The sequence below is a fragment of the Elgaria multicarinata genome, chromosome 3 (assembly GCF_023053635.1).
Source record: "Elgaria multicarinata webbii isolate HBS135686 ecotype San Diego chromosome 3, rElgMul1.1.pri, whole genome shotgun sequence".
Classification (NCBI taxonomy): Eukaryota; Metazoa; Chordata; class Lepidosauria; order Squamata; family Anguidae; genus Elgaria; species Elgaria multicarinata.
The window spans coordinates 20141186-20427476 of record NC_086173.1 but is presented as its reverse complement, the minus strand read 5'-3'; the positions used below and the strand labels follow the sequence as shown (position 1 = coordinate 20427476).

The following is a 286291-nucleotide window of genomic DNA, read 5'->3' as shown; positions in this document are numbered from 1 at the left end:
CATAATTACAATCTTTCAGTGCTGTTATCTGATAGAAGAAGGTGCCAGAGCAAACGGCATAAATTAAAACAGCTACAGTGCCATTAAAGTTTTTAAAAAGAACCATAACATTAGGTATGTGATCAGATAACAGATGAAAGAGTTTCTCAGATGATACACAAAAGGGATTTGATTTGGAAGACACAGAAACATTTGACAGCATGGAGTGGGAGAAAAATTCCTTTGTTGCAAACATGTCATAGGATTCAGAAATTATTAGAAGTATGTTTTTATAGTTGTAGATCTTATTAAGGCATCTGGATTTTAGTACTGTTGTTTAGACATGATTCGGGAAAAGAAATGTATCTCTAGGGATATATCTTAATGGGTTATAAATAAAGAAAAGGAAAATAATCTAAGCGTGCTTCAGAAGATATAAAAAAAGGCAATCCAGAGGACATGAGAGCGAAGTTCTCTTACAAAGAGCTCCCCTTTTTTAATTGCCAGAAGGAAAGAGACCAGAAAGCTGCCTGATCTGTTTCGTTCTGCAGAAGCATTAACTTAGTGTGATTCTGAATGTATCATGCGTTTGAATCGATGCATAAATAAGCCTTGCTGTACTGAGTATTTTTATGCTGAAGTTTTAATGGTAAAAGAAAGACAGACAATCCTGGCCTAACAGGGTGATTCCTGGAAAATATAGAAGTCTGCATGTGCACATCTAGGGATTTTTCTACCCTGAGTCTTTTCTACCCTGAAATGGCTTTTTTTTTTACCTTAGAGGACTCTGAACAGGCTCAGTTAACTAGGTAGTCAAGGGCCACCTACATATAGAAAGCTGATTTTGAGAGAACCTTTGAACAAAGACCCATATGTCAAACTAGGTAACACATTCTACCCTCACTACAAAACATATCCAAATAGATACGAAGAGGATGACTCATGAGAGGATATAGATCCATGGATTGAGGCAGGGAATTAAAGAGTGAAGAGGCCCCTCAACCTGGCCACTGGAAACCCCCTCTTCAAAGTCCTTTTGTCTTACAGCCATAGGGCAATTCAACACAAGACCTTTTTTTCAGCATCACGGTAAATAAGACAAAAGCTTCCCGTACAAGATTACTACATGAAGTATCTTCATCTATTCTGAAATTAAAGATAGGAGGCTGATTACTTCAATGGACGTCAGACACTAGAAGGCAAGCTAAATTAAATGTAAAGGCAACTAATCATTGCCTTTACATACACACAGCTGAGGAAAAAGAGAATCCCGGAGCCCTTAACTATCATCTCAGGAACAGCTTGAATCCTCAGTGGATTAAAGAACAGAAACTTGTTGACAAAAGAAAATCCATGTTTACATATGACTTAGGGAAATTTCTAAACAAAGGGTGGAACACCATACTATACTACTACAACCATCACATGCAGATATCGTATCAAGCCAGTGGAATTCCAACATGTCCTCATTTATTTATTTTTTGCATTTATATCCCACCTTTTTCCCTCCAAGGAACCCAAGGCACTGTACCTAATCCTCCTCCCCTCCATTTTATCCTTACAACAACCCTGTGAGGTAGGTTGGGCTGAGAGTCAGTGACTGGCCCAAAGTCACCCAGTGAGCTTCATGCCGAGTGGGGACTAGAATCCAGATCTCCCAAGTCCCAGTCTAGCAGTCTAGCCACTATGCCACACTGCCTTTTTCTCTTCATAGATCCTCTCCTTCAATATACTCTATTCCACGATCCAGGCGCTTAAGCCAAATGAAAGGCCTGCAGGGTGGGGTCATGTTTTATTAGCCTTCAAATTCTACTTCATTCCTGTTGGTTACTGAGCCTCGTGTGGCGCAGAGCGGTAAAGCAGCAGTTTCTGCAGCTGAAACTCTCCCTACGGCCTCAGTTCGATCCCAGCGGAAGCTGGTTTCAGGCAGCTGGCTCGGGTCGACTCAGCCTTCCATCCTCCCGAGGTCAGTAAAATGAGTACCCAGTTAGCTGTGGGAAAGGAAGGCAACGGCAAACCACCCCGCTATAAGGCCTGCCAAGAAAACGTCAGCGAAAGCTGGCGTCCCTCCAAGAGTCAGTAATGACTCAGTGCTTGCACAAGAGGTTCCTTACCTTTCCTGTTGATTAGATACTTCTCTTTTCCCATGTGTGGGAGACTAAGATTAAAAAACAAATTCTGGCTAGGAGATGAGAAGTGATTATCTAGCATGGCTGGTGAGAGAAGATTTGGAAGTGGATGTAACACATTTTGAGGGAGTCACACATACGTCACTCTATAGAGGAGAATAAGGAAGAGCTGGGTTTGGCACTCAAGAGAGAAAGGCATGCAGAAAGAAGAAGGAATGGAATCAACATACATTGATGACATTGCAAAAACAGTTTTCACTTCTGCCTTTCCCTTTGTTTCATTCACACCCTGCTTGATCAGGATTTCAAGGCCTTCAGAAACAAAAGCCAACCTGTTGGTGCAAAATGGATGTTACCAGCTTTGCTGCCCCAACTAATTAAGCATCAGTTTTATAGCTGGTAAACATTTTTTTAAAAAACAAAAAACACAGATGGCAGGCCCATCTTAGAAGAGACATGCCCTTCTTCTCGTGTAAGATGATGCCTGCTGCAACGTGCACACAGATCAAAAAGATAAAGTAAGACATTTTTAATCTATAAGGAAATGTTTGCGGATCTCATCTGTTAACATTAATATGAGCAATCAGCCAAGATGCCTTTCATCATGTGGCATCCCTGTCAATGAAGCTCTATACAACTCACAGAAGTTTAAAACAAATGATGCTTTCCCAGCTCATTCCTATGGCCCCCAACACATGCCCTTCGTCCATTCAGATGTTGACACTCTACTGAGGTCTCAGGAGGCCATTTGAGGGTGCTTCCTGTTGGTATAATTCCAGCCTGTCCACATGGGAGATGGCTAGAACTGCAGAGTCAGTGCAGTTTTTGTGCAATGATATTTTGTATTTTTACAAGCCCACTGATGTTAGCCACCTTGACCGTAAAGGAAAGGCAGGGTATAACTATTTTAAACAAACAAACAGAATGCCATCCATATTAAAAGACATGCAAAGCCACACACAACACACTATCAGTCAAAGGCGAAAAGTACTGCTTCCTATGATGCTCTGTAATGAATACAGCGCTAGAGAACTCGTTACTTAAAGAAGCTCCAAGAACTCAACACCAACCTGAAGATGTTGTATTCAGTTTAGGAAGGATTTGCAGTTCAATATGTCATTTGTGGCTGCCTTCAGATCCTTTTTATTCTGGCTTCGGTAGTTTGCATGTTTATACTTTATAATGTTGCATTATATTTAAATTGATTACATGTTTATTTATTTCACATTATTGTTAGGCTGCCTTTAATGGTATTTTTAGGTATACACATTTTAAGTGAAGCATTTTCTATTTAAGCAACATAGAAGTCAATCCAAATGTCCAGGGATCCCCTAAAAGTGCAAACCTGGGAACATAATTAAAGCCATGCCTTTAATTTTCTACCTTGGTTCTCAAAGCCTTGGGGCCCTCCCTGGGTGCAAGAGATGGTGTCCCCTGCTCCTTCTTTGCACACCCGCCCTGCTTCGATTCCTTCCCCTATGGATGTACGAAACCTAGTCACGCCAAGCACACACACCTTGCGTTTAAGGCAGCGGCGCTTGAGGCATTTCCACTGGCGCTTCATGCCTGGTTTCTGCCTCCGCAAACAGATAACACAGCTACCACAGTCTTCGGTTATCTTGCAGGCCTGACACATACCACATTCAAGGCCCTGCGAAGGGGAGTGGGAGGGCAGACAAGAGAGGAGAGGAGAGAGAGAAAGAGAGAGAGAGAGAGAGAGAAGATCGTTAAGGCTTGTAAGTGCCCCAAGTGCAATTGGGATTGGGGAGTTGAGAAGGAGGAAGAGCAGAATTAAGGGAAAGGGCCCGAGGGAGGGATAAGCAAGGAGCAGCTGGTGGTACCTTTTTGACAATCTTCAAGCATCGTCGCAGCAGGCATTTGATGCCAATGCGGAGCTCGGGGCTCTTGGCTCGTAGGACACACACACTGCAGATGCCGCAGTCCTGAGACATCTGGCACGCTTGGCACACACCACAGCCAATCTGCTGCAAGGGCAGAGGGGTAGGGGTGAGGAGGAGGGATCCAGGGAAGGCAATGCCATGAACCCATCACCTCAACGCGGCACACTCAAGACCGCTGGCCAGGCTGGCTGACCTCCCTGAGAGAGCAACAAAAGGACATTGCCTCTGCAGGCCACGCAGGAAGCAGCCTTATTTGGAGTCAGGCTATCGGTCCATCAAGCCCAGTCCCACCAACTTTGCTGGCATCAGCTCACAAAGGTCTCAGGCCAAGGTTTTTTCCATAAACCACTCCTCAAGGTCCTCCAACTAAAGACGCCATGAAAAGCATTACCACTCAGCCATACTTTGATTACACTTCTATCTGCTCTTTTGTCATGATCCCAGTAGCCTCCACTCCAAGGGCTCACGGAGATCTACGTCTCTGCTTTGCTTCAGTCTGAACTCTCAGCCCCACAGCTACCAAAGAATCCAGCACACATCTCTGTACCACTGGCTGCCAATCCAAATGCTCGACGCCATCCTGGCACGTGGCCCATGCTGTGCTGAAACGGCACAAGTTTCAAGTCCCGTTGTATTTTGAAATGGTTACTTGGGTTTTCAGCCATTTCACTGTCAAAAGCCTCTGGTCCCTTGCCTGACTGGGAGAGTGGTGTTTCAAATTATCCTTCCCCCTGTCAACTGGAGTGCAGACAGTGGTGTTTGCATGCTTACATCCTCAATCCCTTCTGCACATGCACAGGAAGGTTTTTAAGCACTAGAAGGATGTGTGTATGTTTATGTCATGGCAGGTCAGCCAGTCAGCCAGGGATACCTAAATCCACACACACACAGCAATTACACAGCAAACATAAGGGCGAGGGTCACAAAAATGCAAATCATGATCGTGTAAATGAGGCTTTTGTTACAAACATACGCAGTATCAGAGCCCCAAATTTCAATAATAATTACCAAGGGACAGAAGTTGTGAATAAGCCTCCTAGATCTTACCTTGTAGTATCTCTGTTCCCGGTTGAAATCTCTTCTCTGAGCTGAAAAGGGTAAGAAGGGAGAAAAAAATTAAGTCTATGCAAGAAAAAGAAACATGAGCTCAAGCATCTACTGAGGAACTCAGTGGTGCAGATAAGAACGCAAGCTAATCAGTAAGCTACTAGACATAATAGCAAGCCTATGGGGTCAGCTCCAATCCAACAATCCACATCCGATATCCTGCTTTGCTTAAGGCAGTGCAGCTGAAGAATTGCCACATAGCAAACATGTGGAGTGTAAGTAACCCAAGCAAAGCAAACATCTCCAAGCCATGTTTCTGATGCACAGAACAGGGAAGAGCTTGAGGTTCAGATGGACTAAAGACAGAATTGTGGCAGAAAGGAGAAATCTGAAAGAGATATAGAGAGGAAGAAATACTTCCAACGATGCAGAACTTCTGAGCATTAAGGATTTCCCCCAAGCCCTGCAATCCGGGGGGAGGGGGGAGCCCACTCTGTGTGCTTCCTTAAACCGAGCAATTTATTTATTTATTTATTTATTGCATTTTTATACCGCCCAATAGCCAAAGCTCTCTGGGCGGTTCACAAAAATTAAAACTATAATAAAACAACCAACAGGTTAAAAGCACAAATACAAAATACGGTATAAAAAGCACAACCAGGATAAAACCACGTAGCAAAATTGATATAAAATTAAAATACAGAATTAGAACAGTAAAATTTAAATTTAAGTTAAAATTAAGTATTAAAATACTGAGAGAATAAAAAGGTCTTCAGCTGGCGATGAAAGGAGTACAGTGTAGGCGCCAGGCGGACCTCTCTGGGGAGCTCATTCCACAACCGGGGTGCCACAGCGCAGAAAGCCCTCCTCCTAGATCTGCAAAGGCCCGGGGCAGGGTCTTTGGGCAATGGTTCGCCAATCCTTTAGAAAGCCCTATCCAGGAAAATGCCTTACTACTTCATTGTTGGCTTCAGATGTCAAGTTAAAACCCATTTTTTTTTACTGGGGGAGGGAGAGGGAGACGTATCTCTTCTACCGATGTTTATGTAATTGATAGCAAAATACTTATCATTGTGGTATAACATACTGCAAAGGAAGGCCATATGCACTCCCCCAACAGAACCCTTGTCTGCAAGCGCTAAATCACCCAGTGTTAAAAGTGGAGCCTCCCATATCCACAACTTTGTCCCAAAGCACACAGATATTAAATGGCTTAGCCAGTCAATTATAGGGGAGAACGTAAAAGGATGCTCTACTAGGCTAAAGATGAAAGCTAGGCTTTGCACCACCAGCCATTAAGAACCAAGCTTACTCTTCTCCACAAAGACTTGGTTTACATGAAACACTAACCCATAGTTGGGTTGTTGAATTGCTGGTTGTTGTTACGTACGAACCCAGGACTATGGGGTAAGTGTGGGTTGTTAACCACAAACAACCCCCGTAGTTTGCTGTTGGGTTGTTTAAACCATAGATTGTTACATGTGAACCTGGAATCATGGGTCATTCATGGGTTGTTTCACAAGGTTAGAGTTGTTAGAGTTGGTTGGCAAGAACAGGAAGAAGAAAAAACAGCTCTACATGCTATCGCGCAATCTCGATAGCCTTTTGCCTTACATGCAGTGACACTGACGTCTGCCTGGAAACAACAGCGAGGGTGTTCATCCCACCTCCTCCCTCCTGCAGTTCGGTGCTTCCATGAAAACGGTGTGTGTGTCTGTATTTGACTTTGTGTTGTGACGGCCACCTGGCACTTATCCCAACTGAGTGACCTTGGAGAAATATCCCTCTCTGGCTATCCCAAGTTAGTTGCATCTGCACTCCGAAGTGTTCCAAAACAACCCCAAATAGCCACTTTTCTACAAAGTGTCAACCCTCACCCCAATGTCTCTCAGCAGAGTGCTCGCAGGACTGCTTTCTGTTGCTCAACAGTTGCGGGTTGTGAAATGCACAGTGCCGTCGAAGGCCTTGAGCAGCAATTCCTCTTTAGGAATTAAAACACTAGGAATAGTCTAAAGATGCTCTAAACTCTCTTGTTCCATTCTGGGTGGAGTCCAACAGGAGTCCCCTGACTGAACACTGTCTGGTCCTCTCTGTAACTACGTTTTACAGTACTGCTACCTCACCTAGAACAGAAAAATGATGGCTGGGAGATCTCCATGCTCACCAGAGTCCAGAATGGTGGTGGAGGAGGAGGACTTGGCCTTACTGTTTTCCACTGCTGATGAGGCCATCTCACAAGAATCACAAGCCTCTCAGTTATCGCAGACATATTCTCATGCACATGGGACCCAGGAAACCCAGAGAATACATGCTATGTTCTGGGATGAAATGGCTGGATTCCTCAATCTCTGGATCTGTCCAGAGGCACAACAGGCCCTACAAAACACCTAAAGGCATGACATTGTGGTTCACATGGCTTACTGAACAAATGTCAGCCCAAGGCTTTGCACATCGCCCTGCGCAGCGCAGGGAAAAGATGTTTAAAGAGACAAGTACCCACAACAAGCGCTCAGGTGTTGAATTGCACACTATGCCATTCTATGACAAGCTGGCGACAATTCTGCTGGACAAGAGAGACACGATACCTGGGTCTCCTCCTGGCAGCAGCATCCCAGTGTCACATCAGCCAGGGGTTAGGCACTGCCCCAAGAAGGTGAGCCTTTCACCCATCAGGGATTCCTCATTGACTACTCTAGGCCAGTCAAGGAGAGTATATGCTGCACAGAGAGTGGATACACGTCAATCTCCACCCCTACCGCCTATACACGCTATTGGCACAGCAATGCATGTGGACCCTTTGACTTGACCACTAAGAAGACCGGAGTGAGGAGAAGGGGTGGAGAGTTTTCCAGGCTCTGTAGACTCCTTGCGACAGGAGGAGGGAGCAGGGTTGAAAGGGGCATGGCTGGCAGAAGAGCTTGAAAACATTTGGGCAATCGCTGATGAAACCTTACGGTGAAGGCCAGGGGTGCAAACTTGTGCCTTTGATTGTGCCTCTGAGCTGTTGCTATGTGATTGCAAAATCTGCCTTCTATGTATGCTCTATTGTGTTTTAAATCTGCTGTGCCAGACTCGGGTCGGGAGGAAGAGAGCTGGTAGCTGCCAGCCAAGGTCATTCTTGCCTTGAGCCAGTATGACTCCCCCTCTAGCCCCTGGAGGCTATCAGGGTGGTGAAGAAGCTAACTGGATTCAGCTGTGGGAAAAGAAGGTGGGCAGAAGCCCTGGAAGGGCACAGGTTGGTTCACACGGGTCACGGGGCTGGGGGTCTAGAGAAGAGATAAAAAGCCCCATGAAAAAGACCCTCCATCTTCCTTGGTGGTGCGTGCGTATGTCAAGTGGGAAGATCAGGTCCGAGGCAACCGGGGGGAGGGGGGTTGCCCAGAGTTAGAGAGGTTTCTTATGTTTTAAAGTGTGTGTGTATCTTGGAGAAGGCCAGCCGTTGGTTCGGCTGGGTGTGGGGACGTACGACTGTTTATTGGGGTAATGGCTAAGTGTTAGCGCTTTTCCTCACCTTCCTTCCCCTTTCCCTTTTTAGGAGGTTTTTCACCGACCAAGGCCTGACGTGTTAGTTTTAGTGATTGCAATAAATTTGCTTTGGTCCCTAAATGTGTGTCTCTGTGTTATTCCCTGAACATCTGGCTTATCCCGGTTGTGGACAAGGCTAGGGTGGTGGGTTACCTGGGAGTTAGGACATTTGGTCCAGGAGCCTACCTTGCAGAGCTGTGAGGCGGATCCTGACATCCGTTACACTTACCACTCAGAGAAGTGTCTAGGCAAAGCTTCCAGTGGTCAGAGGCTTTGCTTAATCAAGAAGAGGGAAGCAGAGGCCAAAGGTGTACAGAACCCAGCGAAGACAGGGAAAGGTGCACATGGAACTGTTGCCGGAACACATTGCACCTCAGCAGCATCCTTAGCTAGCCCCAGTGCTCCCAAGTGTGAAGATGGAGCATAAATCAACCTTCCCCATTCTAATGTCCTCCAGATGTTCTGGGCTACAACACCCACCATTCTATGCTGGCTGGGGCTCACAGGAGTCGAAGTCCAAAACGTCTAGAAGGCACCAAGTTGGGGAAGGCTGGCAGAGATCTCCAGAAATGTTCAGGTTTTACTACCATAGACTTGGGGTGGGGTGGGGGGTGTTGTGCCTCTTGCTTTTCTCTTGTTGTGTGAAGAAATTCCCCCAAAGAGCACTCTCTCAAACAAATGCATGAGGAGAGGCTGAAAGCTGGGGCAAGAAAAGCAGCAGGCTGTAGATCGTGGCGGAAGTAAAAAAACTGGAACGAGCAAGCGAACCAAACCCTAAGGTTGTCACCCCAAGTACCAACCTCTGCAGTCCGGGCAGAGCCACCGGCAGCGTCTCTGGGATGGAAGCATCACTCCTGGGAACTGACCCTGACAACAAGCACAGCACCTGGAAGGACAACAAACAACAGCACCTGTTGTTTTTATACTGTTGTTTTTATGTTTTTAAATTTTGTATACTTTTTAAATGTTTACTGTTTTTAACTTTTGTAAACCGCCCAGAGAGCTTCGGCTATGGGGCGGTATATAAATGTAACAAATAAATAAGGAGAAGAGATGGAAAGAGTTTGGCACTTACAACCCCAAGATTCAACAACAAAGCGTCTGTAGCCAGGCGGCTTGTATTGCTTGCTTGTTTAGAATATGTGTGTCCTCTGTCGTGGCCCCAAAAGGGGCTCAAAGCATCTCACAAAAGGCTCCTGCAATACAGCCACCTTCAGGTACAGTATCAGGAACAGTAATAACATGGTGTCCAGATGCTTCCTCAGGGAGAATTTGCTGCCCCCATCCCTGGCCTTCCTTGACATCACCCATCAGCTGATGCCTACAAGGCAGTGTGGCCTACAAATGACCCTGAGGCTAGGGAGTCAGGCCAAGCAGCTGGAACTAGCTCAGCCCAGGATGGAGACAAACCTTCCCTTGCTTCTGAGATAGCTGGGTAAGAAGGCATGCCATAAGTACTGACCAGTCAGGTGTCCCATATTAAACTCTGAACATCCTAGTTAAAACTCTCAGGAGATTACAGGGACTGAAACTAGGGTTTGGATTCACACACAAGACCTTCCCCTAGAGGGTGTGACAGAGTAACTGCTGGCAGCCTGAGACCTGGGGACTGGTATGATAACTAAGCAAGCCCTTGCTGAGGGAACTGAGCATCCTAGCACCATTTTGGGACAGGACACACTTCTTCACCCACAACTTGGTGGGCAGTCCTCAGCCAGTGCCTTCACTGAGGGAGTGAATAGCGCTGGGGCGCCTTTTACTCTTGTGCCCAAAGCACCCCTGGGATTTATGCTTTTTCTTGATTTTATAAGATCTCTTGCATGGAGATCTAGGACTAGCAAAGCACCCTGACAAGGGCCCTTTTATTTCTGTCGCCACTAACCCTCTCACCCATTGGAAGAATTCGAGGCATGAGCTTGGGACCCACTGAGATTAAGAAAGGCTACGACAGAGGAAAAGGAGCCTCAGCGCCCAGCGGTCTATTGAAAAAATGTTGACAGACACAGCTGTCCATTTTATTTTAGAATAAAAGAAATGGAAACATCAACAGGATAATGCTTTTATTAGGACCAAGACGAATGTTCCTCAATAGCAGGATTTGTAGAACTCTCCTTCAGGCTAGACGTTATGTTAAACAAAAACAGCAAACAGGGGGTGGATATTTAGAGGCATGGTTTGTTGGTTGGTTTAAAAAGTGCCCCCCTCCCCCAGTGTGGGCAGTGGTTTAATTTGAGAAATGGAGAAAACTAAATTTCAGAATGAAAATATAAACTTTCTTTCATTAGTAACATTTCAATAGGATGGGATTGTGAGACATGTACGGAATAGAACCCATTTTGCAAAAAAAAACCCACCACCTCAAAACTACACTTGTACAGAGCAAGACTCTGAAGCCTCAGGGGTCGCAGGGACAGAACAGGGAGGACAAAAGGGGATTTGTGAATTTCTTTTTTAAACAAAACTGTCAGAATCCACCAACCAGATGTTTGGCATCCTCTTACGCCTTCAGATTGCTTTTGGTTCTGGTTTTTGGTTCCTTTGAAAGTAACAGGGCTTTGAGAGCTCCCTGCCTTGATATCTAAGGGTGCTGAGAGAGGACAACTACCCACTCCCACCAGGGGGGAGGAGGCGAGGGAGATGCTCACGCTATATCTTCTTCCGGGTTGGTCTCTGGCACTGCTGTGTCTCCCATTTTTGCTGGAGCAAGGATGGGTGGGAGATGATTCCGATAACGTCGCTTGCGAGGTTTTGGCGCTGGCTGATCTACAGGAGCCGGAAGCTCTTGCTGCTGGGTCAGAATGCTGGCAGGGGCTTCTATGGGCAGCTCCATCTCCAGCTTCAGAGGTTTCTGGTCTGGAAACTCCTGGTCTGGAGGCTCCACAAACAGCTGCAGGTTGGGAGGCTTCTTGGGTGGAGGGGTGGCGGCCGCCAGGGACGAACAGTGCCTTTTGCTACCCTTCTTGAGCTGCGGGAGAAACAGGAACTTCCGTCAACAACACCATGTGGGTTAGGTGATACTAAGCGGCAGATTTCCTAACGGTGCTAACTCAAGAACATATTCCGTATCTTACGGAAGGGTCAATTCCTCCTTCATCGCTAGGCAATACACGGGCAGGAGACCTACCTTTCCCCAATATAGAAGGCTCCACCGGACTTACTATGCGCTAGTGAGCAACGGGGAGAGGCGCTGGGCAAACACAGAGCAATCCTCCCTTTCCCAAATGCTTTCTGGAGTTGCAATCCCAAGGAACGTAAGCTGCTCACTTGGCCAGTTTGTCATTTTCTCCTGTTATTTTGCTTTAGCCACACTTCACCCAGGGTAAGGGAACAAGTGAGCGCTAACAGACAGGCCAGCTGCCTTTGCTGTCTCTTATTCTTAACTAAAGGATGTCACCTTGTTGTGTGAAGCCTGGAAAGGCTACTAATAGCCTGTACTGGGATTAGAATACTCACTTTGCCAATAACTCTGCCTGGAAAGGATGGGATACTGCCGCCCCTTTAGCATTTCTGAGCCACACTGACTTGCAAGTTTAACAGGAGGGGAACTCATGCATGTCAAGCTACCTTGGGAAGAGTGCCTGCCTCGCCCTTTCAGCAGGATCTGTTTGGCCTTACCTTTGGAGGCTGCTCCACAGGGACATCTGCCAAAACCCTGCCTTAGAAGTGTCAAAAGCATGCCACTACAGATTCCCCCTTCCAAAAGATGCTCACACCAGGAAGCTTCTCTACCCAGCTACACATACAAAAACCCAAGCAAACAGACAGACAGACAGACACACACACACACACGCTGATGGCCCCCTTCCCACACCCCAAGGAAGTTCTTCTAGATGCCATTCTACAGCCAACTGACATGCAACAGAGCTCTGGCCCGAGCAGGCCGCACACACTCACCCTCCGGTGGCCTCCTCCAGTAGGTGGGAGGGGTGGCGGGGCTGGGGGCTGCAGCAGGAAAAAGCAGTCAGAGGATGAGACAGTTAGGTTCCAACTTCCACCAGGATTGTGGTTTAGCTATGCATCAGTTAACTTTGCACGTAGGGAGTCAGTGATCCCACAGATAATGTGACTCAAGAGGAAGGCTTACAAATGCATGCTTAGGTAACCCAAAGGGACCACCTGCAGCCCTACGCCACCCAGCAAAACGGGCCAAGGATAGGCTGGGCTACACCATCCTGCGCACCAAGCTGGAATGTGCAGGTAGGAAAGGGCCATCTTGTCCAAGCATAGACAGCTCATTGGGTGACCATGGGCCCAGTCATCATCTCTCAGTTTAACCTACCTCACAGAGTTGTGAGTACAAAATGGGGAAAGGGGAGAAAGAGGGCCACATACACCACCTTGAGCTCCTTGGAAGAAAGGTGGGATATCAAGGCATGAAGAAGCAAACCTTCCTGGTTCTCCCTACAACAAAGCTCTTAAAAATACATGATGTCTGGGATTAGCTGAAAGGAGGCAGCAGTCGGTCAGCTGCTCTGTAATGCAAATGTGAACAGAGGTCACATCAACCGCTGCCATCAAGGCCAATGCTATCTGGATCAATACCTCGGCATTTGGCTCGACGAAAATCCCCTTCTTGAAATCAAAGTCAGTCAGATCACGCGAACATCCCAGCAACCTCGTCAGCTCCACTCTGCTGCGGATCTTCTCTCCTCTGGGGCTATGAGAAGAACAGAAGCAGCTATTAGATGCTTTATATAAAAAGCCCCAGTGAGTGGAGGAGCTCCCTCTCAGGCTCAACTGAGTTGGGGGGGGGTGTCTGTATGATGTGATGCACAACAGGCTCCCTGGTCTCAGCAACGGGACAGGCGGCGGTGAGAATTCAAAAGCTGCCTGTCGCAAGGGAGCTTTGCAGTTTCTGCTGTGGCTTCCTGGGTGTCAATTCAAGACATGGATGCCAAGAATGAGGAAACTGAAGATTCCTTGCCGGTAGATGGGAGTTGCAAGTCTGTATGTACTGCCAATGGAAGCAAGAGGTGCAACATCTTGGAAAGCAATAACCAAGCATTCTGTTGTGTCCACCCTCGAAAATACAGCTATCACTAAGAGCAACCTGCAAACCTTTTCCTGTTGCAGGATGCAAGGGTCACCTGCTAAGCACACCCAGTTACTTTCAAACCCATCATCCACCCCCACAGCCTTTGAGAAAGTAACCCCTTGAAGTTCACAATGCCCAGAATACATTTTTGGGAAAGATTGGTACCTTTGTTTTGCTTTCCCTTTCCACTCCATCTGAGCTTTCCTGCCAGAAACATCTAAAAGCAAACTGCAATTCTAATATGTAAAGATTCTAATGCATTTCACTTGCTCGGGAAGAAAGACCTGGGTTTATCTGACTATTATGCCCACAAAGTGTAATAATGGACAGAGGGTGGGGTGCTTCTTTACTATCAGCAAGCTATATTTACACTTCCTTCTTCCACAGGGAAGAGACTGTATCACTGACTGCAAGGGGCCAGAAGAGACTACTCACTATGCACACCAACATATCCTTAACTGTGACATACTTGTGCGATTTTCAAGCTGCAATCGTGGCTAAAAGGTGAAATATAAATAGAAACCGCAACTAGTACTTAGCATTTATATTGCACTTTTCCTGAATGTTTACATGCATTCTCACAGTAAGCCTTACAGTACTACAAAGTAGGTGAGCACGAACCCCATGTTGCAGATTATCATGGGGGTGGAGAGATCTGAGGCTAACAGAAGTGGCTATTCTAAGGCCAAAGTACTGCGTTCTAGGCCAAGGAGAGATTAGAATCAAGGATTTCAGAACTCAAGCCCTTGGCCACTACACCAATTAACAAATTAATTATCTTAAATGCTGAACAGAGCTATCCAAAGAGAAAAGCCCCATCCGAAAAGCTGACAAATGAATCACTTGACACACTGAGATGAGGAAAGGAAAACAATCAAGGAAAATAAAAGACAATGGTAATTAACATCAGCCACTTCCTAAGAGTGGGGAAAACATATGTTTGGGAGCTAAAAACATTTTGTTATCTTGAGTAAGTAGGGAAGAGAATGTTAAGGTAAAAAAGGAAGTGAAAAAATGGATCTTCAGAGGTTTTGTGAACAAGCTAAAGCGAAAATAATTGCCTTTAAACAGTCATACAATCTAGTTGCCTTTTCCTTTCAGTGGCTATTAGACAAGTGGTCAATGGGACTCCTACAACCCCTGCACCCTTTCCAGAGAAGTCATCAAACAGAATTACCTTATGTAATAGGTGTCTGATTGTCCAGGTCTGGTTCCATTTTTGCGCAAGACTTCACGGCGCTGCCAGCCAGGCCCCAGTGAAGGGCAATCCACCCAGCCCTCCGTCATGTTGCTGAGCCAGGGAAGGAGGTACCATGGGATGAATACTGGAAGAAGAAGAGGAAAACTAAAGGGTCATAATTATGGTGCCAAAGGCATGATACTCAAAATAAGCAGAAACACATACAGGTCACAGTGTGGGGGAAATACAGAAGAGAAGCAGAAGGAAGGCTTCAGAGCTCTGTGTTCATACCAGGCTCCATCATATGTGGATCCCTCTAACTACACCCACAGGAGTACCAGACCAATAAGCCATTGTGGCTGTATAACTGGCATCCTGACCATGCCTACATAATTATTCTTTTAAGGCAGCAAGTTTCTAGCCCACAAAGATATATGGGCAGGTGCTTGATGATGTCTCAGGGCTTCCAGTGGAGAGAAGGAAGGGTTTCAGTGCCTTCTGCAATTCCTTGTCCCTCTACCATGGCTATTTCTCCTTCATCCTTGTCCATCTGCCCCCTAATCTCTAGACCAGAAACAGTGGCCCTCCTGGTGTTGTTGGGCTACAATGCCCAGTATCTCTAACAACTGGTTATGCTGGCTGGGGCTGATGGGAGTTTTGAGTCCAAGAATATTTGGAGGGTCAAAAGTTCCCCAGCCCAGCTCCAGACCTTTCCCTCCTCCCATTCCATGCAGCATTTAAACCAATTTGAAATCCCTCTTGGGCCTTGATCTTGAAAGTAGAGTGTTTACATCAGCTCAATTACACATACTACAGATTCCTTGGGGCAGAACACACTGCCCAGCAGGCCTAAGACAGATGGCGTGGAAACCATTCTAACTCTCAAGGCCTTTACTTACTTAATCCAAGTTGGAAACGGAGTCCAACTTTTATAGACTGCATCTGCAGTTTATAACCTGATGCCCTCAAGTGTTAACACGGAAAGCAGCAGAGGAAGCATACTGAATAGCAATGTCTAACCAATCTTCATCTGCTGCCGTGGAAGGCAGCTGTGAAGCAGGCACACAGACCACAAAGGAGATGAGCACATTTGCCCCCTGCTTGGGGGAAATCGGACCCCACACGCAACAGACAGACAGCAAGAAGGCAAAGCTTGCCACAATTTGCCGGCAGAAACTGGCTAGGGCAAAGGCAAGGAGGACCATTCGTCAAGAGCCAGCCCAGCTCACACGCAAGGCAATGCCCTTTGCTGGCAACAGCAGAGAGCATGGGAAAGCTTTACCGCTTGTGCGTTCTTCCCAGCTCGGCCGGGAAACCCTCATGCTGATAAAAGATCTTGCTCATCCAAGAACAGGCAAAGAAACCACAAATAAACCCTCTGGCTTTCGAGGGAGACCATCCCTAACAGAATGCAGGGAGGAGATCAGCACGGTTGCACACCATATTTCAAAGCAGCAAGGTCAGCCAGAAAAAATGGCTCATTTTGTTGATCTAGGCCCCTGCGTCTTCCGTGCAAGTACAATTAGGCAGATTCGTATGGACACTTACAGGCACAGTCTACATGAAGGCACTTGGCTATTTATATTCAATTTCTACCCATGTGATTTGCCACAACCTAAGGGGTTACCTTACACAAAGTCTGGCTAGTACAACCATGTCTACTAACCCAGTTTGCAGCTTGTTTTACCAGGAAGCAAAGGATTGGGGGGGCGGGAGGTTCATAGGCCATGAGATGTCTTCTCTGCATCCCTGGTAAGATAGTTACACACTATCTGGGAATGCGCGCTAATCACATTTAGTTCTGATTGTTTGGTTTTATGATTGTAAACTGCACCAAAGGCATTTGCCAGTTGGGCAGCATAAACATCTAACAAATAAATAAATACATTTGTAACCTATCCTTCTGCCATATCTCTGTGGAACACCTCAGACCAACTACTGTAGTGTACTCTGAGTGGGCTGCCCTTGAAGACAGCCCAGAAACTACAGCAGGTGCAAATACTGCTCAGCTCCTGACCGAGATAGGAAGGAAAGAATACTGGATACTATATTCGGACTTAGTCATATTTAGAGTAAACCCATTGAAACCAATGGGACTTCAGTTAGTTATGACTACCTTTATACCCACTGATTTCAATGGATCTACTCTATGGCAACTTGTGGCCCTCCAGATGTTGTAGGGCTTCCAACTTTCATCAGGCCCACCAGTATAACAATGGTCAGGCGTGATGGGAGCTGGAGTCCAACATCATCCGGAAGATGACAGGTTTCCCACCACCAGCATTCAGCTTCTCTGTCCTTCAACATCTGCAACACTAACAGTGTACCTATTTCAAAATGCCTGGCATTTTTTATTGTATCAATTTTGATCCCTCTGTAAGAGTCATTTTGTGTGGGCCCAAAAAGCATCCAGGAAGTGAATACGATACAGTCCCGTTGCTGAGGAAGGGCTGAAGAGATCTGCATCAGCTCTTCCTTGAAGAATTTGTTTAGAAAGAAAGAAAGATGTTAAAGTTTTTTATTTATTCAGGCATTTGAGTGCACGTTTAACGCATCTCTCTAACAATCCTTATTCGGAGTATAACTTCAGCTGCTGAAAACCAACTTTGACACTAGAGCAGCCTTCCCCAACATGGTGCCCTCCGGATGTTTTGGCCCTCCTGGCATTCCCAACCATTAGTCATATTGTCTGGGGCTGATGGGAACTCAAACCCAAAATGCCTGAAAATGAACAGATTGGGAAAGGATGCACTAGGGCATGTTATTCTGCTTTAAGGTATCAACATTGGGCGAATCAGTTTGATTAAGGACCTTTCAGCCAGTTCAAATAATGCTCCCAATTGATTTTTAATACCAGCACTTACAAAATCTATGAGTGCCATCTTAGAAGAGTCATTCCATCCTCTATCACAGGGGAGGGGAGGGGACTTCGAAAATGGTGCTAAATGCAAGACAGATGTATGTCACTTAAAACTAAAATATGCTATTTCCTTCCTAATTTTTTCTGATCTGCATAAATTTGCACAAGTAAGCAATTAAAACTCATCGATCAACTTCTTTTGGAAATGATCCCTAGTTTAAATGCTGCAGTTTTTTATTTGTGTTTCAAAATGTGGGTTATTTTTGTAAACACTGTTTCCATTCATGCCCTGGCAGATGATGGCTGGTATATTTATCTTTGTTTCATAATCCATACAAGTTGCCAGGTTCACGGATGTAACATGTCTTTGCCATGACTCTGCTCTGTAGAAATGGAAAGCCTGGTAGGCAAATCGCTGTTCCGAAGCCAGACGTTGCATGTTTTGCTGAAATAATCATGCGCACAAGCAGTGCTTTGGCTCAAGGACAAAACGCCCACATGGACCTTGATCAGCAGCAAAGGCAAGTTATCCAAAATAACTATTAACCTGGACTGTGAACGCACTGCTCTGGAAACGGACTGAAAACATCTACATTTCACAATAAAAATTAGTAATGTGCTGCTTTTAATGTGCTGCTTTTAATAATGAATTAGTTTTAAATGTTTTAATTATATGTATTTTATGGTGTTTGCATTTGTGTTGTACCCCGCCTCGATCCGGAGGGAGAGGCGGGTAACAAATAAATATATTATTATATTATTATTAAAAATTAGAGGGTGAAAAAACACTGGCATATATCTGCTTACAATTTAGGCTGCTTCCATCATCCAGTCTCAAAAGTTGTAGGATTTACTTGGCAGAAACTGGCCAAAAGGGGCAAAGGACAGGAAAGGGAAAAAAATAAAGTGAGTTGTATTGAGCCTAGAGCACGGGTGGGCAACTGGTGGTCCACAGGGCGCATGCAGCCCGCCACAGACACCCTACCTCCCCATCCCACCTGCCACTACTGCCACCAGCCAATTCTGCTGGGTAACAGAGAATATGGACATGGCTCTCATTACCAGAAGAATCCGGTTTCCACCAGCCTGCCAAACAGGTATTTGTCAAGAGCCTGATTCTGCTGTGAAACAGGAATCCTGATCAAGATCAATGAAAGGAGTGGGACAGAGAGGTTTTAGTCTCCCTACCACCAGCAATCTTGATCAGCATCGTGGGGGCTGGGGGCGAGGGTGGAGCAGGTTAAAGTTTCTCTTCGCCCCTCAACAATCATAGTGTGTGTTTTTAAGCCACCAGCCTAACCAAAAGGCACACAACTCATTAATTAAAAGTACTAAGCAACTACATAGGATCTAACAGCACACAAGCCCAAGATGTGCTGTTTTCTTGATCAAGAAACTAGAGGCCTGTTTAAAAAAAGCGGGGGGACATAATGTCTAAATGCCTGGGAAAACAAGCATGTGTTTGCCTGGTGCCAAAAACACGGCACTGGCCCTGTTCAGAAGACACCTTAAACCACAGTTAACAAAAAAGCCTTAACCACTGCGGTTTAAGGTGTCTTCTGAACAGGGCCACCGTCAGCATAGGTGAGCTTCTTTGGGAAGAGTGTTCCATAAATACAGGGCTATCCCAGAAATAGCATGTTCCGAATTTCTCTCAGAGGGGGGCACAGAAAGAAGGACCTCTGAAGCTAACTTTGTGATCAAGAAGTTTCATACAAGGAGAAGCAGTCTTTGAGATATTGGGGTCCTATGTGGGACTATATAGCATCTCCAAAACAGAACAGCGAGGACACAAGCCACCTTTATCCCACGGAACAATTTTATTCTGGTTGTGCTTTCATATTGTATTTTATATCATGCTTTTAAAGTATGTTTTATACTCTGAATGGTTTTAATTTTTGTGAACAGCCCAGAGAGCTTCGGCTATTGGGTGGTATAAAAATGCAATAAATAAATAAATAAAATAAAAAACCGTGAAAGATACTTTCATAGTGAAGCTGCTTTTAGGCATCTGAAACATCTATTGGCAAAAAAAGGGCCAAAGCTCTCGCCACACTCCAAGCGAAGCTTCCAAGACAGGGGCTCAGCAATCGAAAATGTATATATTCCCACTAAGTCCCAAAATAAACACGCTCTAGGTTCAGTAACTCCAAATGCTCCTATACATCATAGGAGCATTATGTTGAAAAGCCACTCTCATGAACCTATTCCTCTCTCTCTCTCTCTCATACACACACACACACACAAACCAAACTTTGCTTTCCTACAATGGGGACTTTCAAAGTCTTCTCCACATATTCCTCACAATTCAAAAGAGATTAAATACAATGTAACAAAACTAAACAAAAAATGTGAAAACATTAAAGCAAGTTATCAGCTACTGGGGAGACAGCCATAGATACAGCTAAGCAAAAATAAATAAATAGTTGAGCGTTAACTTTAGGCTCTTGGGAGGGTTGTATGGATGCTTTTTTGAAGCGTCACTCACTTGGGAAGAAAAGGTTACCAGTCTCTAGCGGAAGGCAAAAGCCGTGGATTTACCATTCAATAGAAATCTGTGCCCAAAGCTCTGTAGCAGCCTTCCCCCAACCTGGTACCGTCCAGATGTGTTGGACTACAACTCCCAACATCCCCAGCCATCATCTGCTTCCTTTATTCACAGATATTCCAAAGGGATCATTTTCACTCCATATCTTTCAACTGACTTAAGGTGGATGGGCAAACAAACAAGAAACAATCAGGATACAAACAATCTACATCAGAGGTAGGCAACACGATACCCTCCAGATATTTTGGACTATAACTCCCATCAGTGTGGCCAATGGTTAGGGATCAAGAGAGTTGTAGTCCAAAAACTCTGGAGGTTGCCTACCCCAATCAACAAACTTTCAAAGGAATAAAAATCTCCTCCTGATTTCACTGTAGCTTTTTTCTCTTAACTACTGCAGCAGACTTGCCAATCTCGCTACCTTAAAGTTATAGCTCTGCTTAATATTACCTGAACAGACTGCAAGCAGCTGTCATAGGAAGTCACTTGGCTCAGCCAGCACCCAGGGGGGTAAATTCTTTTGTTTGCAAACTGTATCTCAAGAGTTATTTTTGAAGCCGTGGCTCGCTCATATTAGTGGTATGAACGACAGTTTCTCATAGGACAGAACGAAGAAATCCAGGCCTTTATTGCTATGATTTGGACACATCATCTCCTTCCCATTCAACTCTTAACACAGAGGAGTGAAGACAGACTTTGTAGTCTTTCAAAAACCCACATGGTCTTGTGCAGGGGAGAAATGTAAAATTTGAGCATTTAAAAGTTTTAGGATATTGAACCAGAGGGGAGAAACCAAATGTCAGTTATTCTCTCCATCTATAATATTGGGATGAGGTAGGCTGAGAAAAATTGGCTTATGATAGTTCTCCGTGCAGTCCAGTGTCTTAATTCCCCTACTGTTGCTGAGAGCAGGTGAAGGTGCGACAATTCTGTAATATGATCTCTACATTTTAAGAGGGCGGTTGATGGAGCTTAATCCACACCCAAAATCCAAATGCTTATTTGCATGAAGACACCCTTGATGATCTCATTATCTCTAGGATCCAGAAGTTAAGAGAAGCACAAGAACATGCTAAGAGACAGCCATAGCTGTCAGACATTTTCCAGGTTCATTCTTCTTTTAACACAGGACGAAATGTTAGGATATACCTGCATATGACTTGTGGAGGGCAGGAGGCTCAAATTCAGCCATTTAGTCCTTGCTGTGCACGGATAACGGCGGCTACATATTTTGCTGGTTCCTTACCCATTCAACATGCTAATGGGGATGTTCTGAATTGGAATGTGATCCAAGGAGTCACAGCTCTCCTACTGTAATCTATGTGTACCCAGATTATCCAACATGGAGAAAAGGGGGCTGTGGATCTAGGTGTTCAAAAACCTACCAACCTGTTTTCCTTGATATGCCAACTCTAGATATCCAGGACAACCTAAAGTCACCCTCAAAGAATAACCAAGTAACACAACATTACTAATAGGTTATGCAAACATTTGATAATATGAGCCAAAACCTCGACTTTCTGTGCAAGGGTATCAAGATTAAAAACATGTATTTACTGAGAAACAATTACACTTAACTATACGTACACATGTTTGTTATGTTTTTGGGATGCTGCAAATAACAAAAAAAGAAGTAGTATTTCATAAACATTTCTTCTTATCAAAGGCTTTTAGTCTTAATAAAAGGAGAGCTTTCATCTTCATGCTTCCCATTTACCTCCAAGGAGGCTGTTCAGCAGACAGGAGCGTAGACCTGGTGGTAAAGAACGCTACCTCATTCCAAAATCAGAACATATTTATACTCTTTTTGTGTAGTGATCACTTCATAGATAATATCATACAGCTGTCCTACAAGTTCAGCTCACACTCTTAACTCCTAAAAAATTCTCATACACATTCAAAAACATGGTATTAAACGTATCTCTTTCAGGCTGGATACGATCAATTTTGAATTATATCTTTGAGAAAACAATTACTCAAACTTTACTCATTAAACATAAATATATAAATTCTTCTACACCTCTGTATGTCAATCTTTTTGATGTTTATACTTCATACAATATTTTGCTCATTAATTGATAAGCAAAAACAAATAAACTTTTGACCTTGAATTATATAATCATATAATAATAATATATAATCATTGGCTGCCAGTCCAGGTACGGGCCCGATTCAAAGTGCTGGTATTAATATTTAAAGCCCTAAACGGCTTGGGGCCAGGCTATCTGAAGGAACGCCTCCTTCCATATGTACCTGTCCGGACCCAAAGGTCATCCTCAGGGGTCCTTCTCCGCGAGACCCTGGCAAAGGAAGTGAGGCAGGTGGCTACCAGGAGGAGGGCCTTCTGTGCTGTGGCACCCTGGCTGTGGAATGAGCTCCCTAAGGAGGTTCGCTTGGCACCTACATTATATGCCTTTAGACGCCAGGTAAAGACCTTTTTATTCTCCCAGCATTTTAACAGTCTATAAATAATTTTTAACTAGTGTTTTAAATTTGTAATTTTACATTGCTGCTGTTTTTATCTGGTTGAGCTTTTATATTGTATTTTATATGATGGTTTTATACTGTTGTTTTATACATTGAATGTTTTTAATTTTTGTGAACTGCCCAGAGAGCTCCGGCTATTGGGTGGTATAGAAATGCAAACAATAAATAAATAAATAAATAAATAATGTAATTAGAAATTACAATATTTATGCAGTCCTACTCTTCATTACACAAGTAACTTTCTGACCCAAGTGTTAGCGTTTTTACAATCCGACACTCTTTACCTGGATATTATCAATACCACCTTGAAATTAATTTTCCTAACTTATCCAGAATTTACTGTGAACCTGCTTATGTCTTTATGTGTACTTCTTTTAATGCAATCAATATTTTGATTTACTGATATCTCCAAACTGTTAATTATGTATAATTAAGCATCATCGGTTGCTTTTCATGGCATTTTATGAAAAGGTGTCTTATATAGCTTTGAAGGAGGTGAGTTAACAATTTCTCAGTAGCCTTCTTAGCAATTCCATTTCAACTGCTCTTTTAAAATCCATGACACCCTCACCCCTCAATCAAAATAAAACAGAAAGTTACATCCACTAATTAAATATGAAATAGTCTGTGAAGACCGGACAAATGCTTAGAGGCAACAGAACTTTCGGCTTTCTTACAGCTGGAGGTTCTCACAAATCCAAGTGGAGCATAACAGGATTGTGACCTCATGAGAGCCAGGAAATTTCTGACCAATCCAAGGTTGTTCCAACACATGCATAAGCAGCCTAGTTTAACTAGAACCTCAATTATTTGGTAAACTAGCCTTCCCCAAACTGCTGACCTCTGGATGTTTTGATTACAACTTCCAGCATTCCTCACCATTAGCCATGCTGTCTAGGGCTGCTGGGAGTCTAAGTCCAAAACAACTGGATGACACCAGGTTAGGGAAAGCTGTGGTAGACCAAAGGAGAAAGCACAGAATACACATTGATTCTTGAGAAAATGATACAGGAGTTCACTAGGGATGTAAATTTCCGGAAATTTTGAATCCATGGAGGAAAACTTTTTTTTTCCCCGGGGAGTTTTGAGAAAAAAACATTTTTTTGGGAAAATTGAAATAATACAATATTAGCACTTTTTACAGATTGAAAGTCGTTTTATTACTTTAGGTAGGGTGACCAACTGTCAGGATTTCCCCAGATTTGTCCTGGTTTTTGTTCTTTCCATGGTGTCAGGGGGGATTTTCTATAATTTTCAATAATGTCCTGGAATGACACACCTTCCCCTTTAAGACTGCCATTAGCATGGCAGGAGGGAATGACATGCTTTCTTCAGGCACATCATTCCCCCACCCCGAGCTCCAATTGAGGTCTTAAAGGGGAAAGTGGGTCATTCGTGGACATGATAGAAAAGGCCCCAATTGGAGTGGATGGTGGTGGTGCAGAATGAAATCCTTTCCCCTCCTCCACTCCAATCAGGTTCTTTAAGGCGGCGAGGGAAGAACGTACTTTCTGCAGGACTCAGAAAGCTGCTTCCCCCACACACACACTAGGTGTCCTCTTTTTTGGTTTCCCAAATATGGTCACCCTACTTTAGGAACATAAAATGTAATTATGTCCAAGTTGGTTTGGCAAAAAATTATTACATTTGGTATATTAAAACTACAGTGCATTCAACAAATTATTACAAATTTACTTTATTATTATTATTATTTTGGTAACAAATGCAGCTGCAAGCTCCTGAACTGTAACAAACCTCTTTGGTTTTGCCAGTTTATGAGTAGGCAAAAAACATTTAAAAAACCACTGAAGAACCCATCAACATTAGTAACCAAGAAAATTATTTATGTCTCCAACTAGTCCTCCACAGTGTCAAACAGACACAAAGCACCCATTCCCATAAAAAGAACTGAGAAAAAGGGGGGACCAAGATTCAATGAATATGCATGAAATTTAATCAGACTCATTTCCTGAGCTATAGCTATCACTATCAGTTTCAGTCTCTGCTTCAATGGCAGTGCCCCCTAGAGGCAGAAACGCATCTTGCTCTTGCATTTGCTTGTCCTTAGTGCAGAGAAATTGTAATAATCTGAGAACCATCAGTGGTTCTCAACCTTCCTAATGCCGGTGGTGACCCCCAACCATAAAATTATTTTCGTTCTTCTCTACACGATCCATTGTCATGGGATGGTTTGCTAATGAAAATAATATATAACAATAGCTTTAATAATACAAAAGATGATACATGACATAGTTCAGTCAATATAGTTTCCTAAGACCATCGGAAATATGTGTTTTCCAGTGGTCTTGGGCGACCCCTGTGAAAGGGTTGTTCGACCCCCAAAGGGGTCCCGACCCACAGGTTGAGAACCGCTGCTGTACATAGTTTTTAGAAATCATTTGGAGAAGTAACAAGTAACACCTTGTCTTAAACATTTTATTCATCATGCTAAAAGAAATCCCATAATCCATTTTTTCTTCAATTTTTCGGGGGGTGGGGACAAAAAAGGTTTTGGAAAAACCGGTGGGGGGGAATGTTTTTTCCGAATTTTTCCGGGTTTTTTCCAGGCCTTCACATCTCTAAGTTCAACACATGAAAAGGATACTTATGCTTTAATTACTTCTGTTGTTAGAATAAAGACCTGGAGCAGGAAGCTCTTGATGGGGTTTGGTGAAATGGCTGGACCATTATTTTTTCATGTCTACAGCTTTCAAGAGGGGTGAAAAACAGCTATCACCCAAAGATAGCCTGTGAAATGTATGGAGCAGATAAGGGGCACATTCTATACTAGCTTGTGGGTTTGGCCAATTACCACCCTTTCAAGTAAACAGTGCTTAAGAAGAGGGGACAGATCACCATGCTCATTTTACACACTTCCATCTGCGCACAAACACCCCAAACAAAGCATACAGGCAGCAGAAAAGGACTCCTATGCACACAGCCCTAGTGTTCAGAGTAACCAAAGCTCTGCTATACAACAGTTCTATACAAAATTATACTTCAGACATCCAGTACACGTCTGATTTTTCTGATCCAACTCCAATGTTAACTGTTTCATGTTGCTTCCAGGTACCCAGTTCTAATTCCCCTTCCAAACACCAACCAAAGGGACTTGCTATCTTAACAGCTTGCAGTTCTAACAGTAAACACCAGGCAGGAACTGCCATGTTTCAGAAATTAAGAAACACAGGACTGTCAAAGATATCTGGTTAGGCCAACTTTCCCCCCCCCTTTTTTTTTTTTTGTCGAAGTATACTCTTCTACAGAGGACTCTCATTAAAGCAAAAATGTGTTTAGAGTGATATGACATTCTCCACAATTAACGCAAGTGACTTGCAGCCTTTTTTCTGTTCACGCCTCCAACATCCTGGAATTCAACAAACAGCAACAAAAGACCATTTGCTTTGCTGTCGCTTTTACTGTGACTGATCAAAAGCTGGGGAGTGAATCACACCACTCCTCCCACGAAATCTCAGTAATAAACATGAAAAGGCCAGCATGTCTGGATAAACCCAAAACTACTACCACTGAGCAGCCGCCAGCTATTATTATTATTATTATTATTTATTTATATAGCACCATCGATGTACATGGTGCTGTACAGATAACACAGTAAATAGCAAGACCCTGCCACATAGGCTTACAATCTAATAAAGTTGTAGTAAACAATAAGGAGGGAAAGAGAATGCAAACAGGCACAGGGAAGTGTAAACAGGCACCGGGAAGGGTGAAGCTAACAGTATAGAGTCAGAACAAACTCAAAGTTTAAAAGCTATAGGGAAAAGAAAAGTTTTTAGCTGTGTTTTAAAAGCTGTGATTGAGTTGGTAGTTCTCAGGTGTTCTGGAAGAGCATTCCAGGCATGAGGGGCAGCAGAGGAAAATGGGCGAAGCCGAGCAAGGGAAGTAGAGACCCTTGGGCAGGCAAGAAGCATGGCATCAGAGGAGCGAAGAGCACGAGCGGGGCAATAGTGTGAGATGAGAGAGGAGAGATAGGCAGGAGCTAGACCGTGAAAAGCTTTGAAGGTCAACAGGAGAAGTTTATATTGGATTCTGGAATGAATTGGGAGCCAATGAAGAGATTTCAGATAGCCAAATGGTAGAGACAGCAGTAAAGAATGTTCTCCACGCACAGACATGAATTCATTTAAAGTTTAAACGGAAGGATGTCTTGCATGAGAGCAAACCCACTAATGAAATATTACTTCATTTTAAATATAAACTGACAAAAATGTTTTGTTGTCATTAAGAGGGATAATAGTCTTTAACAGCGGATAATAATCTTTAAGAGGGAACTAAACAACAAAAACTCGCCAAGCGGCAAAGAGACCCAGAACCAGAATCTCCTCTGCTTGCCAAGTATACACAATCATGGTCAACAAAACTGGAGTCAGCTGCCTGTTTAGATTTAGCATAGATTTATGTTTACTGCAACTAGGTTCACCTCCCCACTGTGCTTCTCGCTCATCATAAAACCTCAGTTTCCTTTAATTACTGCAGGACACATTAGGCCAGCATTTTAAATAGGGGTCCACACATTTTTGGCTGGGCCGACCAAAATAAGTACATCTCTTTTCTACAGACGGCCTAGCAAGGGGTCTTTTTTATTGTATTACAGTGGGGAGAAATGGCAGTTGCGGTATAAAGATGTGAAGGCCCAGGAAAAAAACAGAAAAATTCGGGGGGGAGGGGGAACGGGTATTTTCCATTTTTTTCCGAAGCCTTTTTGGGGAGTTTTTTAAAAAATGGAAAAATTGGGGGAGAAATGAAGAAAAAATGGATTATGGAATGTTTTATTTTAGTATAATGAATAAAATGTTTATGACAAGGTATTCAGATATTTACTTCTACAAATGATTTCTAAAAATTATGTACTGTATCAGATTATTACAATTTCTGTGCACTGAGGACAAGCAAATCCTAAGCAGAAAAATTTCCAATGCTTTATTTTGCTATGGGAAAAAAACCTATTTCATAAGTTCACTAGCAAAACAATGAATGGATGCCAATTACAAATACAATATAAGGCAAGCTTGGCAGTTTCAAAATTGTAGATGAGTGGTTGTCAGCACATCATGCACAGTTCTTTGGATTCCTACAATTTATTATTGCCTCGGCAGTTTTCAATGCCTTTGGTTTATTTTCCTTAAATTTAAGCAATGTAATCTAGTGCTCTCCAGATGTGTCGGACTCCAACTCCCACAAAACCCTCCCACAATGTTCAGTAACCAGGGATGCTGGGAATTGTAACATCTGGAAGACACCAGGTTGAGGAAGGCTGGTCTAGGGCATAAGAAAATATTCTGATGCAAACCAGAAAGTTCCAAAAGCAAATTACCTGAACAACTTAACCTGATTTACATCGGAAAATTCCGCAGTTCAAAATTTTCCAGGAAACACACATCACTACATTTCACCTAGGCATTTTCAAACTAATTTTGGTATATATCATAGATCTGATCAAAGAAGGCTGGCAGCCTCACCCTTGTCACATCCACACAAACTTCTACCTGCTCACACTTTCCCCCCTGCAAACTCTCCGCCCCACTTGTGTCTGTTCCCTAATCAATACCATTGTTTTTCGCTTGGCATTTTACAACTGCACTTACTCTGCAATGCTATTCTATTCATGTTTATTCAAAAGTAAATCTGACTACATTCAATAGGGTTTATTCCCTAGTGAACATGGTCAGAACAGCAGCCTGAAACTCCTAAATATTATAAGAGAAATCCCAGCCCTCAAAATCTGAAAGAAAATGGTTCATTTTATACGTCTTCAGAAACTACTGGATTTTGTGAGCAGCCAAGCCACAGAATATTGAGGGTGTCCACTGGGGGTAAAGGGAAAGCAAAATGGAGAATGGAATTGGGCCCCTAAAGGCCCTATCAACTTTTAGCAACTATCGTGGCCATTGGCTTAAAAATCTATCCTTCCATCATCACCTAGGAAGGCTTCAGGAGGATAGAGGGATGATAAAGAAAAACATATCTATCCCCACCTCATCATCCAGACTATGTATTGCCCACCTGTGCCTACAGCATATCAGTCTCCTTTGTCCTCATGCATCAATAGTCCAACGTGTTGCCCCCTGGAACTGCAGTTCTGTCTTCTGCAATCCAACCCCTCTCTTTCTCACTGAAAGCACATGTTAGGAGAAAGGTGTTGAACAGATGAAGCTGCCTTATACTGCATAAGGTCTCTTCCAGTGCAATACTGTCTATGAGAACCCCGGCGGGCAGCAGCTTTCCTACTCTTGATCTCCAAGAACAAGCTTTCCTACTCTTTATCTCCTTTGAACTGAAGGTGCCAAGACTTGAACTTGGTACTTTATGCAAGTACAGTATGTACTCTAGCACCAAGCTATGGACCCTTCCCAAAACCTAGCATGCTCCAACACAAACCAGGACAACAGCCAAGAAATTCCTCCAAAACACGCTACTACTGGGAAACCAGAAAAGTTTGTAAAGATTATACAAAAAAACCCTACCGAATTTCCCTGCATGACACAGCTGCCTGTATTCTCCACTCCCTCCTGCACAGATCCCCATACACATCATTCCTGCTAGCAGTGAGGAAAGAGAAATCTGTATCAGGATTGCTGGGGGGGGTGCGCTATGTTTATGCATACTCATGTGCAGCCCCAGGCTTACTGCACATGTGGCCCTCGGGGCCAAAAAGATGGAGCAGCACTGACCTAGAGTTACAAAATGCAGTCCATCCAAGTTTTATCTTATGCTCATCTCTCTCAACACTCCAATATCAACTATGACTATCTTGACTATCACTCTCTGTAGATTAAAAGCATAAGGTTAAAAAGAAATTTGCCCATTATACAGAAAACTAAATTGAAATTGCATTAAGCATTTGCAGTCATCGTAGTTTGCCAACATGGCCAAGAGGCAGGTAGCATGATCTGCATTGAAAAGAAGATAACGAAATCTTTTAATTCATGAACTGTATTTGGAGGTTTGGTTGCTGACGCTGTAACGTAACGTGCCTGAGAAACAGAAACAGGCAGCGATCACACTACTATTGACTTGGTTCCCACATCACGCTAAGCTAATCATGGGTCGTTGCAGAGTGGCTTAGTATGACATCCGAACCCAGAGTGGTTTTCCATTTTGAGCTTTTTCCCCCCCAAACAAGCCACCCTCAGAATCCATGGCTTGTAGTAGGGTTGTTTAGGGTGGCTTGATGTTGGGAACGGCTAGAATCATAGAATAGTAGAGTTGGAAGGGGCCTATAAGGCCATTGAGTCCAACCCCCCGCTCAGTCCAGGAATCCACCCTAAAGCATACCTGACAGATGGTTGTCCAGATTTCTGCTGCAAAAGCTCTTGGGATATGTGCTGGCAACAGCCAGCAGCACTGAGTGAAAAATTACTCACAGCAAGCCTCTGAACAGGTGATCATCTGTTGGGAGTGCCTCACTCTAAAGGTGGTGTAACACAACATGCAAACTCATCCATCTTTGCAAAATCTGGCTGAGAATGCCTCCGTTTAGCAAAAAGAACTACATCACTGTCCCTGCAATCACCACTCCCTGCTACATGCACCTGCTAAATGCACAGGGAGCTATTGTGAAGTTTTTTCTTCCAGGAAAAGAAAAGCTGATTCCTACGCAAACATTAACTGCTTGATAAACACATTTTTGTGCCATGACTTGCATATGTGAGTGGTGCAGATATATTGCCACAGATAGAACTTTCATATCACCCCCACAAGACCTCAAATACAGCATGGAATCACTTCACACATCCGGTTGCCAAGCACCAAGACCTCATTCTCACATATATAAATCACTTAATTTCTCTAAACTTGTTGTTGGGCACCTGTGAATACATGAACTGGCTCCCTTAAATAACACAGCACTTGAGGGGAAGCAAGTATTCCTTCTGTGATGTTATACCTACAATGACCACACATGGCACATAATTTCATGTCCTAACCGTCACGTGACAATCATGCAAGTATAAACCAGCTCCACATATATAGCAACTGAGTGTAGAAGAAGCCAAGTGGTTTCCCTGTAAAGGTGAATCAGGCCCTAGCAATAACAGTAAAGCAAACAGGACAACCTTAACATTAGTCACACTCCACATTATAGGACTACTGCCTGCATCATCTTGCTTTGGATTCAGCCTTGATACTATACCATGAACACTTATGGGTAATTCATGTAAGTATGGAAAATTACACCCTTCCCCAACCTTCAGATAACCAAGGCATGTTTCCAAAATAAAACTGAGACATGCTCCATCCTTACATTCGAACTCTTGCAACCCAATTGGAAGGCAGTAAACAAGAGCAGCCTTCCCCAACCTGGTGCCCTCCAGATGTTTTAGACCACAACTCCCAGCATTCCTGACAATTGGCCATGCTAGCTGGAGCTGATGGGAATCAAAATCCAAAACATCTGGAGGGCACTAGGTTGGGGAATCCTGAACTACCCTATTTCTTCAATTCTAAGACACACTTTTTCCCCATATAAACATCTATAAAAATGGGGTGCGTCTTAGGGGTTTTTTCCTGTTGGTGGTACTGAAATTAGTGTGCGTCTTACAATCGATGGCATCTTACAATCGAAGAAATACGGTAGTGACAACCAAATTTCCCCCTGCCATCTCTAAACAGAATGGGCCAAGGCTAGAGCACTGAACGATGAATATTAAAGAGGTACAAGAGGGCTGGAGATGTGAAAGGAGCACTTTGATCTCACAGGAGCCTTTAGTTATTGAATGCAGTTCAGTGTGACTCACTAGCATGTCCAAGTACCCAGTTTGGAAATTACTAGCTGAAGAGGAAGAGTCTCCAAAATAGGTGCTGCCACCACTGCCTCGCACACCCCTTAGCCATGCTTGTCTCCACCCATGGACCAGCCACACACCCTTCATCCAGCAGTGCCATCCGCCGGGGCTAGACCTTGGGGCAAAAGGCCAGGGTGCCGCTCTGCAAACTGCCCAGAAAACACAGCAGGGCTGCCTCGTCACATTTCAAAAGTAAGCAAAATAAGCCACATCACCATCTGAAAGGGGGCGTGCGGGGAGGACATCAGGACCAGAGTCTAAAACAAATGTTTGGGACTACAACACCCTTCAGCCCCAGTCTGTCGATCAGGGGCGAGTAACCTCCAGATGTTTTGCACTATAACTCCCATGATCCCTAAGCACTGGACGTGCTTACTGGGGCTGACGGGACTTGTAGTCACAGACACACGGAGCACACCAGGTTGGGGGAGTCTGACCCCTGAGCACTGGCCACGCTGGCTGGGGCTGATGGGGCTTGTAGTCGCCCACACATACGGAGAACACCAGCTTGGGGGAGTCCGGTGCAAAAGTACCCAACTGCAGCACCGGGTTTGGCCTCTTAACCCCGTACTCCCGCCCGCTTCTTAAAAGGCCCAGCGGCGGCGCCTCACTCACCCACGTCTCCCTCGCTCCGCCTGCCCGCGTCTCTCCTCAGGCGCCGAGGAAGCTGGGCCAGGCCTCGATGCGGGGCCTTTGCATGTGGCAACCAGGAAGCTCCCGAGTCCCCTTCCCTGACGAGGGGGGGGGGCAGGAGAAGGGGGTACACCCCCCAACGCAAGCGACTCCCTGCAGACGACCCGGAAGCGGAAGTAGTTTCTATAGTGACGGAGGCAGAAAACCCCGAGAAGTTCACCCGCCTCTGATGAAAACGATAGGTTGAGAGAGAGAGAGAGAGAGAGAGAGAGAGAGAGAGAGAAACCGAGACCATGGAGATAGAAAGGGTAGAGCGGCACGCAGGGACTTTGGCTTTCTATCCGCGTTAAGGATTCAACGGTGCGCGCCTGTCCATTTCTGCTCAGGTCAACTTTTGCAGCCCTGGTGCCCTCCAGATGTTTGGGACGGCAGCTCTCACAAGTCCTGACCCTTGACCAAGCTGCGCCTAGGACGGAAGTCCAAAAATATTTGGTGGGCGCCAGCTTGGCGAAGGCTCCTGGAAAGGAGGTGACATACCTTTCTCCCATGTAGAAATGGTGACGGCCTTTTTGTTTTTGTTTTTTTGTTTTTTCAATTAATTTTTAAATTTAAATTTTTTAAAATTTTTCAGAGGCACAAATTTTCAGGATTGTGCCTCTGAAAAAGGGGGGTTGCGGGAAAGGAGGGTGTGGAGGAGGATGGCTCCGATTTCGGTGGGGCTGTGATTGATTACATTCTGGGTTTCAGGCAGAACCAGCCAGAGCTCTAAACGAGGTATCCAAGGTGCTGAACCCCACTCCCCACCCCAAAATAGGTTCAGCACCTTGGATAGCTCATTTAGAGCGCTGCTTGAAACCCCAAAAAAGGATTCACATCCCCACCGAAATCGGAGCCACCAGCTTCCACTGAAAAACAACAGAAATAATACAATAATATTTATTTATTTATTTATTTATTACATTTTTATACCGCCCAATAGCCCAAGCTATTATTAAATTTATTTAATAATTAATTGATTTGTTACCCGCCTCTCCCTCTGGATTGACAACACATGCAAACACTATAAAATACATATAATTGATTAAAACTTTAAAAACTAGTACATTAATAAAAGCAGGACATTATTAAAAGGCATCTTAAAATTCAACTGGGTAGGCCTGCCGGAAGAGATCAGTCTTTATGGCTTTCGTAAATTCCGGAAGACTGTTAAGCTGACAAATCTCTCCTGGCAGGCCATTCCACAATCTGGGAGCGGCAGAAGAAAAAGTTCTCTGGGTAATAGTTGTCAGCCTTGTTTTCGTTGACTGGAGTAAATTCTTCCCAGAGGAGCTGAGTGTGCGGCGTGAATTGTATGGGAGAAGGCGATCCTGCAGGTAGCCTGGACGCAAACCATGTTGGGTTTTAAAGGTGATAACCAACACTTTATACTTCACCCTATTGCCAGCCAAATTCGGGGCTCTGACAGTGCTATCCTAATCTTGTCTACATTGAATTCATTGGGACTTACTCTCAGGTGAGTGGGTTTAGGATTGCAGCCTTCATTTTTTAAATGCTTTGCCACTACAGGGGCGATGGGGTGGGGTGGGGTGAAAAGCATCAGAGAATAGGAGCCCTGTTTTCTGCATGCAGCTCAGCAAGATGGAGCCTAGCTGCGTATTTTATTTATTTATTTATTTATTTATTACATTTATATCCTGCCTTTTTCTTCCAAGGAACCCAAGGCAGCATACATAATCCTCCTCTCACAACAACTCTGTGAGGTAGGTTGGGCTGAGTGTCTGTGACTAGCCCAAAGTCACCCAGTGGGTTTCCATGGCCGAGTGGAGACTAGAACCCGGATCTCCCAACTCCCAGACCAACCTCTTAGCCACTACACCACACTGGCTCTTGAACAGCAAGAGCAGTTTTTTTCCTTCCTTAAGCAGCGGCTGAGGCTCCAGCTTTCCATGACTCTGGGAGATCTGTTGTTGAACTCCTCCTGGCTGTTCGGGTTGTTTTATCCAGGACACATGTATCGGCAACTTGTGGCCCTCCAGCTGTTGTTAGGCTGCAGCTCCCAACAGCTGGAGGGCCAGAGGCTGCCCACTGTTGATTTAGGGGACTTGGGGGGACTGTGACACTAATCAGAAGAAATGGGGATTGATCATATCTTAGTGGGAAGTTTTGGACATGAGAATTGCTACCTTGCCCCAATTTCAGCCGGCCCTCCTCTTCTATTCATTTATTTATTAAATGCCTGAAAAAATAAATTTCTCTAAGCAGTTTATTTATTTATTTATTTATTACATTTTTATACTGCCCAATAGCCGAAGCTCTCTGGGCGGTTCACAAAAATTAAAACCATCATAAAACAACCAACAAGTTAAAAACACAAATACAATATAAAAAGCACAACCAGGATAAAACCACGCAGCAAAATTGATATAAGGTTAAAATACAGAGTTAAAACAGTATAATTTAAATTTAAGTTAAAATTAAGTGTTAAAATACTGAGTGAATAAAAAGGTCTTCAGCTGGCGACGAAAGGAGTACAGTGTAGGCGCCAGGCGGACCTCTCTGGGGAGCTCATTCTACAACCAGGGTGCCACAGCAGAGAAAGCCCTCCTCCTAGTAGCCACCTGCCTCACTTCCTTTGGCAGGGGCTCATGGAGAAGGGCCGTGAAAAGTTTAGAAAAATTATGAAAAATACAAATAAAATCACAATGAAGCCAATGATATAAAACTATTTTCGTGATTAATAAACCCTTGTGCCATATTTTAATCTCACTCGAGACTTGTTCTTGTGCAAAGGGATAGCTAGCAATGTACTAGAAGTTGCTATGTACATAAAAACACTGGACTACATAGCAGGGTTGTTATAGACACCCTTCTATCTTGGTCCCACCTTGATGCTGCATAGCACAGCCGCACTAAAAAAAATCTGCCTTGATTCCTATGGCAGCTGTCAGATTTGCAGCATCGGAGACAAAAACAAATGTCCAGTGGAAGCAGAAAGTCCCAGCTCCAGACAAAATGGAATAGGCAGTTTAATCTTTTTCGGTCTATAATATACTCTGCTTTGAAGGCTAGAGTGGAAAGCTAAAGAATTAAAACAGCTCCAGCCCTGACATATTTCACCAATGTTGTAGATTTGCCTTACTAACCAGGAGAAATAATAGTGTAATTTTAAAGGAAGTGAGGATATTATTTGAATGGCTTCTGAGGTTAAATTCCTGCCATGTAGAACGACTCTGATAAGAGTCCAAGAAGTGGGTGCCACAGAATATTAACGTAACAAGTATTGTTAAGAATTCATTGAATTTCATAGGAATGCATATTCCCCATAATTGGTGTATGTCAACCGTAACTGATTAGTTCCAGATGTGATTAGTTCTCTGTGTGCTGTGATGTAACTGTGAGTAATGGAAAGCATTCTTGGAAATGGAGCAAAGTTGTCACACATCGGTTAGTTAAGTACTGGAACCAGAAATGGTAAACCTGGCTCCATTGAGAGAAGTAGGAGAGATGGTATGACTAGGTCCAAAACATGAGATATCCGGGAAGGGGTGGTCCCTGCTGTCTTTAAGGAGGCAGTAGTGCGACCACTCCTGAAGAAGCCCACCCTGGACCCGACGGTTTTAGGCAACTACCGCCCAGTTGCTAACACTCCTTTTTTAGGGAAGGTACTTGAGAGGGTTGTGGTGGAGCAACTGCAGGCACTCTTGGAGGATACTGATTATCTAGATCCATTCCAGTCTGGGTTCCGATCTGGTTACGGGACTGAATCAGCCTTAGTCGCCCTGATGGATGACCTTTATCGAGAGAGTGACAGGGGGAATGCAACCCTGTTAATCCTGCTCGATCTCGCAGCGGTTTTTGATACCATCGACCATGGTATCCTCCTGGATCGACTCCGTGGGATGGGCATCGGAGGCACTGTTTTACAGTGGTTCCGATCCTACCTACGGGGTCGTTTTCAGAGAGTAGCATTGGGTGACCAGTCCTCGGCCTCCTGGCAATTGAGCTATGGAGTGCCGCAGGGCACCATCTTGTCCCCAATGTTATTTAACATCTATATGAAGCCGTTGGGAGCGGTCATTAGGGGATTTGGAGCTAAATGCATCAATACGCTGATGACACGCAGCTCTATCTCCCTGTGGCAACTGAATCAGGTGAGGCTGTGCAGGTCCTGGACCAGTGCCTAGACTCAGTAATGGGCTGGATGAGGGCCAATAAACTGAGACTGAATTCTGGCAAGACGGAAGCCCTGTGGGTGAGTGGTTCCCGAGTCCGGGAGACAGGCTCATTGCCTGTTCTGGATGGGGTTGCTCTGCCTCTGAAAGAACAGGTTCGTAGTTTGGGGGTACTCTTAGACCCATTTCTGTTGTTGGAGGCTCAAGTAGCCGCCACGGCTCGGAGTGCCTTTTACCATCTTCGGTTGGTTCGCCAACTACGGCCTTTCCTGGACAGGGACAGCTTGACCACGGTGGTAAAGGCATTGGTAATCTCAAGATTGGATTACTGCAACGCGCTCTATGTGGGGCTGCCCTTGAAGCTGCTCTGGAAGCTGGAGCTAGTGCAGAATGCTGCAGCTCGGCTGTTGTCTGGAGCTGCCCCTTTCCAGCATGTAACTCCTCTGCTGAGGGAACTGCACTGGCTGCCTATTCGCTACCGGGCCAGGTTTAAGGTTCTTGCACTTGTGTACAAAGCCCTAAACAACTGGGGACCAGGATACCTGAGAGAGCGCCTTCTCCCTTACCAACCTGCCCGGTCACTGAGGTCATCCGAGGGCCTGCTCCTGGTGGTTCCATCTAGATCCATCCTCCGATTGGAATCCACCAGGGGAAGAGCCTTCAGCGTGGTGGCACCCCTCCTGTGGAATTCCCTGCCTCTGGAGGTCAGGCAGGTGCCAACCTTGTACTCCTTTCGGCGCCTCCTGAAAACATCTTTATTCCAAGAAGCCTTCCTTTAACATGCAGCCTTGGATTTCTGATTTTTGCTTCTTTTTAAATTTTGTTTTAACTGTTTTATTGTTTTTATTTTCATTTTACCTTGTACACCGCTCCGAAATTTTTCAATGGGGAGCGGTATATAAATATTCTAAATAAATAAATAATACATATTCTAAATATAAAAGGCAAGGTTTTGATCTGATTGTCTAGAGGTCCTGGGAGAATGGGAAACTTGCCAAACACAATTACTTAAGCTCCGCAAACCATGCTTGCCAGATAGATAACTTAATGACTTCGTTGTTGGTTGAGAATAGAACTTTAATTTTGCTTGCTACTATTCCTATTATGCTTCTAATCATCTTAATTGCATTGTATATAGTCATGTGTTTTGCTTGTTCTATTTCAACGTTCTGCTATTCTCTAATTGTTTGAACAATAATATCTATTATGTAGTACCGTATTTACCTAGAAGGGTGATTCAGGGACCAAGTCCACGACACTCAGCTGGGATTCATACATCTGTTGCTCTGTGGGGTCTATCCATATAGCAGCAGTTTTCTCCCTTGGTCAAGTGAATCACAGACATACTTGTTCAAAGAGAAATAAGCTGGTTAGATGGTATGGGAACGAGTCTCCCGTCTCAAGGGGTGGGAGGACAGCCAACTTGCACAAACCTATGCACTTGCGTGGTTTGTCGAATTCAATGGAATTTATTTCTGAGTAAAACATGCCTAGGAGCCACCTGTTACCGATTCATGATTGCGACGTGGTGCCAAAAACATCATAAAGGAGTCTTGAAGGATGGGATCAGAGCTGGCCAAAGCCCATTTGGCTGCCTTAGGTGAAAGACAAAATGCTCCACCCCAATGCCCCATTCCATGTAAAGCAGGTGACTAGACTGGCAGTTCGATCCTACTTCAGCATCAGGAATGAGACAGCATGTTCTTCTGCACCTGTGATGCCTTATGGTTTCCTCCTTTACCAAGTTACAGTTATTCTTCAAACTTTTGCATATGGAGCAGCAAGATGGAACACATCTAGTATTAGGCTGTTGATCTTAATTCTTTCAACCCTGCCACAGGGAGCCAGAAAGTATTTTCTACTGGCTGTCACTTAGTGACTCTCTTCTCCCCGTACCTGTACGTCAAGTCATGCAAACACAATTCTGGAGATTCATTGATAAGTTGTGAAAGAGTAGGGGGTGGAAAGAAATTATTAAATGAGTAGGATTGAAGAAACTGGGAGAATCAAATTCCTCAGGCAGATCCTCCTCCTCCCCCACGTCTGCACTTTTTAATGGGTCCAGGACAGGTATACAACACAGTTGTGTATCTCCTTTGAACAGTGAGATATCAGAATGAAGCTTGACTAACTAAGGCATCACAGGCCTATTGTTATTTATTTCATTTATATCCCGCCTTTTTTCCTCCAAGGAACCCAAGGCGGCATACATAATCTTCCTCCTCCGCTCCATTTTATCCTCACAACAACCCTGTGTGAGGTAGGTTGGGCTGGAAGTCTGTGACTGGCCCAAAGTCACCCAGTGAGCTTCCATGGCCGAGTGGGGACTAGAACCCAGATCTCCCGACTTTAGCCACTACACCACACTGCCAAGTTTCACACACAAATGCCCTCTCGAGGTTTAAACATCAAAAGAAATAACAAAATATGGAATGTTTGCTTCTACAAGATATGGAGTAAAGTTGACACCAATCTGTGTACCTCATTAGGAACTGACAGTTATGGACAATGGGTGTCAAGAGATTTCACATGCACCAATGACATCCAGGTATGGGGATCTCTACTACCACTTCCAACATTCAGCAGGGAACTGTGCCTATATACAGTTAGGGAGACTTTTTCTCCTTGCCATTTCAAGGCTAATTTACTAAGGCTAGCTGAATCACATTTAGGTTGAGTAATGAACAAAACACATTGATCTAACTTTGAGAGGGCAAAAGGAAGCATGGCAGTGGTTTGAATCTTAGATGTAATGCAGAGAAAGACCACGTGTATGGAAAGCTTCCTCCATTCTCAGGTTAACTCAGGTTATATTTCGATCACTGCCTTTAAGCTCTTTAGGGAGGAAATCTGTGCTAATTTTCATCAGATGTCTTACTGGATTTGGGGAGTGGGGGGAGAAGGACAGCAGAGAAATGAGGACACACACATGGACAACTACCCTATTTCTTCGATTCTAAGACGCACTTTTTTTCCATATAAACATCTCTAAAAATGGGGTGCGTCTTAGAATCGCAGGTGTTTCTTAGGGTTTTTTTTTCTGTTGGTGGTACTGAAATTAGTGTGCGTCTTACAATCGATGGCATCTTACAATCGAAGAAATACGGTATCTTGCTCACAAAACAGGAACCGTAGATGGTTGTTTAATCTGACTCTCTAATGGTGACCAGTTAAGGTTGTATGGTAAAAAGTACACTACTCCCAGATCTTGCAAATACAACAAAACGGGAAGCGAAAAGAACTGTGTTATGGGTAAGGACAAAAGAAGGAAGGAAGGAAGCAGCAGATAAAATAGTGATTCACACATAAAAGGCATTGGCTCAAACAATACATAGACACACACCACATTTCAGGGTATTTTTATTAATCGCTTTTCTGCCTACAGGCAATAGCACACAATGGGATGATATATTTGTGTGTGGCTGTCTCCTTTGCCCTGATTTGACAGCCTGCAACCCGTACTGTCCAGGTCTCTTAGCCAACAGCAGTTAAATGGAAGAGTGATGGGTACTTGATACCTAGAAAGGTCTTCACTGCAATACAGCATCACAAATCTAATAAAAATCCTGCTTAAAAAGTACAGACTGCCCTAAGCCAGTAGAAACCAAAACATTCTTGGTGGCGGGGGTGGCTAACAGCCACTGGCACAGGGGTTAGGGTCAAAGGCAGCCAGATACTACAGGAGCAAGATAGAGGGTCTCAGAGCCAAAAACTGCACCAGATCATTTTAATGAGAAAAAAAAAGAGCTTATGAAAAATCCATTTTTTAAAAAAAAAAGATTCTGGTTCAATTGGCACTGAATCATGAAGGTCTCGTCAGCAACCAGGGAAGGACCTGCGGAGAAAAGGAACGGGCATTAAGGAAGGGAAGATAACCCAAGACTTTATTGCCTTTCCTTTGTTCATTCCAGAGATTCCAGCTGATGCTCTACTCCAGCCCTCCCCAACCTGGTGCCCTGCAGATGTCCGGGACTACATCTCCCAGCGTTCCTGACTGCTGGCCGTGATTGGCTGGGGCTGATGCAAGTTGAAGCCCAAAACATCTGGCGGGCATCAGGCTGGGGAAAGCTGCTTTCCTCTAGGAAAGGGAAGGCCCCTTTGAAGGTACAACATTCAATTTCTTGATCAGACCCAGGGAAAAAAGCCTTTTTGCCTCTTTTTGCCTCCCGGTGTTGCCATGAAAAGAATCCCTTCTAGCAGTGGATGAACAGCCTAACTTCCTAAAAGGAAAGGCACCTAAGTGTGTTCCAGGAGTCCATGCGAGATGGGGGTGCTCAGCCAACTGATCTAGTGCCATCATCTTGGCTGCTATTTGGGGCAAAGTCTGATCATGTATGGGACAGCACACACAGTCCCCAGCCTAACAGGGACTATATAAATGGACTATGTACCCCAGACTATTCACCTCCATCCCAGGGATGCACTGTCTCCCTGGGCCAAATTGCCAAGAATCCCCCAACAAGCTGGAGCTGTTTGCGGTCTTCCTGGGCCAAATTGGCAAGAATTCCCAACAAGCTGGAACTGGCCCATCGTGAATCCTCTTCCATGCTCCGAAGCCACCAGGCCCCAGATCAATGCCACTGCCGCCAACTCACCAGCTCAGCGGTCAGTGGTTGTACGCAAATCTGTGGTCAGGGGGTCGTGCTGGATTGTTTGGTGCAGCATGAGGGCAAGCAGCCCAGCCCGGTTAGTCATGGCCATCCGTACGTTCCGCTCCTGCTCAAAAAGCTCATCCAGCTTGTACCACTGCCAAAGAGCAACGGGAAAGCAATTACACTCGCGCATAACTTGCTAGTTCATTCACAGCACTTTTGACCTCGCCCGTCAGATGAAACAGGCTCTCAGAGCAGCTTACGAACATTCAGATTAAGACAGTCCCTACCTTCAGGCTTACAATGTAAAAGACACGACACAAAAGGAAAAGGGGCTGGGAGGGAGGGGGGGGGAAGCAAAACTCAGGTTCTAGGTCTTAGTTTCAAAGTTCTTATAGATCTGGCAGGGAAGGGTGAAACAAGCTGCCTGCAAATATTCCTTCTCTGGCAAGGTCTCCCCCTTGCCACAATGTTCTTTGTCATGACTAGGCCTGTTCCCCTAAGGCTGGGGAAAGGAGTTTCAGGCGATCAATCAGAATCAGATTCTGAAGCAGAAGAGACGGCACCAGAAACATACCAGCCTGTAAGGGGAGTGGGGGAGGTGACTTTCACAGGCTCTTCAACGGCTGGGAATGAACCTTTGCCAGCCCTTATCTCTGAAAACATTAACACACAGTCCGTGGGAAATCAGTATTCTTCCAAGGGGGAGGGCACTGAAAGGCTAACTGATCCTGGAGTACGTCACAGACTAAAACAGGCAGAGCTAAAAAAAAAGATGAGAGAAGGTTGGCCCAGCTAGCTTCTTGCCAAAGGCTTCTTCAGAACCAGCCTCCCTGAAGTTAAAATTTTCTGGGAAAAGGCTTTCCATTCTTCTTGAAAGGATAATTGTCTTGCTTAGTTTGCATAGTTTTGCCTAGAGGAAAGTTCCTAGAGATTAGACTCTCTTCAGGTGGGAAATTTGCAGATGACACAAAATTGGGTGGGATAGCTAATACCCTGGAAGACAGAAACAAACTTCAAAGTGATCTTGATAGGCTGGAGTGCTGGGCTGAAAACAACAGAATGAAATTTAATAGGGATAAATGCCAAGTTCTACATCTAGGAAATAGAAACCAAAGGCACAGTTACGAGATGGGGGAGGTACTTGGCTCAGCAATACTACAAACGAGAAGGATCTTGGAATTGTTGTAGATCGCAAGCTGAATATGAGCCAACAGTGCGATATGGCTGCAAGAAAGGCAAATGCTATTTTGGGCTGCATTAATAGAAGTATAGCTTCCAAATCACGTGAGGTACTGGTTCCCCTCTATTTGACCCTGGTTAGGCCTCATCTTGAGTATTGTGTCCAGCTCTGGGCTCCACAATTCAAGAAGGACGCAGACAAGATGGAGCGTGTTCAGAGGAGGGCGACCAGGATGATCAGGGGTCTGGAAACAAAGCCCTATGAAGAGAGACTGAAAGAACTGGGCATGTTTAGCCTGGAGAAGAGAAGATTGAGGGGAGATATGATAGCACTCTTCAAATACTTGAAAGGTTGTCACACAGAGGAGGGCCAGGATCTCTTCTTGATCCTCCCAGAGTGCAGGACACAGAATAATGGGCTCAAGTTACAGGAAGCCAGATTCCGGCTGAACATCAGGAAAAACTTCCTGACTGTTAGAGCAATACGACAATGGAACCAGTTACCTAGGGAGGTTGTGGGCTCTCCCACACTAGAGGCATTCAAGAGGCAGCTGGACAACCATCTGTCAGGTATGCTTTAGGGAGGATTCCTGCATTGAGCGGCGGGTTGGACTCGATGACCTTGTAGGCCCCTTCCAACTCTGCTATTCTATGATTCTATGAGATGTTTATTGCCTGAATAAAGCCTTGTGGATTACGTGGCAAACTTCTTTATTGTCTCCCAATAAGGCAGGAGGTTTTGGGAAACACAACATTCTTCCTGAAAGCCTATGTACACCAGTTGCTGGGGAACATGGGCAAGAGGCTGCTGTTGCACTTGTGTCCTGCTTGCAGGTCCCTGGTCAACAGCTAGTTGACCACTATGTGAACAGAGTGTGGGACTAGCATGGTCTGATCCAGCAGGGCTCTTCTTATGTCCTGGGAGTCAGGGAGTGCAGCCTCCCAGTGGCCCTTGGTTCTCCAGCCAATGATAGTGAAAGGATTCTCACCACTGCACCTGCTACTGAATCAACCCACCTATCTCGTACAACAGAGGAGGCTCACCATCATCCTTTGCCACCACCACCCCCTGCCCCAATCTCCCAAGAGTTTCCGATCCATACCACGCGCACACGCTCCAGGTCAACTTCAGCCCGGCGCAGTTTCTCCCAGCAATAGTGCCGGTTGCATTTCCGCTTGGGCACCCGGCAGAATTCTCCGGTGAGCTCAAACACGTCTTTTACCATGGGGCAGCCGCACACCTCGTCTGCCGACACCTAGGGAAAAGTCACAGCCAAGATGGAGCAAGGACAAAGCCATGACTGGGTGCACGCGGGCTCAAATCAATTAACGTTTTGCAACAAGATCTTCTAAATATGGCAGCCAGATTGATCACTGGAACATCTAGGAGCGACCATATCACACCAGTCCTAAAATTTCTTCACTGGCTGCCAATTAGTTTCCGAGCAAAGTATAAAGTGTTGGTTATCACCTTTAAAAGCCCTACATGGTTTAGGTCCAGGCTACCTGCATGATTGCCTTCTCCCATACAATCCGCCCTGCACACTCAGGTCCTCTGGGAAGAATCTACTTCAGTCAGCAAAAACTAGGCTGACAACCATAACCCAGAGGACCTTCTATTCTGCTGCTCCCAGACTGTGGAATGGCCTGCCGGAGGAGATTCGTCAACTTGACAGTCTTTTAGCATTCAAGAAAGCAATTAAGACTGATCTCTTCCAGCAGGCCTATCCAGTAGAATTTTAGGATAGTTTAGTATGTTTTTAGGATGCTTTTAGGATGTTTTTAAACAGTGTATACCATGTTTTTAATCAGTATTTTATATATTTTATGCTTATTGTAGTTCCCCGCCTCGATCCAATCAGAGGCGGGTAAGAAATAAATTATTTTTTTTTAATTATTATTATTATTATTATTATTATTATTATTATTATTATTATTATACGCAGCACACGCAAAGCCCAAATCTACAACCTGTCAGAATTAGGTGTGCTCGTCTTGATTACTTTTTCTGACTTTGCTAGTCATGGGGAAGGTGTTATGCAGGGTACTGAAATCCTTTCCCCGGTCTCGGAAAATCTTATTCAGCTGTGCCCCTGCTTTGAGATTTCAGCAGGAATTCCCCACACACTTTCAAGTGTATCTTTGTGGTAGTCATAAGGGTTAGACGCTTGCTTTTATTCTTAAATAAAAGCCAATTCAATACTAAATACCCACATTCCATGCTTTTTCTGCACTCCTATAGAATAGCAGCAAACACGCACATACAGCCCTGGATAAAGCTTACAAAGCTATGCGTTGTATTCCAATCCATGACCATTTCCATCATGCATCTAAAAGATGGCTTAGCCTGTTCCAGCCCCAAACTGGAGTGGTGATTCTGTCCTTACCTTGGGGTCACGGGAATGCTCTGGGCACAGGACCTGCAAGCGTTTACAGTAGGTCTTGCTTTGGGGGTTATAGACATCACAGAAAAGACGGGTAGCCCTGGGGGGAAAACACACACTCAGTTAAGAAGGGAAAAGGTAATGCCCTGGTTCTGAACGGGCTTGATAAATCAGAAGAAGTGGATTTTTAATTCATTTTAAAAATGTAAATTAATTCAAAATTACAGGAAAGCTAATTCAGGTTAAATGCTAGGAAAGAAAGATTGTACTTCGCTGTAACCACTGATGAGCATTTCAATATATCATTCTGCCTTCTTCAGCAGTTTTACCCAGCTTAATGCCCTCCGGATGTGCTGGACTACAACTCCCATAATCCCCCAGGCAGTCAGACACAGGCCCACCTAGTTCAGTATTGCCAATGACAGGGGGTAGCAACCGGGTGCCTTCTGGCTGTTTTGGTCTACAGTATCCCATAATCCCTGATCACTGGCCATGTTGGCTGGGGCTGATGGAAGTCACAGTCCCAAAAATCTGAGGAGGGCACCAGCTTGCCTACCTCCAGTGTACAATAACAGTAAGCAGCTCTCTGGGGGCCTTTCCCAGCGCTACCCCCCAAGATCCATCGAACTGGAGACAACGGGGAAGTCTGGAACTTCCTACGTCCCAAGCACAGGTTCTACCCCTGAGCTAAGGCGACTCCCAGTCTTGAAAAATGATCTCCTCTGATAACTGAGATCAGAGTTTCCAGACCAGGGATGCCGGGAGAGGCAGGGATATACAGGCCAAATGGATATTCTGAGGAGAGAGGGCAGTCTCTTCTAAAAGCCTCACTTGGACTCTACATTCCAGAAGATTCCACCCAGTGCTGTGCCAAGTGGTCCAGGACCCCTATGCATAAATACATGTGGCTGATTTGGAAGACTGCAGCACCTTCCTTTCCCCAGATCCAGTTCTCACTGTATTGGGATAACCAGCAGCACTTCAACCCATGTTAACAGAGGAGCAGACCTGAAAGCCAGCCAGACAGCACTAGCGCAACGAGCGCTGGTGGGCAGGGTTTGGTGAGCAGCCCTGGCGAACTTACCCTTCAATACGTGTTGGATACATCGACCCAAAGGATGTCTGGCTCTCGTACTGGAGAAGGGAAGAGAAGGGAAAAGGACGGTTACAATCGCTCCGCAGAACAAAAGCATTGTCAATGTCCATCATGCCTGGGTCCTGCTCCAGCTGAGAGCCCCCTCCCTCCTGCTGCCAACTGTCTCTGCAGAGGCCACCAGTGAGGGAGGAAGCAGAAGCCAGGCACCTCTCCATCATGCCTGGGTCCAGCTACAGCTGAGAGCCCCGTCCCTCCTGCTGCCAACTGCCAACTGTAACTGCTGAACTTTGCAACTAAGATTGTAGTGCCTGAATTTGCTTTCCTTTTTCCCCTCCCTCCCAATCCCCTTTCCTTTTGTGTCATGTCTTTTAGATTGTAAGCCTGTGGGCAGGGACTGTCAAGAAATACTTTTGTAAGCCGCCGTGAGAGCCTTTTTTGGCTGAATGCCGGCATAAAAAATGCTTAAATAAATAAATAAATAGTATTATTAGGGGAAGGAACAGTAATTTCCCCTTCAAAGCAATTAGATGTTGACAAAAGAAGTCGTGCGACCGCTTGACCAACTTTAAAACCACTTCACTGGCTGCCACTTAGTTTCCGGGTGAAGTATAAAGTGTTGGTTATTTCCTTTAAAGCTCTACATGGTTTGGGTCCAGGTTACATGTGGGATCGCCTTCTCCTGTACAATCCGCCCCGCACGCTTGGGTCCTCTGGGAAGGGTTTACTCCAGTCAGCCACAACTAGGCTGGCAACTGTGACCCAGAGGACCTTTTCTTCTGCTGCCCCCGGACTGTGGAATGGCCTGCTGGAGGAGATTCGTCACCTTAATACTCCCTCTGAATTTAAGACAGCCATAAAGACTAGTCTCTTCCAGCAGGCCTACCCATATGAATTTTAAACCTAAGAATTTTAAGATGTTGTGATTGTTATTTTAATATTGTATTGGTTTAATATGCTCTTTTAACTAGTTTTAAGTATTGTATTGTATTTAATGTTGTTCCCTGCCTCGATCCAGAGCGAGAGGTCGGTAAGAAATAAACATATTTTATTATTATTATTATTATTATTATTATTATTATTATTATTATTCCATCACCATGTTCCTGTCACATCCTAGACCAACCTTCCCCAACCTGGGGGATGCTGGGATTGCAGTCCAACATATCTGGAGGGCACCAGGTTGGGGAAGACCCTCCCTCCTTCAGTAGCAGAGACCATAGAGTTTCAACCCATAGAAATCCAGGTCATGAGAAATACGGCAGGCTGGAGTAACGACAATTCACACCATTTAATGGCGCACCATTAACCATTTGCATGACATCATAATGAATATCAGAAATGTCCCATTGGGTTAGGAAAATGGTCCGCTTAGTTCCTAATCCTGATAATGTCAACTGGAGTTCAAAAGGGACCGTGCTTCTAAGGAAACATACACAGGATCATACTGCCAATGGAGTGTGGGCGAAATCCAGCGTGAGGTTTCTGGCATGCATAAAAAGGGCCATGCAAATAGTGAAGCAGGTAGCACAGAATCACAGCCCTGGGGCTGTATCCAGCACTGGCGCTCTGCCACCACCAGTCAGGTTGCACTAGCAGGCAGGACCACTGGTGCAATGGGAAGGTGGTGCTTGATAGCACCATGTGGAAACTGGCTCCAACAAGCGTTTCCAGAACAGGGCAAGTAATCAGACTTCCCTTCCATGAGCTCCGCTGACTTGTCCCATCCTGAAAGCACTAGTTTTAGCTAGTTTCTGGTGCTGTGCTATCAAGGGCTGGCTTCCCACTGCACTAGCGCTCATTCTGGTAGTACAAGGGTAGCGTTGGATACTGCCCTTGGCTTCATTTAATAGGCAACAGCCAGCTAGATACCACAAGGAAGTTTAGAAGCAAAGCAAGAGCCAGGCTCCTTCTAGCAACCAGCGCTCAAGACTCTTACGGTCTCTGGATATGGAAGTGAAGCTTCTGGTTATCATGGCTCATAGGGCTGCTGTCAAAGGTAGCTGTGCCTGGGCCCCTGCCAAGGGCCCATAGCTCAGCATGGGCCCGCTGATAACAGCCTCCTGGACTGGCTCATCCTCATCCTCATTGCAACTGCTTTTTCGCCTGACTCACGCCCTCGGCCAGACAACAGAGGTGGTGAGAAGGAGGAACAGCAGATGCTGCTGCCTACTTGATCTCTGGCCCTCTCCCTGTCAAGCAAGCAAAAAACAAAGGAAACCCCAAATAGCAAGGAGGGGAAAGCCAAGGGCAAGGGGTGGAAACAAAAATATATCTTCAAAAATATTTATTGTTTTTGCCAACGCGTTTTGGACTTTTGAAGTCTTTCTTCAGGGCAATCTAAAAGAAATAATATAGTATAATATAATATTTACAGGAGTAAGGAATTGTGAAATCATATATGCTCATACAATATACTTCAGAAACTCTAGAATACCATCAAGACATCAAGCTATAAAACAATTCATTTAAAAAGTTAAAACATATTAAAAAATTACATATGAATAAAAACATTTTATATCTTGATGTCCTGTTGCAATGTATTCTAAAATTTCTGAAATATATTGTATGAGCATATATGATTTCACAATTCCTTACTCCTGTAAATATTATATTATTTCTTTTAGATTGCCCTGAAGAAGCACTTCAAAGGTCCAAAACGCGTTGGCAAAAACAATAAATATTTTCTAAGATATATCTTTGTTTCCACCCCTTGCCCTTGGCCTTCCCCCACCCCCCTTCCTCTCCCTGTCAAGCAAGCAAGAGGTAAAAATGACCAGGAAGAGGAGGAGCAAGAGCAGCTGGTGGCAGTGGGGGGTCAGAAGGTAGATTCACTGAGGGAGGAGGGGGGCCCTTGAGAGCGCCTTGCCCTCAAAACCTGGAGTCGGCACTGTTCGTGGCCACCGAGAGACACATCCCTGTATTTATTACTGTGGGATATTTACAGCAGCCAACATAACAAACAGTTCCCAAAACATCGACTATATGAATGATAGGTTAAACGCAATGGATGCCAAACTGCAGGGAACAATGTGTTTCACTTCTAGGCCAATTATTCAGAAAGACTTGCATGCAAATGTGAAGGGAAAAAAACAGGTCAACTCTCGGAAGCGTGCATCACTGATTCAGATGAAGAACTCAACCATTCTGGGTTGCCGGAGCTCAGAATTTAATTTTGGGATTTCTTATCCTCTCCACAACATCTTGGCACCTCTCTCCTTATCCACATGTGCAACGGTTTCTGAGGTACGCCACGCACGACCCCATTTTACGAAGGGGAGAGAGGTTGAAAAGAAGCAGCTCACTCAAGACCACCCTGGGAGCGCAAATTCAAATACAGCCCCTCCAGAAGTCCAACGCCACCGTCAGCCAGGACAGAGAAGGGAGACAACGTACCTTGGCGTAGCACCGCTCCATGTGGCGCAGGGCCACCTTGGGGTTGATGGGGTGGCCGCAGGAGACACAGAATATCTGCAAGTCTGTGTCATCACTGTCTCCTTCACTGGTCTGAGAAAACAGGCAAGCAGGAGTCAAAATTAGCAGCCCGGTTTTTAAGGCAAGCACCTTCTCATGTCCATCAAGAAGGTAAGGCAGCTCCCCGAACCTGGTGTCCTGCAGATGGTTTGGACCAACACCAAGGATTCCTGGCCATGCTGGCTGGGACTGATGGGCACTGAAGTCCAAAAGATCCAGAGATCACCAGGTTGGAGAAAACTGGGTAGGGCATGCCTGCACAACGTATTACCCTCCAAGCTGAACACAACCCAACAAGGCCTGACAGGTGCTTGGCAAACAACACCCCACCCCCATTTTTGCAGTCCCAGGCAAGCAGCTAAACCAGGATGTTTAGTAAGCCCTTGGAGAACGATTATATCGGGCTTGCGGATTACACTCCGCTGTACAAGCAGTACAGGCCTGGGGGAGAGTTTCACTCCAATCACACTTCCCAGACTGCATCAAGCCATCCTGTCTGCAAATCAGCCTGGGGCTTTAGAGTTGTGCAAGTTTCCTTTTGCTCTAGCATCAGTTGCCAAGTCAGCCCCACTGTCCACCTGGTCTCACTATTGTTTATCTATTTGTTTGTTACTTTTATATCCCACCTTTTCTTCAGCAGGGGGTTGGACTTGATGGCCTTGTAGGTCCCTTCCAACTCTGCTATTCTATGATTCTATGATTCCTCTTTAAGGAACCCAAGGCGGCATACACAATCCTCCTCCTCTCCATTTCATCCTCACAACAACAACCCTGCAAGGTGGGTTGGGCTGAGAGTCTGTGACTGGCCCAAAGTCACCCAGTGAGCTTCCACGGCTGAGTGAAGACTAGAACCTGGATCTCCTGACTCCCAGTCCAACATTCTAACCACCACACCAGACTGTTCTCACCCCTCTCAGGGAAGCAGCCAGGCTTAAGAAACCCAGTCCACAAAAATTATATTGCACAGGATGGCCTCAAGGAAATCTCTATCCACGTGCGGGGAAGCAGGAGGAGGCAAGGCCAGGAAAACACAGCACACTTGCTACGATGAAATTTCCCTGCAGCCGCAGTAGAGTTTCTGTGGGTTAGCTTTTCTTCCACTCCATACAACCTACTTTTTGTAACATCTTGTCTAAGGAAGAGATCTGGAAAGCGTGCACAGTTTTGGGTGATCTTTCAATTGGCCTCATAAAAGCCACTGCAGAGACACATATGTCTGGAGCAGACCAACGTGCTTGCATGCTCGATAAAGGGCTGCAGGTGCCCTGCTTCTTGGGCGAGAACATCCACCCAGGCGACATTTATGATCTTTGGAGGAGGCCCTGCTCGTCATTCCGAGATGAATGTCAGCATGAAGAACCTCAACAGCAGGCACCCACCCTCTGGAAAAACTCTCCCTCGTGTGGTTCGGGAGGCGGAAAATGTAATATCTTTTAAACTCCTCCTAAAAACATACCTTTTTAGACAAGCCTCCTTGGACTGTAACTTATCCTGGTTTTATGTGATTTTAAAAGTTTTAAGTTTCAATCTGGACTGTTATATTATGGTTTTAGCTGTAGACTGCCCAGAGAGCCTAGGCTGCTGGGCAGTATAAATACGTAATAAATAAAATAATAAATTATAGGGGAAAGAGCCATAGCGGGGGAAGGGCCATAGCTCAGTGTGATAGAGCACCTCCTTTGCAGAAGGTCCCAGGTTCGATCCCTGGCTTCCCCAAGAAGGGTGAGGAAAAGATTCCAGCCTGAAACCCTGGAGATTCATTGCTGCCAGTCAGTGTCAACAATACTGATAATGTCTATTGGGCATTGGTCCAATAGATGGACCAATGGTCTGACTCCGTATAAGGCGGCTTCCTATGTACTCCACCCTTCAATAAAAATCACAGTTCTCCTCTGGACTTATTCTGTCCCTCAGAAATCAATTGCTCTCAGGATCAAATTCCTATAAAGCAGAGGTGCAGGACTGAGGGCCAAACCCCAGGACCGAGGGACAAATCCCACCCACCTGGGGTTCCTCAGATGGCCACGCCCCCTTCCCCGGTGCCTCCCCCTTTCCCCCATCTACCAATCGTTTGGTGGTTTCCCAACTTGTGTGTATATTTTTCTCCATTCTGGAAGGTTGAAATGCTTTTCCGTAAGGTTTTGTTACCGGCAGTAAGAGCTTTAAGTTACGACACGCTGGTATTTGGGGGGGTGGGTGGAGATATGGGTCCCAGCCCCTTTTTCCTCTGGCCCACCCCATTTGCCTTTGGTCTCCACCACCACCAGAACACAGCCCCCCAGTGCTCATCTGAAATAGGATTCGGACCTTGGAAAGAAAGACGTTCGGCCCACCACCCCGGCCGTAAAGCCCTTCTGACCATCAACGACCACAGACAGAGCACGCCCATCATCCAGAGATGACAAAGACCAAGTCCTACGCTTAACCTGGGAATGCATCCATGCTCCTGGTACTCACAAAGAGCTGTGAGTTTACAACCAGGTGCGCAAAGGAAAATTGTGTGCATACAAGCAGGCTGCAAAAGGGCTTTATGCTAATCCACTCAAGAACCCATCTCCTCCCTAGGAAGTCATTCTCCCCAACCACCTAAGAGAGGAACCTGGAGTCCGGGTGGCCAGCTCCCCATCTCCCCACTTCTTCTAAGCACCTCTTCATCCTCCTTGATGGCTTGCTGCTTGGCCCGGACAATGATAGCTTCCAATTCGTGGAATTTGCGCTCCATTTCCTGCAGCTTGAGCCGGGCCTGCTGCTGCTCCCGCCGTATTCGCTCCAGCAGCTTCTTGCCGTGCTCTTCCGCCACGCACGGGCTTTGCTGCCACTGCTGGATGCGCTGCGGGAGGATCTCATAGATGCGGCTGGGGAAGAGAGAGAGAGCAGGAAATGTGTCACCAGCCCACACACTGGCACAAAAAGGGAGCATCACACACGCAGCACAATGCTAACCTATGAATTCCTTTGCCACAAAATATTGCAATGGCTGATGCCCTTCCCTGGCCTAAAGCTTCTTAAAGCAACTTGTGGCTCTCCAGAGGTTTTGGCCTACAGCATCCCTGACGGAGCGCCCCTGCCAGTATGAACCTGCCGTATAGTATGTTCATCATCTGAGGTCCACCTCCAACTGTATCTTCCGAGAAAGGCTCGGAGCATGGCAACAAGGGAGAGGGCCTTCTTGGTGGTGCCCCATGATTATGGAACATTCCCCCCAGAGAGACCTCCTGGTGCCAACATTGTCATCTTTTCGGCACCAGGTCAAGACCTTCCTCTACTCCCAGGCATTTGAGAGTACACAATAACCTTATTTAATGGCTCCCAGGGTTTACTGTTGATTGTTTAAAATTGTTAAACTTTTGTACGTTTATTTATTTATTTATTTATTTTATTACATTTTTATACCACCTAATAGCCGAAGTTCTCTAGGCGGTTCACAAAAATTAAAAACATGAGGAACATAATAAAACAACCAACAATCTAAAAACCCACATACAAAATAAAAAGCACAACCAGGAAAAAAACCACACAGCAGAAATTGATATAGGATTAAAATACAGAATTAAAACAGCAAAATTTAAATTTAAGTTAAATTAGGTGTTAAAATACTGAGAAAATAAAAAGGTCTTCAGCTGGCAGCGAAAAGAATACAGTGTACGTTAATTTTATATGATGATGTTATATTGTATTTTTAGGGGTTTGATCTTTGTAAACCACCCAAGGAGCTTTGGCTACTGGGCAATATAGAAATGTAATAAATTAAATTAAATGATCCCAGCGTTGGCTATGCTGCGTAGGGCTGATGGGAGTTGCAGGTCAAAACCACTGGAGGGCCATAAGTTGCTCACCCCAGATTTAGGGCATTATCTAAAGAACCCTTTTTCTCATCTAGAAGAAAAAGATGGAGGGAGGGCTCTGAACGCAGTATGCAAAACAGCCTCCTCTTGCACTGTGCTATAGCAATGGTGATAAATGAGAGAGGGGAGAGGAGAATTTTCAGATCCGGAGGATGGCACTGAGGACTCCCAATAAGTCAGACCAATTCTCTTTCAACCTACTTTGGGCAGTTACAAAATTTACATCCATCTTCTAAAGCGCCCTTTCAGTTACATAAACATTATTCCTTTTGGACAGCTGAAGGTAGGTGCCCAAGGCCATTTTGTGAGTCCATATTCCACAGACCCAAAGCCAGCCCCCTCTCCACCACGTCACAGCGGCTCTGTGGGACCCCCACCACCACCACCACCCACACACACACACACTTGTCACCCCGCTAGAAAATGAACAGAGACAAAGCTGACAGGAACAGGAACAGGAAGTAGTAGGGCTGAGGTAGAAAGAAGGAGGCCCGGCTCTTACTTCGCTGCCAGCTTCATGCCGCATTCGTCAGAGCAGTACTTGGAGTTGGCCCGGGCAGCCTGGATGCAGCCGGGGCCAAGACACTGGTGCAACGAGGAAGGGTCTTTGGCATCCACCCGCTCAGCGTGCTTGGACCTGTCACGGTGCTTCTGCTTCTGCTTGTGCCGCTTGTATTTCTCCTCCTTCTGCAGGGCAAGAACCAACATAGACAGAGTTAGGTTCAGCATGGACCTCCCAGGACCTCCTTGCCAGAGCAAGGAGGAGTTCCGTTGTTACGGAGGCTCCTCAAATGCAGGCCATCCTTGTGGCAGCCCTGTCCTCCCACCCTTGGACAAAGTACATTTCCCAGGGTTGGCTTTCAGGCAACAGTGAGCCACCCTTACCATGCTGGCACCTATTCCAGGAGAGGAGACACCTTAGGGTGGGGAATCCATGGTTCCCCCTCACCCATTTTATCCTCACAAGAACCCTGGGTTTGCGTTGGGTAATGGTGAGTGATGCCGATTCGCCCCGGTTCACACAGTGATGCTGATTGGCCCAGGTTCTCACAGTGAGCTCCATGGTTGGGCGGGGATTTGAGCCTGGGCATCCCTGGTCCGAATCTGACACTCTAATCTAAAAGTGAGCAACTTGTAGCTGTAAGGAGGGGGTTAAATCATACAAAGAATGGCTGTTTGAAAATGTTAAAATGTTTTATTGTTATGATTTTTAGGAGCGGAACAGATAAGCGCCAGCTGCATGTGGGCGTTCTGGCACATCCTGGAACCGCTTAGGGCAAGGCCGATCGGACTTGAGCGAAAATTAACATCTCAGGGAAGGTGTGAAAGATCTTCGCAAGGGAGGGGGGAAGGAGCAGGGGAAAGTATCTATAAAGAGTATGCTTTTGAAAGGGGTTTTTGTTCTGAGCTGGATGACCACATGGCTGGGTGAAGTATAGTTTGCAACTTAGTTATTTTAGTTTGCTTAGACTGGGTTCTTATTCTGTATCTGCATGTTTTATCCGTTGAATGCTAATCTTGCATTTCCTACCCTTATCTTCAATAAATTTGGGCCTAACCCTCCAGTTTGGAGCTGTGTGCGTGTGTTCTTGGGATCTGTGCAAAATCCAGTGGAAAAGCCAGCTTTGCTGGGGCGTGCTTCCTTTACAGTAGCCAACCAAATGTTTTGTCCTACAACTCCCATCAACCCATGCCAGCATTGCCAATGGTGAGGGCGGAGGGGATGTATAACAAAAATATCTGGAGGGCACAACTTGCTCTCCCCTGCTCTAACCACTTCACCACACTAGTTTTGGGCCTCTTCAGATGCTAAGTCAGGCCGCTAACCCTTTTTTAGTGAGTATGGTTAAACCGTGGTTAGAAAAAACACTGTTCATATGACACACTAAGCCATTATGGTTAGCTCAGTGCACCTAACCATCATGGTTTAGCCTATTGTCTGAACAGGGCCATAGTCCTATTGTATTATTAGAATTATAATAAATATAATTATGTATTATTTATTATGATATAATTATATAATTCATAACAGATTATATTTCGTCTCTTTTCCATAGGTACTTTTCCAGTACCTTTGACAAATACTGTGATGTATGTCCTTGATTCTATTTCTATGTCAACTCTTATTTTTTTCCTATATTCCAGACAACAAAAACCACTTAAGATACATGTGCTTAGCTAGTGTAAGTTGCAGCTATTTGTAACTCTCTCCAGTACTGAGCATATTTGCAATTTTGCTTGTACAGAAACAGGCATTTAGCCTTTTGAGGCTTCAACCCGATGTCTGCTTACTGTGAAGTAAGCTCCACTAAACAGTGTAGGTCTTACTTCTGAGTGAAGAAGCATAGAATCATTTTATGCAAGAAGCCTCGGGAAGGGTTTTACCATGAAAGGCAGTCTAAAAGCATTGAAATAAATACAACAATTAAAATAGTTCTGTATATTTCACAGATCTGCCCAATAATACAAGCTTATATGCTAGATAAGAGATAGATGATGCATTTTATGGAGTTAAAGCAGTAAAATAAGTTTACTGTTGATAAGGAAGTAAATTTTGCATATATTTATATTATCCATAAAAATGTCCATAGTTTCCCCCCCCCCAGAAACTGTCCCCCACCCCTCCACAATGGCTTCAATATTTCCGGAAATTTTACATCTCTACTGGTGTTAAAAGTATCTGATAGCAGGTAACAAGACAGAACTCTGTCTGAAACTCTGATGTGCTGCTGCAAGTCAGTCATCAATACTAACTTTATATGAAACAATGGTGTGACCGGATTTAAGGCAAATTCCTCTGCTTGCCTCATAGAAATTTCTCACTTGATTATGTTTCTCTACCTGGGTGTTTCCCTCAAGATCCAGACTGGCATTTGTGGGAAGTCATCTATGCCTTTGATTGTTTGTTCGCTGTTTTGTTCTGCAAGTCCAGAAGCATCTGGCTTGTTGCAGCTGGAGAATAACTGCTAAGCTAAGATGCACCTTGACCACAGCTTACGTCCTACTTGCCAATGGCATCAGACTTGGGAATTCGCAACAGTGAGGAAGGACAGACGGATCCAATTTGGCTCGCAAGGGTGATTGTGTCACATGGTGTAATAATAATAATAATAATAATAATAATACATTATTTCTTACCCGCCTCTCCCTTTGGATCGAGGCAGGGAACAACATTAGTGCAGGAATCAACACATTTTTAAAATTCTTGATTTTACATTAATCTGGGTAGGCCTGCTGGAAAAGGCTAGTCTTCAGAGCTGCCTTAAAATCACAGAGGGAGTTAATATTACGAATCTCCTCCGGCAGGCCGTTCCATAATCCAGGGGCGACGGAAGAAAAGGTCCTCTAGGAAACTGATGTCAGTCTAGTCTTGGTTGTTCTCAGAGGACCTGAGTGTGCGGGGTGGACTGTATGGGAGAAGACGATCCCTCAAGTAATGAGTTTGTTAGTGAGCAGAAATATGGACTTCACAGAGCTCCAAAATGCTGCTAAGAGTCCTATGTAGCCTAACACAGTGAGTAGATTTTAGCAAGCTCTAGCTGACAAGAGTAGACCTCCTTCCCTGGATGGGCCTCTCATAGTTGTGTCATCCTTTTCTCATAGAGTCTTATCTCTAGATGAGCTGGGAGGTTTTCACTCCTAATAAGGCACTAGAAAAGGCAATTAATTTCCCAAGTTTCGATGCTTTGGGAACTCTCCTGCTTCTTCTGAGAGGGGTCGGGGGGATGCAGCCTGAGCCTGTCAGCTCCTGAGAGAGAGGCAGGTACCTAGCAGAGAAGCCTATAAGATCTAATGCACAGACTTTGTGATTTGGCTTCGTTTCATGAGGAACCATGCAACCAGCTTGGAGAATCAGCTGTGGCTCAAAGTGACGGCTTCCATCTATTATGGGGCCCCCAATAGATACCAGCTCTGAGAGCTCAATTAGCTGGAAGTACATGCTAACTTCCTTTGCGTGTATATATTATGCATCCATTTGCTATCAATAAACCGTCATCTTTTTGCAGAAGTGGCTTGTTCCATCTTGATAACCAAAAGGACCTGACGGGTGACTTGGACCCGGCAGAACCAGAACCCAACTCAATACACATGGCGTAACTTAGAAAGGATTCCACCTTCAGGACAAGGCCTGGCCACTAAAAGCCAACCAGCCTCAGGGTGTGATCTAGGCAAGGTGCCATTCCGGGACGGTACCTTTTTCTCGGACTTCTTCTCCCTCCGCTTGACGTGCTTCACCTTCACAGCTCGCTTCCGCAACACGGGATCGAGTGAGGGCAAGTCGTCCGTGTCGCTAAGCCACGGCTAAGAGGAGGGAAAAAGAGAAATCAGAGGGGGGAGCCTGAATACAGAAGCCTAGAGCTGAGCTACAGCCACCTCTGGGACAAGGCTCTTAAGAACAGCCAAACGGCACAGAAAAGAGAAAAAAACCAGGGTTGCGTCCAGTTCACCCCAAGGAAGAATTATGCACATTCTAAACGTTCACAGCCCTTGCCAGTATCGAGTTTTGTGGGGGCACCACTTTGACAAGGGAGTTAAGAGGTGCCAGAGGCCAACCCTCTACAACCCAGCCTCCACCACAGGGCCTACTGCAAACTGCACTGTCACAGACACCACTCAGCCTTACACCTAATGATAAGGGTTTCCTAGAAAATTTTCTTAAGTAAATTAGGTTAATTTGCACAAGCATCTGTATCAGGATTTTTTTCAGCTTGCATCGGAAAAACAATCTCATGCCCTAGTGCAATCTAATTGAGCATGTTTATTTCACTTGTATTTACTCAACAAAGCTTGAAAAAAGGACCCTTTATCATTTTTTGGTCCCAATACACCAAAAGTATTTGACCTGAAATATTTGAGGGGAGGGGGAATTAAAGTATTCTTAACATGATTTAAGGAAGTGAGGCAGGTGGCTGCCACAGCTTTCTCCGCTGTGGCACCCCGGCTGTGGAACAAGCTCCCCAGAGAGGTCCACCTGGCACCTACACTGTACTCCTTTCATCGCCAGCTGAAGACCTTTTTATTCTCTCAGTATTTTAACGCTTAATTTTAACTTAAATTTAAATTTTACTGTTCTAACTCTGTATTTTAGTCTTATATCAATTTCTGCTGCGTGGTTTTATCCTGGTTGTGCTTTTTATAATGTATTTTGTATTTGTGTTTTTAGACTGTTGGTTGCTTTATTATGGTTTTAATTTTTGTGAACCGCCCAGAGAGCTTCAGCTATTGGGCGGTATAAAAATGTAATAAATAAATAAATACTATATGTAAAAATGTTTGTTGGAATTATTGTAAAAATGTAAATGCAAGGGGGTTGCACCCAATGCTGACATTCCACCAGCAGACTGGATTTCCCATTTCCTGCCTTCTATGTGCACCCCAAATCTACTCCAAGGGTAGACTGGAGGCCCCTCCAGAACAGGTTTTGAGCTTACAACTCATCCTGTTGTAAGAGTGGATGTCCGCTCGTGCGAGGGATGGATCAAACCCAATAGCATGAACGTCCCTTCCATTGTTTATATTGAAAATAAAAACAAAGGTACTGAAAGCTGCTGAAACACTGACAGAGTTTAACAACCCAAAGAACCGTGCATAATATGCTGACAATGACTCATCTACAGCTTCGAAAGTGAAAAGAGGGCCTTCTCGGTGGCTGCCCCAGTGCTTTGGAACTCTCTTCCCAGGGCTCCTTCCTTGATGTGCTTTCAGAGGCAGGCAAAACCTTTTTTGTTCTGGCAGGCCTTCGGGGAATAGCCTGGACCTCCATCTATGCTAAGGACTTTTAAAATTGTCGTGTATTTTAAATGTTTAAATATTGGAACATATTTAATATATTTTTAACTTTTATATATTTCTATTCATAGGTTTTAAATGTATATGTTTTGAATTTTGTAATGCCGCCTTGAGGCCCAGCATTGGGCAAAAGGCGGGATACAAATAAATAAATAAATATCATCATCATCATGATCATCATCCAGCCTAAGACTGTATTTGCACTTTTCTTTTTTCTAAAGCTTTTAGAACAGCCTTCCTCAACCTGGGGCGCTCCAGAAGTGTTGGACTGCATCTCCCAGAATGCCCCTGGCTGGGGCATTCTGGGAGTTGTAGTCCAACACATCTGGAGCACCCCAGGTTGAGGAAGGCTGTTTTAGAACTTGATTTTGATCTTACTTTTTTTACAGTTAGTTTTACTCTACCCTGTGCCTGTTTGGTGCATCCTCTTCCCCTTCTTATTGTTCTATTATGACTCTATTAGAATGTAAGCCTATGCGGCAGGGTTTTGCTATTTTATTGTTTTACTCCGTACAGCACCATGTACACTGATGGTGCTATATAAATAAATAAATAAATAAATAATAGGCATCTGTTCATCGTTATGAATGAACTGATGAAATGGATTCCGTCATGCAGCAAAATAAATGGTCACAGCCCTCTTTTCATCCTGGGATTGGCAACAGGGGAAGTGAGCAGATCTGGCACAGGAACCATCAGCTGCTGACTGTTACGCTGCAGATTAACCGCATCACACCATCTCAGATCGAGTGCAGAATTGAGTGAACCTCCTGCTTTGGAGGCCACCAAAAACAGCTTTGCACAGCATTGCTCCACATGGCAAGGACAGGCTAAAAAGCAGCTGTCACATGCCTATCTGCAAGTCTCTGCCTAGCAACTAGCTGAGCAGCAGAACATTGCTGAATCTTCACAAACATTCTAACTGCTGGGGGTAGGGGTCAGCAAAAGAACATAAATGACTCTTCTATTGTCAAAGTGCCAAATTTGGCTAATACTGTATGTCATTGTTTACTAGTGGAATTATGAAGTATTTTTTCCGCAGCAAAATAAAGCAGTGGAAAATTATCCACCACCACCACCACCCGCATCTTTGCAGGAAGACCCATGTGCTGTTAGCAATGGGTGCTGGGCAAGCAAAGAGGCTAACGGCTAAGAACCTGACTTGGAAGAGGGATAGAGATAGTCAGTTGAAAAGCAAAGATTTGAGAGAAGAGAGTACTGGAGAACTTAGAAGTCAGAGGGAAAGAGAAGGAAGTGAAGAAACAAGGTGAGCCAAGACAGAAAAGATGGCTTGCGGGAAAAGCTCAAGATACAGGGCTGTAGGGATAACTGAAAGTGGACAAGCAGGGTAAAAGCTGAGGGACTTCATCAAATCTTATATTGGCCTGATTTTCACTTAACATCTACCCATGGGTTGACCTAACCATGGGTAGTTGAGACTACCCGGGTGCGAGCAAGCAGACCCACTAGCCACTTCCGTTTTGTCTCCACTTTGCCAAACCCAGGGACCGTGTGGTGTTCCATGGTATTCGAACTCAAGTTGTTGAGGGAGAATCAACCCAGAGCTTTAACCCATGGTTTGTTGTTGGGTTAAAACTCTGGGCTGTTTCTCCCTCAACAACCCAGAGTGCCAGGTTTGGACATCATGAAGCAGGGGTGTTCGTGGGTTGTTTAGCAACGAGGAAATGGCCAGTGGTCGAGAGCCAGGCTCCCGTGCAATCTTTGACTACCCAGGGGTAATCGTTATGTGCAAATCGGGTCAATTATATGAAGTATTTAGCCAAATGTTTGGGCACAGAAGAAGAGATTATGCAGGAGGGCGGAGAGGAACCCAGAATACACACTGTCCTACAACAGAGTTTGCCTACCCAAGTGTTCCCCTGCCAACATGACAGAGGAATCCCAAGGGAATGGGGTGTCCACCACAGGGTCTCACCAGGTTCTGTTCATCGAAGGCCCCTGAGCAAAGCTCCTGATACAAATCGGGATCTATGTGCAGATCATCATCCGACAGAGGCTCAGGTGTGGCAGCCGATTCTAGCTGTTCCTTTAGCAGCTGCAGATCATCCTCCCGCCCCCGTAACATCTATTGAGCATTTAGGGAAGAGTGGGGAGTGGAGGGGCAGGGAGAAAGCAGTGAGAGAGAAAGAAAGGAGAAAGAAGAGAGAAAGGAGAAAGAGAGAGAGGAAAGCATTAAAGAAGCCATCTCTCTGGCTTCGTAAGCACAAGGCACTGAAAACAGCACAACCACACCCCTCTCTTCCTGAGCACAGCGGTGGCGAGTTGAGAAAATGGGGCTCACTGAACACCAAGCAGCAAAGCGTGAGAAGCAGAGAGAACCCCAACACCCACTTATTTCCCAAAAATCATGAGCAGAGGAGGAAAAAGTTCAGAGACGGTTCAAAGAAGCGGGACTAAGTGGCCCAGAAAAACCTGCAGCTAAAAACTGGGCTCTCAGGTGCCCAGGCCTCTCAACGCCAACCCACTAAAGATCAGGCTGGGCCTACACGTGCAGCAGAACGCGATGGGGAAAGTGGTGGTAAAATGGACTGGAACCCTTCAGACAAAAGCTGAGGCTGGGATCTCCAACATGGAGGCAAGAATCTCTTGGTGTCTGTCAGGCACCCTGCCTCTCCTGATTTTTTATTTTATTTAAGGTTTTTTTTAAATTATAATTTTATTTTTAAAAATGGGAAGATGGTTTGATGCAAAAGGCAGTGCCATCCTCAAGCACCATCTCAATGGGGTGGTTTTGTATTTTGGAGCTCAGCCCTCAGAGCAATGCCTTCCACTTCGGTTACTGAGCAAGTTCCTTTTCTTCTAGCCTCATCAGTTTGCCTCCTGGGAAATGAGTGTTTTGTGACCGGCCATGCCCAACATGGTAGCCATTTTATGAATGGGCAAGTCCCCCACATGGCAGTTATTTTGTGAGAGTGCCCATGACACTCCCTCAAAATTCCAAATTTGCCCACCGACCCCAAAAGATTGGAGACTGGCATGAAGGATATCATTTTTGGATGCTCCCTTACATTGGAGGGGGAGGGGGAGAAAAACAAACTCCCTGCACGTAAAAAACTAGCACAACAGACGAGAAACTTTCCCCCTGATATGCTAGTTTTCTTCTGGTGGGTTTTTTTTTAAATGTGTACACATGGCACACTCCATCTGCTGCCTGAAAGAATACTATCTATTCAACCACTTGTGGGCTTTCACTACCTCATTTTGCTGCAGGTATAAACCAGGCCTCTTTCTGCTCCCCTAGCTAGGGAAAAAAAATCCCAGGAGTCCCAACTTAACACTCATCTATTATTTATTTATTTTCAATCCTGAGTTTTAAATTAAAAAAAAAGAAAAAAAAACTGGAGGGAAAAAGGAAACTTACCGAAGCTGGAAAATATTTATAGGACTCCTAGGAAGAAAAGAACGGGAAAAAAAAAATCACGTGTGAGCTACACACAAATCAACAGCTTCAATTTGAGGTGGCTGCCACTGTGGCGTGGAGCAGCCAAGGAAGTGCCCCGCAGAGAAAACATGCAAGGATCTCCGGGCAGCAGGCGCCCACCGGAACACTCACCCGAGCCCGAACCTGGCACTGCCTCAGGCGGCACTTCTGCCGGATTTTGTTGGGCCCTCCAAATTTCTTCATGTCACGGCAGAAGTCGCACTGCCCGCAATCCTCCGTGCGCCGACAGGCCTCGCATTCGCCACACATGCGCGCCGAGCGCTTGATCTGCTACAGACGAAGGAAGCGGAGACAAGGGGCGAGAAATTGAGTCGCCGGTCTCCACGGGGTTGTACCTAATGCTGCCCCCTGACCTCAAACTCTCCAGTTCCTTAAAACAGCAAGAATACATAAAGCACCGATCCAGACGAATGGTGAGGGATTATACATCTCGCCACTAGCACTGGGTTATCCATCATGGTGCCCGTTGGTATCAATGTGCCCATGGACACCTCTCTTGCCATCCATCAAGCTCCTTCTCCTTCCTCATTTTTATTTTATGTTTTCAAACTGGGAGGATGGTATGAGGCAAAGTGAATCACCCCTTTCCCCTCTTTCTTTATTTGGGTCCAAAAGAATGGTGCTGTGTCTTGGAGCTCTTCTCCCAGGCATTTTAACAGAAGTTTAACAGCATGTAACAACGTTAAGTTTGTTTGGATACTGTTCTTTTACACTGTTGTTTTAATGTTTCTGATGGCTTTTTAGATTTTGTATACTTTTTAATGTTTACCAATTTTAACTGTTGTAAACCGCCCAGAGAGCTTCAGCTATGGGGCGGTATATAAATGTAATAAATTAATTAATTAAAATAAATAAACCCACCTCTGCCTTGTACTTAGCATCTTGGGTAAGTTACTTTTCATTTAATCTCACCAGTTTGCCTTCTGGGAAATGAATGGATGGCCAAGCCTACTAGGGCAGCCATTCTGTGAGCGCATCTGTAACTTTCAAAATTCCAAATATGCCCATGAGCCCAAAATGGTCAGGAAGGGGACGGGGGGAGGCTGTTTAGCCACTTTGTAGGTTAAAACTGGCATCCTGAGTTAACCACGATAGACAGCAGAGAGAACCAATGAAAATGGTGCAACAGTGCACCCCTGGGATGAAGATGGGCTCCTTCATTCTGAGCAGCGTTAATATGTATCTCTCTCTTTTAATGCTTACAGGAAGTAGCAACATCTGGATATATCTATCTGCCATTAAATGAAGCTTCTTGGGAAGAATTCCCTACTCACCTCTTGCCATCCTCAAAACATCTGCCTAAATTTATTTCTTTTTAAAGCATCTCACCTCATGATTTCCAAAAGATTTTCAAGCCTGAATATCATCAAACCTCTGGGAGTGGTTGCAGAGCAGCTACCAAGAGCATCTTGCTATGCATTCTCACCATTTGAATGCAGCACAGAGGTCACCGCCAAGAGACTGAGCTGCTACGGCCTTGGAGAGAAGCAATTTTGCTTTTGGGCCAGGCATGGATGGGGGAATCCCTTTCAGCCCGAAGGCCAATTTCAATTTTGGAGAAGCTCTTGGGGGCTGGATTCCAGGGGTGGATGGGGCCAAAGTCAAAAGGGGCAACTAAACCTTAGGAGAGCCATTTCATTTTTTTGAAATGGGGGTTGGTGGACACCAAATGACTGGCAAACAGGGGGCATGGTGAACTGGGGAACCCCAGAGCGCCAGATTCCTACCTAGGAGGACCAGATTTGGCCCACGAACTGGAGGTTCCCCACCCCTGGAGTAGGGAGTGGCACACCAAGGCCCGCACAGCTCAGTGGGCCACAGCAAAGAGGCAGGGGGGGGGGGGGGAAAACACTTCGTATGTCGAATGTCAACGTTCCTGCCCCTGATATCTCTCATTACTTACTGTCTGTGATTTTATTGCTTTTAATGTTTATACTGTTTTAAGTATGGTTGTAAGCCGCCGTGGGAGGGCTCCTGCCTTGTTTTAAATAAAAAAAATAGAAGTTAAGAAGGCGCTCGAGTAGATACGATATACAGGGTTTTAAGCAGGAATAGATTAGGGAGCTGTATTGTCTCATTTTGCCTAATCAATCGATCACAGCTTTGGCATTTATAGATTTTATGCTGCACCTTATTCAGCAAAGAAACATTTGTTTCATATCTATTGGGCTCTGCAACATCTCTTTAATAAGGGTTTGTCTAAATCTGCTACTTGCTGGCAGTGCAATGCAGCTAACGCTTATTTTAAACATATGTTTTGGCAAGTTCTAGTTGTTGCTTATTTTTGGGAGGAGGTTATTATACAAATACATTTTCTACTGGATCAGTTTTAAATATGTACATGCTTTTTTAAAATTATGTACCTGCTACATAAAAATTTACAAATTGTCAGGATAAATGGATCCTCTACATCCTTTTGAAATATCTGCTCAGAAGTAAATCCCACTAAGTTCAGTGGGGCTTTCTCCCAGGGAAGTAAAAATAGGATTGCAGCCTTAATTGCAGGCCTACCCACATGAATTTTAAGATGCTGTGATTGTTAATTTAATATTGTATTGGTTTTATATGCTCTTTTAACTAATTTCATGTATTATATTGTGTTTGGTGTTGTTCCCCGCCTCGATCCAGAGGGAGAGGCAGGTAATAAATAAATAAATAAATAAATTATTATTATTATTAATCTGCCTATTGCTTTTCTTTTCTTTTTAACATACATGTGTAAACAGAATCTATGGATTTCATTGCCAAGGATGCTGTGAAAATTAAGGGTACAAGAAAGTTTTAGTCCAGGCAGTTGTGGAAATACATTCAAGTTGCAATTATCTATGACCAAAATGTTAAGGCTATCAGATGGTGGGAATATATAATAGACAGCACCATATTATTTTGTATGTTTTCATTTACAATATCTGACAGTACATCCAGGGCCACCATCGTCCATTGGGAGAGAGCTATCGCTGCAGATAAGCATTGCTTGCTTAATTCTGGAACCCGATTTTCCCATCACGCTGTTACCACATCTCAGTTCTATCCAAAAAATGTTAGTCCAGAGAAATATCGACAGAGGAGCAGGAAGGGGAGAGAGAAGAAAACATTCAGCAGAGCAGCTGTTTAAATCTGCTTCTTTAAAATACATTATATCTGCTGCTTCAATTCCTGTGCTGCTGTTTGTCATATTTTTAGATTTGTTGCATTGTAATTTTATTGATTGGTTTTATTACTTGTTGTTTTTATGCTTTCAATTTTGTAAACTACTTTGTGGTATTTTCACCAGTATATGAAGAACAACAGTCAACTGGAATGCATTATCCAAGCAGTCCAACTACAGGAGTCAAAGCGAACTCTAAAACTGTACAACCATGACAGTCAAAACCCCACAAATGCTGATGTAGCTTGTATTGTACAAATGTTGTATGAATAGATAACCTCAGCTTTGAATAAATGATACAGAGGATACCAGAGAGGTGATGTTTGCCCTGTCCTGGATGGGGTTGCACTCTCCCTAAAGGATCAGGTCCATAGTCTGGGGGTGCTCTTGGATCCAGAACTGTCACTTGAGGCACAGGTGAACTCAGTGGCAAAGAGCACCTTTTATCAGCTTAGGCTGATATACCAACTGCACCCTTATCTGGACAGAGATAGCCTAGCTACAGTTATCCCTGCTCTGATCACCTCTCGTTTTGATTACTGCAATGCGTTATATGTGAGGCTGCCTTTAAAAACGGTCCAGAAACTTCAACTGGTACAAAACAGGGCAGCAAGGTTACTAACAGGGACTTGGTGTTTTAAATTTGTAATTTTGCATTGCTGCTGTTTTTATCTGGTTGAGCTTTTATATTGTATTTTATATTATGGTTTTATACTGTTGTTTTATACTCTGAATGGTTTTAATTTTTGTGAACCGCCCAGAGAGCTCCGGCTATTGGGTGGTATAGAAATGTAATAAATAAATAAATAAAATAAAATAAAATAGGAAGGCCAAAACAAAACATGAAGATGTTTAGGAAATGAGACATAAAGACTGAAGATCATAGCTGATCTCTTATGAGGAGGCACTGATCTGAATATGCAGCTAAGTAGGTTTGTTATTGGGATGTGTTCCTATTGGGTGGCAAAAACCCATTGGAGTCTGAAGTGCCTCTTACAGCAAAAACACCAAATGAACATCTCTAACTAATGGCTACACTCTGCATGTAAGTTGTTGTTGAGGACCTGTTCGCAGTCCTGTGGCCTTCTAAAATAATTCCACCTTCATACTGCCCTTCAAGAACAGGCATTCTTGATGGACTTTGAAGAAGCAGAAACTGGGCAAGGTATTTACCTGTACTACATGGAACAGTCAGAGCATGACTGTTGGGACTAGGCAGTTGCCCCAGAGTTCAAGAGGATGCTTAGAACCCAACAGCTCAACTCATATACCAGCATTCTGGAATTAGAAAACCATGCCCTGCACTGGTGAATGAACTCTCTCACTTATCAATGCCAAAATCTTACTTTTGAGCTACGACTCTGCTCTAAGGCCAGTTCCTGGGCCTTCGCACGCAACTCATCCTTCTCGGCACGCTCCCGCTCACCCTCACGGTCTTTCTCCTTGGACTTTTTATGCCTGTACCGGATCTCAAGTGTTGGGTCTCTCTCTATAGGACAGAAAGAGGAATAAGTTAAAATACCCACAGGTTTCAAGTGTTGGTGTAGAAAGTGGTCTGAATGTACTAGCTGATCTACTTCTGCCTCTGAAGCGAAGCCAGTAGTTTTACAGGATCTTTGGAGGAAGAGCTGGATAAAATCCTATCAAATAAACAAACAACTCCAGTGGTACCCCAACAGATGAGAATCAAAGTGTGCCCTCTCCAACTAGAAGTATATCAGCAGGGAACAAATATAATTTACATAAGCGATCCATTTTGTCTGCCAATTTAGACAAAAATATGGAAAGCACCAAGCTTAATATCAAACGATTATTCTTAAAACATTTTTACAAAAAAGTTCTGTTGCAATAAACCTTGTGATACAAAATCAGAGATGACAAGAGTTTGGGTTTCTTTTTACTTGCATTTCCATTACTGACCCTGGAGCATTTCTGACAACCTATTTTCAAACACCAGTGACAGTCCAAAATGTAGAGTTTTGCTTTGTAAATAAAACCCAGGGATTTCCAGGCATGCTATCTAAATGATGCAAACACAGGTGCTTCTTAGGGCCTTTGCTCAGATTTATGGGGCCTACCTGCAATCCCATCACCATCTGGTTCTTAAACTCACCTCGGCATTGCATGCAGTACCACTCCCGAATGGCCTTTGCCATCTTCTCAGTAATATTAATGCAATGACCATGGAACCATTCATTGCAGTGATCACAGCCTCTGGGGTGGAAAGAAAGAGAGAGAAGGATGACGATCCTCTAGACAGGGATTTACTGCACTTGGTTATCAGGAGAAGATTTCTAGACAGGCAGCCCTTAGAAAGCACAGAGTCCTCCATCCCAGGATGAGGAGCAGAAGAAAGATTAGAATCTACTAGTAAATCATAGATCTTCCATCTCTATCACCAGGAAACCACTCCATCTTGGAGCAGGCCTTGAAGGTTTGCACCTGGTGTTGGGCCAGAGAGACAGATTGGGGATGCTGCTGGTATACCGCCCACCCTGCTGCCCGGCATCCTCCCTGACTGAGCTGGCAGAGGCAGTCTCGAGTGTAGTGTTGGAGGAACCCAGGACGGTGGTTCTGGGCGACTTCAACTTTCATGCTGAGGCTGTCTCTGGGGCTCCGGCTCGGGACTTTATGGCCTCCATGACAACCATTGGGCTGTCTCAGTTTGTCATTGGCCCAACACATAAAGCAGGGCATACCCTTGATTTGGTTTTTGCTCCAAGCTGTGAGATGGGTAGTCTGAAGATTGGGGGGGGGGGGTCCAAGTAACCCCATTGTCATGGTCAGACCATTTCTTGGTGAGATTTGAACTCACGGCGTTACTATCCTCCAGCAAGGGTGAGGGACCCATTCGGATGGTCCGTCCCAGGAGACTGATGGAATCCAATGGATTTCTGAATACTCTTGGGGATTTTCCAGTGGAGAGAGCTGGTGATCCAGCCGAGGCCCTAGCCTCACTGTGGAATGGTGAGATGCGGAGGGCCATCGACTTGATCGCACCTGAGTGCCCTCTCCAGTCCTGTAGAGCCCGCTCTGCTCCTTGGTATACTAAGGAGTTGCAGTCAATGAAACAGGCTGGACGTCGGCTGGAGCTCAAATGGCGCAAGACTCGAAGCAAAGATGACCGAGCACGCTGTAGAGCGCATAATCATGCCTATTGCGTGGCAGTGCGGGCAGCAAAGAAGGCTTATTTTGCTGCCTCCATTGCGTCCTCGAGTAGCCGTCCAGCGGAGCTCTTCCGGGTGGTCAGGGGGCTGCTAACATCCTCCCCAGCAAATGGGGCCCTGGCTCCGTCAAGGACCCGCTGTGACCTTTTTGCATCACACTTTGAGGACAAGATCGCTTCTCTCCGCAGCGAGCTTGACGTTGTTTTTAGTGCAGCTCCAGTTGAGGTGTCCGATGCCACCATCTGCCCAATTTTGTGGGATCAGTTCCAGTTATTGTGGCCTGATGATGTGGACAAGGTGCTTGCAGCAGTGCGGCCGACCACTTGCCCTCTCGATCCCTGTCCCTCCTGTCTTATAAAAGCAAGCCGAGGGGGTCTGACTGGGTGGGTCCAGGGGGTGATAAATGCTTCTCTCCGGGAAGGGGTGGTCCCTGCTGTCCTTAAGGAGGCAGTAGTGCGACCACTCCTGAAGCAGCCCACCCTGGACCCGATGGTATTAGGCAACTACCGCCCAGTTGCTAACACTCCTTTTTTAGGGAAGGTACTTGAGAGGGTTGTGGCGGAGCAACTGCAGGCACTCTTGGAGGATACTGATTATCTAGATCCATTCCAGTCTGGGTTCCGATCTGGTTACGGGACTGAATCAGCCTTAGTCGCCCTGATGGATGACCTTTATCGAGAGAGCGACAGGGGGAATGCAACCCTGTTAATCCTGCTCGATCTCTCAGCGGCTTTTGATACCATCGACCATGGTATCCTCCTGGATCGACTCCGTGGGATGGGCATCGGAGGCACTGTTTTACAGTGGTTCCGGTCCTACCTACGGGGTCGTTTTCAGAGAGTAGCATTGGGTGACCAGTCCTCGGCCTCCTGGCAATTGAGCTATGGAGTGCCGCAGGGCACCATCTTGTCCCCAATGTTATTTAACATCTATATGAAGCCGTTGGGAGCGGTCATTAGGGGATTTGGAGCTAAATGCATCAATACGCTGATGACACGCAGCTCTATCTCCCTGTGACAACTGAATCAGGTGAGGCTGTTCAAGTCCTGGACCAGTGCCTAGACTCAGTAATGGGCTGGATGAGGGCCAATAAACTGAGACTGAATTCTGGTAAGACGGAAGCCCTGTGGGTGAGTGGTTCCCAAGTCTGGGAGACAGGCTCATTGCCTGTTCTGGATGGGGTTGCTCTGCCTCTGAAAGAACAGGTTCGTAGTTTGGGGGTACTCTTAGACCCATTTCTGTTGTTGGAGGCTCAAGTAGCCGCCACGGCTCAGAGTGCCTTTTACCATCTTCGGTTGGTTCGCCAACTACGGCCTCTCCTGGACAGGGACAGCTTGACCACGGTGGTACAGGCATTGGTAATCTCAAGATTGGATTACTGCAACGCGCTCTATGTGGGGCTGCCCTTGAAGCTGCTCCGGAAGCTGGAGCTAGTGCAGAATGCTGCAGCTCGGCTGTTGTCTGGAGCTGCCCCTTTCCAGCATGTAACTCCTCTGCTGAGGGAACTGCACTGGCTGCCTATTCGCTACCGGGCCAGGTTTAAGGTTCTTGTACTTGTGTACAAAGCCCTAAACAACTGGGGACCAGGATACCTGAGAGAGCGCCTTCTCCCTTACCAACCTGCCCGGTCACTGAGGTCATCCGAGGGCCTGCTCCTGGTGGTTCCATCTAGATCCATCCTCCGATTGGAATCCACCAGGGGAAGAGCCTTCAGCGTGGTGGCACCCCTCCTGTGGAATTCCCTGCCTCTGGAGGTCAGGCAGGCGCCAACCTTGTACTCCTTTCGGCGCCTCCTGAAAACATCTTTATTCCAAGAAGCCTTTCTTTTATATGCAGCCTTGGATTTCTGTGCAGTTTTTTTTTGCTTCTTTTTAAATTTTGTTTTAACTGTTTTATTCTGTTTTTATTTTCATCTTACCTTGTACACCGCTCTGAAATTTTTCAATGGGGAGCGGTATATAAATATTCTAAATAAATAATAATAAATAAATAAATAATATCTGGGAGAAAGCAGTACTTCAGCAAGGGCACCGTAACTCCCAATTGTTTAATAATGGCAACAGCAAAGAAGTTCCCCCATCTGACCCTTCTAAATTAGGTTGCTGAGATGAAAGAAAACTTGGAAAGAAAACCAGGAGTGGATTTCATGTGACGAGACTGGAAGCCCAGTTCTGGCACTGAAAAGAAACTCCTGGGCTGAACAACATGCAGCCTTGGATTTCTGTTTTTGCTTCTTTTTAAATTTTGTTTTAACTGTTTTATTCTGTTTTTATTTTCATTTTACCTTGTACACCGCTCTGAAATTTTTCAATGGGGAGCAGTATATAAATATTCTAAATTAATAATAAATAAATAAGAAAAGATCTTCACCACTCTTCTCTTCCTTCTTACAATACTCACATCATGAAACAATTGATATCAGGTTTGCGACAGATGCAGTAGACAGGGGCATTCTCTCCATTCTCCGATTTGGATTCCTCACCCAAAACAGCCAGATCAGGATCAGAGAATTCATCCTGGATTGCAGAAAGAAAAGAAAAAATTAAATGGTGGCTCAGGAAGCAGGTAAAGAATAGGTATGGCATTCTCACCACCACATTTCAGTAAGTGTCATTTGTATATATGGAGAACCTGGTGAAATTCCCTCTTCATCACAACAGTTAAAGCTGCAGGAGCTATACTAGAGTGACCAGATTTAAAAGAGGGCAGGGCGCCTGCAACTTTAACTGTTGTGATGAAGAGGGAATTTCACCAGGTTCTCCATATATACAAACGACACCTGCAGAAATTCCCTTTTCAATACAACTGTTAAAGATACAGGAGCTTTGTCCTCCTTTTCATACAGTCACCCTATTAAATAGGACAACCCTATATAAAGCAACTTCATATATTCAAATAAACTCCATTTTCTCCCCTTCTCTCTCTTTTCCCCACCACCTGCCGGAGCCACTGAAACCCCACCCCCCGCACTAAAACGGAAGTTGGGAATGGAGCCCCTTTCAAAAGCTGCCATTTCTCTTCCAGATCCCACCTCCCACCCACCAGCCTTCCCGCCCACTAGACGCCCCTCTTTTTCCATTCTCAGAGAATGGACTAGAGGTCCAGCGATCGTGGCTTCCCATCCCTCACCATGATCCCTCTTCCTCGGCGCTAGCCAGTTCCCTTGTTCTGAAACAAGACAACAAGAGGCAAGGCAATGGGAAGTCAGAGCGTCCCACTATATTAATATCCGTTTCCGGCGTCAAAGGGTGAGAGGGAGAAATAACATCCGCGTCTGATGTCACTTCCGCCCTTTGTAAAGATGGCCGCCTCGCCTAGTCCAGCTGAAGCGGCCAGCTTGCCGATAGTCGTGCACTAAGGGCGGAATCCAAGTCCCGCTCCGATGAGTGGTGCATGAAGATGACAACATCGTCAACGATGAGCGCCCTTGGTTCTCCCTCTCTCCCCATACTTTACAATTGGAGAGGCTTGGTCTTGTGCTCTCTCCAGAAAGGAGCATAAACTTCACAATCGCTATTGTGGTGAGCGAAAATCATGTTTTGTTACCTCTCCGTTCAGCCTGCTTTGATGTTTTAAGCACAACCCTATGCATATTTAGAGAGGAGGGGAGTCCTACGGCTTCCAGGAGTTGCTGGGAGTTGTAGGACTTTTCTTCCCCTGTCTAAACATACTTAGGTTTGCACACTTAATCTTTCTGATAATATTTTTTCCCCCACACTCTTGACAAACATCAATTCATAGTCTATGGCATATCCTGAAGCCATTTTCCAGTATCTATCAATCTCCTTTCCAATGGCTTCTAATAACAATTGAATGAGGTCCTTATGAGAAATTGTGTTGTGTCAGCAAAATAAATAAAAGTGCTATTAACGGCAAACTAATGCATGATTAGACCGAAAAAAAGTCCTACAATTCCCAGATTTCCTCTGGTCAGGGATTCTGTCTGCGTCATGCAGGGTGTTGTAGATTTTTCTTTCTTTCTATTTATTTTATTTATTTATTACATTTTTATACCGCCCAATAGCCGAAGCTCTCTGGGCGGTTCACAAAAATTAAAACCACAATAAAAAACCAACAGGTTAAAAGCACAATTACAAAATACAGTATAAAAAGCACAACCAGGATAAAACCACGCAGCAAAATTGATATAAGATTAAAATACAGAGTTAAAACAGTAAAATTTAAATTTAAGTTAAAATTAAGTGTTAAAATACTGGGAGAATAAAAAGGTCTTCAGCTGGCGACGAAAGTAGTACAGTGTAGGCGCCAGGCGGACCTCTCTGGGGATCTCAGTCCACAACCTAAACATGCATAGGATTGCACTCTAAAGGTCTTGGATTTATGGGTTGCTCTACTACCATGGAGATAATTTCAAATACAGGTTTCCAGAAGATTTGAACATACAATTCCACCACACATGGATCACCAATCCTCTAACTTTGCATCACATTGGAGAAATGTTTTTGTAACGTAGGGTGACTATGTGAAAAGGAGGACAGGGCTCTTTTATCTTTAAAAGTTACATTGAAAAGGGAATTTCAGCAGGTGTCATTTGTATGCATGCAACACCTGGTGAAGTTCCCTCTTCATCACATTTAAAGCTGCAGGAGCCCTGCCTAGCATGATCAGATACAAAAGAGGGCAGTGCTTCTGCAGCTTTAATTGCTGTGAGGAAGAGGTAATTTCACCAGGTGCTATATGCATACAAATGACACCTGCTGAAATTCCCTTTTCAATGCTACTGTTAGATACAGGAGCTCTGTCCTCCTTTTCATATGGTCACCCTATGTAACACAGCTTAACTGCAGTTAAATGCCATCTCCATTTGAACTTTAACTGGGTTTCTTCAGATGCTGGTGATTTTATTTTATTTATTTATTTATTATTTAGAATATTTATATACCGCTCCTCATTGAAAAAATTTCGGAGCGGTGTACAAGGTAAAATGAAAATAAAAACAGAATAAAACAGTTAAAACAAAATTTAAAAAGAAGCAAAACAACAACAACAACAACACAGAAATCCAAGGCTTTTGTATTTAATAGTTGCTTAATCCATAGAGCATCTCACTACATGCTTGGTATAGTAGACCCAATATGTTTCCCACACCCATTTATCGTTCCACATTAATGCACCATAAATGCATGAACCCATACCCTTTTGATTTCATTTTCAATGCGCTAGCTCCCTCATTTTTGTCTATCAATTTAGAAGCAAAGCTTGGTATTTGAAGAATTTGCATCTATGGTTCCCGTGGGTCCTACAATATATTTTTTTATCCAGCTGAAATATTTCAGATCTCTTATTCTAAATATTATTTTCCCTACCCATGTCTAAATTGTATGTATTTGTCTATATTAGTAAACCAGGAGTGATCTAGAAAAGGAATGAATAAGGGAGGTGGGGGGGCCAAAGCTTTACAAACTGACTGCAAAGTGTGTCTGTTAATACACACCTTCCCCCCCCCCCCCGCCCGATTTCTGAAAGCCTCCAACGTTTACCATTTTTAATCAGAATTGGAGATATCGGTATTGAAAGACTTTGGAATAAAGCTAAGAACTTTTGAAGAGACATCATTTTAACTGCAGCAATTTTCCCTAACCATGATGAATGTAAACTCAACTCCTGGGTCTTTTCAGTTTCCTAATGAGAGGGTCAGAATTTCTTTTTCTTACATTCTTTAAGGGGAAAATCCAACATCATGTGAGACAGAACTTTCTCTTCTCCCCACTGTACCCCACCTCAAACCTCTGGAGCAGATGTTGGGGGAGGCAGAATGGCTTCTTCCCAGTTCCACCGAGAGAGCCAGTTCTATCAGTAGGTGAAGTTAATTAGATGTTACCCCAAGTCTTTTCAGATTATTATCCCAAGATGCTTGAAACAATGATAGCTTGGATTCTACTTGTAGGCATTAATTCAGGTTTGGTAACTAATTTTTAACCCTGGCACCCTTTCACATTGCGTTACTCAGTTTCACTGATAACCCCAAAATGGCATTTGAATTTTGTTGGATTAGCAGTTCGTTTTGATAGGGGATATGGCTGAAGCTTCTTTGCAGCAATGGACATTGAGTACACAAAGAAATCATCAAACTACTTTATTAACACAGAGATAGTGGCAATTTATTAACAACAAATGGCTTGCCAAAGTTGCGGATGAAACATAGCAACCAGGATTCCATTGGAATTACTATTTTTCTTGATGCTATCAGTGAGGGTCTTTCTGCTCACATTAATCTGCCATGGAGTGGTAAAGTTAGTTCTGAAATCCATATGTCACCTCGTCCCTTGCACTGAGAGAGAAAAGAAGAGTTGCAGTGTTCAGTAAACGAATCTTAGCCTAAGAACTACAACATTCCCTATAATCTACTTTCACTAAGAAACCCCCTTTTTATTTTGCCTGGCACCTTCCTTCTCTCTAACTTATAATATTCCCTGCGCAAACTTCCTTCATCCCAGCAATTTCAGCACATCCACATGATCCATTTTGGCACCTCAGAGCCCACTCTTACTTTGCTCAACCTTTTCTCTTTTTTTTATTTCATCATCTCTTCTCTCACTTGCTCATTCTCCAGAATGTCAAATGTGTTTACTGCTCCCACCATCATCTGCCTCTGCCTTACATATAGCTTGTTAATCACTAATTAGCTTCCTAATCACTAACATCATGCTAGAAATCCAGACTTCCCCCCCCCTCCTTCCTCTCCCTGCAGCCCTCCATGCCACCTGTAGATCTGCTTTGGAGAGTTTCCTATTCCCCCAGAGCAGATTTTGAGCTGTACAGGGGGTTGCAGGGTAGAGTGAGAATTTCCCCCCTCCCAGTACCACTGGAACTGCTTCTATCAATGGAATGACAGCATTGGACCCAACCCTTAACTTGTGCTCCATCTTCTGCTGCAGCACTCAGCAACCCTCTTAGTCTGAAAGAGAGAGCAAACAATTTCAGTAAAGAACAAGCGGGGAAAAGAGGCAAACCAAAAAGGGATGCAAAGCTTCAAAAGTTGCTGTGGTAAGGGGCAAATCATGTAACTGTTTAGAGTGTTTCAATCATGGCTTAAAGGCGGTTAACTAAAGGTGATAAGCTAGAGTAGACTTCCCCTGGTGCCTTTTAGATATTTTGAGCTGCATATCCCTGATGATTGGCTATGCTGATGGAAGCTGTGGTCATAAAGCAATTGAAGGATATAACTTGTTCAAAAAGAACAGAAGAAATAGAAAGGGAGGTGGAGTTGCACTATATGTTAAAAATACCTATCCCTGCACAGAAATACAGGCGGATGAGATTGGGAGCCCCGTCGAGAGCGTCTGGATTAAAATAAATGGGGCTAGGAATAAAAAGAATATGATAATCGGAGTCTACTACCGACCACCCAATCAAGGAGAAGACGAGGACGAAACTTTTGAGAAACAAATTACCAGTGTTTCAAGGAAGTGTGATGTAGTAGTGATGGGGGACTTCAATTACCCTGATATCTGTTGGGAGACCATTACTGCCAAAAGCGGCCCTTCCAAGAAATTCCTGACATGTATGGGTGATAACTTTCTCCTACAGAAAGTGGTGGAAGGAACTAGAGGATCGGCAATCCTTGACTTGTTATTGACCAATAGGGATGACTTAGTGGATAAAGTGGCAGTTACGGGAACTCTGGGGGAAAGTGACCACGTCATACTTGAATTCTTGATTATGAAGGAGACAAAAGTCGAGCGTAGCCATACACGTACTCTGGATTTTAGGAAAGCTGATTTTAATAAACTCAGAACTATAATAAGTAAGGTCCCGTGGCAAGGGAGCCTAAAGAGAAAAGGAGTGCAGGATGGGTGGGAGTATCTAAAAAATGAAATTTTAAAGGCACAGTTACAAACAATTCCAACAAGGAGAAAAGATAGAAGACAACAGAGGAAACCAATGTGGCTCCACAAAAAGCTTATTGATGAACTGAAAACAAAAAGGGATACATATAGGAAGTGGAAGGAAGGCCAGGCTACAAAAGAAGAGTACAGACAAGTGGCGCAGAAGTGCCGAAATGGCGTCAGGAAGGCTAAAGCTGTGAATGAGCTGAGATTAGCGAGGGATGCTAAAAGCAATAAAAAGGCTTTCTTCAGATACGTGAGTAGTAAAAGACAGAGGAAAGAAATGGTGGTTCAACTGCTTAATGAGGATGGCAAATTGATAACAGATGACAAAGAAAAGGCTGAAGTGCTCAATTCCTACTTTGCCTCGGTCTTCTCCCAAAAGCGGGTCTATGACCCCCCTGGAAAAAGTGAAGCAGAAGTTGAGGGGGCAGGATTGCAGTTTGAGATTGATAAACAAATGGTCAAAGAACACCTAATTTCCTTGAATGAGTTCAAATCTCCAGGGCCTGATGAACTGCATCCAAGAGTAATGAAGGAGCTAGCGGAAGAACTCTCAGAACCTTTGTCTATTATCTTTGCAAAATCATGGAAGACGGGTGAGGTGCCGGATGACTGGAGGAGGGCTAACGTTGTCCCTATCTTCAAAAAGGGCAAAAAGGAGGAACCTGGGAACTACAGACCAGTCAGTCTGACATCCATCCCTGGGAAAATTCTGGAGCAGATTATAAAGAAGTCAATCTGTAAATTTGTCAGGAACAAATCCTGTCAGACTAATTTGATCTCATTTTTTGATAGGATAACCTCCCTTGTGGACTGTGGGAATGCTGTGGACGTCATATATCTTGACTTCAGCAAAGCTTTTGACAAAGTACCACATGACATTCTGATTAACAAACTAGCTAAAAGTGGGCTAGATGGAACAACTATTAGATGGATCCACAGTTGGCTACAGAATCGGACTCAAAGAGTATTTATCAATGGAACCTTCTCAAACTGGGGAGAGGCAACGAGTGGGGTGCCGCAGGGCTCAGTCCTGGGCCCAGTGCTCTTCAACATTTTTATTAATGATTTGGACGAGGAGGTGCAGGGAACGCTGATCAAATTTGCAGATGACACAAAATTGGGTGGGATAGCTAATACCCTGGAAGACAGAAACAAACTTCAAAGTGATCTTGATAGGCTGGAGTGCTGGGCTGAAAACAACAGAATGAAATTTAATAGGGATAAATGCCAAGTTCTACATTTAGGGAATAGAAACCAAATGCACAGTTACAAGATGGGGGACACTTGGCTCAGCAATACTACAAACGAGAAAGATCTTGGAATTGTTGTAGATCACAAGCTGAATATGAGCCAACAGTGCGATATGGCTGCAAGAAAGGCAAATGCTATTTTGGGCTGCATTAATAGAAGTATAGCTTCCAAATCACGTGAGGTACTGGTTCCTCTCTATTCGGCCCTGGTTAGGCCTCATCTAGAGTATTGCGTCCAGTTCTGGGCTCCACAATTCAAGAAGGACGCAGACAAGCTGGAGCGTGTTCAGAAGAGGGCAACCAGGATGATCAGAGGTCTAGAAACAAAGCCCTATGAAGAGAGACTGAAAGAACTGGGCATGTTTAGCCTGGAGAAGAGAAGATTAAGGGGAGACATGATAGCAGTCTTCAAATACTTAAAAGGTTGTCACACAGAGGAGGGCCAGGATCTCTTCTCGATCCTCCCAGAGTGCAGGACACGGAATAACGGGCTCAAGTTAAAGGAAGCCAGATTCCGGCTGGACATCAGGAAAAACTTCCTGACTGTTAGAGCAGTGCGACAATGGAATCAGCTACCTAGGGAGGTTGTGGGCTCTCCCACACTAGAGGCATTCAAGAGGCAGCTGGACAACCATCTGTCAGGTATGCTTTAGGGTGGATTCCTGCATTGAGCAGGGGGTTGGACTCGATGGCCTTGTAGGCCCCTTCCAACTCTGCTATTCTATGATTCTATGATAAACATCTGGAGGGCATCAGGTAGCAGGAGGCTGAGCTACAGGCAATGGCCAAAAGGTTTTGTCCTCATTCTGAGAAGTATGTGGAAGGGATTAGGTACATTGAGTTATAGGCATAATGATTCAAAGTGGTATAGTTACAACTATCACTTTCCACAGGTGGAAGCAACAAAATATTGTGTCAGAAGCAACCCACAACATATGTGCAGACATAAAAAAGAACAAGGAATATGAAGAATCATATTAGATAAAATTTATAGTATCAACCAACATTAAGTTTTGCCCAAATCCTATTGGATACCAAATATTTAAAACTAATGAAATAACAAGTCTAGAAGTTGTTGTCTCATTTTACAGAGGAATCCATTATCAAGAATAACATCAAAGCGCCATATTCCAAGGATATAAAATTCAGCTAGCTTTCCCTAGATCCCAGGCCCCTAGCCTAGAACCTCTCATCCTCGAGAGGTCTGCAGTATGTCCCAGAGAACTGAATCCCCAACTCGCTCATACTGAGCATAGTCACACCTTTCAGCTCACCTGCTGCACCTCTGCTGCAAATCAGAATTGCATTTGGAGGCTGCTTCCAGATATTCTTTTGCTTTCTTGTTTTCCTCTTGAAATAGCTCCCTGAAGATAAAAGGGGTAATGACAAGTTTTTAAAGCCAAATTTGATAGAGTACTACTTGCTTTCTTGGCAGTATGTGTGTGTGGTACATACATATATATCCTAGCAGTCTCCTATGGGATGGGTCACAGTGTGTGACACCCTAGATATTCTACTGCAATCTTCCCCAACCAGGTGCCCTCCATGCTGGCTAGGACTAATGGGGGTTGAAGCCCATAGCATCTAGAGGGCACCCTAGGGAAGGCTTTTCTAGTGGCTTCTCATGTTACTTTGCTCAAGGTTTTCATGATTAGTTACCCTACTGTTAGAAAGATTATACTTGTTTTAAAAAGAGCCTAATGTACAAGGTTGCCTAATGTACACGTCTTTGTTGGTTAAAAAAAAGGTAATTTGCAAATTGATCATTTTGCAAGATACTTTATAGAAGTAGCACAGATATTTAGATAGGGTCTAACTCTGAACAGAGTTAAGGTGGCTCTACACTCACAGGGCAACTGCAGCTTGCTGGCTCTTCAGGAATTTCCTCTCCTCACTTAAGGCAGACTTGCTCAGCAAATCTAATTCATCTTGAACATGGGTCAGTTTCTCCTGGATCAGTTTTTCTGAAGGAATGTTACCAAAAAAAAAGAGTATTTTAAGACACATCAAGGTAAAGGAGACTTTTCTGCCTCAGGCAGAAAGTGCAGAGAAACTATAGAGGATGGAATTTGATCCAGGATGTGGGGGACTCCATGGAACTTTACGTATGTGGTGCTTGAGAGGCTGGGCAAACCACAGGGAACCAGTGGGTCAGGGAATTTGATGTCAGTCATCCACTGAACAGTCAGCAGCGGGACACCTTCTCCCTGGTAGCTCTGGTTACACTGCTCCCAAACCATCACAAAGAGCAGAAGAGTCACTGAAACAGCTTCTCCTGGTATATTATTCTACATCCCTCCTGAAAGCACTGTGGTTGAAAGTAAAAGGAGAGCCTTGGTAAAGTTATTCCCTGACTGGAAACCAGATCTGTCAGTCACAAAACTATTCCCCATTCCCGTTTCACTCCATACTCCATGCCTAACATTTTCAATTTATGGAGAGCTTGAGGGAGGTTCAAAATATATTGAATTGTCCAGAAAAAATATATATGCATACCCTCCTCTGTGGCGATTCTGAAGCTTTGGAGCCAGCAGTCACCTCAGACTGCTTTGGGTCTGTGGGTCGCCCTAGAATCTGAGGCGATTAATATCTCTGAGGTGGAGAGATCCACCTTGAACTTGTGCCTTATCCAAGGTAAATATTCAACCCCAATACCTATACTTACACTTTCTGCTTTTTTAAAAACGGGGAAATGTGCTTCAGCACCAGGGACAGGGAGCTATTGCATTCAAAGTTGTAATTTTTCAAAACAACAAAAGGGCACTGATGTAGAGGGAGGTGGCAATCTTGCCAGTGCTTGCTGCTTTCTTTCCTTTCTTTTTTTATTTGGAAGCAATAAGCACATTCCACACTGCATGAATAAAAGCAATGGTCTTGGGTTGGGAATGAGATTTTTCCAGCAGCAAGAAAATAATGTTTAAGTACTAAGAAAATGTAATATTCCACAACAGCCTAGAAGAAAGGTGCTTGGATCCCACATGACAAGTAAGTTACAACTGCACGATGATAGTGTTAAAAATTATCATTTGGAATAATCTTTATACGTATTGATGACCTAAGATATCCAAAATACTGCAGTCTCACCTTCAACTAGCAAACGCTCCTTACTCTCTTTCATTTCAGCCACTGGCTTCTCCTTGGCCTAAAAAGACAACAAATGGAGAGGAGCAAGAACTATGAATCACGTTGCCACTGAAGACCAAAGTAGACATGATGTGAATAAGATTTCCAGTACTTTTCTTAAAGTCCTAATAAAAGCTGCCCGGGGGAGGGACCAGATCACCAGGAGAGGGGCTTTAACCTTTTCTCTTAGCAATTAAATTTCCCTGCTTAAAATTACTTTTACACACACACACAAAGCTTCACAAGGCAAAAACTTATAGGTATATGATATGAGTACTTGCAGGTTTGTTCCATATGGCAAATACCAGCTTTGTGGGAGGGATATTTTAAGCAGGAAAATATGACAGGGAAACAGAAACCTGTGAAGGTTGGAATCCGCAAAAACACACACATGCAACCACCATTCCATGCTTCTACATTCCTTATATATTAAAATGTTAGCCATCTCTGATTAAAAAAAAATACTGTGTTCAGTTTTACATGTTAAGTCACTTAAAACATGGTATCATTATGACAACAAGAATAGATGGAGTTTGCTTCTGCTATACTGATGCCCTCATCACTTGCCACTCTCTGGGTGGTCATATGGCCGTCCCCTGGGCTGCAGGGCCCTGGACTTTGGCCCCAAGGTCCATCCCTTGCTACATCACAGGGAGAGCTCCTGACAAGACAGGTGGTCACACGAATGGTGTCTGGTGCAAGGCAAGGCTGAGGCACAGATCAGGCCCAGTAGAGTGCCCAAAGTTTCACAGACAGAAACCAGTCTGTGAACAAATAACAACATTCCTTCCCATGTCCATCACATCCCATACAGCACATTTTACTTCTCCTGACACAGCATCTTCTCATTCCTACATTATGTCCATCAGAAGAAAATCAAGGAGCTCTCCTCTAGCTTCCATCCTTGCTACTCAGTACTTCTAGATTCTATCACACTTCTGGATCAAGGCATAAAAACCAGCAGCTTCTGTTTCCAGTTACTCTCAAATGTTTTTGGTTTATTTAGTTTGTTTCTAAAGCTGGGGACAGAACTCAAGAACTCGCAGCATTCTTTCTGCTGTATTCACATGTCCATCACATGCAAACGAACATTTTCAAAGGTTAGCCATACTGCAAGAATACTAGCATTCACATTAAAGGAAAGGACCTGGTCCTTACATAAAGCTCCCAGAGACTCTTGTGCTTCTCCATCAGTTCATCAAGTAGCTGCTCAAATTCCAGTCTGAAAGCAAAAAAAAAAAAAAAATGAACTCAGGGCAGGGATAGGGCAGAGTAAAATTGTTGCAAGGCAGATACCAGCATATTCCCAGTGCAAGGAACTGCCTCCACTGCACTCAGTATTCAGCAGGAGCTATCCAAATGTCCCAGGGAAGCTCATAAGCAGGGCAAAATGGAAATTAGTAATTGCTAGACCATCCTGAATCAATTTATCTAGATGGTCTTAATACCTATTTAAACTAGGGGTCATTGGTACCTCTTGTGGTAATGAATTTCCTACAGTAAGCATGAGTTGTATGAAGTAGTATTTTTCTTTTGTAAGTCCTAAATCTACCAGCAATCAGTTTGAAAGATCTGAGTATTGTAAATTCGACCAGACCACAAATTTATATAATTGCATTATGAAAAATGCCCTATATTCTGCAGGTGGAGATTTGCTGGAGGAGTGAGGGTGGATAGGCTGCATTATAATTTGATGAAACTAAATGTTATGGCATTCTTGATAAAACAAGACATGCAGTGATTAATTGAAATTAGAAAGTGGTGCAACACAGGGTCTTGTGACATGGTTCTAGGAAATACCTCTGCACACTTTGCTTTTGTTTCTCCTCGTGGATCTTGGCTGGGAGTTCCTGAATTCGCTGCTTACATTCCAAGTTCAGTTTCTGCTGCCTGATAAACAAGACACTAGCAATGAGAGCCATTTTGCTTCTATTTTATTGCCCTTTGACATTGCTGAAGCACTATTTTTCCATAATTTGCTAGAAGCAGAGTTAATACAGTGGTTCTACACTATGTTGTTTTCAGGTACAGTAGATAACTGTACTCAGATCTCTTACGAGTTGTTACTTTGCTAGTTAGGCTGGAAACAGAAGTTGTACAAAAGAAAACTGCCAGGATGGCATGACTCCCTGAAAGCTCCTAGACAGAAGGAAAAGTGTAAGACACATACTCAGTTTGGAAAAGAGCTCCTTTGAACACCCCATTAATCAGCCCGCCCACCCCCAAAATCAACCAGTAGCCATATACTCTAACCAGTAGACATGACTCCCCTCCAAAAGCCAAGGGAAAGAACAATCAGCTTCCCTTGTTCTAAAAACTTTAGAACCTGTTTTCTTCCAGAGCCTGGAATAGAATCAATCTTATTTGCTTACACCTTCCTCTCCTTGCCTTTCCTAGGTCATTCCAAATGTTTGGCTCAGTTATAAGTGCCTGTTCACAGTGCACGGTATGGGACCAGGCTGCTTCTGACTCATCCTGTTGCCTTTCAAATATAGCTAATGGATGGATGGCATAATGTAACAAATGTATGTTTTTACCTAACAAATAAAGTGTTTAGAAAGGTAGTATTGGCATAACAAATCCTGAGTTAATGGATCCTTTTGGTTACAACTGTGATTTTAATTTTACAATTATACCTCTTTCCTCTGCACGCAAACTCTTCAGTGCTTAATATTATTTCCTCCCAAAGTATTTGTCAATAGTTTCTGATTGCATTTTCTAGGGATTCCTGAAAATTTAGCAACATATTAAGGAATGCGAGACACAAAATAAACAAATACAACGAAAGGAGCAATGTTTCATTTTTAACATGAGGTGCTTCCAGGCAAGGCTTTGATTGTGCAATTACCCTGTCTTGTTCACATTACAAAAACAAATCTGTTAAAGAGTAAAAGATGGAATAGTTGCCCAATGGCTTTGGATTGGTAGTGCTATGAGCCCTCCTCCATCTGGAAGCACTCCAGTGAAGCCACAGCTCACCTCTGCATTTCCGCTTCTGTCTTTTCACAATGCAGCTGCATGAGTTTCCGGGCCTCTATAAGGAAGATGTGGGTGAGAACTTCTTAACAATTCAATTGTTTCTCATATGCATTAACGTTTCTGCCATGGACATTTGATTTCTAGCTTAGAATTGACATCAGTACTCTGTTTCTAAAGAACAGAAACGGAAAACAAAGCAGTGTTGCTGCTTTGAAAAAGGAAAATCCAACGTTAGAAATAACTCAACTAAGAGGATCATCAGATGGGGGAAATCACATTTCCCTACCGTTGCTTTGCCTCTTGCTTCTATCCAACAATAGGAAGCAAACAATGACCACGTGGCCCATTCAGTGGTCATTTTTATTGCACTGCTTCTCCTGCACATGGTAGGAAATGGCAGCAAATTTTGTTACAGTCCCAAAAATAGGATTTTCCAGGTCCTTTTTGTGACGAAAAAACAAGCAGAAGGAGCAGGAGGTGGACAGCAGCGTCAAAAGGACCCGTGAAAATCCGTGAGTGGCCAGTAACAAGTGTGCTATAAAACACTCATCTGATGATGGTCTAAAACAGGCATTCTTGAGGCTACAAGTTCTGCATCAGTTCTTCCTCATACGAAGCTATGTTGAGCTAAAGACGTCTCTGTACAATTTTTAAGAAGTGTTCTCCAACACTCTTTATATTATTCTCAAGTCCTGTGCCAATGCCAGTGAGATATCCTATCATGTCATGGATGGTAAGGGGGAGAAGATCTTGCTGTACCTTGCTACAAAGGATAGCCTGATCTTTGTCACTGCTGATCTTTGTCACTTTTTTCGTGTGTGTGTGTGTGTGTGTGTGTGTGTGTGTGTGTGTGTGAGAGAGAGAGAGAGAGAGAGAGAGAGAGAGAGAGAGAGAACAAGCTATGGTATTACCATTGGCTAAAGACTGTTGGTTTTATTTTATTCATGTATTTTATGGGAACTATGCAAGCCACCCTGGAAATACATTGTACTGAAGAGCAGGATATAAATGTGTGATATAACAATAACAACAGGGAAGCACAGAGATATTGAAGACAATAAAAACAATTTTAAAGGGAACAAAAGTTTACAAAACAGATAGCAATGAGGAAGAATGGGTAGTGTTTGCTCTTTGAAACTTAAAGAAAAAAGAGGATGTCTGGTTGAGTGCTCCATCAAAAGGTGTGCACAGTGGAGAAATGTACAGCCAGATAATGCTTTAAAACTTAAATAAAGCCTATATAAAATGGTATGAGCACTGAGGAGAGGGAGAATTTATTGTTCTTCATTAATGTTGCCAGAGACAATCTATATAAATAAAAATGTAAATGTTCGTTCGAAACAGACGTTATATCTCCGAAAGTTCTTCACCGATTGCTTTGAAATTTTGACACAACGTTGCATTCGAATACGCGAGCGTTGTTATGTAACTATGTTCTATATGGGGACAAAAGTTTGTCTTAAAATCGAAGAAATAGGCCTCCTCAAAACCAGTCCTGCTGATCATTGTGACATTGCCAACCAGTAGGCCAATCCACTGCCTCTGCCTCCTCTCCTATTTGCATGTTCTCTCACAATTGGCTGAGTGAATATAGATGTCACACCTGTGACAGTTACACGTTCTGAAGAAAGGTAACTGCCAGGAGTTTCCACTAACCTCCTCACCGTAAAAACATCCTTTTTTTAAAACCAAACAGTAGGCCAATCCACTGCCTCTGCCTCCTCTCCTATTTGCATGTTCTCTCACAAAACTTTGCAATGGCACGCGGCTTGCAGTAAAAAAATTACTGAGCAACGTCATAGAAGGAACAATCTTGACAGGACCTTTCAAAGGTGAAGATGTCCTCATTCCTATGATTCCAACAGATATGCCATTTCAATTTAAGAGATTGCAATTCCCAATTCGATTGGCGTTTGCAATCACCATCAACAAAGCTCAGGGCCAATCTTTAGAATTGTGCAGTTTAGATCTAGACACAGATTGCTTCTCACATGGACAATTATATGTTGCGTGTTCTAGAGTCGGCAAACCAGACAATCTCTATATCTACACAGACAATGGAACAACTAAAAATATTGTATATCCACAAGCATTGTGAAATTAAACATATTAGAAACATCCGCTTTGTCTTTTCTTTCTTTTCAATTTAACCAGACTGAGCCACAGCAACACGTGGCAGGGTACAGCTAGTATACAATAGATACCTATGTAATTCTCTCCAACCATATTGCATACTGCAGTCATAGTAATAATGAATGCACAATCTGAGGAGAGGTTTTCACATTTTCTCAGATAAAAAATACATCTACTCCTGAGAAAATAGACAATACATGTGACAAATTTGACACCTCAAGGGGAGATGTTTTGGATGTGTGCTAAAACCAATTGTGTTGAAAATATCAAATAAGCACCCCAAAACTTGCTGTCACCTTTCTTCTCACTCCGTATTTCTTCAAGTGTTGACTTCTCAGCGTTCACTACAAGAGAAGGAGACGTACTCTCTCAACTATTACATTTATCGTATTCCAAGGGAGGTAAGTGAAGGACAGCCCAGTTGGTGTTTTTATGACATCTGGGCAATGCACAGCCTTGGAAGAATGACTACCAGTAACGTTATTATGTAGTTTTTTTCAAAGTGAACTTTCAAAATTATAGATCGCACAACCTGCCAGAATATATTTCCAACACCAGTGGGGACCCGTTCAGAGAAAAGTGATACAGAAGTACTTTAGACAAAGCTTCCACAAGATCACCAGTTGCAGAGGGTTAACCATCAAGTGTGGAGATAAGTACAAAATGGGCAAAGGAACATGTAGTGTGTTGGCAATTAAATCATTAACTAAATCATTAACATTTCTATTCAGTCAGTTTTCATCAGAGGTTGTTAACAGAAAATGGAAGTGAGGAGTGCACTGGAAGCAGCATACTGGAAGCAGCACACTTGCTCACTCCTGCTCATGCATGACAATCCATGGCTTAAACAACCGGGGTTGTCATTACATGTGAATCTGTTCATTGAATATTGCTGGTAGAGGAGAAAATTGGAGACATGTGATAACACAATATTGATCAGCAGAGCAGGCAACAGCAGCTTTTTTTCACAATGGCCTCAAAGTAGAACAGTGTCTCCAAGGAGTGGGAAATCGAACTTTCAGCAGCAGTACCCTGAAAGGACCATAAACGTTCTTAATTTGCCCTGGTGCTGATTCCTGCCCACCCCACCCATCACCTACCCCCACACACACATAGGGGAGGGGAAAGGGAAACCTGGCCGGGTGTAGAAATGATAAATTATTACAGTGTTGTGTCTTACTTTAAGTGGAGTTATTTCCAGATCTGAAATCAATGCTCTTTTAAGAAGGAACTTTTATGCCTAGGACAGAACATTCGTTCCATCTGTGTGCATCGTGTTTCAACTGAATCCCAACAGAATCTTTAAAAAACACAACACAAGCAGGTGCCAATTTGTTACCAAGCAACAATCAAGCAGTTTCAGTAAGCACCCCCTATATCTACACTGGAGACGTTTTTGTCACATAGGGCTGAAATTATTACCTACATTTTTCTAGTTCCCTCTGCAGTGTATTGCTATGCTTATTTGCCTCAGAGAGCTCTTCACTTAATATCTTCTTGGCTGGAAAAAAATGCAATAGAGGATTTAGGATAGGAGTAAGAACAATTGGAATAAATGATTAACAGACAGATAAAGCCAAGGACTGGATACATTTCAGTAATGCTATGGGAGAAAGGTTTGGATGCTACTTTTAGTAACAAAAATCTCTATCTGGTACTGTTGGTCTTAGTCTAATAAGCTCTCCTTTCTTATTGCCATTGTTGGCTCTGCCTAACATAACTGACAGTTTTAATTCTAACGTAATAATCAATCAATCCTTACTACTCCAAACTAGAGGGAATTCGGTACCATGTCTTGCCCAAACCACAGAGAAAATGGTGCCTAATTGCTCCTCTGAGGGCAGGGTGGGTAGCACAAAACCAGAAGCACACAGAATGCAAATCCAAAAGAGAACAATTCTCTGCCCACAGGAGATTTTAAAATGGTATCACCATGACCCTCATCAAATAGCCAGGGAAGCAGTGGAGGCCAGTGGCTCTGATTTCAGTGGGGCTGTAAATCCACTCGGGGTTTCAGTCAGACCAGTGAGAAGTCTAAAGGAGCTGTCCAAAGTGCTGACCCTTAGCCCCAAAATGGGTACAGAACCTTGGATAGCTCTTTCAGAGTTCTGACTGAAACCCAGAGTTGATTCACCACCCCCACTGAAATATGAGCCACCAGCCTCCACTGGAGTTAATTACAGAAAGTAAGATTATGACAGTACTCTTGAATAATCACTAAACTTTCTGCCATTACCTCAAATCTGACTATACATGCTTTCTTTCACAAATATTGTAAGACCTACTAATTTGGGCTGACTTTTGGGCTCAGGGTCATGATTGTTGGGAAAGGGTGGGGAAATTTCAATGAGTGTGTGGAAGTTGTATTGTTTTGCGACAGGATTGAAAGTACGACTGAGGGCCCAGGACAATGCGAATACATCCTATTTCATGCAACTTAAGTAAAGTAACAGTTACTAGTAAAATATGAATTATTAATGTGAATAGAAGATAATGTGAGCCATGCAGTCAAATAGCAATGAAAAAGAGGAGGAAATAGAAGCGTTCAGAAACGTTGATTGTGTTCTTTGTGAATTCTTCTTCATTCAAAGGAGAGATGGGTATGATGCCTTTTTCCTTTCTCTTTGGGAGCCACATTTGGGAAAGTTCTGCTTTTTAAGGTGTAAGAGCCATCTCAGGGTCTAGACTTGGCTACCTTTGCAAAAGCTTCTCCTTAGAAGTGAACACTACTAATCTCTTTCTTTTCCTCTTACCTAGCTGCAATTTATTGATCCTTTTTACTAGGTCTTCAATTTTCGGCTCCAGATTTCCCACTACAAAAAGAAGTCAAACTTCAGCTGAATTCTTCATGCTACACAAATAGAACAGTTAATATCTTAAAACTTCTAAATTGTACCATCCTTCCTGTATATCATCCATCCCATGACAGTATCACAACCCAGAGCTCCTGAGCATGAGCAAACCACCTACATGTCTATACATGCAATAATCATGATACCATGCTTGATGTTTTTCCCATGCTGTTTGTTACTTCTGCTGGCTTCTTCCTCCCCAAAACTTTTAGAACATAAGAAGAGCCATGCTGGAACAGACCAAGGGTCCATCTAGTCCAACACTCTGTTCAAACAGTGGCCAACCAGCTGTCAACCAGGAACCCACAAGCAGGACACGGTGCAACATCACCCTCACTGTCATGTTCCCCAGCAACTGGTGCACACAGGCTTACTGGCTCTGATCCTGGGGGCAGCACATAGCCATCAGGGCTGGTAGCCATTGATAGCCTTCTCCTCCAGGAATTTATCCACCACCACCGTTTAATGCCATCCAAATTGGTAGCCATCACCACATCTTGTAGTGAATTCCATAGTTGAGCTATTCGCTGTGTGAAGAAGTAATTCCTTTATCTGTTCTGAATTTCCCATCCCTCCCACTATATTTTCCCCACAGTCCCCAACAACCCTTCCACTTTTCCCTCCTTCTGCAGCTTTTGATTAGACAAATTCTGCCTGCCTCTCTGTTCATCCCCTACAGCACATACACACAATGGGTCCAGAAGCCACACATGAATTCTCCAAAAGCTTACACGGAATATCTTAAAGAATATTAAAGGCATTATATTTGTTTGGATCATACATAAAGATGCGCATGTCCCACCCAGAACAACTGGATAAATGAAGTAGTGTGATGATTTGCTATGTCCCCTGGGGGCATAGAAATATGTTAGCACTGTACAGACACACAGTTCTTTAACATAAAGGTAGCTCTTCATTCGGAACCTCGCTCAGGGTTATTTAAAAAAACTAGACTTCGTTTGCTACAAAGAAAACATAGTAATTAACATCTAAGGTGCTTCCCAGGTTTTCCTACTAGTCAGAAATTCCCTTCTGGTACCAAACTGGGGAACAAAACCCCACTCAGATGTCCCAGTTCCTATCTACCTTCTATACACTATACATTGTTCCCCTACTTGATATTGCTAACCATTAAGATTAGCTTCAAAATACCATTCTGCAGTTGTTTCACAAGTGACAGTGTCTCCTCCATTTTTGATGCAAAGTCCCAGGGATCTGGAGAGAGAACAAGAGCAAATACAAAACTGTGAATGTTATGACAAACTAGCATCCATCTTGGAAAGTCAGACAGACAGGATCCTAGCACTAACCAGGAGAAGGTGTTGTGCAGCTATTCCATCTTTACTTAAACTTACTTGACAAATTTTCCACTGTAAGAAAAACAATGTAAGAAGCAATGAGAAGTCATGGGGAAGATAACATTTGGATCCCCTGTAAAATTCGATGAATGAGGCAGGGCAATAGTGTGATAAAAGCCTCATCCAAATATATTTTTAAGATAGGCACATGGGCACCATATAAGCTTTGTGTAGCTTGCTTGGTATGGAAGAATTATTCTCACAGCCTTATGTCTCCATCTGTAAATGGTAATAGTGGGGTGACCATATGAAAAGGAGGACAAGGCTCCTGTATCTGATCAAACTGTTGAGTTTTGCAAAGAAAAGCAGACACATAACTATTATGTATTTAAATTATTGAGATCATGCTGAGCTTTCTGTTCCTCTTTTGACTCCTTCTCCCAACATTTCTTGGAACCCCCCTTCCATCACCTTACACCTAACTTTGAGGTCTCCCTAACACAACTTTCTCCAACCTGGCACCCCTGATCATCTGATGACACACAGCTTTATTTCTCCTTTTCATCTTCAACAGGTGAGGCTGTGGATGTGCTGAACCAGTGCCTGGCTGTGACAATGGACTGGATGAGGGTTAACAAACTGAAACTCAATCCAGACAAGACTGAGATGCTGTTATTGGGTGGTTCTTCTGACCAGATAGTGGGTGTTCAACCTGTTCTGGAAGGGGTTGTACTCCTCCTGAAGGAGCAGGTTCGTAGCTTGGGGGTTCTCCTAGAACCATCTCTGTCACTTGAAGCTCAGGTGGCCTCAGTGACTTCTACCAGCTTCAGTTGGTGGTCCAGCTATGCCCCCTATCTGAACAGGGATAAGCTAGCATTAGTTGTCTATGCTCTGGTAACCTCCAAATTAGAGTACTTCAATGCGCTCTACATGGGGCTGCCTTTGAAGACAGTTCAGAAGCTGCAGCTTGTGCAAAATGCAACGGCCAGATTGATAACCAGAACCAGAAGTTTTAAGCATATAAAACAGACTCTGGCCCACTTGCATTGGCTGCCTGTATGTTTCCAACCCCAATTCAAGGTGCTGGTTTAACCTATGGCTTGGAACCACAATACCTGACAGAACGCCTCTCCCAACATGAACCTACCTGTACACTATGCTCAACATCTAAGGTCCTCCTCCGGGTGCCTACTCCGAAGGAAGCTCGGAGAACGGCAACAAGGGAAAGGGCCTTTTATTTTTATTTATTTATATTTATTTATTAAATTTATATACTGCCCCATAGCCAAAGCTCTCTGGGCAGTTTACAAAAGTTAAAAGCAGTGAACATTAAAAAGTATATAAAATTTAAAACCATCAAAAATATAAAAACAACGGTGGTGGCCCCTCAGTTATGGAATGATCTCCCCAACAAGGCTCTCCTGGCACCAACATTATCTTTTTGGCGCCAGGTCAAGACTTTTCTCTTCTCCTAGGCATTTAACAACATATGCTGAGTTTTTTAACTGACCCCAGAAAAGTTGTTTTAAATGGATATTGTGTGTTTTTCTTTGTATTTTATGCTTTTTATGGTTTTAAATTTTGTATATTTGTTTAATGTTCCCAGTTTTAACTTTTGCAAACCGCTCAGAGAGCTTCGGCTATGGGGCGGTATATAAATGTAATATTTATTTTATTTATTGCATTTACATACCACCCCATAGCCGAAGCTCTCTGGGCGGTTTACAAAAGTTAAAAACAGTAAACATTAAAAACAAATATACAAAGTTTAAAAACATAAAAAGCATAAAAACAACAGTATCCTTATAAAAACAGCTCTTCTGGTGTCCATTAAAAACAAACAAACTCAGCGATGTTGTTAAATGCTGTTAAATGCCTGGGATAATCATCATCATCATCATCCTCAGACAATACAATTGGTGGCTTGCTGGCTGTGGATGCTAGGTGTTGTAGTCCAACACATCTGGAGGGTGCTGGGTTGGGCAATGGCTATCCTATCAGAAAACTCTTAGCGCTCTCTCTTTCTCATCTTCAAGTAACCAAGTTATCCAGGCTGCTGTACTTTTTGGTTTCTGGTTTTTCCCCCCTCTCCCCCCACCAAGCCCACCAGTTCTCACCTGAATAATTTTCCTCCATGGTGTTGTAGAACTAATATCTCCCCAGACTCTATTCCACGATCTATTGCTCCATCTCCACCCTCTCTTATATTTTCCCGCCTTTTTCCAACTGTCACTGTGTAACTCCTCAATGTTCTTCAGCAACATCCAGCTGCAATGGCCTCACCCTGAAGGGAAGCTGAGTTTTGTATTCACACAGCAGTAATTACTGTAGCCTTTACAGAGCTTCACCACAGGTTTTCCACCTCAGTAAAAACTAGGCCTAAATATATACTACTCAAGTATGGTAGTAGTTCAGCATGTGCATATACAAGGATGCATCAGATTGTGTTATGATTCATCTCTGACAATCATCCATGTAGGATTGTCAGGGGGGAAAAGTGTAGCATATTAACAGTAGTAACAGCATATTAACTATCTTGCTGCTGGGATACATGTGAGGAAGCCAGTGCCACAATTGTAACCAACTGAAATGGTTCACTCACTGTTTACACATTTTGTTAGATAAAAGCATATGCAAAAATATTAAGTAACCAAACACAATTGCAGGTCTCCAATACTTTATTGGGTTTCTTAAATTTCACTTCTCAGCATAGCTTCATTAACTACAAGAGCTCAACTCTTCCTTCAAGGCACAAGAGGCTGCCAACGTGAAAAATGCCACAATTTGGCTGTTGGGATTTTAATTTACAACATTCTATTGAGGTTTCTGACAAGTACAAAAGCAGTGAAAGGGTCATAATATTAATAAGCCAGTTAACTGTAACAGTACTAAGACATTGTGCAACTAACGCCAGAGGCAATAGGTTACACAACTGCAATGTAGGAACACTATCTTAACAGGATACAAGTTATGGAAAGTGGGGGGGGGAGGAGCAGGATGGAGAAGGGGCAAAGAAAAGACTGAAAACATAGTCAATAAGTTAGGTTTTCTCAGGTCCAAGGAGGAAGGCTCAAACACGTATTTCTGGAAAATGATCTGCCTTCTCAGGAATTGTTTGGAAATTTCTGTTCTAGTGTCACCAGCAGCAGAGTGGGGATTGTTTTTCATCAAGCACTAAAAAGGGCAAGTATACACCAATCAATCAGGACAATTGATTCATTCCCCTGCCCCCAAGGCTTAGAAGAAATAAATGTATGTTTTTTGGACTTGTAGCATTCCCTATCCAAAGGACTCTGAGCAGGTCACAATTTGTTAGTCTACTTTACCCCTTTCTTTGAATAGACTTCAGAGCTAGGTTGAATTAAAATATGTCTTATGCCGAGTCCAGAAGACACAAGTTCTGACAAGTCTCCAGGTAGATAGAATTCTACAACTCATATTGTAAAGCTTGAGTGGGAATGCTTCTTATAGGTAATGGTGTGTAACAGAGGAGTGGAGGTAGAAGGTCATAAGCCCAGGATGTTTATGCTTTATCAGTTGTTGGCAGCTCCTTGAACAGAGCTTGGCAAATAACAGGGAGTCAGAAAAGGCACCCTTCTTCTGGTGGTGGGTAGCATTATGCATTCGAACTGTCAAAAGCAATCTACATAAAAGCAGATTAAAGTAATCTAGCCTGTAAGGTGTGATGGCATGAAGATCTGCATCTATGAGAAAAGGTGAAAATCAAGTGGGCTTGGTAGAAAGCATCATTGCCAGTACCTGGAAATCCAGGCTCAGTGATAAATCCATGAGCAGCCCAAGACTGAGAGTCTGAGTGACTAGAATGGCCCAAATTCCGTTGGTTATGAGAGTCTAAATCCCCTTCACATCTCAAAGCCTACCAATCATCACTGCTTTAGTCTTAGCTAGATTGTTACTGTGGTAAGAGCGAGAATGCCGCTCCTCTCTATGGAGGGAGTTCATTGCCCAGCCGAGAGTCAATGTGAGATGGACAAGCGGGTAAGATCCCAACAACGCATTTATTTGATGCAATTGCCTCAGACTCACACAAGCAAGATAGTGTGAGCTTCTGTAGTTACAGCTGTTATTTTATACACTTTAGATCTTTCAAGGCTCACATCTTGTTGTTACATTTCATAGTAGTGTGCCAAGCTTTCTCAGTGGAAAATGATACTTCTAGCTTTTGCAACAGGAAAATTCCACTCAACTCTGAGTTGTTGTAGTTCTTGCTACTGTATTTCTTCAATTCTAAGATGCACTTTTTTCCCCATATAAACATCTCCAAAAATGAGGTGCATCCTAGAATCTTAGGTGTGATTATTATTTAGAATCAAAGCTTTTTTTCTGTTGGTGGTACTGAAATTAGTGTGTGTCTTACAATCGATGGTGTCTTACAATCGAAGAAATATGGTAGTTAAGCACTTTGCACTTCTTTTATATAAGTTAAAGCAAGAGTTGTTTCTCAGCAGTTATAGCTAGTTGACATCTTTGCTTTCAAGGGCTTAGAAATTTTCCCACATTACAGTTGGCTTGCCTGCTGTCAGTCTTCAAAATAAAGATATATATAATATATATGATAATTATCCATATATAACACAACATATTCTTCTATTGTAAATACTGAAACACCATTTATTCTGTTACAGGTTAAGCTTTCGAACTTGTGTGACAGGTTCTTTGGAAAAGGGAAATGAGAGGTGAGAGAACAGCCCTATAACCTTTGTGTTGTTCATATTGGATGATGATGATGATGATGGGTACAACCAAAATATGTCATCCCTTTGTACTGTATGCAGCTTCTTACTCACTGCTTTGTCAGCTTTTGACAAAGTACCACATGACATTCTGATTAACAAACTAGCTAAAAGTGGGCTAGATGGAACAACTATTGGGTGGATTCACAGTTGGCTACAGAATCGGACTCAAAGAGTACTTATCAATGGAACCTTCTCAAACTGGGGAGAGGCAATGAGTGGGGTCAGTCCTGGGCCCAGTGCACTTCAACATTTTAATTAGTGATTTGGATGAGGAGGTGCAGGGAACGCTTATAGAATTTGCAGATGACACAAAATTGGGTGGGATAGCTAATACCCTGGAAGACAGAAACAAACTTCAAAGTGATCTTGATAGGCTGGAGTGCTGGGCTGAAAACAACAGAATGAAATTTAATAGGGATAAATGCCAAGTTCTACATTTAGAAAATAGAAACCAAATGCACAGTTACGAGATGGGGGATACTTGGCTCAGCAATACTACAAATGAGAAGGATCTTGGAATTGTTGTAGATTGCAAGCTGAATATGAGCCAACAGTGCGATATGGCTGCAAGAAAGGCAAATACTATTTTGGGCTGCATTAATAGAAGTATAGCTTCCAAATCACGTGAGGTACTGGTTCCTCTCTATTCGGCCCTGGTTAGGCCTCATCTAGAGTATTGCATCCAGTTCTGGGCTCCACAATTCAAGAAGGACGCAGACAAGCTGGAGCGTGTTCAGAGGAGGGCAACCAGGATGATCAGGGGTCTGGAAACAAAGCCCTATGAAGAGAGACTGAAAGAACTGGGCATGTTTAGCCTGGAGAAGAGAAGATTGAGGGGAGACATGAGAGCACTCTTCAAATACTTAAAAGGTTGTCACACAGAGGAGGGCCAGGATCTCTTCTCGATCCTCCCAGAGTGCAGGACACGGAATAATGGGCTCAAGTTAAAGGAAGCCAGATTCCAGCTGGACATCAGGAAAAACTTCCTGACTGTTAGAGCAGTACGACAATGGAAACAGTTACCTAGGGAGGTTGTGGGCTCTCCCACACTAGAGGCCTTCAAGAGGCAGCTGGACAAGCATCTGTCTGGGATGCTTTAGGGTGGATTCCTGCATTGAGCAGGGGGTTGGACTCGATGGCCATGTAGGCGCCTTCCAACTCTGCTTTCTATGATTCTATGATTCTATGCAGCAAAGCAGATATGCAGAAAGAGATTATACTGGTTTGAGCAGTGTAGACCACCATAGGCTGAAGTGCACTGCATGTCTAGACTACCAAGGTACCAAATCCATGTTTGGTGTATTCTTCAAGTGGAACAACAGTCAGCAACATAAAGTTGTGGACCCTCAAAACGTTTTTAGAAGACCTTTGGATAGGCCTACTGTCAATGGCCCAACAAAGGTCTCTTGGAAAATGTAAAGAACAAAGTAGAGTAAGAAGCTAGAATGTTAGAAAAACATACAGGTAAAGTTATATTTTAAAAAATCTCATCTGCAAACTCTGAAGTCTACACTGAAGCTCAGACTTACCCGGTGTTAATTCACATGCCAGTATTAGTTTTGTACCTGATCTATCCTTAAATTACTGTCCAACTTTAAATGAATTGAGTATTTATACAGCAGCTGGCTAACTCTCATTCTCTACGTGGCAATTTTCTTGTACTAAGGGTGGGGTGGGGTGTAGATTTTCTTTAACATCTAACAGAAAATAATGATTTAAAAGTAAATAAAATAAATTAAAATCTCAAAGAAACACACAGCACCCACTTCAACACCAGGAAATTTGCCTGGTTCATAAGTTTTTGGTGCCAGGCAAAATAGACAAAGGCAAACATAGGAAAAACACAGTAGGATATCGAAAAAAGAGCAGCTAAACCAACACTTAGCAACCATAGTGGCCAAGTTCATGGTTGTCTCTAATGCTGAATGCTACACATTTGGGAGTTTTTAAGTTTTCCTTAAAAAAAAGAGAGAGGAAATAATTAGAAATTGTAAATTTTACTTCCCTTTAAAGCAGGGGTTGGCTAATTGTGGCCCTCCAGATGTTTTGACCTACAACTCTCATTTCCCCTCAATAGTGGCTATGCTGACTAGGATTTATTGGAGTTGAAGCCCTGCAGAAGTTTTGGCCTACAAGTTGCCCACCTTTGCTTCAAAACAAAGCATCTTGAATTGAGTAAATATAACTTCACAGTAGACCAATGGCATTTCTCAAGTATGTTTGATACAGATGCCCTACGCTAACTGCAGACTGCATCAATTTTAGTCCAGCACTGTCCCAAGGCGAAGTCAATGTAGGCAAGACTTGTAATCAGGAATGGTTACGTGTGGCAAGTAAAAACTTCTTCCAGGTAACCAGGTAGTAAAGCTTTAGAAAGCTTAATTCTCTAGGGAGCAAATCACTAGCTAGGTTTGTGTGGACAGGCAAAATATATAAATAAAATAAATAAAAATATTGTAAGCATGTAACATTCGTAAGATTCTAATGTTTATTCTAATTATTTTTTAAAAGTTGCATGGATTAAATAGTGTTCTGTATTAAATAGGAAAGCAGATACATTTTTTAGTAGAGATACTTACAGGCAACACTCCTACTTATTTGTGAGGCTTCCACAGAAGATTCCTGGGAATTAATGACTACAATTGAACAGAAGAAAAGCAGTGGCAGATGGAGAAAGAAACACACACATGCCAAGACGGAATTGATTTTTTAAAATGGGTTGTGTTTGTATTTAATAAGATGCCTGCAGTTCTCAGTACATCACTTCAGCCAGAAATATAAACTCTCTTTGTCAGTCAATTAGCCACATGGTGTATGGAATCTCTGCTGTTTTTAAACCAGGGCAGAACAAAATGCCAGCCAGAAGCAAGCTGAGCAAGCAGGCATCAGAAGAGTTCCAAAAGCAACAGATATACCCTGCAAAATAGCATAATTCCTTCAATTACTGCAGCACTGGCAATTAAGGTAGAATCCAGTTCAGTGCTCAGCCTACATCAAAACTGGGGAACAGTAAACAATATACTTATACAAGCATCCCAGGTTAAATCAGAACTCCTCCCTCCCTACACACACACACACACCCCTACTCCCCACCTCAACATAAGAAATGATGGGTGGCAAGATTGCCCACTGGAGGAGAACAGAGGTTCCCTCATGCTCCCCCTCTGGACAAAAATAAGACTTATTTTTAGAAAATGGAAAGGTTTGGGACACAGAACAGACCCAGTGGAGCAGCAGCAAATTTAAACAGGGCACGTTTGCACAGCAGAGCAGCATCTGCTCAGGAAGGGAAAGGATGCAAATGTTAATTGCTTGTAAATGAGGTTTTCAAGTCTCTTTCTGAGAACAGCTGTCCGAACTTATGATACATCCAGACAATATCTGGAGCTGACAGGAATGGGAAGAGAGTTATTTGTCAGTACCAAGCCCAAAGAGGAAGTTTACCACGGGTCTGTTTGTTCTTCCCTAGCTTCAAATCTACAAGATACAAACATAGTTATAAGGGGGGGGGGAGAGAAGAGAAAATGGGAGCACCTCAACACAGGAAAAGTAACAGAGCTCTAACAAGAGCTAAGTGTCATTTAAGCAGCTAAAGACAATTTTAAAGCAGAAAAAAAGAGGGCAAGATGTGCAGAGGGGAAGGTGGGAGGAAAGTTATGGGGGACAGTGAGACTGTTTCAAAGCCAGTTAGGTTCCAACATAAGACATTAAACAGAAAGTCAAAATTTCATCATAATTAAATTACGAAGTACAAACTGAGCCTTTATATTGACATTAGTCAAATACCACCAGAAGAGTTACAAAATACCCTTCTCACACATATATACGTTCTCATGGTGCCAGAGTAATAGGGTGAAGCAGCTTCCCTAATTCAAAAGGGAATTATAGTCCAAAGATGAGACAGGACAAGAGTTAATAAAAATACTGATAGTCCCAGGATGAAAGATTCTTTGGAACTGGGCCTCTTCATTTAAAGTTGTCCCAAGATGGCACTAAAGTGATCCAAATCAGCTACTTTTGTAGTAAACATTTATCTTTCTAGGTTATGTGCTGCCTGAAAGCACCAGTCCCTTGATAAACCTGCAGTACCTACTAGATTGGCCCTAGGCAGCCATTCTGAAAGAATATCTATGGACAATCAAGTAGTTTTATCAAAGGGCAAATATTTGGGGAAAGTACCAAGATCATCTGTATTTCTCATTTCCAAGGTATCCCACTGGGCTCTCGCTCTCTCTTTTATTTATTTTTTACCATTTTGAACATACTGTTAGGGAAACAGAGCAAGCCAGATTCCACAATTTTTGTCCAAGGAACAGAAGTGGCATTCAGCATGCTACCAAACCTGCTGATGAAGAAGCGGAAACAGAATGTGGAAAACAATGCAATTGATAGTATCAGTGCTGTGAGCACTCACTAACAGAGAATTCTAATCCACTCCAGAATAGGTGTCAATGTAAACCATATATTTGACCTGAATACATCTGAAATCCCACATCTTCCAGTTACATGCCACTTCCATAGATATCAGAGCCAGAGGTTCTTCACCTGTCTCCAGTTTACCTATACAGGCCCAATGCCTCCTTACAGGCATAGCACCAAAGACCACAAGTGAAATAAAATTTAAAAATAGCAAGACAAAATGTTATGAATTTATCGCCAACAAAGGAACAGCTTGGCTTGATAAATTATAGCTCGTCCCACACCCACACAGACCCTGCTCAGCTTGTGGAGAAAAAAACTAGACATTCCTCCTGCTCACAGAGAAGGTCTTCCACCAAGATTTGTCTGTAAGGAGGTGCACACAGCATGCAGTCCAGAATGCAGTTCAAGATGGCCACCACTCTAGGCCTAGAGACCGCCAAAGAAACCATTTTCAGCACCATCAGTTCGGGGGGCCTTGCTGCCTTTCCCAGGATTGGGTGTGGTGGAGTACTTGGGTGGATAGCGGATGAAAAGCCGGTCCTCTTCTTTCTTTATCCAGCGCAGCAGCTTAGTCAGGACATTGATGGCACCAGCTTTGGTTACCAAGGGACTAAAACAAGTATATAATTCAAATTTACTAGTGACCTAGAGGAGAGAGAAAGAAAGAAAAACATTCAGCCCCATCCAGTAGCTAGGCTAGGGGCTCTCTACAGGCCACATGGCTATCATCAGACAACAGATAAAATAAAATATTAGTTGGGGAGTGACTGAAAAACCAAAGGTTACAACTATGTAAGAGTGGATCTCACTACTCCATCACCTTGTGTCACGTTTTTCTAAACTACCGGATTTCACCCTTTGAGAGCTAAGACAAGTACCAAGGTGTCCCAGCTCCATGCCCCTTTTCTTTAGCCACCCAACCCAAGATGTGGAATCTTAATCCATTAGATGGCAGAAAACAGATCTGTGGTTCCCAAGCTTTGCAATGAAGTGTTGCCCCAAACAGACAGTCACTAGCTCAACAAGCTACTCACAGTTTGGGGCAGGGATATCCAGGGAGGAATCAGTGATTAAATGAAAAGCTAGGCACTCCTTCCCACTGGCTAATTCTCCCCTGCAAGGTGTTTGTACTCTACAGTTGCCTCGTGGGGAAAACATGCATTTGGGAATCCCATGCTTTCCTTGTAACGTAGTTTTGCCCTTGAACCACACAGAGCAATCTATTTGAAGCAGCTGCAGTTCCATTCCTCACCCAAGCCAATAGAGTCTCCTTTTCAGCTACATGGTAGATGAGACGCAGAGGGCGCGAGGTGCTGTGGATACGACCGTGAAGGTAGTGATAGAGGTCAAAGAGTCGATGGCGTTCATTTTCACTGCAGTAAGGCCCCTCCAGTTCTGGGCTGAAACAGGTAAAGAAAGACATATCAGGGAATCAAAGAGCTTAGAGTTCACCCTTACAACCTCTTACTATGGACCAAGCTGCAGTACCCATACGTAATAACAGAAAGTTGGCAAAACCCTGTTCAAATCAACCACTGTTCTGTATTAATATGACAGAGAGGGTGGAAAAAAGAAAGAATAAATACCAGAGCAAGCCTATAAGAACATCTTCCAACCTGAAAATGTTCAGGCTCCGGGCTTCCTCATATGACCACTAGACAAGTGGTAGCTGTAGGAAAAGTATTAGAACACTAACATATTGCAGCTCCCAGACTAGGGGTGTCCATCAGACACCTGCACCCCAGCACTATCCACATGAGTCAACTTTTGGCACAGAACAAGGTAACTTTCCAAATCTGATCCTTTGCATAGCAGGATATGTGACAGGCTGCCCACAGACAACACAAGGTGCTTTCAGACATGGATTTTATCAGTTGACTCATTCAATGAATTTGGGGGGGGGGGGCAGACAACCATTGTCTTCCACTCATAATGTTTCCATGTTTTCTAATTGCTTTCTCCATCTTATTTTTTATTATTACTGCAGAAAATCCATTAAGAAGAAGACAGAATTGCTGCACAATGCCTCCTAATTGAAAGTGCTAGGAGCCCTCTATCTGGAAGCATCCATAGACTGGGGGCCAACACACTCATAGACCCCACCCACCAGCCTACAATATACTACAACTGTCAGATGAGTATGTCCCTCAGACTTTGACATGTCTTTGGCAGGAGAGCTGCAGGTACACGACAAAACAAGATCACATGGCCATTTCATGTATCAAGCCCTTTCAAATGAAGATATGTTGCTTCAACAATGTTGAAGCAACTCTAATGTTGCTTCAACAATCCCCAGGAAACGCCGGTGCTGTCCCTTCAGAACACCAAGATATATGAATGCCAATTGGTGTCACTTCCTGGCAATTAGTCAGATTTCTGTGTGCTGCTTTTACAAAATGTCACCAGCGAGCTAGGATCTCATGACGTCCACCTTGCTTTCTCCCTTGCAGCCCAGTAGTCCCATGAACGTCACCTGCTTACACAAACACACACTGAGATCCTTGTTGGTAAGGGGGGGAGGGGAAGCCACCACACACATGACTTGCTCTATTTAAAGCTGTAATTGAGTACGTCCAGCTTAACTCTTCCCACAACCTCTGGCTTGGAGTCACGTGGAGGGGGAAGGGAGAAAGGATGCCATCTGGGCAGGCGCTTGTCTGTCCCAGGGGCCAAGTCTAGCTGCCTCAACTCTGAAAATTTAAAAGGAAAAAGAATTCAAACACCCAATCCTAGTATGGTAATACGATTAGGTAGCAAGTTAACACTTGCATAAGACATGGCCTCTGCTGTTCTGATTTATCACGCAGTCATGCCATACATTACATGGCAGCAAACCCAGGTTACCACTAAGAATACCCTCAAGGTGGCATTTTTGTCTCTGAAAAATCTCTGAAAGTTTGAATGAGAAGTTAAGGGATACACCTGAAAACATGATGGATTGTATCCATAGTCCTAGTTATGAGTGGATTCACTGAAATGAATAGGACTTAAGTTAGACTAGCATTAGATACAACCCTATGTGTGGAAATGGGGGGAAGGAAAGGATGAAATATGCTGCTGCACGCAGATGCAGTGTCAGACTGGTTCAATCCACAAACAAAACTCTGAAACACTGAAACCAGGATAATTCATGTTTTTCTCTTTAAAAAAAACCTAGATTCAGTACCAAAGAATCTGAAATCTTACATCCAAAATGCAATTATAGAAACCATTAATCATTTGATTATTTTGCATGACTGTTCAATCTGCATGGCATATTATGACTTTTGAATTATGTGAATTTAAAAAAAATCCTTGGAAGACAGGTCTAAACAAAACAAGAAACAATAGAGGCATCTGACAGAAAAAGAGAAAGGTCAGGTAGTATTGCAGGACAGCTTTAACGGTTTTATCACCCAATAATGTAACTCAACTCCAAAAAAATCGACAAGACGACTAGTAATAGTAACATTCTCTTACTCCAAATCAAATATTAAGAATCTCGGGACTCCTTTCCAAGGCAGTTTCCACCCAACGTTCTATCCAAGCAGAATTGCAGGACACAAAAATACACCCAGACATATCTTCTAGAGACATATGGGTTAGCCCAAACATCAAGAGGGCAACATGCTACACTAAGGCACGGGTAGGCAATGTGGCACCCTTGGACATCTTTCTTGGTGCTCATCAAGGTGCCCTATTCCTCCTATTTTTAAAAAAATCTTACTGGGAGTTGGGATTGCTTCAAAGCAAAGTGAGGGCCTCTAGTTGCTCCCATCTTCTTTTTCCATAAATACTTCTGGGCCACAGGTGTAGCTCAGAGACATTATTAGGAAATGACGATGGCAGGTGGCTGCAAGCCAATGCTTTCATCTGGAGTGCACTCATTTTGTATCGGTGCCCAGGACAGTTTCTCAAATTGCCAAATGTAGCCCAAAAGGTTGCGTATCACTGATCCATGGGAATCCAGTGGGGTTAACACCACGCCGTATGAAGCCATCCCCTACTGAGTCTCCGCCCTTCATCATGGAGCCCTCCTTGCTTCAAGGAAGTCTCCCACCTTGCTCAGAGCAAATGCCAACCCAACAAAGCCTCCAATTACCTGGTAAACTGGGGAAGCTGTCGATAATTGTCAGGTATATCCAGGGGCTTGTATATGAAATGCCGGAGATCTGGCACCCCCACCAGTCCCACACTATAGGAGGGACTCTTCAGGCCGCTTGAGAGTGCCTGTAGGTAGTTCTGAGTCCTCATGCCCTCCTCAATGCGTTTCTTGCAGTCTGAGACAGAATAGAAAGATTCCTTGTCTGTGGAGAGAAGGATGAGGCAGACAGTACATTCTGTATCCAGGTAGGAAATATAAGCATAAAAGTAACAATCAGAGTTGAAGCGTGGCAAGCAAATTGGTGTCCAAATCTCCCCAGTTTGGAAGGCGGACGTTGCCCCAATGAGGTTGAGCAACAGGTGCAAGTCAGTGGGTTCTAGCCGGCAGTCTTCAATAACCGTTTTCTCCTGTACCATGGTGACCAGCTGACTCTGGGCAACCAAGATGGAGAAGACCAGGTTGGATGTGATGGCCTTCTGGAGCAAAGTGCCCAAGGAATCACGCAGGGAGGCTGGGAGGGGCAGGCAGCGCACAGCGCCAAGCAGGAAGCAAGGATCCGACTCCACCAGGTTCAGCAGCCGGTCGAGGATCTTCTCCGAGCCAGTCAGCAGGCGCCGGAGGTCATAGTTCTTCTTTCGCTCAAAGATGCGGGTGATGCTGGCCTGAGTAAGCATGCTGATGATCTGGTAGTAGACATACAAAAGCTCCTGGCGTAGCTGCTGCTCCAACTGAAGGGTGTGTGACACCGACACCAGCACCAGTGGCCCCTGCTGCACAAAAACCAGTTTGTGATCATCTGTGGTAGAAAGCAGCAAGAAGATGGCCAGTTAGGAGGTGGAGCAGGTTGCACTTAGCACTAATATGACAGAACCAGATGGAAAGCAAGGCCTCATTTTTTATTTTTATTTTATTTATTTATTACATTTTTATACCGCCCAATAGCCGAAGCTCTCTGGGCGGTTCACAAAAATTAAAACCACAGTAAAACACCCAACAGGTTAAAACACAATTATGAAATACAATATAAAAAGCGCAACCAGGATAAAACCACACAGCAAAGTTGATATAAGATTAAAATACAGAGTTAAAACAGTAAAATTTAAATTTAAGTTAAAATTAAGTGTTAAAATACTGAGTGAATAAAAAGGTCTTCAGCTGGCGACGAAAGCAGTACAGTGTAGGCGCCAGGCGGACCTCTCTGGGGAGCTCGTTCCACAACCGGGGTGCCACAGCGGAGAAAGCCCTCCTCCTAGTAGCCACCTGCCTCACTTCCTTTGGCACGGGCTCACGGAGAAGGGCCCCTGTAGATGATCTTAAGGTCCGGGTAGGTACATATGGGAGGAGGCGTTCCTTCAGATAACCTGGCCCCAAACCGTTTAGGGCTTTAAATGTCAATACCAGCACTTTGAATTGGGCCCGGACCTGGACTGGCAGCCAATGAAGTTGTAAAAGGACTGGCGTAATGTGATCTCGCCGGCCAGTCCCTGTTAATACCCTGTTTACCCACACAAGCCCACCTGACCCTTGGAAAAGGCAGGGCTAGATGCATGGTGCAATTCCACGGAACTCATGGAATAAATGCCATATTAGGCACAGAATTAGCTTCCTGAGAATCACTAGGTTTTTTTTTATTAAGCAATGTTCTTGCTCTTAGGGTTGCAAAGATGCACTTGAAAGCATCTAGACAGCAGCCACATTTGCTCCTGCTTTGCTCCTCCCTGTTAGTGCAACCACTAAACAAACTAGATTCATTCAGCATAGCAGTCGGGACCCTTCCCCACCCCTGCCTCCCCAAGGGCCACATTCCCTTGGTGGTAAAGAGTCAGGAGTCACATGTCAGTGATGGATGTGGCCATGGCCACCTCACATTTCCTCCCACCTACCCCTCTCTCACACACAAAACACACACCATCCTTAGAGTCTGCAAATTGACCCACAAGTGTGGATTGAGACCCTGACATGAGGGGATAGAGGGGATTTAATCTTTCAGATTAGGATTACACTCCTAATCTTTCTAGATTAGGATTACACGCCTGCAATTTGCACTGGGGGGGGAACACCTCCCATTGAAACAAATGGGTTTCCCTGCCCTCCCCATGCAAACTGCAGGCACAGGAAGATATGGAGCAGGACCACAGTGGAGGCAAAGAGCTAAGGCCCCCCACCCAGTACCTACCATTTGCTGTTTTCTTGTGCTGGCTGGGGAGAAAGAGAAGCCCCACTCACTGCAGCCAACACAGAAGGAGATGGGGTTAAAGGTTAAGATAGGATTTGACCAGACAGCAGTTTTCCAGGCTCCTAGCTGGGCAATATTATACGCAATTGGGAGGCACAGAGAGTGACTCAGAGAAGGGAAAATAATGTTTTTCATCATAACGCAAAGGATGGGGAACTAATGGTCTTCCAGATGTTTATGGACTACAACACCCATCAGCCCTAGCCAGCACAGCCAAAGGTGAGGGTTGATGCAATTCACAATCCAATAACATCTGCAGGGCCACATGTTCCCCATCCCTACCATAACACCCAACCTCAGCAGAAAAGCTGTACATTTGTTTTCCAGAAGGGACAAGCACCAGCATCAACTGGGCACTTTGTTGCATGTATTGATGGGACTGGGCGCATGGCAACAACACACTGAAAGCCCCAAATTAGTGCCTACTCCAGATAACCCCTTTTTCTTGAGTTTTGCACCTTCCCTTTTGGAGAAAGAGGCACCTGTCCTTATGGTTGCTTTTCCCCTTGCCTGGCATAATTAATACACACTAAAGTTTGTGGTCTCTGCTAAAAGAAAAACCAGAGCCCCATTTATTAAGCTTAGAAAAGGAATCAAACAATAAGCATTTCTTTTTGTATGCTGTCAAAGCAGCTATTGTTCTTCAAATGGTAATCCTTTTAGGCTTTTTTCCCCAAGTAAAAGTTAAGAGTACCATACAGCATCATACACATAGCATGTAGTTGTCACTTTGTGGCTCTAGACAGAAATGACACGTTATCACTTTGTATATAGAAAAATGAAAAAAATATTAAGTCAAATGTAGCATACCAGAGCAATACATGTTCTGGGCTTTTAAAGAGTATTACTAGTTACTATCAATCATAATAACATTCTTCTCCAAAAAGAAGGAAACTCTGCTTCCTGTATTAGATATGCTAATTAAAAAAAATTGCATTGCCTTCCTTCCTTTGCAGAATGTGTTCCACAATTTTTACTAGTTACAATTATTTGCTTCTACTAGCCATGGGGAAAGGCAAGGAGCTAGGTAGAGCAATGACACCCGCTGGAACTGGGCTTGCAAAATATCAGGCACTAGCCACATGTTTCCAAGCCTATCTCCATAACCATAAGGGCTAGAAACTTGTTCTTTCTCACACAACCCACACAGCTGTTATTCTCAGGAAGCTGGATTTTCCAGCCACATTTGGGCTTTTCTGTGTTAGCATGAAATCACAACATATCATAGCTTCCTTCATCACCCCCAAAAGTATTGTCTTAATAAAAACAACATGATATTCCTCTAAGGCCCAAGAACCAGAACACAGTTACATAGCCTCCATTGCTAAACATCAATGGAAATGCAACAGTGAGGCATCAGACATGGTCCTGAGGACCAGTCCAGTTGTAAGGAGACCCACAAAATTAAATCAATCAACAAAAACTATGGGAATTCTGTTTGAAACAGGGTACCTTCATGCCTTCTGACCCCTATTCCAGTGCTTGAATTATGGGGGTAAAAGTAGGGGACTCTTGACAAAATCTACAAGATTCATCCCTCATTTTTACATAAACAAATATAACTTACTAAAAACAAATATGTACGGGATCTATAATTCAAGCACATCCCCTCATTTTGTCATACCAGAATAAATGGAGCGGATGGAGTTATCTCCACTCTGGATGAATGACACCAATGCCATCATGACACCCATGGTGGAACTGAGGGCTTCCTCATTGCCATAGCGCGAGTAAATGGGTTTGCCAGCCTCGCTTAAGACAAAGACATGTTTCCTGTGCGCCCGCCAACTGTCAGCTGTCACATCCTCATCCCGGTGTGTTGTTGGCCGCAGCTGCGCCGGCGCCGCCACCACCTCCTCGCTTGGTGGCCCATCATCCATCACCAGAGGCCGGCTAAACTCGCTTGAGTCCTCCAAGGTGTTATCAGTGGAGGCTGAATCAGACGGGTCCTTGTCACTCGATTCCTCCCGAGCTTCGCTTAACTCCTCCTGCCCATCCACTTTGCCCTCTGCCACACTCAAGGGTCCATTGTTTGGGGCAGCCGGTAGCTCTTCCTGCTCATCCAAGACAGAAGCAGGCTCATCCCCACCTAGAAAAATACATTGAGAAGTCAATGTGAGAGGAAAACAATCCAGGGATCCTAGGTAATCTTCTCTTCTGTATTTCTCTGACCTTTACCCACTGAAAAGACTACTAAAACTTGCAACACTTCCTTATCAACTCCCAGTATATCCTCTGCAGCAAACTTCATCATGGTCTGCTGAGAACACTCAACCACCTCCAAAACTCCTGCTCTCTTAAATCAGTCTCCCTTGGCACCCCTATATGCTGGAACTGGCTCCCAGGGCAAGAATATGTCTCTTTGTTCTTACTCCAAATCCCTCTTCAAAAATCCACCTTAACCCTATGGGTCCCACCCCACTGAAACTAAGCCAAGGACTTGCAACTGCACTGGTTCGTATATACCCTTTGCCTCTCCCTTTGCTATGCTCAGGGTTAGATTGTAAGCGCCTAGGCGCAGGGATCTATCTTTTCCTCCTAACATCACCCTGTGTGGCACAGGGTCCATTGGTGGCACTGCATTAAAAACAAGCTGTGATCTGAATGCAGGCCTTGCCAGCTTGATCCAGATAGTAATCACAGAATGAAAATGGCCCAGTGTCAGCAGCTAATCCGGGTGCCACAGGTAAAGTACCACTACAATCACAGGCACTTCAAGCCACTCACCTGTCTCTATGGAGTTCAGCCCAGCCCTTTCCTCAGGGAGATCCATCCCACCCTTAGGGGGTAAGACAGGGTCTTCAGTCTCCATCTCTACATCGCGAACAGCACCTGCAAAGGCAAGAGTCAACCCATGAAAAAACTCCCCCAGTCAAAAAACAGGATGCAGGTGCTATGCCGCCTACTCACCAAGACCAAGCCCTGTTCATTATTAGCAGCAGAAGTTTAAAAGACTGGATCTGAAGCACCAGAACACCCCAACCGCACCCTCTGCCCCAAGTAGTAAAGCAGTGAGCACAACCTAATCCTTTAATTTAGAAGGTATGGCTACAAATCACAGAGGAAGGACACAGCCACCTCCTAGCTCTCCAGAATGCAAGAGCCGGTCTGTCAGACTTGCCTGCCTGCCCGCCCACCCTCCCAGCCATAATCTCAGTCACATGCCCAGGCAGGGATGCCTCAGAGTAGACAGCAGGAAATGCCCTGGATTACTAATCACCACACACAGAGAGAATTACTAGGACTTAACTCCAAGTGCAGCCTTCCCCAGGGAAGTTTTTTTTTTTAAGAGCTATCACTTAGCTCATTCTTTCCCCAACGTAGTGCCCTCCAAATGTGTCAGACTAGAACTCCCATCAGCTGCCCTGGCTGGGAGTGATGGGGATTCTAGTCCTATGCATTTGGACAGCACCAGATTTGGGCTGACCTCCATCATTGGTCTTTAACTGGTACAACAGAACACCAAATTGCTTGTACCCTTACTTAAGAGGGATGGGGTGGGGGAACCACACCAGTAGTACCCACACCATTTCCTGTTCTTTTCTTCATTTGTTGATCAAGTTTTGTTTAAAGAAGAAAGAGAGAAAGAAATTGGGGGTGGAGTGAGTAGGTAACTAGACGCAAACAAAGGTAGGGCTTTAACAGCAGTGGAGAACAGGGAGTTTTGGCAGACAAATTTTGTCATACACTGGGGTGGAAAAAGCCACACCTGCCAACTGTTAAATGGTAAAGGACCCCTGCCCTTTTTCCTCCCCCCGCCCAATTTTTGTTTTTTGGTGCTTCTACTCACATTACAGTGTGAAGGAGAAAGAAAGATTGATATAATAATAAAAAAGAAGAGACATAGTTAAGTGGTCTTACGTTCCAGGAAGAGGATAGCTTGTATTTGAAAAAAGTGACACCCACTTCAATGGGTGAAGCGTAGGGTGACCATATGAAAAGGAGGACAGGGCTCCTGTATCTTTAACAGTTGTATTGAAAAGGGAATTTCAGCAGGTGTCATTTGTATGTATGGAGAACCTGGTGAAATTTCCTCTTCATCACAACAGTTAAAGCTGCAGGTGCCTTGCCCTCTTTTAAAACTGGTCACAGTATAGTTGCAGTATAGCTCCTGCATCTTTAACTGTTGTGATGAAGAGGGAATTTCACCAGGTGCAACATGCATACAAATGACACCAGCTGAAATTCCCTTTTCAATACAACTGTTAAAGATACAGGAGCCCTGTCCTCCTTTTCATATGGTCACCCTAGTGAAGGCAGACATAAGACTATAAATGAATGCAGTCCATTTGGCCTTTTCTTCTTTACTCCAGGGCCAGCCCTGCTATGAGACAGAGATGGCCACTTCAGCAACTGCTTTTCAGTGTCATGAAATGGCTGTAAATTGGTAGTCACTTGCGGTGCAATCCTAAGCATGTTTAGACAGAAAAACAAACAAACCTACAACTCCTAGCATCTACAAATTAAAAAACTTAAAATTAAAAAATAGGATTTATTAGCATATCTCACCAAGTAGTCACATACACACTCACTTCCATTGATGCATTAAAAAAACACTTCCTTAAACATTCTTAATAAAAAGCAATGAATGAACAGAAAATATATACAAAGCTGGAGAGAGCAAGTCTATAGTCCCCAGAGAGAGTACCAGGGACCATAGGATTTTTTGGAGTTCCCTCCTCAAAACCATAGACACCATTGCGGGGGGACGACGACTCCAAAATCCAATCCCTACCACCCACTCCTTCCAGCTGCTATGGAAAAAAGCCACAGTGCCTGCTTTCAAGGTCACAATTGGCTAGAGTCCACAGCTGTAATTTCAGTTGCAAAGTGAAGAGAAACCCAAACTCAATCCAAAGCTGAGGGCCTTCCATGAATTCTGTCTTCACCCTTATATCATTCATGACAGGCTTGTAAATAGCCATTAGCCTAATACAATAAATACCTCCAGGTCACCAGGTAAGAAAGAGCATGAGAATGGGGGAAAGAGTTGTGTAGTTGGCTTTTTCCCCTGTTTGGGAGCCATCTATGATAGGGTGACCATATGAAAAGGAGGACAGGGCTCCTGTATCTTTAACAGTTGCATGTTGCACCTGGTGAAATGTCCTCTTCATCACAACAGTTAAAGCTGCAGGAGCTACACTGCAGCTATACTGTGACCAGATTTAAAAGAGGGCAGGGCACCTGCAGCTTTAACTGTTGTGATGAAGAGGAAATTTCACCAGGTTCTCCATATATACAAATGACACCTCTGAAATTCCCTTTTCAATGCAATGCAAAAGGAGCCCTGTCCTCCTTTTCATAGGGTCACCCTATGAGCCACGAAAGTTACACATTGGCAACTGGCAAACTATGTTTGTATGCCAGTAACTTTTGTGAACTTCTTCACCAAACCAAGTTACAAATTTCCAGTTTTGCAAAGGCCCCTTTTGCCATCTCAAACTATGATGTCAGCAAAGCAGCTGGCCTAGATGCTTTAGAAGCAGGCTGCATAAGCCATTACAAAGGAATGACATTCTGTGCAGCACTCCTGAAATTCCTCAGCTTGGAAGCAATTCCAGTGGCTATCACTATATTCACAAATGATCTTGTAATAGTAGTTTTCTCCAGTCAAAGGAGTTCTGGCACAGATGGTTGTAGCAACCCAGTCATGCCTGTTGGTCTTGCAGTACGTATGCTGAATGCTCAGGAGAACAGACCATCCACCTAGAACAGTGGCATAGTGGTCTAGGACATCTTCTTCTCCTGCTTGACAACTCCGAGACTCCTGAAAGAAGACTCCCAAGGCAGAAACAGCACTGTCTACCACTGTCACACATTCTGCTAACTTCATCCTCAAGGGATGGGCAAAGCAACTTCTTTAGTCATTTGCAAGGCTAGATGAGAATTTTTAAAAGTAAATTATTTTACTGGAATACCAAATAAATGATCAGCAATATTTAGAACTACTGCAGTACAGAGGAGAGCATTACTACCGCCCCTAGCTGGTAAGAGAACAGCACCATACACATACCAAATTATATTAGGCCATCTTGAAAGGATGGCTGCATATGAGCAACTCTTTTCATAGCATTGAGCAGAACCAGGCTGCCTCAAGAGTAACTATCACCACCATTTATTTATTTATTTATTTATTACATTTTTATACCGCCCAATAGCCGAAGCTCTCTGGGCGGTTCACAAAAATTAAAACCACAGTAAAACACCCAACAGGTTAAAACACAATTACGAAATACAGTATAAAAAGCGCAACCAGGATAAAACCACACAGCAAAGTTGATATAAGATTAAAATACAGAGTTAAAACAGTAAAATTTAAATTTAAGTTAAAATTAAGTGTTAAAATACTGAGTGAATTTCAACAAGTTGGCCCAAGTTAAGATGACAAAAGCAGAGTTCATTGTGCGTAACCTCCTTACAGAACCCAGTGCCATTTGAGCCTCACTGCAAGAATCCTAAGTCACTAAGAGGACACAGACTAAATCCAGCTCCATGTCCAAACAACTCATGAAGTGTGCATGCTATTTTTCTGTAGGGCCCTGTGACAGATGCCTCCAAAGACCAGCTTACAGCATGCGGGAAATAGGTTTCTTTTCCCCCCTTTTTTTAAATGTACAAAGAGCTCTATCTTGACATAAGAGACCACACATATTCCATATCGGGAAATGGTCGTGCCATGATACTTTTCAGTAATGTGTCAAAAGCAAAAAAAAACTTTGCATCCTCTTCCTAAACAGAAGAACCAACACAAAACAGCCTAAAGCAACTCTTACTAAGTTAGCAAGTCTTACAAAGTTATCTTTTTAACTTTGTACATGTACTAGACCCACATGTATGCACACCAGCACTGTATATTAGGCAGACACCAACCCATCCCAGAAGCTCACAAAGCATAGCAGCATCTCGACACACATGGTCTATGCTATCCAACCCAAACACCTCAGAGCAGCTCACTCAGCTCCAGGCCCAGAAAGCAGCTCAGCTATTGGACAGGATGGGAATCCCTGCAGTTAATTCAATTCTCCCTTCCCCTTCCAGAAAGAGACTTATCGCCCCACTCTCATCCTTCTCTTATAATACCAGGGCTTAGAGTAAGTCAATCAACAGAAAGTTTCAGGACTGACCGAAGGAAGTATTTCTTCACACAGTGTATTGATAGTGTATAATTCCATCATGGTTGCTTCCTCTGAAAGTTCTTTAATTGACAGTAGCCAAATGCAGCTCTTCATGTTTCCCCATCAAGAAGAATCACCTCCCATTGAACAACAGTTCCATTTACTATGATTTTATGTTGAAGTGCTGCAGCTCTCTGATGCAATGATAGATTTTGTCAGAAGCCTCGACTGTGCCAACAGAAATCCAATGAATGTGGCAACAGGCCCACTGGCCTCATCAGCTTAGCCTCCATATACAGAGGCAGCATACCTCTAAAAAGATTTGGAGACAACCAAATGGAAGGCAATACCTTCATATTCAGCTCACTGTGAGCTCCCCAGGAGCATCTGGCCAGCTGCTGTTGGAAACAGAGGAAGATGAGATAGGAAGCAGAGCTATGCCACCACCCCTGCTGAAATAACACCGCCACTGGGCTCCTCCCTCAACTGTCACCAACAGCAGTCATTCCAGCACACTGCAGCAGAAGCAGGCGAAGTAGGAAAGAGGGTTATTCCACCCGCCCTGCTAAAAAATCACTTGCTGTTATTGCTTTTTCCCTCTTCCCTCCCCATCCCTCCTTCCTTTTGTGTCATGCCTTTTTAGCTTGCAAGCTTGCCGGCAGGGACCATCTTGTTTTTATTGACTGTATGTAAAGAGCTCCAGGAACCTTTTTGGCTGAGGAGAGGAATAAAAATACTTCAAATAAAATAAAAGAGACTAGGTGGACCTTTGATCAGCCCAGCCCTGCCCAAGAAAAACACCTGAGGCCATCCCATCTGGAAGGGAGGCTGAAAAGGAAAATAAAAACCCGCACGCAAGTTGCAGGCTTCCCCACCCCTCCATGGGTGGGAGCAGCCGTGAGGGCCCCCGATCTTCCCCTCCCTTCAAGCACCGCGGGCTTCTTTCTCACCATCGGCTCGGGAGCTACCCGCTTCCCCGTCATAGCACAGAATGCTGCCGACTCCGCCAGTCACACTTCCTGACCTGAAGTGGCAGAGGTGGGGCGAGAAATGAAATTGACAAGCGCCTTTACAAATCATGGAACGAGGAGAGTGGAGGGGGCGCGGCTTGAGGAACACGAAGGCGAATGACAGTCGCCTCCCCAGCGGATCGCGGCGTCAATTAAAAGCCGGCGAGAACGTCAGAGCACTCAGCTAATCCAAAGGCGAGGAAGGAAGGCGAGGGGCGGAACAACTCTATTTGACTGTCAATCAATCACTCGATCAGAGACTACCCGGGGAGAGAGAGAGAGAGAGAGGAAAGGGTGGGATTATGCAGAATTTCAGCCAATCGCAATAGGTCCCCCCTAGTTGTTGTTTTTTACCAATCAGAGAGAAGTAGTTACTTTGGAATCCGATAGGCGTGAAGCGAGGAAGGGGATGTTGTCACTGGTCTAAGTGTTTAGAATTACATCATCCGTTCTGTTTTGGTGTAGGTTGCGCATGGAATTATATGGCTCACAGAATTACATACTTTTATAGGGGATGTTAGTGCGATATAATAAATACCATGAAGTCAGAATCAGGAATGATTTCCTTTATTTATTTAATTTATGGTGACCATATGAAAAGGAGGACAGAGCTGCTGTATTTTTTTTAACAATTGTATTGAAAAGGGAATTTTAGCAAGTGTCAATTGTATGAATGCAGCACCTGGTGAAATTCCTCTTCATCACAACAGTTAAAGCAGCAGGAACCCTGCCCTATTTTGTAACTGCTTGCACTAGAAAGGGCACTTTAACTGTTGTGATGCTGGATAAAAATGACACCTGCTGAAATTCCTTTTTCAATACAACTGTTAAAGATACAGGGTGTATCTTTAAGGGTGTAGGGTGACCTTTTGATATGGTCACCCTACACATGTGCCAGCAGCCATTTTGAATATTCAACCCCAGACAGGATTGCTATGGTTTGTCATGTTGTCTGAACCTAGGTGGCAGGGGTTATTTGAGGGTTAAACATTTGAGGGTTAAATAACCTTTAAATAACTCTACAACAGACCATGGGTTATTTGAGGGTTGTTTATCCCTCAGACAATTCCTGTTGCCCAGGTTTGAAGGACACGACAAACCATGGCAACCCTACATCAGGGAATGTATATTCAAATGGCCACCAGCACGCACCACGATGCACTGTAGCTTAAAGAACCCACAGTGGGCTACAGCCAGTGATCATGCAAACCTGTATATCAGGGACATAATATTAAGGTTTATCCTGATAATATTTGCTTTACCTATTTCCAGAGGGTAGCAGTGTTAGCCTATTGCAGCAAAAAACAAGAAAGAGTCTTGTGGCACCTTAAAAACTAACAATTTTATTGTGGCATAAGCTTCCATGGACAGTGTCCACTTAATCAGATGTGGTGAGTTTAAGATTTAGGTACAGTACATATGGTGTGTGGGCAGGGGGAACAAACATAAATGCAAAAAGTGAAGTGAATGATAATCCAGGAAAGTTCTTGGCAGAGTAAATGTGTTAGTGTTAAGATGCCACAGGATTCTCTGATGTTTTACTTTTACCTATATGTGTTATTTGGGCTGAAGAGTAGCAAGAACATCTAGATGGTGTGATGCTGCAGCAAAGCAGAAGTCAGTCTGTTGCTGTTTCCACAACTCCTGCCTACTTCCTGAAGTCTCCTTTTTTAAATTAAAAGGCTGTTTACAAAATTTCCTTGGTTTAAAACCGCTGGCATGTTGTGGGGTTACTGATGCAAAGTTGCTCAGTGAGCCTCACAGCAGAACAGGGGTTTCAACCTAGATCATGATAGTTCAACACTCTAGCCCACCTTTCCCCAACCGGATATTTTGGACTACAACTCTCATAATCCCTAATGATACTGATGAGGGCTGATGGGAATTGTGGTCCAAGACATAAGGAGGGCATTAGGTCGGGGGAAGCTGCTTTAACCACGCCAGACCCATATTGGTACGAATCCTAAAACAAAATGGTTAGTCAAATTAGACACATTACACATGAGTCAGATTACTTAAATACAGGTACATGAACCTCCCTGCTTCTATTCTGACACACTAACCCAGCGCCCCGCAATTTACTTCCCTACAGATAGTTTAATATATTTTTTGTATTTTGCATAAGAGCCACTAGGTGGCACAATTGGAATGCATCAAAATGCATCTGGAAAATGTTTTGTATTTTTATATGTATGGCTATACATATAAGGATACAGTAGTGTAAGGCTTATTACTTGAAATCTACCAGACCAATTTTGCTCATTTTTGTTTTAAACTGAAGCATGAGTAGTGTATAGATGCAGAAAATTTCAAAAGTTAGAAAAAGTTCAAAGCTCAAACTTTGATAGCAATTAATTTCCTCCAGGCCAAACAGGCAGTGCAGCCCCTATGCCAGTGGGATGACGGACAGCCCTGTTTGGTCAACCATTATGGTATGAAGGCGGGCCTTGGACATAACCGCATGGTTAGTCTGTTGACACCAGCAGGAAAGGGGACAGAGGTAGCCAATTGGGGTGCATGAGGGAGGGGGCGAGGGAGGGGGCGAGGGAGGGGGCATGCAACAACACGCAGACTTTGGAAGGGGGATTCACCATGCATGAGTCACATCTGCATTATTCATGAGCCCATCAGTGGTGAGGGGACTTGGGGGAAAAGAGTGGGAAAGGAGCAGGACTACAAGAACCCGTGTTGTTACACTGCATTACACTGCATATAAAATAATTTATTAGTATTTGCCACCATAGAAATGTGGCATTGGAAGGGACCACAAAGAGGCTCATCTCATCCCACCCTCTGCAATGTCCAGGAAAATCAATTAAACCATCCATGAGAGGTGGCTGTGGGTGGGGTGGGGTGGTAGTATCCAATGTTAGTCTTCTGTAGAGTAAATCCATTGAAATAAATGGGAATTAAGTTATTCATTTCAATGGGTTTAATCTACTTAGGACTAACTACTACCCAATAAAAGCATTTTGGGGAGCATTGTGGCATTTATATACTGCTGGGTATAGTAAAATCTCTCAGCAGTTCACTATATTAAAATACAATATTAAAAACACAGCATTAAAACCACTTCCAACTACTGTAAAAATAATAATAATTAAGGAGTGTAAAAAAAAACCCCGGAGTGGCAGAATTAATTTACTTACTTATAGAAGGCCACTCCACACTGTCAAAGACTTTACTTCCATCCAGGGACAGTATGAAAAGCGGCATTTTCTTAACATGGATTGCATTCTTCTGGTGGGGTTAAATACTTGTTTGATCAATCCAGCCTGATCAGGTTTCATAATACTTGACGCAATTAATCGAGCTGTTAAAAACTGTGGTAAATGTGCTAGCTTCTTGATTTCTTATGGTAATAGGTTGATAATACCTTTTCCCCAGAAGGGCTGTCCAGGCCCCAATAGGTCATGGTGAGTGTGTATATTTTATCATCAGTGCTTTTAAACTTTTCTACAGAATTCTGCTATTTTTGCCATTGCTATTTCTGTACCGTTTCATTTTCACTTACTCACTTTGCTGTGGAGTCCTAGTAAAGTGTATTATGCTCTCTGCACTGAGCCAGAGCTGTGGGTGCTTCTGGACAAGGCTTTTACGGCACAATCCTATGCATTTTTAGACAGAAAGAAGTCCTACAACTCCCAGCATTTCCCAGCCAGCTGGGGAATGCTGGGAGTTGTAGGACTTCTTTTTCTGTTGAAAGATGAATAGGATTGTGCTCTTATATTGTGTGATCGCCCTGGCTCATTCACTGAATTTTACAGGAGGTCCCGGCAATGATGTCTCCCGATTATAGCCCTCCTGTATTTTCCCATTTCTTCCACTTTTTTTGTTATGAGCAGAAAATATGTTTAGGGTGTGTGGAGGCAGGATAGATGCACAGTTTTTTTTTACCTCCATTTGGAATCAATCAGGGCCTGTGGGTGTTTCCAGATGGAGGACTCCTAGAGCTAACAATCAGAAGTTATTTCATCTTTTCTTCCTCAATGGATTAACCCTGGTAAGAAACAAAAAGAAGGAAGTGGTGGGAAAAGACAAGAGGGTTATGAGGGGAAGATGACTTCATCTGGACTCCCTGTAAAATTCTGCGAATGAGGCAAGCACAAGAAAAGCCCCCTGTCTGGAAGCACAATGTGTCCCTGCCCAGGTTCCATGCTACTGTTGGATCCTGGAATGGATCCTGGTTATGTTTTCCATTGCTTTGTTAATTGCTGAGGATCTGGAAGAACAGAAGACTCAGCAGAAACTTAAAGGTCAACTCTACACCTGGACATTGAGTGTCATAATTGAATAATTGCCTAAGTGATTGTCTTCAATTAAGGGTTGCAAGGAGTTGCATCATTGTACAGGTTGTCTATAAAAGTAAATGTATTTTCATGTTCACCTATTACTTCCATGTCCCTTACCCAACTTGATGTGAGCTGTATTGACTGACCGTTTGTAAGTATTTGTATCTGTACTGCCATAACTAAATTATATATTTATTTGCCAGTAAAAGGTTTGTTTTAACCTACAAAAATCTCTGTCTTAATTCACGTCTTTGCTGACTTGGCTGAGAACCGCTGCAATCTCTGCTAGCCTCTGGAAGGCCCAGACAGAGACTTAACACAAAAGGTTATGTGCCAGAAACCCAGTCTGTGCCATAACTAATCAGCTTCTAAAGCCATAACTCAACAGGTTATGGGCCCAGTACTCCAAGCTGAGCCATAACGCATGAGTTTTTCTCAGCAAGTGTAGTAGGACTAAAGAATTAAGCCGTGGTTGATTAAATCCCTGAGCGTCTTTGTAAAAGTCGTTGGGAACAGACAACCAGAAGCTATTTCGGATAGCGGTGTCTGGAAAATCACACGGAAAAGGACTGGCAAGAGTGGTTTGAATTTAAGAGGGCACTGAGGAATCTGAATCTGGATAGCCGGTCAGGCCCTGAGAGAAATTAAACCACTGAAGAGGTTGTAAACCAGAAACAACCTGTTAAATTGAAATTATGGCAGTAAATGTTGGGAACACTGTCCCTATTGAGTTACTTACAGATGAAAATTATATGTCATGGTCATTTAAGATAGAAATGAGCCTAAGAAATCTTGGACTGTGGGAAGTTGTAATAAATGCCCCAGCAGAAGATTTGAATGCAGCCGAGTTACGCGAGTGGGGACGTCGCGCTGAGAGGGCAAAAGCTCAAATTGTTTTGTCTATGAGGAATGATCAACTGTCTTATATAAGCAGAGAAGACACGGTTGACGTTATCTGGACTAAACTCAGACTTGTATATGTCAGAGATACTGCTGGAGCTAGAATAAGCTTAACAAGAAAGCTTTACCGTACACTTATGAAAGAGGGAGAAGACATAAAAGCTCATTTGCAGAAATTAAGAGACTGCTTTGAAAGTTTAAGTGCAGCAGGCTTACCCTTAACAGATGAGATGAAAGTGTATGTGGTTTTGTCCAGTTTACCACCGTCTTGGGACATGCTGGTGACAACGTTAGAGGCACTGCGAGTCCAGGACATGTCATTAAATACAATATCTGGGAGATTGATAGAAGAGCAACAAAAGAAAAATTTACGAAAGCAAGCCCAAAGCAGTTCAGGCGACAAACCAGACGTATTTCCAAAATGGTCTGGGTATGAAGGGGTTAAGGCTTCGGTGAAGAAGGAGGAAGATGAGTCAGCATTTTCAACTTCGAAAAAGTCCAAGCCTAAAAAGTTTCTTCGGTGCTTCAGGTGCCAGAAGTTGGGGCATATTCAAAAGGATTGTAGAGTCAGATTACAATCAGAGCCCAACAAAGAAGAAAACCCCCGAGGGAAGAGTAAATCAGCGCAGCTAGTCACGGCAGAAGGGAGAAGTCAGCTCTGCAGGAAAACGGAAGGAAAGAGCAACAATTGGCTCATTGATTCTGCGTGTACCACCGTGATTTCTAAGAGATGTGATTTTTTCCGGAACTTCAGGGATTCCTCTGAAAAGTCTATAGTACTGGCGGAAGGAAAGAAGGTCCAAGCGTCTGGGGAAGGAACGTGCTTGTCATGCCCTGTACAGAAATGGAGTCAGGAGATGAGGAGGAGTTGGCAGAGGCTGGACCCAGTACCAGGAAACCCAGCCCATGTAGCGGGGAGGCTGGACTGGCAGAGACTGTGGCGGAGCCTCAAAGAGAAGAGCCAATGCCAGCTGGGACTTCTGCCAGCTCAGGGGGCTCAATGCCAGCGGAGACCACTGATGAGCTACAGGGTGCTGAGGACGAGGTGGAGAAACCCAGCTTCAGCCAGCTGCGGGCTGAGAAAGAAACCAGACGCTGGTCACGCCGCCTTCACCAAAAACGCCAGGCAATTAGGGAACAGCTGAGAGACCATGACTCAGCACTCTGACTGAGGATAAATACGCAGCCGTGAGCCAAGACGGATTTGTCAGAGATTATCTGAGCTTTCTGGCGAAAGCCTCGGTTCCTGCATCTCGTGACCTCGTGCCTTGCTCCCTGAATCCTGGTTCCTGATCCCTGCCTCGACTCCTGAATCCCGTGACCCCGTCTTGCTGCTCTGGACCCCTATTGACTTCGGACTGGTTTGTGACTACGTTTGCCTGTGCCTGCTCTTTGGATATCTGGATTGTTGTGTGGACTTTGCTGACTGCTGGCTGTGTTGACCTTGGACTGGACTATTGACTCTCTGTTTTGCCAACTCCCTCAACTTCTCTGTAAGCCTCTTCCTGAACTGTAATGTTACTTTGCTTTTGAGTTTAACTTCGTCTGAACATTCTTCCGTTTACAAACTGCATTCTGTTAATAAACCAAACTGTTGCCTGGTTACCAGTCTGCCTCATATATCTTTGTCAGCCATTTGGCGGTTTTCCTGGACAGTGCTTCTTACCTTTTTTGAAAGAGTGCTTTGAGAATGCATTGTTTATTCCCACTTTGAATTTTTCCCTTCTAGGAGTATCCAATGTGACAGAAAAAGATTTCTGTGTGTCTTTTGAAAAAGACAAATGCTTTATTCATAAGCATGGACTCCTAAGAGGAATGGGAAAGCTGAAAAATGGATTGTATTTCATAGATAGCAATCCCAATGAGGAAGGAGTTTCAGAGATACAAGCAGGTTGTATAAAAGCTAATGAAAATTTATCTACTCATAACAATTGCATCCATTTATTCCATAGAAGACTTGGACATGCGAATTTTAAGGCTCTGAACAAAACTGAGTTTTTCAGAGGGAGTAAAAGTTCAGGGTGCAAGAAGTATCTTGATTGTTCTACATGCAAAATTGCTAAGTCTAAAGTCATGAATATTCCACGTGTCAGAGACTGGCGGCATAAAAATGTTTTGGGATTAATTCATATGGACTTGGCTGGCCCTTTTCCTGAGAGCTATGGAAAAACCAGATATGCATTAATCATTTTAGATGATAAGACCCATTTCTCGTGGGTATATTTGTTAAAGCACAAATCAGAATGTTTAAACACAGTGAAAGAATGGGTTAAGTTTATAGAGAGAAATCTGCAGAAGCAAGTCCGGGAATTTTTGACGAATCGTGGAGGAGAATTTCAATCGTTGGATTTCAAGCAGTTTTGTAAAAAGACTGGCATAAATCATAAATATTGTGATCCGAAGAGTCCGTGGCGGAATGGAAATATAGAGAGGAGGATCGGAATTTTAAAGGAGAAGATGGAATGCCTGATGAAAGACGCAAAGGCTGAGCAACAATTGTGGGGAGAAGCGTTTGTGGCAGCTAATTACCTTTGCAACAGGACTTGGTCTAAATCCATTAATAACATTCCTTTTTCTTTGCTTTACAGCAAAAGACCAAACCTCAAGCACTTAAGAACTTGGGAGAGTTTTGCAATTGTAAATGTTCCACTTTCACAGAGACGGCAAGGTTCACCAAAGGGGATCAGGTTACGCTTTGTAGGGTATGAGTACAATAGCTGGTGGTTCCTGTGTGAAGGGGGTAGGATAGTGGTCTCCAGATCAGCTAGATTCATTGAACAAAGCTGGAGCGAGGTGCACGACAACCCAGAAGTCCTGGTGGAACTAGATAGCAGGCAAGAGCCTGAGTTGCTAGTGACCAGTCCGAGTATAGAGGCTCAAGAGTTAGCTGAGCAGGAGAAGCAGGAAGAAGTTCCTAGATGTTCTCAAAGAGTAAATAAAGGCTTACCTCCTAAAAGGTACGGCTTTGATGCTTGTTATGTTAATTATGAGCCTAATTCCTACTCTGATGTGAAGAAATTGAATTCTTTAGAGAGAACAGTGGGAACGTGCCATGAAAAGGGAGCTAGATATCCTTAGAGAAAAAGGAGTCTTTAAGGAAGAAGCGAGTTTGCCAGCAGGGCAAAAGTCTCTAACCTGCAGGAAGGTGTTTAAACACAAGCAGCTAGAGACGGGGTGAAGAAATTCAAGCCTCGGCTGGTCACCAGAAAAGTTAAGGAGATAGTTTGAAATTGAATTTTCTTCCAAAATGTTAAATCCCTTGTTGTTGAAAAGAGTTTTTCCTAGGTATGAAAAATGATCAAGCAGATGACAGAAGTTTTTGCTAAGCAATGTGAATGCAGGATTGCAAAGGGGGGGGGGGAAGTAGGGGTGTGCACGGACCCCCCGCTCCGCTTCACTTGCAGATCCGTGATTTTTGGAGCGTGCCGCTTCGCCCCGCCCCCGCTCCGCCCACTTCTGCTCCGCTCGGAGCTCCGGATCCGGATCGGAGCTCCGTTTCCCCCCCCCCATAGGCTTGCATTGAAAGCTAAAAAATTATACAACTTTTTTTCTGTTTAAGTTAGAAACCTCACGTTTGGCACCATGACACCTCATGGGGGTATACACACGCACGCCAAGTTTCAAAGCAATCCCATCATCCCCTGATTTTTGGCGAATTTTTGAAAATCGGGCACCCCATTCACACCCCTTTCCATAGCTCCGTCAGTTTGCACGTTAGAAACCTCAAACTCAGCACCATGATAGCTTATCCATGTGTCCCCATGGACGCCAAGTTTCAAGGCAATCCCATCATCCCCTGATTTTTGGGGAATTTTTGAAAATCGGGCACCCCATTCACACCCCTTTCCATAGCTCCGTCAATTTGCACGTTAGAAACCTCAAACTCACCACCATGAAAGCTTATCCAGGGATACATATGTACGCCGAGACTCAAGCAAATCCCATCATCCCCTGATTTTTGGGGAATTTATGAAAATCCAACACCCCTTTCCATAGCTCCGTCAATTTTGCACGTTAAAAAAAACCCTCAAACTCACCACCATGACAGCTTATCCAGGGATACATACGCACGCCGAGACTCAAGGCAGTCCCATCATCCCCTGTTTTTTGGCGGGGCTTAAACCTGCAAAATTTGGAACTTCCAAAACTCCAAGTGAGCGCAGGAAGGACTTCTCCCCTGAGTCAAAGCCACACACACACAACATCCCTGCGAGGTGGGCAGGGGAGGAGGGAGGGAAGGCAGGCAGGCATGCAGCTGGCATTTCTGGGGGCATAAGGAAGTGAGCCAAGGATAAGCCAGTAATGCATATAAAATGGAATAAATAAACAAAAAAACAAAGGAGGGGTGGAATTAAAAGCAGCAGTGTTGCTCAATAAACAGCAAGAAGAACTTTTTTAAAAAGGCTATATCTGTCTTTTACCAGCAAAGGGGGACGTGCCCGGGGGAGGGGGAAGCAGCTGCCAGTTCAGCTCAAGAAAGCCATTGCTTCACCAACAGCTCTGAGCTTGAGAAGTAAACGCTCACTTCAACTCATAACAGGCATCGCTCCACCACTAAGAAGTAAACGCTCACTTCGACTCATGATAGGCATTGCTCCACCGTTTTACTCTCTTTGGAAGGCTCTAATGGCCTTCCAGTGCAGGAGAGAGTGGGGGCACGTCCACGATGAGATGCCCTAGGGGAGCTCATCCCCTTGCACCACATCTTTTCAGTTGTTCCCCAAAGTTAGGGTGGGTAGCAGTGCTGTGTTTCTATCTCTTATTCTTGGCTTAGTATATGATTTCAGGTTGTGTTTGTGCATTTGGTGGGGCTACTGTGTTAAAAAACACTGGGAAAAGTCCGTTCAGATGAAGAAAGAGAAGTTTCCCAGAATCCCAAGTTACCCGTTTTGCCTATGCCCTCCTCCAACTTTGGGATCATGTGATCATGACCGGGAGCTGACTCTGCCCCTCAGCCCTTTGAAAAAGGTATTTTTCCCGCCGATTTTTCCAAAATTTCTAGCGCGCGACCCGCACCACGCAGAGGTGAGAGTAGTCTCAAAATGACCCCCATCCACGACTCTCTGTGCACAAGAATTTTCAGAACGATAGCTTAAAAATCAACCCAGTTATCCCTGATTGTTTTCCGCAATGCAATCCTATGGGCGAAAACCTCCGTTTGACCCGCGCTGTCCCTGTTTGTAATGTTTGTTGACCCGATTTTTAAAAAAATATAGCACGCGAACCACATGACACAGAGAGGTGAGAGTAGTCTCAAAATGACCCCCATCCACAACTCTCTGTGCACAAGAATTTCCAGAACGATAGCTTAAAAATCAACCCAGTTATCCCCGATTGTTTTCCGCAATGCAATCCTATGGGCGAAATGTTTCAAGATGGCGACCGGAGCGCTCCGCCTGAACTAGGAGCTCCGAAAAATGGCCACTTCTCTTCGCCTTGCTTCTAGGGGTCCGCGGTCCGCTTCTACTCCGCCTCTGGGTAAGGCGGAGCAGGCCAATCCGCTACTGCTTCTCCGCTCCTAATCGGAGCGGAGCACATGCCTAGAAAAAAGCCCCATGGAAATGGATATGTGAAGCAACCTGCAAGGAAACAGATTTAGCAACTTCAGGCTTGTATCATTTGGTGGTGAGGAAATGTTGTTATGCTCAGTGAACAGTTTTGTTTGTCTGTTTTTGTTGCCATTCTCAGCAGGTTTGTGATGACATTTGAAAAGATAGGAAGCAAGAGTTTGTGGCGTTTTCCTGTGAGGCTAAGTATTGTGCTGGTGTGTGGTGAAGTTATTTGGCTGATCCAGTTAATAAAGGACTTTAGGGTCTCGGTGGAGAAGCCAGTGACAGTTAAAGTTGAAGCACATAGTCATAAAGTATCAAAACGTGAAAGATCACATAGAGAGTGGAGTTTTGAGGTTAGCTTATTGTGAAACACAAGAAAACCTTGCAGACATGTTCATGAAACCACTAGATCCCACCAAACATACCAAAGTTTGTGAAACGTTAGGTTTCAGGGAGGAAAAAAATGTAAATAACTGTACAATGTGTTATTGTAAATCAATGGATAAAACATAAGAAGGGGTGTTGGATCCTGGAATGGATCCTGGTTATGTTTTCCATTGCTTTGTTAATTGCTGAGGATCTGGAAGAACAGAAGACTCAGCAGAAACTTAAAGGTCAACTCTACACCTGGACATTGAGTGTCATAACTGAATAATTGCCTAAGTGATTGTCTTCAATTAAGGGTTGCAAGGAGTTGCATCATTGTACAGGTTGTCTATAAAAGTAAATGTATTTTCATGTTCACCTATTACTTCCATGTCCCTTACCCAACTTGATGTGAGCTGTATTGACTGACCGTTTGTAAGTATTTGTATCTGTACTGCCATAACTAAATTATATATTTATTTGCCAGTAAAAGGTTTGTTTTAACCTACAAAAATCTCTGTCTTAATTCACGTCTTTGCTGACTTGGCTGAGAACCGCTGCAATCTCTGCTAGCCTCTGGAAGGCCCAGACAGAGACTTAACACAAAAGGTTATGTGCCAGAAACCCAGTCTGTGCCATAACTAATCAGCTTCTAAAGCCATAACTCAACAGCTACAACCTCTTGCTGAATCTTAGTAATTCTAATGCTAATGGTAGGGTGACCATATGGAAAGGAGGACCGGGCTCCTGTATCTTTAATAACTGTACTGAAAAGGAAATTTCAGCCAGAGTCATTTGTAGGCATGTAGCACCTGGTGAAATTCTCTCTTCATCACAAAGGTTAAAGCTGCAGGAGCTATACTAGAGTGGCCAGATACAAAAGATGGCAGGGCTCTTGCAGCTTTAACTGCTGTGATGAAGAGGGGATTTCACCAAGGTTTCAGCTATTGGGTGGTATAAAAATGTAATTAATAAATAAAAATAAATACATCAATATATAAGGGCTGCATGCATTTAAAGACACCTGCTGAAATTCCCCTTTCAATACAACTGTTAAAGATACAGGAGCCCCTTTCCTCCTTTCCATATGGCCACCCTACTAATGGTGTTGTTTCGCTTTAACAACCATGCTACTGAATCCGATTAAGGGCCCAGTCCTATGCAGCCATACTAGCGGGGGCATTTTGGGAGTTGTAGGACTTTTTTCCTGTAGAAACATTATTATTATTATTATTATTATTATTATTATTATTATTATTATTATTATTTATTTATTTATTTATTTATTTATTTATATAGCACCATCAATGTACATGGTATTCTTATATTTACTTACCTGGGAGTAAGTTCCATTGAATTCCAGGGGGCTTACTTCTGAGTAGACATGTATAGGATTGCACAGTTTCATGTCTTTGCATTTTTTAGGCAGTGCTCTTTGAAGCTTATTTGTGAATCTGCCCATTTCCACTTCTTGCTTGTTTTTGCTGCACTCTACAAACTTGGCTGCTGAACTCTGTTAAAACTGTTGCTGAACCCTATTAATCCTTTTAAGTTTCTGTACTTTATGTGTGTTTTTATCATGTCACTGAACTCTTATTGACTTGATGCTAAATGTTTGTACTTCTGCTGATTGTGATATTTACAGCCTAACCAATTTCATTTATTTAGAAAATTGTTTGTCTCACTTGTATTTTTGTATTCTATGTTGTTTCCTGCCTCAATCCAGAGGGAGAGGTGGGTAAGAAATAAATTATTATTATTATTATTATTATTATTATTATTATTATTATTATTATTATTATTATTATTCCTCCTGTCTTTCAGCACTCAAATGGGCCCCTTACGTAGCTTATTAACAAATGAACCAAAACAACAAAAATCTCTATTTAGCAGCCAAGACCTGCTCCTTCAAGGGGAGTGCAACCCCAGCCAAAACAGGTTGAGCACCCTCCATCTGGTCAGAAGAACCACCCACTAACAGCATCTCAATCTTGTCTGACTTGATTTTTAGTTTATTAACTCTCATCCAGTCCATTGTCGCAGCCAGGCACTGGTTCAGCACATCCACAGCCTCACCTGATGAAATGAGAAGTAGAAGTAGAGCTGCGTGTCATCAGCATACTGACAACAACGCACTCCAAAACTCTGGATCATCGCACTCAACGATTTCATATAGATGTCGAACAGCATGAGGGACAAAACTAACCCCTGTGGAACCCCATACTGGGGACTCCACAGGACCGAGCAATCAATGTTCCCCAAGAACCACCTTCTGGAGTTGACTCGCCAAGAACCACTATAATCCCAAGTCAGATAGTCATCCAAGAAGGATACCATGGTTGATGGTATCGAAAGCAGCTGAGAGATCAAGGAGAATCAACAGAGTCAAGCTCCCCCTGTCTTTCTCCTGACATAGGTCATCATACAGGCCGACCAAGGCTGTTAACGTGCCAAAACCAGGCCTGAAATCTGACTAACATGGCATGGGGATAACATGGTGGTGCAACCCTGCTGTATTTGGGGGGCTTGCGGAGCCAATGTGCCATTGTCAAAACAGCCTCCAAAGGGACTCCCCTCGCTCCCCGTAAAATTCTGAGAATGAGGCAGGACAATTGCACAATGAAAGCATTGTCTAGAAACACTCTGAATGGAGGTTGCACTCCGATTTAATAGAATGCAGTATAATGTAGGAGTGACCTTGTGCCAAGATCCTCCTGTAATGCTTCTTCAGTCCCATTCAGCTTCCCATTTTTAGTATGCTTAAGTGTCCTGTCTACAGGCCCTGCCCATTTTACTGCTTTCTGTAGATCATGGGTGGGGATTGCCCCCTAATTGATCCTTGAATCATCTATTATTTTCTCTGCCTGCATGGGAGGGAGACGTTTTAATTGTGGTGTAGTGGCTAAAGTGTCAGACTGGGAGTCAGGAAATGCAGGTTCTAGTCCCCACTTGGCCATGGAAACCCACTGGGTGACTTTGGGCCAGTCACAGACTCTCAGCCCAACCCACCTCACAGGGTTGTTGTTGTGAGGATAAAATGGAGAGGAGGAGGAGGAGGATTGTGTAAGCCGCCTTGGGTTCCTTGGACAAAAAAAGGCAGGATATAAATGCAATAATAAATAAAATAAATAAATAAAATATTAATTTATATTAATGAAGTAAAAGACTACTGTTTCTCTCTATATAAATGAAAAGAAAAAATATACCTCTGAAAGCAGTTGCTGGGTGTAAACAGTCTAGCAGGGTTCTCCTTTATAGTATGACTAGCTGATATGTCCGACAATGCTCAGGTCTGTGAATAATGTTTATAACATTTATTTGATAAATAACAATATTTTTCTGCAACTTATTCATCTTTAGGTTGGTTGTTGTTTTTAGTTTGCTCCTTCATGGTATGGTTGAGGGACCAGTCTGAATGGTGCGGTTAACATCTCCGGTGTCCCACTTCTAACATGTGAATAGTCTCAGGCCAAAGGTGTGCGGGTTCCCACAAACACTTTTGGTGCATTATTGCACTTACAAGATGTCTATTCTGGTACTTGCTGTGATGCAGGATATCTATTCTGGTATGTGAGTTGAGACTCATGAAGGTAAAGGATGTTTTTCCACTCCATATATAATCTCAAGGACCTGTTACTTCCTCTGAAGTATTAGTGGCAATTACAACCAGAGACAGGATGTGCGGTAGGTTGTTAAACTGGGCTAGACACTAACTCTAGAGTACCATTTTATTCGGAAGACTCAGCTGGTGGTATAGTGGCTAAAATGTCAGACTGGGAGTCAGGAGATCCGGCTTCAAGTTCCCAGCCATGGAAGCTCACTGGGTGACTTTGGGCCAGTCACAGGCTCTCAGTCCAACCCACCTTGCAGGGTAGTTGTTGTGAGGATAAAATGGAGAGGAAGATTATGTACGCCGCCTTGGGTTCCTTGGAGGAAAAAAGGCAGGACATAAATGCAGTAATAAATAAAACAAACAAATCAATAAATTATTAATTTATATTAATAGTTACAGTAAAAGACTACTGTTTCTCTATAAATGGAAAGAAAAAATCAATAAAATAAATTATTAATTTATATTAATAATTAGAGTAAAAGGCTACTGTTTCTCTATATATAAATGGAAAGGAAAAAAATATATCTCTGAAAGCAGGTGCTGGGTGCAAACAGTCTAGCAGGGTTCTCCTTCATGGTATGACTAGCTGATATAGCTCTGATGCTGTTACATCTCAGATTAGGAAATAATTTCCCCCAGCAAGTGATCCTTTGGGATTTTATTTATTTATTTGTTTATTTATTTATTTATTTTTGCTTTCTCTTGGCTGACTTGCTTCAGTCATCAGGAGGCATACTTTTACAGGCATCTTCCTGTAGTATTTCTTTACAGAGGTTTACCCATAGAGCAAAAATCATCAAGAAGAAATGTGATTGTATTAATTACTTCTATTGCCCCCCCCCCACAAAAATGTATTAAACAAAAAAGGAGTCAGTGAGCCATCAAGAGGTGATAGGAAAATAGTTTATTATGAACAGCCCAATGCATTATGGGTATGAAACCCTGCTTCATTCTCCTCTCCAATTGAAATTCCCACATAATTCTCTCGTGCAATCTTTCAGACTGACAAAAATAGCATTAGTGTAACAAGGGTGTATATAAAGAAATGATATTCAAGGATTCTTTAATACATATACAAATTCTAACCTAAAATGAAAATAAATACAGAAATCCTGACTCCGAAGTTCATATAAATATTGGGTTGGACCCAGATTTAGGCACATGCAACTGGGCTGGCAGAAGTATGACTTCCTCGCCCCCTCCTCTTCATGACAGCACCTTCAGCTGACTGAAAATGCTAGACACAAGGGCAGGGAACCTGCTGAATGTGGTAAGCTGTAGTACATGCAAGAGTGGGACCCTTGAAAATCCTGTGGAGGAACCTGTGACTGGAGCCTTTCTGTTCACGGAAGGCAAATCCTGGATCTAAATACAAACAGACTATGACAAATACATGATCCAACACATTGCTTGGGTTCCAGAGAACATAGATTCTCAATCCAGTTCTGGAAGGAGACTGGTCCAGTGAACACCACTGAAAGGATCTTTTGAGGAAGAGAAACTGAACTCAGAGGCGGCACAACCCTTCTTTCAACAGCAATGCAAATGCATCAATAAAGGGGCGTCCCACAGCCTCCTCCAAGCTGAAAGGATCCTTTGTGTATGTGTGGGGTGAGGAAGTGAGCTTGGAGAACCACCTCAAAAGGAACACACCCTATCCAAGCCCAATTTATCTCCCTCACCTTAGGCTCTAGGTTGAAAGGAAGCAAGCAGCAGTCCACTTGCTTCTCTCCAGCCTCTGGATCTGGCTGAGGACTCACACTTGCATACTTAGCAGGGCTGAGCAATTCAGAGTTGGGCTAAGGAGTCAGACATACTAGGGTGACCATATAAAAAGGAGGACAGGGCCCCTGTATCTTTAACAATTGTATTGAAAAGGGAACGTCAGCAGGTGTGTTGTGTAAACAGAGACACTCTGGGGTGTCTTCCTGGAGGGTATCCCAATTTTCCTTCAGGAAGGGAACCAGACAGAGGAGGCTGCAAACCAGATTTTATTTTGAGAAATAGGTACAGCTCAGTGGCTCATGCCAGAAACAAAAGCTGAACGAAAAGCAAGCCTCCTCTGTCTCCTGGTTCCCTTCCTGAAGAAAAATTGGGGTACCCTCCAGGAAGACACCCCAGAGTGTCTCTGTTTACGCAACAGGTGTCATTTGTATGCATGCAGCACCTAGTGAAATTCCCTGTTCATCACAACAGTTAAAGCTGCAGGAGCTATACTAGAGTAACCAGATACAAAAGAGGGCAGGGCTCCTGCAGCTTTAATCATTGTGATGAAGAGGGAATTTCACCAGGTGTTGCAAGCATACAAATGACACTACTGAAATTCCCTTTTCTATACAACTGTTATATAGGAACCTTGTGCTCCTTTTCATGTGGTCACCCTAGATTAGGCACACACCAAAACTGAGATGCTCTTATTGCTCAGGCCCAGTGAGGAAACCTTTTATAGCCCTTCCTGACCAAGAAGGACCAATGGTCATCTAGGCTGGGTGGGGCTAGTTCAGAGCTTAAGCATACTTCATTGCCAAGAAAATGTTCCAAGGTTTAGGGTTGGAAGCTTACCGCATTTGTGGGCAGAGGCCTCAAACATATACAACTCTAGGCCTCAGATGACCTGGAAAAGGCAAGGGTTGTTTGGTCACCCTGTACTTTTCTTGCAAGGTAAGATGGCCTCTACCACAGGGAGAAACTCTCTCTTATGCCCGCTTACCATTTAAGTTCCTAAAGAGTGTGTGTATGGGGAACACCAACCTTACAAAGCTAAAGGTACAACAGAGTGTATGCAGAGTTCTACCACTAATGAACCACATCTGCTGGTTCTTATATATCTGAGATTAGGGGGAATAAAGGTTTTCCAGGGCAAAGGATGTGAGTTTAGCTCCAGTGCCTCTCATTTAGAAATAAAGCACTGGAAATTAAGACTACCAAAAGACGGCCTTTTCTAGCTTTGTTCTTTATGTTCTTCCATATACAGCAGTCCTTCTGTATGGGACTTTCCATATACAGTCACTGGCCCATGATTTAATAATAGGAAGAGTGGATCACATTTCCCAACATGAAGCTAGCTGAGTCTAGTAGATAAATATCTTCCCCATACAGGTGGCTGAATCAGAGGTCAAGGAAAAATATTTCCCTTTATTTTTATAGTTACTGTTTGGCAGATCAGAATTAAGGGAGACTATGGATCGTTTCAAAAGACCGCTATAAACATACAGTGTTCTGAAATTGGAAGGAGAGCTCAAAGAGCATTCCTCAGCCAGGTTTCCTTCCAACTTCTCATTCTGAGAGATGTGCATGCCACCAAGTCTAACACAGGCTTGGTCAATGATCTTGCCCTTTTCCATGCTTCAGATGGCCTGTTCACCATTTCATTTGTTTAAAAGGGCCACATCAGAGGTCCCCATGGGCACATTTGGAATTTTGAGAGTTACGGGTGCTGTCACAACATGGTTGTCATGAAAGGCATGTCCATTTACAAAATGGCTGCCGTGATGGGTGTGGCCAGACACAAAACGCCCATTTTACAGAAGGCAAACTGGGGAGGCTGAGAGGCAAGTAACTTGCCCAACGAACTGAGTACAAGGCAGAGGTGGTATGATAGTCCACTCAATTTATGAAGGGGAGGGAGATTTCTTGGGGTTAACACTGCGGGGTAGGAAGCAGCCATCCAAGGCTGTGTACTTGAAGAGCCTTGTTTTTAAGAGCTCAAGTAAGTGAGGAAACTTTATATTTAGACTGAAGGAAAGGAGGATGCGTCCAAGGCGATCTCACTGGTCTAAAGACGTTACGTTTGTGAATGTTCCACGTTTGAGGTTTTCTTCAGGACGTTAATGTGGTTAGATGCGAAAGAGTTCATTTAACTGTAGCAGTTTCTCATGCAATCTGTTATGGAAAATTGAGGAGGGTGTGTGTCCCATGCAAGGTCCCACTGTTTCAATTCAGCACTTACGGTTCTCTCATGCAAAAGCTTGTATACCTCCTCCTAAAAGAAACACACATCTTCCTGTCATGGCTCTGGAAAGAAGCCTTATGTTGCCCTTTTTCCTGGCCTTCCTTCCTTTTCTGATCATACTATGTTTGTGTCATTACACCTGCCTAATCCATGTACAATTGACATCATACTGGTTTCATCAGCTAAGGATGCAATCTTATGCGTGTTCAGACAGTGGGGGGAAAGCCCTACAATTCTCAGCATGCCCCAAACAGCATGGCTGGCTGGAGGAATGCTGGTAGTGTGGGACTTTTTTTCACATAGGATTGTGCCCTAATTCCAATTCCTGTAGATATCAGAGGAAGAAACCGATATCTACGGGAATCATATAACGATTAGGACCAGGACAGTAAGATTTAAATAGAAAAGAAAGTCGGCCCGGGATTCCTATACTTACCTGATGCTGAGTCTGGAGATACGTTGCTGCTGCATCAGCAGAGCAGCCACCATGCCCACCTAAGAAGAAAATAACAAAATGGCAGAATTTGTGGGAAGAGAGACTCTATATTTATGAGAAACAAATAAAGGGTGCTTCCAGATGAAGCTTTTACTGTGCAATCGCACTGCCCCATTCACCAATTTTTACAGGAGGTCTAGACAATGATGATGTCTTCAATTTATGGCTTTCCAATGTTTTCCTATTCCTCCTCCTGTTGTTTTTCTTACCAGAAAAAAAAATCATTCGGGAAAAATAAAAAGATAGCTGCACGACGCCTTTTGAGTGTTAGCACTAGGAGCCCTCCATCTGAAAGCACTCAAAGGTTAGAACCAGGAGAGCAGGATTAAAATGGAAAAGAAAAAAAAAGGGGTAAGACTTACGGTCTTGATGGACTCTATGGCTGTGACACAGGTCAGGCCTGACTGCGCACAACCATTACGTTGGACGACAGTGTTTCCGACCCTGCACCAACAAAGGAGTGCGCAATTTGAGCGCTATGTCCCAGAATCTCCTTGCAATATTTCAGTGAATGGTGGAGGCAACTCTGATCATTCACAACAGTGTATGATCTGGAAGGGATCTCAGTTTATGCCCCTCAGACCGATTGCACAGCACCTGGGGAAGTTTTTGGAGCTGTCCTTGCTGAAACCCGTGAGCATAAAAGTGCTTCCAGATGGAGGGCTCCTAGCGCTGGCAATCAGGAGGCCTTGTGCAGCGATTCCCTCTTTGTCTCAACAGATTTTCCGCAGTAAGAAAAAGAATGGGAGAAGCAGGGTGAAAATATGGGAGGGTTATGAGTGGAAGACTGTTGCCTGGACTCCCATAAAATTCTGGGATACATGGGCTGTCTATATGCCCTGTAACCCCTGTGGTGGCTGCACAGTGGCACTGTGTTGTTTATACAACACAGTTGCCAACTCACAGCCACCACTGGCTTTTCGGGTGAAACTGCATGGTAAAAAAATGTAGCCGGCTTACCACAGTTTTTCTTTTTGCTGTGAGGTCACCACCTTCCTTCCACTGTCTGTCGATGGTGACCTCGCTTCACGCTGAGGCTGGGGGACGTTCCTGGGGCAGATTGAGGGCCACGGTAGGTCAGGGGGATGGACAGAAAGTCCAGGCAGGAAGTCCAGGCAGGGGGTGGTCCCAGTGAATTTAATGCTTGCCGGTGCTGCCTAGAAAACCCACATCCCTCTTTCAGTAGAGATTTGCTGCTCCCAACAAATGAGCGGCAAAGCCACGCTGTCAAGACGACCCCGGAGTCAGGGTGATCATGTGATACAAGGCTCTGGAAGCATCTGAATCCCTTTCAACCAGTAGGACTTACTTCTAGAAAAACAGGTGTGGAATCAGTTTTCCAAACAGTGTTTATCAGTGCTCACATTTTGAGCTATAGCTGCCCCATGGGCATTGTTGCAGGAATCACAGATGCAGAATAATGGTTCCCAATCAGGGGAAAGAGAGAGAGAGAGAGTTTGGAAGAAAAGCCATGCTGGTTTTTGCTGTTGCCGCCTGGGCCGTGCCTCTCAGGTGCCTGGAGTTCACGCCCTGCTCATTGTGTGCAGGAAAGCTACCTTGCCTTTCCCAAGAGAGGGCAAAGTGCCAGACAGGGGGGCGTGGTGCAAGGACCTGAACTTCCTCTTAGCATTTTGTAGCCTTCAGTTCCAACTCTGCATCAATCCCTCCCTTGAGCAGAGGGATGAGTCGCTGTGCAGAGAACCTGAAGGGCTTCCTAGCCCGAGTGGAGGCTAAGGCAGGGCAGGAGAAGGGGCAGCTGGCTGAAGAATTCCAGGTGAGTCCTTTTCCTCTAGGGAAAAGAGAGAGGCCCAGCCTATAGCAGGAAACCTTGCTCTTTCCTGGGCTATGCCTCTCAGTGGCCCATATTCCCCTGTTGGCCACAACCAGGGATTCTCCTCATTGATGTGAGCTGGCCACAAACTTGGCTGCTTTCCTTTATTTCCAGGCCTCATATGCCTTTACCAGCAGGCAGAAGTTCAACCGGTAAGGCTATGTCTGCCACTGCTTCTCCCTTCCAAAAATTGTGACATGCTGGATTTCTGTCTGATATGCATTAATACAGGCGCGGGAGCCATGCCAAGAGGAATGAAAAGGGGTGGAGGGGTGATGACTTATCTGGTAATTACTTTTACAGAACTGGCATGTTGAAAACGTCATTGTGATTCTGCTTCAGTTCATATTTTGCCCTGTGCCAGAACACAGCCAGGGTCTCAGTTTTCCCTAGAATGAAACCTAGTGCCTGGTCCTTCTTGCTTCTCCCTCAACTGAAATCTAGCCATTGGGGCACTTTAGGAGAGGGTTATCCCTCTGTTGCTGCTGCTCAGCCAGTGTTCCTGAATCTGTGGGAAGGGGGGCAGGGAGGAACTGAGGACTAGCATGTTGTAGTTGCTAGAAAGCCACAAAACCTGCTCTCAATTGCAAGCCAGGCGTTCCACCTCTTAGCAGCTGATATAAGGATGAGCTCCGTTTTAATTGTTTTTACTGCTTTTAAATTATATATTGGTTTTAACTTGATTAATGGTTTAATTTATATTTAGCTGTGTATATTTATTGTTTTATATTGTATGATTTTAACTGTACACTGCCCTGAGATCCTAGTGATATAGGGCGGGATACAAATGTTTTAAATAAATAAATAATAAATAAATATCTCCCTTCTAAACACTGTAAATTGGCTAGACTGAGTCTGAAACCATGTGCCAGGAATGGGAGGGAGGAATGGTAATGATAGCTTTTCATGGTTAGTGTCCCATTGGCCCATGGGATGGGACGAGGCCAGGCCTCTCTGCATTGGTTCCATCACAAGGATACAGCCAGAATTGTATTTCCTTCTGAATTACAAATTATACTACTCTGAGGAATGATATGTCCTACAGAAATGCTATAAATTCAAATGCGTGTATCAGCAATTGAGCTGTGAACCAGGAAGTCCCTGCTTCAAATGTCACCACCATGAACACATTAGGTGATATTAAGCAAGCCGCTCTCTCTCAGCCATCTACAATACGGGATGAAAAATACTGACTTATCTTACAGGGTTGTTGTAAGGATTTACTGATACGGTATAGATAAAGTGCTTTGAATACTCTAGAAGCACTATATAGATGCAAATTGTTTTTGTTGTTGTACCATATCACAGCTTTCCCCCGACATGATGCCCTCCAGGTGTCATGGACTATAATCCCCCCCAGATCCAGCCAGCATCTGGAGGGCACCAGGTTGCTGTATGGATGCTGGTTGAACTCACGTGCCTTCCTGCAAAGAATCTTAGGAGCTGTTTGATGAGTTCACTATGAAAGGAGTTGCCAGTCTTTTTGTGGGACAACAGTTCCCAGAGCTTCTTGGCTGGGAACCTCGACAATTAAATAAGTTTGGAACTGGGTTGGATCAGTACTGTGAACATGGTTGTTAGAGGCTCCAGGAAGTGACAATTGGATTTCACGGAGGAGTTGTGAATACATATTTGTGACCTGGCCCCCTCCACATTCCGTCACACTGTAGTGTGATCAAGAAATGTAACCCAGATTGGGGCATACCGATGAAGAGGGAAGCTTGATTCAACCAGGAATAGGAAACAGGATTTCCCCCCATCTCAGTACCTAAGTGCATAATATGCCTGTAGGTCCACGGAGACGAACTGCCCCTTACAACAGGATTTCCCATCATAACAATGATGAACATTTTGCTAGAAATTTGTTGTAAAACTAGGACTTTGTGGGCTTCCAGATGAGGCTTTTATTGTGCAATCGCGCCGCCTCGTTCACTGGATTTTACAGGGGTGCTGACACCAACTTCCACTTGTCTCCCTCTGGGGTTTCCCCACTGATTTCCCCATTTTCTTGCATACTACAAAAAAATCTGTGGATGAGGGAAAGACAGGAGAGCTGCAGGACGTCTTCTGACTGGTATATATGTGTCTTGCTGCTTTGCCGCTCCCGCCTTCAAAACCCCGTGGCATCGCAGCTGCGGGGTGAAAATGACAAATCCCCATGGCAAGAGGGAGCGCGGGCCTTCCGGGCAGCTCCGGCAGCCATTCATCTCATTGAGCCTGCCCCCTGCTCTCTGCCCGGCCTTCCCGCGCATCCTCCTGACCTACCTAAGGTCTTGATGTAAAGCAAGGTCATCACTGACAGACGAACAATGAAGGTGATGTCCTTGGAGTAAATAAAGTCATGGTAAGTCAGCGACTTTTAAAGTGTACAGTTCTGAGGAAAAAGTACATGGTGGGTGCGAGTTGGTGGCTACATCATAACAATGCAGCGCCACTGCGCAGCCACCACAGAGTATACAGGGCATATAGACAGCCCCTGGTAGCGCTAGGAGCTGTCCATGAGGAAGTACTCTCGACTGTACCGTGTAAAACTAGGCTTTGGTTGTCACCTGTTCCTGAGATTGTTAGTTGCCAGCTGACTAAGACAACATGGCTTTTCCATCCCCGGCCAGACAGCTGAGATGATGAGTCCTTCTAACCCTTCCCCCATCCTACGAATCAGTTGCTGCAAAGCATGTGCCAGAACTGGTCACCTCGTGGATGAGCTGACTCTGGAAGGGCTTGGTGGGTTGCAAGGCTCATTGGGAGGGTGGGAAAACCATCCCATCCCAGTTTGAATTGGGAGGCCGAGGCAGCAGCTGCATTTCACCTTTTTAAAAAACCCACTCATTTGGCTCTTGAGTTATTGAATGTATTTCAGGGAGTGGAAGAGTACAGCTTTGCCCACTGTACAGTTGATCAAACTTGCAAATTCCAGAGGATTTTCCGGTTAAACAAAAGAGTGAGCCCACAGATTTTGATGGTATTGCCAACCATACAATAATTGGATAAGACTGTATTTCCTTATCCCTTGCGGCCTTAAACATGTTTTATGAAGAGGCTAGTCCTGCTTTGAATAGCCCGCCGGAAGCTGAATAATGAAATAATGAATAATGAAATAATGAATAATGAAATGCACGGCGCAGAAGGAAGGCATGAGAAAGTATTAGATTACGCCAGAACCTGCTTCCACACCAGACGCCCTGAAGTTACGGGCATTTGAGAAGTGGCTCCCTATTCTTCTGAGAAATACGACATTAGCAGTGTCCAAAGGCCCTCTTCACATCTCAACACATACCACCTGTCATAAAAAGCCATTTTATTAGTCAAATAATGAAAGCGGAACTAAAAAAGAAAAAGGGTTCCATTGTAACAACTTTGGAGCAGGGGACTTACACATTCAGTCCCTCCATCCCCACTGGCCATTTGCCAGAAAAGCAAATGAATTGTTGCGCTGGCTGGCTCCCTCACAGTCTATTTCTCGGACCAATTTAAAGTTCTGGTTTTGACCTTTGAAGCCTTTTACAGCTTAGGACCAAGAGACACTCGAAGGACCAACCTGTTAGGATTTTGGAGAAATCCACAATGGATTCAAAGGAGTTTGGATTTTCTATGAATCCGACCTACGGATTCCGCAGTGGACTGGCTTTTCCCAAGTCAAATCCCCACCCCCCAACATTTTTTCATTTTTGGTGGGGATTTGCAAGTGTGCATTAGCATTAAAGCGAATTATTGCCAGTAGGACACAATTCTGGTTAAAAAAAATCTGATTTAATCAGTGAGCGGACGATGGAACAAAAGACACCTGACAATCTGAAACACAAACAGAACAGATTTAACAAAACCTGGACATCCGTACCAGCCTGGCAATTTGAGGGTCTTCAGCAGAGGGCCTTTTGCAAGCATCTTCACTGTCTGAGGTGAGGCATGTGGCTACCAGGGCAAGGGCTTTCCCAGCATTGGTGCCACAATTATGGGATGTTCTCTCCAGAGAGGTTCACTTGGCACCTTTTGGCACCAGGCAAAGATCCTTCTGTTTCCCCAGGCTTTTAAGACACAATGTAGATCATTTTTATCCAGTTTAAGGATCATAGAACCCTTTCGTTCTTGTGGGAAGGATCCAGCTGCCAGTGCTATTAACGTTGTGCTAGCAGAAACTAATGTTTCCACAACATCCACAATGCTTGCTAGCGGAACAAATTTCCTGGGAAAACCGCCACGCTAGCAACAGCTGTTGACATTGCCCAAGCATTGCTTCCTGTTCACACAACTTGAAAAACCCTAGTGGCATGCACTGTTGGATATTTCCCTCGATCAGTTCTGATTTGCAATATTTGCATCTTAATTGTTTTTGAATTTTGCTTTATGTAAACCACCCATGACATTTTTCTTGAAGGATGGGATAACAACATTTATAATAAATAATACATAATAATAAAAAGGGGGCAAGGACATTCACTCACTATTGTTTCAAGCTGTGCACTGTAAATGAATTGTGAAATTTGCACCAGGATCTGCCCTTGGACCTGCTAACAACTGCTGAATTCTGACCCCAACCCACCAGCTCTTCACCACTGAATTTGTTGTGGGCCTTACCTCCAGTTCCCTTCCATGTACCAGAAATGTTGATTTCAAGAGTTAGAAACCCTAAATGAAACAACCTACTAATTTGTATTAAAAAAGCAAAAGGGAAACTGACCTTGATATAGATATATAAACATCTTGGTTTATAGCAGGTATGTAGAACCTCTTTCAGGCCAAGGGCCAAATTCCATTCTAGAGACGTTCTTGGGGGCTGCATTCCAGGGGCCAAAGGAGCAGAGCCAAAATACCAGCATAATTTAGCCGAAAGCTCTTCCTGCCAGTAACTAAGGGCTCATCTACACCAAGCAGGATTTTGCAGTATGAAAGTGGTATATAAAAGGCAGGAGCCACACTACTGCTTTGTAGTGGTATTGAAGTGCACTGTCAGCTGTTGGGGCCCATGACACATACCGTATACCGCTTTTATACCACTTTCATAGTGTTATATCCTGCTTGGTGTAGATGTGTCATGGGCCCCAACAGTTGTCAGTGCACTTCAGTACCACTATGAAGCAGTAGTGTAGATCCTGCAGTGCGCTTCAATAACACTACAAAGCAGTAGTGTGGCTCCTGCCTTTTATATACCACTTTCATAGTGGAATATCCTGCTTGGTGTAGATGAACCCTAAGAGAGGCATTTCGACCTTTTAGAATGGGCGAAAACATGCTCAAGAGCCAGGCAACAGTTAAACAATCGGCGGTTGGCGGAAAGGAGGTGGGGTCCACAGAAGGGAGCATGGCCTTCTGGGTTCACCCCCAAGGGCCAGATTTGTACCCCTAGTTTAATGAGCACAAGAAGCGGCTACTGTCATGGACTTTGGCAATAGGGCAGGGAACCTCCTAGCCCACCCACTCCCTCTTTCCCATCCAAAGTTGACCTCCAGGTGTCTTCTGGCTCCAGGCACAGTGCCCTCATTCCAGCTACAGTCCATATGTTTGATTTGCCACTCAGAGATAGAAAGTGAACCAAAGTCTTCTGAAGCCTAGGCTAGCCGTGATCTCTACACGCAGCAGCAGGCTGCAATCTCACATGCCTGGCCACCTGAGGCTGCTGGCTCTCACTGCCAATGCCATTTAGGATAATAGCTCTGAGCTGTTGTATAACCCGTCCCATTTCCTGAATGCTGCGTAAGCATTAATTAAAAATTCTCTTGCCCCCATGGAGGCTGGCCTCATTGTATTGTGTTAAGAGACAGGCCTATAAAAGGCCTGGAGAGAGATGCATCAGGAGTAATCAATTAGCAAGAAAGTTTCTCCAAGAGTTTAAATGACATCTCTGGCATGCCAGGTCAACAGTGCCGTTGAAACCTTAGTCCTCCTTGGTGTGTTGTCTTGTACCAATGGTCCTCCACAGGGCATAGAAAACAAGCAAAAACAACAAATATTTATCTGTGACATTTATATCCTGTCTCTTTCTGCAAGGAGCCCAACAACCCTGTGAGGTAGATCGATGACTGTCATTGGCCTTGGAAATACCTGCCATTATTTTTGCCATCCAACCAGTGAAAGTGTGTTCTGTTATGTAATCAGTTTGGGAGATTCCCAATTGTGGCAGACTCTACCCATAATCCACCAGGTTCTGTGCTGACTCCTCCTCTTCTCCTCTGTCCCTGCCCTTGAACCTCCATACTCTGCCCCCAATCAACCATAGCTCCGGACTATAGAGTGGTGATAGAGCTCCTGTTTTGCATACAGAAGGTCTCAGGTGTCATCTCCAGTTTAAACCAAGGGTGCAGAACCTCAGGTCCAGGGGCCAAATCTGGCCCTTCAAGGTTTTCCAGATGACCATAATCCTTCCTCTGCCCCCTCCCCCTTTCCCTTGCCCAGCAATCATTTGGTGGTTCCCCAGCTTTTGTGCAGATTTATGCTTAAATAAAATAATATTTGCCTTTCATGATTCACTATTCCGGGCAATGTGGAAAACTCAGTAACAGAAACTTACCTAGGATGTGGTAAAGATGTTTGTGCTGTGGCAGATATTTCAAAAGTGGTAATCGAGGCAGCAGACTGCCCTTACCTCAACTCCTCCAGGGCTTAGCTCCAGAATCTATTTTCAGTGTCAGGGCTCAGCTTTAGAAATGGTCAATGTAATACTAAAGCACTGAGTTCCTTGGAGCATGTGCAGAGTGCCTTTCCCTTGCCTGTGGGAAACCACCAACAGCCCACATACACCTGGAACTACAGTTAAAGTTTCCTTCCAGGTACTGCTACCAACTTTTGCCTTCAAAATACTGGCCTCTAATGAACCCAGGCAAAACCTGGTAACACAGGGAACTGCCTTTTACTAGGTGAAAGTATTCATCCATCTAGCCCAGTTTTGCCTGCACTTATTGGTGGTTTATTTATTTATTACATTTATATCCCACCTTTTTTTCTCTATGTTAACCTCACAACAACAACAACAACCCTGTGAGGTAGGTTGGGCTGAGAGTCTGTGACTGGCCCATAGTCACCCAGTGAGTTTTCATGGCCGAGTGGGGACTAGAACCCGGATCTCCCGACTCCCAGTCCAACACCTTAGCCACTACACCACACTGGCTCACCACACTGACTCAAGCAAGGCAGAGGCCTTGCATGTCACCTCCAATGTGACCTTTTAGTTTAGGTGTTGAACCTCTTTCAGCCCAAGAGCCAAATTCCATTTAAAGGAAGCTCTCTTGGGCCCTGCATTGTGGCAGCCAAAGGAAAAGGGGTGGGGACAGAATACCAGCATCTTTTAGTTTACAGTTTAGGAGAGGCATTTCAACCTTTTTGAATGGGGGAGGGGGGACTGGAAAAACCAGGCCATTTTACATCGGTGATTGGGAGAAAAGGGTGGGACTGGGGAAGGGGCATGTTCCAGGCGGACTGAATTGAGACCCCAGAAAGGTAGGATTTGGGCTACAGCCCTGATGTTTCCCACCCCTGTTTTAGAGGAAGAGACCTAATGGCAGCTGAAGAAGCCGGTGGTGTTGGAGTGGGAAGCTCATGGCCAAGCATATACTGGAAAACAGGAACTGAAAGAAGAGTGGGGCGAGGCTGTGGAAAAGTTAAAAGCGAAGGGCATTTGAGCAGGATATGGAAAAGGAATGGCATGCCAGGGATCTGAGGAGAGGCGTCACATGGTTTTAAAGGAGAGGAGAGGTAAATGGTTTTGGCAGAAGGGAGATTGTAAACTTGTAACAGAGGAAAATCCCTAGTTTATAATCCCTCCGCAAACAGAAATGATTTTATACAATAAGATTAACTAAATTCGTGTCAACATAGGCTACAGAACATAAAAGGACATTCTGCCCAATGCAAGAGGAAAAACAGCACTACCTCACTCTAGGGCCAAAAAATAAAAATAAAGGAGCCAAATTGAATGGATTTTCCCCCCTGACATGACACTTCTCAGTTGTGGTTAGGCAAAGGAAGGACATTAAAGGTGCAATCCGAGGCATGTTTTGACAGGAAAAAGTCCTACAACTAGCATTCTCAGCCATTTTCTGTCTAAACATGCATAGGATTACGCCCTAAGGCTGTGAAGGAAACTCATAGGACTACCCCATTGATGGGATATTAAAATAAGCAGCACAGACAGCAGAAGTCAGAGGCTTACTCAAGGAGTCTCAGGACAGCAGAGAGATCCACAGTAGGCTCTGAGGTGCTTTACAAAAAATGAGACATGTCCAAAGCAAACCATATATGTATTTGGAAAATAAAAAAGGGGAACAGGAAAGGAAACAAGGACATGCAAATAATGGCACACTCAAAAGTACATACAGGCACACATACAAATCAGGACTTGATGCGACTTTTCCTCCTGTGGTTCAAGCCTGGTTTCCTCTCACTTTCACAACCCATTTCACACAAAAAATGTATCGGCTGATTCAGTGGTTGGCCTGCCTCTTCCCCTTCGCTTTAGGTGGGGTGTCTGCTTTTTAAAGAAATAGTTAAGAGCACACTCCTACCTCCTAGATCTTCTGGCTAGAGGGTTTTGGATCTGCGGATCCAAAGCACCTTACCCCCTGCAATAATAATAATAATAATAATAATAATAATAATAATAATAATAATAATAATAATTCTTACCCGCCTCTCTATTCTGATCGAAGCGGGGAACAGCAGCAAATATAAAATACATAAAACTGAATTATAACATAATATACATTGTTAAAACATCCTAAAACATCCTAAAAACATCCTAAAACATCCTAAAAACATCCTAAAATTCCACTGGATAGGCCTGCTGGAAGAGATCAGTCTTAATTGCTTTCTTAAATGCTAATAGACTGTTAAGTTGACGTGTCTCCTCTGGCAGGCCATTCCACAGTCTGGGAGCAGCAGAAGAGAAGGCCCTCTGGGAGAACAGTAGTTCTCCTGCACCATAGGGACAAAGTTAGCATTGCTCTGTAGGCACCATATGAACATTTATTCAATTCAGTGTTGACATGTCTCCCTTTAGGGGGAAAAATGGGGGAAGCAGAATACACTTCTTAAAATATTTCAAAAACTGCTTCAGGTTGACCACGGTAGTCCCTGCAATCAGCTCTGTGCACAGCCAGCTTCTGCAGCCAACTGCTTTCCCATCACATTGATCAAGCCACAGGGAATTATTTTGATGGGGATACATCCCAAATATAAGACAATAAATTGAAGCCATTAAACTTGACCCCAAAACATGTTTTTCTTCATTGAAAATGAGTACATAGTGAAGGATAAAAGAAGAGTAATCTGTACAGCACCATGGTACATTGATGGTGCTATATAAATAAATAAATAATAATAATAATAATAATAATAATAATAATAAGAGAGCTAATAAGGAAATGTAAGAAAGAAAAAATGGAGAGGTGCTCCGATTCTTCATGGGTGGGGTGCTGCATGCAGAAGCAGGGTTGTGTGTGTGCAGCTTATGTTGGTGCAAATCTGTACCTGGATGCACATCTGCTTTTGCAATGCTCATCCAGGCCCATCAACCTGGTTGGACGTGCCTTTTGATGCATATGGGCAGACGCATTCTTGTCCAAGGCCACTGCTAGTTGTCCAGCAGTACTAGTTGTGCATGCCTAGATGCAGATTTGGTGCTATAAGCAGGGGTGTATGGATATTGTTAAACCTGTTCTGTCTGTGTTTTGCAGATTGTCAGACGTTGTTCATTCTGTCGTCATCTCATTCTCACAATTTTGTTTCCCTTCCTTTGCCAAAATAAAAGAAAAAGACGAAATGCATCACCAAAAAAAGAGGACGCCAATTTGCATGACATTTGCATGTGCTAGTGTATATACATAGATGCAAATTTAGAAATAATAACTGTAACTTAAATAGAAATTCAGTTCATTTCCCCATAGTGAGGGAGACTGACTGGGTGACCTGGCTGCTTGCTCAATCTGCTGTCCAGGTGCTATGTCTTTATAGGCCACTCCAAGGTCCCTCCCTGCTCTTCCTTCTTATGGTTCTTCAACTTCAGAACAGACTTGGATTAGGCAGTCCATCAAATAAGGGACAGCTTCAAATAGAGGACTGTTCTCTGTCAGCTCTTCACATGGAGGACTGTAAAGTAGGACACCTGGCCAAATTACCTGGGCTCAGTGTTGTTCAACATCTTAATAAAGCTAAAGGAGTCCAGGTGTCCTATTTCAAAGAGGAGACTCCTCTGTTTTGCAGAGCTGAGAGGACAGTCCTCTAGAATCATAGAATAGTAGAGTTGGAAGGGGCCTATAAGGTCATTGAGTCCAAACTCCTTCTCAGTGCAGAAGTCTAAAGCATTTCAAAAGCTATTTGAAGAGCTGTCCAGTCTAAGTCTAATTTAAAGTCAAATAACCCTGAGGAGGATGAGCAAGGAAGGGTGTTGAGGTTTCCTATCAACACTTAGCACATAGACAGCAAACGACACAGTAGGGACCCAGGTCACCTTGTCAATCTTCTCTACTATGGTGAGTTGTATTGTATTTCTGTTTAATTTCTTGTCATTATTTCTAAATTTGCACTTACACGTATAAATTTGCATATGCAAACTGGTTTCCTCTTTTGTCCTCTGTTTTGGTGATGAAATTCCTCTTTTTTTGACAATACGTAGGTGGTCAACCTAGAAGGTGCTGAGGGTGTGTTCATCAAATTTGCAAATGGGACAGGGGAGCAAATACCTTAGAGGACAGGAACAGCCTTCAAGATGATTTTGTCAGGATGGAGAACTGTGCTAAAACTGACAGAATGAATTTCAACAGAGATAAATGTATAGTTCTGCATTTAGGTAGGAAGAATCAGTTGCACAAATACAGGATGGGTGACACTTGGCTTGACGTATAAAAAGGATCTAGGGGTTGTACGAGACCACAAACTAAACATGAGTCAGCAGTATGATGCAGTGGCTGAAAAAGCTAGTGTTGCATCAACAGAAGTACAAGCCCGGTTCGCATGTTGCAACAACCCACAGTTTGTTAAACTGTGGATTATTGTAAATCTAGCAGGAGCAGAGAAGTCTAGTGGCTCCTAGCCATCCAGCCACTCCTGTTGAGCTAAACAACCCAGGAATGCTCCTGGAATTGTGGGTTGAACTTCCCACATTTGTAACCCAAGAACAAACCAGGGGTTACAAGTGTGTGTTGTTCCTCCTGCAACAATCCACAATTCCAGGTTCAGATGTCATGGACAACAACCCAAGGACAGAGCATCTCTGGGTTTTTTTATCTCAGCAGGAGTGGGCAGGCAACTGGAGCCAGCATGCTCATTCACTTGCTCCGACTCGTTCACGGCTACCCAGGGTGTTTGTTTAAATCCTGGGTAGCTGTGTAAACCAGTTCACAGTGTCCAGATCACAAAGAGTCATGGTACTGCTTTATTCTTCCTGCATCAAACCTAACCTGGAGTACCATGTGAAGTTCTCTGCACTGCAGTTCAAGAACAATATTGACAAGCTGGAATGTGTCCAGAGGAGGGTAACAAGACAGTGAAGGGCTGGGAGACCAAGTCCTATGAGGAAAGGCTGAAGGACCTGAGTATGATAATCCTGGAGAAGAGGCAATTAAGAGGCAATATTACTCCAGAGCAGAGGTGGGCAGAAGGTAGATTTGGATCCACTAGTAGATGTCTGGGTCATTTGCAATAGATCTCCAAGCAGGGCCGGCCCTATCATTAGACAAAGTGAAGCAGTTGCCTCAGGCAGCAGATACTTAAGGTGGCAGCAAGGTGTTGGAGAAAAGACCTGTGTGCCATACAACCTGCTCTGCACCCCCTAAGTTATCCTGCTGCTTTAAGGTGCAGTGGAAGATGTTGTCCCTGTAAAGGAAACAGAACCCGGCCGAGTTGGCCTTCCACTGGATTTTGCACAGATCCCCGGAATAACACACACAGCTCTCCAATTAGAGGGTTAGGCCCGATTTATTAATCAGGAAAAAGGCAAGGCAATACAGGATTAGCATACTAAAAACTTGATACATAAAGATACATTAAACCTCAACACCAGCAAACTAATACATAGTTTCTACTAACATACGTTACCCAGCCAAGACATCCGCCAGCTCAGAACAAAAGGCCCAGCATTCTGTATCCCTTTATAGTAACTAAACTAAAAAGTAACTGATCATGCCTTGTTAAGTTTAGAATTTACAGTTAAGAAGAATTATAAAGAGGCATATAGATGGAAGCTGAACACAAAGATACTGAAATATAATAAAGTGGTAGAGAAAATTAGGAAGGAACTGTCGGAGTCATGGGAAATTAATGAAAAAGGAGGAACAGCTGGGTCAGTCATTTGGGACACCATGAAGGCTGTAGTAAGAGGAATTTGTATTAGAGAAACATGTAGCTTAAAAAGACAACAACGCGCAGAGCAGGAAAAGTTAGAGATGGAAATTAAAAATTTGGAGGAAAAATATTGGCGAGTTAAAGATAAATATAAATTAGTGGAAATACAAGCTAAGAAGAAACAATTAGAAAACTTAAATATAGAGGAGGTTCAAAAGAATTTAATGTATATGAAAAGGGAATATTTTGAAAACAGTAATAAGAATTCGAGGTTGCTAGCCAAGCTCACACAAAAAGAAAAAGGGAGGAATGGGATAGAAACGTTGAAAGATAGTTGAGGGAATTATTGTCATGCAATGAAAGCTAAAATAAAAAATTTTCAGGAATTTTATCAGGAATTGTATAAGGGTAAAGAAATTCAACAAGAAAAGGTGGAGGAGTATATTGGAAGGTTTATAAAGAAGGGAATAAAATTAGAATATAAGGAGTTAATGGAAAAAGTAATAACCCAAAGAGAAGTTGAAGAGGTTATTGATAAGTTAAAAGTTGGTAAATCACCGGGAGCAGATGGTTTGGGACCAGAATATTATAAGGTCTTCAAAGATTATTTAGTTCCAAAATTAATGGAACTTTATAATAGGATATTATCAGGAGAGAAGATACCTGAATCATGGGAACATTCAATGATAATTCTTATCCCAAAACCAGATAAAGATTTGACTAATCCTGATTCTTATAGACCTATTTCGTTAATAAATCAAGATGCTAAAATTTTTACATCTATTATGGCTAAACGGCTAAATAAATTTATATCGGAATATATAGGAGCAGATCAATGTGGGTTTGTGGTAGGAAGGCACATGCATAACTTAGTGGGAAGAGTTTTAAATGTAATAAATGTAATAAAAAAAGCAAATATTAAGGCAGGTATTATGGCATTGGATATTTTTAAAGCTTTTGATTGTGTGAGCTGGCAGGCACTAAAGATTATTATAGATAAATTGGGATTTGGAAATAAATTCAAAAGTGTAATAGAACAGTTATATTCCCAAAATACAGCAGTAGTGGTGGTAAATGACGGACTTACTGAAAAGATACGACTAGCCAGAGGAACAAGACAAGGATGTCCGCTCTCGCCGGTCCTGTTTGTAATAGTTATGGAAGTTTTGGCGAAGGCACTAAGGGAGGATGAAGAGTTAGAAGGAATTGGAGAGGTAAGGGAAATAAAGTTAAACATGTTTGCAGATGATACTTTATTGACCATTAAGAACCCATTAAGAAAATTAGAAAGAATTAAATATCAGTTGAGGGAATTTGAGGGAATTACAGGGTTAAAAATAAATTGGTCTAAATCAGAGATGATGTTGTTTAACTATACTAAGAAGGAAGAAAAGGATTGGGAACATAAGGGAATGGAATTGAAAGTTAAGGAGGAGATTAAATATTTGGGAATTAAAATTACAAAAAATTTAGAGAATCTAGAAAGGGAAAATTTAACGAGGTTAAAGAAGGAGGTATTAGAGAAATTGGAGAAATATAAAAGATTAAATTTATCTTGGTTTGGGAGAATAGCTTTAATAAAAATGAAGATATTAGCTAAAATCAATTTTGTGTTTAGGATGTTACCAATAAAAATATCAGAAACCGAGATAAAAAGTTGGCAAAATATTATTAATAAATATTGTAACGGAGATAAGAGAGCAAGAGTGAATAAAAATAATTGGTATCTAAGCCAAAAAAAGGGTGGATTGGGTCTCCCAAATATAAAATTATACTACGTAGCAAATAGATTAAGACATGTTGTAGAAGCAATTATGGGAGTAGGAGATTTATATTGGATGGAAGAAAAAACCATAAGTAAGGTAGAGATGAATTTGGATAATGTTTTTTTTTAAAGATGGAGGAAGAAAGTGGGTTGGAAGTATTGATAATCCACTACTGAGGACTCAATGGGAAATTTGGAGTAAATTTAAAGGGAAGCTGCTCCCGAGCAACTCTCGCTTAGCACCGATAATAATGTTAAAGAATTTCCCAGAGGATCTAAAGGGTAGATTATGTAAAATATTAAAAGAAAAAAATAAAATTAAATTAAAGGATTGGTTAAGAGATATAAAAACAAGAGAGGATATGGAAAATTTGTTAAAGGAGAAAAAATTATCCTGGTTAGAATATGGTCAATTAGAACAATGGAATAAAAAGTGGATTAAAGATAATAGAATGTGTAGAAAGATGACGAAGTTTGAAGAATAAATAGTAAATAAGGAGAAAGGGAAAGGAGGTAGTATAGTTTTAAAAGGACTAATGAGTGAAATATATAAATTATTGTTAGAGAAGGAGTTTAGAGAGAACACAGAGAAAATGGTTTGGGAATCAGATTTGAAGGTACAAATAGGGCGACAGAGCTGGGAGGGACTATGGAAACAAAGAGTGTTGAGAAGTTTATCAGTAAGAATAAAGGAGAATTATTTTAAAATTTTATGGAGGTGGTACCTAACCCCGGTTAGATTGAATAAGATAAATGATCAGCATTCAGCAAATTGTTGGAGAGGTTGTGGGGAAAAGGGAACGTATTTACATATGTGGTGGCAATGCAAATATGTACAAAGATTATGGAAGATGGTGTTTTTAGAAATTGAAGAAATAGTGGGAATGAAAATAGAACAAACACCAAAGATAGCATTGCTGTCACTATTTGAAGATATAAAGTGTGAAAAAGGAACTATAGAGTTGATATCGAGTTTGCTGGTTGCAGCCCGATTGATGGTAGCTAGGAACTGGAAGATTCAAGGGGAATATTCTATTGAAGAATGGTATAAAGAGGTATGGGATATAGCCATGAATGATAAATTGACATGTAATATTAAGTGGAGAAAAGGCGTAACTAAAATAAATGAGTTTGAAGGAATCTGGAAACAGTTCCTAATATTTGTGTTTATTAAGGGAAGTGGGAAACCACCAGCAGAAGAAACGATTAGATTTTGGACTCAGGAATGATCCCGAGGTGGGGGGTGCACTTTTATGTTAAGAATGATGATGTTGTAGTATGATAAGGTATTTGTAATAGTTTTTCAACATTGTACTCAACATTTATTCAATATGTATGCAGCAGTTGTTTGATGTTTTTCTGTGTTTTTTTTGTTTTCATTATTATTATGGTAATGTTTATGTATGTTTATATAATGTAGAAAATGAATAAAAAATTATTAAAAAAATATATATATAGTAACTAAACTACTCTTTCTCCCCCCACCCTCCGGTTCCCCCCCCCCCGGTGAGGTATTTCACACTTCTCTTGGATGTTAATTTCTCAAGGACACTTGGCCTGGACCAAGCGGAGCCAGGAGGTGCCCAACGCCCAGGGGCAGCTGGCGATTATCTTTCTCTTCCTAAAATCAACGACAGGACATTTTACATTTCTTTTTAAAAACAGCAATTCCATGTATGACTTAACCCCTTCCTTACACCTTCCCCCTTAAGATGGCCTTTCTAGAAAAGGCCATCTCCGCTAAAATTACTTGGTTTTTACCCCCCCTTTCATCTTGCGCCCTCGTGGGGCCCCAGACTGATTCCCTCCCAGTACCCCCTCTTCCCCTCGGCTGAAGCTTCGAGACAATCCACCCGCGTAGATATCTTATGATAAAAGGTAAAATTGAAGGAAAGGTATATACGTTAATTAATGTGTATGCCCCAAATGAGAGACATAGAGAGTTTTTAATAAAATTATTTGAAGAAATAGAAGAATTCAAGGAGGGGTATGTTATTTTAGCTGGGGACTTTAATATGGTTATGGACAATAGATGGGACAGGTCGAACCCCACTAATGTTGAAAAGACGAACAATATAACTATTTTGAATAAATTTGTAAAAGAAAATGATTATTTAGATTCTTGGCGTTTACTTAACGGGGCTAAGCCTGGGTTTTCTTATTTCTCCCCAGTTCATCATACATACTCCAGGATAGATTATATTTTTGTCTCAAAAGATTTTGCAACTAAGATTTGTAAAATGGAAATGGGGGTAATAAAGATAACTGACCACGCATTGTTAAGTTTAGAATTTGCAGTTAAGAAGAATTATAAAGAGGCGTACAGATGGAAATTGAATACAAAAATATTGAAATATAATAAAGTGGTAGAAAAAAATCAGAAGGAAATGTCAGAGTCGTGGGAAATTAATGAAAAGGGAGGAACAGCTGGGTCGGTCGTTTGGGACACCATGAAGGCTGTAGTAAGAGGAATTTTCATTAGAGAAATGTGCAGCTTAAAAAGACAACAACATGCAGAGCAGGAGAAGCTAGAGACAGAAATTAGAAGTTTGGAGGAAGAATATTGGCAAGGTAAAAATAAATATAAATTAGTAGAAATACAAGCTAAGAAGAAACAATTAGAAAATTTAAATTTAGAGGAGGTTCAAAAAAATTTAATATATATGAAAAGGGAATATTTTGAAAATAACAATAGGAATTCTAGGTTGCTTGCCAGACTCACACAAAAAGAAAAAGGGAGAAATGGGATAGAGGTATTGAAGGACAATCGAGGGAATTATTACCATACAATGAAAGATAAAATAAAAAAATTTCAGAAATTTTATCAGGAATTATATAAGGGTAAAGAAATTCAACAAGAGAAGGTGGGGGAATATATTGGAAGGTTTATAAAGAAGGGAATAAAAATAGAACATAAAGAGCAAATGGAGAAGGTAATAACTCAAAGAGAAGTTGAAGATGTAATTGATAATTTGAAAGTTGGTAAATCACCGGGAGCAGATGGTTTAGGATCAGAATATTATAAAGTTTTTAAAGAATTTTTAGTTCCGAAATTAGTGAAACTTTATAATGCTATATTATTAGGAGAGAAGATACCTGAATCATGGGAACATTCATTGATAATATTAATTCCAAAACCAGATAAAGATCTGACTAGTCCTGATTCTTATAGACCTATCTCATTAATAAATCAGGACGCCAAAAATTTTTCATCTATTATGGCTAAACGGTTAAATAAATTTATATCAGAATATATAGGAGAAGATCAATGCGGATTTGTGGCAGGAAGGCAGATGCATAGTTTAGTGGGAAGAGTTTTAAATGCAATAAATGTAATAAAAAAGTCAAATATTAAGGCAGGAATTTTGGCATTGGATAGTTTTAAGGCTTTTGATTGTCTGAGCTGGCAGGCATTAAAGTTTATTGTAGATAAAATGGGATTTGGAAATAAATTTAAAAATATAATAGAACAGTTATATTCCCAAAATACAGCTGTAGTGGTGGTAAACGACAGACTCACCGAAAAGATACGACTAGCCAGAGGTACAAGACAAGGTTGTCCGCTCTCGCCGGTCCTGTTTGTAATGGTTATGGAAGTATTGGCGAACGCATTAAGGGATGATGAAGAGATAGAAGGAATTGGAGAGGTAAGGGAAATAAAGTTGAACATGTTTGCGGATGATACCTTATTGACTATTAAGAACCCAATAAGAAAAATAGATAGAATTAAATATCAACTGAGGGAATTTGAAGAAGTTACAGGATTAAGAATTAATTGGTCTAAATCAGAGATGATGTTGTTTAATTATACTAAGAAGGAAGAAAAGGAATGGGAACACAAGGGAATAGAAATGAGAATTAAGGAGGAGATTAAATATTTGGGAATTAAACTTACAAAAAACTTGGAGAATCTAGAAAAGGAGAATTTAACGAGGTTAAAGAAAGAAGTATTGGAGAAATATAAAAGACTAAATTTATCTTGGTTTGGAAGAATAGCATTAATAAAAATGAAGATTTTAGCTAAGATAAATTTTGTGCTTAGGATGTTACCAATAAAAATCTCAGAAACTGAGATAAAAAGTTGGCAAAATATTATTAATAAATATTGTAATGGAGGAAAGAAAGCGAGGGTAAATAAAAATAATTGGTATCTAAGCCAAAAAAAGGGTGGATTGGGTCTCCCAAATATAAAATTATACTATGTAGCAAATAGATTAAGACACATTGTAGAAGCAATTATAGGAGTAGGAGATTTACATTGGATGAAGGAAAAAAATACAAGTAATATAGAGATGAGTTTGGATAATGTCTTTTTTAAGGAAGGAGGGAGAAAGTGGGTTGGAAGTATAGATAATCCACTCCTGAGGACTCAATGGGAAATTTGGAGTAAATTTAAAGGGAAGTTGCTTCCGAGCAACTCTCCCTTATCACCGGTAATAATGTTAAAGAACTTCCCAGAGGACCTGAAGGGTAGATTGTCTAAAATATTAAAAGAGAAAAATAAAATGAAATTAAAGGATTGGTTAAGAGATATAAAAGCAAGAGAAGATATGGAAAATTTGTTAAAGGAGAAAAAATTATCTTGGTTAAAGTATGGGCAATTAGAACAATGGAATAAAAAGTGGATTAAAGACAACGGAGATTGCAGAAAGATGACGAAGTTTGAAGAGTTAATAGTAAATAAGGAAAAAGGTAAAGGAGGTAGTATAGTTTTAAAAGGGTTAATGAGCGAAATATATAAAATATTGTTAGAAAAGGAGTTAAGGGAAAGCTCAGGGAAAATGGTATGGGAGACAGATTTGAAGGTGCAAATAGGGCGACAGAGATGGGAGGGACTACGGAAACAAAGAGTGTTGAGAAGTATGTCAGTGAGAATAAAGGAGAATTATTTTAAAATTTTGTGGAGGTGGTACCTAACCCCGATAAGATTGAATAAGATAAATGATCAGCATTCAGCAAATTGTTGGAGAGGTTGTGGGGAAAAAGGAACGTATTTACATATGTAGTGGGAATGCAAATATGTACAAAGATTATGGAAGATGGTGTTTTTAGAAATCGAAGAAATAGTGGGAATGAAAATAGAACAAACACCAAAGATTGCATTACTATCACTATTTGAAGATTTAAAATGTGGAAAAGAAATTAAAGAGCTTATATCGAGTTTGCTGACTGCAGCACGATTGATGGTAGCTAGGAACTGGAAGATTCAAGGGGAATATTTTATTGAAGAATGGTATAAAGAAGTATGGGATATAGCTATTAATGATAAACTGACTTGTAATATTAAGTGGAGAAAAGGCATAACTAAAATAAATGAGTTTGAAGGAATCTGGAAACAGTTCCTAATATTTGTGTTTACTAAGGGAAGTGGGGAACCGCCAGCAGAAGAAACGATAAGATTTTGGAATCAGGAATAGATCCCGAGGTGGGGGGTGCACTTTTATGTTAAGAACGATTATGTTGTAGTATATAAATTATAGGCAATATCTATTCAACATATATGTACTCAATGTTTATTCAATATGTATGTAGCAGTTGTTTGATATTTTTTTCTTTTTTATTGTAATGCTGTATGTTTAATTAATGTAGAAAATAAAAATATTAACCAAAAAAAAAAAAATAGACGAGAACCGGTGGTAAAGTCTTCCCCGTTCCCATACGAATGCCGCCCTTCCCACCTTCCCTCTTCCCTGAACCGGGTTCTCCGCCGCCTCACGGCACGCTTGTAACGAGGGATCCTGTTGCACCTCCTTCAAGAACTCCGGGGCAGCTTCCTCTTCCCCCTCCCTACTTTCTAACCCTCTTTCTCAAATCGTCCCCCTCGTCCCTGGGACCGTTCGCCTGCCGGGCCGCCTTCCCCCGGGTAGTCACCGCTAACTGCGTAACTTTAAAGCATAAGTCGTTGCCCAGAAGGAAGGCTGGTCCTTCCGTATGTGTGAGGATAATTAGCTCCCCCTTCCAGCCGTGATATTCAATCTTCACTCGAGCCAGCGGGGCCTCAAAAGGAGGTGCTCCATAGGGGGTCACCTTTACGGTTCGACCCGCCAGACTCTGTCCAGGATTGAGCAATCCCACGTGGGCCGAGCTAAGATCCGCTCCGGTATCCCTCTGAGCCCGAACCGTCCTCCCATTGACCACCACGCACTCACAAAACTTCCGTCGACTCCATTGAAGCTGAGCCGGAGTCACCAGCCACACGGAGACCGCATTCGCCGGGCCAGGGCTCCCCGGTTCCGCAGACGCCTGGGCCACTCCTGCCGACTTGGCCCGCATATACTCCCACTCCAGGTCAGCCGTCTCGCCCCCACTGTCGTCGCTCCAGTTAGACACCGGAGAAGGTGGTGCTGCGAACCACCGGCAGCAGTTTGGCCCCCCCAGCCGGCGACTTGGCTGCCAACTTAGGGCACTCTCTCTTTATGTGCCCGGGCTCCTTGCAATAGAAGCACCCTCCACTCGCCGGAGCTCCCACGGGAGTCGCTCTGCTCTTCTCTCGCCGCTCCTTCCCTGGCCACGCGGGTTTCTTCTCCAGTGTTGTTCCCCCGGGGCGCCTCTCTGGAGACTTCGGTACTCCTCCAGCTCCCTTCTGCTCGAACGCCTGCAGCCGGTCTGCCATCTTTGCGGCCTCCATCACGGTCCCGGGGTTCTTCTCCCCCACCCACGTGTCAAACTTTTCTGGAAATTGCCGGTACAGCTGCTCCTTGGCCACCAAGTTTTTTGCCCCCTTCAGATCTCGCACTCCTTCCGCATCCATCCAAGCCTCCATAGCCGTCATCATCTGGGTGGCGAACGCTACAAAAGTCTCTTTTGGGTTCTTGGACAAACGGCGGAACTTTTGCCGACAATGCTCGGCGGGCAGGGCAAACTGTTCCTTCGCCAAGTTTTTAAAGTACTGATAGTTATGGCGCAGCTCCTGCGGGATGGTGGCTATCATTTCTCGCAGTGTCCCCGTAACTTGAGGCCGCAACAGACTCATTCTCTGGGCCACCAGCACCCCCATTTCGTCGCACGTGTCCTCGAAAAGGGCCAGGAACGCTCCCACATTGTCCCCCTCCTGGAACACTGGAAACGCCCGCCTGTCGATTCGTGGCCCGGGGTTTCCCCCTCTTTCCATCAGCTGCAGATGTCGAGACATCATCTCCATACAGTCCGTATACATTCGGCGGACTCTCTGCTCCTCGGTTTCTCCTCCATCCCCTGCTCCTGGGCCATTTCCGCCAGCTTCACCCGGCTGGCGAGGGGGCAGGGGTGGTGGAGCTCCTCGCGGCCGTGGGCCCTGCAACCTCCAGCCGTCCTCACCCGGCCCTCCTGCCTCCCGAGGCATCGTTGCCCGTCGTGGACCTAGCTCTCCTGGAGTGTCCCCCGCCAGCAACACCATCGGCAGAGACATCCTGGGCTCACTCTTGAACCATGCTCTTTCCACCTCCTCCTCTGGTCTCCACAGCTGCGCCGCAGACCGTCTCCGGGTTCCACCCTCGAAGCCGGGTATCCCCTGCATTCCCCACCCTAAGGTGGACGAACTGGACTCCCCCATTGCTCCTTCCTGAGGGTTTCCCCCCACTATTTCTACTCCTGGAGCTTCCGCTCCTTGACTCTGAGAAAACTCCTCTTCACCTGGGGATACCACCCCTTCATCCTGATACATCCTGGCTGGTTCAATCTTTGCTAGTTTAGGGTTCAATTTCTATCTCCTGCTCTCCTTCTCTTGCCAGCGTTTTATTCCTCCAGATCTGTGTCGAATCCCAGCGCTGCCCACCATGTAAAGGAAACTGAACCCGGCCGAGTTGGCCTTCCACTGGATTTTGCACAGATCCCCGGAATAACGCACACAGCTCTCCAATTAGAGGGTTAGGCCCGATTTATTAATCAGGAAAAAGGCAAGGCAATACAGGATTAGCATACTAAAAACTTGATACATAAAGATACATTGAACCCCAAAACCAGCAAACTAATACATAGTTTCTACTAACATACGTTACCCAGCCAAGACATCCGCCAGCTCAGAACAAAAGGCCCAGCATTCTGTATCCCTTTATAGTAACTAAACTACTCTTTCTCCCCCCACCCTCCGGTTCCCCCCCCCCCCCCCCCGGTGAGGTATTTCACACTTCTCTTGGATGTTAATTTCTCAAGGACACTCGGCCTGGACCAAGCGGAGCCAGGAGGTGCCCAACGCCCACGGGCAGCTGGCGATTATCTCTCTCTTCCTAAAATCAACGACAGGACATCTTACATTTCTTTTTAAAAACAGCAATTCCATGTATGACTTAACCCCTTCCTTACAGTCCCATCCTCAGTGTTGAAGACAGATTCATCTGCCAGTCTAGGCAGTTTTTGTGCATGGTACGGATGGGAGTGCAATCTTGTTCTTTGCATCAGGCAGCAAAATGACTTGCCCCCTTCCACCACCACCACCATCACCCCCAGTCTCCAAGGTTTTTGAATCACAATAGCTTAACAGTAGCAAGTAACACTGAAAGATATCAGTATATCTACCATGGTCTGCCTGGTTGCGATTGGTCAGGACTTTGTGCAGTTCTACTGACTTCTTCAAGAGCTTGGTGTCAGAATCCATGATAGTATTTGAGATGTAGATTTCTATTTATATATTCAGCATATGGCTCAAGGTTTGCAATAGGTAATTGATTCATCTGTTCTCTCCCTTCAATAATTTGCACGTGGCTCTGTTTCGTGGACTTTGGGGGTTCTGATAAAAAGCAGAGTAGATCCCACAAACCCAAAGTCTTGTCACCCCAGAGCGTAGGATCTGAACCAATGGTTTCAAATTACAAGGGTGGGGGGAGGATTTAGATTCAACATTAAAAAAAGGATTTCCTGATGGTACAGCCTGTTTGACAGTGGAAAAACTGCCCCGAAGGTGGTGATCTCTCCTTTGTTAAAAGGTTTTTAAATAGAGGCTGGTTGATTCCTTATGTAATAGTACATTTCCTGCATGAGCAAGAAGTTGGGCTAGGTTAGGGTGACCATCTGAAAAGGAGGACAGGGCTCCTGTATCTTTAACAGTTGCATAGAAAAAGGAATTTCAGCAGGTGTCATTTGTATATATGGAAAACCTGGTGAAATTCCCTCTTTATCACAACAGTTAAAGCTGCAGGAGCTATACTAGAGTGAACAGATTTAAAAGAGGGTAGGGCACCTGCAGCTTTAACTGCTGTGATGAAGAAGAAATTTCACCAGGTTCTCCATATATACAAATAACACCTGCTGAAATTCCGTTTTCAATACAACTGTTAAAGATACAGGCGCTCTGTCCTCCTTTTCATATGGTCACCCTAGGCTAGGTAATATTTGAGGTCCCTTCCAACTCTATAATTCTGTGGTGCAGGAATTTTGTAACTTCTCAAGGGGCTCCTTTCCCAGAGAATTTTTAAGCCCCAACTTCCTGATTTGTTTCTGAATGTTACTCCCTGCTGCTGCGACACAGGCTCTGAACAACAGGCCCGGCCGCGGACACTCCCTGATCAAGCCAAGCACCACCGCTTGATATGCCTGAGGCGAAGGACAAACACTGCCTTTCTCCAAACTATGTGGAGAAAGGGGTTAAATTGAGAAGGATTTCATTAATAAAATAATGCACTGTGAATTATATGTGCTGAGGTGAATTATTGTCAGAGTGGGTGTTAAATGTCAAACAGACATGTGGGATTTTTGTGGTAGTTAAAACAAAATAATTTAAATTTATTTTAAAAGTTCACAAGCTTTGTTTCAAAATAAAACATTTAAAAACCTTTTTGAAACCTCTCATCCAATCCTTTCACCCATTCACATACACACTTTCCTGTCACACACACATTCACTCTTGAATTTTATTATCAGTATCATTTATTTTACACAGTCTATCTGCACACCCCACTCAAAAGACACCACTCTCTATACTGAACCTCAAACTCTTCATAACCCAAGTACTCTACACACAGAGAGCTAAAGCACTAAAGGCTTAAGAGTACCTAAGAGTCTCTCACAATCCCCTCAGTCATTCCCTTATATATCACTCCTCCCACCTCCTCAGACATTCTAACTCCACCCACTCAGGTCAACATTCTAAGCACCACAGACTTGCCAATTCCGGACATACATTAGGGAACTGACTTGTGGGGTGTGATGCCACACCTGCCTAGTCTTTTATTATTATTTATTTATTTATTTATTTAGTACCATCAATGTACATGGTGCTGTACATAGTAAAAGAATAAAGCAACAACACCCTGCCACATAGCCTTACATTCTAATAAAATCATAATAAAACAATAAGAAAGGGAAGAGAATGCACCAAATAGGCACAGGGGGGCAATAAAACTAACGGTGTGAAAGTAGGAACAAAGTCAAGTTCTAAAAGCTGTAGAAAAAAGAAAAGTTTTCAATTGAGCTTTAAAAACAGTAATTGAATCTTATTCAAAACACAGTCCAAATGCCGAGAGCTCTCACAGTGCCTCCTCACAGCTGATAGGAACTTGAGCAAATTAGACCTTGAAGCAGCCAAAACATTTACGGCTTTCCTGGCACACACTTTAACTAAAGATGTAAGTTTAAACTAGGCAATTTAAAACACTTTGTGGCCATTAAAAACAATTAAAATTAAAATTTAAACAGACAAACCGTGCAGCCAAAAAAAAACCCTGCTGCAGCTCATGTCAACTGGAAATTGTGAACCATGAATCCTATTTTCATCTTGCCATCCCCAACTCTAATCCATTCCAGTCTTAAAATGACATGATACTATGTCATGCTAGGACTTGGCTTGCCTCAGGGACAGGTAATATGTTACATAACACCCCACCTGACCTGGTGAAACCTTAGGTGGAAAACACACTCCTAGGTAGAGAAATCATGGAGTTTCCTAACCAGTTCTGAGAGGGAAAAGGAAGCTTCAGACTAGAAAAACCAGCTCCAGTAATCCAAGCATGGTCAGATGAAGCGTCTATGCTCTAAAAATAGACTCAACTGGGGATAATGAGATTTCGTAACCAATACCATGGATCTGGCCACTGTCTGCAAGGCTGCCGTAAGCCAGGTGGTCACTAGCCTAGACGACTGTTTCTGGAATGAAGGGTCACATCAGTCTTTATAATTAATGGGACTGTGGGTTCTCTTGTTTCGTAATAAAGTAAAAGGTTAAATAAAATCAGAAATACATCTTCATTATCTCTTACAAATTGAAGGCAAGCTTCAACACATGCTATCTGTGCAGATATAAAAAGGGAGAGGGCCTTTTCGGTAGTGGGCCCGCACCTCTGGAGTGGGCTTCCATTGGGGACTCAACAGGCTCCTCCTTTACTGGCCCTACTTGTTCTCTCCTTGGCCTTTCCTCAATTTGCGGGCTGCTGGTTTTATTTGCAATTGCAGGGTTTTAAAACATAATTTTATTGTTTTCTATCTTTTATCTTGTATGCCACTTTGGGAATATCCCATTCTTAAAGATAAATAATTTTAATAAATAAATTAATACATATTGTACAAGTGGCATGTAGGTTGCCTTGTGGTCTGGGTAGGACTGGATGGTAGGGTCAGCAAGGGCCTGAAGTAACTACTGCAGAGGCAGGGAGGTAAGTGAATTTCCTATAACAGCAGAGCTGCTCCTGGTTGATCAGCGGTTCTCAACCTGTGGGTCGGGACCCCTTTGGGGGTCGAATGACCCTTTCACAGGGGTCGCATAAGACCATCGGAAAACACATATTTCCGATGGTTTAGGAAACTGTATTGACTGAACTATGTCATGTATCATCTTTTGTATTATTAAAGCTATTGTTATGTATTATTTTCATTAGCAAACCATCCCATGACAATGGATCGTGTAGAGAAGAACGAAAATAATTTTATGGTTGGGGGCCACCACAACATGAGGAACTGTATTAAAGGGTCGCGGCATTAGGAAGGTTGAGAACCACTGTGGTTGATCCTCTAAGAGATCCTAGGGTGGCCGGATTTACTTTACAGAGGGCAGTTCTCTGTTTTGGGAAGCTAGCAGAGGACAGTCCTCTGCTGGATGGTGTCCTCTATTTGAAGGGCTGCCCAGTCCAAGTCTGGTTTAAAGTTGAACAACCATAAGGAGGGAAAGGAGCCGGCCCCTGGACAGCAGGCAAAGCAGGCACACTGGTCACCTAGTTGGTCTTCTCTACTATGGTGACGTGTCTTATATTTCGAATTAAATAATAGTTATTATTTCTGAAAATGCACCTAGTCATATAAATTTGCATATGCAAACATTACGCAGGTGGCTGGCTTCTTTTGTTGTGATGAATTTCCTCTCTTTTTTCAGGCAGTGCGTAAGTGAGTAGACACCCTAATACAAGTTCAACACCTTCAAGCCTCTGGCCTCAGGCAGCCTATGAGTGCTCTCGGCCCAACACTAAAGCTCTCCAACTGGGCCTCTGAACCTGTGCCAATTGTTCTCTTCCTGCCATGTCCATTGTCTCCATGCTTTTCCCCCCTCAGCAGCTTGCTATGGCTTCCTTGTGACTGGCGTATAAGCAGCCACTACCTAAGATCCCTGGGAGAGGCAACAGCACCCAGGGCAACAAGTGTTCTCCTACCTTGACTAGTCAGAGAAGGCCACAGAGTCACAAAACAGGACCCTCAGGGGCTGGCTGAAGCTAAGTGGAAGCAATAGGAAGTGATGAGCGGTAGTAGTCAGACAAGGGCCAGTCCAAGACATTTGGCTGCCTGAGGTGGAGCAGCAAATGGCACTCTGCCCCCACTCGAGGCAAGGTGCGTAGTACCTGGTGCTGGCCAAGTTATTTTGGCTCCTGAGGCTGAGATTCTCACAAGTGCCTCAACCCTCTCTCGCAGTAAAAATACAATTATAACAAAGTGAATAACTATTTGCTGCCTTTTCGTGTCACCCTAAATCTGCTGCCTGAGGCGGTTGCCTCACTTTGACTCATGGTAAGGCCGGTCCTATAGTCAGATGTCTGTCATCAGAGCATAGACAGCATAGACATCACCAGAGGGTGGGTGAGGATGGAGCTAGAGCCCCTCCCGGACAATCTGTTCTCTCTCTCTCTCTCTCTCTCTCTCTCTCTCTCTCTCTCTCTCTCTGGCCCTTTCTACATCTCCCGGCCTTCCGGGAGGGAGGGGGGAGGATCTTGTAATATTCTGCTCTCGAGATCATCCCCCCTAGATTCATACACGGCGCACGATAGGAAGGAGGATCCAAAGAGCTCCGTGCCCATTTCCCGCCTCCTCACGTTTACTCACGAGGAGGTGGGATGAAGCAGGGTCAGGCGGCCACATATCTCCCACAGTCCCAGGACCGCAGAAAACCCAGGAAATACCTGTGTTCCGTTTCCCCGGGTTCATCCCTGTTTGACCCTGGGATCCCCTGTGTGTCATTTGGACGCGCAGGGCTGACCCCTATGACGAACCTGGGAAAAACCAACCATGTAGAAAGGGCCCCGTTCTTTCCCACGCACACACATGCGCACACCCACTGCTGGATCCCTGCTGTTTCTTGAAGGAACTGCACTTTTTGCATACAGGTTATAACCAAATCAGACACTGTGAATGAAAATAAGACAGCAAGCCTTATATGCTTACTTGAAAGTTAACTCCATCCAAATCACTAGGACTTACTTCAGAGAAAATATGGGAGGAAAATATAGTTATTTCCTTTTCAGAAATCTAACATGTACAAAGTTTGCATTCCACCAAATGCTCTTTGCCCCTCCCCTCAATATTTTTTTTCTGGTACCACTACTACCGTATTTCTTTGATTGTAAGACGCCATCGAATCTAAGGCGCACACTAATTTCAGTGCCACCAACAGGGAAAAAAAGCTTTGATTCGAAGAAAAAATAAATTTCTCCAATCAGCCAGCAAAGCAATTTTATGGTACATACACGCAGCAGAGGGGGAGAGGAACAGGGAGTGAGTGAGACACAGACACACGCGCGTGCACCCACACGCACATGCATAGAGGCAGGTTACATGAATGGGAAGCAGGAACCAATCGTCCCCTGCCTGGGAACGGACAGCCACACATGCATTCAAAAGCTGGTCTGCACCATTCACACGGACAGGAGGGGGTGGGCGGGCGAGCCCAACCAGCGCTGCTCAGGTGATTCTTCCGCTTCCCATCTCCTTAACAGAGGCGAGGCCGAGCTCTTTGGAAGCTCGCTGATGTGCCGGAGCTGGGGTCCCTCCCAGCCGGCTCCCGGCGGCAACGTTTGAGATGCTCCGAGACGTTGCCCCTCTCCCCCCCTTCTCTCTCCACTCCCTTCTCTCTCGCTCGCTCTTCACCCCCTTCCCTCTTTCCCCGCCTGTCACGCTGCAGACTCGACAAATGTAATTACCGTATTTCTTCGATTCTAAGGCGCCATCGAATCTAAGGTGCACCCAATTTTTAGAGCTGTTACTTTAGGGGAAAAAGTGCGTCTTAGAATCGAAGAAATACGGTATGTCAGAACCAGTAGTTCTTATTTGGGAAACTGTAGCAAAGAGAAAGGAGGCAGCCAGGAGATGGAATAAGGTGAATACCGGCAGTTCTCCGGAAGACTATTGAGCATAAATCCTGCACTCTTACTGGGGCTTCTTCTTCTGGAGTATTTGTGGGATTACAATATAATGCAGGTCCCCCCCTTTTTTTTTCTTGGCCATTTGATTTGTGGGCAAGTTATATATGTTCCATTTAAACAGCCAGTTCATGGCACTGCCATATTACAGGATTTCAGAAATGTCCCACCTCTTTGATATATTATATATATTACTGCATTTTCAGTGAGTTAAACAATGGAGGAATGAAGCTTAAAAACAATGGGAGAGGCACCAGAGGTTGACAACGTTGTGAAAAGGACTTGCAAACTTCCATGTTTAACCAACGAGTGCACAATAAAAGCCTCTTGTGAAGAACTCTAATGTTCAGTTCCTGGAAACAGGCAACTTCCTCCAGCAATACTGTACCCAAAAGTCTTCATCACTCACTGCTGCCTCTAAAAAAACCCCTAAAACCTAATAAATCCTTGAGTTCGTTGTGTTTTGATTTTCTCTTATTGTCAGTCACCATGGAAGCCAGTGGTCTGGCAGAAAAAGCAGCATATAAAGGTTTTCAATAAAGAAGTTAATACATGTCCATGTCTCTTCGCAGGAAATCAAGGCTCGGGCTGTAGCATTCCGGCAACAGCAGGGCTTTTCCACAGAGGCTGGGGGCCACAAGGAGAATATCAAGAAGAACCGTTATAAAGACATCTTGCCATGTGAGTTGGCAGTCTGGCATAGGAAAAGAAAAACACCACTCCCTTCCCAAGGCCAGGTTCAATCTTGGCATCTGTGGCCTGGGGAGCAGTTCTCTCCTTCTTCACACTGACTTCCTCCTTCATGGAACAAGCTATACTACCACATTCTTCTGCTTTGGCCCTTCCACCCTATGGGTGTCTTGACTTGCATCCATCTGTTGCTCACCTGCAAAGTATCTGGCTAGAGTTACCAGGGGAGAGTCTACACTAGAGCTCCTTTTTGTGACTTCCAGATATTTTGGACCATAGCTCCCATCAGCCCCAGCCAGCATGGCCAATAGTCAGGGATGATGGGCGCTGTATCTAAGACATCTGGGCCTAATCTACACCAAGCAGGATATTGCACTATGAAAGTGGTATATAAAAGGCAGGAGCCACACTACTGCTTTATAGCAGTATTGAAGTGCACTGACAACTGTTGGGGCCCATTGACACATGCCATATACTGCTTCATAGTACTATATCCTGCTTAGTGTGGCTCCTCCCTTTTATATACCACTTTCATAGTGCAATATCCTGCTTGGTGTAGATTAGGCCCTGGAGGGCACCAGATTAAAGAAGGCTGCCTGGAGGGTGGACAGATCAGAGGTGTTGTTGCAAAGTTATCAAGAGAACAAATACTTTATTTGTCTCATAGGGCATGGCTAGACAAGGGGGGTTGAGGGGGATGATCTCATGATTTTATGATCCCCCTCATCTACACGCAGTGCACGATGTCCCAGGAGGAAGAGGATGTTGTGCCCGCCATTTTGTTTGTTTTTTAATCGGAGAGGAGTGCAGGAGCACTCCTGTGCAAACTGTTTTTTTAAGAAGAAGAAAAACTTGCCCTCCCACCCCCCTACAATGGGCACAAAGCTCCTGAGGAGCTCCGTGCCCAGTTCCTAGCTCCTCATGGTTACTCGCGAGGAGCCAGGACAAAACCGTGACGGCGGGCCACACGTCCCGCGGTCTTGGGATCATCCCGAGACAATGGGGAAAAGTGGGAAAGGATATGGCGATATCCGGGGGCAAGGGAGGGATCATCCCTCCCTGCTCCCAAGATGCCCTGTGCGTCATGTGGATGCACAGGGACAATTCCAGAACAATCCCTGGGATATCGCCTGGTCTAGCCATGGCCCTAGGTAGATCTGTCCTGCTTTTTCTAGACAACCTAATTGTTCCAGGAAGTTGAATATATATCAAACAAGGCTGTCCCATACGTCCACTTTGGCAACACCTGCTGAGTAATGCTCACAGCAGAGATGTTTCCCAGGATACGTTCTATCCAATTCAGAGGGCAAATTGCTGGGTCAGCCCTTTAAAAAACTATGTCCCTGGGCACAACCAAGCCATGGGATTCAAATAGCATAACTGGTCCAGTCATTGGAATGGACACTAGGTTAGACAGCAGTGTTGATGCTAGGTCTCTATCCAAGGATGGGCAGAAAGTAGATCTCCAGATGTTTTGGACTCCAGCTGCCAGCATTCCTGACAGTTGGCCATGCTGGCAGGGACTTCTGGGTGTTGAGGTCTGAAACTTTAGGAGATCTACCTTGTGCCCAACATGCTCTGAACCACACAACTCCTGCTTAAAGAGGTAGAAAACATTCCACAATTTTGGTCCTTCTCCGCATCCTCCGTGTCACTAACTCTCAGTTGTCTACTTCTTACAGATGACCAGACCAGAGTTGTTCTGAACTTAAGGGCAGAAGAAGGCCAAGCAGATTATATCAATGCCAACTTCATTCAGGTAACAGACGTCTGATAACCATCACCATACAGTCACATCATTAGAGAAACATTCCCAAAACATATGATAGCAGGGGCACTGGCATATCATTATTCCAAATCAGAATTGGAGGCACTATTCACTCTTACACAGTCCAAATGGTTTACTTTTGGAGTGTGAAAGGGTAAGAATGGCCTGCCCTCAAAGAACCATATACACCCACAATGTCACTGCATGAGTCAGTGACCCAGATGTACATTATGATTGAAAGGAGACAATCCAGAGCGATGGATCATGCAGAAATACAATCCGCAACTCATTCTGACAGTGAGAGTTTTTGCTGCATCTTTGTATTAGAAGTGCTTGTAGGTGCCAGCACTCACCTGCGGAGGCTAACTGGAAGGAGGCCAGACCTACGCAGTAAATCATTCAGAGATCCAGCAGGCAACCTCTTTGGAAGATAGGTACTTTGGTCTCACAGCAGCCTTTTACGGTTTATTTATATTTCTCAAGGCAAACCAGCAGTTCCCTCATGTTATACAAAGACGCCCTAGTGGCACACAGTTTGGGAACTGCTACATAAAAGCGTTTTAAAGTCTCTTCCTACAATCCGTAAATTCCCAGATTACATTTTTACAATACACTTCTAGTCTCCATGATTTCAGAAAAGATTTTGACAGTGTAATGGCAAACTATTCTAAAGGCTCAGGAGCCATGAGACAAATACCAAAGCAAATCCCAAATTAATAAATTATTTTTAAAATTATTTTGAGTTCTGAGGGCCTTACATGTTACAGTAATAGCATGGCTCACAGCCACGTTGGAGAATTAAAAACATTTTATACTAGGGGGAGTGATTTCCATGGGGATCACAGGGCATGTGAAGGGAAGAGTTAACCCTTCCCTCACCAGGCACAATTCCATTGAAAATCATGCACACACACACACACACCATGCTGCAATTAGGGAGGGGGAGCTCCCATTTCCCCCTGTCACTAATTGCAGCATGGGGGACAATTTTTGTTGAGATAACTGGGGAGGGAAGGGTTAACACACACACACACACACACACGCACACCAGTTCTGATGGAAATCTTTTCTCCCATACCTAGGATTAATTTTTTTTAAATCCTTTGATGTAGCTGTAAACCATGCTATTAAAGATCCACCCACCTGCACTAACTTAAATCTTCCACATTTGGGAATATGAATGTTACAGAAGTTGACAATGTTTATTTATTTATTTATTTACAATATTTATATACCACTCCCCATTCAAAATTTTGGAGCAGTGTACAAGATAAAATAAAATAAAAACAGAATAAAACACCTTAAAATAGATTTTTAAAAGAAGCAAAATGAAAAGTGAAATATGAACCGTGTATGTATGCCAGCTATAGTTTAGCACAGACTATGCTGCTTACAATAACAAACAAATTATGCTAATAAAGTACAAATAAAATATGTGGATTATCTAAAAGCCTTTGGTTTATGCTAGTCTTGAACCAATCCCATCCCAGCATTCCTTTGTATGAGGAATTTCCCAAGTTTATCTAGGGTGACCATATGAAAATGAGGACAGGGCTCCTGTATCTTTAACAGTTGCATAGAAAAGGGAATTTCAGCAGGTATCATTTCTATATATGGAGAACCTGGTGAAATCCCCTCTTCATCACAACAGTTAAAGCTGCAGGAGCTATACTAGAGCGATCAGATTTAAAAGAGGGCAGGGCACCTGCAGCTTTAACTGTTGTGATGAAGAGGAAATTTCACCAGGTTCTCCATATATACAAATGAAATTCCCTTTTCAATACAACTGTTAAAGATACAGGAGCCCTGTCCTCCTTTTCATATGGTCACCCTATCATCAGCAGTCATGCAGTTCTCCAGCACAGCTGTAGGGGGTGCTATTCAGCACAGTGCAGGGTGTTGACTGGTATTTGCCATTGTCTTCCTCCTCCCAGGGTGTGGATAACAGAAGATGCTACATTGCAACCCAGGGGCCTCTTCCGCACACAGTGCTTGACTTCTGGCGTATGGTTTGGCAATACAGGGTGAAGGTGAGTTGTATAGCCGGATTGCAGGTGGAGTTCTTGGATTTTAAGGCAAGCTGGGAGGAGGGAAATTGGGTTTAGTAGATTGCAACAGATCCTCTTTCATCTCGGCATCAGGAAATACCAAACCAAAGTGGTGAGTGTCAGCAGAAATGGAGCTGCTGAGAAACGGGAGGCATCAGGATAGTCATGGGAACCCCAAGGTTTGAAGAAGCACCAAAAAAAAAATATTTTAAAAGATGTAAGGGTCAACCCCAAGGCCCCCACAGTCAGTTGGAAAAGAAAACGGGTAAACTAGTGTTTGTGGGGGGATGCAATGCTTTGCTTCACCCCTTAAATTTTACAGCAGCCTTCCCAGGCCTGGTAGTCTCAATATGGGTTGGACTACAGCTCCCATCTTTCCCAGCCAGCATGGGAATTGTAGTCTAATGCATCAGGAGGGCACCAGGTTGGGAAAGGCTGGCTTACAGCATCCTCAAAGACGTCACTTCTAGTTGGCACCCTGAGAAGCACTCCTTTTCAAAGGGTGATGATACACTGCAGCAATTTGTTGCAGTTTCCCCTTGTTTGATGATTGACAGGCATGCTTAATCTCTACAGAAAAGTTGGGTTATCATCAGCGGCAGGGAACAGACTCAGCCCCCACTCCGTTTGTGTCCCCCAGTGACCTCTTTACTTCCTTCCATATATACGTGAATGGCTCCCTACATGAAAGTTTTAAGTGCTGCAGTTAGAGTTAAGGTCCAAATAAAGCAAAGCCTTTGCCCGTCTCCCACCACTCATTTGAGGTCTCCACTGAGAATGGCTCTGGAAAGAATCCTTGCAATTGGCAGTATCCAACAGTATAGTTCCACAAGCCCAAATAGCACTAGCAGAGCTCTGCCGAATCTTTCCATTGCGCATTGCACTTGCACAAGCAGTTGCACCAGTGTAATACACAATCCCTTGGCAACTGCTTGTGCAACCACATTTGTGAAAATGTAACTTTAGCTGGGTTCTCCTCTTGTGCATAGTTTGGAACCTAGTTTCTGCCACTCTAAGGCCCTTTCTACACCTAAGGATTATCCTAGGAAAATAGAGGGATCGTCCCTGCCTGCTCCTGGGAGCCCCTGTGTGTCATTTGCATGCACAGGGATGATCCTGGGGCCATCCCTGGAAAAAAGGCAGGTGTAGAAACGGCCTAAGGTGGCCTTTTTGCTAGCCCATAGTTATAAGGATGTATGTCTGCGATCAGTGATACATGGCGCATGGTTTTGTCCCTCCCTTTTATGGTGTTCTCTCATTACAGGTGATTGTCATGGCTTGCCGGGAGGTGGAAATGGGCAAGGTGAGACCTAGCAAAGGAGTGATGGTGTCCGGAGGCAGGCAAGCCTCCTTGTGCCACTCATCCTGGTCTTGTGGTTTCAATGAGGGAAGTACCACCACCACCACCACCATCATCATCATCATCATCATCCCAGAATCTTAGCTAACATCCTTTGCTTTGCTTTTTCCCCAGAAAAAGTGTGAGCGCTACTGGCCTTTGGCGGAGGAAGCTTTACACTTTGGGCCTTTTTCTGTGGCGCAGGTGAGGTGGTTACACACAGTGGTGTGGTGGTATATTTTGAATTGCAGGTACTCATCATAGCAGTCCCCATAGCTACGCTCCCAAGGAGAGTCCAAAAGTGCAGGCAGCTGTGTTGATCCATATCACTGTGTGTGTGTGTGTGTGTGGTGTTGGTGTTATATATGTCTTTTGTAAAGCTAGTGAGTCTCAGGGTGCAATCTTATTGTTTACACCCTCGATCCTTCCGAACTCAGAAGCTTACGAGCATCCAGTGCAGGACAGGAGCATCAGCAGAGGTTATCTTTTCCTCCCTGCTCTGCATTTTCACTAGATGGACTTTTTTGCCCATCTGGGTGGGATGGTTTGGAAGGGGAGGGAAGGAGGCTAGAGAGGCCTTGGGATAGCTCAAATCCCGCCCCCTCCAGTTTCTTCCCTTCCTTGCCCATGGGAACGCCCCCTTTACCCCCTCTTCAACTTCAAGTTCCCAACTCTGGGAGGCAGCCAGAGCTCTGTTTCTGACCACAGATCTGGGAATCCAAAGTATCTTATGCCCCCACCCCTCAGACAAGGGCCCGGCCCCCCACAGATCTGGAGCCAGTTCATAGCACTGACCAACCTATCCATCATGAGTTGTTCTCATCCATTCTAAGAGCCCAGTTAGTTAGTGGCCATCACTATTTCTCGTGTCAGCAGATGCCATAATATCCTTGTGTGGACAAGTGTTTCCTTTGGCCTGTTCTGAACCGACTTCCTCTCAAGTTAATTGCGACTTCATCTTCAGTTGAGTTCATCGATTTGCAAGAGTGTTAAGAAGGCGCTCTCTCAGGTATCCTGGTCCCAAGATGTTTAGGGCTTTGTACGCTAGTGGCAAAACCTTAAAGCCGGCCTGGTAGCCAATAGGCAGACAGTGCAATTCCCTCAGCAAAGGAGTTATACTCTATGCTGAAAAGAGGTAGCTCCTGGCAATAGCCAGGCTGCTGCATTCTGTACTAGCTCCAGCTTCCGGAGCAGCCTTAAGGGCAGCCCCACATAGAGCACGTTGCAGTAATTCATGTGTACATTTCGACAATGCCAAGCAATAATCAAATCCAGCTCCTCTAGAGGGCAAGCACCAGGTTGGGAAAAGTTGACATGAATCAATGCCATGCTGTGTAGATCAGGAATGGGGAACGTGTGTGGCCCACCAGCTGTTGTTGGACTGCAACTCCCATGATCCCTCACCATTGGCTATGCTGGCTAGGGCTGATGGGACTTGCAGTCCAACATCTGGAGGACCTTATGTTCCCCCACCCACCCTTGGAGTTAAATGCTGCCTCCAAGCACGAGGGTAATAATTTGCCTGCACAACTTCTATGCTGCTGTTCCACAATTGCACCTGCATCATGGCTGGGTGGCATAATTGGAGGAACGGGACATCTCCTGACACCTCAGATGTAGAAGTGATTTTGAGCGGAACGGTGGCCTGTTTTCTTGTCTCTGCTTCAGGTCAAGGAACAGCAGCTCAATCCAGATGTCGTTCTGCGGATGCTGACTTTGACATTTCAGCAGGTAAAGATTGTAAAGGAAGCACGCCCCAGCAAAGCTGGCCTTTCCACTGGATTTTGCACAGATCCCCAGAACATACGCACACAGCTCACAATTTGGAGGTTTAAGACCAATTTTATTTCAGGATAAGTGGTAGGTTACATGGGATTAGCATACTAAAAACTATAAAACATGCATATATATAAGAACCCAGAAAAAGCAAGCTAGAAACTAAGTTACAACTCATACATCACCCAGCCTTGGAGTCAGCTCAACCCCCCTTTCCAAGAATAGCCTTTATAGTTTCTTTTTCTTACTCCTTCCCCCCTCCCCTTGGCTTTCCATACAAAGATCTTTCACACCTCCGCCTGAGATGTTAATTTTCTCTCAAGGCCAGCCGGACCTGGCCCCAAGCGGTTCCTGGATGCGCCAGAACGCCCCCATGCAGCTGGCCGCTTATCTCCCAGTTCCTAGGAACCATAATAAAATTTAACATATTAAAAGACGAACCATTCCCAGTACCATTCACCCATCCCTTACAAAGATATCAAATGTTTTTCTGTTTTATACTTGTGTGCAATAATAATAATAATAATAATAACAACAACAACAACAATAATAATAATTTATTTATTTATTACCCACCTCTCCTGCTGGATCAAGGCAGGGTACAACACTTTGTGCTTGTATTGTGATGGCCTGGCTATAAACAATAAAAACTTGAGAGATATTAAACCTGGGGCATGGCTAGTTGGGGCGATATCCCAGGGATTGTCCCGGAATCGTCCCTGTGCATTCACATGACGCAAAGGGCATCCTGGGAGCAGGGAGTGATGATCCCTCCCTTTCCCCGGTATATTAATTTTGATTTTTCCCGCGGTCTCGGGATGATCCCGAGACTGCAGGACATGTGGCCCGCTGTTGCAGTTTTGTCCCGGCTCCTTGCAAGTAACCTCAGGAGCTCTGTGCCCATCAGGGGTAGGGAGGAGGGAGCGCAAGGGTTTTTTTTCTCTTTAAAACACTTTTACATTTTGCACACAAGCGCTCGTGTGCTCTTCTCGAATTAAAACAAAAAACAAAATGGAAGGCACAGTTGGGAGAGAGGAGGGGGAAAAAAAGAAGCAAATTCAGGCACTAGATTCTTAGTTGCAAAGTTCACCAACTGCCTCATTTCCCTCTCCCTCTACTAGCCTCATACAGATCAAGGCAGGATGGAGGGATGGTTGACTGCCGGTTCCTTTCCCTGCACCAGTTGGTAGCAGGAGGGAGGGGGCTTAATGATTATAAAGCATGTAAAACTTTCCAAGTGTTGTACAAATACTAAAAGATAAGATTGTGCCAATCTAATAGAAATGATACAAGAGGAAAAATTGATGAGGAGGGAAGAGGAACACAAGCATTGGAGTAGCAGCTTCTTCTCTGGCTGTCTTGGTTGGAGTCATGCTATTCAATAGGCATGAAACCAACACAGTTTAAATTTCTGGTTTCACAAAGGTGTTTGCAAACTTGACATTTGAAAATCTGCTTTCTCACTTTGGTTCGTAATCAAATGTCAAACCTTCCCTGAGAAGTATGTACTTTTGATTTGCCTCTTCTAAAACTTGTCCTGGCTGAGCGACAATATTCAGATGGCACAAACAGTGCAAAAGCAGCCCAGAGGTGGTTTGCGGCATCTTCTCTGCTGAATGTGGGTGCTCTGTAGGGATGAAATGGCCCAGACAGCGGCATCAGTGGAACAATGTTGATTGCTGCCTTTCTCATCCTAGGAGGAACGTGTTATTTCCCATTTCCAGTATGTAGCTTGGCCAGATCGGGGCATCCCAGACACCTATGGCTACTTCCTTGACATGATTGAGCAAGTGAGATGTAAGCAGGGTGAGGACACCGTACCCATCTGTGTGCATTGCAGGTAGGGGGCACTCTAGGAGCAAAGACCTATAGATAACTGAGCAAATGTGGCACTCATGTGATGAGAAGACAGGTCCTCTTATGAGTCAGTAGCTTGTTAAAGGAAGCAATCATAATAAGTAGGAATAAATGGACAGTTCTCACAATGGAAGGAGGCATGAAGTGGGGTTCCCCAAAGATCTGTATTTTAACTTGTCCATAAATGTTCTAGAGTTAGGGATGAGTAGTGAGGTGGCTGTGTTTAGAGTGGTAGTGACAAAAAGGGACAGCAAAGAACTCCAAAAGAGTCTCTTCTAAGCTGAGTGATTGGGCAACAAAGGGCCAAAACAGAGAAAGAAATATTCCCATTTCCCGTGCAATCCCTGGCCCAGTCATATTTGAAAGATCTCAGCTATTTTGCAGATAGAACATCTCTCATCACCTTCTCCTGTCCGCCTCTTCTCTGCAGTGCTGGCTGTGGCCGGACAGGTGTGATCTGTACACTGGAATACATACGGCAGCTACTGCTCAAACAGGTATTTGCAGCCTTCTAGGCAAGTTGGGTCTGAGCTAAGGAAGAAGGGGAAGAATGGTCTTGTGGGTGAATTTGGTTTGTCTTTGTGTCTGTCTGTCTTGTTTCTTCCGGTTTGTTTATATTTATTTATTTATTTATTTAGAATATTTATATACCGCTCCTCATTGAAAAAATTTCGGAGCGGTGTACAAGGTAAAATGAAAATAAAAACAGAATAAAACAGTTAAAACAAAATTTTAAAAGAAGCAAAACAACAACACAGAAATCCAAGGCTGCATGTTAAAGAAAGGCTTCTTGGAATAAAGATGTTTTCAGGAGGCGCCGAAAGGAGTACAAGGTTGGAGCCTGTCTGACCTCCAGAGGCAGGGAATTCCACAGGAGGGGCGCCACCACGCTGAAGGCTCTTCCCCTGGTGGATTCCAATTGGAGGATGGATCTAGGTGGAACCACCAGGAGCAGGCCCTCGGATGACCTCAGTGACCGGGCAGGTTGGTAAGGGAGAAGGCGCTCTCTCAGGTATCCTGGTCCCAAGTTGTTTATATGAAGAACTGTGAGGACAAGCAAGCATGTAGGACTTTTGGTTTGGCTACAACTCCCATCACAGCCAAAGGAGGGATCATGGGAGTTGTAGGCCAAAACACCTGGAGGGCCACATGTTGCCCACCCCGATGTAGAATCTAGCACAGCTTTCCCCAAGCTGTTGTCCTCCAGATTTGTTAGACTTCAATTTCCACCATCTCCAGCCACCATGATCGATGGCCCTGCTGGCTGGGGTTGATGGGATCTCCACACAGGCTATTTGTGAAAGACAAATCCTGAACTCAAGGATAAGCTGTGGGAATAAAAGAAATCCTTTATGCACTAATGGTCATCAGGATGTGGTCTGGGGCAATGTTAAACTGCTGTTTAATTCTCCCCACCCCTGTATTTCTTTTTTGTTAGGCCTTAGGATGATTGTTTAATATTGGTGGATTGTGTAATCTAAATGTATATTTATTTATGTGAGGTCTTTAGACTGCCTCAATGACTACTTACAACTTTGTTAGGATTTGTAATAAGTGAATTATTGAAAAATGTTATATTACTGCAGTGGGGGGTGTCTGATATTGCTATAAGCCACTTTGAGGAAAAGTGGCTTACAAATAAACATGATGATGATGATGATGATGATGATGATGATGATGATGATGATGATGACGACGGAAGAGGAGGAGGCTGAGGAGGAGGTCCTGAGTTTTAGGACATAGTTTGGCTCTGGGTTTTGGGACAAAAGTGCTTCTCAAAGAGAACTGTGGCAGCCCAATCCCATTCCCCCCTCTCATCAAGATATTTTTAGTTCCCAGGAAACCTCCTTGTTTCCCATAACCTCTGCTTCTTAGCCTGTCCTCATACCCCTGAGGAAACATGAAATGGGGAGGAGTAAAACAGGATAACAAATGTGGGAATAGATCCAAGTTGAGATAGTTCGCTTTGATGCTTTGATGGTATGTGAGATCAAGCCAGTGAATCCTCCAAATGCCAGGCTCTCCCCTGTCTTTTCAGAGAATCCCTCCACATTTCAGCATTTTTGATGTCATCCTAGAAATGAGGAAGCAGAGACCAGCTGCTGTTCAAACCCAGGTGAGCCCCACAACGGTTGCTCCCATCCAGGACTGGCCCAAAACTTTTTGCCACCTGAAGCAAAGGACAAGAGAGATGCTACCACCCCACTCCCAGCATCCACCGCTTAAGAAGGCTGCCTCGCTCTGCCTAATGTCAGGGCCGGCCCTGCTTCTTTCCACATTCATAACATCCTTTGTGTCCTTTACAATATTGCTTTATATTTTCTGATATGAAGGAAGGGGGAGAAATTAAAGGGGAGAAATTAAAGGGATTCATTTGGGGATAGGAGGTGAATTTAGGGATAAAGGAGCACACCACTGGTATAGGAGCCAAACCAATAACCTACCTTTGGTTGCTTCTAGGGCAGGTTTTGCCCTCTATTTCCTGTATCCCATAAACTGTTTAATAGTTTATCCCACAGAATCTGAGGGGGGACATTGGGAAATTGGGTAGCCCCTAACTTCATAGCTCCATAGTTTGACCTACGTATCCTGGCTCTGTATGAGACTAGAGCAGCCTTCTCCAACCTGGTGTCTCCAGGCATTTTGGAATTCCATTCAGCTCCTGCCAGCATAACCAATGGTTAAGAATCCAAAACTTCTAGAGAGCATCAGGGTGTGAAAAGCTGCACCAGGGTGCGGCTGAACCTCAAGGACTTTAGGAGCCGACTTTTATGTAGAGAAGGCTCACCTCTCAGATCCGTCTCCTCTTCTCTTGGCAGGAGCAGTACGAGTTTGTATATCGTGCGGTTACTGAAATGTTCCGGACTAGCCTGAGCTTCTCTAACCGAAACTATGAAAACATCAAAGAGGTAAATAACAAACCCAGAACAAGACGTAGCGCTGGAGTCACTGCATCTCTTTCCACAGAGGGGCAGTGTTTCCTAATTCATCGATGAAAACAAGCCTTCACCTCAGCCCTGGCTGGGCTTCTTCCCTTTGGGGCTATGAGATGTTGGGCCTGCTGTTGTTGCCCTCAGCTAACTGCCCCATTCCATTTTCTGCCTTTGACCTCTGTTGTGAAATCTTTTTTAAAAAGGCGCTAAATTGTATGCCTTAAGGCCTCCAAACTCAGAAGGTAAGTTTTTTAAAAAACCTTATGGTTTTTAATAATTAATCTTGGCTAAACATTTTAAAGTAAACCCTTTGTAAACTTCATTTCTCTGCTTATGTTCATGAGCTAAATCCAAAAGATCAAAGTTTCTGGAGATCATATTGTGGCTAAATGTGTTACACGCAGTTGTTACATGCCTTTGTGTCGCATGCAACTGTTGGTTTACTTATTTTATTTAGATGTTACATTTATATCTCACCTTTTTTCCAAGGAGCACAAGGCAGCATACATCAGCCTCCTCCAGCCTGATGCCCTCTAGATGTGTTGGACTACAATTCCCAGCATCCCTTAGCCAGCTATGTAGTTCAACACATAAGAAGGGAACCAGGTTGGGGAAAGTCGGCATAAGCCAGTTCCCCTCTAGTCTCCCACATTTTATGTTCACAGCTACCCTTTGAGGGAAATTAGGCTGAGAAATAACAACTGGCCAAAAAGGTCATCCAGTGAGCTTCATGACTGAGTGAGGATTTAAACTTGGGTCTTCCCAGAACCACTACACCACACTGGCTTTTAATGCCTATTAAGAAAGAAAATTATCAGTGAAGGCAAAGGTGGGAGAAACAGATGATTGTGGATTCCCAGTACAACTATAACTCCATCCCTTTCCTCTACTGCTATGCACATTTATTTGGAAGTACCTCCCCTCTATGTTCGCAGGTAAGCAGGCAAGGACTGCAGCCCTAAGTCCTTGTGTGTCTCAGTCCTACCATCCTTATGACATGGCTCAAAATTCTGCCTTACCAGAGAGGCCGATGAGTGGTCCAGTGAATCAGGGATCAGGACGTTCTGGACAGTAAGGGAGCCAAGCACAGCAGGATAAGGTGCTTCTTAAGTACTACCTAAGAGCCAAATGAGTCACTTTATAGCTGGCTCTGCTGCCCTATCCCTTCCGGCCGTGTCACTAGGGCCCTGTTCTGGATCAAATGAAGAACATAGCAGCTCAAGGATGGGAGACTCCATGCTGCCAAGTGGGCAGTGTTCCTCTAGTGTTGGGTTTCTCCCTGGCCATGTTGTTGTCTATGCTCCTGGGAGTGATCCTGGTGGCTCTGGAGCAGTGGGGCTGGGTAGGATGAGTCGGGGCACTTTGGTTCCTCTGAACCTGCAGCCACCACAAGCAGGGTATCTTGGGAATTCAGTTGGAACAATACTTCTGGGGTAGGAGGATTTCATCTTTTCCTTTCCCAGCCTTTCCTCAAAGCTGGTGTTAGCCCCATAGGGAGAGACAAGATACAGACATCTCTGTAAAAAGAACCACAGCTGGCGATCTGTTCCTTTGTCCCATCTCCGTCGCTCACGCACATGCCTTCTGCTACTCTCCGCTTTCAGAAAGTTCCTTTTCTCATAGGCTCACTTCCCCAAACATGCAGTGCGGTAATATTCACGTGTCTGCCCACAGGGAACTTCCTGTTTTTGTAGTCTTGATGCCACATTTAAGAAGGACTTGGTGGCTCTGCAGTTACCTGCTGTGGGTTTGGGAAGGACGTCATGATATGGAAGGGAATGAGATGAGAGGCTGGTCCAGAAGGTGGCATTTGAAAGAACACCACCACCACTTCTCTTCATATGTTTGATTCTTGCAACTGGGCGAGCAGATAGGAAAGAGATAGCTGATGAACTGCTTTGGATTTCTTCTAGCTCAACTCATCAGACTTTTCCATTCCTGCAGACACCTTATTGCATTTCAGGGCTGCCCGTCTGTAAGTGATGGGTGAAATGACCTTAGCATAATTCATCATATGCTCACAAATTGTGGTTCTTGGTGATTATGTGTTACTGAATTATCTTCAAATTTTTTGTGCATGTGCGTCAGTGAAATGTATCATGGGAATGTGGCGTGCATAATGTGATGTTCTTTCCTGTCCCACGCATCATGATGTAATGTATCACAATGCATCCTTCTCTGATTGTCTGTTCATCGACCCCAAAACTGACTCCAGACAGAAGGTCCACAGCCTCCCTGGGCAAGTAGATGGAAATGAAAGATAGAGCAGCGTGTCATCTGCATAGTGATGTCGCTTCAGCCCAAATCTCCAGAAGACTTTCCTCAGTGGTTTCATGTCCATGTTAAAAAGCATGGGCAATGCCAACGGCCCTGGGGTGGAATAGAAGTCTCACTGCACCACCTTCTGTGACCACTCCACCAGGAAGGACTAGAACCCCCATAATACTCTGTCTCCAAGGCTGACCCCAGATAATTGATACAGAAGGATGCCATGTCGATGGTATCAAAAGCCACTAAGAGGACCAGAAGATCTAACAGTGTTGCATTCCTTTTGTCCAGTCCCCCCCTCCCCCGCATGTTTCATTCACCTATCTAAAACCAAAGCTCTCTGTATGATCATTTAGGTTGTTTTCTACAGAGGCTTAAAGCTTTTGGATTAGATAGCAAATGTAAAACCAGCATTGGCCAGAGCACTCATTTGCATTACAAAACCAAACCACACTCATAGGCAGCCAGACATTAACATAAATAGCAGGAGAGCAAATAACCCTCATTTGTGAAGCCACTTTTCCGTTATGATGGAGCGACTGCCACTTCTTCATGACTGGGTCCCATCTAGTATGCCTGCCTTGGGGCACTTTGAGAGAAAATCAAGTCATCGCCTGCACAAATGCACGTTATCATTCACACATATTGCGGAGAATATAAGGCATTATTAGTGAAGCCTCTGGTGACCTTGACGATAATGCAAGTATCAATTTGCGATTTAGGGCGTCGGTGCATAAAAGTCTTTGCATAAATGACTGAAAAATGAAAATTAATAAAGCCGCAGTAGAACGTGGATCATAAAAGACCTCAGTTGACAAATTGTCTGCAGGGGTGGGGGTGGGGGAGGGTAAATGCAAAGTTGTTCATCATGAGCTGTAAAAACAAGCCAGTAGCCATTTTAATTAAACTTCAGTATTTTTTCCCCAAATAACCTTCAGTAACCCTCCAGACATCTTTTCAGGAGCCTGTTGTATTCATTTAAAACACTTATAGATTACTTGTTGAAGTCTCTGGGTGTTATGTGTTTTTAAGAACAAAAAATTCAAATGCTAAACAAATAGTCAAATAACAGCCAACCCAGCAAAACAACAACAATACAGAGCCTCGCGAACACTCAGCCTCTCCTCCAAAACTTTCTAGAAGAGCAACGTGTTCCAATCCCTTCAAAAGGAGAACAACTTCTCTGGACTTCTCTGGAGAGGGCCATTGTACAGCCTTGGAGAATTGCAAGTAAGGCTTCTGCTTCAGTGCCCAAATTATGAGCGAAGAGGTATATATGTGTAGGCAGTTTTTTGGATAAGAAAACACAGCTCTCCACAAAGACTCTTTACAGAAAAAGTGTCAATCAGTGCTCCCGACGAAGGATCTGACGATCTGAAACATTGCGCCTTCTTGGACTTTTAAATAAAACCATTATCTTTGGACAAATACCAGCTAAATACGATCCCTGGGGAAGGTAATGGCAACCCACCCCACTATTCTTGCCATGAAAACTAAATGGATCAGTACAACCAGAGATATGTTGGTATACCGTCGGAAGATGGTCAAAATGCTACTGGAGAGGAACAGAGGATAAGTTCAACTAGCCCCAGATGTGATGACGCAGCTAGCTCAAAGCCGAAAGGATGGCTAGCGGCCAACGGTGCTGGTGGTGAACGACGAATCCGATGTTCTAAAGATCAACACACCATAGGAACCTGGAATGTAAGATCTATGAGCCAGGGCATATTGGATGTGGTTATTGGTGAGATGTCAAGATTAAATATAGATATATTGGGTGTCAGTGAACTGAAATGGACTGGAATGGGCCACTTCCCATCAGATCACCACCAGATCTACTACTGTGGGCAAGAGGATCACAGAAGAAATGGAGTAGCCGTCATAATTAATAATAAAGTGGCTAAAGCAGTGCTTGGATACAATCCAAAAAATGATAGAATGATCTCAGTTCGAATTCAGGGTAAGCCATTTAACATCACAGTGATCCAAATATATGCCCCAACCACAGATGCTGAAGAAGCAGAAGTAGATCAGTTCTATGAGGATCTGCAGCACCTACTGGATAATACACCAAAAAGAGATGTTATTTTTGTTACAGGAGACTGGAACGCTAAGGTGGGCAGTCAAATGACATCTGGAATTACAGGTAAGCATGGTCTAGGAGAACAAAATGAAGCGGGACATAGGCTGATAGAATTCTGCCAGAACAACTCACTGTGCATAACAAACACTCTCTTCCAACAACCGAAAAGACGGCTTTATACATGGACTTCACCAGATGGCCGACACCGAAATCAGATTGACTACATCCTTTGCAGCCAAAGGTGGCGGACATCTATACAGACAGTAAAAACAACACCTGGAGCTGACTGTAGTTCAGATCACGAACTTCTTATTGCACAATTTAGAATCAAACTAAAGAGAATAGGGAAGACCCACAGATCAGTTAGATATGAGCTCACTAACATTCCTAATGAATATGCAGTGGAAGTGAAGAATAGATTTAAGGGACTAGATTTAGTAGATAGGGTCCCGGAAGAACTATGGACAGAAGTTTGCAACATTGTCCAAGAGGTAGCAACAAAAAACGTCCCAAAGAAAAAGAAAACCAAGAAGGCAAGATGGCTGTCTGCTGAGACACTGGAAGTAGCCCAAGAAAGAAGGAAAGCAAAAGGCAACAGTGATAGGGGGAGATATGCCCAATTAAATGCAAAATTCCAGAGGTTAGCCAGAAGAGATAAGGAATTATTTTTAAACAAGCAATGTGCGGAAGTGGAAGAAGACAATAGAATAGGAAGGACAAGAGACCTCTTCCAGAAAATTAGAAACATTGGTGGTAAATTCCAGGCAAAAATGGGTATGATCAAAAACAAAGATGGCAAGGACCTAACAGAAGCAGAAGAGATCAAGAAAAGGTGGCAAGAATATACGGAAGATAAGTATAAGAAGGATAATAATATTGGGGATAGCTCAAATGGTGTGGCCAGTGAGTTAGAGCCAGACATCCTGAAGAGTGAGGTTGAATGGGCCTTAAGAAGCATTGCTAATAACAAGGCAGCAGGAGAAGACGGTATCCTAGCTGAACTGTTTAAAATATTGCAATATGATGCTGTCAAGGTGATGCATGCCATATGCCAGCAAATCTGGAAAACACAAGAATGGCCATCAGACTGGAAAAAATCAACTTATATCCCCATACCAAAAAAGGGAAACACTAAAGAATGTTCCAACTATCATACAGTGGCACTTATTTCACATGCCAGCAAGGTAATGCTCAAGATCCTGCAAGGTAGACTCCAGCAATTCATGGAGTGAGAATTGCCAGATGTACAAGCTGGGTTTAGAAAAGGCAGAGGAACTAGAGACCAAATTGCCAATATCCGCTGGATAATGGAGAAAGCCAGGGAGTTCCAGAAAAACATCTATTTCTGTTTTATTGACTACTCTAAAGCCTTTGACTGTGTGGATCATAACAAACTGTGGCAAGTTCTTGGTGGTATGGGGATACCAAGTCATCTTTTCTGCCTCCTGAGGAATCTGTATAACGAACAAGTAGCAATGGTAAGAACAGACCATGGAACAACGGACTGGTTTAAGATTGGGAAAGGAGTACGGCAGGGTTGTATACTCTCACCTTATCTATTCAACTTGTATGCAGAACACATCATGCGACGTGCTGGGCTTGATGAATCCAAGGCTGGAGTTAAAATCGCAGGAAGAAACATTAACAATCTCAGATATGCAGATGACACCACTTTGATGGCTGAAAGCGAGGAGGAGCTGAGGAGCCTTATGACAAAGGTGAAAGAAGAAAGTGCAAAAACTGGGTTGCAGTTAAACCTCAAAAAAACCAAGATTATGGCAAGCAGCTTGATTGATAACTGGCAAATAGAGGGAGAAAACGTGGAGGCAGTGACAGACTTTGTATTTCTGGGCGCAAAGATTACTGCAGACGCTGACTGCAGCCAGGAATTCAGAAGACGTTTACTTCTTGGGAGGAGAGCAATGACAAATCTCGATAAAATAGTTAAGAGCAGAGACACCACACTGACAACAAAGGTCCGCATAGTTAAAGCAATGGTATTCCCCGTAGTAACCTATAGCTGCGAGAGCTGGACCATAAGGAAAGCGGAGCGAAGGAAGATAGATGCTTTTGAACTGTGGTGTTGGAGGAAAATTCTGAGAGTGCCTTGGACTGCAAGAAGATCAAACCAGTCCATACTCCAGGAAATAAAGCCAGACTGCTCACTTGAGGGAATGGTATTAAAGGCAAAACTGAACTACTTTGGCCACATAATGAGAAGACAGGATACCCTGGAGAAGAGGCTGATGCTAGGGAAAGTGGAAGGCAAAAGGAAGAGGGGCCGACCAAGGGCAAGATGGATGGATGATATTCTGAAGGTGACAGACTTGACCCTGGGGGAGCTAGGGGTGGCAACGGCCGACAGAAAGCTCTGGCGTGGGCTGGTCCATGAAGTCACGAAGAGTCGGAAACGACTGAACGAATAAACAACAACATAGCACGAGAGCCAGCCTCTCTTTCCACACCGTTTTGTGGTGCTCTTTCTCCTTTTTTCCCTCAGCAGTGACACCCCGCCAGCTGTTTCTCCTGAGTCCTGTGCCCCCAAAGGTCATTCACATTTATTGGAGGACAGTGCTGGCTCCTGTCCCGTGCCCCCTAAGCTAGCCTGCTGCTCTCAGGTGTGGTGGAGGATGCTGTCCTATTGCCAGAGTAGCTGTAAGACCCAATTGCCGGTCCAGTCAGCTTCTGTACATGGAATGGGGAAAGGATGCCATCTTGTCCTTTGCCTTAGGCTGCAAAATGTCATGGGCTGCCCCGATAAAATCCACAAGCCCCATCCTCAGTCTCCCCCTAATTTAGCCAAATCATGATACCAGCTCCCAATAGTCTTCTAAAAACAATCACTAAGTGGGCTGATAAAAAAGCTAATGGGACCAGGCCTCAGCCCGCCATGACTTGAACATTGCCCTGCTGCTCGCCCTCAGATATAACCTCATCTCATATACAAAGAAGACAGCTCACCTCATAAACATCAGTAGAACCCAGGCCAAGACAGGAAGTCTAGGCATGGCTATCACAAGTTAAAAAGGAAAGGAACCTCTCATGCAAGCACTTGAGTCATTGCTGACTCCTAGAGGGAGGCCTGCTTTCGCTGACATTTTCTTGGCAGACTTTGTAGCGGGGTGGTTTGCCATTGCTTTCTCCAGTCACAGTTACCTTTCCCCCAGCTAGCTGGGTGCTCATTTTACCGACCTTGGAAGGATGGAAGGCTGAGTTAACCTGAGCCGGCTGCCTGAGAACCAGCTTCCGCTGGGATCGAACTCAGGCCGTGGGGAGAGTTTTGGCTGCAGTAACTGCCACTTACCACTCTGCGCCACACAAATTAACAGTGTGGTAAAAGTGTTTGTGCCCTGTATCACTTGAGGCTTTAAGTTGGGGGAGAGCATTCAGTTGATCAATATAGAATGCTAGCATGGCAAGGTAGGCCGGAATCCCTTTCCTGGCCTAGTTTGCAATGATGTGTACAGGGAGGGGAGGTTTTTAAAATATATTATTATTTCATGGAGGAACATTCTGTTATGTGACAGGAAACCTTCATATATATGGAGTTGTGAGCTTAGCAGAGGAGTAGGGAAAGTCCCCCCCCCCTCTCCACCACAAATTCATGTGGTTTGGCAGGCCCATTGATGTTATATATTTCTTCGATTCTAAGACACACTTTCCCCCCCATATAAAGATCTCTAAAAATGGGGTGCGTCTTAGAATCGCGGGTGTGTCTTAGGTGTTTTTTTTTCTGTTGGTGGTACTGAAATTAGTGTGCGTCTTACAATCGATGGCGTCTTACAATCGAAGAAATATGGTAGTAGCCATTATGCAGAATTCTGGGTACAACAACCATGTGTTCAGCCACACATGGTTGGAAGATAGGATTTTCCCAAGGGCAACGAAAGACTAAAGGGAATGGATGCTTAAGAGTTATGGTTCACTGTTCTCATTCTCTCTACCCCTCACTTGCATGTACAGAGTTAATAGATAACATTTTTATGTCAAACTTCCTGTTGCAGGAAGTACAGACAGCTGTGCTGGTCTAAATTTCCCTCACTTCCCTTTCTCTTCTCTTTTGCACAGAACCGTCTTCCTCTCTATGACGACGCCCTCTCCCTCCGGCATCCTGCTCCCCTGCTCAAAAGAAGCACCATCCTCCGGTAAAGGGGGTCTAGAGATGGGGCCATGAGAATAGCAGCCCGTCACCCACTGCTCTGCATAAAAGCAGCCTTTCTGGTTGTGACACCTCTCTGGGGAAGCTCAGTTGGTAGGAAGTTTAGGCGATTTGGGGAAGGCTGCCAAAAACCTTCACAACGGTATAAAATGTTTGGGGCGGGGTGGTGGTTAACAGAGTGCTGCTTATACATGTTCATATTCTAAGATAGTTGATTTAATTATCATTTCATGATTATTCGTTTGTCTTGTTATATACTTTGGATATTTATGAGGCGTGGCTGGCCATTTTTGGTCTGTTCTGTAGAAAATGGCAGGCTCTTTTGAGTGGAAATAATAATATAATAATAATAACAACAACAACAATAGTAACAACAACTACTACTACTACTTTAATATAGCGGCTATAGGAGGGGCTGGAGTTGCAGCTGAATGGAGAAGGGTGCCTTTTTGGCCTGAATAGTCACTGGATTAGCACCCTCCAAACCATAAAGCTCAGCCTTAACTATCCCAGAAAAGTGTGTATGAAGGGAGTTATTCAGGAGGGCAGGAAAATATTTTTGGAGTGGATGGTCAGATGAACTACCACATTCTCCTCATCTTTCGATCCCCTCCTCAAGACAAATCTTTTAAACCGAGCTTTTTGAACTACTTAGCCTCTCCGTATTGCCACCTCCTCTACTATCTGTCCTTCACAAACCCATGCAGTGGTAACGCTCAGGTCTAGAAGCCTGTATCTGGATGAGATTCCATGCAGGCAGTTGAAAAGGATCACAAATTGAGTTGGAAGTAGGAGCAGAGAGTAGGCTGGGGCTGCAGTAGGCAGACTGGAAGACTAGAGCTGAATTTGCCAGGCTTACAATTCCCATGCTATGGGAAAAGAGCAACTGAGCCACACAGCAGGAAAATAGCTAAAGAGTTGGTTCTGTGGCTGTAGCTCTGAGGGTGGTTCCTCAGGCAAAACCCTAGGTTGAGCTTCTGCTGACAAATAAAATAACAGCAAGGTCTTATTGGTGTATGCAGTTTCTTAAAGCAATTATAGGTTTGCATTTCTGCAGGGAAAATGACCTATAGAAATCATTGAAGAAAATGAACCTCAGAAATACATCTGTTCCAGGGGGTGGGCATGGAAACGTCATTAGGCTGACTCATAGGCCCCAAAATCCTGATAGAGAAGTGCCACATTTAGGCCTCTGTATTCCCTGATCTAGGAGCATCTCAGTACCGGCTGACCCAACTCCTTCAGCACTTCCAGAACTGCCTCCAAAACTCATCAAGGACATGGGTGACACCTACGCTGTCGTGAACAAATTCCGGCGAAGCGGAGGAGGAGGTTCTCCTGCCGGTGAGGCCAAGCCTGACGGAGAGTTGCCTCACTATACTGTGAAGCCTCGGAACGGCAACGTGTTCGACACCCCAGCTGTTGACCCCAATGCCTTCGTGGGAGTACAAGCCAGCCACTCACTACCCGGGAGTCCCATACGACGGCCATCTCCCAGCTCGTCTGTCGAATATACCCAGATTAATTCATCTGTTCCAGGTAACGTTTGAGAATAGGGGTGCTCGCCTAAGAATTTCTATAATTATAGAACAACGATGACGAAACATAGTTTTGCAGATAATCCTCCCTGAGATAGACCTGTGTGATCGCTAAGATCATCAAAGAAGGCTTTGTTGTGATGTGCAGATTGCTGTTTGGTAGCTACCTGGAAGCGGGCCATCTCGGTGGTGGCACCGACCTCATGAAATGCCCTCCCCTAACAGGTACTTTAGGCACCTGTTAAAGATCCATCTCTTTATGCAAGCCTTCCCTGAATTATTGTGGTGCCTGGTTAGCTTGTTTATTAATTGTTGTGCTTTTAGCTTTGATTTTAAACAATTTGACTGATGAGTTTTTGCATTGACTATGATGTATTTTAATTTCTGATTTTATAAACTGTTTAGAGATGTTTTTTAATATAATATGTAACATATAAATTGATTAAAGAAATGAGTAACACAAATGCTGGTATAGTAGTTTTAATAAGACTAAGTATTTATATATTAACAAGATGTAGTGTATATATAGTAATTTTGAGCATTTAAAGCTCTTTATATACAATGGGACAGTTCCCATGTCACAATAAGCCACCATGGGTTAATTCAACTTCGAGGCTTCGAGATGCATGCTGAACACCATTTTGAATATGCAAGCCATGGCAGGAGCACACCACAGCTTGTTGTATCATGCGAAACTGGGCGTCATGGTTTATTTGAGGGTTAAACAACCCTCGGATAATGCTGGGTTGTTCTAGGGTTATCCGAGGGTTATTTAACCCTCAAATAACCCACAACGTCTCGGTTCGCACAACACGATAAAGCATGGCACACCCTCATTGTGACTTGCATATTTAAAATGGCGGGTGCACACACCTTGGAGCTCCGCAAGTGAATTAAACCATGGTGACTTATTGTGATATATAAACCAGGTCACTATCTCACAAATCCTTACAACAGCCGAGCAAGATAGGACAGTGTTCTCATCTCACATTGCAGACATGGAGGGAAGGTTGTCACCGAGACAATAGCATCTGGCCTAAAGCCGCCTCAAGTGCAATCCTATGCACACTTATTTGACAATATGCCCTATGAACTCAGTGACTTACATTTGAGTAAGCATGCATGGGCTATTGACTGGTTAAAGACTGAGGAGACATTTGATCCAAGGATGTCCTGGATCATAGCAACCTTTTTTTTTAGCAACTATGCTCTTTATAGATACAAGCCCATTAAAGATTATTATTATTATTATTATTTATTTATACAGCACCATCAATGTACATGGTGCTGTACAGAGTAAAACAGTAAATAGCAAGACCCTGCCGCATAGGCTTATGTCAGAACATGGGTTCTGGTGCTGGTAAACAAGATTCTAGTCTCCTTGACAGCAAAGAAAACAGGTCAAATGTTGGAATTTGGATTTTCTTGCCATTTGCAGGATGCACAAGTCTGGCAGAACTCAAGCAAATTCCTATGGGAGTCTAGTAATGAAAACATCCATATTAAAATATCAAAAGTCCCACGTATAACTTGATCAATTTTCAGTGGCATACAGCTAGGCCTCCCTTCTGACATGTTGAAGTTAAATGTGGGGGATGTAGTGGGGGCCAGGTGATGGCTCCTGAGGGCTCAGAAAGCCGCAATCCGGAATGAATTGTCTATTTATTTTGTCTACTCTCTCTCTTCTCCTCTCCAGGTGATTCCAGTTCCAGAGCTGCCACCACTCCATCCCAGACCAATGGACTTGGGAAAAACCTCTTGAGAAACCTGATGCCCCCGGTATATAGTTTGCTTTGTTTTCCTGCCACCTTCCTCTGTCACAGGACAGCAGTGAACAGACCCTGACAAAAATGGTAGGCTAGCTCCATTTAGAGATTGGCTGGAGGGATGAGCCATTGTGGTCAGAGCTAGCTACAGGTTTACATTTGGCTAAAGGGCCTTGGGTTCAAGTCCCACCTCTACACTATACTCCTCTGTCGAATTGGAAGATTAGTGACCTACCTACAGGACAGCATGAATCTAATAAACTGCGAAATGTTTTGCAATAGTGCAGAGGTAGATGACGGCATTACGTCTGGAGCATTAACCACAGGTTGGGCCTCCCTAGGACCATGTTCACTCTGAACCATTTTTAGTGTACAACGTGATTGGACTGAAGTGGTAAAAAGTCAATCCATCTCATCCCCTCCAGTATTTTAAGCTGTGCAGCTGGCATAGTGAGGGCTGTGTGAATGAAGTGCAGAAAACTGCAAAACCTGGCACCAGATGCAAAATTCAGCTTCCTAAGAATCTCAGGTTTTATATTAAAAAAAACAAACTAAATCTCAAGTGCCTAGCCCTTATGGGAGATATGCTTGAAAATGTGTGGGCAATAGTTACTGAAGTCTCAGATGGAAGAGTTGTTGCTGAATAAGTTTTCCTGTATTCAGGGCTGCTGGGCCTCCTCTCCGCCATGACTATGAGAAGTATGATACATTATGCAAAAAGATTACAATGAGCATTATGTTATGCAAAAGAGCATATGTGTTTGATTTGCATAATTTATAAAAGTGATAGAATTCAGCCTCCCTTGTGACAGAATTTGGGTTACTTTGCCTCAAAAGTATAAATTATTTCTCTTAAGCTCTCACTGGGGGTGGGATGGGGGAGGGTCCAATGGGGGATCAAATGCAGAAGAGCTGGGGCCAAAATACCACAAATACCAGCAGGCTTTAGCTTCAAGCTCTTACTGCCTGCAGCAAAGCCTTAAAACAGCCATTTCAGCCTTTTAAAATGGTGGGGAAACTGCACAAAGCCAGGAAACCACGCAATGGTCTGTGCTGGAGAGAGAGGAGGTTGGGCCATCTGGGTAACTCTGGAGAACCGGATTGGGACCCCAGACCTGAGGTTCTGCACCCCTGTTCTGGGAAGATGCTGGGATGAAGTGTGTTTGAGCAAGTGAAGAGACCTTACCATTTTTCTTCAAATACTTCTTTTTCCTCCCTTCTCTCTAGGTTTTTACGTCATCACCAGGAAAGAAAGGTGAGAAGTAAAGGGGCTTATGCCACAGCATAGATAGGGACTCTTGTTTTGACAGATTAGGGCTAGGCCAGCATCTGACAATGTTGCACATACCTGGTTATCCAAATCTCTTCCAGTCTGGCTTCTGACCCAGTTTGGGGACATAGACCTCAGCTAGACCTAGCAGACTAGTGGGATGGAGGGGTGAAGGTCTCGTGATATTTTTATTGTGAGATCTCCCCCTCTGTTTACACGTGGCGCTCGAGGGGCTTGGAGGGTGAGGATGCCATGGCCGCCATTTTAAAAAAATTCTTAAAGAAGAAGAGCGCATGAACGCTCTTGCACAGAAAGGTAGGGTTTTTTTTAAATTTAAACAATTTTCCCCGTTCCCCCCACCCCACCCCTGATGGGCGCAGAGCTCCTGAGGAGCTCTGCACCCTGTGTGCGGGTCCCGGCTCCTCGCGAGGAACCAGGACAACCCACGATGCCTGCCCACACATTCTGCAGTCTCGGGATCATCTCGAGACCAAGGAAAAACTGGGCTCAAAGGCAAAGCCGAGATCTCGGGACAAGGGAGGGATCATCCCTCTCTGATCCCAGGATCCCCTGTGCGTCATGTGGATGCACGAGGACGATCCCAGGTTTCGCCCTGGGATTTCACCCCGTCTAGCTAAGGCCATGGACTGCTTTTGCTCAGTCCAACCCAGTGCTTGTTGGGAATGAAGATCACTGTAGTCAGCACACCTTGGGGACACCAGTTTGGGGAAAGCTACATGATGACCTTCGCTGGGAGATAGACAGGAGAATGTAATGGAAACTCAGCAAAAAGAAGACGACTGTAGATGTCAAACAGTTGATTATTGAGGCGGTAGTCCCCAAACGACATGATTACAATCAACCATGGTGTGGATTAAGGCCAATGTCAAGTTGATTATTAGTCAACAGTGTGTTTGATTTACATATCCCCTGCCCTTTCTTCCCCCACCCCCAGTCCTCCCCACTGGTATCCCATCACCCATTGTGAGTTCTGCCAGCTGGACTAGAGCAGCAGCCGCTCTTGCCAGAGGACTCTGCAGTCGCCGAAAATAACCCACCGTAAGTGACAAAACAGTCAATAGTGCCCGACCAACGGTGGTTCAAATAATCTACTCTGAATAGCGTTGGTTATTTGCATTGGTTATTTCAGCTGAATAACCAACCTGTGATGTAAGAAAGTCCCAGCAGACGAGGCAATAACCAACCTTTGACAATTTAACCCGCCATTGACTAGTCAACCCACCGTTGGTTATCGTGTCGTCTGAACCCAGTCTTCATAAATCACCTTGGAGATTTAAAATCAAAGGGCAGGTTATAAATAAAAGAATAAGTAAAATAAACAGCCAATGCCCCTGTGATTTGTATTATACTAGAGCAAGGGTGCAGAACACTTTTTAACCCAAAGACTGGATTGCATTTCAGCAAAGCTCTCCGGGACCACATTCCGGGGAGAGGGGGGCGGGGCTGAAGGAAAAAGGTGCAGGCCAGCATATTTTATCTTATTGCCAGTAACTAAGCCTTAGCAGAAGCATGCCAGTCTTTTAGAATGGGGGGGAAAACTAGGAAACGACCCAATGATTAGCGGTTAGGGGGAAAAGAGTGAGACTGGAGGAAAGAGGCATAGGCCCTAGAGAACCCCAGAGGGCCAGTTTGGGACCCCGCAGAAGGCCAAATGTGGTCCCTGGGTTTAGATTCTGCATCCTTCTACTAAAGGAAGGAGCTGCTATCTTTAATGTACCATGTGGCTATTCAACACCCATTTCATCCCAGAGGCAGCTGCGTCTTGCAGGACCTCAGCCACACATCGAATGCTTTTGCTTTGCTTCAGTGCAGAGGGCAGCAGAGAACGTGCTTTGCATAGATACAATTGTAAACTCAGGTGAAAGAAGAGGCCTCTGCCACAGGGCCTGGAGAACTGCTCCCATGCTGGGTAGATAGAACTGGATTAGATTGGATTTGAAGTTGTCATTTTTATATTTCACTTTTTTTAAAAAAAAAAAGTTATTTACACATTTATTAGTCTCCCAATAATGATGGGTTCTCTGGCCAATGTACAAATTAAAATAATCACTCTCCTTTTCTCCAAGGAGCTGAGAAAGGAGATAGTTCTGGGTTTGTTTGTTTGTTTTGGTGTAACACTGGTGGTGTGTGTGTGTGTGTGTTTGGTATTAGATGCAGAATTCCGCTTCCCAAGAGTTTTAATGAAGCACACAAGTTTGGAAGCCACTTGGCTTCTACGATAGGTGTAAAATGTGTAGAGGCAGTGCCCAGTTAAATAATTTTCTTCTCAGACTGAGTCAACCCCTAGAGGATCATGGGTGGATGTTTCAATGCCCTTCCCCATGACCAGAGGAATTTACCCCACAGAGGTCACAGAATACAATTTCTCTTGGTACGGGGTTTGGGGTTAACTCAGCAGAAAATTTCACGGACAAAAGCACACGTAACTCCAATTACTTTCTACATGCACTATAAGCGGCTCACAGCTGTGATGATTTCCGCTTTGGCCAACACAACCCTGTGCCAAAAGCTTTAAATGGACACAGGTTGGCTTTCAGACACGAGGTCACCATTTCAGCAGGTTTGGAGGTGAGCACCCTCTGAGTGTTCTGGCTATTGGAGAGCGTTTGCTTCACTGATTTGGTCATGGACTTGTAGATTACAGGTACGCTCCTTTTTATTTTTTTTAACAGGTCCACCATCACCCCAGATTGCCTCTGTGCAAGAATATGAAGATGTGGGTGATACCACTTCCAGGGGTGGCCCATATGCAGTGGCAGCCTCTGGAAACACAATGGGTAAGGGGAACTTTGCACCTACATTGTTTTCCTTTCGTCGCCAGCTGAAGACCTTTTTATTTTCTCAGTATTTTAACACCTAATTTAACTTAAATTTAAACTCTGCTGTTTTAATTTCATATTTTAACCTATATCAATTTTTGCTGTGTGGTTTTATCCTGGTCGTGCTTTTTATATTGTATTTTGTATTTGTGTGTTTTTAAATTGTTGGTTGCTTTAGTATGCTCTTCATGGTTTTAATTTTTGTGAACCGCCCAGAGAGCTTCGGCTATTGGGCGGTATAGAAATGAAATAAATAAATAAATAAATAAATAATAAACTTTGCGCAAGGGGATGATAATGCTGCAGTGTGCACTTGTATGGAGGACGGTGGGGAAAAGTACAGGTTTGGGATCTCATAGACACACACACACATGGTACAGTGCTGTAGTCTTTAACCTTCACTGAAACTTTAACTGATGAATTAGTAATACTGTGTATTTAGATGCAGTTGTTGATTTGAAGCTATGTGGGTATTAGTGTGCGGAAGTAATCGGAAAGGAAAAGGGGAATATTAAGAGTCTGGAAATAAGAAATATACAGCAGCACTTAGTGTGCAAGGATGCCCACTTACACACTGCCAAAAGAGAGGAAACACCAAAAAACAGGGTGCCAATTTACATATCGTAATACATCTCTGTATTAATGCCAATTTAAAAATTACTAGAATTTAAATGTCAGAGAAGGCAAGCCAATTTCTCAGCCAAATACTCCCCCAATCTTTAATTTGCACTCCACGCCAGATCATCCAAATCAGTTCTGGTTCAATTAATTTGACCCCAGATGATCCAGATCCTGCACTTCAAAATCGGTTTCATAAGAACATAAGAAGCGCCACGCTGGATCAGACCAAGGGTCCATCTAGTCCAGCACTCTGGATCAGACCAAGGGTCCATCTAGTCCAGCACTCTGTTCACACCACTGTGATTCACACCTCTGTTCAACCAGCCATCAGCCAGGGACCAACAAAGCAGGACATGGTGCAACAGCACCCTCCCACCCAAGTTCCCCAGCAACTGGTTTCCCTTCCATTAATTACATTATACAGGGGGTGGGGGAAAATGGCACTCTTTTTCTGGCTCGGGCATCCCTTCCTGATCCAGGAGCATTTGAAGTTCCAACTAGTGTCTGGCAGGCAGGGTAATCCCTATAGATGGGGTTTGGGTGGCCAGAGTCCACATTTCCAACCCAGTGAGGGGGATGGCTGAAAGCTGGGAGGGCTTTTGATCTTTCTATTCCAGAACCTCCCCCATTACAACCACATTACCTGGTATGCTGATTAACCAGGCAGTAATTTAAAAAAAAACAACCCACATATTTTTCAAATGGTTAATAGCTCGATTCACGTGTCAGCTGTTTGGTTATCATTTATAATATTTTATTTATTTTATTTTATTTTATTACATTTTTATACCGCCCAGTAGTCGAAGCTCTCTGGGCGGTTCACAAAAATTAAAATCATGAAAAGCATAAAAAACAACCAACAATCTAAAAACACAAATACAAAATACAATAAGGAGTATACTTGTAAATGTTGCTTGATCCCTCACACTGGGCGTGGCTAAACAACCCATGGACCTTCTGTCCATGATTTGCTTAGTGTGGTGTGCAAACCAGGATCTCTGGCTTGTCTCTCCTCCCACAACAAGCCAGAGATACAACCCAAGAACAAACCCTGAGTTATTTCTCCAGCTTGTTGGAGGAGACCAGCCAGAGCTCTTGGTTTGCACGTCATGCTAAGCCAATCATGTGCCGAAGCTGTGGGTAGTTCAGCCACTCCCCCTGGAATTCTGGCTTATTGTGACATGTGAACCAGGCCAATGACAAAACAGCAGATGGCAAGCACCATCTTAAAGAGGTATCCACTCTTCCTTCTCATGTACAAGTCTTCTAAGATGCCTGCTTCAACACAAATGTGCATCATCTTTAATTTATTTTGCTTTCAAACCCTTTTTACCCCATATGGAAATTCAGTCGATTGAATAACCAATGGATAAACACGTACAATCAATCAAACTTAAGATTTCTTTAATTGGTAACAACCCTGCTAAAAAACGATTTCGTTTGGCATCTGCAGTCATCTTCTTTTTGCTGAGCCTCCATTACCTTCAAAGTAGAAACCAAAGGAGAGAAGATGTGCCTAAAAAGGAAAGCACTAGCTAGACTTGTTATGCAAAAGGAAGAAAGGGAGCAGGGGTAACGAAAGGTCAAGTCTGTCTCGGTGGAGAAGAAAGAAAAATGGCTTGTGCATATCTACATCAAGAAAATGGCAATGGAGGATTGTTAATGAACAGAGATTCCAAGAGATCTATAGAGTGTTCTTGACATTCTGCCCTGTGTTGCTGTGAGAATAGAGAGAGACATTCTTATTCAAGGGTGTAAGCTGGTCTGTTGGGTTGGGTGCTGTTTTTATTCTGTTGAATCTGTGTTTTTAATGTATTTGTTTTATTATTATATCGGTCAAATTTCATTTAAAAAAATATTTTTGTTCCTATGATTGCAAACCTCCCTGAGTGCCACTTTCTTCGTAGAAAGGTGGGATACACATCCAATAAGTAAATTCAGTGGTTCCAGTTCTTGACCCGAAAGCTGGGAAGACAGTGGGCATGGGTGGGGGAGAGGACAGAGTTGGAGGAAATTAAAAAAAGAAATGACAGAACAAACCTCTCAGTGCTGTGCCCACCTCCCTCTCTCCCTATAGGATTCAACTTCCGCATTGGGAAGCCCAAGGGACCGAGAGACCCTCCTGCTGAGTGGAGCCGCGTATAGGCACTTCGGACAGAGAGCGAAAAGGATACTGCTTCTGCCATGGAGCGATAGACTGGACTGAACCGCTGCATGTTCACCCCTACTTTAGGGAGTGGGTGCACCAACTGGGCAGATCACCCTCCGGGCCCACACATCAAACTGGAGCAGCTACAAGTACTACGGCCCAGGACATTTCTGAGCCGGAAGAGAAGAATGTTGAGGAGTAGAAGCTGAAATCCTCTAGTTAGGAAAACGTGATCCTGCAATCAATTCCTCTTCGCCAGGTCTTGAGTGCTTCTGGGGTCCAAGAATAAGGTTGGCTTATTTTCACCAATAAAAATTGAAGCCCAGTTCTGGGTGTCATCAGTGCCAGAAGCTTCCAGCAAACAAAAAGTATGCTAATTTATGTCAGTGTACGCTAATTAACCGTCACTGGAACCAATCCAGCCCCCTCACGATGCTGCCTGATGTCCCAGGTTTTCGTCTTTCTCCTCTTCTCATTTTAGGAATCCACTGCACGTGTGAGCAAGGGGTGGGGTGGGGTGGGGTAGAAGGAGAACTCATGAGAGCTTTGGGACTTTTGGTTATCTCCAAATTTCAGGTCTAGCAGACGCATCGTATCCACCCTCACACCATACTCCAATGGTAAAGTTTGAGTTCTCACATACTTTTGGCAAAGACAGCAAGCAGAGCAATTGAGGATGGGAAATACAGGGACGGAAGAAAAATAAAAAAAGGGAACTCTCCCTCCCAACTACTGGAAGCTTCGTGTCATTGGTTTTTCAGTCTGAACCTTCAGCTGTATTGCCTCTTTTCATATCTCTTTGCATCCATGAGAACGAAAGCTTCCTTTCCCCAAAACGGAAGAAAATGCCCCCTCCCCCGAAACTCCTGTAACACAAAGAGCTCTGTTTTCCCTCAAGCTGAGAGGTTCCAAACCATGCCAGATTTGGAGTCTATACTATAGTTTAACTCCTGTGAAGGAAGGCAATGAAGAGAGAAACTGGAACAAAACAGGAGGATTTATTGTATCAAAAATCTGCAAAGGTCAGTGTTGTAGAAAGGGCCCTTTCACACACACACACACACACACACACACAGTTGCTCCATCCCATGTAAATGCATCACAGAGTGGGCTTGGGCTGATAAAGCCTTAGAAAGGACATATTTTACTTCAGCAGAGTTGTGGGGTGGAATTTTCTTTTTTTAAATAACCTGTTCTCCCTTCCCTGCTCTCCAAAACTACTTCCTTCCATAGCTTCTGCTTTCTGGATGACACCATCTCTGGGATCCAACCCAAGGGAAGGCATTCCCTGTGAACTGAGTGATACACCTAACGAAACAAAGGGGGAAGAGGAAGAAGGGATTAAAGGACCCTGCTAATCCATTTTGCTATCTTTATGTTAGATACCATCTTTTTTTCAAACACTTCTAGGAAGCATTGCCTAGAAGGTCCCCTGGGGCAGGGAGAGGAAGAGGATTCCATCAGTTCTATCCTACCTGTTCCTTAATAGGACCAATGAATGTATCCTCCAGTCTTCATTCATTCTTATGATCAGCTATAAAAACAAAGTTCCCTCTGCTGTTGATATTGTCCTTGATATCCATTCTCTGGTGGCAATTCTGAAAGTTGTAATATAGCCCAGAATTTGTGCACCATCTCAAACCCCCAGCTAAATGGGGAGACAAAGCAGTAAGATGGGAGACATGCAACAGCCACTGCCACCTTGGACAAAACAGCAAGACCTTTGTGTAAGGATGGAGAGAGCTTCCCATTAGTGGGGACCCTTTGACTATTTAGGGAGGTTTTAGTCCTAGGAAAGATGGAAATAAAATGTATGCGCATAGAGCAAACCCAAAGAATCCAGTTCGTGTACAGCTCAAAACACAACTAACGTATGGCAACTCCTTGATGAGAAGGAGGTAAGGCCCAGGATAAAGAAATGCTGTTTAGAGTCCATGCTCCTCGGTGCTGAGGAACTTCCGCTTCTTGGCTGTGCGAGTATATGGGTGCCAGCGCCACTCCACATCAGCTGTGGACTCCTGCTCCAAGGTTCCCAGTTTGATCATATATACTACAATAAAAAAATGAAAACGTCAGTGTCTGGCTCTGTTCTACGCATTGCTCTGTGCATCAGAGAACTTAAACCTAGCAAATGTGTATTTGTCCAATTCAATTGCAGTTCCTGATTTTCTGCAGAAAAGTAAGATTTGGGCATGCTGGCCAACAAAGATTGGAATGATAATACTTTAAATCGCTTTCCCCATGCTCTCAGAGTATTTCACACATACACTGCGTATGGACAACACAATAAGTGATGGGTTAATAGTCATAGAATCATAGAATAGCAGAGTTGGAAGGGGCCTACAAGGCCATCGAGTCAACTCCAAGGTTCATTATCGAGGCGGTACTCCCCACACGGCCTGATTATAATCAACCGTGGTGTGGATTAAGGCCAGCGTTGAGTTGACTATTGGTTACCAGTGTGTTTCATGCATCCCCCAACTCAGTCCTTCTGCTGGTATCCCATAAGCCATTGCAAGTCCTGTCAGCTGGACTAGAGTGGCAGCCGCTACTTTGGTCACTCTTGCCAGGGGACTCTGTAGTCACCGAAAATAACCAACTGTGTGCGACGAAATAGTCAACACACGACATGATAACCAATGGTGGTTCAAATAATCAACTCTGCACAGCGTTGGTTATTTTGGCCGAACAACAAACCATGGTAAGAAAAAGGCCCGGCGGATGACACAATAATCAACAGTTGACTATTTAACCCACCGTTGGTTATTGTGTCATCCAAACCCAGACATAATCTCGGTATAAGAACTGCCCTTATGGAGATCACAGGTCCATCTAGGTCAGCAGTCCATCTAGAACAGCAGCCATAAGCACGGCCTGAAGGCAATGGCTATAGAATCTCTAGCACTTGGGACTCAGAAATATACTTCTGCAAACGGAGGAGAATCTTTCCTAAAACTATTTAAAGGTAGGCCTACTATGATAGTGGGAGGGGGCAGAGGATGAGAACCTCAATGTGTTCATGGTGGAGTGTAGAGAGTCAGTGTAGTGTAGTGGTTACATTGTTGGACTGGGACTTGGGAGGCCTGGGTTCTAGTCTCCGCTTGATCATGAAGCTTACTGGGTGACTTTGAGCCAGTCACTGACTCAGCCTAATCTACCTCACAGGGTTGTTGTGAAGATAAAAAAGAAAGGCCAGGTAAGCCACCTTGGGTTCCTTGCAGAAGGGGAAAAAAGGCTGGATATAAATGTAATAATAAAAATATTATTTTTATTATTTGGGCTATAATTCGAACCAAGGACTCAGATCTCATTGCTCCTAACTGCTAATAATAATATATTTATTTCTTACCCTCCTCTCCATTTTGATCGAGGCGGGGAACAACAGTAAGTATAAGATACATAAAATACTGATTAAAAACATAGTATACATTGTTAAAACATGCTAAAAAAACACATCCTAAAAGCATACTAAACATTAGCTTCATGAGGGAAGAGAGAAAAATTTATACATGGCCCTAAGAAATTATCCCCAATGAGAGGAAAGCCCAGCCTCAGTCTCCCTGTAGTTTCTAACCCTTCAAGAGATACAGCTTAAAACATTTTCAAAATGTGCCTCTGCGGCCAAGAGGGCTAGACTTTTTATTTATTTTATTACATTTATATACCGCCCCATAGCCGAAGCTCTCTGTGTGATTTACAAAAGTTAAAAACTGAACATTAAAAACAGATATACAAAAATTTAAAACCATCAAAAGCATAAAAATAACAATATCCTTTTAAAACAACTATTTGTTTTCCTGTTCCCAAAAGCAACTCAACAGGGGATTTCTTGGGAAGATAAATGTCATGGCAAAAACCTACCTCTGGATCCAGTTGTAAGGGTGCATATTGAAACCTATCCAATGCAAATGATTTAAGGAAGAATCCTGGGTCTGGAGTCGATCAGAAAGAAAGACAGCCAGTGCATAAGGCAGGATCCTTCCTCTAGGAAGCAGCCTCACACTCAAGAATAGAGGAATCCACATTAGCAGACCTCCACAGAAAAGAGCTTGCACTGTTTTAGCTAGAAAACTCTAAGGCTAAGGTGGAAATGCTGGTCCCCTTTTAGGGGAGGGAGAGAAAGAAACATACTTCAAACTCCTGCTAAACCTCCAGTTGCTTTTCTGTGGCACTGATATTGACATAACTTCAAGGGTTTGTATTTCCTGCAACCAAGTTGTGAGAAAATGTGTCCTTTTGTTTGCTGCAGAGAAAATAAGCTGCCTTAAACATTTGTGCCTGCTGCGCTAGCTTGCTTTTCACTTACAATCTAGTGCAATTTTTGAAGTGATTTCAAGCTGAATTTCAAGGAGTAATTATGTTGGTTACGGTTTTGCTTTTAACAACGAAGTATGGCGTTATCTCACTGCAAAAGGAGGAAAGAGGGCAAAGCAGCAGCAGCAGCCCTAAATGCCAGCAGAGCACACGGCTTCAGGTGACTCAAGTAGGAGCCAAACTGCGTGTTCAAATATATCAGTTTAGAATGGAAGTGCAGGGCAAGGGAAGGGGGAGTCACATAACTGAATGCACTCTCTCCCCCAAGTAAAAAAATTGTTATTCATGAAAAGCTGGCACATCAAGGGGGATGGTTAAAGTAGGGTGACCATATGGAAAGGAGGACAGGGCTCCCGTATCTTTAACAGTCGTATTAAAAAGGGAATTTCAGCAGGTGTCCTTAGTATGCACGCAGCACCTGGTGACATTCCCTCTTCATCACAACAGTTAAAGCTGCAGGAGCCCTGCCCTCTTTTGTATCAGATCACTCTAGTATAACTCCTCAGCCACACGTGGGGAGTAAAGTATTATTGTCCCCACGTGTGGCTGAGGCTGAAGGAACAGCCCCTTGTGCGAGGGTGTGGTGGACGCAAGGCTTCCTAATTTAGAGCTCACACTCTTGAAAATGTTACTTACGCTTCATCTCAAACCTTGGCCCAACCTCGGTGAGCTCCACGTTCCGGTGATCGGTCTTCTTGTAGACGTGGTGCCTGCCCCAGAAATGTATTATGGGTAAGGTAAAAGAGTAAGCGCTAGAAGCGTCAGTAAAGTATCATGTTCCTAAACCAGCGCCCCCTTGGGGAAAACTCATCTGAGGACCTCCAGCTGGCCTCGGACTGCCTCTAAGCCTGCCTTCTTCAACCTGATGCCCTCCAAATCCATTGGACTACAACTCCCATCATACCCCAGCCAGCATGGTCATAGGGAAGTCTGCTTTAAGCTTCTTCTACTTGTTTATCATATTTTCTGGTGGACCAGTCCCAGCCACTAAGACATGCTGGTGGACCAGTCCCAGCCACAGTGCACATAGACACTATCCTAGGGAGACCCAGGCACTGGAAGTGGGGGCACCAGTGGCCAAAGAAAGCTCAGAACCAGTTTATTCAGCAGACTCAGCACGACTACTCCTGGGCTGGACCCACTTCCAGCTGAAGGCAGGACATGGCATGTTTGAATGTGTTAAGAATTCTCCTCCTATACATAGCAAAATAGCAGGTCAGGAAAAAAGGTAAGTATGAAACCTTCCCAGTGTGCCCATTCTGTATGTGCAAGGAGGTTTCTCATTGGGCAATTCCTCATCTGCAGCATCAAGTGGGACATCCCATGAAAAAGTTGTGCCACTAGATTCTGCTTGATGGTACAAGCCAGCCCTCAGAAAAGTAAAAAGGGGATCTAGTCCGACTTCATTCTCCCCTCCCAGAAGGAGGGGTCAGGCAGTCGATGTTGTGCCACATGGAACATATGAGCTGGGTAGACAGTTGCCTGCATGCCAAAGGAATTGAGATGGCTCAGCTAAGTTTTGCTTCCCCTGCAGAGCCTGTGGAGGAGGCTTGTGCCATCTCACTGCAGGTGGCCAAAAGTCTGAATAAAATAACTTGCGGCTCAAATTAATGGGAGCATTGGCAAAAGTGAGGTGAAACGGCTTCCCTTCAATTGTGTCTTGATGGGGGCAAATGGAGGCAGGCGCAAAAAATCAACAGTAGTCCCTCTGGCTGCCATTTTGTCTTGCCTCAGAACCCCCTGGAATGATCCTCCTCCGCCTCTCCAATTTATCCTCACAACAACAACCCTGTGAGGTGGGTTGGGCTGAGAGTCTGTGACTGGCCCAAAGTCACCCAGTGGGTTTCCAAGGCCGAGTGGGGACTCGGATCTCCCAACTCCCAGTACAACACTTTAGCCACTACGCCACATTGGCTGTCACGGGGATGCGGAAGTGAAATTATGCATGGCCACATTCTTGTAACTATGGTAAAATCATATATCCAGATAAAGTATTTATCCAGATAAAGTGTTGCCCATGATGACAAAGAGCAATAAAAATGGCAACTGGCAGCAGAAAAGAGCTGGGGCGGGGAGAACACCAGTGAGTTTTGCACCCCTCTGCCTTCAAAATTCACCTTCACTCCCTCAAAAAAAAAAAAAAAAGCCAAAATGCTCCCCTCACCAACCGACTTTTGTTGCATTATAAATGGACCCATAAAGGAGAGGGAGCCATTTTCATTCAACCCCAGTTGGAATGCTAGACAAGGCGGCACATACCGGAAGGAGATGTAATCCTCTTGGTTGGCAAAGGTGATGACACGCTTGCTGTCATCTTTGGGCACCGGAAACAAGTATTTGAGGATGCTGGTGACCTGAGGGAGACGGAGAAGGTGGGGAATCAGGCCTTCCAGTAGTTTGGAAGTGAGAGCTGCCCATTCCCACGGCTAAGGCAAGCAGAATTAAGCCAGCCTGCAAGTCTATGCAAGTAAGCAAAATTGAACCAAGACATTCAGAGATATGACGACCCAACAAGGTTTGCCTAGGCGGGTGAGTTCAGGTTCATAACAACATAGCTAGAAATCTCTTGGGACTGCACCACCTTTCCACCACCATCACCCCACCTCAGCTAAAAGAACATAAGAAGAGGCCCGATGGCTCAATCTAAGGCTGCAATCCGAGTCCCACTTACCTGGGTGTAAGCTCCATTGAACTCATGGACAGCCCTCTCCCCCATAAATCTGTCTAACCCTTTCCTAATTGTTATATTTAAGAAGCTATACAACAGTAACAAAAAGTTAACTTTCAGACGCAGAAGGTTTTTTCCAAACTTGTTCTTGCCCTTGTGATGTCTACAATCAAGTAGACTTTGTAGATAGGCAATTACCGGTGTACACAATATGCTGTTTTCTACTTTTGGGCAAGGACTGTCTAATGCTTCTTTAAAAGATCTCTATCTTGATGGCCGTCACATTCCAGGGCAAATGACTGCCATAAGTGATGTGTACCTTATGTGAAACAGTACTTCTTTCTGTCTGTTTTGAACCTATAGCCTATCAATTTCATTGGGTGTCTCTGAATTCTACCATTGTAAGGGGAGGAGAGAGATCTATTCATATTCTCAATAGTATTCATAATTTTTAAAGCTTCTGTCATGCTGCAGACACTTTGTCTACAGTCCTGTATCCACTTTCCTAAGAGTACACCCCACTGAACTCAATGGGACTGACTCCTGAGTAGGCATGCAGGTGTGTGCTAAAAGTTGTCTTCTTTCTAAACTAAAAACCCTGAGCTTTACCAATTCTGGGGTCATCAACGTGGTGGTGCCTGTGGGCACCAATGTACCTACTGAAATTCCCCTTAGTGTCCACCAAAATCCCTTATCCCTCCCCTAATGTTTACATTTTTCATCATCTTTTTTTTTTTTAACCTTGGCCAGTTTTTGAGAATGTTCAGAGTATGAATAGATCTCTCCCTATAATGCTACTACAACTCAGGTTCACTTAATGAAATTGATAGGCTGTAGCTTCAGACAAAAAAAAAGTCTTTACTTTCTGATCCCAGAATGCCTCTGGGCCCCATATGGCGCCCATAATATTTTCTCAAATTACAAAATGCGCCCACCAGTCCAAAAAGGGTTTGGGATGCCTGTGTCCAATCCCTTGATTATTTGAGTTTCTCTTTTTTAAGTCTTTTCCAACACTACATTATTTTTTTGAGATAGCACAACCAGAATTGCACATAGTATCCCAAATACAGCTGCACCATCAGATGTTATTGGATGGCAGGTCCCGTCAACCAGCATGAGATGATGGGTACCGCAGGGCTCAGTCCTGGGCCCTGTGCTCTTCAACATTTTAATGCATGATTTGGATGAGGAGCTGCAGGGAACGCTCATCAAATTTGCAGATGACACAAAATTGGGTGGGATAGCTAATGTGAGAAGGATCTTGGAATTGTTGTAGATCACAAGCTGAATATGAGCCAACAGAGTGATATGGCTGCAAAAAAAGCAAATGCTATTTTGTGGTACATTAATAGAAGCATAGCTTCCAAATCACACGAGGTACTGGTTCCCCTCTATTTGGCACTTATTAGGCCTCATCTTGAGTATTGTGTCCAGTTCTAGGCATCACACTTCAAGAAGGTTGCAGACAAGCTGGAGCGTGTTCAGAGGAGGGCAACAAGGATGATCAGGGTCTGGAAACAAAGCCCTATGAGGAGTGACTGAAAGAACTGGGCATGTTTAGCCTGGAGAAGAGAAGATTGAGGGGACACATGATAGCACTCTTCAAATACTTGAAAGGTTGTCAGACAGAGGAAGGCCAGGAACTCTTCTCGATCATCCCAGAGTGCAGGACACGGAATAATGGGCTCCAGTTACAGGAAGCCAGATTCCAGCTGGACATCAGGAAAAACTTCCTGACTGTTAGAGCAGTACAACACTAGAATGCCTCTCCCACACTAGGGGCATTCAAGAGGCAGCTGGACAGCCATCTGTCAGGGATGCTTTAAAGTGGATTCCTGCATTAAGCAGGGGGTTGGACTTGATGGCCTTGTAGGCCCCTTCCAACTCTACTATTCTATGATTCTAATATCTGGAAGACTAGAAGTCACCCAACCCTCACATACATATATGTCCTTGCCACGACACAGGCTCTGAACACCAGACCTCACGTCTGCCACCACTTCTTATGGGGCGACACAGGCTCTGAACACCAGACCCAGCCGAGGCTACTCCCTGCTCAAGCTAAGCACCACCGCTTGATATGCCTGAGGCAAGGGATAAAACCCACCTTCCTCCAAACTATGTGGAGAAAGGGGTTAAAATGGAGAATGTATTTTAATATATATAATAATGCGCTGTGAGTTATATCCGCTTAGGTGAATGATTGTCAGAGTGGGTGTTATATGTGTAAACTTAAGATGATAAATGCCAAACAGACACGTGGGATTTTGGTGGTAGTTTAAAAACAAAACAAAATTTATTTTTAAAAGTTCATAAGCTTTGTTTCAAATAACAACATTTAAAAACCTTTTTGAAACCTTTCATACAATCCGGTCACTCTCACATTCGCGCTTTCCTTTTTCTCACACAATCACTCTCGAACTTTCTTTATTATCAGTATTGATTAATATACTTCCACTACACTGACCCTCAAATTTCCCAGAACTTAAGTACCATAAACACAGAGAGCACTACAGACTCTAAGAGTACCTAACAAGTCTCCCTGAAAAGCTTTCCTGAAAAGGACAAGAACAAGAACTCACAATCCCCTCAGTCATTCCCTTATATATATCACTCCTCCCCACTCCCAAGACATTCTAACTCCGCCCACTCAGGCCAACATTCTACAAACCACAGACTTACAAACTGCAGACATACATTTGGAATTGACTTGTGGGGTGTAACGCCACAGTCCTGTTATACTCAACCCCTTTCTTATTAACTCCCGATCACCAACTTTGCCCTTTTGACTGCCCACTGCCTCTTACCCGCTGGCCGAGACGGGACGTGAAGTTGTGGAAGACGAGGTGGGGGTGAGCCTCCGACATGGTGCCGATGTCCGGAATGTCGTGGCGCATGACCACATTGCAGAGCGTGAAGTAGGCAGTGGGGCCAAAGGGCAGGTGGCTGACAATGAGCCCATCTACATGGCGAGAAAGAGGCGGAGTGGTTAGCCCCAGCGCTGCTAGCAACGAAAAGGCCAGATTTATTTATGGACTTAAAATATTTATCGGCCGCCTTTCAGGGCAGAAGCCCTCCCAAGGCGGCATACAACAACGAAACACACAACAAAAACGTATGCGGTATTAAGAACGATAAAAACGCTAGAACACAATAAAAACGGCAACAGCAGCAACAGGAGCAAGCATATCAGGGAAGGTCAGCATAAAATAGCTTGTTTTCAGGGCCTTCTTAAAAACCTGCTGTGATTTGACCTGGCAAACCACACTTGTTCCAGAGATGTGGGGCCACTGCAGAAAAGGCCCTCTCTCGTGTGGTCAGCCACCTAATCATCATCATCATCATCATCATCATCATTATTTGTATCCTGCCTTTTGCCCAATGCTGGGCCTCAAGGCAGCATTACAAAATTAAAACATAAACAGGTAAAAGCTAGAAGTAAATATACAAAAGTTAGAAATATAATTAAATGCATTTCACTATTAAAACATTTCAACATTTTAAATACATATTAAATTTTAAAAGTCTTAAACAAGGTCCACATTATTAAGCAAAGGCCTGCTGGAAAACGAAAGTTTTTGCCTGCCTCCGAAACTGCTCTCGCAGGTGGGCAAATGAGAAGGGCCTCTCTCTCTCTTCCTGATCTTAAAGCGCAGGCAGGCTGATATGGGTGAAGGTGGTCCTTCAAGTAACTTGGTCCCAACCCTTTTATGGCTTTAAAGGTCAAAGCCAACACCTTAAATTGGGCTCAGAAACACACAGGTCACCAGTGCAACTCGTGCAGTGTAGGCCTCATACGGCCGAATTACCTTGCCCCCACCAACACCACCCCAAAGCGTGGAAGGCAACACCCTGCTATAAGTGCTCAGCCTGCTGCTGTGAGGGAAGGAGAGATTGTCCAGTACAGGGGTGGGCAACTTGTGGCTGTCCAGATATTTGGGCCTACAACTACCACCAGCCCTAACCAGCATAGCAAGAATGAGGGATCATGGGAGTTGTAGGCCAAAACACCCGGAGGGCCACAAGTTGCCAACCAGTTCCACCCCAACCCAATGCACATAGGAACCTGCCTCATACAGAGTCTTCACACATCGAGTTCAGCATTGCCGACTCTGCACTGACTGGCAGGGTTTCAGCGAGAGGCTCAAACATAGGATATTTGACATGAGAACTGTCTGCTCTCCCAGTGAGCTACAGCCATTTCCCCCTGATCCAACTTAGACTACAGGGAGCCAACCAAGCTCAGAAAAAAAACCCTGGCCAAGCAAATAGCTCTGCATCCCTCATGCAAGTGAGCTAAGCGATGCACCGTACACGTAAAACATTCAAACGGCTCCACCCTCCCATGCTGCAAGCAAGATAAAGCAGCAGGCCATACTTACTACTGTCGACTCTCAGCTCCCTAAAAAGACACGCCCACTGACGCCATGCCAGCCCACCTGCTCGCCCCTGGTCTAGTCACTTACCGGGCATCCCCCTGTGTTCATGCACCACCAGCAGGTCGGTGACCCCATTGGCCTTGCAGGCGCGGACCAGGGCGCCCACCTCGTGCCGGCCTCGGTTCATGCGCTGGGCCCCAGGGAAAACTAGCTTGACCTCCTAAATGGGAAGGATGTGGGAGAGAGAAATGGAAGCAAGTCACACAAACACAGATTCATGGTCTGGTGTAACCCACCGTCACCATACTGGGCTGGCACCGATTAAGAGGATGGCATGTGTCTGCCTGAAATGTCATCCTCAAACCTGGAAGCCCAAGGGCCTTCTGCCCCAAGTGAAGGAGAGACATGATAGAGGTGTACAAAATTATGCATGGTGTGGAGAACGTAGACAGGGAGACATTTTTCTCCCTCTCCCATAATACTAGAACCCGGGGTCATCCCATGAAGTGGATTGGTGGGAGATTCAGGACAGATAAAAGGAAGGACTTCTTCACGCAGCGCATAGTTAAATTATGGAACTCACTACCACAGGATGTAGTGATGGCCACCAATTTGGATGGCTTTAAATGGGGGTTTGATAAATTCCTGGAGGTGAATGCTATCAATGGCTACTAGCCCTGATGGTTGTGTGCTATCTCCAGTATTCAAGGCAGAAGCCTGCAGTTGCTGGGGAACATGAGTGGGAGGGTGCTGTTACACTCATGTCCTGCTTGTGGGTCCCTGGTCAACAGCTGGTTGGCCACTGTATGAACAGTGTGCTGGACTAGATGGAGCCTTGGTCTGATCCAGCATGGCATTTATGTTCTTATGAGAGGCACTCTGCGCATACTCAGAGGCATTCTGTTGCCACTTTCCCATAGTTCTGAACTGAGTCTTGGCTCTAGTGTAACCTTTCCCAACCCAGTGCCCTCCAAATGTTTTGGACTAGAACTCCCATCAGTTATAGGCAGCATGGCCAATGCTCAGGAATGATGGGAGTTGTAGTCCCAAACATCTGGAAGAAGGCTGCTCTAGGGGGACCCCAACCAAGCCTTCCAGGCTAGGCCAGGCAGAGGTCCTTTAGCTGAACTTGGGAAGTAAGATCAAGAATTCATCTCAGGACTTCATCTAGGCAAAGTATGAACTCTACCACAAAGCCCCCAAGAGAGAGGAAGGGCACCAATCCGGCTTCATCTCCAACTTTCCTCCCTCCCTCTGCGCCCTACACCGGAAGGGAAGAAGGACCTGTCACTGACTTACTTTGGCAAACATCTTGAGACGGGAGCTGGGGTCACGGGAGGTGGTGACCATGATGCGAGGATCCTCCACACCCGCCCAGCGGTACTCATCATCCACGTGGCTCATCACTCCTGGGGGGCAACACAAGAATTACAGACTCCTAACAAATAAACAAACAGCTCCCCCCCCCCCCACACACACACAGCAGGTCCACTAGTCTTCCAACGCAGCGGAAACCAAATTTGGGTTAGGGAGAAGGGCAGCGATGATTCATTTTTCGAAAAGGTAAACAAAGTACTATGGGTTGAGGTCACTTAAAAGCCCAAGCTCTGATCAAGCACCCATATGGTTAGGAAGGGATTGGCTGTGTGGTTAGTCAGAGGTAAGGATGGGAGAGACAGGGATGGGCCCCGTTCAGAAAACACCTTAAACCATGGTTTTAATCACGATGGTTAAGCCAGAAAGCCTGGCTGTGTTCAGAAGACACCTTAAACCATGGCTTAACCATGGTGAATAAAGCAAAAAGCCTTATTCACTGTGGTTAAAGCCATGGTTTAAGGTGTCTTCTGAACACGGCTTGACTTCCTGGCTTAACCACTATGGTGTCTTTAAGGTGTCTTCTGAATGGGCCCATGCTCAAACTCACAAAAGCCCTCCGAACGCAGCCAGCTGGCAGGGAAAACGGTTTCACTGGAGTGAGCCACTCACCTTCTCCGCCCTCGTCATCAAACTCAATCGCCTTCTGGAGCGCGAGAGCCTCCTTCCGCAATTCCGTGGGGATCAGGCAGTTCTCTGGAAGGAGAAAACAAAGTGGACTGATGAAAAACAGAGACAAGGCCAGGGGATGCACCACTCCCCAGCCAGGCGGCCCACTTGCCCACCACTTCTTGTATATCAGTGTTTTTAATTGTGCTTTTCCATTTATTTATTTTTACAATTGGTTTAATCAAGCTTTTGCTTTAATCTCGGTCTTATTATGATTCGCCACCATAAGTGCCAGTTTGGTGGAAAGGCAGGATATAGATCAAATAAATAAATAAAAAATCATGAACTCTGGGGGTGGGTTGCCTGGAAAGGCTCTTTCAATGGCCTTTCGAAAAGGTGCATTTATAACAGACCTTCCCTCTAAAGAGCTAATTTTATATATGGTTCTCTCCCTCCCTGCTATTTTACCCCCACAACAGCCCAGTGAGGTAGGCTAGGCTGAGAGTTTCAGGGCTGAGCGAACCTGGGCTTACCCAGTTCTAGTACACAATCTGTGATTAGAGCGCGTGATAAAGACCAAGAAAATGCAGGTTCAAATCCCCACTGAGCCAAGAAGCTCACTGGAGGATACCTCTCAACCTAACCTACCTAAAAAGGGATGTTGGGAGTATAAAATGGTGGCAGAGCGGGGAGGGAAGAACCTTGTAAGCCACCTTGTGCTCCTTGGAGGAAAGCCGGGATACAAATGTAATAAACAAACAAATAAATAATGCATACTACGATGGCTCTGTACTCAACCATCCCACTGCGTTCAGTGGGGCTTGCTCCCAAGTAAGGAGGTATGGCATTGCAGATTTAGAGACATGTAGCACTTATACAGCATAAACTAGGTGTGCAAGTTGCTTCACAGAGATTATACCTGTAAGCCTTACAACAGTCCTAGGCCCTTTCTACACCATTCGTTTTTCGAGGGATCATCCCTGTGTGTTCAAATGATGCACAGGGGATCCCGCAAGCAGGGAGGGATAATTTCTCCACTTCCCCTCCATTTACCTGCAGTCCTGGGATGATCCCGAGGACCATGGGAGGTGTGGGCGCCCATCCCAGCTTCTTCCCTCCTCCCGAGTAGCGGGGGTCATCAGAGGGAAGGAGCCGGGATGGGGGGAGTCCAGGGCCATCGGGAGTATGGTGGGGAGCAGGGTCAGGGCTTTTTTCTTTTCTTTACCTTAATTTTCACTGGAGCGCAAGTGCACTCCAGCTCTTCCTCTTTTTTAAAAAAATGGCCGCCGTGACAAGTGCGATGCCCAGGATATCACACAGCCCATGTGGACTGAGGGTGATGATCCCAGAATCAGGTAAGTCCAGGATTGCCCCCTCTCCCTCCCTCTACACCCGTAGGTATAAAAAGGTCCCTAGTCTATCTCCAGTCCTTTGGGAACTAGAGATATGAAGGATCTGGATGAAATTAAACCATCCCATGCCCCAGCGGATAGGGGACATACGTGGCCTCCATGTGCTACTTTGAATGAAGCATGTAGGTTTCCAAAAAGAAAAGAAAAATAAAGTTATAGTTCTGTAAATTCTAAAGCTGGAAAGAGGGTGAGCATCAAAGCTGGCAGTTTATGAAGGCCAACTGGTCCTCAGTCTTCAGATTGCCATTATTATTATTATTATTACATTTTTATACCACCCCATAGCTGAAGCTCTCTGGGCAATTTAAAATATTAAAACATTAAAACCAGTATACAAAATTTAAAGCCATAAAAACATAAAACAGACAGTATACACGAATCATATGTATACACAACATACATCTAAAACCCCACCAAAAAAAATATCTCTCCCAAAACACACACAAATTTTGCACAGATGAAACTTAATAATAGAACATACCATCTAGGGCTTTCTTGATTTTTTCCTTCTTGTCCTGGACAGCCCGGAGCTTTTCCTCTTGGGCTTTACGGTAGAGATACTCTCGCCGTTGACGGGCTTCTCGGCGCAACTGAAAGAACACAAAGGCATGAACAAAAGCACGGAGAACATCTCCCCCATACACACAACTTTCCCATTCAAGGAATCTTTAGCAACAGAAAAAGGATAGATTCCTCCGCTTGGAAGCACGATGCATCCAGACACAAGACACAATCCAGCACAGCCTAAGACTGCAATCCTATGTCCACTTACCTGGGAGTACGTGCCATTGAAATCAAATGGATGCACTTTTGGGTAGACATGTGAAAATGTGCAAAATCAGTGTCCGAAAGTTCGCATTTCAAATGGGTTTAGACATTCCCAACCCCTGTGTTAGATTGCGACCATCACAGCTTGGGCCTGAATCCCAGAAGGGGAAATACAAACTAACACAACTATCCTTCCAGAAATTGTCACAATACATTTATTAGTCTGTAAGGACACAATCCTATGCATGCTTAGACAGGGAAAAAAAGTTTGGCTGGGGCACGCTGGGAGTTGTAGGACGTTTTTCTGTCTAAACAGGCATAGGATTGCGCCCTAAGATGCCAAAAGAGTCTTGGGTGAACATGGCTATCCCTCTGGAATTAGTCATTTCTAGGTCCACATATTTGTTCCAAATTTAGAACTACGATCACCTCGTAGAATCATAGAATAGCAGAGTTGGAAGGGGCCTATAAGACCAACGAGTCCAATCCCCTGCTCGATGCAGGAATCCTCATGGCGCCATGGGTCGCAGCCCATGCAGGTTCTGCAACATAAATTAGATTAACATTGTATACAGCCCCTTGTTTGCAAACACTGCCATGGATTAGGATCACTGATTCAACACAGCAGCAGCTAATCCTAATTAAAGCTACAATCCTGTACCCAATTACCTGAGAGTTAAGCCCCATTGGATGCAATGGGACTTGCTTCTGAGTAGAGGATTGCACTGCAAGCTATTTCTCGCTCAGACCACGCAGCGGTTCTCAGCCTCTGGGTCGGGACCCCTTTGGGGGTCGAACGACCCTTTCACAGGGGTCGCCTAAGACCATTGGAAAACACATATTTCCGATGGTCTTAGGAAACTGTATTGACTGAACTATGTCATGTATCATCTTTTGTATTATTAAAGCTATTGTTATGTATTATTTTCATTAGCAAACCATCCCATGACAATGAATCATGTAGAGAAGAACGAAAATAATTTTATGGTTGGGGGTCACCACAACATGAGGAACTGTATTAAAGGGTCGCGGCATTAGGAAGATTGAGAACCACTGCGCTACAGCATTTCTTTATCACTTCTCCTGACAGCAAAAGCTGCTCAAAACCCCCACTTCACAACGCAAGCATTAAATCCTTACCATGATGTCCCCCAGATCATCCAAGACACGACCACGTGGAATTAGATTTCACCCACTTCCTCCCGTGGTAGTACTTCTCAATGGTCAGAACATCCCGACCTATAAGAGAAGAGGATGCAAACGAAAGGGGCTGGCTATTTGCCCACAGGAAAGATGGCAGAACAAAAGGAAGGAGAGAACGGATTACGCGCGGTGCCACTGTCAATCGTGGCGACCAAAGTGCTCACTCAATAGGGTGGGACGAAAAGGGCTCTACAATTGGTTCTCTAGTTAGACTTCCGGTTTCCAAATGCATTTGGTAGAAACCTCCATCTTCGGGGCAAAAGTGGTGAAATACAACTGAATTCATGTAAAATGGTGAGACTTAACTTCTTCATTCCCTGCCTCTTTCTTTCTTCTCCAACAACCTCACCCCCTTTTCTTTTAAACAACCCCGAGTTCTATTTCAGCAACATCTAGTGAGACCGCAAAAGAAGCACCGAAGCGAAAGCGAGACTCTTAACTCCGTCCTAATTCTACTTTCATTTTGATGTAATTCCACCTCGCAACTGGAGGATTCTAATCAGAACCAGAAGTGAGGGTCTCTGCAGTACTTGATGTTTCCACCTCTTTGGTAAGAGGCAGGCTGGATCGGCTTCGATCACCCTTGTCCAAGATGGCCGTCAAGACATCAGCAATTGCATTAACACAAAGAGTTGTACCTTAACAAAGATGGCCGCCACTCAGGGGCCCATAGAGATAAGGCAAAAAGAAAAAGAAGTGGGAGTGCTTCAAAAAGGGAAGTTACGGTGCCCGTTATCCGAAGACCTATTATCTCCACCCCTACTCTGCGATTTGATTGGTTGAGGAAAAGAAGGCGGAGTGATCGTTCAGGGTCAGATGAGCAGGAAGCGCAGAAGGCGAATTTGGAGGTCTGGATTGATAGAAAGACATCTGAAGTTGGAATTGGGTCTAGTGGGCAGTTGGGGGAAAGGCCGCTTCGGAGAAGACGAAGTAGGAGCCGTTTTTCATTAGCTGGGGACCAACACGACAACAGACTTCCTTAGTTGTATCTGCATAAGAAGGTACAGTTTTGTCTTTTTTTTCTCACTAACAGGCAACAACTGCAGACCAAGGTCTTTTTCCGCCAATTTGATAGGAAAATTCCAATATCACTTTTATTAGGTCCTTCTAAAAAGTCACGGAAAGGTAAACGAGACATTGAGTTCATCTAAACTCTTTATTTGGCCTTCTTGAACATTGAGACCATCAGAGGAGGCTTGCTGGATTAGGTCAGAGGTCCATCTCATCCAACATCTTGTTTCCCACCGTGGCCAACTGGAAAAACCAAGGAGAAGCCTATAAGCAGGGCGTGAAGGCAAAAACCCTTCCAGCATCTGATGTTCAGAAGCCAACTGTACCCATGTCTAGAAATGTCAAAGCTGGCCACAGATTTGAACCACCGTAATATTCTCTATATGGAACTGCCTTTGAAGAGTGTTTAGAAACTTCAGCTGGCCCAGAATTCTGCATACAGATTGACGGGGGGGGGGGGGGGTCTGTTATAGAGAGCATACGACTCCCGTGTTACAAGAGCTTTACCAGTCTGTTTCTGACCACAACTCAAAAGTGCTGATTATGACCTACAAAGCATTACATGATGGAGTAGCTTATGTGGCAGACCACATTCTTCCTGTTGACCCTGCTCATGTTTTAAGATCTTCAGGAGAGGGCCTGCTTTCTCTACCGCCAATGTCTGAAGCGTGTTTGGCAGGAACTTGAGTGAAGGCCTTCTCAATGGGTGCTCTCAGGCTCTGAAACTCCTTGCCCTTCTCTGATGACCTTCTGCCAGTAGGCAAAGGTGGTTTTATTCAGACAGACCTTTGGCCAACAAGCTGACATCTATGACCTGGTTCAGACAACAGACTAAACCATGCTGCTTAACCACAAAATGGTTCCATTAACCATTTTGTGGTTAAGCAGCGTGGTTTAGCGCGTTGTCTGAATGGGGCCAAATAATAAATGTGTTGCATTTAGTTTAAATTGGGTGTTTTTATTGACATTATACCTGCCTTGTTGTTATGGTTTGTTTGTTTTTTACTTTCTATTGTTTTGTTGTATTTTTGCTGTTAGTTGCCTTTTGCACTATTTGATGGCAAGGCAGAATACAAATTTAACAAATACATAAATACATACTGCCTCTGAACATGGAGGTTCATTTAGGCATTGGAGCTAATCGCTCTTGAAAGACCTGCTCTCCGTGAAATGTCCAATCCCTTTTTATCACTTGATGTGGTGTTTTGTGGAACAGCGCAAGATGAAGACAGAAGCTTACAATATAGATTTAGGGGTAGCAGGAGGACAACAGAGGGAAGGAAAGAGAAGGCATGAATAGGAGCAAATTGCAGTTACACAGGTTTCATTTCAGATGGCTCCTACAGAGGACATAGGAACAGCCGAAGTATGTGAAGAGTTGGATCAACTCATCCTCCACCTTTTTCATGTTCTGGAGACACTCCAGTCTAAGAGAGAAGCTTTTAACGGCTTAGTAGAGGAGGTGAGACCTTGGTTCAGGGGAGTTAGGTAAAAAGTAAATACTGTTCTGCCCACCTATGGGATCTCTCCCTAGCCCACCCCCCAACCCCAGTTGGTGGCTGCTACCGAGATTAGCCCTGTGACTGTTACTCCTTACGGAGTTTCCAGAGAAATTCTGAAAGTGCCACTGTCGAAGGTGCTTCTTAAGCAGAGTCACCTAGTCTCTTAACACAGGGATGATTAACTTGTGGCCTTCCACATGTTGCTGGACTGAACTCTCATCAGCCTTAAACAGCTTATTCAACAGTGAGGACTGACAACAGTCCAACAACATCTGGAGGACCACAGCGTACACTAACATCTGTTTTTTTAAAAAAAATTGCCTCTCCAGGGATGGTTCTCACTGTCCAAGTCCCGCTATGCCATGGGGAACAACTCTGTCTCTACCCTGCAGTATGGCCATCAGATGACTCCACTCGTTCGGATGCAAATCAGGTGAGGGGGGCAATGTCAGAATTTGGGAAGGGGGAGGAATCCCATGGCGGGTGGGGGGGCTACAGCCAATGAGAAGGGAGAGGGGCTGGCCTTCCTGTTAGGGGTGATGATTTCCAGCTTCATCTCTCCCCCTCGAATGACAGTAGCACTAAATGGGTAATAGCCTTGGTAAAGCAGTTCGTGTGGAATCATCTAAATTTAGAGGAAGTGGTAATCAGCAGGTGCTTTTGCACTTAATCTGGAAGAAGAAAACAAGGTAGTTGCGACTGATGATGCTTCAGTGATACCTTCTATGTTTTTTCTCCTACAACTTACGCTTTGTAATTGCTCATTTGCTTAGGTGGCACTTGTAACTCTGGGAGTAGGTGTCCCATGCTCCATTGCAGGGAGTGAAAAGATTTGATATCTTTGATAAAGATCTAGATCCTGGGGAAAGAACGGAGCTCTGCAACCTAGGAGTTGCAGCCAACTGGAAGACATCTTCATGTCAAAAGGTGGTCTGTCTTCTCCCTTGCTAGATTGCTTTGCTGTTGGAGGCAGTGCTGGAAGAACTTCAACTCTCTTGATTTCTAAGATATATGGTCAAGAGAGCCAGTGTGAATTGCTCCACCAAGAGCTCCTTGGGATAAAAATGAAATAAATAAAAAGTGGCCATATTCCCTGTCCTGTTGCTTGCAGCCGGAGAATTAATCTTTGCCAAACTATGTGTTCAGACTTGTGCCTTCCTGTTTCTTTGCTCGATCTAGTGAGGGAGAGAAGGGTCGGCTGGAGTTTCAGGTGGTCTCAGAAGATGCTCCAAAACAAAAGGGTGAAGGCACAGCTATTGTGGAAGAAATCGGACCCAGAGAGCAAGGTGAAGGAAGAAACCCACAAGGCTTTCAAACTGCATGTTTGGGACAGCAGGATATTGAAGATGAGCACTAATGGGACCCTGTGATCAGAATGCCAGTTCCTGGCCTTGATAGGGGTATATCTGTGTTTTTAGTAGGTGTGTGGCATGAAGAGGTTCAGTAGGTTAACCTGTTTCCCCCTGCCAAATGGCTATTAAAATCAGAAGTTGGTGGTAATTGTAATGAAAACCATAAGCAAAGATGTAACCATTCTGGAAATCTAGGATTATATCCAACACTAGTCCTACTTAGAGTAGACCCATTGAAATGAATGGGATTTCTGTTAGATTAACATTGGATACAAGCTCAAGTACTTGCCATAGAATCAAGGGTAGGCCAGCTATTTTGGCGTATAGTTCCCTATAATTCCTGATTGCTGGCCCATGCTGGCTGGAGCTGATGGTTGTTGTAGTCCAAAATATCTGGCAGGAACCAGCTTGCCTACCCCTAAGAAGGACCCTTCAAAACAGGAGGTTTTAAAGTCCTAGTTCCAAACAGTAGACCCTTGAACCGAGTAATGACAGATATGAAGGGTTGTGTTCAAAGATCCTAATGGAAGTTTGACAGTAGCAACTATTGTAAGATGGAATTCAAGGAGATGAAACCTTAAAATGCTACAACAAGAATTCATGAAGAAGCAGAAATGGAATTATTATTATTAGCTGCAGGCAAGATTTAGCTTTGCACCAAGTTTCTCCTCCAGCCATGGGTCTCCAAGACATAGGGGTAAATTTCTCCTGAACCTCTGGGAAGATACCTTTTCTTCATTCACATGTTCAAGCCTATACCTTGTATATGGAAGCCTATGTATATGTAGAGGCATCAAGGTTGGAACTGCAAGGTCTCTGAAATAAAGACATAGGAGGGCTGTTTCTCTGCACATTAAGCCCTGATCTATTGTCTTAAGGTATTGTCTTAATGTTTCCAGTTCTACGACGGCGGAAGGGACCAGGAAAAACAGAAAGCCCAGCCCAAAACGAGAATGCAGCCACCCAGCCTGCAGAAGGAGTAGGGTACCGAGACCCCCTGAACTGGTTTGGCATCCTTGTGCCCCAAAGTCTCCGACAAGCCCAAAGGACTTTCCGAGAAGGTGAGGGAAATGGCAGCTGTTACCACCACACATCATGCAACTGGCACTTTTCCTTCCTGGTTACATTCCAAAGAGCTAAGAAAAACGCTAGTGACACGCAGCCCTCGTTTCCACTCCATGTTTGAAAGCTTCCCTTTGGGTAACAGCGCCTTGCTGTTGATGTGGGCAAGCCCTACTTAGCTTGCCTCAGTTGTGCCCTCTAATGGTCACAGTTGGTTGGAAACAGGAAGTGCCATCAAGATGTATTGCACTGGTGCAGAACCTCAACCCCTCGATCTGGCCCTCTGGGATTCCCCAAACAGCCACACCCCTTTTCCCTAACCACACCCCTTTCCACCTGATTGGTCATTTCCTGGCTTTTGTGCAGTCCCTCGTCCCATCCCCTGGCCATTCTAAAAGGTTGAAATGCCTCTCCGAAGTAGTTACTGGCAGTAAGAGCTTCAAGCTAAAAGATGCTGGTATTTTTCACCCCGCCCCTTTTGCCTTCATGAGCAGGTGGATGATGCCTCCAGAGAGGGAAGATTAAGGCTGCGTTTGGACAGCACAATAGTCAATGGTGGGTTAATAATCAACTCCATGGTTGATTATTGAGCGAGTACTTCCCACACGACTTGATTATAATCAGCAGTGGTGTGGATTAAGGCCAGCGTTGAGTTGACTATTGGTCAACGATGTGTTTGATTGACACATCCCCCCTCAGCCATTGTGAGTTCTGCCAGCCGAACTAGGGTGGCAGCCGCCACTTTGGTCGCTCTTGCCAGGGGTTCTGTAGTCACCAAAAATAACCAATTGTTTGTGACAAAATAATCAGTGGTGCCCGACATACAACACAATAATCAACGATTGTTCAAATAATCAACTCTGCACAGCGTTGGTTATTTGTGTTGCTTATTTTGGCTGAACAACCAACTGTGATGTGAAAAAGTCCCGACAGATGACACAATAACCCACCGTTGACTATTTAACCCACCGTTGGTTATCGTGTTGTCCAAACCCAGTCTACGATGTCCTGTTGACTGGAGTCTTTCAGTTGAGCCAGCATCCCATAGGATGAAGAAAGTAGCTTCTCTTTCTTTGTGCATCATTTAAACTAATAAACCCTCTTTTATCTTTTCCTCTTCTAGGAATCCACTTGGCTGCAGAAATTGCCTCATTACAGAGTGAAATTGAGACCACTCGGAGACGTTACCATGCTTTGCTGAAAAGAAAACACAAGCTTGCTGCCAAAGAGAAGCAGTGCTGCTCTTGAAGAGCTGTAACCATTTTCCTGCTGAGATTATGGATATAGGAATGTGAGGAATTATTACCAATATTTATTGGAACTGATCCCTGCGAACTCTGCAGTTGTTCCATGCTACTATTTTTATCTGTATATACTATTCCAATTAATAAATAAGGGACATTATAAGCTTCAGATAAGTTTGTGTTTTATTGTGCTTGTGCATTGGTGGAATTGGTCTCTGTGTGTGTGCTAGTTGAAACACAACATAGCTGGAAAGCCTACCCCAATGTCTGGAATTGCATCCTGCCCGTTTCTAATTCTTACAGGCAGGTTACCTTAATCTTTTCCCCCCCCTCATTTTTTCATGCTTTCTTGCAGTGTGTCATTTGAAGCATATGAAACAAATACAAATCCAGTAGAAAGCAAAGCTGAGAGCAACAGAGTGATTCCCCCCACCCCCAGGAGTTCACCAGTTTTGGCAGGCATGACCAAAATCATGTTATCATGTCCAGACTCCAGAACTGGAGATGCAAAACCAGAAAAAACACGTGTGTGTGTGTGTGTCCTAATCTATCTGTTCCATTCTTGCTCTTAGGTTAGGACGTTGGTGCAAGTGCTTGCAGCTGTGCACTAAGGTCAAAGGATCAGATGGAAATCGTTATTTCTTTGTAATGTAGTTCCAGCGTGGGCAGATGTCAGGGTTGTTGGATCTATTTTGTTTTTCACCCTGAAAGCCAGAGCCTAGTGCAAAAGACATATACATTTAGAAATAAACAATTCTGAGTGTAGGGGTTCATTTTGAGTACCAAAACTAAATACATCTCACGGTCTTTCCACACAAAACCCATTCCTGTACCCAAACTTTCTTCATTTCAGCAGTATAATACGGAGTGAGGAGTGTAGGAATTATTGCTGCCATTGTTAAACAATTGGAAATCAGAAATCCTTGCTGATCTAGAAATTAAAGATGTACCTGTAGATCCAGATTTGGCTTCTGCCCACTCTTGATGTCCTGCACTCTCAAGACTGTGAGTTGTTGAATGCAGGCACCCAGAAGTTGTACCACCATATGGAGCTCCTCTTCTCCAAACAGGAGTCCATACTCCTGTTTCTCTCTTGGATCTTGCTCACTATGAGCATGTTAAGGGGATAGTTAAATCAAAGTAAGCGTGTGAAGGCACCCTTCCTGGAATAAGAATGCAGTAGCAGCGGTCTCTTGTGTTATCACCAGTTGAGACAAAGTATTCATTCTCATCTCTGTGGTCTAGCTGTCTGATTCATGATTTCTGCTGGAATTTCATGGGAAGATTAGCAAGGTCAGAAGTTACTGGGGGAGGGGAAATCATCACATCCAACCTAGAGCCCTCCAGGGTGGGACTCTACAACTCCCATCAATCCTGACCATTGGCTATACTGGCTGGGGCTGGAGGGAGTTGTGCAAAACATCTGGAGGGCTCCACGTTGGGGAAGGGTGGTACAGGGCAATGAGGAAGCTGTAAATATAATCTGGTGGATAAATCAGGTGGAAGCTACCTGTGCACAAAGAATTACTGGATATCTCAGCAATGTTTTTGGAAAACCAGTTGCAAAAAAAAATCTCTGTAGAAAAATAAAAAGATGCAAACAGCAGAACGATAGTTCTTGTCACAGCTAAGTGAGCTTAACACCCAGTTAACTATAAGTGCTGAACGAGCAAGATTTTGAGCAGTTCCTTCCCATATGGTCTAGCGGTTAGGATTCCTGGTTTTCACCCAGGCGGCCCGGGTTCGACTCCCGGTATGGGAATCGTACTTTTTAAAAACCGGGGAGTTGTGTACGACGGAGAATCAAATACTACCAAAATAAAAAAAAGTCGCAACTGCTTTATTTTGGAACTAGGTCAAGAGCTAAGCGATAGGAAATCGCACCTTGTACCGGCGATTACAAGCACAAATGTCACACGAACTTAAAATGCGCCCCACGGATCTCTGAAACGGCTTGCTAGTGACCTCTTGTGTAAAGACACAAATGCAAGCACAATAATAGCAGAAGAAACAGGAGTTTTCGTCTCTTTGCATTACCTTGACATCCAGCTAGCTGAGAAAAAATCATGAAATAGGAAGAAGACATTTCCACAAAGGGAGATCGCGAGTTAATTGCCGAGAATACAATCGCGCTTCCAAATACAGCGATCACTTCAATTTGAAGAGGTTCTTTGTCTCTTTTCTGTATACGTTTTGCTCGTGGTGAGACATTTAAAAGCACACTTCCATATTCTTCAATTTGGACTGGAGTCCCCCCAACCCGCACCTTCAGTAGCCTGGTTCAGACAACACACTAAACCATGCTGCTTAACCACAAAATGGTTAAGGGAATGCATTGCCTGGTTGTCTGAACCAGGCCAGTGTCTCACTTAAGAGTGGGAAGGAGAGCGAAGGGAAAACGAGAGTGGTGTTTTTCCTCCCGCACAGGGCTTCGGGATCTTGGCTTTAATAAGTTGGTTGTTATGGGAATAAAGGAAGCCTCTTTTAGGGTGCAATCCTATGAATGTTTAGACAGACAGAAAGAAAAAGTCCTACAACTCTCAGCGTTCCCCATCCAGCCTGGGACTATTTTTTCCCTGTCTACATATGCATAGGATTGCGCCCTAAACATGCATAGGATTGTTGTAAACCGCCCAGAGAGCTTCGGCTGTGGGGCGGTATATAAATGTAATAAAATAAATAAATAAATAAATAAACCATTCCGATGCGTATTTCAATCATCCTCAACCACCTCTATGGCTGTTTCTGTGCAGAGCTGTATCTAAACTTCTCACAGACTCAGGGGCCGATCTACACCAAGCAGGATATAGCACTTTAAAAAAACAGTATGAAAACTGTATCTGTAATGTGTCCTGGGCCTGAACAGTTGTCATAACCATTATAAACCTTTATAAGCAGTAGTGTAGATCCCGCCTATGGGAGCTTAGAACACCGGAAGAAAGGAGGAAGGAAAAAAGAAAGAAGGTTGTCTTTTGAAGAAGGCCGCGGCTGGGTACAGAATTTCGTGTCATTCATTTAGCAGCCGTCGAGCTATTCGAAGCAGTGTGGTTTGGGTCGCCTTTCCCTTCTATGGCTGGCAGGACTTCTGCTCCTTTAACAGAAATAAATGCCGGTGGAATGACGCAGAAAGGATTCCACCTGGACCTGGCCCATTCCTGCAGCGCACAAGAACCACGCCAGAAATGAACGTGAGATTCCGCTGCTGCTGGAATCGGGACTATTCGAGTGTTTCAAGCGGCCTTGGAGACTTTTAGTTCGTTTACATGCCACGAACGTTAACAGCAATGGGCCACCCACAGGGCAGGCTGTGCCAGTTCTAGAGCAGAACTCATTGTTCCATGCCAAGGGGCTAAACGCGGACGGTCCCGAGCATGTGCAGAGTGCCTTTCCATCCCCGCCGCCAACCAGCCCAACCCACACCACGTGCAGTCTGGCTTCGGAGGATCAGAACTTTCCCAAATATGGGCTTTCCTTTTGAAAACAAGCGCGAGCCTAGCCTGCTGGTCTGCGGACCCAGCTGGAGAGAGGGGGCTGGCTTGGTGCTGCAGGATAATGGGGAGGTGATGGATCAATGTGCAATAAATGGGTGGGCTCCCGTCTCTGCTTGGGTGAACTGGCTTTTGAAAACTCGAATAGGGATGGAGTAAGGCGGGGTGGAATCTGACATTCTCGATGTCTGCACAATTCTGTTTATGGTCCCAGCACTGGCCATGAACCAGCGCACCGAAGCTTTCAGGAATCCTGCGCCGAGAAGTGCAATTCCTACATACACCTATAGGTGGCGCGTTTATTTTGGATTGGACCACATGCTGCCCGATTTTAATCGCAGCTGTCTCCCATATGGTCTAGCGGTTAGGATTCCTGGTTTTCACCCAGGCGGCTGGGGTTTGACTCCCGGTATGGGAAAAGAAGAAGTCTTTTTCCCCCAGTCACTAAATTGCTCTTCAGGCCAAAAAAGAATATTAGTAAAGGGTTTTTTTTGTTTTTTTTTAACCCGAACAGTTCTGCATTTGTGATATAAAACGAATAAGGTTTTTGGACATAGAATCAAAAATACATGAGTGGTTGGCGCTCCGTGTATCACAAGACAAGGGGTTAGAAAATAGAAGTAGTTCCTTCCCATATGGTCTAGCGGTTAGGATTCCTGGTTTTCACCCAGGCGGCCTGGGTTCGACTCCCGGTATGGGAAAGATATAATTTTACTTTACCGCCTTTCACCCTTGTTTGTTGTTGTTTATTCGTTCAGTCGTCTCCGACTCTTTGTGAGTTTTCAAATAAATTCTGATAAATGCACTCTTCATTTGCAATTTTTAAACTAATAGCATTTCCAAAAGCGTAATCAAATATGCTAGAGGGGCAGGCTGTCTAGCAAAACAGGTTGTTATAATTCATGTTTCTATCCTTCCTGGTTTTTCAGGGAGGCCAATCATTATTACTATAATAAGATTACATTTCTACATTCCACCTACAAATGGCAGCTTGTTGGAAAGCATAACGCTTTACTGCGATGGAATGTCCAGGATAGAAGGCGAACTTTTGTACTCCACTTTAAACTGTCAAGAGCGTCTAAAGCAGGTTTAGAAACAAAATTCGACTTGGAAAGTTTGAAGAATGTTTTCTACTTCGCCCGACATCCCGCAATGCAAGAGTGAGTAGTACATTTACAAATCCTAGGCAAATAAGGGATAACAGAGGACAGACACACAAAATTTGCGCCCTTCCCATACCGGGAGTCGAACCCGGGCCGCCTGGGTGAAAACCAGGAATCCTAACCGCTAGACCATATGGGAGCCGCTAGAAAATGATTCTCTTTCTTGCCACTCATGTGACGTGATCAATGTACCACCAGGTGGCTGAAAATGGCAGTGCACTCCCGTCTATACAGAGGCATGTAGGCTACACACCTGCCTACGTCCACCGCTCATCGCTCCCCTGCATACAGACACCATTGCCCATGCACAGAAATGCATGCGCCCGTTTTGTATCCGCACCGGAGCGCATGCACACCACCATTCACACGCGAGTGCGCACACTAGACCTGTGCCGGTGATGCATGTCTGGGACACGAAGTTAGTGTGTGATCAGTGGAGGCTGGTGGCTCCCATTTCGATGGGGCTGTGTTTGCATTCTGGGTTCCAGTCAGAACCAGCCAGAGCTCTGAACGACCTATCCAAAGTGCTGAACCCTGTGGAGTCTAGCACCTATGGGCTCAGCACATTGGAGAGCTCCTTTAAAGTTCTAGCTAGTTCTGACTGAAACCCAGCATGGATTCATAGCCCCACCGAAATCGGAGCCACCAGCCTCCACTATGTATGATGTTTTGCAGGCTTGTTTGTTTTTAAGTGTTTTTATCATCCTATGTAAACCGCCCAGAGAGCCTCGGCTATGGGGCGGTATACAAAATGTAATAAATATTGTTGTCTCCTTAACGAAATGTGTGTATTCCGTGTTCAGGTTTTTTATTTTGCCCCTGTCCGATTAATTCGGGGGGATTAAAATGCTGCATGTATGTATGGAGCGGCGGCGGGGTGCTTTCATATAACCATCGAAGTTGCATGCATAGCCCTTTAAGTGTTACCATGGCAACATTAAAAAAAAGGAGGATTCCAGTAACAGCCGGAAGTTATCTCTATCGGGCTTGGCTTTTTTTTTTAATGCTGGACCAATCCCAGAAGCTGGGGATGCTCTGCTTGTGGCAGGAAGTGACCCGCATCTGATAGGCAAGATACAAGGCTTATCAGAAAGGGAGGCGGGGATTTAAGGGGGACCTGGGTCCTGATGCTGCTGCTAGGGGCTCTTGGGTGAGGGTATAATGGAGGGGCCGGGAAAGTAGAACGGAAGGAAAGGTGATGGAGACACGGAGACTGAAGGGGAGGGCAGAAATATTGGGTGGGTCTCGGGGTGAGGGAGAAATAAGGACATTCTCAGGGATGCTATGGGGCTGGATGGAGTCTGGAAACGTCCAGGGATTGGGCTGGTGAGGTTGGTGACGTGATGTTAATATGAATGGTGCTAGGAACAGGAATGGATGCGGAGGAATCAGTGATGGCTACAGACAACCTTTTACTCCTTGGTTACCGCTTGTAAACCTGCCATGGTACGCGTGTAACCACATGGGAAGCCTGCCATGTGGTGGCGCCGCTTTTACCACACATCTGCACCCAATCGGGAATCCCGGGAAGCAGGGGCCACGGTAAAATTCTCCTCACCATGTCGCTGGGCACAACAGAGAAGCCAACAGGTTACAAGCAGTGACACACGATGGGTTGGGAAAGGGTGCTGTCAGAGATGGGGTGGGGAAAGTCCGTTTTAAGAAGAGCAAGGAGGGGCGGTATATTAGCCAGTGAGGGAATAAAAGCAAAAGGGACTGGGGGAATTTGGGGTCAGGAGAGGGTTTCTGGTAGCCGGCACAAGGTCAGGGTGTTTGCAAAAGTATTGGTGCGTGGATTTCGAGGGGAGTCCAAGAATAGGTGTGTGCTTGGCGAAGTGGTAGAGTTGTCAAGTAGAGATGTTGTCAGATAACAGGCCACTGTGGGGCAACCAGGCAGGGCGGTTTGGGATGGCAGCTGCAGAATAGTTGGTGGGGGCCAATTGTCAGTTCGCAAAGACGGGGGGGGGAAAGGATTCAGGGATTCATCCCTCTGCACCCCCTACCCCCTCTGCTTTCCCACAGAGACAGTGGGGACCATGGGGCTGGAGGCTTGCAGAGGGCACTGAGCCTCTGCCTGTGAAGAGGCCTCAACGGTGTGACCCCCTCCCCCCGCCACCATCATGGAGCCCCTGAAGGAGCGGGCTGGGTGGTGCGCAGGGTACCGGGGGGAGGAGGCTCTGGCTGAAATGAGACCCTTGCTGCAAGAAGACACTGGCCAGGTGAGTGCAGGGAAGACGACCCCACACACACACAAATCAAGTCTGCATTCTTATTACCTGCCCTTTTCATCCTTCCCATGAGTCCACAGCAGTGATCTCCCAAAAGCCAGACTATGAATTCCAGAGGATTTCGTCTAGCTCCCTAAAGAACTTAAGCATTTGTTTTGCTGGATGAGACCCAGCCAAATGTCATCCGAGCATCACAAGAAGAGCTTGAATGTCATACCTAAAACCTCTACTAATTCTGGCAAGAGCAGCACTTATAACAAGGATCTTTCCTTCTGCTGCACTAGCTGTAGATCCACCCCCCTAACATTCGTTCTATTGCCCCTCCTTCTGCTGACCTTCCAGCAGTAGTATTCAACACACAGAAATGGGCAGATCTGACCAAGATTCATGCAGTGGCCAAATGCCCCTGGAAGCTAAAGATGTGATTCCCTTCCCTCCGCATTCTTTGACCCCAGCCTCTTCTGTGTAGATATACTATTCCTGAACATGGAGGTTCTTCTTAGTTTATCTAGCAGCCATTGCTGGGTCAAATTGAAAACGTATGAGAAGGTTGAAGCAGTTATTCTTAGAGATAACTCTTTATTTTCTTCCCTGACCTACAATCCTTTCCCCATGCAGCCAGACGGGAAAGGATCCTGAATCTCATTGCCTGAGCCACTGGCAGCCAATGGTGCATCATAGTGGAGGATGCGTTCTGGATTCCATTCCTTGCCTCCCTCCATTCCCCTGACCTGAGCACTCTCCGTAGAACGTCATTCTCCTGTGTGCGGTTTCTTTCAGGATGGCGTTGAGATGGGGGTTGAACCCACAGGCTGGGGTTCAGATGACCCAGAGTTAGAGGAGGATGAGGTTGGCCCAGATCCTGTCCGGGTCCTGATGTTGCCACTTCAGGCCCATCATGCTATGGAAAAGATGGAAGAGTTTGTCTTGAAGGTGAGTGGTGCAATCAGCCGAGTAAAACACTCGTTGGAGGCTGTATAGAATGTTAGTCCTACTAAGAGTAGATCTATTGAAATGAATGGGATTTCAGTGAGACTGAGGTTGGATACAACTGTTTGGGAAGCCTGGCACAATGTAAGCCTTCTTGGGTGGTACCCTCCCCACTTTGCTGCTTTATTTTTCTCAGTTTCTTCCTCCACAGCTGTCCAACTACTAAGTCTTCCCTACCTTCTTCTTCTTCTATGAGCCAATCGATGCTGAGGCAAACTAGTATGTCACAATAGTGTCCAAGTAACTCACATTATGACTTCAGCTGCTGCCCACTGTCCTGGCTTCACCAAGCACGGAAAGACTCTATAGTCACACTAGCTTTGCAAAGTGGGTGAGCCATAGTAGCGTAATAATTCACCTCAGGGAAGAGGGCCTGCCATGACAATCCCCTTTCAGCCAGCTCCAGGGCTGGTTCATAAAGGGGCAAGCCCAAGGGGCCGAATCATCCAGAACCAGAGACAGAATAAGTGGAGAAACTGGAGATGTGGCTCCATTCTCCTGACCTCCAGCCACATGCCCTAGCAAGGTTACCCCTGGGCCCATGCCTGAGGGAGACCATGGGCAGGGGAGAAGGGGCAACACGGAGGGCAAACGTCGCTGGTTCAGAAGATTCAGAGTGGAAGTGCTGCCAGGTTAAGGCAAGTGAGAACTAACAGAGGGCTTCAGAATCAGCGGCAACCTCCCTTCAAGTCAACTCAAAGTTACTGCATTGATTATTATTATTAAGATATTTATGCCTCACCGTTCAATTTAAGCTTCTCCTTTTTTTAAAAAAAACCCTCACTTATAACATGTTTCAAGTGTTCTCAGAGCACTTCACCAAGATTACCTCAGTAATCTTTACAACAATCCTGTAAGGTAGGTCAGCATTTTTTCCTTTCCCGTATTGCAAATGGTGGGTTGAAGCAGAGAAAACAGTGGCTGTCCGTAGGCCGTCTAGTGAGTTTATGTTGGAGGGGTGAAGCAGCTGAGAAGAGGGGAAACACATTTGTTTATTCATGTACAATTCAAGGGGTGAGGAGGTCTGATATTTACCTCAAAGGGAAGCTGGGGGCCCTTCCCCCTCCTTCTTGCCTCATGGTCTGCCATTTTGTCTCCTAGCCTCAGTCATTTCTGATATTGGTGACAGGCTAGGAGAAAAATCACTGTAGGGGAGAAGGGGTGAGGGAAAGAGTTCAATTCCCTTTTCATATAGAAAACAGACACACACACACATCCTGCTTTAATGGAGCAGATCCATGAGCAACAAACATGGCTGCTCATGGCACCTTTACTTTGGCCCTGAGGTGAGAGTAAGACCCATTGAACTCAGTGGGATTTACTTCTGAGGAGGCAGGTTTCACTGTGAAAGTCCATGTGCTGCTGTGGTGAGAGTGCTGGATGTGAAGAGGGGAGGACGGGGTTCCACCCAGCCGTGAAGCTCTCAGAGTGAAGAACCAGGCCTAGTCAGTATCTGTCAGCTTAACCTACCTCACAAGTTTGTTTTGAAATTAAAATGAAAAAGAACACCTGTACACTGCCTTGAGTTTCTTGAAGGAAGGGTGAGCTGATAATGTGAGAAGGGCTGATAACTCTTGGTCCCTACATCCCCTCAGCTCAGGTGCTTGTTGAAGATGCGCCATGTCACCTTTCTGCACCCATCCCTTTGTGCAGGGATGGGGAACCTCTTTCGGCCCAAGGGCCACATTCTATTTCAGAGAAGCTCTTGGGGGCCGCATTCCAGTGGTGGGTGGGGTCAAAGGCAAAAGGGACGGGGCCAAAACTACCAGCATATTTTATTTTAAAGCTCTTACTGCCAATAACAAAAAGCCTTTGGAGAGGCATTGTGGTGTTTTAGAAAGTGGGGAGGGGGAATCTCAACAAGCCACCAAACAATTGGTGTTTGGAGGATGGGCGTGGCCATCTGGGGATGGGCAGATTGGGACCCTGGACCTGAGCTCTTGCTCACCTGCCTTTGTATCTCCATATCTCCCTGTGTTGCTTTATTCTTTAAAAAATTGATGGGATTATGATTTCTACCCTTTGATGGACAGAGGCTGTTTGTTTTTAACAGGCAGAAATTCACTTTCACTATACCTGTCTCTCCAGGCCAAAAAAAGTGATAAAGCAGAAGCACGGGCCTCCTTGTGCCTGAGGTTTTACCTTCCCTGTGACTGTGTGTGCTATCAACCCCAGTCTACCCTTACACTGTGCAGCTGATAACACAGGGAAGGTAAAACCTAAGGCACAAGGAGGCCTGTGCTTCAGATTTAACACTGGGAATTCCCCACCACCTGAGTCGGCAGAGGAAAACTCCAACAGTCATAATCAATCCCAGCCTGCCGCTACGCCGCTATGCCGACCACAGACAAAAACACACAATCCACAGCAAATGCGAGTTCAAGTATATGAAAAGCCTCACAGTGCTTTTCATGGCACAATCCTTAGTAATCCAAAATCCAAATAGAAGAGAGTCTATGTGCAGAGTGCTTTCAAAGTCCCAAATGGTGATGGATCCAAACAGGGAGGGGTTTCGGGCCATGAGTCGAAAGATGATCCTAGCAAAGGCTCCTTGCCTTTGCTCCAGCTTAAATTGGGCCTGCCTCAAACCACCCAACAGACAGGGCTCTGGCCTGTAAGCCATGCCCCTGTCCAAACACAGTGGCACTGCTCAGCCCACCAAGATGACACTACAATCTGAGTGACTCCCTCAACAAGCCCCCCCCCACTCCACACCTTTCTAAACATTCTATCCATTTCCCAGAGAAGTCTAACAGCATCAAGGTCGAGGCAGGGGAGTGCAACCACCCCTTCAATTCTTTCCCTGAGAACTCTGACAGAGATAAGTGTGCATAGTTTTTTACATTCCAAACTAGTTCTAAATAAACTTGCAAGACCCCAGTGGGGTTTATTTCCCCCTCCTTGTTCATTTTAGCCTCACAGCAACCCTGTGAGGTAGGTTAGGCTAAGAGATAACGAATGGCCCAAGGTCATCAAGTGAGCTTCCTGTCTGAGTGGGAATTATCCAGTATTTCCTGCTGCAAAAAGAAGTGTCCCTCTTGCTCCATGCATTGGATTTCTTAATAATTCATCACAGCTCAGAATATATCCACTGTCCCCTTTTTGTAACACAGAGAAGGTATAACCACAGTCCCAGGATCAGGTAAACTGAGAACTTTTCTATACTGCAGAGGTAAAGCAATGCGTCCAGTGGAGGCTGGTGGCTCCGATGTTACTGGGGCGGTGAATCCTCTCCAGGTTTCAGTCAGAACCAGTCAGAACTCCAAAGGAGCACTTTGGATAGCTCCTTTAGAGTACTGACTGAAACCCAGAGCGGATTCACTACCCCAGTGACATTGGAGCTACCAGCCTCCACTGAATGCGTCTCTCATGGCTTTCTCCTACCCGAAAGAAGAATTCTGACAATTGGCTTCCTGCCCATGACACCGCCATCTCTGCTGCCCTCTCTCTTGGAGGACTCTCTTTCTCTCACTCGAGTCGCCCAGAGGGTCGGGGTGGCGGGGTGGGTCTTTTATTATCTAGTTTGTGCCAGTTCCAGCCTCTTTCCATTCCACCGTCACATTGTTTCTCCTCCTTTGAGGCACATGTGGTGAGGCTCTTCACTCCACTGCGATTGCAGATTGCAGTTTTGTACCGCCCCCCAGGCTCGTCCTCAAAATTTATCTCAGATTTTGATTCGTGGCTATCCTTTTTCCTCTCTGATAACTGTCCTACTCTTATCTTGGGTGATTTCAATATTCATGTGGATGACCCTCAAGACGCTGCAGCTCTACGATTTCGCTCCTTATCTTCCTCTTATGATCTTAAGCTTTGGTCTGATGTACCCACACATTCCCTTGGACACTGTCTGGATCTTGTTCTCACTCGGAATTGCTCTGTTTTGGACTTTTCCACTGCTGACTTTCCTCTGTCAGATCATCATCTAGTTTCCTTCAATCTTACTCATAATCCTCCTTCTTCACGTCCTGCTTCTCGCTCTTGTCGCGACTTGCAATCTATCAATTATGAGGCTTTTTCTCAGTCTCTAGCCTCCTCTCTTCCCTCTGTCTTTTCGGCTGTCTCCTTGGACTCTGCTGTCTCCTTCTTTAATTCCTCCTTATCTTCAACTCTTGATAATCTTGCTCCATCTACAACTCCATCTACAACTCCTTCTCAACCCCAACCTTGACTCACCTCTTTCCTCCGCTACCTTCGCTCTTGTTCCCGGGCAGCTGAGCGCCTTTGGCGTAAGACCAGGGACTGGGCGGACTTTGTCCATTACAAATTTGTACTCTCCTCTTTCTCTTCTGCCATTTCACTGGCCAAACAGCAGTATTACTCAACGTTGATCCAGTCAAATGCTATGCATCCTCAGCGGCTCTTTGCGTCCTTCAATTCTCTTCTGAAGCCTAATCCACCATCTCTTCCCGCCTCTCTGTCTGCTAATAACTTTGCCTCTTTTTTCAATGCTAAAATCCAAACTATTCGCTCTGATCTGGCCAGCTCTGCTCTTCCAGTTCCTGTTCCTCATCTGTCAGTTCCTCCTGCAAATTTCTCTACGTTTCCTTTGGTCTCAGCGGATGAACTGTCTACAATACTGCGCTACTCGAAGCCTTCCATTTGTTCTCGTGATCCGATTCCTTCCCGCGTCTTTATTAATCTTACTCCCGCTATCCTCCCTTCCTTGCTTCATATTATTAATCTTTCTCTGTCCTCTGGTTCATTTCCTTCTGCTTTTAAACATGCTACAGTCTCTCCTATTCTCAAGAAACCTACTCTTGATAGGCTAGCTCTGTCTAACTACCAACCTGTCTCTTTGTTGCCTTTTGTTTCAAAGATCCTGGAGTGTGTGGTCTACACTCATTGTCTTGACTTTCTTTCTAGTAACTCTGCTCTGGATCCTTTTCAATCTGGATTCCGTCCTTTGCATTCCACTGAATCAGCCCTTACTAAGATCACCAATGATCTTCTTACTGCCAAGTCTAAAGGCCTTTATTCCATTCTTATTCTCCTTGATCTAACTGCAGCTTTTGACACGGTTGATCAGGATCTTCTCCTAGATTCCCTTCATGACCTTGGACTTTGCGGCTCTGTCTATAACTGGTTTGCCTCCTATCTAGCGGGTCGCTCTTTCAGCGTGTTGGCTAATGGCAGCTCGTCTTCCTCTTTTCCCCTTTCAGTAGGGGTTCCGCAAGGCTCAGTGCTTGGCCCGTTGTTGTTTTCTTTATACATGTTGCCCTTGGGCAATCTTATTCAATCTCATGGCCTCCAATATCATCTGTATACCGATGATACACAATTATATCTTTCATCTCCGGAACTTTCTCCTGATGTTCACGATCGTATCTCAGCATGTCTTTCAGATATCTCAGCTTGGCTGCTGCATCGTCGTTTGAAACTTAATATGGCAAAGACTGAATTGCTCGTTTTTCCTCCTAAACCTTCTCCTCATCTCTCATTCTCTCTTACTGTCAATGATGTTACGCTTACTCCAGTCAAGGAAGCTCGTAGTCTTGGCTTTATATTTGATTCCTCGCTCTCCTTTATTCCTCATATTGAGGCAGTAGCTAAATCCTGCCGTTTTTTCCTGTATAATATTGCCAGGATTCGATCATTTTTGTCTGTCTCTTCTGCCAAGACGCTTGTTCATGCACTGGTTATTTCTCGGCTGGACTACTGCAACCTTCTTCTCTCTGGCCTTCCTTCCTCTCACATCAGTCCGCTGGTTTCTGTCCACCACTCTGCCGCTAAGATCATCTTCCTGGCTCGCCGCTCTGACCATGTTACTCCACTTCTGAAATCTCTTCACTGGCTTCCAATTCACTTCAGAATCCAATATAAACTTCTCCTGTTGACCTTCAAAGCTTTTCACGGTCTAGCTCCTTCCTATCTCTCCTCTCTCATCTCACACTATTGCCCCGCTCGTGCTCTTCGCTCCTCTGATGCCATGTTTCTCGCCTGCCCAAGGGTCTCTACTTCCCTTGCTCGGCTTCATCTATTTTCTTCTGCTGCCCCTTACGCCTGGAACGCTCTTCCAGAACATTTGAGATCTACAAGTTCAATCGCAGCTTTTAAAGCTCAGCTAAAAACCTTTCTCTTTCCTAAAGCTTTTAAAACTTGATTTTGTTCTGACTTTATACTGTTAGTTTTACCCTACCCAGTGCCTGTTTGCATTTTCTTCCCCTCCTTATTGTTTTACCATGATTTAATTAGAATGTAAGCCTAAGCGGCAGGGTCTTGCTATTTACTGTTTTACTGTTTTACTCTGTACAGCACCATGTACATTGATGGTGCTATATAAATAAATAATAATAATAATAATAATGCCAGGGATTCTCTAGAGGATTCTCAGAACTCCAACAAAACTACTACTCCCAGGTTCCTTAGCGAATGCAATGTTGATCCAACCACTTTAAAACTCATGAATGTTTGAAACAGAGAAATCCTCTTTAGAGCAGTATTTGACATTCTTTTATTATTATACACACTCCGCAGACATTCGGCAGACCCTGATCCCAGGGGTGCAGGGGATTTCCCCCCTCCCCTGGATCATGGAGGCACCATTCACCACATGTATTTTTTCAGTCAGCTCCCAGAACAGTAAGCAGACAAGACCCTTCTGGATGCATCCTAGTCTCTCTTCTCCTGCTGCAGGTTTGGGAGGGCCGCTGGCGTGTCATGCCCTATGATGTGCTGCCCGACTGGCTGAAGGACAATGACTTCCTCCTCCATGGCCATCGGCCGCCCATGCCCTCCTTCCGTGCCTGTTTCCGCAGCATCTTCCGCCTCCACACTGAGACTGGCAACATCTGGACACACCTTCTCGGTCAGTCATGGGTGCCGCGTGGCGTTGCTCCATGTAGGGAGGGATGGGGGGGCGTGGGGAGTAAAGAGGAAGGGAAGCAATCCGGATCAGCTTCCCTGGCGCTCCATGTGCTATATCACACCATATTATTTTAGTTCCTCTTCTCAGACTTACAAACTAAAAGACTCAACATACAAGGAATTGCAGATGGAGAGGGAGGAGGAAAAAAGCAAACTTGGGTACCAGTTCCTAAACCTTTAGTTCTTATAGTGACCAGCTGGGATGGGATATTTTCAACCTAAAAGATTGTTAACCGATAACGCTGATATGGGTCTCCGGTGGTGTTCCTTAACCATTGGCATTCCAATCATTGTCTACGTTATTAAGTTTCAGTGTCTGTGTGTGGATGCTGAGGGCAGAAAATTTGGCTTGCTGAGCTTCTCTACCGCGGATAGAGACCCTAAAGAAAAATGCTAGTCTTGCAGGAAAATATTGAAGGGCCTGAAATGACTGCTCCCCCACCCCCAATTTCTCCAAAACTCCCCCTAACAAGGATTGTGGTTGTTAGTCCTACTTGTTGAAATGAATGGGACTTAAGTTAGTCAAGGCTAACAAATCATTCAGACAACACACTAAGCCATGGTTAGACCGTTAACCCTTTTGCAGCAAATGGTTAGGGAGCGTGTTTAAGCCGTGGTTATGTAGCCGTGGTTATGTAGGAATGGTTCACATGACACATTAAGTCATGGTTCTCACAACACGCTAAGCCATAATGTAGGGTGACCATATGAAAAGGAGGACAGGGCTCCTGTATCTTTAACAGTTGCATAGAAAAGGGAATTTCAGCAGGTGTCATTTGCATATATGGAGAACCTGGTGACATTTCCTCTTCGTCACAACAGTTACAGCTGCAGGAGCTATACTAGAGTGACCAGATTTAAAAGAGGGCAGGGCACCTGCAGCTTTAACTGGTGTGATGAAGAGGAAATTCCACCAGGTTCTCCATATATACAAATGACATCTGCTGAAATTCCCTTTTCAATACAACTATTAAAGATACAGGAGCCCTGTCCTTTTCATAGGCTCACCCTACTCAGGCTACAATCCACTGCACACTTTCCTGGGAGTGAGCCCCAGTGAACACAATGGGACTTACCTCTGCATAGACATGTGCATGGGCTGGAGATGGCACCATCCAGGCCACCTACACTCTCAGCCTAGTTTAGACAGAGTAGATTTATGCTGTCCACCTTTGGAGGACTTTCAACGTTTGAATACATTTGGGATCTGTAGCGATACATACAAAAATATGGAGGAGGCTTCTTCTTTTCTCTCCTCAGGGTTCCTCTTCTTCCTGGTTTTGGGCATTGGGTACATGATCAGTCCCAACATGAAATACGTTGCCCCCATCCAGGAGCGTGTGGTCTTTGGCATGTTCTTCTTAGGCGCCATCCTTTGCCTCTGTTTCTCCTGGCTCTTCCACACTGTCTACTGCCACTCCGAGGAGGTTTCCCGCACCTTCTCCAAGTAAGTCTGCTCCCCACCCACAAACCTCTGGGCAGGTGGCCATAATGGTCCAAGCAATGAAGGGCATTGTGGGAGATTTGAATTCAAACCAGTGGTGAGTGCTGCCGCCAGCAGGTAAGTCCTCAGGGGACCCCGTTTTCATTGGGCCCATGAGAGGGCACTTGGCAAAAAGCCTTCTCAAACCCAGAGCTTGCCCTGGTTGCCATACATGGTGGATGAGCTGTGTTTGGCTTGGTGGCTTACAGATTACACAGGCCTGGGACAAAGCCATTGTTGCCCATGGTGTGCATTTATTTATTTTATTTTATTTTATTTTATTTTATTTTATTTTATTTTATTTTATTTTATTTTATTTTATTTTATTTTATAGATTTATATTCCACTGAACATATTTAAAAATATCTCTAAGTGGTACATAAGCCTTTCCCCAACCTGGTGTTTTTGTACTTCAGTGTTCCTGATCATTGGCCATGCTGGTTGGGGCTGTTGGGAGTTGGAGTCCAAAATATCTGGAAAGGGAAGGTTGAGATACACACTCTTTCCTAGTTAGCATTAGAAACTGTGCAAAACCCGTGAGCAAAGATGACAGGTGGATGCATATGGCTGCCAGGTAACAATGCCTCTCTCATTCCCCCATCAGCTGTAAGGCAAAAATAATAATAATACTTGTCTCCAGCCTCTCTCACAGGCCATATTGTTGGGACAAATATTTGTAATTAATGAATATTGTGCATTTCAGTTCTTAATTAAGAACATAAGGAGAGCCCTGCTGGATCAGACCAAGGGTCCATCTAATCCAACACTCTGTTCACACAGTGGCCAACCAGCTAACGACCAGGGACACATAAGCAGGACACTAGTGCAACAGCACCCTCCTGCCCATGTTCCCCAGCAACTGGTGTATATTGTGGATTAAGAACTGGATTCTGAGAGCCAATTTGTCTGTTGTGCATAGTCTTTAATATGGACAAATAACAGTTTGTGAGTGTTGTAACGCACCCCTGGACAGTAAGATCCTGAAAGATATTAGCTGACGACAACAAAATGTTATTAACTTCCCTACTCCACCTGTACCTGTGATAATAATTTGCGAACTGGATAAAAGGGAAAGCACCATTGTCTAAAGCTTCCCTGTCCAAAGATCATTCTGACTTGCCTCTGGCAAGTCCCTATTTACAAGCCTGGTGTTGACATCAGAACAGCATATAATGTAATCAGTGGACCTCTTTCTGCTGCTCTGCCATCTGTCTTTTCAGCTGTTACTTTCTCGAGGGAGAACTCTGCTAAAGCCTTCGTTTAGTAATTATACTCTTATTTCACCTTTCCTCCAAGGAATTTGGGACAGCATGCATGGTTCCTTCTTCCCCAATTTTAGTCTCCCAATAACCCTGCTCAAGGTAAGTTAGGGTAAGTGGTGGTGACTGGACAAAAGTCACCGAGTGAGTTTCACTTCAGCTGAACAGAGATTTGAACTTGGATCTTTCCATCACTCTGTCTGCTGTACCACAGCGGTTCCCCAATTACATGGCCTCATTTTCACGCTTGGGTGCAAACAGGATTGCCAACTGCTAGGTCAAATAGAATATTTGTTCATATGCAGGAACAAATCAGTGTCCTGTGCCAGCTAAGTTGCATAATAAGTGGCAGAGGACCCAGGGAGCATAGGCTATACTGGGGGCCAGATTGAGCCCCTAGGCTGCCAGTTACCAATCCCAACTATGAGTTGTATCCAGTGATAGTCTTACTTACTTCCATTGTGCCTGAGTCCAGCTCCAGCTGAGAGCCCCCTCTCTCCTGCTACCAACTGTCGCTGCAGAGGCCACCAGTGAGGGAGGAAGCAGCAGCCAGGCACCTCTCCATCGTGCCTGGGTCCAGGTCCAGCTCCAGCTGAGAGCCCCCTCCCTCCTGCTACCAACTGTTGCTGCTGAGGCCATCGGAGGGAAAGGAAGCAGCTGCTGAACTTTGCAACTAAGAATCAAGTGCCTGAATTTGCTCTCTTTTTTTTCCCTCCTCCCTCCCAATCCCCTTTCCTTTTGTGTCATGTTTTTTAGATTGTAAGCCTGTGGGCAGGGACTGTCTTAAGAAATATTTTTGTAGGCCACTTTGAGAGCCTTTTTGGTTAAAGGGCAGGATAAAAGTACTATAATAATAATAATTTTAAAAAATAGAGTAGATCCATTGAATTGACTGGGACTTAAGTCAATTAAGCACTAGAGCAGTACGACAATGGAACCAGTTACCTAGGGAGGTTGTGGGCTTTCCCACACTGGAAGCATTCAAGAGGCAGCTGGACAACCATCTGTCAGGGATGCTTTAGGGTGGATTCCTGCATTCAGCGAGGGTTGGTCTCGATGGCCTTATAGGCCCCTTCCAACTGTATTATTCTATGAATGTATGATTCTAAGTTAGACTAACATTGGATACAAGCCTATGTTTTTAGGTGCCCGTTACAACGTCAGCAAGATGCAGCTGTCAATTCACATGGGAAGGATTACACGAACATCTAGCCCAGTGGTTCCCAAAGTGGGCAGTATTGTCCCCTTGGGGGCGGTGGGATTGCATAGGGGGGCATTAAGAGGCAAAGGGACGGCAGGGGGGCGCTCGAGGTGGTCTCTCTGGAAGGTCCTAAAACCCAGGGACCGAGCAGGAAAGAGTGGCAAATTCAGCTGCTCTCCCCACACCGCTCCTGCTCAGGAAGGCCTTTCTCACTCACGCAGCCGCTCTCTCCTCCTATCTCAAGCCCACAGCAGCCCCACCAGAAGTAGGCGGTGGGGGAAGCGCCCACAGGAGGTAGCAGAGCAGGAAACAGCGGCGAATTCAGCTGCTCTGCCCACTCTTCTCCTGCCTAGGAGGGCCCAGGGCTTCTTTCCTGCTGGAGCCACCGCCGCCTGCTCGCTTGCTCCCTCGGCCAGAGCTGCTCCCTCCTACAAGCTGCCCCGGCAGACCTCTCGCAATAGTTGCTGCACAAGGCGGGAACAGCAGCCATGTGGCGGAGAGGAAGGAGCATGTGGAGGACGGCGGGCGGCAGACAGCTACCAAGAACAGCCATCAGCCGGCAGGCTGGGTGGGGAGCAGGACTGCTTGTGCTGCTGCAAGGTATGACCAGGCTCCCTTCCTCTGTCAGGAGTTGCAGACTGGGGCCATCTCCCCTCTGAGCTGCTGCCCTCCTGTCGTAATCAGCCCAGCAGCTATTGTGAGGCTTGGGGGGAGGGGGGGTTGGAGAGAGAGAGAGAGAGAGAGAGAGAGAGAGAGAGAGATGCTGTGTGTCTGTGTGTGTGCTCCCACCCCCCAAAAAATCTGGACTACAACAGGATTGGAAGAGAAAAGGGGGAGGGAGAGAGAATTGCAATTCCCCAGGTCCTTCCTGGCTAAAGAAGATTCAGCAGCACCTTCTTCCAGAACGCTTGCTGAAACCATTCCTATCTGCCCTTGCTTATTTCAGGGTGTCCAACCCCCTTTTTTCAAGCATTCTTTTGGTAAACATGGTATGTGTGTATCTTGTGTCACCATAAAAACAGAGCTGCAACACAATCCTAAGTATGTTTACTCAGAAGTAAACCCCACTGAGATCAATAGAACTTACTCTGAGGTAAATGTGCATAGGATTCAGCCTGAAAACGAAGAGAGGGTGAAGAAAAGACAGGAGAAAATGAATTGTAGAAATAGAATAGCAAGGTAACTGTGGGATATATTTAAAGACAGTAAGTACAGTAAAATTAGTGCCCCTCTACTTCAGTCCCAGCCAGATTTTCCATAGGAAAACTCTGTATCAGGTGGCAGATAATTATTTTTAATTTTTAATTAAAATACATTATCCTTTCCTATAACAAAATGGTGCTTACTCCTAAGTAAGTGTGTTCCACTGAAGAAGGAAATCCTATTTGATTCCTGTATTCATGCTAGTGTGACATGATAAGTTAAAGGCACAATTTTATGCATGTTTAGACAGAAAAAAGTCCTTCAACTCCTAGAATCCCCTCTAAATGGGAAGCACCTGCCCCAGGCTTGCCGAGGGAGGAAGGAAAAAGAGAGCGAACGCCTCTGTTTGCAGCCAGCATGGTGGGGCACACCAATTGGATTTTGAGTATTCAATTAATTGTTACTGTTTTGAATTTTATTATTATCTTCCTTGGTGGGTCGTTGAAAATCACTATTCTGAATAATGATTTTTATAGTGTAGGGTAGGGAGGCGCTGGGCATGAGTTTGTGGAACCAAGGGGGCGGTGACCTGAAAAGGTTTGGGAACCACTGGTCTAGCCCATAACTGTGGCAAACATGCTTCTGACCAAGTATGGGGTTGTTGTTTTGCCAAAATGTGTATCTTTGATGTGGAGTATTGCGCTCAAGCACAGTCCTGATCTGCAACACACACACATATGTGACCTTTGCCATGGGACTCCTCAGCTTTGTCTTGTGGACCAGATGTCCTTCATAAGGTACTGCCCACTCTGCAGCCATAGTGACAGGCGCCTTAATAAAAAAAGCTAAAAAAATAAACAAGGTTCTCAGAATTTGACACTCTGTACCAGACATGGCCCTACATCCGGCGTCTACCAACCCTGCTTTCTGTTGTGCCTTTTGTGCAGATTGGATTACTCTGGAATTGCCCTGCTCACCATGGGCAGTTTTGTGCCCTGGCTGTATTACTCCTTCTATTGCTCACCACAACCCCAACTCATCTACCTCATCATCATTTGTGTGCTGGGTGTAACTGCCATCATGGTGTCTCAATGGGACCACTTTGCCACTCCTCAGTACCGGGCAGTCCGGGCAGGTAAGGGTGTATCCTTGTCATTTTTGTTGTTCATGTGTATGATCTGGTTTGCACAGGATGCTGGCCCAACTCATTCACTCATGGTTAACCTCCTATCCCAACCTCCCAGGCCACTACAATCCTCAGGGGAGGCCCTGTTGTCCGTGCTGCAGACGGACCTTCTCTGCAGTGATGTCCCACTCAGGTACTTTGTGAGAGGTGAAATGCACTTTTGGGGTTGGGTCTTGTCATTCCGATAATGACACCTAACTCTATTTCTCCTGCCATGGTGGCTGTGAGAGTCACTGCCCTGAAGCAGTTATGGACTGGATGGGAGCCAACAAGGTGAGGTACTGTTGGTTAGTAGACAAGCTGATTACAAGACTGGGAGTACAGTGTGTCCTGGATCTAGCATTGCTCCTGGATGTGGCTGCTGTGGCCCAGAATGCCTTTGCTCACTTTCGACTGGTGCACCAGCTGCACACCTTTCTGGAGAAGACCAATCCAGCCACGTTGATGCATGCCTTGGTCACTTCCAGATTAGATTACTGCATCACATCAATTTGGGGCTGCCCTTGAAGAGTGTTTGGAAACTGTAGCTTCTGGCCTGTGTTTTTTCTGGCCATATTACATCAGTCATATCGATTGCATAACTTCCAATTTGTTTCCAGGCCCAATTGCTGCTTACCTATAAAGCCTTAAATGTCTTGGAACCAGGATATACCTCTAGTCATATGAACCTGCCTGTAGATTACAATCATCTTCTGAGGTCTTGCTGGTTTGTTTTAAATTAATTTTTATTGTAAATTTCAACAAAGCAAATCTATGAAAAGAAAAGAAAAAGCAGAAAATGCAACTACATGATTCAAATGTATCCATTTCAATTGATGTATATGATTGATAGATAAGAAAATATAGCTTTCTAGAAAAAATATAAACTTCAACAAAAGAAAAACCAATATCCATTTGCAATAGGCGGCTATATACCACCTGTTCAAATATGGAAAGCACTGTTAGGTTCCCAATCCATTGCATTATAGCAGGTGAGTGTTTATCCTGCCAATATTGTACTATCAGTCTTTTAGTTGTCAAAAGGGTGGGCAGAATCCATTTGTGCTGGCTGTGCATTAACTTCCAGGAAGTAAGTAGATAATTTAAGAGGACATGTCTATCAGTAAATACAAGAGTGCTCCAATACAAAGTTTATCCATATAATAACCTGCTCCCGAAAAGAGGTCATTGAGCATTTCCAAAACATATGGTAAAAAAGGAAGCATTATCTGTGTTACACATCCAGCAATTAGCTGAGACTGAGAGACAAACCCTTATTAAACAGATGTTGTAAATAGACACAAACATTTTTATTTATTTTTCGCTGAATAAGAAGTAACCTGAGATCTGTAGATGTTTCAGGTGCAGTTGCTAAAGTAGCAATCTGTTGATTAGGCAAAATGGGACAGTCCAGGTTCCTGTTCCATTCCTGCTTAAGACCCTGTGTATTATATTTATTTGCTGTTAATAAGTATTTATAAACATGGTTTGTGGGTCGATATAGCTGATCAGCCTCAGCAAAGGAGACTCTGAAGCTGTAAGAACAAACCTGATGACCTGCTGTATGTTCCATCAGTAAACGTAGTTTGGTTGGCGGGAATGCACGACAGAGCTTTTTCCATGGCGGCATCTTGGTTAGGGAATTCCTTCCTGTGGAGGTTAGACTGGCCCCATCCCTGGCTATTTTTAGGCAGTCACTAAAAACACGTTTATTCCACTTGGCTTGTAATATGAGATTGAAGGTTTTATCTCAGTTCTTCTGGACTTTAAAGCTCTGGTTTTAATTTGACTTATAGTTTACACTTTTTTTCTTGTCTTGGTTTTGTACAACATCTTGGGGGCCCTTATTAGGGCCAAAAGACAGTTTATAAATGTTTTTATAAATAAATAAAACAATTCAGCTTCAGCTCCCTGCTTTTTCACATTTGCTCAAATTCGCACTTGCACAAATCCACAATAGCTAATAAGGATTAGTGCACTTACGCGTTAGTGCTCATGTGCTCTTGCAAATTAGCATTAGTAGAATGAAGTTCTGGTTAAAAACATCCAATTCTGTCAGTGAATGGACGGAATGAAAGACCTTACAGCAAAACACAAACGGAATGGATTTAAGGAGATGTGTACATGCCTACCCAACTTAGTGCCCTTCAGCTGAGTTGAACTACAACTCCCAGCATCCCCCAGCTAACATAGCTGGAAGTTGTAGTCCAACATATCTAGAGGGCACCAGTTTTGAGGAGGTTAGACACGTGCCCGTGTCCAGAAAGCATAACATAATGGTCACTGGCAGCTTTTGATTGAATACTGGAAGTTCAGGTTGTGTATTTTTCTAGTCCTTATCTAATGCTATGGCTTGGTTGTCATTACTCAGTAGTGAGAAGATACTTTGTACATGCTCAGAGATGCTTTCTTCTCCATGATTGACCTTCACCTCTAGTTCTGGGATGGAGACCTCATTAGGCCTGGTTTTTATTAAACCCTGGCAGGAGCTGCTCCAAGCAGTGATGTCTTCTTTCCTTTTTCGGCAGGAGTCTTTCTGGGCCTCGGACTAAGTGGGCTAGTGCCCACCCTCCATTTCATGATCGCCGAAGGCTTCATCAAGGCCACCACAGTGGGGCAGATTGGGTGGCTCTTCCTCATGGCTGTCCTCTACATCCTGGGGGTGGGCCTCTATGCCGCCCGCATTCCTGAACGCTTCTTCCCGGGCAAATGTGACATATGGGTATGTATGTGGCGTTGACCGATGGGAGGGGAGGCACTTGCCTTTTGTGGGGCGAGACAGAGCTGTGAATCAGAATTCCTGGCAATCACATTGCATTGGAGGTTTGTGTTATCTCTTCTCCCATAGCTTGGTGGTAGTTCAGCTGCTTTGCAGGCCAATGGTGCCAAGTTCGATGCCTGGTTTCTTCAGTCAAAAGGGTCAAGTAGCAAGGGATAGAAAGGTTTCAGTTTCTGGCTGAAACCCTGGAGAGCTGTTGCCAATAAATATAGGGAGACAATCCTGGGACATCTAGTCTAACTTGTCATAAAGCGTCATCACACGGGGGGAAATCGCATTTCCTTACCGTCGCTTCTCCACCTGCGCTTTTGTCCCTCATTACTTCCTCTTTTGAAAGAGGAAGTAAACAACATGCACATGGCTGTTTTGATCGCACTACTTCTCCTGCACAGAGCAGGAGATAGCAGCAAGTTCCGTCTCAAAAATAATTTGGATTTACCGGGGTCTTTTTTTCTTTTTTTTTGCGCGAAGAAGGCCAGAAAGGGGGTGGGGGAGGAACATGGGATGCAGACGACGTCATGAATAGGACCTGTGAAAATCTGTGAGTGCCCAGTAACAAGCGTGCAATAAAACACTCGTCTGATGACACCCATGATGTTTCTATAAAGGCACCCAGGTGCTTTTCATAAGAACATGACAGTTCATGTAAACTTCATCTAAACAAAATGAAACAAAATAAGTCCCTATGCAGCAGGGGTGTTGAATCTCTTTCAGCCCAAAGGCTGAATTTCAATTTCAGAGAAATACTCGGGGAGGGGGGGCAGAGGGACATTCCAATGGTGGGCAGAGCTGAAGGCAAAAGGGGTGGGGCCAGAAATGCCCCAAATGCCAGCCTATAGTAGCTTCAAGTTCTTACTGCCAGTAACTAAGGCCTAGGAGAAGCATTGAGCCTTTTAGAATTGGAGTGGGGTGGGGAACTGCACAACTTCTGGGAAACCACCAAATGATCAGTGGATGGGGGAAAGGGGGTGGGGCCAAGGCACAAGGGTGGGGCCATCTGGGGAAACCTGGAGGGACAGATTTGGCCCCTGGGCCTGAGGTACCCCACCCTTGCTGTGCAGCAAAAGCTGGTTGAGGATCCACTAAGTGTCCTTTATTTATTTATTTATTTATTTAGAATATTTATATACCGCTCCCCATTGAAATTTTTTGGAGCAGTGTGCAAGATAAAATGAAAATAAAAACAGAATAAAACAGTTAAAACAAAATTTAAAAGAAGCAAAAACAGAGATTCAAGGGCTGCTAGCTTCTGTCTGTCTGGATAGCAAGCCTGCACTCCTGACAGTCAGGCATTCAACTAGTCTGGCTTCTCCTGAGCATGCAAAAGCAAGAAACGTCACCTCTTGCATTTCTGTCTGCCATGCACCTCTAAAAGGCACTGGACCCTGGGCAGGAGAAAAGGTAGACATTTTCTTGCCAGTGCTGTCAGAAGAGTTCCTACACAAGAGCACACCTAATTTATGAAACCGAGTTGGCAGAATTGGATTCAGGAGACCAGAGTTCAATCCCTGCTCAATCATCAAGTTCCGGGGTGACTTTGGGCTAGTTTCTCTCTCCATCTAACCCAGGGGTGGGAAGAAGGTATATCTGGATCTACTGGCAGATCTTGGGGAGATTTGCATTTATGACTTCCCATTTTTGAAGAATCGCAGCAACAAAATAACTCCTCAATGCTCTAAATCATACTGTTGAAATGAAGAGAGCTTGGATCCCAGAGAGGAAGGACTTTGAGCTCCATTCGGCTCTAATTCTAAGAGCAAATTTCTCATGCCTGCCACACAGGAAGTAGAAAAAAAGTCTAGGAGAGAGGGGGAAAGGGTCCACCAAAGTCATGGTTACTTCCTCTCCCCTCTTAGTGGTAGGTTAGGTGGTACGGAACAAATCCTTTGATTGCAACCCGGATACTACTCGTATACACTTTCACTAGACACTTTTCCCCCTTCTCCTTCTAGTTCCACTCTCACCAGATCTTCCACGTGTTGGTGGTAGTGGCAGCCTGTGTCCATCTCCACGGGGTCTCCCAGCTCCAAGCGTTCCGCTCTTCGCTGGGTGGCAGCTGCACCGAGAACACTGTGCTCTGAGACCCTTCGAGGCCGGACTGACCGCCTCCTCTGGATGAGGGCTCCAGCCCCACGAGCCCCCTGGCAGGCTTGTACTCAGAATGGACCAAGAGGGTGGGGCCTGACTTAAAGGGCACTGCGCCTGCTTGAGGAGGGGGATATTTCCCTGGTCTTTCTCCTTTTTAAACAAAAAAATCTGTTGTGTCCCAGGTCTTTTTGTGTGGGAGGCACTCTCTCCTTTCCTCCCAGTCAGGGCAGCCCCTGTGTTTGTGTGTGTGCGTGTGTGTGTGTGAGAGAGAGAGGTGTGTATTTTAGGTGGTACCCAGGTAGTATTTTAGCTGTATAAGGAACCAAAGGAATGGACAGCAGGAGGGATCGGAACAGTCCCTTGAAACAGCTTGAGATACTGAGTTGAATGGGGATTCTTAAAGAGCAGGGGATGAAGTTTTTAATGTATGAACTAAGGGAGCCAGCCTGGGTCTGAACAAGCCTTGGGAGTGCATCCAGTCTTGCTTTATGACATGCTATCCTTCTTTTAAGAGGGTCTTGTTTTAAAATGGGCACCGAGGTGTCGTGTGCTGTGTTTTGAAGGACAGCAGCACTTTGTGCTCATGTAAAAGTCAGATCTATCGAAGCAGGAAGTGGGGGGGGGGAGACTTAGGAAGGAGGACGTGGCTTCCGTGCCCAGCCTGGCATGGGGCAAACAAGCAGGGTCGACTTAGATGAGGCTCATTGAAACTGCTCTGATCCCTGCTAAAAGGGACGCCTGGGAAGCACTTAAGATAAAAACAGGCACCTTTACCTACCATGGCTGGGGAAATCAGGACAGAAGCAGAGAGGGATCAGGGGCTTGGGTTGGGGCAATTCCCTGTAGGGACATAGGCTGTGACCGGCATCCTTTCACCAGCAATTCAATAGCCCAGAGGCCAGCTGTCACAGCAATGCAGTTCCCCAGCTCTTTCTTTCCCTTTTAAGGACAGGACTGGCACTCGAAACAGCCGAGAGCAGGGGCCCTTCTTCCTCTCCCCGGGGAACGTTGGTGGTGCCAGCCACCCCCCCTCCGTCTTAATCTAGGGCAGCCTTCCCCCACCTGGTAACCTCCGTTGATCAGGCTGGTGGGAATTGTCATCTAATGGGGCAGGTGGGAATTGTGGAGCACATCAGGCTGGGGAACGCTGATCAAGGGACGGGGTGGAGGCCCACAGCCCTCCACATGTCATTGGACTCCATCTCCCATTAGCCCCAGCCAGCAGTCAATGATCAGGATGGTGGGGATTATAGTCTAATCCCATCTGGGAGTCCGTCGCCCTCTGGATGTCAATGGCCTCCATCTCCCATTAGCTCCAGCCAGCATGGCCAATGGGCAGGATGATGAAAGTTGTAGTCCAGCAACATCTGGAAGTCCAGGGGTCCTCCACTCCTGTTCTCAGGGCTTCAAGAGGTGAAAGCTGTCTGGAAGGGGGCCTGTTTCATTCTCATTGTGCTGAAGGGCCCTCTGTTCACTTGATGTGAAGCAAAATGTCCTGGCCATAGAATCTTCAGATCTTTGTTCTTGGGGAGGAAGAGATGCAGAATTAAGGACCAGGATAAAGTAATAATGGGGGTGAGCCCACTGTGTCTTTTTCAACCTAACTTCCCCCTCCCCCATTACAAGTCTGAGAGGTTCGAACTTCTGCCCCTTGTGGAAATACAAGTTCTCTGAGCCCAACCTTGGACTCCACAATGGAAAAGCAAAGAGGGGCCTCGGATCTGGACCTTCTCATTTGTGAGATCTCCGCAGTACAGTCTAAGCCCCGCTGCGCTCTGAACGTCAACCCAGTCAGCGCCCCAAAGCACCAGGGCGAAAGGCGATGCTACAGCCCAGCGGACAAGGCCAAAATACCGAAATGGTGGAACTCCCGAGTCTGACTCTGCTGGCTACACCGCACCGTTCATCATTGCGCATGTTAAAGCTGCAAGACGCTGGGACTCAAGGGGCTGAGGAGAGCAGTCAGGCCGCAGACTGGAGTGGCCAGACTCCTGGATTCTATTTCCATTGTGATCAAGAAATCTGCCACATGAGAGATGGAGTAAAATGAGGAGGTGGGTTAGAAAGACAATCCTCTACATTCTTTTGAGAATCCAACCCTCTGCCTTATCTTGAACCATTGCAAATGGAGTGAGGGTGAGGGGACAATGGTGTCTAAAGCTAAGATATCCTCTGCCACTTTATTTTTGAATGTGATGCTGCTACCTTCCTTCAATTGAGGAACTCCAGGCAGCTGTTGAGAAGGTGGCTAAACCTAAACCCCGTTGCCTCCTTGCCATGTTCTGAAGGGGGTACTCCGAAGCACTTTCACGGCAATATGTAAGCTGGTAACATCTCTCCAGGAGAGATGGGATGTTTTGAGAAATAAGCCCCGATAATGATGTTACAAAAGGAAGGAATCTCCTCCCCCCCCTTTGCCTTTTGTGATGATCGTTATATCTGTGGGGTGCGTGCGTGTGTGTGTGTGTGTGTGTGTGTGTGTGTGTGTGTGTGTGAATGGTGTTGGTCTGGACAAAGGCGGTAGGGGCATCATTTAACACTAGCCTGTACAACTTGCGACCCGTCAAGCCAAACAGCCCATGAGCTGTGTATTGTGATTTCCCAAGTGTTGGACAATCCACCCCATTTTTGCAATCCCAGGCAAGCAGCAAAAATGATTTATATGTGGCTGGTGGGGTGTGCTTGGATTGGAAGGCCCCAAGTTGTGCATGCCCGATTTAACGGGATATAATTCTCAATAGCTCCCCCTGAAATAAGGCAACGGAGCCGAACTGTCCTTTGAAAGGTCAGAATTCGCAGTGGCACTGGAGGTAGGTTAGAGAAACAAAGCAATCGTTCCACAGGGAGACGAGAGCCCAGAGCTGCTAAGAATGGAGCTACACCATTTGAGTTCCATCCCAGTTCTGAAGAGGTACTGGTGCTTAGTCGCTTCTGGTTGGAGCGAACGAGGCTGAATAGCTATTAAGCACATTGGAAAAGTTTATTTATATTCATTACTGTCCTCCATTGGGAGATTTTCAAGGACTGGGTCCCATTTTACCAACTGGCAAGTTTGCTCCGAAGCAAGGCGTCCGCACAGCCATCGAAACCGAGTTGCTCTGTACATAATAAACTGTGAGTCTCTTTGTGAACTGTCCTTGAAATGCATCACTTCCTCGCCCCTTTCCAAAACTGCTCCATGTTGACCCCTCCCCATCCCTGCCTCTCCAGCCCCTCTCTCTGTGGGAAGCGCCAAGGGGGCGCCTTTGTTTTTAAGAGTTTGGTTATTTTTCTACTGGCCGTTGTGATAAAAAATTCTTAGAAGCCAGACACTTTAAAAAAAAATAAGAAAAATGTAAAAATATTTAAAGTGTAATATGAATAATTATAATAACAAAACTTGTTTCCCTAATTCAGCCTGACTAGCTCTGATTCTTTTGGATCAGCACGCAGCTCTATCACAGCCATCTAATGGGGCCATATTCACCTGAGTACCAGATGCTGCAGCAAACCACATGGGAAGGCCACCTTCACAACTCGCGAGCTTTCCAGATGCTTCTGGTTGGTCGGTGCTGGGAACCAAATGCTGAAATAGACCGATCTTGCCCTGGTCTGGCAAAGCTATTCTTATTCACAGGCTCAGAGGATTAACATCCCATCTAATCCAGACTCCCCCGACATGCTGCCTGCCAGATGTTTTCGCCTTCAACTCGTACCAGTCGCAGCTAGCATGGCCAATGGTCAGGAATGCTGGGAGTTGTAGTCCAAAACATCTGGAGTCCACCATATTGGAGAAGGCTGACCTAATCCATCTCCCAGCTGAAAGCAGAAGCTTTGCCACACAGCTCAGCCTATGTAATCCATCTCCTTGTTTTGTGTGGGCATCTGTTAGTCAAAGGTATACTGTCCTTTAACTATGTATTTTATTTATTTATTTTTGCATTTATATCTCACCTTTTTTCCTCCAAGGAACCCAAAGCGTGTACATAATCCTCCTCCTCTCCAAGTTATCCTCACAACCCTGTGAGGTGGGTTGGGCTGAGAGTGTGTGACTGGCCCAAAGTCACCCAGTGGGTTTCCATGGCCGAGTGGGGACTAGAACCTAGATCTCCTGACTCCCAGTCCAACACTTTAGCCACTACACCATATTGGCTCTCTGGGGATCATCCACCAGCAGGGCACTGTACATTCCATGTTTTAAAAAACACAGTGCTATTTGTCCTTTAGGAGAACCTGCAGCAATTAATTTCATGGGTTAATACATTGTGTAAAGTACCCCCTTTTGTATGTGCTGCAAGTCAATTGTATTGGAGGACTCACAATTATCTCTGTCCAACTTTTTAAAAGCCAGTCGTTTTCAATGTCCTTGTGCCCTTATCATTGTGTTGGATAAATACAGTGTCAGATTGTGCTGATTCTCTTTCCTGCTTGAACAAGAGCGTAGGATTGCAAGAAGCAACATCTTATTGTTTTATTCAACAACACTTTTTTAAAAAGTTGCCTCTCACAAGGCAGTACACACAAGAAACCTCAAAAATAAAAATCCCATTACACCCACTTAAATGCAATTACAAAAAAAGCACAGCAAATCAGATAAATACAGATTGAAATAAAAATGCCTTAAGAGTTCTCTTAAAAACCATCAATGATGAGATCATATCTACTTCCTAAGGGAGGGAATTCCTCATAGGAACATAGGAAGCTGCTTTATACTGTATCAGACCCTTGGTCCATCTAGCTCAGTGCTGTCGACACTGACAGCCATTGCTCTCCAGGGCTTCAGGCAGGATTCTTTCCTTGCCCTACCTGGAGAAGCCAGGGATCGAATCTGAGTCATGCTCTATCAGATTGAGCTATGGAGCCTCCCTAAAACACATGTGGGGCACCAGCCCACTGAAAAGATGCTATCCCTGGTAACCCATCCATTTAACATTTCTTATTGACGGGACTGAAAGCAGGGCCTCACAAGCTGATCTCAAAGCTTGGGCAGGGTCTTATGAATGCAGGCAGATGGTCCTTCAGGTAACCTAGTCCCAAATTGTAAACTTCAAGTTTTAAAGGCCAAAACCAGCACTTAAAATTGTGTCCCGAAATTATTAGCCAAGTAGCTGGTACAGAATTGGTGCAATGGATTGCGATTGCCTAGACCCTACAAGTGTTCTTGCTCTGATTGACTACAGAGTGCATCATCATTATTATTATTATTATTATTATTATTATTATTATTATTCCTCTCCCTTTGGATCGAGGTGGGAAACAACATTAGTACAATAAAATATAAATAAAATATATAAAATTAATTAAAAGAGCATATAAAACCAATACAATATTAAAATAACGATCAGGACATCTTAAAATTCTTAGGTATAAAATTTATCTGGGTAGGCCTAACGGAAGGGATTAGTCTTTATGGCTGTCTTAAACTTGGAGAGTGTTAAGGTGACGAATCTCCTCTGGCAGGCCATTCCACAGGGGCGGGGGTGACAGAAGAAAAGGTCCTCTGGTTAACAGCTGTCAGCCTAATTTTGGCTGACTGAAATAAGTTCTCCCCAGAGGACCTGAGTATGCAGGGCAGATTGTATGGGAGAAAGTGATCCCATATGTAACCTGGACCCAAACTCCAGTCATTGTTGTAAACTGCCCAGAGAGCTTCGGCTGTGGGGCGGTATATAAATGTAAATAAATAAATAAATAAACAAATTGTGCTTTAAAAGTAATGACTAATACTTTGTACTTCGCCCAGAAACTAATTGGCAGCCAGTGGAGTGATTTTAAAGTTGGTGTAATATGATCAGCCCTAGATGTACCAACCTGGCTTCTAACTAGGTACAAAGATAGCCGCATGTATAGCGCATTGCAGAAGTTGAGCTTCTAAGTTACCAGTGTGTGCACTACCATCTTTAGGTCTTTCAACTCTAGGAAAGAGCGCAGCTGATGTAACAGCTGAAGCTGATAGTAAGCACTCCTGGCCATCACATCTATCTGAGCTGTCATTTGGAGTGACGGGTCCAGAACTACCCCCAAGCTGTGAGCACAGTCTTTCAGAGGGAGTGTAACCCCATCCAGAACTGGCTGACACACCTCCAAACTCAGTTTAGGGCCCTTGACAGTTAGCACCTCCATCTTGTCTGGATGCAACTTCAGTTTGTTTTTCCTCATCCAGCCCATTACCGCCTCCAAGCATTCATTCAAAGGAGATACACTATCCTTAGCTGACTCTGTTATCGAAGGCATAGAGAAATATATTTGGGTGTCATCGGCATACTGATAGCACCCCGCCCCATGCCTCCGGATGATCTCAGCAGTTTCATGTGAATGTTAAACAGCATTGGGGATAGGATGGCACCTTGTGGTACACCATACAACAGCTCATTCTTTGAGGAGCAGCTATCCCCAAGCATCACCATCTGGAACCTACCTGAGAAGTAGGGCCGGAACCACTGGAGCACAGTGCCCCCGATTCCCAAACTCCTCAGGCATTCCAGAAGGACATCATGGTCGATGGTATCGAAAGCTGCTGAGAGGCTCAAAAGTACCAAGAGGGACACACTCCCCCTGTCAATACTCATGCAGAGATCATCCACTAAGACGACCATAGTGGTCTCAACTCCATATCCTGCTCTGAAGCCAGTTTGAAATGGGTCTAGAAAAACTATATCATCCAAGACTGCTTGGAGTTGGAAGGCAACTGCCCTCTCAATCACCTTGCCTAAAAATGGAAGATGTGATACCAGCCTGTAATTATTAAAGTCCAGGGGGTCCAGGGAGGGCTTTTTTTAGATCGGCTGTACCATTGCTTCTTTTAAACATAATGGAAAGCTCCCCTCCCTAAGAGATGCATTAACAATATATTGTAGTTATAGTCTAACTGCACCTCCTCCCTGGGCGACCAGGCAAGAAGGACAGGGATTGAGAGGACAACTGTCTTCCTCACTCATCTAAGCAGCTTGTCCACGTCCTCAGCACAAACTGATCCAGTGTAATCCTACTCACGGTGTTGCTGGACACTCCATTGTCAGCTTCTGTTATAACAACAGCGTCTAAATTGGCTCTTATCCAAGAGATTTCATCTGTGAAATGATCGTTAAACGCATCATAGCAAACTACCGAAGGCTCTAAATTTGGGTTCAGGGAGGAAGGTATCTTATACCCCTCACCACCCTGAACAGTTCTGCTGGACATGAATTCACAGATGCAATGCATGCAGAGAAGAAAGCTTTCTTTGCTGCACATATTGTGTCTTGTCAGATATAAGTCGCGTTTTCCGTCATTGGCACTCCAGTCATTGTCCTTCATGCTTCCTGAGATCTTCTGTATATCAAGGTGCCCGACTGGAAGTGAAATATGAGCAAAAACAGTGTAAGATAATACCCTTTTTAGGATCAAATAAAATATAATTATGTGAGCAAGATTTCAAACACTTGCTCACAATTTTGTGACATTTATTTGGTATTCTCCAATAGAGATTTGGGGATACACACACCACATTCCTAATGGATCAACATGTTTTACCAACTTATTTTGTATGCAATATGTAAGCCTGGCTTGTGGGAGCTATTGGGTGCTTCCAGATGAGATTTTTATGGTGCCATCACCGTTTATTTCATTGGCATTTTACCAGGGGCAGGAGGTAGAAGAGATGACATTGAGTGTGATCAGACATTCCGTGTGTGTGGAATCACGGTTGCCTACAGTTGCTTGTCTGCTTCCACTCCTGTCCCACAATACTTCCTCTTCTGTTCCAGTCCATCTAGCTCCAGCTGCAAGCTTCAGGTTGTTTCAGGGTTGCCAAGGAGACAAAGTAGTCAGACTCACAGGTTTGCTTAAAAGGAGACTAATTTATTAGCATATTGTACGTATCCTAATAAAAGCCAACTGGCCTGCAAAAGCTTCCTGCACAGAATTTGAGCATTCTGGACCCCCACCCCTGGGCACAAGGACAATTACAGCATAACTGAACTTGGCATTGCTGCCAAGTTAAGCAAGCGATGGATTGCATAGCTACTAATAACAAAGCAGTTCTTCCCATCATAGGAAACTACAGCATAAGTCTACATTGTTGTGATAAACAAGGCACTACTTGGCATTTCTTTGGCGCACATAAGGATCCTCTTCACCCAGGTGCACTTACTAATTTGATGAAGAGACCGGAATGTCAGCTCGTTAGAGCTTCCAGATACAGTACCAGGCTACACAGATAAGACACTTGCTGTTCTCATGAGATCACTGTAACTGTGCTTTGACTCATCTTTCTCATAACACAAGGAATGCTGCTGACTGGTACAGAAGGAAAATAACAGTTTGCTAACGGAGAAGCAGAAGCAGCCATTCACCCAGAAGCCTTTGCAGGCAGCCATGGTTTGCCAGCGACCAGGCCATACATCTCCCCAGAGAAGAAAGAGGAAGTAAAAAACCACGTGACCCATTCAGGGGCCATTTTTTATCGCACCACTTTTCCTGCACACAGCAGGAAATGACAGCACATTCCGTTTGGGGAAAAAAAATGTTTTAAAGGGGTCTATTTTGTGACGGAAAGAGGGCAAGAAGGAGCAGGAGGTGCACGGGGAGACAGATGGTGTCATCTAAAGGATGAGTGAAAAACCGTGAGTGGGCAGTAGCGAGCATGTGATAAAACGCTCATCTGAAGAACCCCATCGTCTTCCACTCATAACTTTTTCTGTCTCTTTTCTTACTGCAGAAAATCCATTAAGGAAAAAAATACATCACAAAATAGCTGCAGACTAGGACTCCTCCATCTGGAAACACCCCTCACCCCACCCCCAGCCCCAAGATCCACTAGCTGGATCCTGGTGCAAAGGACATAAACCTGAAACTGAAAGATTCTGAGCTCATGAAAAAAAATATTGAGCAGTAAAAGTAAAAAAAAGCGCACAGTGAGTCTTTGCACCCACGAATCCACTCTTAGTTACCCCACACTTTCTCCTTTTCAGCACTATAATATTTGGGTAGAGGGGTGGAAGTCATTATTTATTATGGTTGTTGTTGTTATTTATTACATTTATATACCGCCCCATAGCCGAAGCTCTTTGGGCGGTTTACATCTTGTTGTTGCTATTCAACCATCAGGAGTCAGAAATCCTTGCTGATTTATTGCAAATCATCCAGAGCTCTCCCAGCAGATGCAGATTTACCTTCTGCCCAGTCCTGGTCTACTCTGACCCGGTGGAGACTCCCCGTGATCTTGGCCACAGAAGAGGCTTTTCTATCACCAGATCCTTCTACCCGGAGATGCCAGGGATTGATCCCGGGTTGTGGAATTATCTTTTTTATTATTGCAAGAGGAAGTATTTGAATATGTGATTTCCCTCCCCTGCAGAAGGAGGGGTTGAGGGGCTGTGCATCTCTTGCCTCTGCAGATTGTATAAACCGGGTCACTTGATTCGGTCGAAAGTAGGAATCCAACATCGCGATTGGTTAGGACGCTACAGCGTTGTGGAGCCAATCAGAACTATAGGCCGAGGCGGCTAAACGGAATGGTAGACGGGGCGGGGCTTGTTGCTCAGGTGTCATGGCGGCTCCAGGATGGTCTGACCGGGTCCGGGAGCTGCTCAGAAGGATGAATTCTTTCCACGGAGCAGGTGCGGCTGCGGCGGTCCGGGGACCTAGGAGGCTTCCTAGAGAAGTTTCCTAAAGCAGAAATTACCCCCCACCCCCTCCCCTACAGTTGCTGGCCCCTATAAGGAAAACTTCTTTGCTTAAAGGCAGAAAAACAAGGACAGGATGTCTCAGAAATGAGTGAATAAGAAAAAATAATGGTATGAGTAAGTAGTATTGTTAGGGACAGGTCCCGTGTATATTGCAGAGACTATTACCCATGGAAAAAACGAGCCCTTGTAGATGAAGGGTGCAAGCTATGCATGTTTAGACAGAAAACGTCTGGGGAGTGCTGGGAGTTGGATGCTTTTCTGACTAAACCTGCATGACACGGCACCTTAAGAATGCAGTCATTGCATGCTTATCAGGGACCTTTAGGCGGCAATCTTAGATGCATTTACTTGGGAGTAAGCCCCATTGAATTCATTGGGAGTTCCTTCTGAGTAAACATGCATCTGATTGCACTGCAAGTTGGGTTGCCAATTTCATTATTAAAGCAAGTCTGGCACTGAGAGGTGACTGCCTCTGAATGTACCAAATGCTTTGCCCCATTAAAAGAAACGTTTAAAGAACCAGAGCTATTGGTGATAACATTACATAAGAGCCTTGCTGGATCAGACAGTGGCCAACAAGCTGCCCATGGAAAACCTACAAGCAGGTCATGAGTACAACAGTGCTCTCCCGCCCAAGTTACCAGCAACTGGTGCACATAGGCATACTGCCTCTGTTACTGGAGGTAGCAAATAACCATCAGGGCTAGTATTCATTGATAGCCTTATCCTCCATGAAATTGGCTAACCCCCTTTTAAAACCATCCAAATTAGTGGCCATCACTACATCTTGTAGCAGTGAATTCCATAGTTGTCTATGTGCTGTGTCCAGAAATGTTTCCTTTTATCTGTCCTGAATCATTCACCAATCAGCTTCATGAGAAAACCCCACTGGGTTTTAACATTATGAGAGAGAAAGATGTCTCCCTCTCCACTTTCTCCATGCCAGGCAAAATTCTGTACACCTCTATCATGTCTCCCCTCATTCGCCTTTTTTCTAAGCTAAACAGTCCCAGATGTTAGAAAGCAACGGATAGACCCCTTTCGCCATCAGTTTCTGCAATCCTTAAAAGGCTTGTAGGCTAATGGCCATTACCACATCACATCTTGTGGCAGTAGAGCTTTCTGAAACAGCTGACATATAAGAGGTCCCCACAGCAGAAAGCACTATGGCGTTTGGCCCTGTTCACAGGGACTAGGCTACAGTAGAGGATTGATTTGGGTTGATCTCCTTGCAGACTCTTTCAAGGATCTGTGCCTGCCATTTATGGTTGGTGGACAACAGGTAGGCTATGTGCCACAGGCTGTAGCCGAACATCTCCATCAGTATCCAGCTGTTTTCTCAGTGTCTCAGGGAGATGACACACATGCGTATGTGACGCTTAACAAGCAACTGGCATCCTATGAGCAACGAACAGCTGCCGTGGAAGGGGTATTCAAGGAACTAAGGGCGCAGCAAGCTTTTCCCTGCCTGAAAGAGTGGAGGGACGAGGTGAGATGGCCAGGCATTAGCAACCAAGAAACAGGGCGAGGACTAGATTTGGGTTATGCATCTGATACAAATTTGTGTGTTCTAAAACTCTTTCTCAAGATGAAAGGGGCAAGTATGGGGTATCCAGGGATCTCATTTAGAATACCAGCTCTTGGAAGGAGATGGGTTGGGGTAGAAAACCAGAGCTATTCATTAACCAAAACATGTTTTTGTTGCAGCTCTACAATGTGATGCCCTGTTTTTTTGACACACCTCTCTTCAGCATGGAGCGTGCTGCAACCCGTGAGTTTGAACGTCTTTAAAAAGCAACAACCAACACTCTCCTTTTCCAACTTCATTGATATATATGTGTAGATCTCTCTCTATGAGACATGATTCACATAGAAGAAATTGACTGAGGCGCCACTGTGTCAAAACTTTGAAATATCTGTCAAACTATGACCATAGGGACAAGGAATAAGGCCTCAGTACAACCTAGTACAACCTAGCCAGATCACAGACCAAAGTTTGCTTCCCTTTGCTTTAACCCCCACCAGGGAGATGTCAGCTCCTTGGGGAAGAAATCTGGCTTCTTTACTTACAATACTCTATAAAGAATTATGTGCCTTCATGGTACTATATAAATAAAAATGCTCCGTTTGCCCCGGAACCTGTTTTCAATGCTAAGGTTCAGCCCTGGAATATGTACTATGAGGTGTCAAAGGGGTCAATACAATTACATAATTGCCTCCTGTTAAAGGTTAGGCATCCTTTAATTTTGTGAACCACCCAGAGAGCTTCGGCTATTGGGCGGTATAGAAATGTAATAAATTATTATTATTATTATTATTATTATTATTATTATTATTATTATTATTATTATATTTTAAAAATCCTCTCAGCTTCTATCCTACAGGAAAATACCAGGAATCTAAAGTAGGATCTACATGCTTTGGATGTGGTTTCTCACTTGAATCCAATTACCTTTCGCAAGAATGTCGCAGCCAAAACAGTACCGCATGAAGAAGAAGCACATACTCTGTGCTTAATTTGAGCTGAGGCTCATCCTGACTTAGGGCCTAATTTTTTCTCAAAAATTAAGAGTCAGCGACCCCGTTCAGACAACACGCTAAACCATGCTGCTTAACCACAAAATAATTAATGGAATGCATTGCATTCCGTTAATCAAGCAGCATGGTTTAGCATGTTGTCTGAACGGGGCCAACATTGGCTGTAGATGTGGGAAGCCTGTATTCAAATCCCTGCTCTATCTGTTGTACACCAGGAGGCCTAAAGCACTCTCTTGGCCTCAGTTCCCTACCTACAAATAGGAATGATGGGTTACAACTCAAGAAACATTTTAGGTGCTAGAGCCTGGTCTGTCCACTCTTTTTCAGAGCTCCTGATTTGTCTCCAGCCAGGTTTGCTTTGACCATTCCTGTTCAGCTATCTAGATGTACTCCCATCTTGCAATTCTTCTTAGTCACCTATGCTAGGGGGCTGAGTGACTGGAAATGTACATAGTAGGGTGGGCTTTTCTTGCAGGCAGTTACTGGGGGGCATACCCCCAATTCCCTGTGTTATTTCTTTTCATAGAAAGCTGACCGGGAGCCAAATACCAGCTCTCTTCCTCAACAGTCAGTTCAGGTTCTACCACGTCCTCATGCTTACATTTGCTCATGTAAGAAGGTTCGGGATTCACACGGTTATTTCAGTAAACGAAACCTAGAGCTGCAGCAGTGAATTGCTCTTAAGGGGAACTTTGTGGGTTCTGTGAACAGTTGGGGTTAATGTTCTCTTCACCTGCATTATATTTGGCAATAGAAAAGCATCTCTGTTCATGTGCTCAATATCTCTACTTTCTCCCTATCTCAACCTTCCATAGTATTGGATGCTTATTGCATTTGTCTATAAATTAAGCACTGATCAGTCACCCCAAGAGAGACCACAGCTACTTATGCTCAAAGATGGAACAAATAGCAACATGGCTTCAGTTCAAAGTCTGGAGCCTTGGACATTTTGACTTTCATACTTATATTGGAGGAAACCACTCTGAAATCACATAGGAATTCAGCCATTAAAGTGTGTGTCTTAGGGTTCCCCTAAATAAGCAATTTATTGCATGCTCGTGATTGGCCACTCACAAACGTTTTTGGGTCTATTACATAATGTCATGAAAGGCCAGGATGTCTCCCATGCTATCCCCTGGAAATCCCAGTATGAAAAGAACCACTTTTAAAATGGTAAAAGCTGGGGGAAATGGGATTGTCCACCACTAGATGGCACTATCTCAATAGAAGTGAAGGGAGGGAAAGTATTCAATTCAAACCACCCTTGTAATGCAGCCCATAACAATCATGCTGCATTAGGAAACAAAAGATAGCTAACACTCTTTAGAGGACTTCCTGTGGTCATGTGCTGTACCTAACATCCCACATCCTCTCCTGTGGTAAAATATTTCAAATTCAATTAAAATTCCAAAATCTTCATTAAGGCTGTGATCCTATACCTGCTCACCTGCTTCTGAGTGGACATATGTAGGATTGCATTGGAAAGTTGACGTAGACACTTCACATTCTGGACAGAAGTTGACGTTCTTTGGTACAAAAATAGGTGTGGTTTGGGAGATGACACGAGGAAGGCAAAGCAGAGAATAGGCCCACTCTTTGGCAATATTGTGCATTTGGTTGCATCTGGAAACTATTTACCCTGACAAATCATTCCTATTTATTTCTTGCATCCAGCATTATTGGGTGTAAAGCGCTATGGTGCTCACCTGAATGGCTACACTTGGAAAAATGGTCAGAGGTATATGTGGCTGGCTCGTAGGGCCATGGACAAACCCACTTATCCTGGCTTATTGGATAACCTGGTAAGTGACTGGACAGAGAGGATGATTCAAGAACTGCCTCTTTTGTTTGAGGGTGGGGACCAGCTAAGAAGTCAGAATTCATGTAGCAGTTCAATACAGGGTACAGCCAGAGTGTACTGAACTAAATTGGTTGGCACATGCCAGACTCCATATAGGACTGAATGCTCAACATTTCAGCATGAGTGGGGTTTTCCCTGGTTTCAGAAGGAAGTTCTATCTTCCAGGGTTCCTCTCCCCCCCCCTTTATACATTAAAGGTATAATTGATGGAAGCCCTTCTCCCCATTCTTCCTATTATGATGATGCAGAGGCAGGTGGTAGCAGGTAACTTGGCGTCATTGGTCCATTAGATGGGCAGAAAGGGTGAATAGGGATGTGCAGTGGACTTCCATTCTGCTTGAGGCAGATGGGGTTTTGCAAATTTAAGGGCTGGACAGTAAATACAGGGGAAATTTGGGCAACAGGAGTAACTACTCTGAGGAGCCACGAAAAGTTGGGGGGGGGAGCCAATAATTCCCGTTTCTGGGCTTGCTGGGTTGAAAGGGAGGACACTGACAAGGGTCAGTTCAACACTTAATAGCAAGAGGATTATGTTGCGAAGTGAGAGATGGTGTGTGTCCCTGCCATCTCCTTTGGTGCTCTTACTTAGTTTGCATTTTTTTCGGTGCTTCTGAATGGCGCAAATGGGTTATTTCCCCCACCCTGGTCCTTGGCAACTGTGCACAAATTAGTCTCACCATGTCAGTTTCCTTGTTACTTATTCCACTTAGGTGCTCCCCTTGAGAGCTGAAAAGAACAAGGAAATTGACAAGGCAAGGTTAAACATATGAGACAGCTGAATCTGCACTCTTGCACACTCGAAAAAGACCAGGGAAATTAAAAAGTACAACTCCATTTGACCAAATTTCAAGATCCACCCCATCTCACCCCAAAAATCTAATTTGCACAAATTGTCACCATTAAAAAATACATGGAATCAGTGCCTGAGATCTACTCGCTACAGATTGAGCTGACACCAGAAGGGAACGAAGCCTGCCATGGCCGAATTGCAAAAATCCATTGGGTTTTCATCCCACAAATGGAATTCTCATACATGCCGAGGTATGAAGTACTGGGGCTGGCTAGAGTTAATGGTGGGATAGTAGCCTTGGTACAATTACCATAGTAGCACAATAGAAGTTTTCTTGTTCCTGTTAGACTGCTGGTGGCATTGCAACAGGGCTGAGTGTCAGAGAAACGCTAGTGAAAGAATGCCAAGAAGAAGCTTGTATCCCCACCTCCCTCGCTGCACAAGCCAAAGCTGTTGGAACTATCAGGTAACGAGAAGCCACCTCAAATCCGTCAGAACACAGTGGGAGTAGCTGAGGCTGCATGTATATAGCTACATGGCTCAAGAGGGAAATAAAAGAGTTAACAGCTAGGGGATGTATTTTAAAAATGCTATTTGTATTCTGTATATCTCTAACTTCATTGCACAAGCATATAAACTTGAAGTTCGCATTTTGAGACTTTCACCTGATTTTAAAGAAGTTTTTAGAAAAGTCTGGAAGAACAGAAAATAAGACTAAGGCCTCCTTAGGGCTTGAAACTCTGCTCAGCTCTTGATCAGTCCTTCCTATTTCTGTGGCCTTCTAATCCCCAGCAGTGATGTCCATTCACTGTTGTCTTCCCTTGACTTCCACAAACAAGTCCAAATTCATTGAATAATAATGAAAGCAAATCTAAGTGCGGGTGTATGTCTAATCTGCACAAATTACAGAAAGTAGATAGCCTTGATGTAGCACATAGCTTGGGTGGCTTCAAGCTAAAGGTTTACACGGACATGATCTCGAAGGGCCATTTCCAATTTTAGTAGGAATCCAGGGGAAAGGGTCAAGCTTATGAGAGGATGGATGTAGCTGTTCTGGGAGGGAACAGAGAGGGAAGCACTCCCTCTCTGTAATTCAGAACAAAGTTATCCCCCAATGAGAATATACCTGAATAATCTCCACTGCCTTTTATCATTCTGGCCCTCCCTGTAAGTCTTCACTACTACTAAACTACTTCTCCCACAACAGCTACACGTATGAGGGTGCACATGGAGAGATTTATCCAGAATGCCAGTTCATATTTGACCTGGAACTGCCTGAAGAATTTGTGCCCCAGGTGGGTGATGGAGAGGTGCAGGAGTTCTACCTTTGGCCACTTGATAAGGTTGGTAAGTGTAATTTTACGTAGTGAGAAAAGTACCCCCTTTTACATCCCAGAAGATGGTAAGCAGTGTAGAAAGCTGTGGTGGTATTTTTGGGACATTAGGTTAAGGTCTTCCAGGAGCAAGCATTTTCCCCCTCTGTGTCAGTTATTTATGCTGATCAAACCAGTCCATACTCCAGGAAATAAAGCCAGACTGCTCACTTGAGGGAATGGTATTAAAGGCAAAACTGAAGTACTTTGGCCACATAATGAGAAGACAGGATACCCTGGAGAAGAGGCTGATGCTAGGGAAAGTGGAAGGCAAAAGGAAGAGGGGCCGACCAAGGGCAAGATGGATGGATGATATTCTGGAGGTGACAGACTTGACCTTGGGGGAGCTGAGGGTGGCAACAGCCGACAGAAAGCTCTGGTGTGGGCTGGTCCATGAAGTCACGAAGAGTCGGAAACGACTGAACGAATAAACAACAACATGCTAGCTGTAGAAAGCCCCATCCTTGTTGCAGTTTCCAGAGGGGGTGTTGTGTTAGTCAGTAGCAGCAAGAATGAGTTTTGTAGCACCCTACATACTAGCAAATTCATTACTGCATAAACTGCATCATAGTCCTCAAAAGCTTGTGCCATAATGAATTTAAGGTGCCACAATGCTCTTTCTTGGTTCTTACCTCAGTATACATTCTCACTATCTCTACACTAGGGTACCTGTATCTCAACCCTAGATGACAAATGTCTGCCATGTTAACTGCCATGCCCTAGTCCCAGGGAGACATGAGCTGCAACTGTTCCTCCTCATGTGCAGGTGAAAGAGGTCATTGCATCTTCAGATTTCAAGCCCAATTGTGCAATGGTGGCACTGGATTTTCTTATCAGGCACAGCTACATCCAACCTGATGAAGGTAGGTAAGGCCAAACCCCAAAGATGTTCCTTGCATCATAAAATGGAAGAAAGATGAGATGTGGGGGAGGAAAAGATGCAAAAGCCAGGTAGGCAGCGCTGGGTGTACATGTGCAGCTGTACTGTTGAGTACCATATAATACAGAGTGACAGCTATTTTTTCCACTTTCTTTTCAGAACCTCATTATGTAGAGCTGGTGGAAGGGCTACACCGAACGCTTTAAAAGGGCAATGCTGCCCATTTTGTTGATAAAGAGCACTTCTAGGCCTTCTGCTAGGCCAGTTCTTGCCAAAGAATGGTATTGTAGATGGATCCCGGAAGGACAGACTATAGCAAGAGTCCAGTTTGACTCAATAGTGGCTGCCTGTTTCTTAGCAGGCCTATGTGCAGGACTTGTACCATAAGGGAATACTGTTATAGCAAATCAGTGTACTTCTATACCATATTTATACGCAAGAACTCACAGAAGTGTTTGACAATTGCATGAGGGCCAGGGGTGCACTTGATGTACAATCCTCTTGTCCATTTTAACATTTAATTTTAAAAAAAAGTCAACCAAAGGAACATTGTGTGAAAGTTGGGTGGAGGGAAACAGTCAGCAGCAAAATACTGTACAGGTGGGTGCTCCTCACAGAGCTCGCTCTCAGTCTGACTCATTGAAACGAGTTAGCATTGTCTTGTGCAATGCCTCACGGTAGGATTCTGATGCCACAGCCCCATAAGAGCTGCCACGTGCACCTAGACCAGATCCACGTACCCGTGTTGGGGCCTAGGAAAGAAGACAAAGAGACACAAAGTGGAAATCACAGACAGGCTTGCAAACTTTTATAGGAGGGAACTCTCCCCCCAGATCCACATTGTGCCTTGAACATTAGGACACCCTGTAGAACGATCTAATTTCCTTTCCTGGAATCTAGCCTCTTCTCCTCCCTGTGCAACTCTTCCACAACTTAATCCCAAATTGCTCCTCTGCATTGGCTGCCCTTATTCCTAGCTACCACGACAACTTCCTTTTCAACGGAGGGTGGGAAAAGACACAAGAACATCAAATAGTGATACATCAAATAGCCCTCCTCCCAGCAAGGCAGCTCAAGTACCTCCCGTTTCTGCAAAAGCAGTCTAGCATATGGGAAAGCGACTTGAAAGATAGGAAGACATATGGGAAAGCGACTTAAAAGATAGGAAGACATTTCTCTACGTCCACAGTAATGTGTGAGAGAGATCCTGGTACCTCAATGGGGGCGACGATACCCTGTTTCTTGCGCCCTAGCCCACTGCCCTCTTTCCAGCCCATGGCCTGTAGCATGCGGCTGCCAATATTGTCACTGCCAAGCCCGTCTCGTGTCGGTTGTTCAAAATCCCTGTATTGGGGGGGAATGAATGAAGAAGCGTGAAGGTGGTTCGACCCTCCCCTCTTGCCAGCTAAGAGCAAAGCATGAGGAGTCGTCTCCCAGTTGAGAAAAGCAGCCCATTCAAGGGGTGGGATATCTCTCTCCTAGTGGGGCTTACACAGTGGCTGGTGTTACAGCTGAATACTTCCTCTTCTTGGGTTCTGGGGGCTCAGGGACACCATACTTCTCCCTCCGCTCGGCTGCACGATCGCGATATTTCATATGCTGGTGGTCATAAAGGAAGTGCATTAGGGAAGAGGTGCTGGTCCACCATTTAATGCTCCCATCCCTGGGGCCTCCCCAGTTCCTTCCACCATACCTCTATGTCGTTTTTTTCAAGTGCCTCAAGCTCCTGCTCTGACAAGTGTGCCCGCCGATGAATTTCTAAATTTTGCTGCATGGGCGAGAGAGAACACGAAGGCGAAGTGAAGATCAAAGTTGGCATTCACCAAAGATCCCACATCAGTCCTCAGCACAGACATTTATTTCTATATTAGCATTTTATTAAAGAGTATTTATAACTTTTCCATTTTATTTCCAAAGCACATCATCAAAAAATAAAAGAAATTGTATTAGTTATGTATTTTTTTTAAAAAAGCATATAGCATGTTTCAATGTTTCTTCAATTATCTTGGATCAGAGCCATTTGGGGCTTTGATAGTGACCATTAGCACTTTGAACTAAGCCCATTCACAGAGATGCCAGCAAAGGGGATACAACAATGGAGTTAAGTGCGCCAAAAAAACTGGCTCTGATCACAAACCTGGCAACAGCATTTTCACTTGCCAAATGATGAACGGAAGGTAGTGCACGAGCACCGCATGGGAGATTTCCACAATGAATACAAAGCCAAAACACGTTGGGAGCTATCTTATAATATTGAGAGGTACTTCGCATTGACACACATTTTTTGTGCTTCGATTTGGACTTTTTGTTCTATTTCTTCATCTTAGGTGTGGCCCTGTTATTTGTTTCTGAAGCATTTTACACTTTATGAATGCCTTTCAAAGGCAGCCCCTACATAGAGCATCTTTCAGTTATTCCAACTTGATATAACCAAGCCTATGTTTTCTAGGAACAGTTGGAATTAGCACATCAACCTATGTCGTGCAAAAGCACCTCTAGCTACAGCTGCCATTTGACCATCCCAGAGCAAAGCTTCCTTCAAGAGCACATCCAAGCTTTTGCAGTTGATCCTTCAAGGGGAGTGCAACTCATCCAGATTGCTTTACCCCTATTCCTGGATCAGCCATCTAATTTATTATTTATTTATTATTGCATTTATATCCTGCCTTTTTTCCTCCAAGGAACCCAAGGCGGTGTACATAATCCTCCTCCTCTCCATTTTATCCTCACAACAACAACTCTGAGGTGGGTTGGGCTGAGAGTCTGTGACTGGCCCAAAGTCACCCAGTGAGCTTCCATGGCCGAGTGGGGACTGGAACGCGGATCTCCCAATTCCCAGTCCGATACTTTAGCCACTACACCACACTGGCTCTCTCTTACTGATCAAGAGCATTTCTATTTTATCTGGATTAAGTTTCAAATTTTTTTGTCCATATCTAGTCCCTCACCAACCTCAGACAATTCTCACAGCCTCCCCAGACATGGAAAGGACAGCTGGGTTCCATCAGCATACTGATGGCACTGCACTCCAATTCTCTGGGTGATCTCACCAGCTTCATACAAATGCAGAAGGACATGTGGGATTAGAGGGAATCTTGCAGGATGCTATAAACCAATGGCCAAAGTGCCAAGTAGAAATCCCCCAGCACCATTTTCCAAGACCTGCCATTGAGGAAGAACTAGAACCATCAAAAAAGTGCCCCCATGTCCCACACCCACCAAGCAGTCCGGAAGGGAAATATGGTAAAGAAAGCAATGGAGACATCCGTTGCATACCTTGTGCAATCCTGAGAGCTGTTGGTGACGAATAAGTGCCTCCTTGCTGGGAAATTGTCTACGACAGAGCAGGCAAGCCAGCTTGTGCCAATCGGTCAATTTCTCTTCCCGATCAGCAGCCTTCTCCTGCTCCTCTTCACTGTCACTCTCACCACTGTAAGCCGCCACTAACCCTCGGGGTGGGCTCTGCAAGTTAGGAAAGCCAGAATCTCAAAGTGGGAATCAGATCCAGAAGGTACTAACAGTGCTTCAAGGGCGTTTTTGCCTCCTTCCCACCTTCCACTCACCCACCCCACCTCCATTGCTGCAACCCAGATCACAGTGTGCCTAAGAGCAGAGAGAACGTGGACTACACCGCTCTGAGTTGTCTGAAGTACTTCTTACCATCAACCCATCATCCACACTGCATTCCCAATGAAAGATGAGGAAGAAACTCTCTCAGCCTACTTCTCTCAACGTGACTGATTCCCTCCTTCTTGAGGGGACATAAGAGCAAAAGCTCCTAGAATCCCTCCATCTTCACCCTCTACTCTGTATTCCAAGTGAAGACCCATCAGGGCGAAGCAGCAGAGAAAGATCGAATGGAGGGGCTTACCAGCCTGTCATCACCAGCAAACTTCGACAGGTCCATGCCACCATGCTGCCTCTCAGCCAATGCCCCCTGAGTACACACACACACAAAACAGACAGCATTGAGAGTAACAGAGATTTTCAGAACATTTTCCGAACATTTTCCTGATAAAGTACACTTCATTTCTATTCAGCCACCAGAAATGCTCCCTCAAACTAAACTTGGAAGGCATCACAGTCTGTGGAATAGATAAGATACAGGTGGTTCACATGCTCCTGCCCTATCAAGATAAATGCAAATAAGCATGAGTAGACAAGAGTTCATCTCTGCTTCACCTCCGCATGATTTTATTTTCCTTAAGGAGGCCCACCTCGCCCTTTGAGCATTACAGCATCATGGCAGACTCCTGACAAGAACTTCCCATGTTAACAGAGAGAAAGAGACGGGGCATGTCATCGTTGGGCTTCAGGGACACAGATCTGAGCAGCACTAGCAGAAGGAAGGCAGTCAGGACTCCAGCACAGCAACCTCTAGGCCACAACGGCACTAAACACATACTGTGAAACAGAGAAAGCAGCAAGCAAGGCTAAAGAAGCTGCCCTCAAAACCCTCAGCAAGTTTCAGGACTGCTGGTTTGTTCAGGTGTCAAGAATTAACCACAGTTAAGTGATGCACTTCTAGTCTGACTCTGGTAAAAGATAGGTCGATACCTTTTTTTCAAGGATGGCATAGCCAGCATCAGCGGTAGCTGACTCCCGCCTTTCATCCTCTCGTATGGAGGAGACTGGCTGGAAGCTGTTTTTGAAGTTCTCCTTCTGCTTGTTGAGGCTACGGGCCCAGCGCTCCATATCCTTTGCAATCTGCAGAAGACAGCCCACAAAAGAAGGGAATGATGAAGGAAATACAAGAGTTCTCAGTTCATGCTGAAAGGTGTATTATCCCGGATTGAAACTGCAAGAGGGCTGACATCCAGAACTACATCTGCACCAAGAAGGGCCCAGGAGGTTCCAGAATTAACCCTGTTCCCTTTCTCTCCTTGCCCTTACAGAAAGGAATGCTTCGCCAGTGACTGCTTCCAGTCATACCCCAGCAAGCCACCCCAGGCCATATGGCTGCTTTTTTGGCATCTCCACCACAGTAATGGGATATGCCCTTCCCTATGAAACCATTCCCCAGTTACCCAATCCAGAAAAAGAGAGGAATGTCCTGGGATGTTCATGGTGGTGCTATGACTCCTCGACATAGAGCCTTGGAAGATGACTCTAAAACAGTGGTTCTCAACCTTCCTAATGCCGCGACCCTTTAATACAGTTCCTCATGTTGTGGTGACCCCCAACCATAAAATTATTTCCGTTCTTCTCTACATGATTCATTGTCATGGGATGGTTTGCTAATGAAAATAATACATAACGATAGCTTTAATAATACAAAAGATGATACATGACATAGTTCAGTCAATACAGTTTCCTAAGACCATCGGAAATATGGGTTTTCCAATGGTCTTAGGCGACCCCTGTGAAAGGGTCGTTCGACCCCCAAAGGGGTCCCGACCCACAGGTTGAGAACCGCTGCTAAAGGGCTGTTCAAGGAGCATCAGGTGGGAGGCAGGCAAAAGTTTAGAACAAGCAGGAGCAGGAGCAGGCACAGGAGGGTACAAACAAGCAGCATGGGAAAGAGGATGGGTCTCACCTGCTGGGCTGTTTTTGTTTTATGTTTCTCCTTCTTCTCTTTACCCTCTTTGCCACTGCCACCCCCTGAACTGCTGCCATCCTTGTGGCTGTCAGATGCCTGGTCTGAAGCTGGTACGTAAGTCCGCCGCTCACCTTCCCAGTACAGATACTGCTGCGTGTGGGCATTGTAGTAATACTGGGGAAAGACATTCATACCGACTCTATAATCACACATGCCAATGCTATATGCCATCAAAAGCTGAGAAGAGAGTCGCCCCCCTTTCTGAAGACCAGACATCTCAGTATCTGCTTATAAGAGGAGACTGGCTATTCTCATCTCTTTGCTATGCCCTGAAAGAAGCAAGATCTGTCCAAAAGCAGGCTAAACTCACCTGGGAGTTAGGGTCATAGTAAAGACCAGTCAGGGGATCGTAGTAGTAGCCAGAGCTTTCATCATACTGATATGTGGATACATCAGGGACAGCTGGAGTTAGGGAGAGAGAGAAAGCGGGCGATGAATGAAATGGCAGCACCTCAACCAGAAGAGCGCACTATCTAGGGCCTGTTGCCCACCCTCCAGAGCTAGGAATACCTGGTTCCCTGTCCCTACACTAATCACATCCTCCCACCCTTTAGTGCTCCCCAGACATTGGCACTCACGATATTGTGTGTAAGGTTCTTGCCCTACAGAGCTGGTAATAGGCAGGTTGGAAGTGCTGGAGGATATACATGGAGTTGCACCGGAGGACTGAGCAGCATTAGGCACATCAGGCTTCAGCACAGCCGGTGAGACTATGGTATATGACTGAGAAAACAAAGAAAGCATAGTGGCGGTGGGGAGTCAGTTGGTAGAGAGAACATAAGCCCTGCTCTAACACACGCAGAGAACCACCCCAATTGTACCTGAGCAGTAGCAGCATTTCCCTGGGCAGAACCCGACCCTTCGGTACTGCCGGTTGGCTGGTATGCGACTGATACAGCAGCAGTCTGGCTGGTACGGGAGAAAGCCGGAAGGACAGGTACAGGGTCTATGCCCGGCACACCAGGCTCCAGAGATGCCTCGGCTACTTTGAGAGAGGCGAGACAAAAAAAGAAAGGCAGAGTCAGTCAGGGGCAAGAAAGAACTATAGACAAGGTAGAAGGAGAAGGCTGGGGTACTTTACCTCCCGCCGAGCCCTCGCCATGAATTTTGTCAGCCTTCCCAACAGCCACTGCCCCAGATGTACCAGTCTGTGATTGGGAGCCTTTCAAATAGGCTTGCGAATACATAGTGGCCTCCAATCCCTGAGCGCCATAGGCCTCATCCTGCTGGTAGTAACCATAATCTACAGTCTGCTCGTCCTGAGCAGCCCAAGCTGCCTCACCACCCTGTGATGCCTATTGGAAAGATCAAGTGAGAAGAAATCTGTTATTAAAGCAGTGGTTAAGTTTTTTTTCCTGTCAGGAAACTTACATGCCAAGATTCTCTCCCTCCCCACCACCTTTTAAACTAATGACTTTTAGAATGCTTTCCTATACTTTGTGTCTCAAAAATATTTCTTAGCCAGTTCCAAAACTTCTGAAGTGCAACAGGTTTCTATATTAGACACAAATCCAAAAAAAAAAATCATATTAGTGGCAGTGGCCCAGATCCAGACATCTCCCTGCATGAATAAGGAAGCATTTCTGCACAAGGTACAAGTGTGTGTTTGCTGATTTTTCCTGGACCAGCCAGACTGAGGGATCATGCAGAACAGGTCTGAGTGAAGGAGACTTGGAGACCTCTACACACATACCCTGAAGTGCCTCTAGATTCTACAGCAGGATCTTTGGATCCAAACACCAATGTCAGCTTCAACAAAATATTCTTATATCATCTCCAGAAGAGGCTCAGGCTTTGGCAAGCCTTCAGGGGAAAATGATTCTACAGCTGCTGAGAATGTCTCACCGGGGGCCTTCTTCACCAGAACTGAATGGACTGCTTTAACAGGACTTGTGAAAGGATACAGGGACAGCAAAAGGAAAGCATTTTCTGCTGAATTTCTGTCCTGCTCTATAGCCAAATAGTGATTTTACTTTGGGTAAATGCCTTCAGTATTCTTCGAGGGGGGATATTATCCAGAAGACAGAATGTGCTCCTGACTGTGAGAGGGAAACAATTTTAAGAGCACATTCATTTAAAAATGTATGTCCTGTATTCTCAGCCCGATGAATTTTCAAAGCAGCTGCTTTCAGGTCTGTCTTTGAAACTAAAACCAGGACTTCACCTCCAGGGCGAGGAAAGGAGTATTTTTAAAAAAATGTATATCCCACTTTTCTTTTGAAGAATTTTTTTTACAAAGGAGTAAAAACCAACAAACCCCCAAAATTACAACAGCAGCCCCCAAACAGTATTTATTTATTTATTTATTTATTTATTACATTTTTATACTGCCCAATAGCCGAAGCTCTCTGGGTGGTTCACAAAAATTAAAACCACAATAAAACAACCAACAGGTTAAAAGCAGTATAAAACAAGCAGCCTGCAGAAAAACATAGGTCATCTGCAAAGCAACGGAAAAGACACAGCTTAGTTAGCCTTCTTCACAGGCATTCCTGAGAAGTCACATTATTATTATTATTATTATTATTATTATTTATTTATTTATTTATATAGCACCATCAATGTACATGGTGCTGTACAGAGTAAAACAGTAAATAGCAAGACCCTGCCGCATAGGCTTACATTCTAATAAAATCATAATAAAACAATAAGGAGGGGAAGAGAATGCAAACAGGCACAGGGTAGGGTAAAACTAACAGTATAAAGTCAGAACAAAATCAAGTTTTAAAAGCTTTAGGAAAAAGAAAAGTTTTTAGCTGAGCTTTAAAAGCTGCGGTTGAACTTGTAGTTCTCAAATGTTCTGGAAGAGCGTTCCAGGCATAAGGGGCAGCAGAAGAAAATGGACGAAGCCGAGTAAGGGAAGTAGAGACCCTTGGGCAGGCGAGAAACATGGCATCAGAGGAGCGAAGAGCACGAGCGGGGCAATAGTGTGAGATGAGAGAGGAGAGATAGGAAGGAGCTAGACCGTGAAAAGCTTTGTAGGTCAACAGGAGAAGTTTATATTGGATTCTGAAGTGAATTGGAAGCCAATGAAGAGATTTCAGCAGTGGAGTAACATGGTCAGAGCGGCGAGCCAAGAAGATGATCTTAGCAGCAGAGTGGTGAACAGAAACCAACGGACTGATGTGAGAAGAAGGAAGGCCAGTGGGAAGAAGGTTGCAGTAGTCCAACCGAGAAATAACCAATGCATGAACAAGAGTCTTGGCAGAAGAGACAGACAAAAATGATCGAATCCTGGCAATATTATACAGGAAAAAATGACAGGATTTAGCTACTGCCTCAATATGAGGAATAAAGGAGAGCGAGGAATCAAATATAAAGCCAAGACTATGAGCTTCCTTGACTGGAGTAAGTGTAACATCATTGACAGTAAGAGAGAATGAGAGATGAGGAGAAGGTTTAGGAGGAAAAACAAGCAATTCAGATGACATTCCATAATTAAGGTGACACAACTGAGAAGGACCCGTATCTCAGTCAGAAAGGGAAGCTGGGTGAAATATTCCTCTCACGGCTCGCATTTAGTGTTATCTAAATCAGTACACCAGCATTATTTTGGAAAAATGATCTGTTTGGTTTCAGGTTTTTAACCCCTTCTATATGTTCATGCTTTGCGATTATGTCACGGTGCAGGGAAATCATGGGATGAAAGAAGAATACTTTATGCTGAACTTTCATGTGCCCTCCATAGCAGAACCACACTCACAATCCTTGGGCTGAAAATCAAATGTTTTAAAATGTGAAGTACGCTATGAATAACATATGAAATCAACAGAGATTTGGGATTAGGATGAAGCCATCCCTGTGCCCATGAGCAGTTCTCCCCACTATCAATCCCCTAGCCCCACTCTTCCCCAGTCGTAATGTCACCTGTGAGATAGCCCACTGTGCAGCTGCAATGGCAGTGCTGGCTACAGAAGCAGCACTGATTCGGTTGCCATCTGATGAACTCATGTCCCTGCAAAGAGACATAAGAGTTGTTAGTGAAGTTGCCTACAGCAGCAGAAGGCCCTGTACTGGACAAATCATCCGTTCTACTCACCGCTTGGAACCTTTGGCAAACTCCACATTAATTGTCTTGCCATCAATGTTCAATGGTGGATGCAGGGCTTGGAGGATCTGCAGCAACTGAGCTGCCTCCTGAGACACAGAAAAGAAAGAGGAATGAGACCCTGAGAAAAAAATGGATTGGCACCATACACCAACTTCCCATGCAGGTATTCTGAAGCCTTGGATAGCAGTCCCTGTCCCTCTTGCCCTCTACTATTCCACTCATAGCACCTCACTCCCAAGAATACCCATCTTGCCTACCCGTCAGCCTATCATGGACCACAGAGACTTCGAAGTCCTCAAGCCAGTTTAAGACTAGAGAAGCACATGGGCTGTTGCATTACAGAAGCCTATGTAGTTGCTCAAATTCCTGTCTAATAAGTATGCTCTTAAAAACAAAATCAGCCACCAGATTTCCCTCTGGTTATATTACATGGTCCTTCTTTAAAAAAATAAATAACCTGGTTAGTATTAGATTCAGATTTTGTTCTTAAACATACTGAAGTATACAGCTGTAGTCTCTGAAAACTGAATCCGTGACTCTGTATCAGCAAACACATTGGCCAGGATCCAGAGAACCATGAAACTAGTCCCAAGAGCCCAAGATAGGCTATAAGCACAGTCTTTCCTCAAGCAGCCTCCCTTTCCCCTGTGCCACATTTCTTTTGAAACAGAATTTCAAAAGCATCCTATGATAGGGCATGAAGGCCAGCTGTTTAAAAAAAAGGTGGGGGAGGGAGGGAGCGTCAAAAATCCACAGCAATCTCTCCATCCATTATTATTATTATTATTTATTTATATAGCACCATCAATGTACATGGTGCTGTACAGAGTAAAACAGTAAATAGCAAGACACTTTTATATCAATAAACTGAGGCCTTCTTTTCTATTTAGAAGAACAAATTATGAGGAAAAATAGCTAACACCATTGCAACTGCTCTGCCCCTTAACTACCAGCCTTTCCTTTGGGCACTTTATAAGCCTATATCATTTTTCTTGAGAGGGTCTTTGAGAGTGATGTATAATCAGAGCTGAACAAAATCATTTAATTCCCTCCTCCCTGCTCTTTAAGCAGATAATTCTGTAGTGCAAATGGCTGCACAATTCTGGGTTGTGCTCCAAGGTTGCATAAATGGCTTTAGTTAGTTGCAAACCACTATAATTGCTATAGCAATCAATCAATATGCATGTTTGCTCATGAAATGAATGAACTGCAAAATTAGACATCTGAATTAAGTCAATCCATCCTACCCTTGCAGTTCCTCTTTTTCTTTTCTAAAGGTCTTCAGTCCCAGTCAGGTGAAGGTAGATGAATGGATATTAAGAAGGCCGGGTGTGGGGTGGGGGGAGGAGTCATTTTGGACCCACCGGTTGCAGTTGTTGAATTGGTTCCTACAGCCTCTTCCTGGCCTCCCCCAAGCTAAAAGCTCAACACTACCAACCAACCTCTTTATTTTAAGCTACTAAATCACCTTCCTGTAGATCCGTCTTCCCACCAACAGCCCAGATTGGAACTCTAACAAGCTGCTCGTGGCACTCACCACAATGGTGGAGAGCTGAATGAAAGCAAAACCACGGTTGAGTTGTGTCTGCTTGTCTTTGATAACACGGACGTTCGATGACGAGAGAACAGCATATGGTGCCAAGGCACTTAAAATGGAGTCCATCGTACTATGAGGATTCAGATTCCGCAAGATGATGGCTGTCAAAAGTAACGAACAGCATGATAGTTAGGACCCTGACTCTTTCAGCCTCCCCAGAACTCTCATCCAACGAGATGTAAGAATCTGCACAGCTCAGAATGTAAACTCAGAAGTTTAACACCACTTCAATGGGGTCTATAGAATCTTGGCTTCTTTGTTTAAAAGGAAAGATCTAGTTTCTGGCCTTTATTGTTGCAGAGAAAACCTGAAAATGCATCAGCCGCTGCTGCTAAATATAGAGAGAAGGCACATATATTCAGAGGCTCAAAGAGCATTGTGAAAACGCTTTGAGCTCTCCTTTTAATGTACATGTGGTTGTGTAGCATATCTGTGAACTGAGCACTGCTACATACTTCACCGCTTCAGCATCTCATGCTGGGGAACAAAATGCCCTGCAACCAGTTGCCAAAGATATGAGGAGGTTACATTGTTTCCATTTCAGGCACCTGGCTGCAGGAGGTTTTATTTCTCAGCAGCAACCGCAGGAAGCAGTGGCAGTGTGGGGGCACATGACCAATCAAGGGAAGAAAGGGCTGAGCTGTGGGCCTCTTCTTCCCTGCTCGCTCGCTTTCCCCATCGCTACTGCTGCCACCGCCTCCTGCAGTTGCTGGAGAAAAAAGCACCCCATATCAGGTAACCAGCTGTGAGGTGCTTTGTCTTCAACAGAAGGAGAGGGAGGCAGCTGTGACAAAGCAACCAGGCAACGGCTGTAGCATATACTAGCATTCGCTGCTATGCAACAGCTACATGTGTATTAAAAGCAGAGCTCAATTTTTAATGCAACTGTCTTCATCCATGGTGCCCAGGCGAAGTCTTCACTCAGCACAGCTCTAAGTCCACATTTTCCTACCTTTACAGACTGATATCCGTCCCCCCCCTGCACTTTTCCACAAGTTCCCACAGATTATTTTCAAATCTTAGACAAATAGAATAAAAATTCCAAATCATGCCATCACTAACTCTCTGGAGCAATTCAATTTACTCCAATAGAGGAATGTTGTTTTTGTGCTCAGTTTTTGGGAGGGCTTTTTAAGCATAAGGATTCAAATTCTACAACAAAGAGATCCAAATCCCACCAGCATATTCCCCTTCTCCTCCACTACCACCACCACCACCCATATTCCATTCAAATTTACCAGATTACTCCCCTCTCAGACCTAGAAATCATACCCAGGAGTCCAGGCTCTCAGACTAATTAAACCAACTAGATTCCATTCTAGAGCCAAATCAGGACTACCACCTTTATACCTAAACCTTACATGCTGCCTGTCTACAGTACCATTAAGATAGTTAGGTTGCCATGGATTCTCCGGGGTACCTTAACGTTGGTAATTCAATGAGGAGGTCAAGAAGTCTAACAAGACGTTCTCAACAGCCTACTACTACTACTATAATTTGCAGTTACACTGGGAAGACACTATAAAAACTAAAGTGGTTTAGGTTTGATTGCCTCAGCTACATATCTGAAAATCTCACATTGCTTGCAACCTCCATACTCACTGTCATTAGCATTCTCTGCACAAGGTTCAGACATCTGGGCCACTGGCTGAGTTGACAGGGCTGCCGACACCTGGTATGGCTGCGGGAGGGGCAGAAGGCCTTGGCTGAGTTCACGCCCTGACAAAGCTACTAGCTGGTCCAAGCGACTACCAGGGGGTAGCTTCTGCTCAGCTTCTGTTAAGAGGTGAAGACCCATAAAGGAGAAATAAATAAAGAGAGAGGTCTCTATGCTGTAGGCAACCACTGAGCTAAACAGGACCAAGACGATAAATTTACCAGATCTGGGAATGCCACACTTGAAGCACTTCTCTCTGCGCTTGAAATTCTGCACTCCACACTGTTAAGAAAACAGACATATTTTACCTTAAGTTTTTAAGAAACCTTTATATATGACAAAACCCTGTAATAGGTGTGTTCCTATCATGTTCTGCTCCTTATTACAAAAAAACAACACCCTAATACCTGCTAGTACGCTGCCTTGATTACATGCCTTTCCTGCATTTTTTGCCTTGATGGTTGTGAAAAAAGTTGAAAAGCAATGAAAAATACTTGGCACAATCTCAGAAACTTGTGCTTTGTCATTACTAGCCAACCTTTCTGGGTTCACTGTACTTCATTTATTTCCAGTTGCAGCAATCACTGCCAAAAGCATTCTAAATCCTGCTCTTGGAAGTAGAATTCAAATAAGCAAATATATTTAATTTGCCTACTTGAGTCTGATCATGGAACTTGGTTTTCCTCAATGCAGAATTCTGAGTTTATGCACAGTATTGTCTATTTCCTAGGCAGCTCTTGTGTCTGGAAGAAACCACTCAACGCTGCTCTATAGCAGAGCCCCCATTCCTTCTCTCAGCACCCCCAGCAGCATAGCACCCTCTGTGGCATTACAACCCATAAATCAGTTCCCTATTTTGTAAGTCTATTGTGTTTAGAATGTTGACCTGAGTGGATAGAGATTGAATATCTTAGGAGGGGGGAGGAGGATATATAAGGAAATGACTGAGGTGATGGGGTGTGTTTTTAAAGTACTTTGGTTCGAATTAGAGGATCAGGGTAAAGAAGGTTGTCTTTTGAGTGTAGCGTGCAGATAGTCAGTTAGTGTATATTAAACAATCCTGATAATAAAGAAAAGTCAAGAGTGAAGGTGTGAGAGAAAGGAAAGCGTGTATGAGAAGAGAGAAAGGATTAGATGAGAGGTTTTAACAAGGGTCTGAAAAGTTTTATTATGAAACAAAGTTTGTGAACATTGAAATAAATTTGTATTCAGTTTGTTTTACTACCACAAAAATCCCACGTGTCTCTTTGGCATTTATAATCTGCAGTTATATACATATAACACCCGTTCTGGCATTAATTCACCATCAGCACATATAGTTCACAGCACATTATTTTATTCCTGAAATTATTCCTGTTTAACCCTTTCTCCACATAGTTTGTAGAAAGGTGGTGTTTGTCCCTCACCTCAGGCTCATAAAGTGGTGGTGCTTAGCTTGAGCAGGGAGTGTCTGCGGACAGGCCTGTTGTAAAGAGCCTGTGTCGTGGCACACCCTCACATTTCCCACATCTACTGCTCTAATCACCACATGGTAGCCTCCTTTCATATACTGATTTCACAGCAGGTACCTTACTGCAGAGCCAGTCCTCATTGATCTTGGGTTTAGGGTCACTGTAGTGCATGGAGACCTTCTGGCCAAGGATGGTGAGGGAATGCTGCAGGGAGAGAAACACTGCAATGAGACTCTAAAGCAGAGGTGTAGAGCAGGTGCCCATCACTGCCGCAGCAGAAAGAAGGAGAGGTTCAAACCCTTCAGCTGAATGGATGAGGGTGAGGGAGGGAAGGGAGCATAGGCTGAGAGAGGTTTGGAGCTTGGCTACTTGGCTAGCACACACCTAATCTGGCCGACAGAGGCACCTGTCTCTACTCAAGGCACCAGGACGTCTGGCTGCTGTGATGGAGGGAGAGTGTGTCGGAGAGAGACAGAGAGAAAGATGGAGAGAAGGAGAAACAGACAGAGAGAATGCAGCCGTGCTCCGAGACACCACCATACAATACCTCTATGCCACTAGAATGACCTGTCTTGATCTTCTGTCCCGCAAGCTAGAAACATGTATTTTTATTCCCTCCTCCCAACTCACAGCCACTAAGCCCCCACAAAGGGCACCTTCTCCTAGCTAGACACCACTCCCTCATTCAGTACAAGTCTCGGCTAAGCTTATGTCGATTTCCATTTAAGGGCATGCTTGGAGGAACACCGAAGGTTCTGGTTACAAGTCTGTTCAAAACGTGAAAACATTTGGGAGACCTAGGATAAGTTTTTAAGCTACATACAAATCCCCAGATGTTCAATAATTGACTTCCTACGCTATTCTGCCCACACATACAACCCCAACTTAATTGCTTGTTTCTTTCTGAAGTGGCCTTCAAGAAGTACTGCTATATTCAACTGTAGGCTTTCCACGCCTGGCAAGGGCATCACACAATTACCAGGCCACACACTGCCTATGAACTAGAGAGCTGAGCCAGACCATTTCCCAAAAACATTTGCTAGAAGCTCCTGAGTCAAGGCCTCATAGCCTAGAACCTTGTTCTGACAGATACAAGAGCCTTGTCTACTTCTAGACCACTGCCATACTTCCGAGATAAAACACTGTCACTTTCACACACTTGTATGGATAGTGCTTCACCCACACCTGCCTGTTTTCCTTATTTTTGCACACCCCTCCCACATCCGGAGCAAAGTGCACAATCTCAACCATGCCAGGGCTACATGTGTCAGCTCCCACTGGGGATGCGCACACACGGCCCAGCTACACCGCCAACACAAGAGAACAGGAGGAGGAGGAGAAGATGGCAGAGGCAACTGCCACGACTGCATAAACACTGGAAAACCCAAACAGTTTTGGGCTACGAGTGCATTTTCACCAACTTTATGGCTGTTTGGAAATAAGATTACAGTTTGAAGCTTTGGTCAGAACAGATACAGTTTGGGTTTAAAAGTTTTGCCTGTAGCCATTCACACCTCTACTGTGATCCTACAGTGGTGGAGAGAACATAGGGTCTCGCATAATGGGCTGTCAACATAGAGCTGCTGTGAAAAAGGAGAAAAGTCCTCCTAGGAAAACTTCCATCCTACATTCTGACTGCAGTGTAAGAGAACTCACACCCCTGTCACAACTTCTGGCTGAAAAACCAGCTGGCCAGCTTTCACGTCTATCGAGACTGTAACTAGGACTGCTGGAGCCTTTGTCACACTGAGGATCATGCATATTTCCAGAGCAGGAGAGAGCACACAGGAGTCTGCCCTAGTCCTGATTTCTTTCTACCAGGAACTCCCCCAGCCCCCCACTACGGTGGATCAAAGCTCCCCCACTCAAATTGCTAGACCTCATTCTTCTTCCCGACATGATAATCAAATCCTGACGCTAACCCACTGCCTGAGTTGTTAATGCCACTAAGAAGCCCTGACTCCTTGTGTCCCTTCTCTAACACACTAGAACCCCTTTTTCAGGATTTGAATAGACCCCCCAGAAGTTAAACTCCCAGTTCCCGCTACCCTACTTTGATTCCTGGGACTGAAAACAGTGCAGGATATCTGATTCTCAAACCTAAGACCTCTTCCCCATCCCCCTTCAGTGATCCCTATGGGGAAGGCGGCTGGGGCTTGTCATATGAACCAGGTGTTTGGATTGGTCATTAACAGTAGCAGTACTTGTGGGTTTCAAGTGCAGCAAAGCAACCTGATTGGCTTCCATCCATCGTGTAGCGTCCTGCAAGTGATTAAACTCGACGAAGGCGAAGCCCCGGCTCTGACCTGGAGGACAGCATTCAGATACAGACGCAGTGTGTTAGTCAACAGATCCAGCCAACATCACGCACCCCTGTCGCTGTACCAAATGGGGCGAGGGCAGGGTGCGGGGGAGAAAACAGGGGAGGGTGGAAAGGCACAGAAAGGTCACCCTAGTTATAAAGTGGGGTGGTACGGACTCAGATGCTGGTCACAAAAAGGAAAGCACCTGCTCTTCTGATGATCCTAAACAAGACATGTTTCTGATACCTGAACCTCTAGATGTTCTTTCTTTCCCGTAGCTGGGAACAGAACAGTGGAGTTCCAACTCCCAGTCCAGTGTCTTTATCAGTCAATTCATAGTACCTCCAGAGGGCACAAGGGGTTGGTTGACAGAAGTGATGGCTCCAAGCAGATTGAGTCCTACCATTTTTGCTAGCACTAATATTTTCTATATTCTACCTACCACTTTTTCATAGTGTAAGAACAGCTGTTTCAAAGCATCTGTGCAGGCGGCTCCTTCTTAATGCCACATTATGGTACTTGTGTCTCTAGCCTCTGCAAGCTGCAGTGCCTGCTTAGCTTTGGGAAGAGCTCCCCCCAAAAACCCCACCTATCACATAAAAGCACTGTTAGCAAGGGGTCCAGCAGCTACTGTATCTTCAAGAGATACAAAGCTGCAGTGTAGTGGGCCAAAACCTGAGAGATTGGGGTTCAAAACCCAGCTCATCAATAAGACTCACTGGATGACTTTGAGTCACTCTCTTAACCTCATTGTCCCATCTGTACAACCAAAGTAGTGCCCTCATTCACAGAGCTGTTGCAAAGAAGCATGAGATAAGGAATGTTACCTGCCATAGATCTAAACACAAACACAAGTAACATCATGTGCCTAGGTTGGAAGAAGGACAATACAAACCCAGAGAAGGGGTACTAAATTCAGCCAACTAAAATGATTAGCCTTTCCCCCAGTATCAAATACTGGAATTAAGCACAATGTTGGTAGTCTATGAAATGGTAGGTTATTCTAGTATGGTAAACAACACATTTAAAGGAAACTAAACAGACACAGACAACAGCAGTCTGCTAAGGGTAGTTCTCAAGAGATTACAACGCTCTGGGGGCTTTTTTATCCTCAAGGTCTGCAGGTTCCTTGTGAAATGGGCTTTTCATAAATAGGAATGTATTGCATTTTTGTTTGCTTCTCTCAGCCTTTGGCTGCCCATGGAAGCAGGGTGCCTTTCTGTACCCTCCATCTTGCAGTACCTGCCAGCCCTTTTCAGGCCTGGTACAACACAGGGCAGATACAGAGAACTATAGTCACATATACAACTTGTTTTTAAAAAGAAAGAAAGAAAAGATACACAACCCTAACTCATAGGCAGCAAATGTCCGTGTGCGAGATATGTAGGGGGAACCCTGCAAAGAAGGAGTGCACTTACCTGCTTAGTTTAATACTTTATTCTAAAAACAGTTCTAAGCTATAGACTGGATACAACCTGACAGTTTCTCCTTGGAGCAAGCTAAATGGATCTTTTGCCATCCTTGCGCTTTTCAGTGCCACCCCAACCTGTTTTCCTTAGTGTAGGCCTGCACAATTTATGGTCCACCAAACCAAAAAAGCTCATCAATCAAGTACTGTGGTCATACAGGTGCTTGACAACCCTCCCTTCATCCCATAGACAGAACACCCACCCCGTCCCAGAAGGTTTATCCAATTCCTGGTGGGCCACATCTGTCAAGAGGGCTACATTCAACTTGGTGGATCAAAAATTGTATAAACTGCCTTAGTATCTGTTCCATCAGTACTGCTCTTAAAAATGAACCTATCTTAGACTGCAAAGATCCAAGAAAGATCCCTGCTATCTGTTCAAATATGGCCAAATGAAAGACACTGCATATATCCAAAGGGGTTGTCCTCATCCTTCATCACTGTATTTTTGTTTCTTACCCTGAACAGAGAGGTCAAGCGAGAAAGACAGAAGCCAAAGAAGAACTGATCTTCATATGGAAAGAAGTATACAGCTACTAGTTCTCAGGAGGCTCATACATTCACAGAGTGCAGTGAAGCTCGGAAAAGAACAGGATCGAGAACTAGGCCCATGCCTCAAAGTTCTGCTATTTTTTTCAGGCCATTCACATAGCAGTGGAGCTACCAAGTCCCAGGCTTGCAGGATACTGATGACACAAAGCTACAATAACACTTTAGGGGGTACTTCTCAATCCATTGCTGACATCTGAAAGCCTGATTGATCCTAAATGCTGTAGGGGAATGTACACAGCAGAGACCACAACTACATCTTTAACGCCACAGGGCAAAAGTGCTCCACATGCACACACATCTGGTATACCACACTCTAGTTTGAAGTGTGTCACATGGTAGGTGAAACACTACAGCCATACCACGAGAAGGGACAAGATAGAACTGTGAACGGGAGCTCACCTGAGGCTTTATTCCGCATCAGCCGCACCTCACGGGGCTGGAATCCATGTGCCTGCAGCTGGGCCCGGATCTACAGAGGCATAGGGAGAGTCAACAATACCAATATTAGGGTGCATTAAATAGAGAACAGTCACTGGAAGAAAGAGTCAATCATGAGTTACTGCAAGAACCCAAGAGATGTGCCTCTGAGCTCAAGCGTCTAACATACATCATTCTCAGTGGCAGATTGGGGCAACATCCTCAGCATGATGATACTGCTAGCTTTCTGTTCTTCCTCTTCTTGCTCAGTTCGGTAGTCCTGGTCCCGGTAGTCGCCATCACCAGGAAATCCTAGCTGCTCACTGGGGCTGTCTCGTTTTCTACGCTGTGTCTCTGATCCAGAGGAGGCCTCGTAGGAATCCTGGGCAAGAACAGCACAGAAGACGCAGGGTAGAGAGGCAAGACTGAGCTTGACAGTGAAGAGGCCAGTCCTGCAGACCAAGGCCTAGCCATTTCCTATTAAATGTCCTGGCAACCACAACACCACCAGTTGCCCTCCTCTGCCTACAACAGTATCAGGATAAGCACTCCTCCAAAGACACACAATGGCTTTTGTTGCCCGATTGCTCCCACTTGGTTCCTCCTGCAAGTGGGAGCATCTAAACAAACCACAATCTTCCATCCATGATTTCCTTATCATTACATGTGAACCAGGAACTCTGGCTTGTCTCTCCCCAGACAAGTCAGAGTCATAAGCCAACAACAAACCATGCCTTATGATTCTGGCTTGTCTGGGGAGAGACAAGCTAGTATTCTCAGTCTGCACATAACAAACAAACAATGGACAGAAGGGCTGTGGTTTGGTTAGCTATTCCTGCTGGCATTCCACCCTTCTAGAAGAAGGAAGTCCCAAAATGGACAAGCATCTTCCAAGAGACTCATCCCAACTTACCTCCACACTGTGTTCCTCAGAAGAATCATCATAGTCATTGGTAGCCTCCTGGCTGTTGAAATCTCGCATGTAGGAGCGATAATCCATATCTCTGTAGTCGTGGTCCCTCTGGTTCCGACCTTCTGAGCCTTCATCCTGGCTCTGGTCAACTGCACCATACCGACCTGTCCGATCCCCACGACCACCTCTAGAGTGTATAAAATGAAGGTAATCTACTGAGAATTATACAGAGGCATCAGTGCCAATAATGACAATGAGGGGAAATTATCCCCTATTAAGCCACTTTGTCAGGGCTCCCTAAGGCCACCACTAAAAAGCACAAGAAAGAACTCACAAAAGTATTTTCTTGAACAAGCCAGGCGCTTGCCATCTGTTCTCATAAAGTAAATACTAAAAGGAATTTCCCCCCAACCTCAGAACTTGCATTAAAGCAAGGATGGGGAACCTGTGGCCCTCTAAATGTTTAACTCTAGCTCCCATCATCCTCAGTCAGTATGGCCAATGGTGAGGGATGTTGAAAGTTGTAGTCCAACACCATTTGCCACGCCACAGGATCCCCACACCCTGCACTAAAGCCAGCAAAGGAACAACAATTTGGTTACCATCTAAAGAACTTTCATGTTAGGATGCAGATGTTAAATGAAACTAACATCTAAAGTGTAATAGCTGGGGAGTACCACGGAACCCTCACTGCACCTATGTCCTGACATCTAAGAGCTGTTTCATAAGTAACTGTTCTCACATGCAATTCCAGTAATGTTTGCTTGGATGCAAAAGTCATGTGAGCAAGATCAATAATGTATTTCCTTCCCACCCAAATGGCTCCTATACTGCAGTAAATTGTTCCAGAGTCTACTGGCAGAGTGCAGTGTAAATAAGACTATCCTTCCCTGCTGCATTTAGATAACAATGTCTAAACACTCTAAATAGGATCCAGTTATTGAAGAAATGGGATTCCCCAGCTGTGCTAATGTAGGTAAGGCTGTGCATGCAACAGCTCCCCAACATTACCAACCCCTTCCTATAGCTGCTTTCTGTAGAACTTGGATACATTATGAACTTTGCATTAAACCTTTTTCTTTACATGAAAAATAATGGAGGGAAATGAGAGTTAAAAGTTTATTCACATGAACTAACAAACTAAAAAACCTTCTTCTTATGTTGCATGACAGCATTCCTCAGCAAGACTTTATGGTATGTGCAGCTCAGGACACAAGGGTTGACACTCCACCCTCTTTGTTGCAGCACTGTGCTCTCCCACTGCCCCAACCACTGCTAAAAGAAATGCTGAACTCATTGGTAACGAAAGAGAGATTGCTCTTTAAGTTTCCACCTAATTTTCAACACAGCAAAGCAAACCTAGATAAGCCTAGCAATCACTGTAACATCATTATCTGCTTCCCCAGGAATAAAAGAGAGACCTTATGTTTTCCCAGGGCCCTGAAGAAATTGAAGAAATACTTTACCTCCTCTCATAGTCCATTGCTATCTGCGAAGTGCAAGCGTTTCAGGAATCTCCTAATGCCAGGCTCTTCAGTGGGTGGCTGCCATTCCAGTACGTCATAAGAAGTGGGATCTAAATTATCACTGCAGGGAAAATAGAAGAACTCAGCAATGATTTTAGAAACACACTTTTAGATAATAGCTTAATAATAATAAGCATCCTTTTTAAACCAGGTATCAATGTCCTTATAGCTTCAAATGTGCATATACATACCTCATCTTATCTAGTTATTTTTCAGACCTGCCATTTCCCCCCATAGTGTTAAAATACAGTTCCACAGTTTCATGGGTATCCTAAGAATCAACCACTTCAGCTTTACAAATGCCTATATTGACATAAATACTGAACCAATCTGACATCTCAAATTTAGACACACTCAAGCTTATTATTAGATTAATCACTGAGACTCATACTCAAAAATATTTGGTCTCATTTTCCTTGAACGTTAGACAAGGACAATATCATTAAAACCACTAAACACATCAGATTCCTTCGATTTACAGAAAATCAAGATTATAATTCCAAGCTCTTGGAAGGGAGCAAGTTCTACTAGTTTAAACAGGTGTGCCTAGCAACCAAGATTCTACAGATATATTCTTAGCTTTGAAACTGACTGGCTGTATGACCTTGATCACGTCATTATTGTGTCTATCAGAGATAATTCTCTTCTGTATTTCAGAGGTTTGAGAGAGATTTAGAAAGATTTATGGGTCTAAAGGACGTTAAGCCTCAACACACAAAGCCAACATGAATACAGCAAGAAGTAAATTCCTTTATAAGCAAAGTGTTCTCCCCCATTCTCATGTTAAAGCCCAGGATTAATTACATTTTTTAGAGACAACAATCACTTACAAAAATAAAAAGACAGTCTGTGAGCTTACAGCATAGACGAATAAACACATTTAAGGCAACAGAAAATTACAAATTGCTCATTCCCTCTACAAGTGCCATAGCAGGCTTCATTTGCTACCATATCGTACAGCATTAGACAGACTGCACACATCCAAACACACTACTCTCACCCACATACAAAATCTGCTGCTTTACTAAAGACTTATTTTATTTATTATAAATAAATCCCTCAGTCAAGCTAGAAAAGGAAGATATAAGAAAAACACAAACTAAGGTCACTGGATTTAATAGAGCTGTGACGCAACACAGAATGAAAATCCATAGTAGTGCAGTGCCTATAATAGGCCAATAAAGTTATTGCACCAATGAGGATTTTGGATTTCTTTTATGGTCAACATGGCTACCTTTATTTGGGAAGGGGAGCTGTAACAAAGATTCAGTGTCCAATAATCTATTCTGAAGACAAAAATAACATTTTAAAATTACCCATTATCACCACCACCTTATACTCATGCACACTTGTTAAGATGTGAAGCATGCTGTAAAGTCCTATCCATTCCACTTGTTCCAACTAGTTCCACATAGCAGTTATTATGGAAAGGATGATGGCTGTAATATTTTTATCATTGCCTATCAACACAACTATAGGAAAAAGCTGCAGTACCTAAAGATTCATTTAGAAGAGAAGCTGGGTTAATCTGCTGCAGCAAAACAAGGTCAGGTCTAAGCCTGCTGTCCAACAATCTGAGTCACTGCCAAAGAGTTGCAAAGTGTTTGGGGGTGGAGGTGGGGGGAGGCTCCAATTGGCAGTGGAGAAATTAGTGTTTGGGTACCAGAGGCAAGTGTTTAAACCTTCCTCTGCTTGCTGCTTTCCCCCTGCAGTTCTTAAGCTAGATAAAAAAAACTATTGGAAAAGCAGAACTTAGCACAATGTTAACAAAAGTTCTGTGCAAAAGAGAATACACTACTCCACAGCAATCTTCCATCTAATGATGTATATCCAATTTTGCCCTTGTTATTAACAGGCATATTAGCTCAAATGTTTAATTTATTAGGGATTAGAAGAGACCTTCCCCAACCTCGTACCCTCCAGAAGTGTTGGCCTCCAATTTCCATCATCCTCAACCAGTACAGTCACTTGGTATGCTGGATAGGGATTATAGACATTGAAGTCCAACTCTTCTGGAGGGAAGCTGATTGGTAAAGGATGGGTTAAGGTGCAATCCTATCTGATCCATCCTGGGTACTCATAAGCCTCCAAACTCCAAGGCTTACTAGTATCCAATGCAGGGCAGGAGAAGCCTCACACCTCCTGCTCTGCATTTTAGCTAGACAGGTGATTTCACCTGTCTAGCAGAGGCTTCGGGGAAGTGGAGGGAAGGAGGTGGGAGCGACCATAGGATTTGTCATACGGCTGCCACTCTAGTCTCCTCCCCGCCCCCAGGAACATCTCTTTTTCCCATCTTTGTGCTCCATTTTTTGAGTGCAAAGAGGTAGGTGCCGCAGTTCTCTCTGCTTGCTAGGAGGGGGCAGGGAAAGGGAGCAGTTTCCTGGTTCCAAGCCCTGTCTACAAGCTCAGTCAGGAAACCAAACAATCCTATGTCCCCTAGACACTGTCTAAAGACATAGGATTGCTCCCTCAGAGTGTCAAAGTAGGCATCATTGGCCATGCTAGCTGGGACTAATGGGAGCAACACATGGAGGGCCAGTGGTTCCCCACCCCCTGCTTTAAAGGTTAACACCAGCACTTGTAATAAGTACCACCCAAAGCGATAAATGGATAGTACTATCCAACTATGCCTCCTTAAGGGAGAAGTCTAGTAAATATCATAGGGCATATACAAAGCCTCATAACAGAAATATATCAGGTTTCACATCTTGTAAGAGTAGCTGTCCACTACTGACCTCAAATTCACTATTTTTTAACAACAACAACACTTCAGAGAAACATCCCAGCATGAGCTTATTGAACTAAACTTTATCAGCTAAACTGAACTATATTAATTCAAGCTGTAGTCAAGTCCAGGAATTTCTTTTTCACTACAGTTACCAAATCAGCTCAGCAAGACTAGAAGATTGTATTTTCACTAATTACTGTGACTGTAAGCCTGTTGCGGATCATGACTGTGGTGACCCCCCAATGACTAACACATTTAGGACATCTATACATGTTTAGATAGTAAAAAAAAAGGGCCTAGAACTCCTAGCTGGGAGTTACCTGACTTTTTTCCTGTCTAATCATGTGCAGGATTGCACTCTTAAATACCAATATGCCACAATATGATTGTTAACCATTAAGAAGTTACAAGACTTTTTATTGTTATCTTGGATACACATAAACGTCACAGGCCCAGTGGATCTCTTGCATTTCATGGCTCTTTTAGCCCCACTGTTTACCCCTTCGTACCAAAAATGGATTGTATCTAATGTTACTCCTTCAGAGTTGACTCATTGAAAAGAGTGGGTCTTAAGTTCAACTACTGAATACAACCCAATGTGAGTGTGGGCAACCGGTGCCAGGACGCTTAAGAGAAGGCTTCATCCCCGAGGCGAGAGTGGGGTCCGGTCCACAAAAGTGCATGTCACAATAACAGTTTGAAGTCGCAACATCACTCCTTGCTGGTCTTGGGTACACCGAAATGTCGCCGACCTACTGAACCGCTTGCCGTTCACGGCTTTTTTGCACCCCGCCACTTACACCCTCCACCCCACCCCGTGTCTTCAAACGGAAGAGAACACTTCAGGCATCCCAAATTAAGTGGGCTCTGGAAAGCACGAAAGCTTCGGCCACAAATCAACCCGCTGGAGGTTTAAAGAGCCACAAGGCACCGGGTGGCCTGTCGGTATCTCTACGGCGAAGCCTCTCCTCGTCGAGGCCCATCACAATGAAGCACACCGCACCTCCGAGGCCACGGCCTGTCACGCCAACAGCCAGACCGCCCCCCTCCTTCTCAACTCTCCGCAAAGGCCCGCCTTCTCCAGCGCGTCCGGCCTCTCCTCACCGCCCTCGCTCACCTGGCCAACGCTTCCCTACCGCAAGAAGCGGATGAGGACGGGATTTACCCCTAACGCAGCTGCCGGGCCACACGACCCGCCTCACAAAATGGCGGCGGCGGCGCCTGTGCAGCCTCCTCCTCCCCCTGGCTCTGCTCGTCACCACCGTCGTCGTCGGTGACACCGGAGCGTCCGACCGCCTTCCTCCTCTTCTCCCCCTCCCGGCGAGAGAGTGAGAGAGCGAGGACATGCATTGGCCCGTGTCATCCCAAACAGCCGCCCACTTTGTGACAGGATTGGCGGAAGCAGTCTGCCAATCTGCGCTCGCCTGGACAAGTCATAGGTCCCTTCCCCGAGTCGAACAGGGCCGAGTTACTTCCCCTAACGGTGACATAGTTGCATGGTACTGCACATTTATCATTATGGACATTCCCGTTAACTGAGACAGGATCGACACTGTTTATAACAGTAGTGACAACCGTTGGGGCCAGGACTCACTCCATATACAATTTTCAAACCGTTTTCAAAGTATCATATCCTGTAGATCTGGCCTTTGTCAGCCAGTCACGTTGAGCAGGGAGGGGCGGGCCAAAGAAGTCACTAACAATGGGCTCCTATATTTGCCTACTCAGAAGTAAATCCCACCGAGTTCAATGGGGTTTACTGCCAAATCGGCAGGCTTGTCCAGGATCAAGTTCTGGATGGCTGTTGTTTTCCCATTCAGCAGCACGGGCATTCAGCAGCAGTACCTTCAATGCATGGGGACTCTCACTAGGACTACTCAGGTTCTCAGACATGGGAGATAACTTAGGAGCAGCCAGTAGTCTGCTGTGTTCCTCACCCCCACGAGGACCCAGCTGCCTCCCACCACTGTA

General features: G+C 44.4%; 10 protein-coding genes and 3 non-coding genes across 20 annotated transcripts in view; 6 read left to right on the top strand and 7 right to left on the bottom strand.

Annotated features, from left to right (window-relative positions):
* Positions 1–32328, bottom strand: part of LOC134394274 (methyl-CpG-binding domain protein 1-like) — a 71460-nt gene extending 39132 nt beyond the window's left edge. The window contains exons 1-9 of the mRNA XM_063119559.1: positions 32111–32328; positions 14794–14941; positions 13124–13238; positions 12476–12523; positions 11227–11546; positions 9382–9467; positions 5057–5097; positions 3950–4093; positions 3625–3759 (exon numbers count right to left, since the gene is read on the bottom strand). Coding sequence (XP_062975629.1) covers positions 3625–3759; positions 3950–4093; positions 5057–5097; positions 9382–9467; positions 11227–11546; positions 12476–12523; positions 13124–13238; positions 14794–14903 — 999 coding nt within the window. The 5' untranslated portion in view covers positions 14904–14941; positions 32111–32328. The remainder of the gene's footprint in view (positions 1–3624; positions 3760–3949; positions 4094–5056; positions 5098–9381; positions 9468–11226; positions 11547–12475; positions 12524–13123; positions 13239–14793; positions 14942–32110) is intronic.
* A 7316-nt stretch (positions 32329–39644) lies between these two features.
* On the bottom strand, positions 39645–71656 carry CXXC1 (CXXC finger protein 1). Of its 5 annotated transcripts, none has more exons than XM_063119551.1 (16): positions 71568–71656; positions 70839–70954; positions 67385–67485; positions 66618–66760; positions 62235–62393; positions 62043–62069; positions 60597–60746; positions 57065–57172; positions 53373–53557; positions 51673–51880; positions 48948–49058; positions 45543–45592; positions 44462–44558; positions 43178–43330; positions 40896–41046; positions 39645–40135 (listed from the first exon to the last, which is right to left on the bottom strand). In XM_063119551.1, the coding sequence occupies exons 1-15, from the start codon at positions 71568–71570 to the stop codon at positions 40900–40902; spliced, it is 1758 nt and encodes a 585-aa protein (XP_062975621.1). In that variant the 5' UTR covers positions 71571–71656; the 3' UTR covers positions 39645–40135; positions 40896–40899. The 5 variants fall into 5 exon arrangements, with proteins under 5 accessions (XP_062975621.1, XP_062975622.1, XP_062975624.1 ...); XM_063119552.1 differs by having other exon boundaries at positions 62235–62390; XM_063119554.1 differs by lacking the exon at positions 60597–60746.
* Positions 71657–78814: 7158 nt separating this feature from the next.
* LOC134393945 (synaptonemal complex central element protein 1-like) lies at positions 78815–92065 on the bottom strand. Its single transcript, XM_063118971.1, has 11 exons — positions 92047–92065; positions 89784–89846; positions 88533–88592; positions 87206–87280; positions 86076–86123; positions 83647–83701; positions 82468–82557; positions 81826–81889; positions 80629–80686; positions 79394–79508; positions 78815–78908 (listed from the first exon to the last, which is right to left on the bottom strand). The coding sequence occupies exons 1-11, from the start codon at positions 92063–92065 to the stop codon at positions 78815–78817; spliced, it is 741 nt and encodes a 246-aa protein (XP_062975041.1).
* Positions 92066–97392: 5327 nt separating this feature from the next.
* Positions 97393–113571, bottom strand: LOC134394273 (vacuolar fusion protein MON1 homolog B-like). 3 transcript variants are annotated; one of them, XM_063119556.1, is made up of 7 exons: positions 113494–113571; positions 112894–112941; positions 108156–108260; positions 107053–107517; positions 103190–103988; positions 100361–100508; positions 97393–99753 (listed from the first exon to the last, which is right to left on the bottom strand). In XM_063119556.1, the coding sequence occupies exons 3-7, from the start codon at positions 108238–108240 to the stop codon at positions 99535–99537; spliced, it is 1716 nt and encodes a 571-aa protein (XP_062975626.1). In that variant the 5' UTR covers positions 108241–108260; positions 112894–112941; positions 113494–113571; the 3' UTR covers positions 97393–99534. The 3 variants fall into 3 exon arrangements, with proteins under 3 accessions (XP_062975626.1, XP_062975627.1, XP_062975628.1); XM_063119557.1 differs by lacking the exon at positions 112894–112941; XM_063119558.1 differs by lacking the exons at positions 112894–112941; positions 113494–113571 and adding an exon at positions 108339–108429.
* A 20792-nt stretch (positions 113572–134363) lies between these two features.
* PTPN18 (protein tyrosine phosphatase non-receptor type 18) lies at positions 134364–194545 on the top strand. Its single transcript, XM_063119549.1, has 17 exons — positions 134364–134498; positions 163688–163796; positions 165488–165564; positions 167508–167603; positions 168886–168924; positions 169096–169164; positions 170629–170691; positions 172434–172576; positions 173024–173090; positions 174632–174709; positions 175413–175502; positions 183946–184022; positions 185247–185575; positions 187271–187353; positions 188568–188595; positions 191304–191408; positions 194149–194545. The coding sequence occupies exons 1-17, from the start codon at positions 134406–134408 to the stop codon at positions 194214–194216; spliced, it is 1614 nt and encodes a 537-aa protein (XP_062975619.1). The 5' UTR covers positions 134364–134405; the 3' UTR covers positions 194217–194545.
* Positions 194546–195199: 654 nt separating this feature from the next.
* On the bottom strand, positions 195200–211108 carry IMP4 (IMP U3 small nucleolar ribonucleoprotein 4). The gene is made up of 9 exons (XM_063119548.1): positions 210885–211108; positions 209458–209566; positions 207568–207651; positions 206881–206990; positions 205669–205801; positions 204010–204164; positions 200794–200888; positions 199171–199244; positions 195200–196270 (listed from the first exon to the last, which is right to left on the bottom strand). Exons 1-9 carry the CDS (start codon positions 210885–210887, stop codon positions 196146–196148), a joined length of 888 nt encoding a protein of 295 aa, XP_062975618.1. The 5' UTR covers positions 210888–211108; the 3' UTR covers positions 195200–196145.
* A 679-nt stretch (positions 211109–211787) lies between these two features.
* On the top strand, positions 211788–217292 carry CCDC115 (coiled-coil domain containing 115). Of its 2 annotated transcripts, none has more exons than XM_063123095.1 (6): positions 211788–211948; positions 213292–213420; positions 213790–213893; positions 214640–214746; positions 215712–215873; positions 216998–217292. In XM_063123095.1, the coding sequence occupies exons 2-6, from the start codon at positions 213292–213294 to the stop codon at positions 217120–217122; spliced, it is 627 nt and encodes a 208-aa protein (XP_062979165.1). In that variant the 5' UTR covers positions 211788–211948; the 3' UTR covers positions 217123–217292. The 2 variants fall into 2 exon arrangements, with proteins under 2 accessions (XP_062979165.1, XP_062979166.1); XM_063123096.1 differs by lacking the exon at positions 211788–211948 and adding an exon at positions 212061–212072.
* Positions 217293–218808: 1516 nt separating this feature from the next.
* TRNAE-UUC (transfer RNA glutamic acid (anticodon UUC)) lies at positions 218809–218880 on the top strand. Its single transcript has one exon. It is a non-coding gene; the product is annotated as a tRNA-Glu (tRNA).
* A 2355-nt stretch (positions 218881–221235) lies between these two features.
* TRNAE-UUC (transfer RNA glutamic acid (anticodon UUC)) lies at positions 221236–221307 on the top strand. Its single transcript has one exon. It is a non-coding gene; the product is annotated as a tRNA-Glu (tRNA).
* Positions 221308–221836: 529 nt separating this feature from the next.
* On the bottom strand, positions 221837–221908 carry TRNAE-UUC (transfer RNA glutamic acid (anticodon UUC)). Its single transcript has one exon. It is a non-coding gene; the product is annotated as a tRNA-Glu (tRNA).
* A 1114-nt stretch (positions 221909–223022) lies between these two features.
* Positions 223023–242962, top strand: LOC134396574 (adiponectin receptor protein 1-like). Its single transcript, XM_063123094.1, has 8 exons — positions 223023–223215; positions 223792–223988; positions 224778–224930; positions 231621–231792; positions 233112–233298; positions 237885–238072; positions 240631–240824; positions 242834–242962. The coding sequence occupies exons 2-8, from the start codon at positions 223890–223892 to the stop codon at positions 242960–242962; spliced, it is 1122 nt and encodes a 373-aa protein (XP_062979164.1). The 5' UTR covers positions 223023–223215; positions 223792–223889.
* A 9515-nt stretch (positions 242963–252477) lies between these two features.
* LOC134394269 (uncharacterized) lies at positions 252478–260481 on the top strand. Its single transcript, XM_063119547.1, has 8 exons — positions 252478–252547; positions 253852–254105; positions 254324–254387; positions 256829–256956; positions 258153–258271; positions 259013–259148; positions 259945–260041; positions 260218–260481. Exons 1-8 carry the CDS (start codon positions 252478–252480, stop codon positions 260262–260264), a joined length of 915 nt encoding a protein of 304 aa, XP_062975617.1. The 3' UTR covers positions 260265–260481.
* Positions 260482–260510: 29 nt separating this feature from the next.
* Positions 260511–285593, bottom strand: RBM10 (RNA binding motif protein 10). Its single transcript, XM_063119546.1, has 24 exons — positions 285438–285593; positions 281533–281653; positions 280067–280253; positions 279344–279535; positions 279136–279205; positions 276646–276719; positions 274531–274617; positions 273184–273244; positions 272908–273081; positions 271246–271406; positions 269697–269794; positions 269525–269612; positions 266739–266952; positions 266479–266639; positions 266236–266380; positions 265968–266059; positions 265595–265771; positions 264616–264765; positions 263930–263995; positions 263335–263520; positions 261752–261826; positions 261551–261657; positions 261273–261402; positions 260511–260810 (listed from the first exon to the last, which is right to left on the bottom strand). The coding sequence occupies exons 2-24, from the start codon at positions 281547–281549 to the stop codon at positions 260685–260687; spliced, it is 2838 nt and encodes a 945-aa protein (XP_062975616.1). The 5' UTR covers positions 281550–281653; positions 285438–285593; the 3' UTR covers positions 260511–260684.
* Between the last annotated feature and the right edge of the window lie 698 nt (positions 285594–286291).

What these genes read in the sequence shown, in the direction of transcription:
- RBM10 (XM_063119546.1), bottom strand. An exon ending in AATCTGCCACTGAGAATGAT is followed by an intron (nt 279,206 to 279,343) that starts GTATGTTAGACG and finishes ATGCCTCTGTAG; the next exon opens with ATCCGGGCCCAGCTGCAGGC. An exon ending in ACTATGACCCTAACTCCCAG is followed by an intron (nt 265,772 to 265,967) that starts GTGAGTTTAGCC and finishes GTCTTTCCCCAG; the next exon opens with TATTACTACAATGCCCACAC.
- LOC134394273 (XM_063119556.1), bottom strand. Translation starts at nt 108,240, where the DNA reads ATGGAGACTGAAGACCCTGTCTTACCCCCTAAGGGTGGGATGGATCTC. An exon ending in CATCCGCTCCATTTATTCTG is followed by an intron (nt 103,989 to 107,052) that starts GTATGACAAAAT and finishes TTTCTACCACAG; the next exon opens with ATGATCACAAACTGGTTTTT. An exon ending in CAGCTTCCCCAGTTTACCAG is followed by an intron (nt 100,509 to 103,189) that starts GTAATTGGAGGC and finishes TACCTGTTTCAG; the next exon opens with CCCAGAACTGGAGGGGCCTT.
- LOC134394269 (XM_063119547.1), top strand. Translation starts at nt 252,478, where the DNA reads ATGGCGGCTCCAGGATGGTCTGACCGGGTCCGGGAGCTGCTCAGAAGG. An exon ending in GAATTCTTTCCACGGAGCAG is followed by an intron (nt 252,548 to 253,851) that starts GTGCGGCTGCGG and finishes ATCTCCTTGCAG; the next exon opens with ACTCTTTCAAGGATCTGTGC. An exon ending in TGAAAGAGTGGAGGGACGAG is followed by an intron (nt 254,106 to 254,323) that starts GTGAGATGGCCA and finishes TTTTTGTTGCAG; the next exon opens with CTCTACAATGTGATGCCCTG.
- LOC134396574 (XM_063123094.1), top strand. Translation starts at nt 223,890, where the DNA reads ATGGAGCCCCTGAAGGAGCGGGCTGGGTGGTGCGCAGGGTACCGGGGG. An exon ending in TGCAAGAAGACACTGGCCAG is followed by an intron (nt 223,989 to 224,777) that starts GTGAGTGCAGGG and finishes GGTTTCTTTCAG; the next exon opens with GATGGCGTTGAGATGGGGGT. An exon ending in GTTTCCCGCACCTTCTCCAA is followed by an intron (nt 233,299 to 237,884) that starts GTAAGTCTGCTC and finishes CCTTTTGTGCAG; the next exon opens with ATTGGATTACTCTGGAATTG.
- CXXC1 (XM_063119551.1), bottom strand. An exon ending in ATAAATATTTTCCAGCTTCG is followed by an intron (nt 60,747 to 62,042) that starts GTAAGTTTCCTT and finishes AATGCTCAATAG; the next exon opens with ATGTTACGGGGGCGGGAGGA. An exon ending in TATCCAACACGTATTGAAGG is followed by an intron (nt 44,559 to 45,542) that starts GTAAGTTCGCCA and finishes TTTTCCCCCCAG; the next exon opens with GGCTACCCGTCTTTTCTGTG.
- PTPN18 (XM_063119549.1), top strand. Translation starts at nt 134,406, where the DNA reads ATGAGTCGCTGTGCAGAGAACCTGAAGGGCTTCCTAGCCCGAGTGGAG. An exon ending in CAGCTGCTGTTCAAACCCAG is followed by an intron (nt 174,710 to 175,412) that starts GTGAGCCCCACA and finishes TTCTCTTGGCAG; the next exon opens with GAGCAGTACGAGTTTGTATA. An exon ending in TGAGAAACCTGATGCCCCCG is followed by an intron (nt 187,354 to 188,567) that starts GTATATAGTTTG and finishes CCTTCTCTCTAG; the next exon opens with GTTTTTACGTCATCACCAGG.
- CCDC115 (XM_063123095.1), top strand. Translation starts at nt 213,292, where the DNA reads ATGGCTCCTACAGAGGACATAGGAACAGCCGAAGTATGTGAAGAGTTG. An exon ending in TTAACGGCTTAGTAGAGGAG is followed by an intron (nt 213,421 to 213,789) that starts GTGAGACCTTGG and finishes TTGCCTCTCCAG; the next exon opens with GGATGGTTCTCACTGTCCAA. An exon ending in CTCGTTCGGATGCAAATCAG is followed by an intron (nt 213,894 to 214,639) that starts GTGAGGGGGGCA and finishes TGCTCGATCTAG; the next exon opens with TGAGGGAGAGAAGGGTCGGC.
- LOC134393945 (XM_063118971.1), bottom strand. An exon ending in GCAGAGGGAACTAGAAAAAT is followed by an intron (nt 86,124 to 87,205) that starts GTAGGTAATAAT and finishes CTTCTCTTGTAG; the next exon opens with TGAACGCTGAGAAGTCAACA. An exon ending in CAGCAAGCTGCAGTTGCCCT is followed by an intron (nt 78,909 to 79,393) that starts GTGAGTGTAGAG and finishes TTTTATCTTCAG; the next exon opens with GGAGCTATTTCAAGAGGAAA.
- IMP4 (XM_063119548.1), bottom strand. An exon ending in AATCAAGAAAGCCCTAGATG is followed by an intron (nt 207,652 to 209,457) that starts GTATGTTCTATT and finishes TTCTCCTTCCAG; the next exon opens with AGAACTGCCTGATCCCCACG. An exon ending in GTCTCAAGATGTTTGCCAAA is followed by an intron (nt 205,802 to 206,880) that starts GTAAGTCAGTGA and finishes CTTCCCATTTAG; the next exon opens with GAGGTCAAGCTAGTTTTCCC.